This window comes from Lucilia sericata, unplaced genomic scaffold (genome assembly GCF_015586225.1).
Source record: "Lucilia sericata isolate MDLA Ls3-8-SP2 unplaced genomic scaffold, ASM1558622v1 Contig000013F_arrow, whole genome shotgun sequence".
Classification (NCBI taxonomy): domain Eukaryota; kingdom Metazoa; phylum Arthropoda; class Insecta; order Diptera; family Calliphoridae; genus Lucilia; species Lucilia sericata.
The window spans coordinates 434,838-723,195 of NW_023994052.1; the positions used below are offsets into that span (position 1 = coordinate 434,838).

The window sequence follows — 288,358 nt, forward strand, 5'->3', positions numbered from 1 at the left end:
CTATATAAAATTTGGTACAAGTACTGCCCTCACAGACAGAAGTATTACTGTGAAATTTTTTTTCCATCGGTCCATAATTGGTCATAGCTCCCATACAAGGTCCCCTCCCGAAAATCACTTAAACGCGCATAACTCATTACTAGCATAAGACATCCATATAAAATTTGGTACAAGTATTACTCATGTGCACAGAAATATTATTGCGAATTTTTTTTCCGATCGGTCCATTATTGGTCATAGCTCCCATAAAAGGTCCCATCCCGAAAATCACTTAAACGCGCATAACTCATTACAAAATTAAGATATCCATATAAAATTTTGTACATGTATTACTCTCACATACAGAAATATTACTGAGAAATTTTTTTCTGATCGGTCCATTATTGGTCATAGCTCCCATAAAAGGTCCCATCCCGAAAATCACTTAAACGAACATAACTCATTACTAAATTAAGATATCCATATAAAATTTGGTACAAGTATTGCTCATATGCACAGAAATATTACTGTAAAATTTTTTTTCCTATCGGTCCATCCTTGTTCATAGCTCCCATGCAAGGTTCCCTCCCGAATATCACATAAACGCACATAACTCATTACAAAATATTGATATCCATACATTTAGCACAAATATTGCTCTTATATACATAAATTACACTATAAAATTGTTTTACGATCGGTCCATACTTGGTCATACCCTCCAGAAAATTATTTAAATGTACAATATTCATTACCAAATAATGATATAGATACAGAATTTTGAAATTTTGTTTTTATATACACAATTGGTCATAGCTTCCATACAAGGTCCTCTTTCGAAAATCTCTTAAATGCACGTTACTCGTTACGAAATAAAGCTATTGATACAAAAATTATATTTCAAGATTTTTGCACGATCGGTTCATAACACACATTACTTACTACTAAATTACGATATATATACAAAATTTTACTGAAATATAGCTTTCGTGTCCAGAAGTTTTGCTTAAAGAATTTTTTACGATTTAACTAGTTGCATTATCAATTTGTGTAGAACAAAATTATATATATGTATTTTGAAAATCCTTAAATCTTTCACACACATGCATACATACAAATTAATAAAAATCGCCAAGCGTTGGTAATGTTCAATAAATCTTGGAATTGTAATAGATTTGAGCTGTTTAAATCTAGAGATTTTTCTATTTAAGATATGAGAAAACTAATTTTTACAAATATTAGATCAATTAGGAAAGTATTAATATAAAAGTAGCTGGTGGAGGGTATTTAAGATTCGGCTCAGCCTAATATAGCACTCCACAGTGGGGCAGAATGGAAATTTTTTGGAAATAAATCTGGCATTTCTAAACGGCTGATCCGATCGGGATAAAATTTGGCGTGAGCGTAGCCAAGGAGTATTCGAGTTTAAGTTTTGAAGATGAACCCTGCAGATGCCCCAGGGACGGCGCTGTGGCGGCTCAAAGTGGGGTACCTACGACATGTAAAATTTTTAAACTCGTGCCATTTTTTTGTTTTTCACCCAAATACAAAGATTTATACTTTGTGAAAGCGCTCGACGAGATCTTGAAAAAACATGCTTGGACATACTACTTATCTCTTATAATATCCGAGTTATAGGCATTTAAAAATTTAGTGATACAAAATTTACCATACCTTGGTCCGCCTTTTTTTGAATACCGGGCGTAATTTTGGACCAAATGGACTCAATTTTTTCTTGTTAGTTAGACAAAAAAATTTCCAATAATATACAAAAAATTTCCAAAAATATACGTTTTTTAATTTAAAAATTCAAAAAATTTTAGATTTTTGGCGTTTTTTTGCCAAAAATGTGTCTTAACTCTTTTATTAATAAAATAAAATTTTTATTAAGAACATATAACAATTTTATAGTTTTCTAAAAGGTATCTTTACGCAGAACGCTTTGGCGTAAAAAACTTGTCCTATTTTTTGAAAATGTTGCCACTGCGTCCTTCCGAATATGACCTATTTTTTATCAAAACTTCAACTTTGGGCGACATGTTCTAAAATCCCAAAGCTGGGATCAGAAAACTGAAAGCAGTTTTGGAAACCTCAATATGTTTTCTATTTACTCCAAAAGTATTTTCCCAGCCCTGAAAGAAATGTGGACCCTATGGGCAAAAAAGTAAAAAATCCCATTTTTGGGATTTTCATTCCTATTTTTGGGAATTGCGGGATGCCCTTTGACCTTTTCAACTTTTTTTTGCATATTCTTATTTGAAATGACAAATTTAACAAGCGTTGAAAATTTCATTGAGTTTTGTTCATAAATAAAGATTTTGTCATATATTACATATTTGTTTAATTTCTAAAACTATGATTTATATCAAAATTTTAATAGGATCGCAGATAGCTACAACAATTTAGTCCATATTTATCCCTTAATATCATTTTTTAGTTAGATATGGAAATTCTCGACCCTTTACAAAAAATTTCAAGCCAATATCTCAATTACATTCAAAAATATGTTCATTTAAACCTGTGTCCTTTAATTTCATCTTTTTCATATTTTAGTATTAAGTATGACAGAACATATTTAAATCTTATATTTACCTATTTTCTATTTGTTTGCTTATCCTTATAATTGAAAGGGTCTATTATGCTTAAATTTTCAAAAATTTATAACTATTTTTTACCTAAATTTTTTCGACAGATCATTTCGTTCTGTTTCGTTTATGATCATGTAGGTAAAAATATACAGGTAATGATAATTTCGATTCATTCACTAATAAGAAATATCAATGACTGAATTACAGGTTATAGTAATATAGTCCTAAATGTTAATAGGTAGACAATTCGTAATTTTTTACTTTGGAATACCTGTATCGGAAATGACAAGAATTGGTATATAAGTAAACTTCTCAGATTTTAAGTACCATATTTAATAAATCTACAATGAAGATTACATTAAAGTACGAAGAGTTGTGTTCCGTTTTATGGAGTATATCTTCAAAAGGGCCAGAAAGAATTGAAGACATTTCAAATTATATAAAAACTACATATAGTAGAAAAGTAGACAAAACAGGCATATCAAAAATTGAAAACTTTTTGATGTAAAAAGTAAGTCTGTGGATGGAAATCAAGAGAAATTTCGATTAAAATTTTGTAGTTGGATGGAAACTACTACGGAAATCTCAACTTACAACACATCAACAGGAGCGCCTTGCAAGTCATACGAAGACTTATGTTCAAGGTCAAAAAAAAAGAGGGTCACACAAAAACTTTTTTGAATCTCAAGTGAGGATATTGCTGATACATAAACAGTGGTGATAGAGGGTATATACAGCTTTGTCATTCCGTGTGTAACACCAAGAAATATTCATCTGAGACCAACAGTATATATATTCTTGGACCTTATGAAATTCTGAGTCGATTTAGCTATGTCCGTCCGTTCGTCCGTCCGTCCGTCCGTCTGCCTGTCTGTCTATATAAAACATTCTCACGTTAACACAAAGCAACAAAAATTAACGAAATTCACCCAAAATATTTACTATTGTCCCAGGCAGTTTGGTATTGAAAATGAGCAAAATCGGTTCACACCGGGAAAAGTTATAAATCAAAATTTGAAACAACCTCGAAAAAAATAAGCATTTTTTACACATTCTGATGTAATTTTCTCGAAAACTATGAAAGATAATTCCATGAAAATCAGCATACATTCGTTTCTACACAAGAGCTTGACTCCTGCTGAAAATTGCCACAATCGGTCCACATTTTTATATACCTCCCATACAAAAGTACATATTCCCGGAAAATGGGTTTTTTGTTAATAACTTCCGTCACAATGTCGAAATCTTTACAAAATTTTACAAATTAAAATCTTATGTCAATAGAATTCATTTAGATAAAAATTTTCTGGATCGGTCCATAATTGGACATAGCTCCCATACAAGGTCCCCTCCCGAAAATAACTTAAACGCAAATAATTCATTTCTAAATCAAGTTATCTATATAAAATTTGGTACAAGTACTGCCCTCACAGACAGAAGTATTACTGTGAAATTTTTTTTCCATCGGTCCATAATTGGTCATAGCTCCCATACAAGGTCCCCTCCCGAAAATCACTTAAACGCGCATAACTCATTACTAGCATAAGACATCCATATAAAATTTGGTACAAGTATTACTCATGTGCACAGAAATATTATTGCGAATTTTTTTTCCGATCGGTCCATTATTGGTCATAGCTCCCATAAAAGGTCCCATCCCGAAAATCACTTAAACGCGCATAACTCATTACAAAATTAAGATATCCATATAAAATTTTGTACATGTATTACTCTCACATACAGAAATATTACTGAGAAATTTTTTTCTGATCGGTCCATTATTGGTCATAGCTCCCATAAAAGGTCCCATCCCGAAAATCACTTAAACGAACATAACTCATTACTAAATTAAGATATCCATATAAAATTTGGTACAAGTATTGCTCATATGCACAGAAATATTACTGTAAAATTTTTTTTCCTATCGGTCCATCCTTGTTCATAGCTCCCATGCAAGGTTCCCTCCCGAATATCACATAAACGCACATAACTCATTACAAAATATTGATATCCATACATTTAGCACAAATATTGCTCTTATATACATAAATTACACTATAAAATTGTTTTACGATCGGTCCATACTTGGTCATACCCTCCAGAAAATTATTTAAATGTACAATATTCATTACCAAATAATGATATAGATACAGAATTTTGAAATTTTGTTTTTATATACACAATTGGTCATAGCTTCCATACAAGGTCCACTTTCGAAAATCTCTTAAATGCACGTTACTCGTTACGAAATAAAGCTATTGATACAAAAATTATATTTCAAGATTTTTGCACGATCGGTTCATAACACACATTACTTACTACTAAATTACGATATATATACAAAATTTTACTGAAATATAGCTTTCGTGTCCAGAAGTTTTGCTTAAAGAATTTTTTACGATTTAACTAGTTGCATTATCAATTTGTGTAGAACAAAATTATATATATGTATTTTGAAAATCCTTAAATCTTTCACACACATGCATACATACAAATTAATAAAAATCGCCAAGCGTTGGTAATGTTCAATAAATCTTGGAATTGTAATAGATTTGAGCTGTTTAAATCTAGAGATTTTTCTATTTAAGATATGAGAAAACTAATTTTTACAAATATTAGATCAATTAGGAAAGTATTAATATAAAAGTAGCTGGTGGAGGGTATTTAAGATTCGGCTCAGCCTAATATAGCACTCCACAGTGGGGCAGAATGGAAATTTTTTGGAAATAAATCTGGCATTTCTAAACGGCTGATCCGATCGGGATAAAATTTGGCGTGAGCGTAGCCAAGGAGTATTCGAGTTTAAGTTTTGAAGATGAACCCTGCAGATGCCCCAGGGACGGCGCTGTGGCGGCTCAAAGTGGGGTACCTACGACATGTAAAATTTTTAAACTCGTGCCATTTTTTTGTTTTTCACCCAAATACAAAGATTTATACTTTGTGAAAGCGCTCGACGAGATCTTGAAAAAACATGCTTGGACATACTACTTATCTCTTATAATATCCGAGTTATAGGCATTTAAAAATTTAGTGATACAAAATTTACCATACCTTGGTCCGCCTTTTTTTGAATACCGGGCGTAATTTTGGACCAAATGGACTTTGGGCGACATGTTCTAAAATCCCAAAGCTGGGATCAGAAAACTGAAAGCAGTTTTGGAAACCTCAATATGTTTTCTATTTACTCCAAAAGTATTTTCCCAGCCCTGAAAGAAATGTGGACCCTATGGGCAAAAAAGTAAAAAATCCCATTTTTGGGATTTTCATTCCTATTTTTGGGAATTGCGGGATGCCCTTTGACCTTTTCAACTTTTTTTTGCATATTCTTATTTGAAATGACAAATTTAACAAGCGTTGAAAATTTCATTGAGTTTTGTTCATAAATAAAGATTTTGTCATATATTACATATTTGTTTAATTTCTAAAACTATGATTTATATCAAAATTTTAATAGGATCGCAGATAGCTACAACAATTTAGTCCATATTTATCCCTTAATATCATTTTTTAGTTAGATATGGAAATTCTCGACCCTTTACAAAAAATTTCAATATCTCAATTACATTCAAAAATATGTTCATTTAAACCTGTGTCCTTTAATTTCATCTTTTTCATATTTTAGTATTAAGTATGACAGCACATATTTAAATCTTATATTTACCTATTTTCTATTTGTTTGCTTATCCTTATAATTGAAAGGTCCTATTATGCTTAAATTTTCAAAAATTTATAACTATTTTTTACCTAAATTTTTTCGACAGATCATTTCGTTCTGTTTCGTTTATGATCATGTAGGTAAAAATATACAGGTAATGATAATTTCGATTCATTCACTAATAAGAAATATCAATGACTGAATTACAGGTTATAGTAATATAGTCCTAAATGTTAATAGGTAGACAATTCGTAATTTTTTACTTTGGAATACCTGTATCGGAAATGACAAGAATTGGTATATAAGTAAACTTCTCAGATTTTAAGTACCATATTTAATAAATCTACAATGAAGATTACATTAAAGTACGAAGAGTTGTGTTCCGTTTTATGGAGCATATCTTCAAAAGGGCCAGAAAGAATTGAAGACATTTCAAATTATATAAAAACTACATATAGTAGAAAAGTAGACAAAACAGGCATATAAAAAATTGAAAACTTTTTAAAACTTTTTGATGTAAAAAGTAAGTCTGTGGATGGAAATCAAAAGAAATTTCGATTAAAATTTTGTAGTTGGATGGAAACTACTACGGAAATCTCAACTTACAACACATCAACAGGAGCGCCTTGCAAGTCATACGAAGACTTATGTTCAAGGTAAAAAAAAGAGGGTCACACAAAAACTTTTTTCAATCTCAAATGAGGAAATTGCTGATACATTTAACGAAATGCTGAAAAAGGAAAACCAACATATGGATGTCGTACATATTGCAACTATTCTTCCTAATGCATCACCAAAACGACTTAAGCGAATTGTGGAAAGTATACCAACTCCAACATCATAATCAAATTTTACTGAAGAGGAAGCAATAGCGCTTATGTTGGAACTGGGTCTCAGTCGAAATAAGTACCAAATATTAAGGAAAGCTCTGCATGAAAAAGGACACAATATATTACCATCATACAAGGCGATCCAAGAAAAAAAAACAAACTATCCTACTAAATCAACAAAAAATAATGAAGAATTGAAAGAACTGAGAGCTGCGGAAAAAAGCAGAATCCAAGAAGAATTTAAAGTTCAGATGGGATTAAACATCGACAAACCACTTTCAAGTTGTGGTAGTACAAATGACGGTAATACGGCGAGAAGATTTTTTCGTGATTTTGAAATTACTTCAAAAATAACTGGAATCGACAAGGAGTTGCTTCGAAGAGTTAACACTATTTTAATGGCACTGAATAGTAAACATAAAATTAATGGAAATCGATTTGGGGAATACACATCTGAAATTTCTAAATTACTTGTATCTCTGTATCCATGGAGGGAACTAACACCAACAGTACACAAAGTATTGTGTCATGGTCAAATAATAATTGAATCGAATATTCTTCCACTTGGAGAGTTAACAGAAGAAGCCCAGGAAGCGAGGAATCGAGATTTTAAGCATGTTCAACTATTCAGCTCAAGAAAATGCTCCAGGCAATCACAGAATGAAGATATTTTTAATAGTTTACTTCTATCTTCTGATCCTGTTCTTTCAACTATGCGAAAAAGATGGATTTGTTATGAAACTCTATCATCTCAAAACAAGGAAGATTTAAAGGACTTATATTACCTTCTGGATATGTATACCGATATGACAGATTATTTTATAGAAAATAAGTAGTGTTAGGAATTAACTATATAAGTAGGTTGTAAGAATTAATTGTATTATGTTTAAGATAAACAGTTCAAATAAAAAAGCTATTATACTAACTGATGATATTGTATTAAATTGTGTTTTATATTTCGGTGGGCGGGAAAGGTAATTTGTGTGGGGTGATTTAGGTGTTGTTGTGCGTGGCTCATAATAAAATTATATTTTTTTTATTTTATATACAATATTATAATAAAATAATTAACTAAATAATTTTTAAAAATTGTCCAAATATTTTATTCAACACCAAATGTATGTTCTGTCATACTTAATACTAAAATATGAAAAAGATGAAATTAAAGGACACAGGTTTAAATGAACATATTTTTGAATGTAATTGAGATATTGGCTTGAAATTTTTTGTAAAGGGTCGAGAATTTCCATATCTAACTAAAAAATGATATTAAGGGATAAATATGGACTAAATTGTTGTAGCTATCTGCGATCCTATTAAAATTTTGATATAAATCATAGTTTTAGAAATTAAACAAATATGTAATATATGACAAAATCTTTATTTATGAACAAAACTCAATGAAATTTTCAACGCTTGTTAAATTTGTCATTTCAAATTTCCAAAATAGGAATAAAAATCCCAAAAATGGGATTTTTTACTTTTTTGCCCATAGGGTCCACATTTCTTTCAGGGCTGGGAAAATACTTTTGGAGTAAATAGAAAACATATTGAGGTTTCCAAAACTGCTTTCAGTTTTCTGATCCCAGCTTTGGGATTTTAGAACATGTCGCCCAAAGTTGAAGTTTTGATAAAAAATAGGTCATATTCGGAAAGACGCAGTGGCAACATTTTCAAAAAATAGGACAAGTTTTTTACGCCAAAGCGTTCTGCGTAAAGATACCTTTTAGAAAACTATAAAATTGTTATATGTTCTTAATAAAAATTTTATTTTATTAATAAAAGAGTTAAGACACATGTTTGGCAAAAAAACGCCAAAAATCTAAAGTTTTTTGAATTTTTAGATTAAAAAACGTATATTTTTGGATCTGTAAACAATATTGATCTGAAATTTTTTGTATATTATTGGAAATTTTGTTGTCTAACTAACAAGAAAAAATTGAGTCCATTTGGTCCAAAATTACGCCCGGTATTCAAAAAAAGGCGGACCAAGGTATGGTAAATTTTGTATCACTAAATTTTTAAATGCCTATAACTCGGATATTATAAGAGATAAGTAGTATGTTCAAGCATGTTTTTTCAAGATCTCGTCGAGCGCTTTCACAAAATATAAAAATCTTTGTATTTGGGTGAAAAAAAAAAATGGCACGAGTTTAAAAATCTTACATGTCGTAGGTACCCTACTTTGAGCCGCCACAGCGCCGTCCCTGGGGCATCTGCAGGGTTCATCTTCAAAACTTAAACTCGAATACTCCTTGGCTACGCTCACGCCAAATTTTATCCCGATCGGATCAGCCGTTTAGAAATGCCAGATTTATTTCCAAAAAATTTCCATTCTGCCCCACTGTGCACCCTAACTTGTTTCAACTATAAATATTTAGTATTTGCTTTCTTTTTGTACTTTATCAATTAATAAAGTTTTATTTTTCTAACACAGAAGAAATTAATGCATAACTGGAAAGAATTTTGTAATAAATTGTATGAATCGGACATGACTTTTTTACTAAACCATTTTCATTCAGAATATTAAAAGTTCATAAAATGTATGAACTTGTTCATAATGTATTGCATAAAAGTCCATTATATACTATTCTGTTTACATAGTAACAGAATAGTAATCCTATATGGGCGAATTTTGTATAATAAACAAGTTAGAGTGCTATATTCGGCTCTGCCGAATCTTAAATACCCTCCACCAGCAAGCTACTTTTCATTGAGACCCATTTAACTATCTAATTTTTAGATAACTTGGCGAAATTTGTGTTTCCTTATTGAGGGTACTAACATTTATGCATATGTCAAACTAATTTTAATTATGTCGAGAAATATGTATGTATATTAATAGGCCAGTTTGAAAACATTTTAATATAATGATATATCTGTACACAGAACATACTCATTTTGAATTTTATCCGGATATAATCATTTAATTACGAATTAAGTGATTTTTAGAAGTATACCTTATATGGGAGCTAAGACAACCTATGGACCGATCCGGAAGAAAAAAATCCGTAGAATGATTTATGTATACAAAATAAACATTTATGTCGAATTTTATCCCGATAACTTTGATTATCAAGTGCATTTGAGTAATTTTCGGAAATGGACCTTATATGGGAGTTGTGACCAATTATCAACCGATAAAGAAAAAATTTAGTATAATGATTTAGTATAATGATTACAACAATAGATTTATTAATTAATAAAATATTTTCGTTTAGGTGATTTTCGGAAGTGGACTTTATATGTATAGGAGCTATGACCTTACACAAAACATATTTGTGTCGAATTTTATCAAGATACCTTTATTTGATAATGAAATATATGCGTTTAAGTGATTTTTTTGAAGTGGACCTTATATAGGAGCTACTACAATATATGGATCAATCCGGAAAAAATTTGGTAGAATGATTTATATGCTCACAAAACATATTCAAGTCGTACTTCATCCCGATAGCCTTATTATTCAAAGAAATATATGCGTTTAAGTGATTTTCGTATGTGGACCCTCTATGGGAGCCTATCCGGAAAAAATTTCGTAGAGTGATTCATATAAAGACAATACATATTTGTGTCGAATTTTATCAAGATAACTTTATTTAACAACGGACCCGGATCGGTCCAATAATGGACCGATCCGGGGAAAAAGTGGTAGAATGATTTATATGTACACATTACATATTCAAGTCGAATTTTATCCTTATAGCTTTAGAATTTAATGAAATATATTCGTTTAATTGATTTTCGGAAGTGGACCTTATATGGGGGCTATGACCTATTATGAGCCTATCCGGAAAAAATTTCGTAGAGTGACTCATATAAAGACAAAACATATTTGTGTCGAATTTTATCAAGATAGCTATATTTGACAATGAAATATGTGCTTTTAAGTGATTTTCGGAAGTGGGCCTTATATGCAGTGTTGCCAACTTAGTGCTTTTAGCACTATTTGCGGTGCCTTTTGGTGTGCCAAACGCGGAAAATTTTGCTCATGGTGCCTTTTTTCAAAAAGGCACTACAGTGGTGCTTTCTAATTTTATGACAGTGCATTTAGTGCTTTTTATACCCACCATCAAAAAAGATGAGTGGGGTATATTGATTTTGTCACTCCGTTTGTAACACATCGAAATATTGGTCGTAGACCCACAAAAGTATATATATTTTGGGTCCTTATTAAATTCTAAGCCGATCTAACCATGTCCATCCGTCTGTTCATCTGTCCGTCCGTCTGTCTGTTGAAAGCACGATAGGGTTAGATCGGAAAGAGCAAGCGAGTTAAATTTTTCCACAAATATTTCTTATAGGTAAGGTTTGTTTGGTATGGCAAATGGGCAATATGGGTCCGCAATTTCGCATATCCCCCATACAAGTGACCCCCCGAAAAACAGCTTTAACAGTCACAACTGTTTTAAACATACGAGTATAGCGATAAAATTTGGCATAAATAAGTTTTATATGCGTCAAAATCTCTGTACCAAATTTTATGGGAATCGGTCCAAAATTGACCCTACCCCCCATACGAGTATAGCGATGAAATTCAACATAAGTAAGTTTTATATAAGCCAAAATCTCTACTAAATTTTATAGAAATAGGTCTATAATTGAGCCTACCCCCCATATAAGGTCTCCTTCAGAAAATGATTTAAACGGTCATTACTGACTTAAAAATACGAGTATAGCGATGAAATTCGGCATAAATAAGTTTTATATAAGGCAAAATGTCTCTACCAAATTTTATGGGAATTGGTCCATAACTGACCTTACCCCCAAATAAGGTCTCCCTATGAGTGCAGCGTTGAAATTCAACATAAGTAACTTTTATATGCATCAAAATTTCTCTACCAAATGACATTAATACTCATTACCGACTTAAAAATATTCGACATAAATATGTTTTATATAAGCCAAAATCTCTCTAGCAAATTTTACGGCAATCGGTCCATAATTGACCCTACCCCCACATATGGTCACCTTCAAAAATTGATTTTAACGCTCTTTACTGACTTAAAAATACGAGTATAGCGGAGAAATTCGAAATAAACAACTTTTATACAAACGTAATCTTCCTACCGAATTTAATTCGGATTTTTCGGTAACCTACCCTACCCCCTATTAAGGTCCCCTTAAAAATATGAGTACAGCGATGAAAATTGACAAAAAATAAGTTTTATACAATTTTTTTACACAATTGAACCTATCCCTAATATATAAAGCCTCCATGATTACTTCATCGTTGTACTCGCAATAAAAAGATTTTTATTATAATTCTTTATTCCGAATTTTATGACGATATAACTGACCAACAAAATCTATGTACAAAATTTTATGGGTATCGATATATAATTGTCCCAACCCCATATAAGTTCCCCTTTAGATAATAACTTTTACGCTTATGTCTGAATTAAAAATTCGAGATCAGCAATGAAATTCGAAACGAATAAGTGTTATACGAAGTCTTTCTACCAAATTTTACGACAAACAGTTCATAATTGACACTACCTCTGATATATATATATATATATTGTTTTTAAAAATGAATATTTTGTTAATTCGAAGATCACGTACATAATTGAATTAAGCATTATCTCCCTGATGTTTACAGAGAAGCATTCCTTTTACGTCATAAGATTTGATGGTGGGTATATAAGATTCGGCACAGCCGAATATAACACTCTTACTTGTTAAAATATTTCAAAATAATTGTGAATTTCAGGAGGTAATTTATTTAATTAATATTAAACATTTTCTCTATAATGTTAAGAAAACTGAGGGATCATTCTTTGATCTTTCTATTTGTACCACTTTTTGTTGTTTATTAGAATACGATCAGTTTAATAGTTTACACTAAGGACTAAATTTTTCTTAAAAACTGTTTTATATTTTTTTACACGGGTGCTCTAAAGTTTTTTTTATTTGTGTTAAGTTTTAAAAGCAAATATTCTTCATAAACAAAAAACAAAATATTCAAAATACGTTAAAATAAGTTATGTTATTCACTATCAGTGAAATTAAAAATTTTTCCAGAACTCAAAAAACTTAAAAATAATATATATAGATTTTGCAAAAAAAATATATTTCATAAGTTTTGTACAATTTTACAATTTGGGTGTGGTTACATCGGTTCGCCAGTTGGTAGTGTGCCTGTCAGTTTGAATGTTTAATGACATTTTACTATTTTTAAAATAACTTTTAAACAAATTAAGGAATTTGAAAATTTCTCATCTTATTTATCTAATATTCGTCAAACATTAGTTTTAGTTCTTACGTTACTAAAAATCTAACTCACACAGATGAAAGACTTTAGTATGACGCATGTTTTGTTTTGTAGTCAATGTTCTAAAAAACGAATTTTGGAGTCTTGTAGGAAATGAGCGAAATAATGTGCAATTTTTATTAAAATAAACAATATTTGACTAAAAAACGTTAGTGCTTTTTTACCCATTTTCAGTTAGAAAATTACGCTTTTTTACCCCTTTTTAATTTTTTTGCGCGCGTTTTGCTTGACCAATGTTGGCAACACTGCTTATATGGGAGCTATGACCAATAATGAACCGATCCGTAAAAAATTTGGTGGAATGATTTTAATGTACACAAAACATATTTTTGTCGAATTTCATCCCGATAACTTTAGAATTCAATGAAATATATTCGTTTAAGTAATTTTCGGAAGTGGACCTTATATGAGAGCTATGACCAATTATGGGCCTATTCGGAAAAAATTTAGTAGAGCAATTCATATTTAGACAAAATCTATTTATGTCGAATTTTATCACGATAGCTTTAGAATGCAATGAAATATATGCGTTTAAGTGATTTTCGGAAGTGGGCCTTATATGGGAGCTATGACCAATAATGGACCGATCCGTAAAAAAAATTGTAAAATGATTTGTATGTATACAAAACATATTTGTGTCGAATTTTACCCCAATAGCTTTATAATTCATTGAAGTATATGCGTTTAAGTGATTTTCGGAAGTGGACCTTATATGGGAGCTATGACCAATTATTGGCCTATCCAGAAAAAATTTCTTAGAGTGATTCATATTTAGACTAAACATATTTGTGTCGAATTTTATCAAGATAGCTTTGTTTGACAATGATATATGAGCTTTTAAATGATTTTCGGAAGTGGGCCTTATATGGGAGCTATGACCAATAATGGACCGATCCGTAAAAAATTTGATAGAATGATTTATATGTATACAAAACATATTTAACTCGACTTTTATCACAATAGCTTTACTCATCAAAGAAATATGTGCGTTTAGGTGATTTTCGGAAGTGGACCTTATATGAGAGCTATGACCAATTGTGGACCGACTGAGATCTGCGTTGATAGTATGATTTCTGTTCATATTATATTAGCATGTACAAAATTTTGTGTATATATTTGAGGGAGTTATTAACGATAAACTAATTTCCGGGAATATATACCTTTGTATGGGGGCTATGGGAAATATTGGATCGATTGTAAAGATTTTGAACACAATTGATTACTGCCCTGAAAAAATAATGTGTGACAAAATTCATCGAAATATCTTTGGTAGTTTCCGAGAAAACTTCAAAAGAATTATGAAAAAACCGTAATTTTTTTCGAGGTAGTCTGAAATTTTTACTTATAACTTTTTACTTTGTGAACCGATTTTGCTGATTTTCAATACCAAACTGCATAGGACAATAATGAATATTCTTAGTGAATTTGGCTGATTTCTTTTGCATAGTTTTAACGTGAGCGTGTTTTAACCAGACAGACAGACAGACGGACAGACGGACATAGCTAAATCGACTCAGAATTTCATAAGGATCAAGAATATATATACTTTGTTAGGTCTCAGGTGAATATTTCTAGGTGTTACACACGGAATGACAAACTTATATATACCCTCTATCACCACTGATGGTGGTGGAGGGTATAAAAATATAAATTTAAATGTTGAAAGACTAAATTCAAAAAGGCCCGCAAATTACTCGCAAATTTCATTGATTTTAATCATAAGTTTAAAGTGCTTTTTGTTCCAATAATTTAGTTTGTCAGTGTAAATTTAAATAGAATATTACCTTTTATTATACCTCCACCACCATCAGTAGTGATAGAGGGTATTTATAACTTTGTCATTCAGTGTGTGACACCCAGAAATATTCATCTGAGAGCCAACAAAGTGTATATATACTTGTACTTTATGAAATTCTAAGTCGATCTACCTATGTCCGTCTGTCTGTTTGTATAAAAAAGCACTTTTTTTACAAATTCTACTGTAATTTTCACAAAAACTGTGCAATATAACTCCATGAAAATCATCACACATTTGTTTCTATACAAGAGCTTTATTTCTGTTGACGGAATCTGTCCACAATTTCATATACCGCCCATACAAATGAAAATGAGTTTTTTGTTAATAACTGTCGAAATCATCCAAATATTACTTTTATACAATGTTTCATGCTTTTTTCTTCAGAAATGTTACTGTGAACTTCTTTTTCCCATTGGTCCATATTAAGTCATAGCTCCCATACAAATTACTCTTAAGAAAATCACTAAAATGTACATTACTAATTACCAAATAACGATATAGATACAGAAATTTTGCCTTTATTACTGTGAAATTTTTTTACGATCGGTCCATAATTGGTCATAGCTTCCTTCCGAGAATCTCTTAAACACACATTTAATTTAGATTAACTTTTAATTTATATTTTTCAACCCTCCACCATCATCAGTGGTGATAGAGGGTATATATAAGTTTGTCATTCCGTGTGTAACACCAAGAAATATTCATCTGACACCCTACAAAGTATATATATTCCGAAAAAAATTACTTTTTTTTCCCAATTTTTAAGTAGTTTTCTCAGAAACTACCAAAGATATTTCGATGAATTTTGCCACATGTTATTTTTTTTTCTGCCAGGGATCAAGTATGTTAAAAATCATATCAATTGATCTAATATTTCCCATAGCCCCCATATCGGTAATTATGCACATATAAATACAATATGAACAGAAATCATATTACCAACGTAGATCTCTGTCGGTCCATAATTGGTCATAACTCCCATATAAGGTCCACTTCCGAAAATCACTTAAACACATATACTTCATTGAATTCTAAAGCTATAGGGTTAAAATTCAATATGAACATGTGTACATATAAATCACTCTACGAAATTTTTCCGAATATATATTATGTCCATAAAGTCCACTTCCGAAAATTACTTAAACATATATATATATATATATATATATATATATACGGAATTTTTTCGGATCGGTCCATAAGTTGTCTTAGCTTCCATATAAGGTGTACTTCCGAAAATCACTTAATACCACTTTATTCGTTATTAAATGATTATATACGGATAAATTTCGACATGGGTATGTTCTGTGTATAGATAAATCATTATATTAAAGTGTTTTCAAACTGGCCTATTAATATACATTTTTCTGGACCTAATCAAAATTAGTAGCATAGATGTACCCCCTTACTACGAAAACAAAAATTTTGTCAAGTTATCTAAAAATTAGATAGATAAATAGGTTTTAATAAAAAGTAGCTTACTGGTGGAGGCTATTTAAGATTCGGTATAGCCGAATATAGCAGTCTAACTTGTTCTTTCTTCAAATGATACTCTTTGTATGTTCTATAATATGAATTCAAAACACATGATTATTAAACATACACGGTCCTCATTGAATAAGATTCTTTAAGAGAGAACTTTTTAGTACTTTTTATCTCATAAATGTTAGTTTTTGAATTTTCTAAAATATTTAACCTAGGAACATAAATTTTAACATACATGGTCTTGACTGAATAATATTCTGTAAGTGGGAACTCTCGTACTTTTCCATTATTCAAATGGTACCTTTTGTATTCTCTATAATGGTTAACCGGAACACATGACACACGGTCCTTATTATATCAGAATTTACTAAGAGAGATTTTTGTACTTTTTCATTTTTTCGATGATACTTTTTGATATTTTACGATATTGAACATAGAAATATAAAAATTAAAACGTAGGGACTTTAGTGAATGAGAATCTACTGAAAGGGACTTTTAATACTCTTTCATTCATCAAATTATATTTTTTGAATTGTATATAATATTGAACACAGAAACATAAAATTTTTGATTAAATGGGAATCTATAAGAGGTACTATATGGTATTTTTTTTTCAAATACTTTCCAAATTGTGTATAATGTGGAAGCTAAACGAATGAAACTAAAAATACAAGCTGAATTGGAATTTATTCATGTGACATTGAACTTAAAAAACTGAAACATTAATAAAATGTTTAATCAATTTTAATTTTCTAAAAAAGTAACTAAATTTTGTATGTATTTAATTTTGGTTAGGGTGGCGAAGTACCCAGGGTATGCTAATATCCTAATATTTATAAACACGGTTTAATATACATACATAAGTGCGCCAGATATTGTCTATTATATTGCTTTCTGGGACTTTCTTGCCTATGGAAATGAGTTATTACGCCCTTTTGAATTTCTTATTAAACTAGCTATACCAAGTGCGCTTTGCTACCCTTAAAGCAATGTAAATAAACAAACACTTTACGATTTTGAAAATTCTAACTATAATAGTTTTCAGATATAAATTTTTTTACATATTGGGGATGCCACGCAAATTATTGCAAGTTCGCCAACTTATCCAAATGTTAATTTAGATTTTAATGTAACCTATGAAGAATATGAATAATATAATAATTTCCCAGATATACGAAATTTTGTATTTAATTAATATGGGAGATGCCAAAGTCCCATTGAAAGTCCGCACATTTTTCTTTAAATGTTCGCATGAATGTCACAGTTTTTCATGTAAAATTTTAATTTTCTAATAGTTTCTCTAATAGTTTCTCAGATATACGAATTTTTATATTTAATTCATATGGGAGGTTACAATTTGCTAGTCCGTCAATTTATTACACAAATGTTGACATTAATGTCAAAGGATTTTGGCTCTAATAGTTTCCGAGACATACGATTTGTTCTATTTAATTCATATGGGAGGTTCCAACCACCCCTAATAAAAGTCCCCCCATTTTCCCCAAAATGTTGAAATAAATGTTAAATTTCTTCGTGCAAAATTTGAAGATTTTAGGTCTATTAGTTTCCCAGACAAGCGACAACTCCAATTTATTACACAAATGTTCGCATGTCAAAGTTGTTATTGCAAAATTTGAGGATTTCAGCTCTAATAGTTTCTCAGATATACGAAATTTTCTATTTAATTCATATGGGGAGTTCCAAACCACCCTAATGAAAGTCAGCCATTTTTCCCCAAAATGTTCAGATAAATATTAAAGTTCTTAGTGCAAAATTTTAAGAAGCTAGCTCTATTAGTTTCCCAAAAAAATGAATTTTTGTATATATTATTCATATGGGACGAGCAACGCTCCCCATTGGTAGTCCGCCAATTTATTACCCAAAATGTTTACATGGATGTTAAAGTTCTTCGGGCAAAATTTTAAGATTTTAACGCTAATAGTTTCCCAGATAAGCGAGTTTTTGTATTTAATTTATATGGGAGGTGCCACGACCCTTACTTCTAGTACACCCTCTTTTTCCTAAAATAATCATATTGACACTAAAGTGGTTCCGACAAAATTTGAGGACTCTATCTGTTATCTTTTCTCAGATATACTTATTTAATATTTTCTTCACATGGAAGGTGCCACGCCCACTATAGCCATTTCCCCCCTTTTTTCCGAAAATAATCTTATGGATATCTTCGACATCCATACAAAATTTGAAGACTCAAACTGTTGTACTTTCTGAGATATTTTCTTCACATGGAAGGTGCCACGCCCACTATAGCCATTTCCCCCCTTTTTTCCGAAAATAATCTTATGGATATCTTCGACATCCATACAAAATTTGAAGACTCAAACTGTTGTACTTTCTGAGATATGCGACTTTTAATACTAAGTTTGTCACTTGAAATTTTGAAATAAAAAGTAGGCTATAGTTTCTTCCAGACATACAGGAAGACACTGTGAAAATTTCAAGAAAATCGGTTCAGCCGTTTAGCCGTCTATAAAGTCCATACAAACATACATACAAACACACATACATTTTTATACCCTCCACCACCATCAGTGGTGATAGAGGGTATATATAACTTTGTCATTCCGTGTGTAACACCAAGAAATATTCATCTGAGACCCAACAAAGTATATATATTCTTGGACCTTATGAAATTCTGAGTCGATTTAGCTATGTCCGTCTGTTCGTCCGTCCGTCCGTCTGTCTGTCTGTATAAAACATTCTCACGTTAACACGAAGCACCAAAAATTAGCGAAATTCACCCAAAATATTTATTATTGTCCTAGGCAGTTTGGTATTGAAAATGAGTAAAATCGGTTCACACCGGGAAAAGTTATGAATCAAAATTTGAAACAACCTCAAAAAAAATAAGCATTTTTTACACATTCTGATGTAATTTTCTCGAAAACCATGAAAGATAATTCCATGAAAATCAGCGTTCGTTTCTACACAAGACCTTGACTCCTGCTGAAAATTGCCACAATCGGTCCACATTTGTATATACCTCCCATACAAAAGTACATCTTCCCGGAAAATGGGTTTTTTGTTAATAACTTCCGTCACAATGTCGAAATCATTACAAAATTTTATAAATTAAAATCTTATGTCAATAGAATTCATTCCGAGAAAAAATTTTCTGGATCGGTCCATAATTGGACATAGCTCCCATACAAGGTCCCCTCCCGAAAATAACTTAAACGCAAATAATTCATTTCTAAATCAAGTTATCTATATAAAATTTGGTACAAGTATTTCCCACACAGACGGAAGTATTACTGAGAAATTTTTTTTCCATCGGTCCATAATTGGTCATAGTTCCCATACAAGGTCCCCTCCAGAAAATCACTTAAACGCGCATAACTCATTACTAACATAAGACATCCATATAAAATTTGGTACAAGTATTACTCATGTGCACAGAAATATTATTGTGAAATTTTTTTCCGATCGGTCCATTATTGGTCATAGCTCCCATAAAAGGTCCCTTCCCTAAAATCACTTAAACGCTCATAACTCATTACAAAATTAAGATATCCATATAAAATTTCGTACATGTATTGCTCAAATGCACAGAAATATTACTGATAAATTTTTTTCTGATCGGTCCATAATTGGTCATAGCTCCCATACACGGTCCCCTCCCGAAAATCACTTAAACGCCCATAACTCATTAACAAATTAAGATATCTATATAAAATTTGGTACAAGTCTTGCTCTTATACACAAAAATATTACTGTGAAATTTTTTTCCGATCGGTTCATAATTGGTCATAGCTCACACTCAAGGTCCCCTCCCGAAAATCACTTAAACGCACATAACTCATTACAAAATATTGATTTCCATACATTTAGCACAAATATTGCTCTTATATACATAAATTACACTATAAAATTGTTTTACGATCGGTCCATACTTGGTCATACCCTCCAGAAAATTACTTAAATGTACAATATTCATTACCAAATAATGATATAGATACAGAATTTTGAGATTTTGTTTTTATATACACAATTGGTCATAGCTCCCATACAAAGTTCTCTTTCGCACGTTACTCATTACCAAATAAAGCTATTGATACAAAAATTATATTTCAAGATTTTTGCACGATCGGTTCATAACACACATTACTTATTACTAAATTACGATATAGATACAAAATTTTACTGAAATATAGCTTTCATATCCAGAAGTTTAGCTTAAAGAATTTTTTACGATCGGTCTATAATTGGTCATATCTCCCATACTAGGTCCTGCCCCTAAAACCGCATTTAACTAGTTGCATTATCAATTTGTGTAGAACAAAATTATATATATATGTATTTTGAAAATCCTTAAATTTTGTATCACTAAATTTTTAAATGCCTATAACTCGGATATTATAAGAGATAAGTAGTATGTCCAAGCAAGTTTTTTCAAGATCTCGTCGAGCGCTTTCACAAAATATAAAAATCTTTGTATTTGGGTGAAAAACAAAAAAATGGCACGAGTTTAAAAATTTTACATGTCGTAGGTACCCCACTTTGAGCCGCCACAGCGCCGTCCCTGGGGCATCTGCAGGGTTCATCTTCAAAACTTAAACTCGAATACTCCTTGGCTACGCTCACGCCAAATTTTATCCCGATCGGATCAGCCGTTTAGAAATGCCAGATTTATTTCCAAAAAATTTCCATTCTGCCCCACTGTGCACCCTAACTTGTTTCAACTATAAATATTTAGTATTTGCTTTCTTTTTGTACTTTATCAATTAATAAAGTTTTATTTTTCTAACACAGAAGAAATTAATGCATAACTGGAAAGAATTTTGTAATAAATTGTATGAATCGGACATGACTTTTTTACTAAACCATTTTCATTCAGAATATTAAAAGTTCATAAAATGTATGAACTTGTTCATAATGTATTGCATAAAAGTCCATTATATACTATTCTGTTTACATAGTAACAGAATAGTAATCCTATATGGGCGAATTTTGTATAATAAACAAGTTAGAGTGCTATATTCGGCTCTGCCGAATCTTAAATACCCTCCACCAGCAAGCTACTTTTCATTGAGACCCATTTAACTATCTAATTTTTAGATAACTTGGCGAAATTTGTGTTTCCTTATTGAGGGTACTAACATTTATGCATATGTCAAACTAATTTTAATTATGTCGAGAAATATGTATGTATATTAATAGGCCAGTTTGAAAACATTTTAATATAATGATATATCTGTACACAGAACATACTCATTTTGAATTTTATCCGGATATAATCATTTAATTACGAATTAAGTGATTTTTAGAAGTATACCTTATATGGGAGCTAAGACAACCTATGGACCGATCCGGAAGAAAAAAATCCGTAGAATGATTTATGTATACAAAATAAACATTTATGTCGAATTTTATCCCGATAACTTTGATTATCAAGTGCATTTGAGTAATTTTCGGAAATGGACCTTATATGGGAGTTGTGACCAATTATCAACCGATAAAGAAAAAATTTAGTATAATGATTACAACAATAGATTTATTAATTAATAAAATATTTTCGTTTAGGTGATTTTCGGAAGTGGACTTTATATGTATAGGAGCTATGACCTTACACAAAACATATTTGTGTCGAATTTTATCAAGATACCTTTATTTGATAATGAAATATATGCGTTTAAGTGATTTTTTTGAAGTGGACCTTATATAGGAGCTACTACAATATATGGATCAATCCGGAAAAAATTTGGTAGAATGATTTATATGCTCACAAAACATATTCAAGTCGTACTTCATCCCGATAGCCTTATTATTCAAAGAAATATATGCGTTTAAGTGATTTTCGTATGTGGACCCTCTATGGGAGCCTATCCGGAAAAAATTTCGTAGAGTGATTCATATAAAGACAATACATATTTGTGTCGAATTTTATCAAGATAACTTTATTTAACAACGGACCCGGATCGGTCCAATAATGGACCGATCCGGGGAAAAAGTGGTAGAATGATTTATATGTACACATTACATATTCAAGTCGAATTTTATCCTTATAGCTTTAGAATTTAATGAAATATATTCGTTTAATTGATTTTCGGAAGTGGACCTTATATGGGGGCTATGACCTATTATGAGCCTATCCGGAAAAAATTTCGTAGAGTGACTCATATAAAGACAAAACATATTTGTGTCGAATTTTATCAAGATAGCTATATTTGACAATGAAATATGTGCTTTTAAGTGATTTTCGGAAGTGGGCCTTATATGGGAGCTATGACCAATAATGAACCGATCCGTAAAAAATTTGGTGGAATGATTTTAATGTACACAAAGCATATTTTTGTCGAATTTCATCCCGATAACTTTAGAATTCAATGAAATATATTCGTTTAAGTAATTTTCGGAAGTGGACCTTATATGAGAGCTATGACCAATTATGGGCCTATTCGGAAAAAATTTAGTAGAGCAATTCATATTTAGACAAAATCTATTTATGTCGAATTTTATCACGATAGCTTTAGAATGCAATGAAATATATGCGTTTAAGTGATTTTCGGAAGTGGGCCTTATATGGGAGCTATGACCAATAATGGACCGATCCGTAAAAAAAATTGTAAAATGATTTGTATGTATACAAAACATATTTGTGTCGAATTTTACCCCAATAGCTTTATAATTCATTGAAGTATATGCGTTTAAGTGATTTTCGGAAGTGGACCTTATATGGGAGCTATGACCAATTATTGGCCTATCCAGAAAAAATTTCTTAGAGTGATTCATATTTAGACTAAACATATTTGTGTCGAATTTTATCAAGATAGCTTTGTTTGACAATGATATATGAGCTTTTAAATGATTTTCGGAAGTGGGCCTTATATGGGAGCTATGACCAATAATGGACCGATCCGTAAAAAATTTGATAGAATGATTTATATGTATACAAAACATATTTAACTCGACTTTTATCACTATAGCTTTACTCATCAAAGAAATATGTGCGTTTAGGTGATTTTCGGAAGTGGACCTTATATGAGAGCTATGACCAATTGTGGACCGACTGAGATCTGCGTTGATAGTATGATTTCTGTTCATATTATATTAGCATGTACAAAATTTTGTGTATATATTTGAGGGAGTTATTAACGATAAACTAATTTCCGGGAATATATACCTTTGTATGGGGGCTATGGGAAATATTGGATCGATTGTAAAGATTTTGAACACAATTGATTACTGCCCTGAAAAAATAATGTGTGACAAAATTCATCGAAATATCTTTGGTAGTTTCCGAGAAAACTTCAAAAGAATTATGAAAAAACCGTAATTTTTTTCGAGGTAGTCTGAAATTTTTACTTATAACTTTTTACTTTGTGAACCGATTTTGCTGATTTTCAATACCAAACTGCATAGGACAATAATGAATATTCTTAGTGAATTTGGCTGATTTCTTTTGCATAGTTTTAACGTGAGCGTGTTTTAACCAGACAGACAGACAGACAGACGGACAGACGGACATAGCTAAATCGACTCAGAATTTCATAAGGATCAAGAATATATATACTTTGTTAGGTCTCAGGTGAATATTTCTAGGTGTTACACACGGAATGACAAACTTATATATACCCTCTATCACCACTGATGGTGGTGGAGGGTATAAAAATATAAATTTAAATGTTGAAAGACTAAATTCAAAAAGGCCCGCAAATTACTCGCAAATTTCATTGATTTTAATCATAAGTTTAAAGTGCTTTTTGTTCCAATAATTTAGTTTGTCAGTGTAAATTTAAATAGAATATTACCTTTTATTATACCTCCACCACCATCAGTAGTGATAGAGGGTATTTATAACTTTGTCATTCAGTGTGTGACACCCAGAAATATTCATCTGAGAGCCAACAAAGTGTATATATACTTGTACTTTATGAAATTCTAAGTCGATCTACCTATGTCCGTCTGTCTGTTTGTATAAAAAAGCACTTTTTTTACAAATTCTACTGTAATTTTCACAAAAACTGTGCAATATAACTCCATGAAAATCATCACACATTTGTTTCTATACAAGAGCTTTATTTCTGTTGACGGAATCTGTCCACAATTTCATATACCGCCCATACAAATGAAAATGAGTTTTTTGTTAATAACTGTCGAAATCATCCAAATATTACTTTTATACAATGTTTCATGCTTTTTTCTTCAGAAATGTTACTGTGAACTTCTTTTTCCCATTGGTCCATATTAAGTCATAGCTCCCATACAAATTACTCTTAAGAAAATCACTAAAATGTACATTACTAATTACCAAATAACGATATAGATACAGAAATTTTGCCTTTATTACTGTGAAATTTTTTTACGATCGGTCCATAATTGGTCATAGCTTCCTTCCGAGAATCTCTTAAACACACATTTAATTTAGATTAACTTTTAATTTATATTTTTCAACCCTCCACCATCATCAGTGGTGATAGAGGGTATATATAAGTTTGTCATTCCGTGTGTAACACCAAGAAATATTCATCTGACACCCTACAAAGTATATATATTCCGAAAAAAATTACTTTTTTTTCCCAATTTTTAAGTAGTTTTCTCAGAAACTACCAAAGATATTTCGATGAATTTTGCCACATGTTATTTTTTTTTCTGCCAGGGATCAAGTATGTTAAAAATCATATCAATTGATCTAATATTTCCCATAGCCCCCATATCGGTAATTATGCACATATAAATACAATATGAACAGAAATCATATTACCAACGTAGATCTCTGTCGGTCCATAATTGGTCATAACTCCCATATAAGGTCCACTTCCGAAAATCACTTAAACACATATACTTCATTGAATTCTAAAGCTATAGGGTTAAAATTCAATATGAACATGTGTACATATAAATCACTCTACGAAATTTTTCCGAATATATATTATGTCCATAAAGTCCACTTCCGAAAATTACTTAAACATATATATATATATATATATATATATATACGGAATTTTTTCGGATCGGTCCATAAGTTGTCTTAGCTTCCATATAAGGTGTACTTCCGAAAATCACTTAATACCACTTTATTCGTTATTAAATGATTATATACGGATAAATTTCGACATGGGTATGTTCTGTGTATAGATAAATCATTATATTAAAGTGTTTTCAAACTGGCCTATTAATATACATTTTTCTGGACCTAATCAAAATTAGTAGCATAGATGTACCCCCTTACTACGAAAACAAAAATTTTGTCAAGTTATCTAAAAATTAGATAGATAAATAGGTTTTAATAAAAAGTAGCTTACTGGTGGAGGCTATTTAAGATTCGGTATAGCCGAATATAGCAGTCTAACTTGTTCTTTCTTCAAATGATACTCTTTGTATGTTCTATAATATGAATTCAAAACACATGATTATTAAACATACACGGTCCTCATTGAATAAGATTCTTTAAGAGAGAACTTTTTAGTACTTTTTATCTCATAAATGTTAGTTTTTGAATTTTCTAAAATATTTAACCTAGGAACATAAATTTTAACATACATGGTCTTGACTGAATAATATTCTGTAAGTGGGAACTCTCGTACTTTTCCATTATTCAAATGGTACCTTTTGTATTCTCTATAATGGTTAACCGGAACACATGACACACGGTCCTTATTATATCAGAATTTACTAAGAGAGATTTTTGTACTTTTTCATTTTTTCGATGATACTTTTTGATATTTTACGATATTGAACATAGAAATATAAAAATTAAAACGTAGGGACTTTAGTGAATGAGAATCTACTGAAAGGGACTTTTAATACTCTTTCATTCATCAAATTATATTTTTTGAATTGTATATAATGTTGAACACAGAAACATAAAATTTTTGATTAAATGGGAATCTATAAGAGGTACTATATGGTATTTTTTTTTCAAATACTTTCCAAATTGTGTATAATGTGGAAGCTAAACGAATGAAACTAAAAATACAAGCTGAATTGGAATTTATTCATGTGACATTGAACTTAAAAAACTGAAACATTAATAAAATGTTTAATCAATTTTAATTTTCTAAAAAAGTAACTAAATTTTGTATGTATTTAATTTTGGTTAGGGTGGCGAAGTACCCAGGGTATGCTAATATCCTAATATTTATAAACACGGTTTAATATACATACATAAGTGCGCCAGATATTGTCTATTATATTGCTTTCTGGGACTTTCTTGCCTATGGAAATGAGTTATTACGCCCTTTTGAATTTCTTATTAAACTAGCTATACCAAGTGCGCTTTGCTACCCTTAAAGCAATGTAAATAAACAAACACTTTACGATTTTGAAAATTCTAACTATAATAGTTTTCAGATATAAATTTTTTTACATATTGGGGATGCCACGCAAATTATTGCAAGTTCGCCAACTTATCCAAATGTTAATTTAGATTTTAATGTAACCTATGAAGAATATGAATAATATAATAATTTCCCAGATATACGAAATTTTGTATTTAATTAATATGGGAGATGCCAAAGTCCCATTGAAAGTCCGCACATGTTTCTTTAAATGTTCGCATGAATGTCACAGTTTTTCATGTAAAATTTTAATTTTCTAATAGTTTCTCTAATAGTTTCTCAGATATACGAATTTTTATATTTAATTCATATGGGAGGTTACAATTTGCTAGTCCGTCAATTTATTACACAAATGTTGACATTAATGTCAAAGGATTTTGGCTCTAATAGTTTCCGAGACATACGATTTGTTCTATTTAATTCATATGGGAGGTTCCAACCACCCCTAATAAAAGTCCCCCCATTTTCCCCAAAATGTTGAAATAAATGTTAAATTTCTTCGTGCAAAATTTGAAGATTTTAGGTCTATTAGTTTCCCAGACAAGCGACAACTCCAATTTATTACACAAATGTTCGCATGTCAAAGTTGTTATTGCAAAATTTGAGGATTTCAGCTCTAATAGTTTCTCAGATATACGAAATTTTCTATTTAATTCATATGGGGAGTTCCAAACCACCCTAATGAAAGTCAGCCATTTTTCCCCAAAATGTTCAGATAAATATTAAAGTTCTTAGTGCAAAATTTTAAGAAGCTAGCTCTATTAGTTTCCCAAAAAAATGAATTTTTGTATATATTATTCATATGGGACGAGCAACGCTCCCCATTGGTAGTCCGCCAATTTATTACCCAAAATGTTTACATGGATGTTAAAGTTCTTCGGGCAAAATTTTAAGATTTTAACGCTAATAGTTTCCCAGATAAGCGAGTTTTTGTATTTAATTTATATGGGAGGTGCCACGACCCTTACTTCTAGTACACCCTCTTTTTCCTAAAATAATCATATTGACACTAAAGTGGTTCCGACAAAATTTGAGGACTCTATCTGTTATCTTTTCTCAGATATACTTATTTAATATTTTCTTCACATGGAAGGTGCCACGCCCACTATAGCCATTTCCCCCCTTTTTTCCGAAAATAATCTTATGGATATCTTCGACATCCATACAAAATTTGAAGACTCAAACTGTTGTACTTTCTGAGATATTTTCTTCACATGGAAGGTGCCACGCCCACTATAGCCATTTCCCCCCTTTTTTCCGAAAATAATCTTATGGATATCTTCGACATCCATACAAAATTTGAAGACTCAAACTGTTGTACTTTCTGAGATATGCGACTTTTAATACTAAGTTTGTCACTTGAAATTTTGAAATAAAAAGTAGGCTATAGTTTCTTCCAGACATACAGGAAGACACTGTGAAAATTTCAAGAAAATCGGTTCAGCCGTTTAGCCGTCTATAAAGTCCATACAAACATACATACAAACACACATACATTTTTATACCCTCCACCACCATCAGTGGTGATAGAGGGTATATATAACTTTGTCATTCCGTGTGTAACACCAAGAAATATTCATCTGAGACCCAACAAAGTATATATATTCTTGGACCTTATGAAATTCTGAGTCGATTTAGCTATGTCCGTCTGTTCGTCCGTCCGTCTGTCTGTCTGTATAAAACATTCTCACGTTAACACGAAGCACCAAAAATTAGCGAAATTCACCCAAAATATTTATTATTGTCCTAGGCAGTTTGGTATTGAAAATGAGTAAAATCGGTTCACACCGGGAAAAGTTATGAATCAAAATTTGAAACAACCTCAAAAAAAATAAGCATTTTTTACACATTCTGATGTAATTTTCTCGAAAACCATGAAAGATAATTCCATGAAAATCAGCGTTCGTTTCTACACAAGACCTTGACTCCTGCTGAAAATTGCCACAATCGGTCCACATTTTTATATACCTCCCATACAAAAGTACATCTTCCCGGAAAATGGGTTTTTTGTTAATAACTTCCGTCACAATGTCGAAATCATTACAAAATTTTATAAATTAAAATCTTATGTCAATAGAATTCATTCCGAGAAAAAATTTTCTGGATCGGTCCATAATTGGACATAGCTCCCATACAAGGTCCCCTCCCGAAAATAACTTAAACGCAAATAATTCATTTCTAAATCAAGTTATCTATATAAAATTTGGTACAAGTATTTCCCACACAGACGGAAGTATTACTGAGAAATTTTTTTTCCATCGGTCCATAATTGGTCATAGTTCCCATACAAGGTCCCCTCCAGAAAATCACTTAAACGCGCATAACTCATTACTAACATAAGACATCCATATAAAATTTGGTACAAGTATTACTCATGTGCACAGAAATATTATTGTGAAATTTTTTCCGATCGGTCCATTATTGGTCATAGCTCCCATAAAAGGTCCCTTCCCTAAAATCACTTAAACGCTCATAACTCATTACAAAATTAAGATATCCATATAAAATTTCGTACATGTATTGCTCAAATGCACAGAAATATTACTGATAAATTTTTTTCTGATCGGTCCATAATTGGTCATAGCTCCCATACACGGTCCCCTCCCGAAAATCACTTAAACGCCCATAACTCATTAACAAATTAAGATATCTATATAAAATTTGGTACAAGTCTTGCTCTTATACACAAAAATATTACTGTGAAATTTTTTTCCGATCGGTTCATAATTGGTCATAGCTCCCACTCAAGGTCCCCTCCCGAAAATCACTTAAACGCACATAACTCATTACAAAATATTGATTTCCATACATTTAGCACAAATATTGCTCTTATATACATAAATTACACAATAAAATTGTTTTACGATCGGTCCATACTTGGTCATACCCTCCAGAAAATTACTTAAATGTACAATATTCATTACCAAATAATGATATAGATACAGAATTTTGAGATTTTGTTTTTATATACACAATTGGTCATAGCTCCCATACAAAGTTCTCTTTCGCACGTTAATCATTACCAAATAAAGCTATTGATACAAAAATTATATTTCAAGATTTTTGCACGATCGGTTCATAACACACATTACTTATTACTAAATTACGATATAGATACAAAATTTTACTGAAATATAGCTTTCATATCCAGAAGTTTAGCTTAAAGAATTTTTTACGATCGGTCTATAATTGGTCATATCTCCCATACTAGGTCCTGCCCCTAAAACCGCATTTAACTAGTTGCATTATCAATTTGTGTAGAACAAAATTATATATATATGTATTTTGAAAATCCTTAAATCTTTCACACACATGCATACATGCAAATTAATAAAAATCGCCAAGCGTTGGTAATGTTCAATAAATCTTGGAATAGTAATATATTTGAGCTGTTTGAATCTAGGGATTTTTCTATTTAAGATATGAGAAAACTTATTTCTACAAATATTTGATCAAACTTTTCTAATTGATTTTCTAATTTTTTTTCCATCGGTCCATAATTGGTCATAGTTCCCATACAAGGTCCCCTCCAGAAAATCACTTAAACGCGCATAACTCATTACTAACATAAGAGATCCATATAAAATTTGGTACAAGTATTACTCATGTGCACAGAAATATTATTGTGAATTTTTTTTCCGATCGGTCCATTATTGGTCATAGCTCCCATAAAAGGTCCCTTCCCTAAAATCACTTAAACGCTCATAACTCATTACAAAATTAAGATATCCATATAAAATTTGGTACATGTATTGCTCAAATGCACAGAAATATTACTGATAAACATAACTCATTACAAAATATTGATTTCCATACATTTAGCACAAATATTGCTCTTATATACATAAATTACACTATAAAATTGTTTTACGATCGGTCCATACTTGGTCATACCCTCCAGAAAATTACTTAAATGTACAATATTCATTACCAAATAATGATATAGATACAGAATTTTGAGATTTTGTTTTTATATACAAAATTGGTCATAGCTCCCATACAAAGTTCTCTTTCGCACGTTACTCATTACCAAATAAAGCTATTGATACAAAAATTATATTTCAAGATTTTTGCACGATCGGTTCATAACACACATTACTTATTACTAAATTACGATATAGATACAAAATTTTACTGAAATATAGCTTTCATATCCAGAAGTTTAGCTTAAAGAATTTTTTACGATCGGTCTATAATTGGTCATATCTCCCATACTAGGTCCTGCCCCTAAAACCGCATTTAACTAGTTGCATTATCAATTTGTGTAGAACAAAATTATATATATATGTATTTTGAAAATCCTTAAAACTTTCACACACATGCATACATGCAAATTAATAAAAATCGCCAAGCGTTGGTAATGTTCAATAAATCTTGGAATTGTAATATATTTGAGCTGTTTGAATCTAGGGATTTTTCTATTTAAGATATGAGAAAACTTATTTCTACAAATATTTGATCAAACTTTTCTAATTGATTTTCTAATTTTTTTTCCATCGGTCCATAATTGGTCATAGTTCCCATACAAGGTCCCCTCCAGAAAATCACTTAAACGCGCATAACTCATTACTAACATAAGAGATCCATATAAAATTTGGTACAAGTATTACTCATGTGCACAGAAATATTATTGTGAATTTTTTTTCCGATCGGTCCATTATTGGTCATAGCTCCCATAAAAGGTCCCTTCCCTAAAATCACTTAAACGCTCATAACTCATTACAAAATTAAGATATCCATATAAAATTTGGTACATGTATTGCTCAAATGCACAGAAATATTACTGATAAACATAACTCATTACAAAATATTGATTTCCATACATTTAGCACAAATATTGCTCTTATATACATAAATTACACTATAAAATTGTTTTACGATCGGTCCATACTTGGTCATACCCTCCAGAAAATTACTTAAATGTACAATATTCATTACCAAATAATGATATAGATACAGAATTTTGAGATTTTGTTTTTATATACAAAATTGGTCATAGCTCCCATACAAAGTTCTCTTTCGCACGTTACTCATTACCAAATAAAGCTATTGATACAAAAATTATATTTCAAGATTTTTGCACGATCGGTTCATAACACACATTACTTATTACTAAATTACGATATAGATACAAAATTTTACTGAAATATAGCTTTCATATCCAGAAGTTTAGCTTAAAGAATTTTTTACGATCGGTCTATAATTGGTCATATCTCCCATACTAGGTCCTGCCCCTAAAACCGCATTTAACTAGTTGCATTATCAATTTGTGTAGAACAAAATTATATATATATGTATTTTGAAAATCCTTAAAACTTTCACACACATGCATACATGCAAATTAATAAAAATCGCCAAGCGTTGGTAATGTTCAATAAATCTTGGAATTGTAATATATTTGAGCTGTTTGAATCTAGGGATTTTTCTATTTAAGATATGAGAAAACTTATTTCTACAAATATTTGATCAAACTTTTCTAATTGATTTTCTAATTTTTTTTCCATCGGTCCATAATTGGTCATAGTTCCCATACAAGGTCCCCTCCAGAAAATCACTTAAACGCGCATAACTCATTACTAACATAAGAGATCCATATAAAATTTGGTACAAGTATTACTCATGTGCACAGAAATATTATTGTGAATTTTTTTTCCGATCGGTCCATTATTGGTCATAGCTCCCATAAAAGGTCCCTTCCCTAAAATCACTTAAACGCTCATAACTCATTACAAAATTAAGATATCCATATAAAATTTGGTACATGTATTGCTCAAATGCACAGAAATATTACTGATAAACATAACTCATTACAAAATATTGATTTCCATACATTTAGCACAAATATTGCTCTTATATACATAAATTACACTATAAAATTGTTTTACGATCGGTCCATACTTGGTCATACCCTCCAGAAAATTACTTAAATGTACAATATTCATTACCAAATAATGATATAGATACAGAATTTTGAGATTTTGTTTTTATATACAAAATTGGTCATAGCTCCCATACAAAGTTCTCTTTCGCACGTTACTCATTACCAAATAAAGCTATTGATACAAAAATTATATTTCAAGATTTTTGCACGATCGGTTCATAACACACATTACTTATTACTAAATTACGATATAGATACAAAATTTTACTGAAATATAGCTTTCATATCCAGAAGTTTAGCTTAAAGAATTTTTTACGATCGGTCTATAATTGGTCATATCTCCCATACTAGGTCCTGCCCCTAAAACCGCATTTAACTAGTTGCATTATCAATTTGTGTAGAACAAAATTATATATATATGTATTTTGAAAATCCTTAAAACTTTCACACACATGCATACATGCAAATTAATAAAAATCGCCAAGCGTTGGTAATGTTCAATAAATCTTGGAATTGTAATATATTTGAGCTGTTTGAATCTAGGGATTTTTCTATTTAAGATATGAGAAAACTTATTTCTACAAATATTTGATCAATTAGAAAAGTATTAATATAAAAGTAGCTTGTGGAGGGTATTTAAGATTCGGCTCAGCCGAATACAGCAATCTTACTTGTTATATATATAGATAGATCGGTGTTTTTGACAATAGAGCAGACGCCGGCGCTAGTATTGTTCTGACAACGAAAATTTTCGGCAAATTACATGTACACAACACGATCGCAGACGAACTTCTAAACAAGAGCATCAAAAATACAAATATTTTATTTAGTTGCTTGACAGCATTCAACAAAGCAGGGTGATGTCGCTTTGTTAAAGAAATTGCAAACACAACTTAAAAAAACAAAAACAACTTGCAAAAACAAGAGCATAATTTTCAAAAACAACATACACCCTAAATAATTTTCTAGAATGCATAACAATGAAAGTTAATAAGATCATTCTTATTTAATACTTTTTTGTATATTTTAATTTGAAATGTTGTTTCTAGCTGATGAAATTATTATTCTTATGTACATTGACTACATTTTGTTAATAAATATTAGCATTTTACAGTAATGCAATTTAATCTTCAAAATTAAAAATGACCAAATATTTTTTTCAGTGCAATTTCATTGAAAAAATGCCAACAGTGTGAGTGTAGTGGTGATTTTTTTATCTGCCTCTCTATACGCCGGTATATGCAATAGAGTTTAATATAGGGCATTTTTAATTCTTCTGCTACTAACATCCACAAATGGTACCTAAATAAACATTCATACATAAATATTATACATATATTTATTTATTCATTTTGATATCAATCCTAATCGATTGAATGAGAATATACATTAAATTGTCTAACAAGTCATCAGAGCAACAAACATTAGCCGTCGTGTGGTGGTCGAAAAACTCGTTGCATATTTTTGTTATATCCTTTGAACGAAGTTGACGTGTTTTTTGTTTATTCGAAAAGAACATTGTAAAAAAAATTATAGAATTTAAACACCAGTTAATTAAATTAGCACGGATATATGTATGTATACATATAAACGAGGAAACAATGATTTAACATTTAATGTGTTCGGTTAAATACATAGTTGAAAACTAATAAAAATTAATTATAATTTGAAATACTCATAATCAAAAGTCACAAAAAAAGTGTTATTTTTTACTTCTATTTTTTCGAGCACAGAAAAAAATATGACAATTTTTTTCCAAACAATCGCTTGTTTAAATTTAATTTCGATTTTTATAAATGTTTTTATTTGATTAAATAAATATTTTTGTTTGAGTTATGTTTTTATGTCTGCACACAGAAAAAAATTAAATTCAAAATCAAACAAAATTTTTTTTACTAAAATAGGACCTATCACGAAAATCGTAAAATCAAGTACTCAAATTCAGTGTTGTCAACTATTTTATACTTTATTTTATACTAAACGCGCCGTCCTTCACTCAAAACGCACTAAAAAGCGCTAAAATTATATTTTTACACAGTCTTGAAAAATATAGTATTCAGCTAAAATTAGTTTATTAAAAAAATTACTCCTTAATTGGAATTTTGAATCGGAAACGAAATTTAGAAAATTAAGGTTAATACAAATAAGTTCGATTTTCTTATTCAATGACTAATTGCTATCATCGATCAAGATCTCAATAACTAGTCACAGAGATTTTTTGAAATTCCCCATAATAAATTTTAATTAAACTCTTCTTTTCCAAAAATACCAAGAGCAAAAAATTTGTGAAAAAAAAAACTGAAGTAATCGTCAAGTAATTGTTTCCTTCACAATGAAGTTATAAAAAAACAAGTTAGAGAGCTATATTCGGCTGAGCCGAATCTTAAATACCCTCCACCAGCTACTTTTATATTAATACTTTTCTAATTGATCAAATATTTGTAGAAATAAGTTTTCTCATATCTTAAAAAGAAAAATCCCTAGATTCAAACAGCTCAAATCTATTACAATTCCAAGATTTATTGAACATTACCAACGCTTGGCGATTTTTATTAATTTGCATGTATGCATGTGTGTGAAAGATTTAAGGATTTTCAAAATACATATATATAATTTTGTTCTACACAAATTGATAATGCAACTAGTTAAATACGGTTTTAGGGGCAGGACCTAGTATGGGAGATATGACCAATTATAGACCGATCGTAAAAAAATATTTAAGCAAAACTTCTGGACATGAAAGCTATATTTCAGTAAAATTTTGAGAGCTATGACCAAGTATGGACCGATCGTAAAACAATTTTTTAGTGTAATTTATGTATATAAGAGCAATATTTGTGCTAAATGTATGGATATCAATATTTTGTAATGAGTTATGTGCGTTTAAGTGATTTTCGGGAGGGAACCTACATGGGAGCTATAACCAAGGATGGACCGATAGGAAAACAATTTTACAGTAATATTTCTGTGTATATGAGCAATACTTGTACCAAATTTTATATGGATATCTTAATTTAGTAATGAATTATGTGCGTTTAAGTGATTTTCGGGAGGGGACCGTGTATGGGAGCTATGACCAATTATGGACCGATCGGAAAAAAATTTCACAGTAATATTTCTGTATATGTGAGCAATACCTGTACCAAATTTTATGTGGATATCTTAATGTAGTAATGAGTTATGTGCGTTTAAGTGATTTTCGGGAGGGGACCTTTAGTGGGAGCTATGACCAATTATGAACCAATCGGAAAAAAATTTCACAGTAATATTTTTGTGCATATGAGCAATACTTGTACCAAATTTTATATGGATATCTTAATTTGTTAATGAGTTATGTGCGTTTAAGTGATTTTCGGGAGGGGACCGTGTATGGGAGCTATGACCAATTATGGACCGATCAGAAAAAAAATTCTCAGTAATATTTCTGTATGTGAGAGTAATATATGTACCAAATTTTATATGGATATCTTAATTTTGTAATGAGTTATGCGCGTTTAAGTGATTTTCGGGATGGGACCTTGTATGGGAGCTATGACCAATAATGGACCGATCGGAAAAAAAATTCACAATAATATTTCCATGGACATGAGTAATACTTGTACCAAATTTTATATGGATATCTTATGTTAGTAATGAGTTATGCGCGTTTAAGTGATTTTCGGGAGGGGACCTTGTATGGGAGCTATGACCAATTATGGACCGATGGAAAAAAAATTTCACAGTAATACTTCTGTATGTGAGGGCAATACTTGTACCAAATTTTATATAGATAACTTGATTTAGAAATGAATTATTTGCGTTTAAGTTATTTTCGGGAGGGAACCTTGTATGGGAGCTATGTCCAATAATGGACCGATCCAGAAATTTTTTCTCTGAATGAATTCTATTGACATAAGATTTGAATTTGTCAAATTTTGTAAAGATTTCGACATTGTGACGGAAGTTATTAACAAAAAACCCATTTTTCGGGAATATGTACTTTTGTATGGGAGGTATATGAAATTGTGGACCGATTCTGACAATTTTCAGTAGAAGTCACGCTCTTGTGTAGAAACGAATGTATGCTGATTTTCATGGAATTATCATTCATAGTTTTCGAGAAAATTACATCAGAATGTCTAAAAAATGCTTATTTTTTTCGAGGTTGTTTCAAATTTTGATTCATAACTTTTCCCGGTGTGAACCGATTTTGCTCATTTTCAATACCAAACTGCCTGGGACAATAATAAATATTTTGGGTGAATTTCGTTAATTTTTGTTGCTTCGTGTTAACGTGAGAATGTTTTATACAGACAGACGGACGGACGGACATAGCTAAATCGGCTCAGAATTTCACAAGGTCCAAGAATATATATACTTTGTTGGGTCTCAGATGAATATTTCTTGGTGTTACACACGGAATGACAAAGTTATATATACCCTCTATCACCACTGATGGTGGTGGAGGGTATAATAATGCCAAATTTTTGTGAATCAAACTTTGTGCGATCAAAATTATTTTTGTATTATTCACATTAAAATATCTATAGTTTTCGCGAAATGCAATTTTAATTTTAAGTTCAAGTTAACCTAACTAAAATTAAGTTAATTTACATCTTTTCCTTTTTTTGACGTGAAAAACTTCCCTTGTTGAGAATTTTTTATAGAATTTTCTAATCAATAAAAAGCTGTTATGAACAAAATCAACTGTTGTGGAATTTCACGAAATCAATTTTCCCTTAGAAGGGAATGAAAATTTAAGAAGAAACTAATTTCAATTCTTTTGGCGAAAGAGGTGAATATTTTTTATTTTAGTTTTAAAGTTTTAAAATAACTCATCACACTAAAAGATCTTTGAATTACTCATAATTTGGAAAGTTTAGAAAAAGGAACTTTAATAAATTTGTACAGCAGAGTACTGTCTAAAATTATTCTGTTTTATCTTTATTGTTAAACTAGAATAATTTTATGTTATTAAAAAGATTTTTCATTTCTTGAAAAAAGCGCTAATTTAACGCCTTTTCCCAAAAAAGCGCTAAGAGGAAAAAAAATGCGACTTTTGGGTTGTTAAAAGACGCTAAATCTAGCGCCAAAAGCGCTAAATTGGCAACGCTGCTCAAATTCGTAAATTCTTTATTGAAAAAATTTCAGGATTTTTCTTATTAAAATAATATACTATTTACGAAAAACATTAATAAATATTCGCAACATTTCCAAACAACTATTTTACTAAAATAATAAAACAAGTTATTTGTACTGAAATTAAAGCAAATGTATTATCTGAAACAAATAAATTATTTATTGTATTTTGGCAATAATAATAAACAAAATTTCTCATTGAATCTATAAAAATTTTGTTAACAAATATATACAAAATTTTAACAAAAATTTTACTGATTCCATAAAAAAATTTGTAAAAATATATGTATCTATATATATAAAAATGAATGTGTGTTTATTTGTTTGTGGGTTTGTTTGTGGATTTGTTTGTGGGTTTGTTTGAAGTCTATAGACGGCTAAACTGCTGGACCGATTTTCTTGAAATTTTCACAGTGCCTTCCTGTATGTCTGGAAGGAACTATATGCTACTTTTTATTTAGAAATTTTAAGTGGGCGAGGTGCCACGCCTACATCCAAAATAATAATTAAAAGTTGCATATCTCAGAAACTGCAGCAGCTAGAGTCCTCAGATTTTGTATGCACATCCATATGAACATATGTGGAAAAATGGACGGCCTATCTATAGTGGGCGTGACACCTCCCATATAATAAAATCTTAAATTAGTATATCTGAGAAAATATAACAGCTAGAGTTCTCAAATTTTTCGGAGCTACTTTATTAACAACATGAATATTTAGGACAAAAAATAGGCGGACCAGCAGGGGGCGAGGCACCTCCCATATGAATTAAATAAAAAAATTAGTTTATCTGAGAAACAATTAGAGCTAGAATTTTCAAATTTTGCAGGAAGAACTTTAAAATCCATGTGAACATGTGGGGGAAAAACGGCCGAACATTCTTTAGGGGGGTTTGGTACCTCCCATATGAATTAAATGCAAAAATTTGTATATCTCAGAAACTATTAGAGCTGAAATACTCAAATTTTGCACGAATAACTTTGGAATAAATGTGAATATTTGGGTAATAAATTGGCGGACTAGCAATACAAACTATTAGACGGACCTGGGATAAGTGCATTAAATATGTTAATGCATTAACAATTTTTTCAACATGAAAAAAAATTAATGTTAATGAAAGTTTATTGCATTAACATTAACATGGGTAGATTTAATGCATTAAATTTGCATTAACAATTAATATTTTTGAATTTAATTCATTAATTTTACATTAACATTAAATCTATATATATATGTATAAATGAAAGTGTGTTTGTATGTATGTATGTATGTATGTATGTATGTATGTATGTATGTATGTATGTATGTATGTATGTATGTATGTATGTATGTATGTATGTATGTATGTATGTATGTATGTATGTATGTATGTATGTATGTATGTATGTATGTATGTATGTATGTATGTATGTATGTATGTATGTATGTATGTATGTATGTATGTATGTATGTATGTATGTATGTATGTATGGACCGATGGACCGATTTTACTGAAATTTTCACAGTTTCTTCCTGTATGTCTGGAAGGAACTATAGGCTACTTTTTACGTTGAAATTTCATGTGGGCGACGTGCCACGCCCATATTAAGAAAATATTAAATTAGTATATCTGAGATAATATAATAGTTAGAGTCTTCAAATTTTGTCGGAGCAACTTTAGTATCAATATAATTATTTAAGACAAACAGTGGGCGGATTAGCATTAAGGGGCGTGGCACCTCAATTATAAATTAAATACAAAAATTCGTTTCCTAGGAATCTATTATAGTTAGAATATTATAGCTACTTACTTATATACTTACAACAATTCAGTTCTCATTCTGGAAAGTATTATTTTGTACAGTTAAAACTGAAATACTTATACACTAAATTTTATAAACCAAACTAGCTATACCCAGTGTGCTTTGCTACCCTAAAAGCAATATAAATAAAAAATCTTCTTAATAATTTTGAAGATTCTAACTGTAATGTTGTCCAGAGATACATTTTTTCCGAACGTTAATTAAGATTTTAATGTAATCGATGACAAATTAAAAAAAAAAATCTAATATTTTTCCGGATATACGAAATTTTGTATTTAATTCATATAGGCCAAGACCCCATTGAAAGTCCGCCCGTTATTCTCTGAATGTTCACATTAATGTCAAAGATCTTCATGTAGAATTTGAAGATTCTAGCTCTAATAGTTTCTCAGATATACGAATTTTTCTATTTAATTCATATGGGAACTCACAGCCCCCAGATGAAAGTCCGCCCTTTTTTTCTCCAAAATGTTCATATGTATAATAAAGTTCTTCTTGCAATATTTGAAGAATCTTGTTCTATTAGTTTCCCAGATAAGCGAAATTTTGTATTTAATTCATATGTGAGGTGCCAAACGCCCCATTGAAAGTCCGCCCGTTATTCTCTGAATGTTCACATGAATGCCAAAGTTCTTCAATTAAAATTTGAAGATTCTAGCTCTTATAGTTTCTCAGATATAATAGTTTTCCTATTTAATTTATATGGGGTCTCCAAGCCCCCCATGACGAAAGTTCGCTCTTTTTTCTCCAAAATGTTCAGATGAATATTTAAGTTCTTAGTGCAAAATTTGAAGAATTTAGTTCTATTAGTTTCCCAGATAAACCAATTTTTGTATTTTATTAATATGGGAGGTGCTGCTCCCCTCATGGGTAGTCCGCCAATTTATTTCCCAAAATGTTTATATGGATATTAAAGTTACTCGTGCAAATTTTTAATATTCTAACTGTAATAGTTTCCAAGATAAACTAATTTTTGTATATAATTTATATGGGAGGTGCCACGCCCCCTAATGCTAATCCGCCTACTTTTTGTCTTAAATAATTATATTGATACGAAAGTTGCTCCGACAAAATTTGAAGACTCTAACTATTATATTATCTCAGATATACTAATTTAATATTTTCTTAATATGGGCGTGGCAAGTCGCCCACATGAAATTTCAACATAAAATGTAGCCAATAGTTCCTTCCAGACATACAGGAAGAAACTGTGAAAATTTCAGGAAAATCGGTCCAGCCGTTTAGCAGTCTATAAAGCACAAGCAAACAAATATATATAGATTCATATGGGAGGTGCTACGACCCCTATTGCTAGTCCGCCTATTTTTTGTCCTAAATATTCATGTTGTTAATAAAGTAGCTCCGAAAAATTTGAGATCTCTAACTGTTATATTTTCTCAGATATACTAATTTAAGATTTTATTATATGGGAGGTGTCAAGCCCACTATAGATACGCCGTCCATTTTTCCACATATGTTCATATGGATGTCAAAGTTGTCCATACAAAATCTGAGGACTCTAGCTGTTGCAGTTTCTGAGATATGGAACTTTTAATTATTATTTTGGATGTAGGCGTGGCACCTCGCCCACTTAAAATTTCTAAATAAAAAGTAGCCTATAGTTCCTTCCAGACATACAGGAAGGCACTGTGAAAATTTCAAGAAAATCGGTCCAGCAGTTTAGCCGTCTATAGACTTCAAACAAACAAACCCACAAACAAATCCACAAACAAACCCACAAACAAATAAACACACATTAATTTTCATATATATATATAGATAAGATATAAGTATCTTGGAAGTGATGTTATTCCGGAAATAACATTCCTGACTAACACTGATTGGAAGATTCTTAGGAATGACGTTCAGGAAACTGAGTTTATGAACAAATTATGAAAAATAATTCATTCAGTTCCCTTTTTTTCATGATAAGGAGCACACAACAGGCCCGATAGTGGCGTAGGTGTATTTTATCGTATTAGATGTAGTACATCCTCATATCAACCTATCTACCTACCTACCTAGTACATTTAAAATTGTAAATTCTTATGAATCATGAATTGTTGTTAAATTTTCTATAAAAGTTATCGTACATAACATACATACATAAGTATACATACATATATTTATGTAAATTTTTAATAATCGCCTTAATTTTAAATTCCTTGTATAAACTAAATATTTCATCCCTGAAATTCTAAAGCAATTTTCTGTTATCAACATAAAAAACTTCGTTCACAAATATTCAGCTATTTAAATTAACGAAAAAAGCTCCAAATGGTTTACGAATTCGCTTTGAAGCATAAAAATAGGAAATTGGTTCGCAACTGAAGTAAATAACGGTATTAGTAGGCATTTGAAAAGGAAAACGAAAGTTCAACAAATTTGGTACTGAAATGATGGGGTTTCAAAGAAAAAAGCTTTTCAATTTTGTTGTTATTTAAAATGTTTTCAACAAAGAATATGTAAATGTTTTCAAATTAAAATAAGTATTTATGTATTTAAAATATCTTAAACAAGTATTAATTATATTTACATTTATATGTATGTATAAGTACATACATACAGATGTACATATGTAATCATTTTTATACTGAATGGAAAGAATGCAAACCTAAATGAAAAAATTTGCGAAATTTGTAAGAAACATCTGCTTTTCATTTCTATCTATCACGTCGAGTTTCTGAAATATTCAAATTTCTTTGTTTCACCGATCTCACTCCAAAATATTATTTGCAAAATACATTTCGTTAATGTCATTATATTTATAACATTTAAGGTTATATACCTGCAACAATTGAAGATCAAGTGTTGCTCCATTTGGAAGTTATAAGCACTCAAAGGTGAACATTTTGCAAAAAAATTAAGATGATACGCTACATACTGGTGTTCACTTAAAGATAAAACAATTTAAAAAATGATTACCAGCACCAGCATTACAGCTCAGATAATTTAAAATGGATATCGAGTAAAAATTCGACGTACTACAAGTTTTTTAAAACCACATCTCGATTCAAGAGCACTTAAGCTATCATAATCATGAACTAAAATTCAAAGGAGCGAAAAACAAAATATATATTTTTTTGCAAACCAGTGTTGTTGTCGGTAGTTAAGCGAAAATATTTCCGATTGACATTTTTCAAGTGTCAGAAATATGTTGACCAGATGGGGTCAAAAATAGGGTAAATGGCGAAAAACGGGTAAAACCAGAATAATTCTTTAAGATAGATTTTTTTCTGTTCTAAAGCCAAAATATTTTAGATTATGCTTTTCGAAAGTCCACCCCTAGGGGTGGAAAACGGTAAAAACGGAATTCTGTGTTTCAATTTTAATGTTTAAATTTAAAATATAAATATTTTATAAATAAAGCAAAAAACTAACATATAGAAAATTTTGTTTAATTCAATATAATTTTGTATTATTTAGGTACTTTTACAAAATTTCTGAAATATGCAATTAACTGATATATATTTTTCAGTAATCGGGAGAATCCATGTGAAAGCGACAGTCGGATTTACCATCTCCGATTTTAATAAAACTACACATATAATATGTTCCACATATTACTAACTTTTTGAATGGAAACTCATTCCAATGTAAAAATATTGCGATTTGAAAATTGAAAAATATGTTCAAATTTCCTAAAAGTACATACACATAATTGCCCATAACTCTGAAACTACTAAAATTGCAATATAATTTTTGGTTTCATATTAAAGCTAAAGATATTCGCTTGTATTTATAAAAAAATCTTATTTTGCTTTTAATGCACTCAATAGTTAAAGCACACTTTAGCCTTAAAAACCATTAATAAAATTGTGATATTCATAAACAAATAATAAACGTATATTAACTATTGTGCTGATTTATGTTTAAGTTGGCAGCACTGTACAATATGGCTGTCATTTTATGTGTTAGTGTTGCGTACAATTAGGATAAAATATTCGTTGATTCGGTTTTCTTAATTTCATATTTTTGTTTATAATAGATTTTTGACAATAAAAACAAACTTTTAAGAAAAATAAATATATATATGGCTTTAATAAATGTCTATTTAGTTCAGATGTATAAATATAACATATAATTTATAATTATTATTAAAAGTATCCGAATAACGGATATTTTGCGACAAAATATACATCACTATGACACATTTTCTTATTTTTACTTATTTTCCTTGTAATTTTTGATAAATTTTTGCAAATATTGATAAATTTCTTTGATATTTGACTAATTTTAATGCCGGCGAATATATTTTGCATTAGTATAACACTAATCAATATAATTTACATGGTTAATTACTTTATGGCATTATATTTAACCAACAAACTTTGAAAAAGCCAAATCAAATGATTTTGTCCATCATTTGGTTGACAGACGGGCATTTCCAAATTGCCTAAAAATAGTGCTGGACAATTGGAATATTGTCAAATATTCATGCATTAATCCAATAATGCCTAGATTTGAGTTTTTTCCTCAAAATATAATCGTTTAAAAATTTTCTGGGATTTTATTTACAAATTTGTAAACGTTAAAATTAGAATTTTTAGATTTTATTTTAAAAGAAACCATAATTACTTTTCGCAATCAACCTAAAATTACCGGAAAAATCTTTATCTGAGATAAAATTGTTAAAAATCAAGTTATTGTTGGCTTAAAGAAGGGTCGAGCCTACAATAAAATTCTTCTAATTGTCAATGGTTTATTGAAGGTGTTGTAAGCGGCGCCGTGTTATAAAGCCATAGGTAATAAAGCCATATGGCTATATTTCTCATTTCATTGAGAAATAAGGCCATATGACTTTATTTCCATGTAAGGAATGAAATAAAACCATTATGGTGTTATTGCTCATTTAATTATTTTCATTTCAACAACGGCTTCGCTTAATAAATATTTCCTAAATAGCCGGCCTACGGCCGGACGCAAGGACTTTCTTCTCTATGGTATGTCCAACACCGGCTTCGCTTAGTAAAGATTTCCTAAATAGCCGGCCTACGGCCGGACGCAAGGATTTACAACTCTATAATATGTCCAACACCGGCTTCGCTTAGTAAAGATTTCCTAAATAGCAGGCCTACGGCCGGGCGCAAGGACTTTCTTCTCTATGGTATGTCCAACACCGGCTTCGCTTAGTAAAGATTTCGTAAATAGACGGCCTACGGCCGGACGCAAGGATTTACAACTCTATAATATGTCCAACACCGGCTTCGCTTAGTAAAGATTTCCTAAATAGCCGGCCTAAGGTCGAACGCTCTTGTTACACGGAAAGTGTATTTTTAGCGAAGCCGGTGTCCAATATATCTCAGAGGAGAAAACCCTGGAGCCCGGGCAAAGGCCGGCTATCAAACATATATTTTTTTTTATTTCGTGATATAAAAGTAATATAATGAAATAACTTCCCAAAAATATTTTTAGGGATTTATTTAATTTTTGAATTTTGAGGAATTATTGGCAACTGATTCTTTTGGCAATTTGTAACCGTAACTATTTCACTGTTATGGCGTTATTTCCACTTTGGTTACTTTTAGTTTATGGTGATATTGCACTTGGGTGTAGGCAATAAAGCCATATGGTTATATTTCTCATTTCATTGAGAAATAAGGTCATATGGCTTTATTACCTATGGCTTTATAACACTGCGCCGTTGTAAGCTATTTCACGTTTATAAATACGATTTTCCTGAATTTTGCCTAAAATTGTTTAATAAACCTAAAATAAGTTTTTATAAATACAGCCGATTGACTTTAAAATCGTGTAAACAGAATTTTTACTTCCAAAAGGTTAAAGGTCAATTTTCATAAACGACTAATCCGAACATAATGAAATTTTAACCACATATTAATTTCTTTTGGAACATTTTAAATTTATATGAACCATAAAGGGAAACAATCGAAAATTAATATTAGCTAACTAAAGGATAGATAAAATTTACAAAATTTTAATTCTGAAACTTTTTGTTTCTCTTTTTCTCAAGCAAATAAATTTGAGTTGTAGCTTTAAAAAGTGTCAAAAAATTATTCGTGATGTATTTTCCAGAAATTTCTTAGTGAGGGGTAAAAATAATTGTTTCTTTACTTTTATGGTAAATATTATACCACAGGAAAATTAGTCAAAACAAGTTAGAGTGCTATATTCGGCTGAGCCGAATCATAAATACCCTCCACCAGCTACTTTTATATTAATATTTTTTAATTGATCAAATATTTGTAGAAATATGTCTTCTCGTGTTTTTTTAATAGATAAGTCCAAGACCGATGGACCGATCTAAATAAATTTTAAAATACAAATTTTAAATTACAAAAGTAATATTTCTGCCAAATTTTGTATGGATATCATTTTTTGGTAATGAGTTAGATATATTTAAATGTTTTTCTGAAGGGGACCTTGTATGGGAGTTATGACCAATGGTTGACCAATTCGAAATAACACCTACGGTAACATTTCTGTATATAAAATAAATATTTGTGCGAAATCTTGTATTAGAAATGAGTTATGTTCGTTTAAGTGATTTTCGGGAGGGACCTTGTATGGGACCTATGACCAAATATGGACCGATCGTGAATAAATTTTAGAATTAAATTTTTGAGTACAAAAGTAACATTTGTGCCAAATTTTGTATAAATATCATTATTTGGTAATGAGTTATGTGCGTTTAAATGTTTTTCTGAAGGGGACCTTGTATAGGAGCTAGGACCAATTATGGACCGATCCAGAAAATTTTTCTTCTGTATGAATTCTTTTGACATAAAACTTAAACGTGCAAAATTTTGTAAAGATATCGACTTTCTAACGAATGTTATTAACAATAAACTCATTTTCCGGGAATATGTATGAGAGGTATATGAAGTTGTGGACCGATTCTGCCAATTTTCAACAGGGATCAAGCTCTCACGTGGAAACGAACGTGTGATGATTTTCATGGAAAATTACATCAGAATGTGCAAAAAAGCGTTTTTTTCGGAGTTGTTTTAAATTTTGATTCATAACTTTTGGCGATATGAACCGATTTTCCTCATTTTCAATACCAAACTGCTTAGAATAATAATGAATATTTGTGGTGAATTTGGTTTACTTCCTGTGCTTAGCTTTAACGTAAGCGCGTTTTAGGCAGACAGACGGACATAGCTAAATCGACTCAGAATTTGATAAGACCCGGAATATATATACATTGTTGGGTCTCAGATGAATATTTCTTGGTGTTACACACGGAATGACAAACTTATAGATACCCTCTATAACCACTGAAGGTGGTGGAGGGTATAAAAATGAGAAAACTGGGCAACAGCTAAATAAAAGGTCTTCATCTTGGGGTCTTAATTAAAGGACTAAAAGTCACCTTTAAATCAGTATTTTTAAAATATGTCGTTTATTCTTATTCCTACGACTTCAGCTACTACACTTCTGTAGACAATTAAATTATCTACGTTTTAGTTGCAGACTATTTTTGCATATCATTAGATTTTATTAATTTTATCTTAATATTTTTATTGTTTTTGTCATTCCGTCTATTCATATATATATTGTATATATATTCTGGATCCTTATTAAATTCTAAGACGATTTAGCCATGTCCGTCCGTCCGTCTGTCTGTCTGTTGAAAACACGATAGAGTCCAAATGGAAATAGCTAGCGGGCTGAAATTTTGCATAGACATTTTATATTGATGCAGTTTGTTTGGTATTGCAATATCGGTCCACGATTTCGCCTAGCCCCCATATAAGGTCCCCTTCAGAAAATGACTTTAACGATCATTACTGACTGAAAGAAGTAGCTATAGCGATGAAATTCGACATAAACTTATTTAATAGGAACCTTAATATCTTTGTAGAATTTTATAGGGATCGGTCCATAATTGACCCTATCCCCCATATAAGGTCCCCTTCGGAAAATTACTTTAACGCTCATAACTGACTAAAAGAAGCAGCTATAGCGATGAAATTCGACATAAACATATTTTATAGGAACTTTAATCGCTTTGTAAAATTTTATAAGGATCGGTCCATAATTGACCCTACCCCTTCAGAAAATGACTTTATCGCACATAACTGCCTTAAAGAAGCATCTATAGCGATGAAATTCGACATGAACATATTTTATAGGAACTTTAATCGCTTTGTAAAATTTTATAAGGATCGGTTCATAATTGAACCCCCATATAAGGTCCCCTTCAGAAAATGGCTTTAACGCTCATTACTAGCCTAAACTAAAATCGTTCTAGAAAATTTGACGAGGATCGGTCCATAATTGACCAAACCCCCAAATATGGTCCTTCTCGGAGAATGACTTTAACGATTTTTACTAGCTTAAAAATACAAGTACAGCGACAAAATTAGACAAAAATTTCTCTACCAAATTTTAGGATCCTATAATTGATCCTATCGATATACATATGTAAAATTATACTTAGATGTAATAAATGAGAAATTTGTTTTGATAATAACAAAAGTATCGATTCTTAAATATCAAAGTTTATTTATAAGGAAGCATTCCTTTTCGGCAATGATTTGATGGTGGGTATACAAGATTCGGCACAGCCGAATATAACACTCTTACTTGTTTAATTTTATAATACATTATTTTTCCATTGCACCGATATTTTTAAATCTTAATATATTTTAAACCGATAAAATTATTGTCATTATTTTTGCTTTATTCATAAGCTTTTTATATATTAAGGGTTTTCATTTAAATGCTTAAGTTTCCCATTTGTGCAAGTGTGCAAGTTTATTCGACTTGTTTCATGAAACTATGTCAAACGAAATTAAAAAATAAAAAATTAATTATTTAAACAAAAAAGTATAAAAAATACATTTTAAATGTGAATATTCAAGTGCTTAAGTTAAAAAGTGGTCAATACAGAGCGGTTTTATTAAATGCACAATGAGACTGTTCAAGTTTGCCAGTCTAAATAGTCGCTCAAATTTATAAGGGTTGTGCGAATCAATTCCCATACAATTCAATTGCGATAATGGAAACATGCACAGGTTGCACAGTTTACGAGGGTTTTGAACGTTTAAATGAGAACCCTTATTATTTTACCTTAATATTTCTTGTTGTTCCTGATTATCCATAATTTCAGATAATGTCACAAGTAATAATTATGAAAAAAATTGTATGTGTTCACAATACACATCTTCAGAGCAATATTCCCACCAAATTTTATTAAAATTAAACTTCAAGATTCAAACATTTTGTACCGATTTTTGAATTTTCAAAAAAGTAAACACACAATGGTATGTACATATGTACATATATCTTAATTTTGGAAACAAATCAAAGCCGGTTGTTTATATTAGAGCTAGGTGAAGCTCTAGAAATAGTCGCCCGAATTTGTAGCTTTTGTCCAATAATTCTTTTCAAGTTATATTCATAATTATGACCTGTTACCTTTGCGAAAATTTTGGATAGACGGACATTACACTATGGGCCAGAGAGTGACGGGTATAATTGAATTTAATTATTTATCTTTAACTAATATAAGAAGTAAAATTTGTGACATAATCCTAATCGGCGTTAAAATATTAATACATAATGTATTTGCAAATATCATTGCAATGAAAAACAAGTAAGAAAGTATAGTCGGGCGTGGCCGACCATATGATACCCTACACCAGTTATGAATATTAAATGTGATTTATTTTTCATAATAAAGCATTTATCTTCAATATTCCCTTGTTCCGATACATTTAAGCAATTTATGGATGAAAACCTAATTTTCTGAAAGAGGCTTTATATGGGGGCTAGGGGCAAATATGGACCAAGCCCGATAAAATTTTGTGAATATATTTATATTTACATAATATTTTATTGTACTGAATTTCATCGCGATATTTGTGTTTATAAGTTAATTTGGGACATTCAAGTAATTTTCTGAAGGGGACTTTGTATGGGAGCTAGGGTCAAATGGGGCCCGACCTTTATGAAATTTGGCAGGGTCATCAAGACTTCTATAAAACTTAGTTGTGCCGTATTTTATCGATATATCTGTATATTTAACATAATCATGAGCTCAGAAGCCCTCTTCGGGGGGTTCTGTTCTATGGGGGCTAGGTGAAATAATGGACCGATTTTAACCATTTTCAATAGGCTTCGTCCAAAGGCCAAATTTCATCCAATTATCTTGGAAATTGCGACCTGTACCTTGCGCACAAAGTTTACATGGACAGCCAGCCAGCCAACCAGCCAGACGGACATAGCTTAATCGACTCAGATTCTAAGCCGATTGGTATACTTTAAGGTGGGTCTAGGACGAATATTTTTGTATGTTACAAACATCAGCACAAATCCAATATACCCTCCACACTAAAGTGGTGTAGGGTATAATAATGCACTACATATAACTTTAAATCTACTGATTTACTAATGATGTACAAAAATAGTATTTAACTAAAATTAAGGAAATAAGTATGATATTCGTAAGCAACAGATTTTTGTGACCTTTGACATCCAATATCTCACATATGCATATTTTATAGTTTACCTTAAGAGATATATTAATTATAACCTTAGGAAGAATTGTAAGACCCGTCTTTAATATTATGAATGCACTTAAGACCAATGGCAATATTTACTTTACAATATTTACTTTAACTAAACGTTCATTAATTAAAAAATAATTAATGTACTTCTTTAATTACTTTTTAATTTAGAATCGTTAAAGGAATTTGTTTGTGGTTTAACGATTTATGTCAAAACGTTTGTTCCGACGAAACAACATTTACGTTGAATAATTAATAATAAATTTCAGTTATTTTCGTAAGATTAAAGAAAATACTTAATTGACGAACTCAAATTGTATGTACATACATTATTCAAAATAATGTATGAACATTTTTTATATGTATGTATTAGAACGCTTTTATGCATTTGGAAATCTTAATTTATTCATAATTGATTTTAATTTAATACGCGTAACGCACTCACATTCCACCGAACTACAGATAAAATGTAAAAATGCGTACTGATTTCTTTAGATAGTACATCGATACAATCATTATTTACTTCGTTCGTTCTCTTTTTTTATTCATTTTCAATCTATAACAAGTAAGAAAGTATAGTCGGGCGTGGCCGACCATATGATACCCTACACCAGTTATGAATATTAAATGTGATTTATTTTTCATAATAAAGCATTTATCTTCAATATTCCCTTGTTCCGATACATTTAAGCAATTTACGGATGACAAACTAATTTTATGAAAGAGGCTTTATATGGGGGCTAGGGGCAAATATGGACCAAGCCCGATAAAATTTTGTGAATATATTTATATTTACATAATATTTTATTGTCCTGAATTTCATCGCGATATTTGTGTTTATAAGTTAATTTGGGACATTCAAGTAATTTTCTGAAGGGGACTTTGTATGGGAGCTAGGGTCAAATGTGGCCCGATCTTTATGAAATTTGGCAGGGTCATCAAGACTTCTATAAAACTTAGTTGTGCCGTATTTTATCGGTATATATGTATATTTAACATAATTATGAGCTCAGAAGCCCTTTTCGGGGGTCCTGTTCTATGTGGGCTAGGTGAAATAATGGACCGATTTTAACCATTTTCAATAGGCTTCGTCCTTAGGTCAAATAAAACGTGCGTGCCAAATTTCATCCAATTATCTTTAAAATTGCGACCTGTACCTTGCGCACAAGGTTTACATGGACAGCCAGCCAGCCGGCCAGACGGACGGACGGACATAGCTTAATCGACTCAGAAAACGATTCTAAGCCGATTGGTATACTTTAAGGTGGGTCTAGGACGAATATTTTTGTATGTTACAAACATCAGCACAAATCCAATATACCCTCCCCACTAAAGTGGTGTAGGGTATAAATATATGTAGTATGTACGTACAAATACAAATTCATATATGAACCTAAATCCTAAAAACGCACACTTAAAAAGCATACACAGGCGGTAGCTTGTCGTCACACGTACAATTTGCGGTTACATGCTGTCAAACCGTAGAAAGGTGAGCGTTTAATTTTTACTTACAAACACACAGCCACACACACCCAAGCACATTCCCCTAAATATTTGATCAAGGGTCGTCTATGTGTTTTGAATAAACACTCTAAACAATTCATATTTCACCGTCAATGTTTGAATGTATGCAGTGGTACAGTAGAGACCAAATGTGGATTTATTTTTATGCAGTAGGAGCAAACGAATATTCTCATCATTATAGTATGATGATGATAATAAATATATGTAGGTTATTTATTGAAACTGGAAACCAAAAAGTAAAACAGATATACGCATATTTGAAGATTTCGAGCATGTGTAATACTTGGGCTGACTTCCAAAACATCAGTTGCTTTATGTACGAACAAGGGAGTGTGTTTCATACTGTTTCAAAACGTCATCGACAAGTATTACAAACGCAGCGAAAAGGTAATTAGCGCATTAATTTTAAAGTTGATGCTTGTTGAAATTATTTGCTAAAACTACACAAACAGCTGACTTACTAAAAACAAAACTTTGCATCTTCTATATTTTAAAACGCGAAAATAAAAAAAGCATCGTTGCAGTGAAATTGTGTTTAAACTTTGCATTGGTACGTTTTGGAAGTCAGCCTTTCTTTATTAAATAAATTTAACTTCAAAATGATTTCATAAAAATTTATGAAATTTTTAATTTACGATTCAAATTTTAAATTTTTTACCATCCAAAAAACTATTTTTTTGCGCTAGATTCGTTATTGGGACCACTTTGTGCTGTCCCTTCAACACCATTTGAGATAATTTTTGTACTCATAAAACATAACCAAACTACATGTTACTACGTTAGGAAAAATATACATTCCTTCGCACGAAAACATTTGCTCCTAACTGTTAATTGAAAATTATTTAAAAATATATAAGAGAAATATGCTATAATAGAATCAACACAGTAATATTGTTGTTTTTTTTTTTTTCAAATTGTATTTCTTTTTACTAAAAAATAAATAAACATGAAACCGCACTTCCACTTAAAAATAAATGTCATAAAAAAGAAGTCCTCCTATTGAAAAAAACCACTCATATACAATAAATTCAATATATGTGTATATTCCATTCCGAGAATAAAAGAACACCGCACCGCACATAATGATTTGTTGGTATTTAAAGTATGAACATTTAAATACCGCTTCTGTCTTTTGTGTGGATTGTTTAAATTTTAATTTTTTTGGAAAAATTTATATTTTTTGTAGCAAAGACAAATTGAATCAATCAAATTTTACGAAGAGGTCACATGTTAGCGGCACTCGTATGCATCAGAAAAAAATGTGAAAGAATAGGTAAAAATGAAGTGGTACCCGCACGCACTTAAAACATAAAATGAATTGGAAAGGACGCATATGCGTCAATCTGTTAAAGTAGAACAAATTGAAAAAAAAAACACAGAAATGAAGACAATAATGATGACGAAACGTCGAAGACGCCAATGGAATTCAAAAAAATGCCTGCTGCAATTAGTGTTGGCTGATAAGAAACACAAACATAAAAATTATAGCATAAAAATCAATTTTCAAATATTATTTTTAGAATCAAAAGTTGTTCTTTTGGAACTCTATATGTAGACATTATTAGTCTCTTTTAAATCTAATGTGATTTTTTGTAAGTGTGTTTGCGGTTTTGTGTGTAACCCACTTTGTCAGTGCTTAAAGTAATTGTGGATGGATGGATGGATGGTTGGCACAGATGTGATTTACTTCATCAATTCTATTCCATTGAACTTAATGGATACAAATTTTAAAAATTCTCGGTATACAAACTCATACATTACATACATACGTATGTACCATAAATATTTTTAGTATCACATTTCATGTTGATTCTCAAGTTGCATTGATGTTATTCTGAGCATTTTTAAATTTTGATTTTTCCTCTCATGTTTCTACCATTCATTTATTTCTACACATGTTTTCGAATGATTTAAGATTCTTAATAAAATTAAAAAAATAACATTTTTTTTACCAATAAGAAGGATTATTACATTGTGATGTTATTAAATATTGAACAAAAAGTTTAATATTTAATTAATTGAAAATAATCCATAGGCAAAAATAAACATTTGTTTCAGAAGAAACAGAAAAGTATGTAAGGATAATTTTTAGAGATGTCAATCGAGATTTCATCTTTAGTAGTCACCAGTGTGACCAGGTCTCAAAAAATGTTACGGCTAAATCCCATCCAAAATAATGCTAGAAAATTTGCTAAATTGATTTTAAAATGCCAAAAAAAATGCTAAAATTTTTTAAGTGTTTTTATGAACAATTCATATTAATTTGTAACTGAAATTCATTGTAATTTATAACAAGTAAGAAAGTATATTCTGCCGTGGTGGACCATATGAGTATAAAATTTGATTTATTTTTCGTAATAAAGCATTTATGTTGAATTGAACGTTGGTTCCGATATATTTAAACTAATTTTCTGAGAAAGGCTTTATACATTTGTATATGTATGGGGGCTAGGTAAAATAAAGGACGGACTTTAACCATTTTTAAAAGGTTTTGTCATTGGATCAAAAAGCATACATGCTTATTGTTTTGAAAATTTCAACCTCTACCAGACGGTCAGACTTACATGGCTTAATCGATTCAGAAAATAATTCTTAACCGATTAGTATATTCAAACGTAGTATAGTGGAGTAGGGTAAAAAATTAAGTTCCGTGGTATTAAGATAAACAGAAATGCTAAAAATTATTTCAAAATTTTTGTAAATTTAGCAATATGTAATGTCTCTAACTTTAAAATTTTTCTGAATGCAAAAATTACATTAAAACTCTATTAATTACACTAGTTGCTCATGGTATAAAACCTATATGTGTTTTCGGAAGGAAAAGTATAATATTTCTAGTTTTACTTTTTTTATATAAACAATTTTATTTATCTTCCTCAAAACACTTTAAAAATAGTTTTCATGTCACAAAAAATATTGAAAATTCCGTTGAAATAATTTTAAATCTCGGTGAATAGATGTCAGGTTTATAACTCATACTTCCAAGATTTTTTCGAAAAAATATATATGAGAATGTATGAAATGAATTGAGAGATATATTCAAATCCCTAAGTTTGTAATTCTGGAATAAATTGTCAATAATATTTTCGAAATTTATGTATTTTTTTTAATTAAAAAAAAAACGTGACAACAAAATTACTAAAAATTTGGTAAAAATAAAAAGAACAGAAAGTAGGATGAGAAAGTCTTAATTATATATTATTGATTTTTTTCAATACTTATTTTCAATAAATTAACAAGAACTCCTGAAGGATGATAAAAATTAAAACCTCTTTATTTCGTATAGGAAAACATAAAATTTGTTAATTAACCGTCATACATAGCCTTTTTCAAAATTATATGTTTCATTCCATGAGCAAACAAAAAGTATTAGTTTGTAAAATAGCGTACTGAACGTATTTGTAAAAATATATGAAATCTCTTGAATTATTTCTATCACCTCGAATTTAAAAAAGCATTGGGTTCCAGTAAAATATTTTAGAATACAACATTTTAAAGTATTCACTTGTATTGGCGTAATTTTAAGTTATTTATCTTCATGAATCTTTTTGCATTATTTTGAATTACAGTGTAAATTATTACATTTCTCATATTTCTTGTTGCTTGTGTTTGCGTAGACATTTAATTCTGATTTTTTCCGGTTAAACCTATTTCCAATATAATCTTTTTTGCAAAAAATTTGTCTTTTTTTGTTTATATACTAAAATTGCAAAAAGCTAAAAATACTAAAAATATTTTATAAAAATGCTAAAAATATTTTATAAAAATGCTAAATAAAATGCCAAATGCTAAATTAAAATTTTACAGCTAAATCAAAATAAAAAATGCTAAATTTAGCTGCAAAAATGCTAAAATGGTCACACTGGTAGTCACATAATTTACTAAAAGAATTTGAGAGAAGTCTGTTGAAAATACAGTGGAGAAAATAATAAAGGATCATTATAGGCTTCAAGAATATTACTTTCGAATACCAACTGCACGTGGGAATTACTGTTCGTCAGATTATAAAATTTAATGATTACTTTGCAAATTATTGTTCTTTGGGTTGTAAAACTTTGTCATGCTAAAATTTAGGCTGATTAGGATAACGTTAACAGGTGTCGCAACAGCTCTTAAGTTTGGAGGTGAAGTTACAGGAGAAAATTTTTTTTCCAGTTTTTGCTAAAAAGTTGCCATTAAACAATCAAATTTCGTTTTATTGTAAAGGAATTATAATGTATACAGAAGAAGCATTTCAGAAAGATATAAAATTTTTAAAAATAAAAAATTTTTGTCCAAATTTTTTAATCATAAACTGATTTTCTGTAAGAGAGTATGGGTGGTTTCAGTTCCTATGAAATTTGTTCATTTCTAATTTCATCGCTGTAATCGCATTTTTAAGCCAGTAATGAGCGTTAAAGTCATTTCTGAAGGGAAACCTATAAGGGAATAGGGTCAATTTTGAACTGATCCTTATAAAATTGTATACAAAGATTTTTTTTTGTAAATAACGTGTTTGTATCAAGTTTCATCGCTATACTCGAATTTTTAGATCTCCCTTAAATTCGGTAGCAAGATTTATGTCCCTGTAAAACTTTTAAATTTGGGCCGGATTTTGAAGTATGCAAAATTATTCTCTTTTTAGCACCATTTTTTTTATTCAGCGTGTCCAAATTCCAAAGTAAATTTATTTTGCTATACTAAAATTCTTAATAATAATCAAATTTTAAAAATTCGTATAAAGCAGCTATTTCTACATATTTTGTGTGTTTTTCGAATTTAGTAAAAATTTTTCTTTTTTTATAAAACGAATATATCTTGTAAACTAAATATTGGAGGATAAAAATAAAAACAAGTTAGAGTACTATACTCGGCTATGCCGAATCTTAAATACCCTTCTCCTCTAAGCTACTTTTTTTTATCAAAATCTTCTAAATATTTTTAGAAACGTATTTGATAAATTGTGAAAGTTTTTGCTTCCCTGATGAGGGTGCTATCATTTACATCTGTGGAGCTAATTTTGATCAAGTCCATAGCGAATTTTTGGACCTTTTATGGAGATGTGACCAATTATAGGCCAATCCGAACAAATGATGAAACATATGGAATAAAGTGATTTTATGAAGTGATAACGAAGAGCCATGGCCAATTATGGACGCAAACATAATTGATTCCTGGGTGTGACAGAACTCATCAAATTATCTTCGGTAGTTTCTGAGAAAACGTAATTTTTTTCGAGGTAGTCTGAAATTTCTATTCGTAACTTTTTACGTTGTAAACCGAATTTGCTGATTTTCAATTCCAAACTGATTAAGGCAATAATGAATGTATTTAGAGAATTTGGTTGATTGAGAGCTAAATAGACTAAGAATTTCATAAGGACCCCTATGAATACAAAGGAATGGCAAAATTATATATACCCACTATCACCACAGATGGTGGAGGAGGGTATAAAAGGGCTGAATTTAGACCATATTCCGGTGTATAGGTTAGGTTAGCTTGATAGGAGGATGTAAACTACATCTAATCCGATGAAATAAACCTAGGCCACTATCGGGCCTGTTGTGCGCTCCTTTTCATGAAAAAAATAGTGAATTTATTTTATTTTAATTTATTTTTCTTAGTTTTAACGTGAGCGTGTTTAAGGCAGACAGAATTTCATAAGGATCCTGAATATACATATATACTTTATTGGGTCTCAGATGAATATTTTTTGGTGTTACACACGGAATGCACCACCAATAATGGCCTAGTTTAAAAATGCTAAACTGACAACACTGAGCGTGTGCCCAGCCAAATAAAACTGCAAAAATTCAAGATTGAAGAAGAACCCTGGTGACAAATTTCAACAATTAAGTTCTAATGCGTAAAATGATGCCACACGGATAAGCTTATGAAGAAATTATCTCTTAAGTTTCTTTAGTGTTTTTTCTTTCATTAACTTCCACCTTTAAACATTAGATTTATAAGAAAATATTAAAATTAAAACTTAAATAATTCAATAGGATACAATTAATGCGTTAGTTAATGAAGTTATTCATTATCTAACGGCTTATAAGTCGTTATTCGCAATACATTTTTATGTGTAATTTTAGATTTTACTGCTACAAAAATGTTTACATAATTTAAACTTTTTTGAGAAATAAATTAAACACAATATACAGAAAGTTAATAAAAAAAACACTTGTGGAATTTTTTTGATGACATCATTAGGGAAATTGTTTATTTTTATTTCATTAAATCATTTTAAAAGTCAAATTTTCAAAATGAAAAATAAACGAACGAACAGTTTTCTTGTATATTCTAATGTACATACATACATAGGTACCAAATAAAGGTATCGAATTTAAATCCATTAAAATACCATATAAGACATTAAGCTAATGAAGAAAATTTTATGTTTTTGTATTAAAAATAATAATGAAGAAGAAAGAACATCTTAATCTATGCATGTATTATAAAAAAAGCATTTATACCCTTCATAGTAATACTCCACAACAAATAGACAGGGAGGGAGACAAACAGACTCATAAGCCCCGGTCTGTGTTATGCCCACAATTTTCTGCCACAAAATGATAGAATTATGACGAGCTAATGTTTCTAATGACCTATTTTCTGTGTCAATTTTATATCCATGTTTTACAATCTGAGGAACAACAACATTTAACTAAAAATAACAATTTAATTACACACAGAAAAGGGACAATTTTATATTGGGTGTGTTGTCGCTATTAAGGGGGAAAAGATTATTATATCAATGACAAAGATTTCATTCATCCGTCCGTACATTCATATACATACATACATACATACATATGTATGTATGTGTACAAACTTACTCATAAATATGTATATACATATACACATTAAAGTTTATCTGAATGGAATATTAAATGCTGGAGTATCGAACGAAGACTAGTACTAAATACCAATTAACGCATCCAGCGTAAAATGCTATTAATATCCCAAATGTAGTTAGAGGTTGCCGGTCTTTATGCCAGTATCTCTTTTATTTTCTAGTATGTTTCTGATTTTAAACAAACAATAATGTGTTTAGAACATAAAATGTTTCCAAATAGAGTTTATAGCCCACATATGTACTTATGTATGTAGTCTCATAAATATTCCTCCACTACTCTTTTGAGGCTCCTTTTTTGGTTTTTGTTTTTCATTCCTACATATTGTGTACTTATGTCAGTATTGGTATGAACTTTAATATGAACATTTCCGATTACTATGTGTTTCAGATATGAAAGTATGTAGTAGGTCTCTAAAAAATACGCACACAAATAAGTATTTGTTTCCTCGTACATGTATAGTATAACCATACGTTCGTATGGACCAAAAGAAGTAATCATCTGCTTCATCAGCTTTGCGCATCAAAGCTCCCATAGTCTGTGACAAAATAATGTGTGTTGTCTTTTGTTGTCCTGATATTATTAGTTTGGCTGAGTTGAAAAAGTATTTTCATACTAACATATATATAGTAGGGTGGATTGAAAAAACATTTTTTTTTCTTGAATCAATTTCTAAAAGTGAAATTATGTTAATTAAAAAAATTAAATAGCAAAGCGCAGGATCTTGCTCTAATATTTTACACTTCTTTAATTGAGATAATAAGACAATATAATTCAATTATTAGAAACTGATTCGAATATAAAGAGTTTTTTTGAGCCATCCTAAAGTACACGTAGTATCGTTATTAGGAAGACTCTTAAAAATTCTAGGAATTTATTGATTTTTTGGTTTTTAAAATCGCATGTCTACATTTGCCAACAATTGCATTTGGATTAGAAAAAATTAATGAAAGAGAACTAAATATGTCCTGATTCTTGAAAGTAAAGGCTTTAAAGATGTCATCACATTTAGAATTTTAGGTTCAATAACTAGAAGTACGATTTCCTTAACATATGATTTTTCTAAAATAAGATTGTCGCACAAATGTAATGAAAATTTTTAAAGTTTAGAAGTCAAGAATCATCTTAGCTTAACTGTTATAACAGGGGCAAGGATTCCTATACAAATGCTAGTTTTTTTTTAGAATTCACCAAATTTTATTAAGATTGGGCACTCTTTCAAAGAATCAATTTTTCATCAAACAATTGTTTAAATATGTTAAAAAATTCAACATAAATGCATTATTATTTAAATTCAATAATATTTTATAATATACTCGTAATTGGTATATGGTATGGTCGGTCATGTCCGACTATAATTTATTGTTTTAATTCGCTCATGCTCGTTGTTTGAATGAAGCTAGTAAGCTTTCCCACTTTCAGAAATTAAATGTATACTATTAAAAGGTGTTCCTTAAGTTTATAACTATTGTCATTGTCGAGATCGTGGTTCCGTTAAATTGGTATTAGAGTACATAAATCGGTAGCTCTATCATCAAAACCTATGTATATATATTTTGTCAAATATCTAAATATCTATAAATATGTACTCAAAAATTTTTAATAACAAGTAAATTGCACAAGGAAATATTTTTTGGTGCATTTCTTTCTCATTATTCGTGCATATTTTCTCATTTTATAGTGCATATTATAAGCGCACATTTTTAATTTTTTAGTGAATGAAAATCCTTGCTTTCTTTATAACCAGAATGGTTTTTGAATAAAAGCGGTATCTATTTCCAAGTGGGCGAGGAGCCACTTGGAATTTATTAAATCCGTATATTTGAGATCATATAACAGTTAGAGTCTTCAAATTTTGTGGACTTTCATCTGGGGGGGCTTAAAGCTCCCATATGAGTTAAATAGACAAATTCGTATATCTGAGAAACTATTAGAACTAGAATCTTCAAATTTTAGAAGACATTCATCTAAACATTTAGAGTATAACGGGCGGACTTTTAATGGCACCTCCCATATGAATTAAATATAAAATTTCGTTTACCTCGGAAACTAATAGAACTTGATTCTTAAAATTTTGCACAAATTACTTTAATATTCATCTGAACATTTTGGAGGAAAAAGTACGGACTTTCATCTGGGGAGCTTGAAGCCTCCACATGAATCAAATAGGAAAATTCGTATATGGTATATCTTCAAAGTGTATGAATTAAATACAAAATTTCGTGTATCTTGGAAACTCTTATATTATTAAAATTTTTCATACATAGATAGAAATTGGCGATAGATAGAAACTGGTGAACTTGCAATAATTTGCTTGACATCTCTCATATGTAACATATTATAAATGTGGAAAACTATTGTAGTTAGAATCTTCAAAATCCTTAAGTGGGTTCTTTATTTATACATATTGCTTTTAGGGTAGCAAAGCACAATGGGTATAGCAAGATTTTTATATAAAACAAGTTAGAGTGCTATATTCGGCTGAGCCGAATCTTCAATACCCTCCACCAGCTGCTTTTATATTAATACTTTTCTAATTGATCAAATATTTGTAGAAAAAAGTTTTCTCATATCTTAAAAAGAAAAATCCCTAGATTCAAACAGCTCAAATCTATTACAATTCCAAGATTTAATGAACATTACCAACGCTTGGCGATTTTTATTAATTTGCCTGTATGCATGTGTGTGAAAGATTTAAGGATTTTCAAAATACATATATATAATTTTGTTCTACACAAATTGATAATGCAACTAGTTAAATACGGTTTTAGGGGCAGGACCTAGTATGGGAGATATGACCAATTATAGACCGATCGTAAAAAATTCTTTAAGCAAAACTTCTGGACATGAAAGCTATATTTCAGTAAAATTCTGTATCTATATCGTAATTTAGTAATAAGTAATGTGTGTTATGAACCGATCGTGCAAAAATCTTGAAATAGAATTTTTGTATCAATAGCTTTATTTGGTAATAAGTAATGTGCATTTAAGAGATTTTCGAAAGAGGACCTTGTGTATATAAAAACAAAATTTCAAAATTCTGTATCTATATCATTATTTGGTAATGAATATTGTATATTTAAGTAATTTTCTGGAGGGGGCCTAGTATGAGAGCTATGACCAAGTATGGACCGATCGTAAAACAATTTTATAGTGTAATTTATGTATATAAGAGCAATATTTGTGCTAAACGTATGGATATCTTAATTTTGTAATGAGTTATGTGCGTTTATGTGATTTTCGGGAAGGAACCTTGCATGGGAGCTATGACCAAGGATGGACCGATAGGAAAAAAATTTCACAGTAATATTTCTGTGCATATGAGCAATACTTGTACCAAATTTTATATGGATATCTGAATTTAGTAATGAGTTATGAGCGTTTAAGTGATTTTCGGGAAGGGACCTTGTATGGGAGCTATGACCAATTATGGAGCGATCGGAAAAAATTCCACAGTAATATTTCTGTGCATTTGAGCAATACTTGTACCAAATTTTATATGGATATCTTAATTTAGTAATAGTTATGCGCGTTTAAGTGATTTTCGGGAGGGGACCTTGTTTGGGAGCTATGACCAATTATGGACGGATGGAAAAAAATGTCACAGTAATACTTCTGTATGTGAGGGCAATACTTGTACCAAATTTTATATAGATAACTTGATTTAGAAATGAGTTATGTGCGTTTAAGTGATTTTCGGTGTGATTTTAATTTGTAAAATTTTGTAAAGATTTCCACATTGTGACGGAAGTTATTAACAAAAAACCCATTTTCCGGGAATATGTACTTTTGTATGGGAGGTATATGAAATTGTGGACCGATTCAGACAATTTTCAGCGGGAATCAAGCTCTTGTATAGAAACGAATGTATGCTGCTTTTCATGGAATTATCGTTCACAGTTTTCGAGAAAATTACATCAGAATGTGTAAAAAATGCTTATTTTTTTCGAGGTTGTTTCAAATTTTGATTCATAACTTTTCCCGGTGTGAACCGATTTTGCTCATTTTCAATACCAAACTGCCTAGGGCAATAATAAATATTTTGGATGAATTTCGTTAATTTTTGTTGCTTCGTGTTAACGTGAGAATGTTTTATACAGACAGACAGATAGACGGACGGACAGACGGACATAGCTAAATCGACTCAGAATTTCATAAGGTCCAAGAATATATATACTTTGTTGGGTCTCAGATGAATATTTCTTGGAGTTACACACGGAATGACAAAGTTATATATACCCTCTATCACCACTGATGGTGGAGGGTATAAAAATTACACTCTGATTTTTATATGTTGTTGTTGATATTATAAACAAATTTTAATAAAGGAATAATGAAAATGGGAGATACCGTTTTTAAAATATCCTTGACTCATGGACGCTTTTTTTTATATAATTATCCTTATTTTAAAACTATAAGTCTAAAGTGATTATAATAGGATAAATATGTTAGAGTATAAACAATATCAAATTTAATATTTTTTAGAAAAACTGTTAGAAATATCAACTTTGAAACTGGATAAAATCATAATCGTAACGAATTTGGAAATTTTGGAGAACTTAACATTTTTGTATGTAAGGAAAGAATGTGTGTACCGAATTTCATGAAAATCAGAGAGATTACATATGGGAAAATTTTACTGAAAAAAGCTATGTTCAAAATGCCTATAAATTAACAATACGAGCTAACTTTTTAAAACCCTTTGGGGAATTGGGTCTATTAATTGTCTACTTCCATTTTCCGTTGGTCTTGTTCGGGAAAGATTCGAAGACCCAAAATTTGTTGCATAGTGTTATTGGTGTTACAACACTCAAAGAAAATATTGAACAACCGGACATAGCCCTTTTTAAAAATATGTATATGTATGTTACAATCCATGAGCAAACCAAAAATTTTAATCTGCAAACTACATAGTTTTATTAATATGGTAAAACGCAATAAATTTTGAATAATAATAAATGAACTGGTTGTTTTGAACAAAATTTCAGTTCGAAATTTGGAAGACTATTCCAATTTTGGGTAGCAATCCTTCCTTTCGACTTTTTAAATTTTTTGTTGGCCTGTGTTATTAAAAAATCTGTATAAATACAACTTATATAAATTAAAAAAAGTAATAGGTGAAAAGTTACACTCATTTGAATAAAACCCTGCATGACCAAAATGACCAACTTTGACCACCTCTAAGTCCAGCAGATAGATCTGTTTCGACTTGCTATACAATAATACTAACCTTGGTGCAAATTTCATCGAAATCGGAAGACATCAATTTTAAAAGTTGGGTCACTTGACACGAAATTGACCTTTACTGTTTACAATTTTTTTAAATTATTTTAATTTTTTTTTAATTTTAAAAATATGCAATACAAAAATAAAAAAACAAAATTTGTGTTCGAAAAAATAAAAAAATATGCTAAAAATGTTAGAAATATGCAAAATATATGCATTACTTTGATTCGAAAAGAAAATTAGTTAAAAGTTATTTTGAGTTACTGACTACAAAGATGCATTTGCATACAAATCCTTGCCCTGGTAATATCCAACCACTGATTTTCAATAATATTTTTATTAGTTAAACTATACTTAATTTTTTGTTGGTTGTTTTTATCAACAATATTATGTTAAAAAGCAAATGCTGCAAAATGCTAAATCTAGCACTGAAAGTGCTAAAATGGCAACACTGAAGGGAACTCACATGGGGGTAGGGTCAATTATGAGCTGGTCCTCACAAAATGCCGTAGAAAGATTTTGGGTCTTATAAATCTTTTTTTTTTGTTGAATGTCATTGCAGTATTGGTTCAGTAATGAGCTTTAAAGTCATATTCTGAAGGCGACCATATACATATGGGGGAAGCGTCAATTATGACCCGATTTAATAAAATTTGGTAGAGAGATTTTTGTTCTTATGAACTTTTTTATGTCGGATTTTATAGCTGTTTTCGTATTTTTAAGCCAGTAATGAGCGTTAAACTCATATTCTGAAGGAGGCCTTAGCATAGTTGCCAGATGATTTGGGTGTAAAATAGTCAAATTTTGAGGCAAAAATCGTCAACTGATTTTTCGAAATCGTCAAAGCTATTTTTATCAATTTCGATAGATTTTAGTTTTGTTTGTTTTTTTGTTTTGTACTTCAAGTTTGCTTAGTTGCATCTGCAGCAAAGACTTCTTGGCCGAATCGAAAGAATATAAAGCCAACACCAATTATTTCAGTACGACTGGACAGAACATCAAATTGAGTTTTTTTTTGGTTCTCCACCATAATCAAAATTAAAACTTAGGTTAAGTTAACACGAATACATATGGTCAACATGCTTTTCAAAAAACCGTAACACGGTACAGTTATTCGATGTCACACATTTGACTAATGCGATTTGAAATGAAAACTCTCGAAGGCAGAGCAAAAACGAAGGCCTGATTCCCCTTAAGCAACGACGCACTACGATCTTCCTCCACCAAGAGCTGATTTACGAATGCATTTATTTATTATCTATTTAATTTAGCAAATATGATTTAAAATACTTTACATTGAGTTCTTGCAAACTAAATTGGTATGTATGATCTCTAGTAAATGTATGTATATTAATTTCAATTTTTCGTATGCAAAACAATCTTCCTCCCACTACCAATTATTCTAGATCCAATAACCCCTAAGTGCTGGCCCAAAAAAAGAGAAATTCTCAAAAATTTTTGAGTTCGTTATTACGTAAATCATTTGATCAATGGATATACTGTAAAACATAAATCGTCAAATCTGGCAACAGTGACAGGGGGCACTTGAATGGGGGCTAAGTGAAATCATGAACTGAGTTTGCCCATTATTAACACAAAACAACATTTGTCATCAATAAGCATTTTTGGAGAATTTCATCACTCTAGCTCATAACGTTCGGAACCTATCCGGTTTTTAACAAAAATACTGACATACAGACATCGCTAGATGATCTTAAAATCTTATGAAAAAATATTTATTACAATCTTAAATTTCAGATTTATACAAATCGTATAAAGATATACACAAAAAATTATTTTTTAGACATAGAATTTAGACGTAACCGCCTCAACATTGTTTATATCATAAAAATTTGTCTCGGCAAAAAAGACGTAAGCGACAAAAAGATCGGATATAGCGTCAATATAAAATCGAAACAAACTGCATCCTATATTTTAGATGTAATAATATTTATTAACGGAGTTTTTGGAATAATGCTATGTCCTACTTTGAAGATAATTAAAAAAAATACTCTCCTGTAAAATTTAGTTTTTGTCGGTTACGTCTTTTATGCGAAAAGGGCTCGATATTCTCTTTTTTATACCATTCACCTTCGTGAGAAGGGTATATATAAGTTTGTCATTCCGTTTGTAATTTCCAAAATAAAATTTTCCGACCCCATAAATCCTTATAGATAGCGAAGTCGATTAAGACATGTCCGTCTGTCCGTCTGTCTGTCTTTCTGTTGAAATCAGTTTTCTGAAGACCCCAGATATCTTCGGGATCCAAATCTTCAATAATTCTATCAGACATGCTTTCGAAAAGTTTCCTATTTAAAATCAGCAAAATCCGTTCATAAACAACGGAGATGTAAGCAAAAATCCGAGACAACCTCTGAAAATTTCATAAAAAATAAACAACAACAACACTGCTTATTCATTGCCTTTGTATTTTGTTTTTGTTTTTTTTGAGTATTTCGTTTCGTATGTTTGGATGGCTGTGTGTTTCATTGCCTTGTGTATATTCTTTTTGTTTTCTTGGTGTATTGAATTTGCTATTGCTATAATAAAGATATAGTCGGGAAAATGAATTTTTAAATACATATAGCACTATTACTTGTTTATTATTAAAAAATAAAATAATATACTAAACAACTTCTTTGTAAGAGAAATTACTTTTTTAGCTCCCTATTTGTAAGCGATCGTAGAAGTACTTGCCTCCAATGACATCACCGTGTTGAAATAATGACTTAAAATGCCAATGAAGAAGTAGTGAAAAGTGATTTTATTAGCTTATCAACTTATTACTTTTCAATGTAAGTTTTTCCTGGGCAGTTTAAAAAATATAAGACATTTGTTTGGTTAACCGGTTGATATACACTACTCCGATATTTTCGTAACACATTCACTTTGTTATTCACTTCAACAAATACTATAAGTAAAGGACACCGACATTCCGGTGTAGGGTATGGGTTATGTATGTTGTTGTATCACTTGTTGTTCTTAATTATTTTGAACTACTCTACTATCGGCAATGTATCGGTTTGTTTACTGTAAATTGTTATTCGTTTAAATAGGTTTTAAGTTGGATATTAAAATTTAATATCCAACATCTTAACTCTTTATAAGAGCTTTTTTTGGTATGATACCCACGGTATAATAATGGTACACGGAGGAAAAATACTGGCAGAAAACTACCGAAATTGATACAATCCGTTATCAAAAGTATGCTTACCACGTTTGTTAACATTTAGACAACGCATGTGTATAAAATTTAAATAACTTCCAGTTATCATTTTGACAACCAACGTTGTAATTTTGGCAACGCCTCGTTGTCATTGCAACAACGGATTGTTGTCAGTTTGATTATGCTTTGTGTCATTTTAGCTATACATCGTTGTGATTTCGACAACGCATCGTTGTTTTTAGTTTTATTAGTTTTAAATGTACTCCAAATTGTGAATAATCGAATAACAATTAATATATAATATATGTTTATTACATATATATGTACATATTATGTACATTCTACATACATACAAATAAAAAACACCAATAACCCAAGTACTACGTATCTTAAACTAAATTTATGATTCCATCAGTTTTATTATTCCGTTCATTTCATGTTGTTGTCTTTAGCAGAAAATGCGCACGAGTTAAATCATTTTACCAAAATTACTAGTTACAAAAGACAAATTAGTGTCGCCCTTATATTTATAGCTAAAATTAGATTGTATCATTGTGTGTTACATACAAATAACTCGTAAAAAATAATCGAGACAACTGAATACTTTTTGTCTGGTTGTGGTGTATCTAAAGACTTTCTGCGTTTGAGATGGAGTGACAGAATGTCTGAAAAAATTATACAAAATTTTTATAATTGGAGACACAAACTGTTTCATATTAAATCGATATGGCCAGGGATGTTGTTAATGGATTGAGAAAATTGATTGTAAATCGAAGTGGAAATAAAATTGTTTACTCTTATTTATTTCCAATAAAACTTGGCAAATTTCGGTAAAAACATAAATACGTACAATATATGTACATTAGGGTGGCCCCAAAATGGATGTTGCTGATGTTCCCACCGAAAATGAAAATTTAGTTTATTCTAAGATAACATTTCACAAAATGTTTGTCCTGACGTCAATATTTGGTGAGCTGGATCAAAGGATATGATTTGTTATGATTTGTATGATATATGTGGCAAATAAACCATATGCAAGGTCTTTGGAAGACGATTTCAATGACATAACACAAATTTGTATATAACTCTAAAACTATTACAAATGTCGTAATTTTTCTAAAAATTTTTAAGATTTTTAAATTTTTACACAGAATTATTTATGTAATAATTATTACATTATAAACCTCATACAAATTCACCCAAATGATTTTTTCTGTTTCGAAATTCGTTATGTTTTGTATTTTATTTTAATATTTTAAACTCTATTTTGTACCAAGTATTCTGCTAGCTATATTTATCTAACGTACTTAATATGTAAATCATCATATACCTAATTTCATTAGCTTTACAATGGTATACATATAGTATAACACGTTATGGTTTCATTCTATTATGAATAAAATTTTTCAGTTTAACTAAAATATCAACACAATTCATTCCAAACATTGTTTATATTATTTCGCAATATTTTGGTATCGTATGTACGCTTCGATAAATTTAAATAAAATTTGATCTAGATTGAATTTTGAAAAACGGAAAAGACCGTTTCGAAAAATTTTATTGAGGATTGTTTTGTCTTAATTTCAACGAATTATATTATAATTCACCTATGTTAAAATCTTAAAAATCTGAAAATTTTACGGAAAATTAGAAAATTTCGATTAGAGACGTTGAAAGCGTCTTTCAAGGACCTTTCTTATGATACCAATATGTTATATCTTTCCTTTGGAAGAAATATGATAAAAATCATAAAAACCTCAAAAAAGAACCTTTTTATCCTTTGCTCACCAAATATTGACCTCAGGACAGAAATTTTAAGAAACGTTATCTTATAATCAATTAAACTTTAATTTTAGTAGGGAACATCGACACCTTATTTTTTCTCCATACAAACGGGGCCACCCTAATGTACATATGTATAAGGTAAACGAAATATTAATTCTGATGTCAGGCGTATGATGTAACGGATAGTAAAAAGCTATTAAGATAAAGCAAAGCTAAATACTATGGATCAATAAGTAAGTAATTGTAATTATTGAAGAATTTACAAATAAATGCTATAGGGGCCAAATTTCATTGAATTATCTTAAAAATTTTGACCTGCAGTTTGATCACAAGGTTTACATGGAAGGAAGGACAGACGGACGGTTACCGTCTGTTGCAGAACGTTTGTAGACACCTTCAACAAGTAGGAGTGTTATATTCGGCTATGCCTAATCTTTTATACCCAGCATCAAATCACTGCCATATAAATGAACTTTGATATTTTGAATATTTTATACATATAACAATATTAATGAGAACATCAGGGTAATATTTGAAAGAGGTCCACTAATAGGGGGTTTAACTATTGACAGTGCTAATTTATATAGGGAGTAGGGTTATTTATACATACGTATATGGACCAATTCTCATAAAAGTTGGTAGGAAGATTTCAGTTCCTTATTTATTTCAAATTTCATAGATCTACTTGTATTTTTAAGCCAGTAATGAGCATTAAAGTATGGTAGAGAGATTTTAGCTCAAAATTAGTTGATATCGAATTGCATTGCGGTATTCGTATTCGTATAGTCCTTTTCTGAGGGGAAATTTATATGGGGTGGAGTTATTATATTGGACTGATCCTCATAAAAATTGGTAGAGAGATTTCGGTTCCTACAGAACTGTTTAATTTCATCGCTATACTCGCATTTTTAAGCCATTTATGAGCGATAAAGTAGTTTTCTGATGGGGATCTTAAATAGGGGGTAGAAACAATTATGGACCGATCCCACAGAATTTTGTAGAGAGATGTTAGCTCATAGAAAACTAGTTTATGTCGAATTTCATAGATCTACTAGCATTTTTAAGACAATACTAAGTTTTAAAGTAATTTTCTGAAGGGGACTTATATGAGTTTATGGTCAATTATAGACCGATCCTAGTAAAATTTTGTAGAACGATCTTGGTTCCTATAAGTCATGTTTATATCGAATTTCATCGCTTTACTCGTTTTTTTAGCCCAGTAACGAGCGTTAAAGTAATTTTCAGATGGGGACCTTATATGGGGATAGGGTCATGAAGTTTTGTATAAATTTTACTTTTTTCATATGAGAAAAATAAACATTGTTCTTTAAACTAATGTTATGGAATTTTTAAGAAATCGCGATAATACTGCATGTTATAAAAAATAGTATACTTTTATATGAAAATTATTAAAATAATTTTTGTAAAAATAACGAACAAAAGCATTTTAGAAATTGCTTTCGGTACGGGAAGTTTTTCGCCGAATTGACTTAAAAAATAGCCTTATATTATCAGGACAGTATTGGCTATAGGACAGTGATATGGTATTTTTCCGCCTAAAAAAAGTCATCACCCTAATGTACATATGTATAATGTGCATATCGTACATAAAATACTAGGGATGCCAAACGGGACTGGCTTTTACAAATCCCGGGATTCGGGATTTTGAAAATTGCAATCCCGGGATCCCGGGATATTTCGGGATCCCGGGATTTTTCGGGATCCCGGGATTTTTCGGGATTTCGGGATTTTACGGGATTTCGGGATTACATGAATTTATTTATTTTATATATGAAAATCTTTAAATCATCATATTTGTAAAGAAAATTGTTTAATTTTGTGGAAATTTAGCAGACAGAAGATATATTTAAATTAAAACAATCCAATTAATTCCAATTTTTAAATAAAAACTTTCAGAATTGCATAATTTCTGAAACTTTTTAAATACATACTTCCTTCCTAAATAAATATCAAGTTCCGAAATTAGACATAAGCACTTTTTAAAACCTCATACTGTTCCATGTGAACTAATAATTATAACAGATACCAATTCAATTATCCGTACATCAATTTAGAACCTATTCTTTGAAAAATATTTGGAACTTTACACAAAATACATGTTAGTTTTGGAACATGTTATTATATTCGTAGTATTAATTTAAAATTTTATGTGCATTCAGAACAAGGTAATTTACCTTTACCGGTATCACTCAGATTTGTAGAAAGTTAGAAATGTAAAATCCTCTAGTATTGAAAAATAAAGTTTGTATTCGACTGTGCCGAAATTAAATACCCACCATCAAAATATTGTAATGTATTGATATTAATATCAGCATCAATGTGATTTTCAGAGGAGCTCCAATTAGGTTTTCTTATGTCAATTTTGGTCCAAATTTGCATCACAAATGGAATGAGTCTTCTAACTCGTGTTTTTAGCTTACAGATACAGAATGTGTATACTTTTTGGGTCGGTCTACGACCAACATTTCGATGTGTTAACAAGTAAGAAGTTATAGTTGGGCGAAGCCTACCATATAATACCCTACACCAGTTATAAAATAAAATGTGATTTATTGTTCATAATAAAGCATCTAAGTTGAATTGTACCTTGCCTCAGATATACTTTAGCTATTTTTTGTTGAATAAAATTGTGTACATTTAAGTCATATTTCGAAGGGGGCTTTGTATAGGAGCTAGGGTCAAATGAGGCCGTATCATCAAAAAATACATCAGGGTCATGAACGCTAGTATAGAACTTGGCTTTGCAGCTTTTTGTCGAGATACGAGTATATTAAACATAATTATGAACTTAAAAGCCCTATTCGGAGGGTTCAGTTGTATGGGGGCTAGGTCAAGTATTGGACCGATGTTACCCATTTTCAATAGGATCCGTCTCTAGTACAATAGAAGATCATGCAAAATTTTATAGAATTATCTTCAAAATTGCTGTAGTTTGATTACAAGGTTTACACGGACGGACGGACAGACGGACGGACATAGCTTAATCGACTCAGAAAATGATTCTGAGCCGATTGGTATACTTTAAGGTGGGTATAGGACTAATATTATTGTGCTTAACAAAAATCAGCACAAACCCAATATACCCTCCCCACTAAAGTGGTGTAGGGTATAAAAACGAAGTGAATAAATAAATTTATATGTGCTATGTGTATGGAATCATACCACTTTAAAAAATAAAAGGTTTAAATATGTATAAAATTAGCTCTGCGGAATTTAGTTTTGCATGAGTCGAAAATAAAATAAGATCGTAATTTTCAAGTTAATGAAAATTATGGCTCAAAAAAAGAAAATAAAAACAGTTTTTGAAACAAATCCCGGGATTTATTTTGAAAAATCCCGGGTTTCGGGATATTCTAATCCCGAAAAAATCCCGGGATTTATTTTCCAAATCCCGGGATTCGGGATTTGCCAATCCCGAAAAATCCCGGGATTTTCGGGATCGGGATTTCGGGATTGGCATCCCTATAAAATACATAAATCAAAATCTATAAATATGTACTATATTTATATAGTATGTATTTAAAATAGCAACATCGTTTAATTTCCTTACACTTTCATATTCAAACACTATACATATTTTCTTCCTTATTGACGATTAAAAGTTTCTTGAAGATATTACCAATCTTTTTCTATACCCTTCCAAAATATAATTTTCCGGCCCTATAAAGTATATATGTATATTCCGAATCCTTATAGATAGCGGTGTCGATTAAGCCATGTCCGTCTGTCTGTTGAAATCAGTTTTCTGTTTAAAATCAGCAAAATCCGTCCATAAATAACGAAGATATAAGCAAAAATCCGAGACAACCTCTGAAAATTTCATCAAATAGACAATTTTTTTGCATACTTTGTTAAACAAGCAACAACAACACTGGTTATTGGAAAAATATTTTATGTTTGGATGTATGTATGTTGGTTTTTTGTGTGTTTATTTCGTTTAGCGTTGCTTTTGTTTGACTATTGCTAAAGTAATGATAGAGCCAGGAAAATGAAATAAATTGAAATTTTATAAATTTAAAATTTTTTAATACACTATGGTGAAGGGTATATAAGATTCGCCAAATGCGATTATAAACTTCTTACTTGTTGTACTTTTAAAATTGTTCACTGTTGCCAAAATATTTGTCTCTAATATCATATATTTATCTATATACTTATATTGCTGTTCAGTAGGTATTAATTTCTCCCTCAAACTCTCATATCTCTGTTATACAGTAGATTATACTCCATTTAAGCGTTTAAGAACCGAGCTCTTTTGAATTAACAATATATAAATTTTTAAAAATTAAATTTTAATTAAATAAAAAACTAAATTTTGGTTTAATTTTTTAACCTTATATGCGGGTAGGATCAATTATGAACCGAACACATAAAAATTTGAACATAGATTTTGTTTTGTACAGAACTTGCTTAAGTCGAATATCATCGATATACTCGTATTTTAAGAAGCAAAATCCTTTCATGAAGAGAGCCTTATATAGTGGCTATGGTCAGTTATAAATTAATCCTCATTAAAATCGGAATGAAGAATTATGTTTCTAAGTATAAACTTTTTCATGTTGATTTTCATCGCTGTATTCATAATTGTCTGAATCCTAATCATCAAATTAACTGAAATGGTCCCTATATGAGGGGTAGGGTGAATTATTGACAGTTTTTTAAAAAATTGTTTAGATTTTGGATAATATAAAACATGTTTACATCGAACATCATCGCTGTACTCGCATGAAATTTCCTCGTAAATTCGGTAGGTAGATTTACGTTCCTATTAAAGTTTCTTATATCAAATTTCATAACTGTACACGTATTTTTCAGCCAGCAACGATCGCTAAAGTAATTTTCTGAAGGTGACCCTATATGCGGGTAGGGTCAATTATAGACCGATCTTTAATAAATTTGGTAGAGAGATTTTGACTCGTATAAAACTTATGTGTGTCGAATTTTATCGCTTTACTCGTGTTTTTAAGCCAGTAATAAGCTTTAAAGTCATTTTCTGAAGGGGAGCTTATATGGGGGTCAATCATATGCCGATTCTCATAAAGGTCAGTAGAGAGGTTTTGGCTCAGAAAATGTTATTAACGCTCATTACTGCCTTGAAAAAAAAATTTATATTGATGAAATTCGACATAAGCGATTTTCACACGAGTTAAAATCTCTCTATCAAATTTTATCATAGATTTTCTGCTCCTATATAAGGTCCACTTCAAAAAATCCCTTAAACGCACATATTTCATTATCAAATAAAGATATCTTGATAAAATATGTTTTGTGTACATAGAATCACTCTACGAAATTATTTCGGATAGGCCCTTAATTGCTTATAGCTCCTATATTTTAATATTTCTTTAATTAATAAAGCTATTGGAGTAAAATAAGACTTGATTTTTTTTATACCCTCCACCACCATCAGTGGTGATAGAGGGTATATATAACTTTGTCATTCCGTGTGTAACACCATAAAATATTCATCTGAGACCCAACAAAGTAAATATATTCTGGGTCCTTATGAATCAAAATTTAAACAACCTCGAAAAAAATAAGCATTTTTTACACATTCTGATGTAATTTTCTCGAAAAACTATTCAAGATAATTCCATGAAAATCAGCACACATTCGTTTCTACACAAGATCTTGATCCCTGCTGAAAATTTCCAGAATAGGTCCACAATTTCATATACCTCCCATACAAAAGTATATATTCCCGGAAAATGGGTTTTTTGTTAATAACTTCCGTCACAATGTCGATAACTTTACAACATTTTACAAATTAAAATTCTATGTCAATAGAATTCATTCACAGAAAAAAATTTCTGGATCGGTCCATAATTGGACATAGCTCCCATACAAGGTCCCCTCCCGAAAATCACTTAAACGCGCATAACTCATTACTAAATTAAGATATCCATATAAAATTTGGTATAAGTATTGCCCATATGCATAGAAATATAGAAATTTTTTCTGATCGGTCCAAAATTGGCCATAGCTCCCATACAAGGTCCTCTCCCGAAAATCACTTAAACGCGCATAACTCATTACTAACTTAAGATATCCATATAAAATTTGGTATAAGTATTGCCAATATGCATAGAAATATTACTGTGAGAGCTTTTTCCGATCGGTCCATAATTGGTCATAGCTCCCATACAAGGTCCCCTCCCGAAACTCACTAAACGCGCATAACTCATTACTTAATTAAGATATCCATATAAAATTTGGTACAAGTATTACACATATGCACAGAAACATTACTGTGAAATTTTTTTCCGATCGGTCCATAATTGGTCATAGCTCCCATACAAGATATCCATATAAAGTTTGGTACAAGTATTGCATATATGCACAGAAATATTACTGATAAATTTTTTCCGATCGGTTCATAACTGGTCATAGCTCCCATATAAGGTCCCCTCCCCAAAATCACTTAAACGCACATAACTCATTACTAAATTAAAATATCCATATAAAGTTTGGTATAAAAATTACCCATATGCATAGAAATTTTACTGTGAAAGTTTTTTCCGATCGGTCCATAATTGATCATAGCTGCTATACAAGGTGCCTTTCAGAAAACACTTAAAGGCACATAACTCTTTACCAAATAGTGATACCCATAAAATATTTGGCATAAATACTATTTTTGTACACATAAATGTTATTTCAAAATTTTTTCACGATTAGTCCATCCTTGGTCATAGCTCCCATACAAGGTTCCCTCCCGAAAATCACTTAAACGCACATAATTCATTACCAAATAATGATATCCCTACATTTAGCAAATATATTGCTCTTATAAACCTAATTAAACTATAAAGTTGTTTTACGATCGGTCATACTAGGTCCCCTCCAGAAAATCACTTAAATGCACAATATTCATTACCAAATAATGATATAGATACAGAATTTTGAAATTTTCGTCATAGCTCCCATACAAAATCCTTTTACGAAAATCTCTTAAACGCACATTACTCATTACCAAATGAAGCTATTGATACAAAATTTGCCACAAATATTAGTTTTGTATACAAAAATTCTATTTCAAGATTTTTCACGATCGGTTCATAACATGGGTGCGGTCGGTCCCATACAAGGTTCCCTTCCGAAAATCACTTAAACACACATTGCTTATTACTAGATTACGATATAGATACAAAATTTTACTGAAATATAGCTTTTATGTACAGAAATTTAGCTTAACGATTTTTTTATTATTGGTCATATCAAGGTCCTACCCCTGAAAGCACTTTAACCGTATTTATCTAGTTGCATTATCAATTTGTGTAGATTATATATATATATTTTGAAAATCCTTTAATTTTTCATACACATGCATACATTCAAATTACTAAATATCGCTAAGCGCTATAAAAATATAAAGAAATTTGCGTTTGTAATGTTCAATAAATCTTGGAATTGTAATAGATTTAAGCTGTTTAAATATTGCGATTTTTCTATTTAAGACATGAGATAACTTATTTCTACAAATATTTGACCAATTAGAAAAGTATTAATATAAAAGTAGCTGGTGGAGGGTATTTAAGATTCGGCTCAGCCGAATATAGCACTCTAACTTGTTTATATATAAATTGGTCACAACTCCCTTATAAGTTGTCTTAGCTCATATATGGGAGCTAAGACAACTTATGGACCGGTCCGGAAAAAATTCCGTATAATTATTTATGCACACAGAAAACAGATCGATTGGAAATCGGTTACCATGATAAATATTTAGTTAAATTAATTAAAATTGTATCGCTGTTATTGAAAAACTGTATAATTAACTGATTTTCTATATTCAGTATTAAAAAAACAGTAATACTAATCGAATTGTGGTTTTAACAATTTCTAACCGATTAATTGGTAATTATAGTTGACGTATACAAAAATAAATAAAATAAAACGAATTTATAATTAAAAAAATCTAATTGCATTTGAGGATAATGCAGAAATTTGGATAAAAAAAAGGTAGTGTTTGGTATATTTTATATCTTATAATCTATTTTGTGTTATTTTTCTATAATCTTTAATAATTTTACAGCAGCGGAAAGGCGTGGGAAGATAGTGTTCCTTTGAAAATATTGAGCAGAATCAAGAGCAAAATCCCTGGTACATAAATGCTATGTTTATTACCACGAAAATCTCAAAACTAAAGGGGAGAAGTTATTTTATATTTATACGTTTTGTAAGTTTATAGTATAAACTTTATAAACTTTATACATATTTATATTTTATTGTAAATATTTTACACAAAATAAATATATTTTCAAATACACATAATCCTCAAATTGTTTTTCAATAAATAATATTTCAGTTGCAAATACCAATAATTTCAATTCAGATTACCGAATAATAAATAAAACTAGTTGTGTACACCATATATTCAGTAATACTAACCGAATTATACAATAATAACAATCGAATTTTGGGATAGTTGTTAGAACCGACTGAATTCGATTGGAAACAAATTCGGTTATCACCAGGGAAACCAAAATATGCAAATGCATGTTTTTTGTGGTACGTCGTATGGACTCATGGATAAGGTATTTTACACGTTTCAGACCAATTTAAGAAATTTGGCATCGATTTGTTAGAGCATATTTTTGCATATTTTACCCATAAGAGCATAATTTTGCATAATTTGACTTTTTTAGCATATTTAAGGCATATTTTCGAGTTTTTAGAGCATATTTTACTCTTTTAGTGCATATTTTGATGTTTTCACTTTTTTTCGTTTTTGTACATTTTTAATTTTCTTCTTAAAACTTTATTTAAAAAAAATTAAATTTTATTTTTTTATTTTTTTTTTTAATTTTTTATCCCATTTTACAATTTTTAAAAAAAAATTTCGCTTTTAGAACTTGAAAACTGCAAAAAATACATTACTCTCATGAAAACCAATGTTATAGTTTTTTATTCAATAAAGCATTACATTTTAAATCGGACATAAAACCGATTACTTTTGATTTCATGAGACCAATCCATTTTTATAGTTCAAAAAACTAATTATTGGAATTTATGACAAAACCGATTAAAATGTCAGTTTAAAAGCTATGAATACAATTGGAAGAAAAGTGTAAAACTTTGTCGTTTGAAATATGTTTTTTGGGGACCAAATGGTTTCATGTTATTTATTGGTTATCTGAAAGTAAAACGGAATTCTATTAAACTAGTTCTTCAAACTATGAGATGAAACATTTATAAAAAATCTTCTAGGATATAGAATATGACATTAAACATTTATTATTTGATTACAATTTCAGTCTTTTTGAGCTTTTCAATGTTAAAAAATAATTAAAAATTTTATTTTTGGAGCATATATTTTAAATTTTAAGAGCATATTTTGAGTTTTTTACGGCATATTTAAAGCGCTTAAAACACTTTTTTTAGAGCATGTTTCCGGTTTCCCTGGTTATCACAATGAATCTGTTTTCTCTGTGTGTATATACATATATACAAAATACACATTTATATAAAATTTTATACCTATAATTTGATTGTCCCTTTACTACAATAGCTTTATTAATTAATGAAATATGTGCATTTAGGTGATTTTGGGAAGTGGACTTTATATAGGAGCTATAAGCAATTAAGGGCCTATCCGAAAAAATTTCGTAGAGTGATTCTATGTACACAAACATATTTTTTTGAAGTGGACCTTATATAGGAGCAGAAAATCGATGATAAAATTTGATAGATTGATAATACCACTTAATTCGTTATTAAATGATTACATATATCCGGATAAAATTCGACATGAGTATGTTCTGTGTATAGATAGTAAATCATTCTGTTAAAATATTTTCTATATGGCCTATTAATATACATTTTTCCGGACCTAATCAAAATTAGTTCGACAAAAATTTTGGTAAGTTATCTAAAAATTATATAGTTAAGTGGGTTTTAATAAAAGTAGCTTGCTGGTGGAGAATATTTAAGATTCGGCATAGCCGAATATAGCACTCTAACTTCTTATATGTATGTATATAAACCACGGACAAAAAATAATGATCATTCTTAAAATTTAAAACAAAAAAAACCAAATACAAGGATTAAGAGTAAAAGTTAATTTGTTTTCTCTAAAGATGCATTATCGGTTAAAACAATGATTTTTATTTTTTAAGTTTTATTTAAAAAAACTTAATTTTAATTATTATTTTTTGAGTTTTATATATTACTCAGAAAATAATAATTTTTCTTAAGTTTTATTTTTTTTTTCTTCAAATCATAACGATTATTTTTGATTTTTATATTTTTCATTGAAAAATAAAAATCAATTTTAAGTTTATTTTTTTTACTTGAAAAATAAAAATTATTTTTTTTCAAAAATAAAACTCAATATGAAAACATTTTCTTTTACAAAATTGTTAAAGGAATGACTTTTTATAATATGTCTGTTCAATAACTAAATGTTGTTACTAATTTTCACAAAAATATTTGAAATTTATATTGAAATGCAAAAACAATTTGTTATACATAATTTGTAACAATTTTTTGTTAATGAACAAATGAGCTTTTCTTAAGAAATTTAAAAAAAAAAAACAAAAGAAGTAAGAGTGTTATATTCGGCTATGCCGAATCTTATATACCCACCATCAAACCTCGTTTGACTCGAATGAAACTTAGTAATGTCGAATTTCATCTATATACTCGCATATTTAGGCAAATTATAAGCGTTAAAGTAATTTTCTGAAGGGGACCTTATATAGGGGGGTAGGGTCAATTATGGGTCGATCCTCATAAAATTTGGTAGACAGAATTTGGTTCGTATTAAATTTATTTGTGTCGAATTTCATAGCTACACTCGTATTTTTAAACCATTAATGAGCGTTGCAGTCATTTTCTGAAGGGGGCCTTATATGGGGGGGTAGAGTCAATCATGGACCGATCAACATAAAATTTTTTAGATAGATTTTGACTCGTATGAAAGTTACTTATGTCGAATTTCATCTATATACTAGTATTTTTAAGCCAGTAATGAGCGTTAAAGTCATTTTCTGAAGCGGACCTTATATGGGGGTAGGGTCAATTATAGACCGATCCTCATAAAATTTTGCATAGTGATTTGGGATCATAAGAAACTTACTTATGTCGAATTTCATCGCTATATTCGTATTTTTAAACAAGTTATGGCTGTTAAAGCTGCATTTAGAGGGACCACTTGTATGGAGGCTATCCGAAAACGTGGACCGATATTGCCCATTTTCAATACCAAACAAACCTTACTTATAAGAATATTTATGTGAAATTTCAACCCGACTACCCGAAATTTCAGACAGACACACGGACGGACAGACATGGCTAGATCGTCTTAGAATTTAATGAGGACCAAGAATATATATACTTTTGTGGGTCTATGACCAATATTTCGATGTGTTACCAACGGAATGACAAAATCAATATACCCCCCATCTTTTTTGATGGTGGGTATCTAAAACACATAGATATGATAATATTGATATTTATAAAATTTTCAATATGGAATATGTGCATCCAATATAAGGTTTAGTTTGAAAATTCGGATTTTTATGTCTATGTCAAGGTTTTTTCGGATTGCATAAACAGTCATTTATGGATACATTATCTCTTTTTATACCCACCAATATTGGGGTAATCTGATTTTGTCATTTCGTTTGTAACTCATCGTAGTCGTAGATTCACATAAGTACATACATACATATATTCTGGGTCCTTATAATATTCTAAGACGATGTAGTCAAATATGAACGTCTGTATGTTGGATGCACTGTATAGTGCAAACGGGAAAAGCAAGGATGCTGAAATATATTCTGAAAAGTCCTTCCAAAATAAAGTTTAAACTCTTATAAATATGTTTATAATATAGCAATTGTGATCAAATAATACCTAAGAGTATAAGTAGTCCGAAATCACATGTAAAATGTGGCGAAAATTAGGTCTCATTTGAAAAGTTGAAAAAGTTAGTTTTACGCAGATTTCGGTACATAAATAACCTAAGTCCCATAAAAGGCACTCTTTCGAAAATCGCCGTAATGCTTACATTGTTTCAATACATCATAATATATTAGTTACTGTGTTAATCCAATAAGTGAGTTAATCCTAATAAAGAATTCCGAATAGATCGATACACAACCATCTTCTTGAGACCTCCTTCCAAACTCACTTTAAGTTTATTAGATACGTTTAGATGGTGACATACATATAAGATTATGTTTGCCTGAATATAACACAACCACTTCTTTCTAATGTTATAATAACATTTTAATCAAAATTTCATTTATTTGTAAGAATATATTTTCATATTAAGTTTTATTTTTGAAGAATATAATATAAAACTCAAGAATAACTTTTATTTTTCAAGCAAAAATATAAAACTTAAAAATGATTTTTATTTTTCAATGAAAAAAATAAAACTCAAAAATAATAAGTATTTCTTGAACAAAAAATAAAAATCAAGAAATAAGTTTAATTTTTGAACAAAAAAATAAAACTTAACATTAAGTTTTATTATTGAGGAAAAAAATTTAGCTTGAAAAATAATTATTAAATTTTAAGTTTTATAATAAAACTTATAACAGTTACTGTCTCTGATATAAACATTAAATTGTGTAAATACGCGCAAAGAATAAACATGGTTGTACATTTTCATTGCGATCAAAATATTTTCCTAAATGTCTCGTATGACTATTACAATAAAACCTTAATTTATATAACCATTTAACATATCATATTATAAAATTACATGATCCTCAATTATGAAATTTATTTTATTTTTCTACCAAACATTTGAAATTATTCCTATAAAAATTAATTTATTTTTCAAATTTGTAAACATATTTTAATTAAAATTTACTCTTTTAAAGAGTAAACAGTGAGTGTGTTCTCGAATTAATTTAATATTAAAAATAAAAATTAAATAAAAACAAAATATATGTTATTAAAGGTAAGTATAAATGTGAATTTAGAATAGCAATTGCGTTTCCTATTCCTTTCATTTGTTTAGTTAAATATACACTGAAAATAATCCATGCTTAACTTTACGAAAAAAATTTTATAACTACTTTTTTCGTAATATATACGAAAATTTCGTGTATAATACGAAATATTGTTTAATCAACCCCTTTTCTAATTTTACGAAAGTACGAAAACCTGTCGTAATATCTTTTTTCGTATATATTAAGAAACTGTGTTTTCTTTTACAAAAATAATTTCGTTAAGGCATGTAATATTTAACGAAAGTAACGAATTTTTTTCGTAACAAGATTATTTAGTAATATACAAGAATTATTTTTGATTTCACAAAAAAATTATTTTGTTACAATTTTTTTTTGTTATTTTCGTAATTTTAAGGGAGTTAAATTAAACGTAATTTTTAATTTACAGGAAATTAGCTGCCTAAACATAAAAAATTTGTTTTTTTTTTTAATTTGCAATCTTTTTCTAAATTTACAATAATTATTTTAAAAGAACTAAAATATTTATGTCTTTAAAAAAATCGTAAAATGAACAAATTTTTTTTTTCTAAAATTATATAAAATTATTTTGCATTTTACTAAAATATTTCGTACAATTTCGTATATATTACGAAAGAATTTCGTGGTGCGAAACCACGAAGCATTTCGTACAATGTACAACATTTTTCGTGTATATTAGGCATGGATTATTTTCAGTGTACTTAAAAGGGCACCTTTTCTTATTTGAAGAAAAAAAATTAGATGTATATTTGAGTTTAATTGACATTTTTACTGTGACGTCATTGTTAAAACAAAAAAAGTTGAAGTTCAAACATGTATTGCTTACTGTTTCTATGTATTTTCAATATTAAACTTTCAATATTTATACGAATCATTTAATTTTTGAAGGTACATCATTGTTGAATATGCCATTTTTTTTCTAAAACGCCACAGAGCGTCATTTGATAATAAGAACTTGAAGATTTAAGAAGTGTAAGAAACAAGTAATTGAAATTAAAATAAAAAACTAATTGAATAAAAAAAAATACATTTTCTTATAAAACTATGTGAGTGTAAAATATAAAAAGTGATTATTTAATTCATAAAGTATAAGAAATTTTCTATTTTTACATATTTTATAATTTTTCGTTTTAATTGTTGTAAACATATCTTTTTTGTGAAATGTCACAAAATTATTTTTTTAATATCCATAGTCAACGAGTAATTCTAATTTAGATGTATTATTCGTGTCCGCAGAACAAAAGAATCGTATACCAGACTCTACACCGTTTGATCACCTTTTATCAGTTTTTAGCAGAAGTACCACTTAACTAGGAATAGGTATATCGACATTACAAATGTTAGCAGATCTTCCATCAATATATGTAAGTAATAATATACGTATAAATTACGTAATTAAAATCATATTGATTTTTCTAGGATATTCTTCAATTTATACTGGCTGATGGAAAATTGTAATTTTGATTTATTGTTATTTCAATTAAAATTATTTTTTGTTGGTAATAAAATGATTCCCTTAAATATTTGATGTTATTAATGGAGATAATATAATGGTAAATTAAAGAACAAATTATGGTATTGTAGAAATCATATTATAATTGTTATAGGAACAATAATATGTTAACTTATGACAACCTACAAGAATCATATTATGATCTCCAAAGGGAAGTATTTTATATGGTTGTCCTAATTATAATTCCAAACATTAATGATAGTTTCAGTTTATGGTAGCCCTAACCATATTTCTTCTTTGCGTGTACCTAACTCCATATAGAAGTTATACACATTAGTACATTTCTCCATGAGCGAACACTTTATTGGATTTTTTCCAATGTTTCCATGCTACTGGAAGTCTTAGGTCATTTATATATAAAAATCGCGAAAAATTAAAAAAAATTTTATTTTGGATTTTGTCGTTCTAGATTGGGAAGATGTGGCACTGTGCTGTGGTTTGTTTGCGAATACCACAAATACGCCCACACATATTTTAAAATATTTTAAATAATCGTATTAACCCAGTTGGAAAAATGATCGTAGACGACATTGTCTTCGACGATTCATGCAAGACATTTTCGAATTTGTCCCCCATCGCTGAAGTTGGCTAAACGACAATGTGTAAGAAATCTTCGTTAACGACAAGATTAGCGACAAAGACCTGTTCGTTGTCGTCTTTTAAATCCTATTAAAGACGAGATGAGCGACTGTGTCTTTAATATATTCTTCTATAAACGATGCACAGTGGTATAGGAAAAAAAAAGAGGGAAATAATTCGGTAACTTCTAAACGGTTAATCCGATTTTAATGAAATTTGGTATGCACAAAGAGGAGGTGTTGTCGAGTTTAGGTTTTGAATTTGGACCTTATAGGCCAACCAGGGGCCCGGCGGGGGGTCCTCAAATTAGGACACCTCGGCTATGTTAAATTTTTAAAACGATCCTATTTCTTCATTTGAGTTCCGATTTAAAAAAAATTTCGTATATAGAATCTCCTCATCGAGCACTATAAAAAATGTCGTAGCAGTAAATTATCTCTTATAGTTTAGGAGATATTCGCATTTGAATATTAAAATTTTAAAATTTTTACCGTCCTTACTTTAGTTTTTTTGATAATAGCAGGTCCAAATATTTCCGATTTTCGCCATTTTTTTTTATTTGCTTAACAACAAGTTTATATACCAAGCAGTGAAAGAATTATGTAAAAATCATGACTGAGTCCAAAGTTATAGGCATTTTAATTTAAAAAATTAAAAAAAGGCGATTTTTTGTCATTTTTTTGGGAAAAAAGTATCTTTTTCTTTTTAAGTTATCTAAAAAGTTTCTAAGAAGATGTATATAGAATTTATACTTTTTGGAAAGCTGACTTTACATAAAATACGATAAATGAAACAAAACCTAAAAATTTTTGATACCGAGGGGACCAGGTCCATCCAAAAAAACCCTATTTTTTATGGAAAATTAAATTTTGAGCAAAAATTCTCAAATCGCATAGTCGATATCAAATTATAGTGACCTGTTTTATATGACCCAATAAGTTCTTAATCATTTTGTAACGGGTTTCGATAACCCCGCCCCTGGTATGGATATAATAGGCAAAAAACCAAAAAATCCCATTTTTGGGATTTTTTAAAACTTTTTTGGGAATTCCGGGATTTCTAATAAGAAAATTCGAAATTTTTATTTAATTTTGGATTTTGAGTAAAAAAATCTACCTAACTGTAAAATTTCATCAAAAAATATTCATAAATAAAATTTTTATTGCAATTTGAAAAATTTGTATCTTCGCAAAAACTGAATAAAAAACATTTTTTAATTTTTTTTAAAAAAAGTATTCCGCGAATTTTTTAATTTTCAAAAATTATATACAGTTTTGAAAAATAGACAAAATTACCTTTCCATTGATATATAACATGCCTACCTAATGTTTTTTAAGTGACAAATTAATTAGGGAAAACTCAACATCTTTTAGAAAATTTGCCTAGCACTATTATTTTCATCCATAAGGTTAACTCTTAAATTTGTTACATATATGGATGAAAATAATAGTGCTAGGTAAATTTTCTAAAAGATGTTGAGTTTTCCCTAATTAATTTGTCACTTAAAAAACATTAGGTAGGCATGTTATATATCAATGGAAAGGTAATTTTGTCTATTTTTCAAAACTGTATATAATTTTTGAAAATTAAAAAATTCGCGGAATACTTTTTTTAAAAAAAATTAAAAAATGTTTTTTATTCAGTTTTTGCGAAGATACAAATTTTTCAAATTGCAATAAAAATTTTATTTATGAATATTTTTTGATGAAATTTTACAGTTAGGTAGATTTTTTTACTCAAAATCCAAAATTAAATAAAAATTTCGAATTTTCTTATTAGAAATCCCGGAATTCCCAAAAAAGTTTTAAAAAATCCCAAAAATGGGATTTTTTGGTTTTTTGCCTATTATATCCATACCAGGGGCGGGGTTATCGAAACCCGTTACAAAATGATTAAGAACTTATTGGGTCATATAAAACAGGTCACTATAACTTGATATCGACTATGCGATTTGAGAATTTTTGCTCAAAATTTAATTTTCCATAAAAAATAGGGTTTTTTTGGATGGACCTGGTCCCCTCGGTATCAAAAATTTTTAGGTTTTGTTTCATTTATCGTATTTTATGTAAAGTCAGCTTTCCAAAAAGTATAAATTCTATATACATCTTCTTAGAAACTTTTTAGATAACTTAAAAGGAAAAAGATACTTTTTTCCCAAAAAAATGACAAAAAATCGCCTTTTTTTAATTTTTTAAATTTAAATGCCTATAACTTTGGACTCAGTCATGATTTTTACATAATTCTTTCACTGCTTGGTATATAAACTTGTTGTTAAGCAAATAAAAGAAAATGGCGAAAATCGGAAATATTTGGACCTGCTATTATCAAAAAAACTAAAGTAAGGACGGTAAAAATTTTAAAATTTTAATATTCAAATGCGAATATCTCCTAAACTATAAGAGATAATTTACTGCTACGACGACATTTTTTATAGTGCTCGATGAGGAGATTCTATATACGAAATTTTTTTTAAATCGGAACTCAAATGAAGAAATAGGATCGTTTTAAAAATTTAACATAGCCGAGGTGTCCTAATTTGAGGACCCCCCGCCGGGCCCCTGGTTGGCCTATAAGGTCCAAATTCAAAACCTAAACTCGACAACACCTCCTCTTTGTGCATACCAAATTTCATTAAAATCGGATTAACCGTTTAGAAGTTACCGAATTATTTCCCTCTTTTTTTTTTCCTATACCACTGTGCGATGTCAAAGACATGAAGTAAGAAAACGCCTTCAAAATAGTCCTGTATCAAACAGAAATAATGAAAAGATGGGCGACAAGGTCTAGAATATTGTCATGTAACTTACTCTGTTGACGACTATATGATCGATAAATTCTTAAGCGTTGTCTTCTGGGTTTTTTTTATGAAGACACCATAGAAGACAATGTCTTTAAAATCGTCATCTATATAAGCTATTGAGAGAATAAACTCGTATATACTTCTCTCTATTAATTATATTACTGACAGTTTAAGATAATATGTCTTCAACGATGTCTTTTAAATAACTCTATTGACGACAGTATGAGCGACTAATCTTAAATATTTTCTTCTAACAAATACACACGATGATGATATGAGCGACAATGTCTTGGATGTTGTCTTATATTGGACTATACTGACGGCAAGATGAGCGACATTGTCTTGCAAGTTGTCCCCTATTTAATTCTATTTGATGAGAGTCAATGTTTCTATGCAGTGTGATTGCAAAAAAAAAAAAAATGTAAAATAACGGTAAAATAACTGCCATTTGAAAAAAGGGCAAAATAGAAAAGTAAAAACTCATTTGAGTGCGAACAGTTGCATAAGTAAGAGTGTTTTAAAGTGTTTAAAAGTGAAATTAAAAGTGTTATCAAAATATATTTAATTTAATAATAAATACGGAAATGTACTCAAAGCTTTATATGGTGAGTATTTTTAAGACATATTACTTGGCAATAAAAAAACATATCTATAACTTTTTAAAATTCATATTTTTTAAACAGAATCCGCAAAAAAAGAAGGATATACCTACGAGGAATTTATAAAAGATTTAAGAGGTATCTTTCGTAGAATCAAGAATACTTACAATAAGGAAAAAGCTAGACAATACAATTCAAATAATTCTCAATAACCCTTTTTATAACAATTAATATGTTTTTAAAAATGTATTCAAATGAAATAAATATTGTTTTTGAATTAAATGTGATATTTTAAAATATTTTTATTCAACTTAAAACATTTTCTTTTAAAAAATAAAGTGAACGATAAAGCTTAGGACATTGTCACTCATGTAATCGTTGACGCCAAAGTGAATGATACTATCATCAATATAGTCGTTAATTACAAAGCTGAGGACATTTTCGCCCATATAATCCACGATTTTCGCGACACTTGTTCGAAAATGTCGTTGACGATTTGTTCCGGCTGTCCTACATTTGTCTTCCAGGACTTTACATTGTCGTGTACCCATCGTTGAGGATGTCTTAAAGACAAGCCCAACTGGGAATTTAATAAAAAACAACACCAACATACTATTAAAAATAAATAGACATCACTATATGGAACATCTGAAATTTGGATTATAACCATGTGATGACAATTTCATTACAATATGAAAAACCACAAATATTACACAGCTGGTAGCAGTATAGTAATTACAAAAGCATAAACACTCGCAAACATACTACATAGTTAGCTTCTATGAATTGATGTGCGTCTGTTGAACGTTGTCAACAGACAAACATATTCATAATTATGGTGCATAATCGAAAGCAAATCCTTGTTACTACTTGTATTCGTAGTCAGTGATTACAGAACGAGTTCAAAACCCAAAAACAGAACAGAAGTGGATGACTGTGTGGATGAATAGCTAGATGAAGACCGTAATGTGTGTTTGTTATACGATCATATGAAGTTATATGTAACTACTATTGTCACCGTAACCATACTCAACCATACACTCAGTCAGTCATCAGGATTCAACAAACGAAACTACAAAAACAAACAAATAACTAAAGAACAACAGGAACAAACTGAAGAACACAAGAAAAGAACAACCAAACAACAATAGCAAAAAAAATAATAACAATAACAACAACAACCGAATAGCCTATAACAACATCATTTTACACTACAAAGGCGTCAATAAAACATCCTCAAACCACATTTGATGAAGCAAAGAAGCCGCACCATACACAAACAAAAACAATGACAAGCACACAAGAATAAATTCCAATATCTACTTATGTTGGTACATTATTAGCATTGCCTTAAAAAAGTTGATTGAGATAGAAATGAACAGCAAGAGGAAAATTATGTTCTCAAGCGGCAAATTAGATATAGATTTATGCACTTTGCCATATATGTGATAGGATTTTTGGGAGGACGTTATGGAATGTATGACATCAGTGAGTGAATTGACATAATGGTTTACTACAGTGCTGGATACTGGGTTCATACGGGGTCTTTGGGTAAATTTCAGAAATTGCTATCGCTTGAAAAGGAGGTATTATTTAAGCAATATTTGTTAATCCACGGGACACCCTAATGTACATACATATATACTTTCTATGTTACAAACCATAGATAGTTTGAAAGAGTACATACATAAATGTATAAATACATACATATGATCCAATACCGGTCGTAGTGGTTTAATCTTATTTTAGAATACATAATCACTGTTTTAAAATTTTGTTAGCAATTTTGTCTCCGCGCGAAGTGAGCCTTCCTAATATCTGTGCATATGCGTGTAGCACGTGTGTCAAAATATATGTTGTTGGAAGCATAAAGTGATATACAAAATCACCCTCTCATACATACGGCGCTTTATTGTTGGTAAGAGTATGTCTGTAGCTACTACATGTGTCTTGTTTTTGTGTCTTCCGTTTTGTATTTTGTCGGTTGTCTTTTTTATTTCTTTTTTTTTCTTTAAAAGAATGAAAACCTTATTGTCGTACAACAGGAGTTCTTGTTGGGTTTAGCTTGTTCTTTTATATTTTTGCAGTTATTTTTTAAATACAAGTAAGATAGAGTATATATAAACATATGTATGTATTCTGTTTTTTCGATGATTCTCTTTTACGGAAGCAACACAAATCAGAAAATTTACATACATACACGTTTACATTTAGGAATAAGTATGCATGTGTGTAGATAGAAGACATAGAGGTGAAGAAGTAGTCATTTTCTACCGTCATATTTTGTTTAATTTTTTAACGTTCCATATGACGTTTCTCACTAGTGTCAGTCTCGATGGTGACATAAAGTTACACGTTGTAATTTAACAGTGCCAAATAACGAGACACACAGACATACCAAAATGACAACCACATATATTAAGGTGTTTCTTTTGAAATATTTGAAATCGAAATTAAGGAGTATTAATAGATAAAATTACTTTTACAGCAGTATTTAAAAAATTTACAATAGGTTTAACTAAATATAAGCAAGTTAAAAAAAATCACTGAAATCTCCTTTAATAAACTAGCTTTTAGTACCTGGAGCACAGCATCTTAACTTAATGTAACGAGTGGCCATATGACACATACATATGGGCAATTCCATACGATTGTATGTGACATTCACACGCCTTCAGAGTGGTATAGATTTTGTAAAATTTGGAGTACTTTGAAAACAATTTTGTCATTCTGTTCCATTCGGAACCTTGTTTTCGGAATCTTGTTTTCCAAAATATGGATTAAAATATGCCGATATCATACGTGACAAAAAACGGAAGTTTTTTAAAAGTACATGTAAATATTTATGAAAATCTGCGAATTCTGTATCTGTATCTTTTTTGTTTTAATTTCTTACAATATTTATATTTTATTTTTCATTAGAAATCCATAATTTTTAAATAAAAAAAATAATATAATTTTATAATGAACATTTTTAAATATTGTACGTGACACATCGTATGTTACAGATTTTTTTTAGGTTATAAAATATATATTTTGGAAATATATGCATACACACACTTCAACAAATCAAACGGAGTAGGAAAGTGCAGTCGGACATGGCCGACCTATATACATGTTTAAGCAATTTATAGATATAAATAACAAGTTAGAGTGCTATATTCGGCTATGCCGAATCTTAAATACCCTCCACCAGCAAGCTACTTTTTATTAAAACCCATTTAACTATCTATTGGCAAAATTTGTGTTTCCGTATTGAGGGTACTAACATTTATGCATATGTCAAACTAATTTTAATTAGGTCGAGAAAAATGTATATTAATAGGCCAGTTTGAAAACATTTTAATATAATGATATATCTGTATACAGAACATACTCATTTTGAACTTTATCCGGATATAATCATTTAATTACGAATTAAGTGATTTTCAGAAGTATACCTTATATGGGAGCTAAGACAACCTATGGACCGATCCGGAAAAAAATCCATAGAATGATTTATATATACAAAATACACATTTATGTTCAATTTTATCCCGATAACATTTATGGTCAATGTGCATTTAAGTAATTTTCGGAATTGGTCCTTATATGGGAGTTGTGACCAATTATCGACCGATAAGGAAAAAAATTCGTATAATATGCCAAAAAATCAAGTTGAATTTTACTACAATAGATTTATTAATTAATGGAATATGTGCGTGAAATATGTATAGGAGCTATGACCGCACACAAAACATATTTGTGTCGAATTTCATCAAGATATCTTTATTTGATAATGAAATATGTGCATTTAAGTAATTTTTTTGTAGTGGACCTTATATAGGAGCTATTAGCATATCCGGAAAAAATTTGGTAGAATGATTTATATGCTTACAAAACATATTCAAGTCGTACTTTATCCCGATAGCTTTATTATTCAAAGAAATATATGCGTTTAACTGATTTTCGTAAGTGGACCCTCTATGGGAGCCTATCCGGAAAAAATTTAGTTGAGTGACTCATATAAAGACAAAACATATTTGTGTCGAATTTTATCAATATAACTCTATTTGACAATTAAATATGCGCGCTTAAGTGATTTTCGGAAGAGGGACTTATGGGTGCTATGGTCAATAATGGACCGATCCGGGGAAAAAAGTGGTAGAATGATTTATCAAGTCGAATTTTATGCTTATAGTTTTTGAATTTAATGAAATATATGCGTTTAAGTGATTTTCGGAAGTGGACTACGACCAATTATGAGACTATCCGGAAAATATTTCGTTGAGTGACTCATATAAAGACAAAACATATTTGTGTCCAATTTTATCAAGATTGCTTTATTTGACAATGAAATATGTGCTTTTAAGTGATTTTCGGAATTGGGCCTTATATGGGAGCTATGACCAATAATGGACCGATCCGTAAAAAAATTGGTAGAATGATTTGAATATACACAGAACATATTCTTGTCTAATTTTATCCCAATAGCTTTAGAATTCAATGAAATATATGCGTTTAAGTGATTTTCGGAAGTGGACCTTATATGGGAGCTATGACCAATTATGGGTCTATACAAAAAAAATTTAGTAGAGAAATTCATATTTAGACAAAATATATTTATGTCGAATTTTATCACGATAGCTTTATTTGACAATGAAATATGTGTTTTTAAGTGATTTTCGGAAGTGGGCCTTATATGGGAGCTATGACCTATAAGGGACCGATCAGTAAAAAAATTTCTAGAATGATTTGTATGTATACAAAACATATTTGTGTCGAATTTTATCCCGATAGCTTTATAATTCAATGAAATATATGCGCTTAAGTGATTTTCGGAATTGGACTTTATATGGGAGCCATGACCAATTATGGACCGATTCGGAAAAAAATTCGTAAATTGATTTATACATATACAAAATATATTCAAGTTAAATTTTATCTTGATAGCTTTATTTATCAGTAAAATATGCGCGTTTGAGTGATTTTCGGAAGAGGACCTTATATGGGAGCTATGACCAATTGTAAACCGATACTAATCTACGTTGATAGTATGATTTTTGTTGATATTTTATGTATATGTGCGAAATTTTGAATTGATACCGATATATTTGAGGAAGTTATTAACGATAAATCCATTTCCGGAAATATGTACCTTTGTATAGGGGCTACGGGAAATTTTGGATCGATTGTGTTGATTTTCAACATAATTGGTCCCTGGGTAAAAAAAATAACGTGTAACAAAATTCATCGAATTATCTTTTGTAGTTTCTGAGAAAACGACTTAAGAATTACGAAATAAACGTAATTTTTTTTGAGGTAGTCTGAAATTTTTACTCATAACTCTTAACGTTGTAAACCGATTTTGCTGATTTTCAATACCAAACTGCTTAGGACAACAGTAAATATTTTTTGGTGAATTTGGTTTATTTATTTTACTTAGTTTTAACGGGAGCGTGTTTTAGGCAGACAGACAGACAGACGGACAGACAGACGGACATAGCTAAATCGACTCAGAATTTCACAAGGATCAAGAATATATATACTTTGTTGGGTCTCAGGTGAATATTTCTAGGTGTTACACACGGAATGACAAACTTATATATACCCTCAATCACCACTGATGGTGGTGGAGGGTATAAAAAATTGGAGTTATATGGCGACTAGGGTCAAATATGGACCGATCCTCATAAAATTCCAGGATTCCTACTGGTATTTGCTCTAATGTACCGCTTGACCAAGACATTCTATCTGGGATCAGCGTTTCAAAGTTTCCGTAATATACTGTGTCTGGCTTGCGGTCAGGCACGTCCGATGATTGTGTATAACCTTCCACCGCCAAAAGCGGTTATGGGACAGACGATCGGCTGTAATTGCAAAGCCTTGGTTGAAGTGGTACACATGACACCAGTTATACCCAAGCAGCATGTACGCTAAACTCCCTGTAGTAGGTTGATATAACACCACCAGATTATTGAAGCATAAGCTAGAATTAGTCTAATTACACTTTTGTAAAGCCAATTTGTCGAAGTAGGACTAAGACCCCATTTCATGCCTATAGTTCCGGGAAAATTCCATCCGGCCCTGAAGAAAAGCTCTTAATTGCCCCTTTAACCATGTCTATTTTCGTGTTAGTCTCCCCTTCCTCCAATATCGGTTCATTTATGTTATTCGATAACCGGGTGGGAAATGAGAGTCCATTAGGCGTTTCATTATCTCCTGCATATCCTCCTCCTGCCCGTGTCATCGATCATATATTCCGGTTGGACATGAGTTTTGGATAGGAATTTTTTATCTTCAATACGTCACTTACGCTATCAACCTGTTCACAGAAAAGTTTCCAGGAGTCTCGTTTGGATTTTCGAACGATTTTCTTATATTCACCAATTTTATTACGATTCACCAATTTTATTACGATACTCATTCAAGCATACTGCGGTCTTTTTCCGCCATCAAACAGTTTTCGAAGAGTCTTCCCAAGGTTCCGGTTATCCCAGTTACCCACGGTTTTTCCTCCGATTCAACCAGAGCACAGTGAACTTTTCTACTTTGGCCCAAACATTGTTCAATTAGTTTTGGACTTATTCCGAAACTTTATCGGCTTTGGTGGTGGTCTTAGTATTTTGAATCTTATGTACCGATGGTCAGAAAAGGAGTGCTCGTCCGAAACTCATCAATCATGAATTTCGTTTATAAGCTCTTCTGAACATATACATAGTTATATCTAATATTTCTTCTACGATTCTATTGACGAAGGTTGCTTTATTACCTAAGTTCAATTTGATCAAGTCTTTAGTATTACGGAAATCCATGAGGCTTTGTCGCCTGCGATTGGTGTTTGTACTATCCCAAGCTAAATGGTGGGAGTTGGCATCACAATCTCCGATCAGACGTTGGCAGGTAAACAGATGCAGGGTATATGTTTGCACGACCTTGATTCAGTACCGTTGCATACGATGTAGATAATCCTGTTGAGAGGAGAAAACATAAGTTCTTGTGACATAAGAACTATTTTATTGAACAAAAATACCATATTGAGGAGTACATTTTATGATTTCAAGACTATTTTTTGCATATCATTATTTGTTTTCGAGCTATAGTGCATAACTTTTCCATTGCGTTGATATTTCAAATCTTACTATAGTTTTTACCGATAACGATTTTGTCATAATTTCTATATCATTCTACTACTATAAGAAATAATGTTCACTGGATGTATTATCTTTCTATGTCCAGAAACTGGACGTAGTTCCTAAGAATTTTCCCATCACTGTTCGTGAGGAATGTTATAACCTGAATAATATCACTCCCCAAATATTTGGATCTAACTTCGACGAATGCCTGACAGTGTCAAAGGAAGTGCTCCAGAGTTTCACTGTCCTCTCCGCATTCGTCTGAATCCGCACGTCCAATTTTTTAAGCTGTAAATATATATTCTTGGATATGTGTACTTTTCCAGATTCACACTGTGCTTTCTCAGAACCACACTCTAGCCCATAGTGGAATGTCTGTTTATCCATAATTTCACAGGTCATAATTATGAATAACACTATGCAACACTATATATTTGGGTGGCGAAAAATTCCTTCACAAATTGAGAGTATAATTTAGAAGAATGAGTGTTTGAACATTTCAGTAAATAGGTACCCAGCAAAAACTCGGTAATGGGTTGTACTTCCATAACCACTTACTTTTCAATGACAACTACTTACCGTCTGCATTACTTAGAAGTACTCTAGTAATGACATTCTTCTAATCTGATATAGAAGTACTTTATTTTCGGCTTTGTTATTTTGTTTGCACGTTTTATTTAATTGCGTGTTATGAATTGTGTTTTACAAAAAAGAAAACAAAATTAGTTTTGTATGTGAAAACCATTATTTGACGCGCAATAAAATAGCTAAGCAGTGGTGCAGTGAGTAGAACATTTGACTAACAAACCGAAGTCCCAGGTTCGTATTCTAGCTGGCTCTTTTTATTATTAAAAAATAAAACAACTTACTCAACAACTGTTTTGTAAGAGAAATTGCAAGTACTTCTTTAACTCCCTATTTGTAAGCGAGCGTAGAAGTACTTGCCTCCAATGACATCACCGTGTTAAAATAATGACTTAAAATGCTAACGAAGAAGTAGTGAAAAGAGGTTTTATTAGCTTTTTAACTCATTACTTTTCAATGTAAGTTTTTCCTGGGTATATTAAGTTTATAGTGATCAGTTGTGTGAATAGTGAAAGTTTGTAATAAATTATGTTTATTTAAAATTTAATATATAAACAAGTTAGAGTGCTATATTCGGCTATGTCGAATCTTAAATACCCTCCACCAGCAAGCTACTTTTTATTGAAACCCATTTACCCAGGAAAAATTTACGTTGAAAAGTAATGAGTTAAAAAGCTAATAAAACCTCTTTTCACTACTTCTTCATTAGCATTTTAAGTCATTATTTTAACACTGTGATGTCATTGGAGACAAGTACTTCTACGCACGCTTACAAATAGGGAGTTAAAGAAGTACTTGCAATTTCTCTTACAAAACAGTTGTTAAGTAAGTTGTTTTGTTTTTTAATAATAAAAAGAGCCAGCTAGAATACGAACCAGGGACTTCGGTTTGTTAGTCAAATGTTCTACAGACTGCACCACTGCTTAGATATTTTATTGCGCGTCAAATAATGGTTTTCACTACAAAACTAATTTTGTTTTATTTTTTGTAAAACACAATTCTTAAAACGCAATTAAATAAAATGTGCAAACAAAATGACAAAGCCGAAAATAAAGTACTTCTATATCAGATTATAAGAAAGTCATTACTAGAGTACTTCTAAGTAATGCAGACGGTAAGTAGTAGTCATTGAAAAGTAAGTGGTTATGGAAGTACAACCCATTACCGAGTTTTTGCTGGGTAACTATCTAATTTTTAGATAACTTGGCAAAATTTTTGTTTCCTTATTGAGGGTACTAACATTTATGCATATGTCAAACTAATTTTAATTATATTTTAATATAATGATTAACTGTACACAGACATATTCAAGTCGTACTTTATCCAAATAGCTTTATTATTCAAAGAAATATGTGCGTTTAAGTGATTTTCGTAAGTGGACCCTCTATGGGAGCCTATACGGAAAAAATTTCGTAGAGTGATTCATATAAAGACAAAACATATTTGTGTCGAATTTTATCAAGATAACTTTATTTGACAATAAAATATGTATTTTTAAGTGATTTTCGGAAATGGGGTTATATGGGAGCTATGACCAATAATGGACCGATCCATAAAAAATTAGGTGAAATGATTTGAATGTACACAAAACGTATTTTTGTCGAATTTTATCCCAATAGCTTTAGAATTCAATGAGATATATGTGTTTAAGTGATTTTCGGAAGTGGACCTTATATGGGAGCTATGACCAATTATGGGCCTATCCGGAAAAAAAATTAGTGGAATAATTCATATTTATACGAAATATATTTATGTCGAATTTTATCACGATAGCTTTATTTGACAATGAAATATGTATTTTTAAATGATTTTCGGAAGTGGGCCTTATATGGGAGCTATGACCAATAATGGACCGATCCGTAAAAAATTTCGTAGAATGGTTTGTATGTACACAAAACATGTTTAACTCGAATTTTATCACAATAGCGTTATTCATCAATGAAATATGTGCGTTTAGGTGATTTTCCGAAGTGGACCTTGTATGGGAGCTATGTCCAATTGTGGACCGACTGAGATCTGCGTTGACAGTATGATTTCTGTTCATATTATATTTGCATGTGCAAAATTTTGTGTTGATATCGATATATTTGAGGGAGTTATTAGCGATAAACTAATTTCCGGGTATATACCTTTGTATGGGGGCTATGGGAAATATTGGAAATATTTAACATAATTGATCACTGCCATGAAAAAATAATGTGTGACAAAATTCATCGAAATATCTTTGGTAGTTTATGAGAAAACTTCAAAAGAATGATGAAAAAAACGTAATTTTTTTCGAGGTAGTCTGAAATTTTTACTCATAGCTTTTTACGTTGTGAACCGATTTTGCTGATTTTCAATACCAAACTGCTTAGGATAACAATAAATATTTTGGGTGAATTTAGTTGATTTCCTTTGCTTAGTTTTGACGTGAGCGTGTTTTACACAGACAGACAGACGGACAAACGGACAGACGGACATAGCTAAATCGACTCAAAATTTCATAAGGACCCAGAATATATATACTTTGTTGGGTCTTAGATGAATATTTCTTGGTGTTACACACGGAACGACAAACTTATATATACCCTCTATCACCACTGATGGTGGTGGAGGGTATAAAAACATAGGTTTAATATATAATAAACATAAGTGAGAGATTAGTGAGTATAAAGCAATTTTTAAATTAATTATTCATAAAGTAAGAGAAACAAGTTAGAGTGCTATATTCGGCTGAGCCGAATCTTAAATACCCTCCACCAGCAACTTTTATATTAATACTTTTCTAATTGATCAAATATTTGTAGAAATAAGTTTTCTCATATCTTAAATAGAAAAATCCCTAGATTCAAACAGCTCAAATCTATTACAATACCAAAATTTATTGAACATTACCAACGCTTGGCGATTTTTATTAATTTGCATGTATACATGTGTGTGAAAGATTTAAGGATTTTCAAAATACATATATATAATTTTGTTCTACACAAATTGATAATGCAACTAGTTAAATACGGTTTTAGGGGCAGGACGTAGTATGGGAGATATGACCAATTATAGGCCGATCGTAAAAAGTTTTTTAAGCAAAATTTCTGGACATGAAAGCTATATTTCAGTAAAATTTTGTATCTATATCGTAATTTAGTAATAAGTAATGTGTGTTATGAACCGATCGTGCAAAAATCTTGAAATAGAATTTTTGTATCAATAGCTTTATTTGGTAATGAGTAATGTGCATTTAATAGACTTTCGAAAGAGGACCTTGTATGGGAGCTATGACCAAATGTGTACATAAAAACAAAATTTAAAAATTATGTATCTATATCATTATTTGGTAATGGATATTGTACATTTAAGTAATTTTCTGGAGGGGGCCTAGTATGAGAGCTATGACCACGTATGGACCGATCGTAAAACAATTTTATAGTGTAATTTATGTATATAAGAGCAATATTTGTGCTAAATGTATGGATATCAATATTTTGTAATGAGTTATGCGCGTTTATGTGATTTTCGGGAGGGAACCTTGCATGGGAGCTATGACCAAGGATGGACCGATAGGAAAAAATTTCCCAGTAATATTTCTGTTCATTTGAGCAATACTTGTACAAAATTTTATATGGATATCTTAATTTAGTAATGAGTTATGCGCGTTTAAGTGATTTTCGGGAGGGGACCTTGTATGGGAGCTATGTCCAATTATGGACCGATCCAGAAAATTTTTGCTCTGAATGAATTCTATTGACATAAGATTTTAATTTGTAAAATTTTGTAAAGATTTCGACATTGTGACGGAAGTTATTAACAAAAGACCCATTTTCCGGGAATGTGTACTTTTGTATGGGAGGTATATGAAATTTTGGACCGATTCTGGCAATTTTCAGCAGGAGTCAAGCTCTTGTGTAGAAACGAATGTGTGTCATGGAATTATCTTTCATAGTTTTCGAGAAAATTACATCAGAATATGTAAAAAATGCTTATTTTTTTCGAGATTGTTTCAAATTTCGATTCATAACTTTTCCCGGTGTGCGCCGATTTTGCTCATTTTCAATACCAAACTGCCTAGGACAATAATAATTATTTTGGGTGAATTTCGTTAATTTTTGCTGCTTCGTGTTAACGTGAGAATGTTTTATACAGACAGACAGACAGACAGACAGACGGACATAGCTAAATCGACTCAGAATTTCATAAGGTCCTAGAATATATATACTTTGTTGGGTCTCAGATGAATATTTCTTGGTGTTACACACGGAATGACAAAGTTATATATACTCTCTATCACCACTGATGGTGGTGGAGGGTATAATAAAGAAAATATATTATGAATAAAGAAAATATATTATAAAAATTGTTGGCAGGGTTAATCGAAAAAAAGGTAAACCAAACATGTATTGGTTCCTCCTGATTGCATATGTGAACTCGTGTACTTTTCAAAATGACAGGTTAAATTCTTAAGCAACACAAATTTATCTGTTGAACTATAGTGTACGGTTATTGATTATTATATTATATCCATTATAGTTTTTAATATTGTAATATATAATAGAATGGATATTAATATTTAATTGAATTAAAACATAACATAAATCATTAAAATTAAACACACCTTTTTATTATTTGTTAATTAAATTTGACAATTATTTAAAACGTATAGAAAAAAACTCATACTACCCAGCAAAATACGTTTTTAACAAGTAAGAGTGCTATATTTGGCTGAGCCGAATATACCCTCCACCAGCTACTTTTATATTAATACTTTTTTAATTGATCAAATATTTGTAGAAATAAGATTTCTCATGTCTTAAATAGAAAAAATCCAAGATTTAAGCAGCTTAAATCTGTTACAATTGCAAGATTTATTATGGATTATAGATTTATGGATATCTTAATTAGGTAATGAGTTATGTGCGTTTAAATGATTTTCGGGAGGGAACCTTGTATGGGAGCTATGACCAATTATGGACCGATCGGAAAAAAATTTCACGGTAATACTTGTACCAAATTTTATATGGATATCTTAATTAAGTAATGAGCATTGGGATCCAGAAAAATATTTTAGAATACAAAATTTTAAATGCCGAATCTTTTATACCCACCATCAACTCGCATTTTTAAAGTAATTTTCTGATGGGGACCTTAAATAGTGGGTAGGAACAATTATGGACTGATCCGCACAGAATTTTGTAGAGCTTACAAAATACTAGTTTATGTCGAATTTTATAAATCTACTAATATTTTTAAGCCAGTACTGAGTTTTAAAGTCATTTTCTGAAGGGGCCTTATATGGGGGTAGGGTCAATTATATACCGATCCTCGCAAAATTTTGTAGAACGATCTTGGTTTCTACAAGTCATGTTTATATCAAATTTCATCGCTTTAATCGTTTTTTTTTAGCCCAGTAATTAATTTTCTGATGGGGACCTTATATGGGGGTAGGGTCAATTAAGGCCTGATCCACATAAAATTTGGTTAAGAGATTTTGGTTAGCAAGGAACTTAATTGAGTCGAATTTCATTACTATACTTGCAATTTTAAGCCAGTAATGGGCCTTAAAGTATTTTTCTGATGGGGACCTTATGTGGGGGGTAGGGTCCACATAAAATTTGGTAAAAAGATTTTGGATTGTGAAAAACTTACTTCTGTGAAATTTCATCGCTATACTCGTATTTTTAAGGCAGTAATGAGCGTTAAAGTAATTTTATGGAGGGGACCTTATATGGGGGGTAGGGTCAATTATGGACCGATCCACATTATGGGTGTCAAATTTAATCGCAATATTCATATTTTTAAGTCACTAATCAGCATTATAGTCATTTTCTAAAGGGGACCTTATATGGGGGAGTAGGTCCAATTATGGTCCTATGTCCGCCATAATTTAGAATTTAATTTCAGAAGTCAAAAACTGGCTTATGCAAAATTTTGTGGCATTTGCTTCATAAACAACGAATTTGTGAATGTTTTAAGCTATTTACACAATATTCCGGGGGGTACATTTGTATGAGGGCTATGTGAAATCGTTGACCGGTTTTGCCCATTTTCAATACCAAACATTTCTGATCAATAAAGAATATTTTGAGAAAATTTTATCTCCTTATCTCTATTTTTGTGGACGCTATCGTGCCAACAACAGACAGACGGACGGACATACCTAGATCGTCTTAGAATCTTACGAGGTCCCAGAATATATATACTTTATGGGGTCTTTGAGCAATATTTCGATGTGTTACACACGAAATAACAAAATCAATATACCCCCATCTTTTTTTGATGGTGGTTATAAAAATGTTAAATCTAGCTGCAAAAATGGTAAAATGGTGCTCATCCTATATTCTTTCAGCGAAAAATCTGTTAAATGATTATTGAATATGGAATTTTTCTTAAAATTCATTTAGTTTAAATGCAATGCTACAAAAATAACAATTAAACAAAATTATTCCACCTAAAATTTGTCTGTTAAATATTTGAAGTCTTTTAAAAAGGACAAACGATCAGAAAATTATAAACTGAAAACTCAGTTTCTCTTTAAATGACCTCTAGTGTCATACGTATATGGACTCGTACAATTCCAATTAAAAAATGGAAAATTTTAGCACGGTGTAACTATAAAATTTTATAATAAAATCGGATAAGTAGTTTATAAAATATGCGATATTAAACTTCATTCTTCAATAATATAAATTTTGGACTTCGATAAAACGTAACGAATTTGAGAATTTCGGATTACTTTCTTTGCATATGTTCGAAATTGCATTTTTTATTCGACATTTTTAAAAATTACCCATATTGATGTAAACATCAGGAAGATTTTCGTAATAGGTTTGGTTAATGGGGATTTGGATTAATTAAAGCCGGATATTTAAAAGAGTTATTAATTTCTTAGAACAAATAATTTTTGTTAAATGTTATCTTTGCCAAGTCCGTCTGTGTTTCTGTTTAAATTTTCTGAAGACCCCAGATATCTTCGGGATCCAAATAATTCAATAATTCTGTCAGATGTTTCCTGTCGGAAAATTTCCGAAACAGCCTCTGAATATTTCATCAAAAAAATTTTTTTTTGAATGCTTTGACAAAGAAGCTAAAACAACATTGTTTTTTGGAAAAAACATATGTTTGGAGTGTTGGTTTTATTCCTTTGTGTATTTTGTTTTTTGACCGATCCTTATTAAACTTGGTAGAGAATTTTATAAGACTTGTTTATGTAGAATTTCGTTGTTATACATACCTTTTAAAGGTAATCATTGACGTTAATGTAATTTTCTAAAGGGGACCTAAATGGGGCAAGGGAAAATTGTAGCGCTATTATTGACATTCTTCATAGTATACTTTCTAGGTACCAACTTGTTCTAAATGAATTCACGATTGCTGATTAATTAATATATGCTTGGTTGTTTTAACTGTATTCCGGGCCATATTAGAATTCAAATTCCGGTATTGCGACTTTTAAATACCAAACAGTGCCTATGAATGGAAAATATTTGTGTCGGACGAACATGAGAGTTTTTCATGGACAATTTTTGGGGAAAACTATGGGGAATTCAATTTAAAAATGGGGATTTTTTGGTGACATCAAGCTTAAGATTGGGGACTTGAGTCAAAATTTTTCTTGCAACACTGGTAGTGAATTTGGAATCAAATAATATAAACAACTCTACTATGACAAGCCTATGTTAAAATCATCACTTCTTCAGGTCTTTTTCAGTACTTCCATACACTGAAAATAACCCGTGCCTAATATACACGAAAAATGTTGTACATTGTACGAAATGCTTCGTGGTTTCGCACCACGAAATTCTTTCGTAATATATACGAAATTGTACGAAATATTTTAATAAAATGCAAAATAATTTTATATAATTTTATAAAAAAAAAATTTGTTCATTTTACGATTTTTTTTAAGAAATAAATATTTTAGTTCTTTTAAAATAATTATTGTAAATTTAGAAAAAGATTGCGAATTAAAAAAAAACAAATTTTTTATGTTTTTTAAAAAACATAAAAAATTTTACAGGAAATTAGGCAGCTAATTTCCTGTAAATTAAAAATTACGTTTAATTTAACTCCCTTAAAATTACGAAAATAAAAAAAAAAATCGTAACAATATAATTTTTTTGTGAAATCAAAAATAATTCTTGTATATTACTAAATAATCTTGCTACGAAAAAAATCGTTACTTTCGTTAAATATTACATGCCTTAACGAAATTATTTTTGTAAAAGAAAACAAAGTTTCTTAATATATACGAAAAAAGATATTACGACAGGTTTTCGTACTTTCGTAAAATTAGAAAAGGGGTTGATTAAACAATATTTCGTATTATACACGAAATTTTCGTATATATTACGAAAAAAGTAGTTACGAAATTTTTTTTCGTAAAGTTAAGCATGGATTATTTTCAGTGTAGAGTAAATTCTACTTCATTTTTCGCTTCTTGGGAAGTTCTTTTTTTGCTGGGTATGTACATATTTAAATGGATTTTAATAAAAAGTAGCTTACTGGTGGAAGGTATTTATGATTTGGCGTATTCTAATATAATACTCTAATTTGTTTAATTTACAAATTTTATCTCGTAATACTGGGTTAGATTTTTTGCTGGGACATACATACGTAGATATGTTAAATTAATTTATGAATATTTAATAAACACATAACTGTCAAATATTTTATGAAAATATAAACGACAAACTTTTTTAATTAATAATATTAACACATCGTTTATAAAAATATTTATATGACATTATAAGTAGTGTATTTGTTATTATGATGATGACTGTTCAAATGAAATTTTTCTAGTGTTTATGACTGAAAGAGTTTACCAAATGAAAAATTTTAAGAAATCAAATGTGGAAAAAAATTTAAATCTACAGCTTCAGTGGTGAAGTTATTTTATCACTACTGTCATGTTTTATAATAGGCGCTCATCCATTTTATGCGTTTTTTATTTATTCCTTACGCTCATACACCCTCAAAACATGAATTATAGCTGCTAATCGGAAGTGGCTTAAATTAAACTTAAAGGTAAAATTCATACGAATGTGTTTGACTTTGTACTATTGTATCTACATATATATGCTGGTATTTGCAACAATTTTACAGAACACATGTGTATACTTTAGACTGACTCTCTCCGTGTGGGAAGCAAAAATTTATTTTTTTAACCCTTTCAATCATGGTATAATAATTATATGGTAGTGTCGTCGGCGAATTCAGCAAAATAGAGCGAATTAATTTTATTATACCATCCACCAACATCAGTGGTGATAGAGGGTATATATAAGTTTGTAATTCCGTGCGTAACACCAATAAATATTGATCTGAGACCCAACAAAGTATACATATATACCGGCTCCTTATCAAATTCTGTGTCGATTTAGCCATGTCCGTCTGTCTGTCTGTGTAAAACACGCTCACATTAAAACTAAGCAAAGGAAATCAAAGAGAATCACTTTCTAAGTCGATTTAGCAAAGTCCGTCCGTCTGTGTGTCCATGTAAAACTTATGCGTTCGCAATTGATCAAATTTCGCTCATACTCTTCTTTTGATACAAGGACGAAGTCTATTGAAAACGGTTAAAGACAGTCCATTATTTCGCCTAGACCTCATACAACCGTACTCCTCCAATAGGGTGTTTAAGCTCATAATTATCTTAAATGTTCTAGTATCTCAACATCGGACATTGCTAAATCGACTCAGAAAGTTATTCTGAGTCCTGTTAAGGTTGATGTAGGACCAATACTTTTGGGTGTTACAAACATCAGCACCAACGCATAGTACCTTCGCCAATATAGTATGGTGTATGATGTTTTTGAAAATAACACAGGCCGATAAATGTTTAACTCCAGGACCATAGTATACTTTTCTAAAAGACTGAGCCGCGCTGAATCGGAATCTTATCAGATTTTCTCCATCACATCTGGGATTTGAGATATCACATCTGAAGTCTGAAAAACGCCATTTTGGACCTTTTTGAGACGTTATAACAGCGATAAGACAACTTTATTTTTAAGATGGAGAAAAGTCAGATTCGGATTCAGCTGTCTCAGGGTTTCGACTATCAACTTTTGTCGTCCTGTGTAATTTCAGCCTACCGATGGCCCTTCGTTTGCTGAAGAGTTTACAAAAAAGGTAATTTTAAGTTATTAGAGAAGAGAAACTCAAGCACTACTTTTTTCTGAGTCGGTCTAGTATAATTCATCTTTAACGTTTCTGTTCTTTTTATTCGTATAGATACTCGAGTTTGTTTATTTTTGCGTTCTATTTTACAATACAAAAGATTCTCTTCGTTAGTACTCTTAATACATTCAATGTATAAGTTTGCCAAGGAATATTGGGGTACATTGATCAGTATTAAAATCAAGGAAGTAAAATAACATGTAAGAGAGTTTCGTAAATTCAAATTAAATTTAGATTTTTTTATAAAACTCTTCTTCCTTAAAAATGAAATATTTAGTTCTAAATATTATAAAATAAGTTAATCATTGTAGAATTTAAGCATTACTTACTTATAATGTAAGCATTACTTACTTATTTGACAGTTAAAAATAACTTAAAATTTATTTGAATTATATATGTAATTGTATGGACAAACTTTTGTTTTGAAGTTCAAAAAGATTTGAATTCTTAAATTTGGAAAGAGAAGATAAATGAGAACAGGAAATGTATATTTCCAAACATACATATTTAGTATGTTACCTCAGATTATTTTACAATTGACCTACTCATGTACATCAATAAACTCCAATTCAAAACAAATGTTGTATATCTATGTATGTATATGTTTACAATATTTGAACACATCCGTTGTATGTTTGATTTTAATTTACATACAAAGACACAAATATTCTCACATCAATTTTTATATCCGATTAAAGACATTTTTGATTGTTTTCTTTTTTTCCTTTTTGCCATAAAAAAACGATTGTGCTCCTTTTCTCATCTACATAATTACTCTTCCAATTTTCGTGTGTTTCTTATTTGGAAATTTAAATACTCCTTTCGTGTACAAACATACTTTACACACATTTGGATTTAAATAAGAAATAGATAAATCTTTTCCTTTATTTCATTTAGACCACATGTTTATAAAACTGAATTTATACATATAAATGGGAGAACAATTATGAATAGATATTCACACATTAAAAAAAAGTTGAATATTTATTGAATTTATTTTGTCCATTTTTAGAAAATAAAGTAGAATCAAATCGTTTTTATTGATATTTATTTAAATTATTTCCGGTGTGTAATGTAATAAAAAAATGTAAAGCAAAATTAGTTTTAAATTTTTATATAAAACTTATGTTTTATTTTTTAGTTTAGGTTAGGATTCGAATAATTGCTGTAAATTTCCTAAAAGAAACCCCAATAATAAATGAAACAAGTTAGAGTGCTATATCCGGCTGTGCCGAATCTTAAATACCCTCTACTTTTATATTAATTGATCAAATATTTGCAGAAATAAGTTTTCTCATGTCTTAAATAGAAAAACCCCAAGATTTAAACAGCTTAAATCTATTACAATTCCAAGATTTATTGAACATTAGAAACCCCATTTTCTTTTATATTTTTATAGCGCCCAAAGATATGCTTTAACGATATTTAATAATGTGCATGTATGCAGTGTGCGAAAGATTTAAGGATTTTCAAAATACATATACATATATAATTTTGTTCTACACAAATTAATAATGCAACTAGTTAAATTCGGTTAAATTGCTTTTAATAGAAAAATTGCTAATTATAGACCGATCGTAAAAAATTCTTTAAGCAAAATTTCTGTACATAAAAGCTATATTTCAGTCAAATTTTGTATCTATATCGTAATTTAGTAATAAGTAATGTGTGTTCAAGTGATTTTCAGAAGGGAAACTTGCATGGGACCGACCGCACCCATGTTATGGACCGATCGTGAAAAAATCTTGCAATAGAATTTTTGTATACCAAACTAATATTTGTGCCAAATTTTGTATCAATAGCTTTATTTGGTAATGAGTAATGTGCGTTTAAGAGATTTTCGTAAGAGGACCTTGTATGGGAGCTATGACCAGTTATGGACCGATCGCAAAACAATTTTATAGTGTAATTTATGTATATAAGAGCAATATTTGTGCTAAATGTATGGATATTAATATTTTGTAATGAGTTATGTGCGTTTAAGTGATTTTCGGGAGCTATGACCAAAGATGAACCATATCTAATGTCTCTAAAAAGATTTTTAGCATATTATGGTAAATTGGCGATATATTGGTCACGCCTCTTTTTCAATTTTAACTATTTCTAAGAATCTTTATTTCATAAACTCGATATGCCACATTAATTTCTTTCACTTTATAAGAAAGTCCTTTATAATGATGACGATAAAAGCGGAATTGATCATTTTTGATGTTGTTAGGATAAAACAAGGTAAGACAAGTACCACTATACTGAGAAAAAATTTTATTGGTCAAAATCTCGAGAGATATAATTTTTTTAAATTAAAGTGGCTTACCATGTTACTGAACAAAAATAGTTTAATTTATAATTATGTTGCTTACCAAGTTTTTGCTGTTTAAAAAATGTTTGATTACACAACATCAATAAATTTTGTTTATAAATTGACTTCCATTTCGGGATAAAGATCTTATATAAAGTTCAAACTATGTGCATAATATAAAATTATAATATTATAACTCCTGTTATATAAAGTGCATATCGAAACCCTTTTTGAACAATGGACTTGAAATTTCTAAAATCCATTCAAGACTTCTGACGCAACATGCATCGAAATTGGTTCAGATGTTTAAAATGATGACCAAGAAGCAGAAAATCAACTATGCTGAATAAACGCAAGATTATATCAAATTTTAATCTGAATATTCAGTGCAAAACCCAAACCAATGTGTTTTGTCATTCTATTTAAAATATGTTTTGCCTATACCGAATCTTACTACAGGATCTGCTTTTACTGCAGAATAATTTAGATAAGTATATTTAGCCATATTTATTCTCTTAGAAAAATAAACTAAAAATTATATTATAAACTTCATAAATTTCATATTGAAAATAAAATTTATATATTCTTTTGTTGCAAGAACATGATAAGCCACTTTGAAAATGTACTAAAACTTGTTTTTTGAAAATAAAAAATTTTCAATTATTGTTAGGCAATAACTTGATAAGCCAAAATTTTTTGCAAAAACAGTGGTTTCCACTTTATTTATAATATATATCTATTGGCATAAGATAATTATCGACCTTGTATGATTATTATGTTTAAAGTACTAATTTTTTTAAACTTTAATGTCGATTTACTCAAAATTTTATTTTTGTGGCATATCGAGTTACTGCAATAAGCCCTTCAATTGATCACTGCCTTAAAAAAATAATGTGTGACAAAACACATCGAAATATCTTTGGTAGATTCTGAAAAAAACTTCAAAAGAATTAGGAAAAACGGAATTTTTTTCGAGGTAGTCTGAAATTTTTACTCATAACTTTTTACAATGTGAACTGATTTTGCTGATTTTTTAATACCAAATTGATTAGGATAATAATAAATATTTTGGGTGAATTTGGTTGATTTCCCTTGCTTAGTTTTAACGTGAGCGTGTTTTACACAGACAGACGGACATAGCTAAATCGACTCAGAATTTCATTGGACCCAGAATATATATACTTTGTTGGGTCTTAGATGAATATTTACCCTCCACCACCATCAGTGTACACAAAACATATTCAAGTCGAATTTAATCCCTATAGCTTTAGAATTCAATGAAATATATGCGTTTAAGTGATTTTAGGAAGTGGACCTTATATGTGAGCTATGACCAATTATGGGCCCATCCGGAAAAAGTTTTGTAGAGTGATTCATATTTCGACAAAACATATTTGTGTCGAATTTTATCAAGATAACTCTATTTTACAATGAAATATGTGCTTTTAAGCGATTTTCGGAAGTGGGCCTTATATGGGAGCTATGACCAATAGTTGACCGATCCGAAAAAAAATTGGTAGAATGATTTGTATGTATACAAAACATATTCAAGTTGAATTTTATCCCTATAGCTTGAGAATTCAATGAAATATATGCGTTTAAGTGATTTTCGGAAGAGGACCTTATATGAGAGCTATGACCAATTGTGGGCCTATACGGAAAAAATTTCATAGAGTGATTCATATTTAGACAAAACATATTTGTGTCGAATTTTATTAATTGGACCGTCTGAGATCTATTCATATTATATTTGTATGTACAAAATTTTGTGTTGATACCGATTTATTTGAGGGAGTTATTAATGATAAACTAATTTCTGGGAATATATTTCTCAATATATTGGTATGGGGGCTATGGGAAATTTTGGATCAATTATTTTAATTTTCAACATAATTAATCCCTGGATAAATAATGTGTGACAAAATTCATCGAATTATCCTTTGTAGTTTCTGAGAAAACGACTTAGGAATTACGAAAAAACCCGTAATTTTTTCGAGGTAGTCTGAAATTTTTACTCATAGCTTTTAACGTTGTGAACCGATGCAATGAATATTTTTGGTGAATTTGGTTGATTTCTTTTGCTTAGTTTTAACGTGAGTGTGTTTTAGGCAGGCAGACAGACTCGGCCGAGCCGAATCTTAAATACCCTCCACCAGCTACTTTTATATCAATAACCTTTTAGTTAATCAAATATTTGAAGAAATAGGGTTTTTCATCTTTTCTAATAGAACAAGCAAAGATTTAAATATTTTAAATCTGCTACATTTTTTTCGCAGAGCGCCTTAAAATATGCTTTAAAGATATTTAATAACTTCCAGGTATGCATGTGTGTAAAATATTTAAGGAAATTTTGAAAGATACATTTTTTATATTAAATTCATTTTACTAAAAAAAACGACAATTAACTATAAACGGTTAAAGTATTTTTACAGTAACATTTCTGTAAATAAAAGCTATATTCCTGTCTATATAGCTATTTGGTAATAAGTGATGTGCATCAAAGTGATTTTCTGAAGAGGCTTTGTATAGGACCGATCGGACCCATATTATGGACCGAACGTGAAAAACTGATATCTGGGAGGAGACCTTATATGGGAGCTATGACCAAATATGGGCCGATCGTGAATTCTTTTTAATAAAACTTTTGTAAACCAAATTAATATTTGTGCCAAATTTCGTAAGGATTACTTTGTAAAGAGTTATGTGCGTTTAAGTGATTTTTTGAAGAGATCTTCTACGGGAGCTATGACCAAATATGGACCGATCGTCAAACAATTTTAAAATTAAATTTTTAAATACAAAATTAATATTTGTGGCAAATTTTGTAAAGAAGTTTTACAGCATCATTTCTATATATAAAAGCAATATTTGTGGCAAAACTTGTATGGACAGGTTATTTAATAATGAGTTATGTGCGTTTAAGTGATTTTCGGGAGGGGACGTTGTATGGGAGCTATGACCAAATATGGACCGATAATGGAAAAATTTACAGTATCATTTCTCTATATAAATGCAATATTTATGCCGAAATTTGTAAGGATTCCATTATTTGGTAATCAGTAATGTGCGTTTAAGTGATTTTCGGGAGGGGACCTTGTATGGGAGCTATGACCAACTATGGACCGATCGTGAAAAAATTTGGTAAAAAGTAAACCAAATATGGACCGATCTTGCAAACAAATTTACAGTATCATTTCTGTATGTTTTCCGGCAATATGTACATTTGTATGGGAGGCGGACCGATTCCGCCCATTTTTAACAGGAATCAAGCTTTTATATAGAAACAATTGCGTGCTGATTTTTATGAAATTATATCGCATTATTTTTCTGAAAATTATATTTGAATGTTTTAAAAAAGCCTAATTTTTTCGGAGTTTTTTTAAATTTTGATTCATAACTCCTTCCGATGTAAACCGATTTTTCTTATTTTTAATATCAAACTGCCTAGCGCAATAGTGAATCTTCTGGCCGAATTGCATTAATTTATTTAGCATCGTTTTTACGTGAGCGTGTTTTACACAGACAGGCAAACAGACAGACGGACGGGCGGACAGACATAGCTTAATCGACTACTTTGTTGGGTCTCAGATGAATATTTCTTGGTGTTACACACGGAATGGCAAACTTATATATACCCTCTATCACCACTGATGGTGGTGGAATAACAAGTAAGAGTTCTATATTCGGCTGTGCTGATCTTATATACCCCTTACCATGATGTGTTAAAAACCAGTCAGTACCAAATACAAAACCGTAACATACCAAGGGTCGTTAGTACCTATTAAAGAACGAAAAAGTACCAAAAAGCCCCCTTTTATAGTATCTCACATAATCCAGGCTCTACATACTTAATTTCATGTTTCTAGGTTCAATATTATAGAAATTTCAAAAAGTACCTTTTGAAGAACGAAAGAGTATCAAAAAGTCCCCTTTTAAAGGTTCTCACATAATCCGGGCTCTACATACTTAATTTCATGTTTCTAGGTTCAATATTATAGAAATTTCAAAAAGTACCTTTTGAAGAACGAAAAAGTACTAAAAAGTCCCCTTTCATAGGTTCTTACCTAGTCAAGGCCATACATGCTAAATTTCGTGTTTCTAGATTCAATATTATAGAAAATTCAAAAAGTACCTTTTGTAGAACGAAAAAGTACCAAAAAGTCCCCTTCTATGTGTTCTCGCGTAATCCGGGCTCTACATACTTCATTTCATGTTTCAAGGTTCAATATTATAGAAAATTCAAAATGTACCTTTTGTAGAATGAAAAAGTACCAATTAGTCCCTATTAATGTGTTTTCGCCTAGGTTCTCACTTAATCCGGACTCTACATACTTAATTTCACGTTTCAATATTATAGAAATTTCAAAAAGTACTTTTTGTAGAACAAAAAAGTACCAAAAAGTCCCCTTTTATGTGGTCTCACCTAATCCAGGATCTACATACTTAATTTCATGTTTCTAGCCAATAACAACGTAACGTGCTGCTCATTCTTTTCTTTGTGATTATAAACAAGAAATTGCAATAACAAAAAAATTTACCGTTTGATACTGTGTTTTGTTTTTTTTTTTTTGTTTTTTTATTGTTTCTGCATAAGCATGTACGAAAAATGTAAGTTTTTGATGACATTTTCATATCTTCGTTATTTATTGGGCTGATTTTAAATAGCATTCTATTCGATCGTATTTCCGATAGAATTATTGAAAATTCGGATCTCGCAGATATCTGGAGTCTTCTGAAAACTGATTTCAACATACATACAGACAGACAGACAGACGGACATGGCTAAATCGACTCCCCTATCTATAAGGATCCAGAATATATATACTTTATAGGATCGGAAAATTATATTATAGAAATTACAAACGGAATGAAAAACTTATATATACCTTCTCACGAAGGTGAAGGGTATAACAAGTAAGAAAGTATAGTCGGGTGTGGCCGACTACCCTACACCAGTTATGAATACTAAATGTGATTTATTTTTCATAATAAAGAATTTCGCTTGTATTTATAAAAAAATCTTTTTTTGTTTTTAATGCACTCAATAGTTAAAGCACACTTTAGCCTTAAAAACCAATTATAAAATTGTGATATTCATAAACAAATAATAAACGTATATTAACTATTGTGCTGATTTATGTTTAAGTTGGCAGCACTGTACAATATGGCTGTCATTTTATGTGTTAGTGTTGCGTACAATTAGGATAAAATATTCGTTGATTCGGTTTTCTTAATTTCATATTTTTGTTTATAATAGATTTTTGACAATAAAAACAAACTTTTAAGAAAAATAAATATATATATATATGGCTTTAATAAATGTCTATTTAGTTCAGATGTATAAATATAACATATAATTTCTAATTATTATTAAAAGTATCCGAATAACGGATATTTTGCGACAAAATATACATCACTATGACATTTTCTTATTTTTACTTATTTTCCTTGTAATTTTTGATAAATTTTTGCAAATATTGATAAATTTCTTTGATATTTGACTAATTTTAATGTCGGCGAATATATTTTGCATTAGTATAACACTAATCAATATAATTTACATGGTTAATTACTTTATGGCACTATATTTAACCAACAAACTTTGAAAAAGCCAAATCAAATGATTTTGTCCATCATTTGGTTGACAGACGGGCACTTCCAAATTGCCTAAAAATAGTGCTGGACAATTGGAATGTTGTCAAATATTCATGCATTAATCCAATAATGCCTAGATTTGAGTTTTTTCCTCAAAATATAATCGTTTAAAAATTTTCTGGGATTTTATTTACAAATTTGTAAACGTTAAAATTAGAATTTTTAGATTTTATTTTAAAAGAAACCATAATTAGTTTTCGCAATCAACCTAAAATTACCGGAAAAATCTTTATCTGAGAAAAAAATTGTTAAAAATCAACTTATTGTTGGCTTAAAGAAGGGTCGAGCCTACAATAAAATTCTTCTAATTGTCAATGGTTTATTGAAGGTGTTTTAAGCTATTTCACGTTTATAAATACGATTTTCCTGAATTTTGCCTAAAATTGTTTAATAAACCTAAAATAAGTTTTTATAAATACAGCCGTTTATCTTTAATATAACCTTGTTCCCGATACATTTAATCAATTTATGGATGAAAAACTAATTTTCTGAAAAAGAGGCTTGGGGCAAATATGGACCGATCTCGATAAAATTTTGTGAATGTCGTTATCGTTAGATCTTTTTGTGGGTCTTAGAGCAATATTTTTTTTTAATGGTGGGTTTAAAACTGAAATAATATATATAAATTGTAATCAGTATACTATAAGTATATTAGATATACGGTTTATCTTTTTTGTTTTAATTTTTTACACTAATCCCCGTTAACTCCACTTCCGGTTATCGATTAACCTGTAGATATTCTGGCGTATAAAATATTTTTTGTATGAAAACTGTCAATTTATCCATACGTTAAAATATAACAAGACATTGAGATAATGGGGGTTGGGGACATATTTTTCAATAATTTTTAAATAAAAAATTGTATATAATTTTATAATGACGATATTTGAATATCATAAGTAGCATATCGTATGTGACAGATTTTTCACCTGGTTTTTTTTGGGTTATAAAATATAAATTTTGTCAATATATATATATATATATATATATATATATATAGATCAAGTTTTTGCAGAATTTCTTAACAAATTTTATTTTTTTCAAACAAAGCTAAATATTTTCTTATGATTTCAACATATAATATTTGAGGTTCGTTTTGAAAAAAAGGAAAATTGTATGACGTTGTATTAGAGTACAAAAAAAGTTGACCTTATCAAGAAGGAAATATTCTTTATGTCTATTATCGAATAATCTGACCACCTTGTTATTGTGGGAAATGTTTAATGAAAATAACATTTAATTTTGTTATAAGAGTGGAGTAGAAGAGAAATTTCCTTTTATACTTTCACTGAGTAATTTTTCACCACACATACTTACTACAAAACTACAAAGAGAAAGTATGTTTCTTGTAACTGACAGGCGCAAAGAGTATCAGTAAGAGAGATATATAGGAAGTGAATCTCTCTCCCATTACCTGGCAATGGGTCTGCTACATGCCGTTACAACATGCACAATCTGCATGAGCTCAACATACAACAATTATGTGGCACTTCGATGTCGTGCTACTGGTGGCGCCTTTAGTCAAACGGGCTCATTGGATACGTTGACATCGTGACGTCGGACAAAAACGTAGCTATGACGTAGATTGTCTGTGTGGATATATTCAATATAAATTGTCTTCGGTTTTTGTGTATGAATATTTATTGTTTTAAAGCAAAACAACAATAATAACAACTATCAATAAAACTCAATTAAGGATACGAGAAAAGAAAAACAACAAAGTGAATATTTAGTAAATGTACGTAAGAAATATAAAAAGCGAAGAAATTAAATTTCACAAAGTATTGGAATCTGTGAAAGAAGTGATTCTTGTGTTTTGGTTTGGTGTTTTTATTAAATCGGTTGTGTGAGTGTATTTAATTTTTTTTGGACCGTGTGGGTGGATGCGTCTGAGCAAGTGTGTGTTCCGTACGTTTATAAGTAAATCTGTGCCTTTGATTTAGTTAAACACTGTAACCACAGATGCTGTTGACACGTATCAAGGCCGACGTGAGTGGTACTCTGGCAAATGTGGTGCGCGCGGGTTCGTGACGACTTGACACTATTTTTAAATTGCACACACGATAAAAGGAAGACTCCACATACTCTTATTACATGCATCAACGACCAGCAGTTGTCTTTGCAAATATATTTTTTTTGTAATGAAATTGTAACATTTCGCTTGTGTATTTGTTGTTGCTTATTTTTCATATTTTCTGCGATCACTAATGTTGAAATTTTATAAACGACATCATTCATGCAACCTTCCCCCTCCGTAAACCATTAACGTGAATGAGTGGTTGTGTAAAAGTGTTGCTTGCATATGCGAAACATACTAAATATTTGCGAGATAAAAGCATTATAACATTTTCGAGTACTTAGTGAAAGAAATATTATGAAGATGTAACACATTTTAGCGCTTCTCCCACATTAGTCCCCACAAAAAAACTCGTATGGAATTCTGAGTATGCGAAGTTTGTGCTAAAAACTTGTAACCCTACACATTTATAAGCGTAAAATTGCAACACATATGGATTATATAGTACTTTAACTTGTACAAACCTACTCCAAAAAGTAAAATAATATTTGTATATTTATGTAAATTTTATTCAAAATATATGAAAAAGAAAAAATAAACGAAAGAAAAGAAAACAAAATATTTATAAAAGGAAAAGGAAGTTTCAAGTGCAAATATTGTGTGCATAAAAAATGTAAATATTTCAATTGATATTTAAATATTTCGAGTATTCTTAACGAATCATAAAGTGTTTTAAATACAAAGAAAACAAAAGAAACGTAAAAAAGGAAAAAGTAAATGAATGTAAAAGAAAAACATAAGTTTGTAAATGTGCGAAAAAAGTTGTTCTCAAAGATAAATAAGTGAAAAATCCTTTTTTAATAGGTTTGTCATCGACTTCCACTTTTTGAATAGTGTACACAGTACCTAAACACACACAGACAAACGCACCAAAACTGGGCACGTGACACCGGAGAGTGTGCTAAAATATTATGATTTACATGTAATCTCCACAAATGTTTGTCTACTTGGGGTGCGTAATCATGACTATCGCTAGCGTTTGATTTAATTGGATGCATAAAAATAAATTTGCTGATAGAGCTTAAATCAAATATGTATCTAAAAATATTTGCCGGAAAAGTAAAAATATATTGAGACGAAACGGTTTCGGCAAAAAGGATACGTACAAAATATAAAACCGTAATAAAATCACATTCTTTAATTAACAGAGCATTTTAAAAATGTTTGGTCTCCCAATTATGTAGTTTGTTTTAACAAAAATATTTAATTTTTTTATTTAAAATTTAATAAGATCTTACGAATAATGAATAGATGTGCTAAAAATAATATAAACACTGATTTTTTGGAATTTTTTATAAAAAAAATATCTTTTTCAACAATTTTGTTCAATTCAATTAGTAGAAAATATTAGAGTTATCGAAAATAAAATAAGTACACAGAAAAAAATAATTCATATCTGGAATGAATTTGGTAATAAATATTATGAATCGAACATGATTTTTTTCTCCAAACCATTTTCATTTAGAATACTAAAAGTTCATAAAATGTATGAATTTGAACATGATGGAAATTTTTTGAATTTTTACTTTTTTTCTACGATATTCATGAAAAATGTAGAAAAAAGTCCATTATCTACTAATCTCTAGTAATCGTTTATTAGCGAATTTTGTATAATTAAAAAACAGAAAATGAAATATTGAAAAACAAAATCTAAAACCAGAAAACATCAGCAGACATAGTTAACGATATATTCTTTATAAAATCCCTCCAATTACGCAAACATTTCATCGGTTTTAATCTCAAAATCATAAAGAAATAAAAAAATTTCAAACATTTTTAACAAAAAAAAAAAAAATCCATATGGGAGGTACCATAGCTCCTTTTAATAGTCCACAATAGGGGTATGGTACCTCCTATGTTCACATAAATGTGAAAATTCTTTGTGCAAAATTGTAGGATTATAGATTCAAATATTCACATGTCAGGGTTGTTAGCGCAAAATTTAAGGATTTTAGCTCTAAGAGTTTCTCAGATATACTCATTTTTGTATTTAATTCATATGAAAGGTTCCAAGAACCCCAAATGAATGTCCTCATATTTTACCTCCAAATGTTCACTTTTATATTAAAATTAAGATTCTACCTCTAATAGTTTCTATATAAACGAATTTGTGTATTTAATTCATATGGGAAGTGCTACTTCCCATATTGCTATTCCGCCAATTTCTTACCCAAATGTTAAAATTAATGTCAAAGTTCTTCGTGCAAAATTTGAGGATTCTAGATCTAATAGTTTCCCAGATAAACGATCCACGGCCCCTAATTGGCTAGTCCGCCAATTTTTCTTCCAAAATGTTCACATAAATGTTAAAATGCTTCGTGCAAAAGTTAAAGTTTCCAGCTCCAATAGTATAAACGATTTTTTGTATTTAATTCATATGGGAGTACCAAGCCCCCTATTGCTATTCCGCTAATTTTTTGTCCTAAATATTCATGTTGATACTAAAGCTGTAATATTTTCTCAGATATACTAATTTAATATTTTCTTTATATGGGAGGGCCACGCTAACTAAGCTAGTCCGCCCATTTTGCTCCCATATGTCATGTGGATGTCAAAGTTGTCCATACAAAAATTTAGTTCCCATAGTTCCTTCTAGACACACAGGAAGACACTGTGAAAATTTCAGGAAAATCGGTCCAGCCGTTTAGCAGTCTATAAAGTCCAAACAAACAAACATACATATGTACATACATACAAACTCACATTCATTTTTATATATATAGATAAAACAAAATTGGATTAATTTTGTTTGAGGGACATTCTTGTTGTAAACTTTAAAAATTTAAAATTTTGTTAAACGAATTAATAAAACGAGAATTTTCCATAATGTATTTTATCTATCTATATATAAAGGAGTCGGGTTACTAACTGACTGATTCATCACGGCACAGCCCAAACGGCTGAACCTAGAATCATGAAATTTTAACAGTAGATGTGTTTTGGTTATATAGATCCACTAAGGAGGGATTTATGGAAATTTGTACATTTAGGGGTAAGAAAGGAAAAAACGGGTGAAACAGGTTTTCTTAATTATCTTACACAATATTAGTGATACTGGATTTTAAATGCACACGTATCTATTCTTGAATTTCGTACTTTTAAGGGGCGAAAATATGTAACAAAGATGATTTTGGTGTCTTTTTTTGGCCCTTTATAACATTTTAACTACTAAACATTAGAAAATTTTTTAAATATTTTTGAAATATCTTTCAAAATTATGAGATACCTGTTTCGTACTATTTTATAATGCAGTTATTATTTTTGCAAAAGGGAGAAAACGGTATTTTTGGTACTTTTTTATCACATTAAGAAAAGTTTTTCGACTTATTGACGTATGACTATTAAATTACATACAAACTCTGTTATATTTATTGAAACAAAATATTTGCTATTTCACTGGGGAAAAAGGAAAAACGGAAATTTAATTTTTTCAAACTAATTGAGCCAATTTTTATAAAATTTTGGAATTCGGGTGGTATATATACCTTATAGGGTAAAATTTGGGTAAATTGTTTGGTACATTTTGGAAGCACAATTTTTCAGGATCAAATGAATGTAGATTTGAATCGTTGGAGTTTTACTTGTGATATATAGGTTTAAACACGAAATATTTTGTAATTTTAATTTTTGAAAAGTGGGAAAATGGTACTCTTTTTATACCCTCCACCACCATCAATGGTGATAGAGGGTATATATAACAGTTTGCCATTCCGTGTGTAACACGAAGAAATATTCATCTGAAACCCAACAAAGTATATATATTCCGGGTCTTTATTAAATTGTGGATCGATTTAGCTATGTCCGTCTGTCTGTCTGTGTAAAACACTCTCACGTTGCAATGCAAATTAACGATATTCACCCAAAATATTCATTATTGTCCTAGGCAGAGTTATAAATCAAAATTAAAAAATTTCATATACCTGCCATACAAAGGACATATTCCCGGAAAATGGGTTTATTGTTAATAACTTCCGTTAGAATTGCGATATCTTTACAAAATTTTCCAAATAAAAGCTTTATGTCAATATAATACACAGGAATAATGTTATGAATCGGTTCATAATTGGTTTGACCTGCCATACAAAATCCCCTTCAGAAAAGCAGTTAAACACACATAACTCATTACCAGATTATGATGTCCACACAAAATTTGGCACAAATATTGATTTTATATACTGAAATGGTACTGTAAATTTTTTTACGATCGGTCCATAGTTGGTCGTAGCTCAGATATAAGGTACCCTTCCAAAAATCACTTTAACGCATATTTCTCATTAACAAATAATGATATACAGTAGTTTTCGCTTATAGTCCACAACCACAATTTTTGTGGACTATAAGCGAATTAGGACTATAACCGAATTTCTTTTTAAGCCACTTTATGGACAATAACTGAATCCTGATATAATACACATTTGGGACTATGTATAAAGTATGTACTTCCTTCAAACTTTTTTAAACAAAATAAAAGCTTATTGTAATAAAAAACAAAAAAACTTAAATTATGAGATCCATTTTAAGGCCCGTATTCAGAAAGAAGTATGTAAAACAACATATAAAATTTTATATGAAAAACCATAACAAAAACTGAGTAGTTTTCATACAAAATTTTAAAAATTGTTTTCTGATTTTTATACCCTCCACCACCATCAGTAGAGGGTATATATAAGTTTGTCATTCCGTGTGTAACACCAAGAAATATTCATCTGAGACCCAACAAAGTATATATATTCCGAGTCCTTATAAAATTCTGAGTCGATTTAGATATGTCCGTCTGTCTGTCTGCCTAAAACACGCTTACGTTAAAACTAAGCAAAATAAATCAACCAAATTCACCAAAAATATTCATTGTTATCCTAAGCAGTTTGGTATTGAAAATCAGCAAAATCGGTTCACAACGTTAAAAGTTATGAGTAACAAGTAAGAGTGTTATATTCGGCTATGCCGAATCTTATATACCCACCATCAAATCACTGCCATATAAATAAACTTTGATATTTTGAATATTTTATTTTTATATATCGACACTAATGTGAACATCAGGGTAATATTTGAAATAGTTCTCTTAATGGGGATTCAACTATTGACAGTGAAGATTTCGGATTTGATGATAGGAAGATTTCAGTTCCTTACTTATTTCAAATTTTATAGTTCTACTTATATTTTTAGGCCAGTAATGAACATTAAAGTAATTTTCTTAAAGGGACCTTGTACAGGGTTAGGGTTAATTATGGACCGATCCTCATAAAATATGGTAAAAAGATTTTAGCTTAAAATTAGTTTATGTCGAATTGCATTGCGGTATTCATATTTTCAGCCAATTAAAGTAATTTTCTTAAGGGGACCTTATATGGGGCGTAAGACTAATTATGAACCGATCATCCTTAAATCTCGTAGAACGATTTTTATTTATACAAATCATATTTGTGTATAATTTCCAGCCAGTAATGAGCGTTGTTAAAATTTTCGGTGGGGTAATTATGAACTGATCCTCATAAAAATTGGTAGAGAGATTTCGGTTCCTATAGAACTTATCAGTGTCGAATTTCATCGCTGTACTCGCATTTTTAAGCCAGTAATGAGCGTTAGAGTATTTTTGTCTAAATGGGGGGTAGGGTCAATTATGGGCCGACCCCCACAACATTTTGTAGAGAGATGTTAGCTCATACAAAACTAGTTTATGTCGAATTTCATTGATCTACTAGTATTTTTAAGCCAGTATTTAGTTTTAAAGTCATTTTCTGAAGGGGCCTGATATGGGGGATGGTCTATTACAGACCGATCCTCGTAAAATTTTGTAGAACCATCTTGGTTCATACAGGTCATGTTTATAACGAATTTCATCGCTTTACTCATTTTTAGGCCAGTAATGAGCGTTAAATTATTTTTCTGATGGGGACCTTATATGTGGGGGGGGTCAATTAAGGACCGATCCACAAAAAATTTGATTAAGAGAATTTGGATCTGAAAGAACTTACTTGAGTCAAATTTCATTGCTATACTCGTATTTTTACGCCAGTAATGAGCGTTAAAGTAATTTTATGGAGGGGACCTTATATGGGGGGTAGGGTCAATTATGGACCGATCCATATAAAATTTGGTAGAAAGATTTTGGCTCCTAAGGGGGTTGTGCGTTGTTGTACGGTCAATTATGGACCGATCCACATAAAATTTGGTAGAGAGATTTTGGCTCGTGTAAAACTTACTTCTGTGAAATTTCATCGCTATACTTGTATTTTTAAGCCAGTAATGAGCGTTAAAGTAATTTTTTGGAGGGGACCTTATATGGGGGATAGGGTCAATTATGGACCGATCCGCATAAAATTTTCTGAAGGGGACTTTATATGGGGCGTAGTGTCAATTATGGACCGATCCACATAAAATTTGGTGGAGAGATATTGGCTTGCTTGAAACCTATGTATGTCGAATTTCATCGCTATATTTGTATGTTTAAGCCAGTAATCAGCATTATAGTCATTTTAAAAAGGGGACCTTATATGGGGGGTAGGGCCAATTGTGGTGCTATTTCCGCCGTAATTCAGAATTTTATTTCGGTAGTCAAAAAATCGACTTATGCGAAATTTTGTGGCATTTGCTTCATAAACAACGAATTTGTGAATGTTTGAAGCTCTTTATACAATATTCCGGGGGGTACATTTGTATGGGGGCTATGTGAAATCGTTGACCGATTTTGCCCATTTTCAATACCAAACATTTCTGATCAATAAGAAATATTTTGGGAAAATTTCACCTCAATATCTCTTTTTTTGTGGACGCTATCGTGCCAACAACAGACAGACGGACAGACGGACGGACATAGCTAGATCGTCTTAGAATCTTACGAGGTTCCAGAATATATATACTTTATGGGGTCTGTGAACAATATTTCGATGTGTTACACACGGAATGACAAAATCAATATACCCCCCATCTTTTTTGATGGTGGGTATAAAAATTTCAGACTACCACGAAAAAATTACGGGTTTTTCGCAATTCTTAAGTCGTTTTCTCTGAAACTACAAAAGATAAATCGATGAATTTTGTCACACATTATTTTTCTACCCAGGGATTAATTATGTTGAAAATCAAAATAATTGATCCAAAATTTCCCATTGCCCCCATACAAAGGTATATATATATTCCCAGAAATTAGTTTATCATTAATAACTCCCTCAAATATATCGGTATCAACACAAAATTTTGTACATACAAATATAATATGAACAGAAATCATACTACCAACGTAGATCTCAGTCGGTCCATTATTGGTCATAGCTCCCATATAAGGCCCACTTCCGAGAATCACTTAAAAGCACATATTTCATTGTCAAATAAAGCTATCTAGATAAAATTCGACACAAATATGTTTTGTCTAAATATGAATCACTCTACGAAACTTTTTCCGGATGGCCCATAATTGGTCATAGCTCACATATAAGGACCACTTCCGAAAATCACTTAAACGCATATATTTCGTTGAATTCTAAAGCTATAGGGATAAAATTCGACTTGAATATGTTTTGTGTACATATAAATCATTCTACCACTTTTTTCTCTGATCGGTTCAGTATTGGTCATATCTCCCATATAAGGCCCACTTCCGAAAACCACTAAAAAGTACATATTTCATTGTCAAATGGTCCACTTTGAATAATAAAGCTATCGGGATAAAGTACGACTTGAATATGTTTTGTGAGCATATAAATATTTCTACCAAATTCTTTTCGGATCGGTCCATATTTTGAAATAGCTCCTAATAAGGTCCACTTCAAAAAAACCCTTAAACGCACATATTTCATTATCAAATAAAGACATTTTGATAAAATTCGACACAAATATGTTTCGTGTACATATATATTACCGGATAGGCCCGTAACTGGTCATTCCTCCTATATAAAGTCCACTTCTGAAAATCACCTAAATGCACATATTTCAATAATTAATAAATATATGGGAGTAAAATTCGACTTGATTTTTATACCCTACACCACTTTAGTGGGGAGGGTATATTGGGTTTGTGCTGAAGTTTGTAACGCACAATAATATTGGTCCTACACCCACCTTTAAGTATACCGATTGACTCAGAATCACATTTTGAGTCGATTAAGACATGTCCGTCCGTCCGTCTGGCTGGCTGGCTGTCCATGTAAACCTTGTGCGCAAGGTACAGGCCGCAATTTTCAAGATAATTTGATGAAATTTGGACCAAGCATGTTTTTTGGTACAGGACGAAGCCTATTGAAAATGGTTGAAATCGATCCATTATTTCACCTAGCCCCCATACAACCGTACCTCCCGATTTGGGCTTTTTATGCCATAATTACGTCAAATATGCTATTATCTCTCTAAAAATTGGCACAAATAAGTTTTATATAAGTATAAATGACACTGCAGATTTTCGTAATGATCGCCCCTTATTTGACCCTAGCCCCCATACAAACCCCCCTTCAAAAAATGTCTTAAACGTCTAAAATTGACTTGTAACCATTTGTATCGCAATGAAACTCAACATAATTAACTATTATTTAAAAATATATCCTTTTCCTAAATTTAATGAGGATCGGCCCATGTTTGACCTATACTCCTATATAAAGCCTCATTTAGAAAATTTGGTTTTATCAATAAATTGCTTAAATACTTTGGAATTAAGGTAAAATTCAACATAAAAGTTTCTTTGTGAAAAATAAAAATTTTTAAAATATACTCATGCACAGAAAAAATTATCAGTAGTTTATTTTCAATTAACATGTTTTTCTCTTTCTTTAGTTTTAATTTAAGCAATTTTTTATTTGTCTTAATTATCTCGTTGTTTAAAACCTAACTTTACAAATTTGATTAAATTTTTAATTGATTCAATTAGTTTTTTTAATTGATTGAAAAAAATTTTCTGGCCAACTTTTCTATTTTAGTTTTCTTTTAAATATTTTATTTTGATTTCTTATGCCAACAATGTTTATAATTCTTAAATAGTCAATACGATTTTAGGCATATAATATTCAAGTTTCCTGACAATTTATAAAACACTTTTTATGTTCAAATTTGATAATAAAGTGATATTTTTTGTAAATGCTCAACGCATTGTTAAAGGTTAAGCATTCCTTTAACATTGTGAGTAATCAGTTAATAATTTGATTGTTTTAATCATCAACTTAATTGGTTTTTAATACATTTTCTTCCAAACAAACTAATTCATTTGATTAATAAATTAATAAAAATTAGATTTTATTTTTATTAAATATTTAATTTATACAATTAATGAATTAATCAATTTTAAATTTTGTCTCAATTATTGATATTAATTGTTCTGATTAATTCGTTATTTGGAAAAAAAAGTATTTTTTTAATTTTTTTACAAATTTGATAATTGATATCATAATTTTTGTGATAGGTGCAAAACTTGCTTGATACAATTATTTTGATAATTGAAACATATTTTTAGTTTTTTCTGTGTGGTGTAGGGTTTTATATGGTCGGCCATGCCCGACTATACTTTCCTACTTGTTTTATATAAATCATTATACGAAATTTTTTCCTTATCGGTCTTTACTTTGTATATATAAATCATTCTACGGAAATTTTTCCAGATCGGTCCATAAGTTGTCTTAACTCCCATAAAAGGTTAACTTCTGAAAATCACTTAATATCACTTAATTCGTTATTATATTATATCGTTAAATGATTATGCCCGGATAAAATTCGACATGATTATGTTCTGTGTATAGATAAATCATTCTACTAAAATGGACCTAATCAAAATTAGTTCGACATATGCATAAATGTTAGTATCCTCAATACGGAAACAAAAATTTTGTCATGTTATCTAAAAATTATATAATTAAATGGGTTTTAATAAAAAGTCAATTACTGGTGGAGGGTATTTAAGATTCGGCATATTAGAATTCGGGCATAAGTCTTTGGATGACTAAATCAAACAAAGATAGATATCAATTTCTATATGAAATATAAATTGCGAATTGTTGAACATTTTTAAAAGAATTCTGTAATCTTAGATTGTTTCCTTTTTAAAGAATTTGCAATAAATGATTCTAACAAGAACCTGGTTTTGAAATTTGCCAAACACCTCTAAAATCTTAAGGTACGGGTAAAAACCCAGAATTTCGTACCTTTAAGCACAGTAACATAGTTGAATCTCAACGGATTTAGGCCTTTATAATGTTATATATCATGTTTAAACTGTTTCAATTTTTCAATTTTTGTTTATATTGCCTCACTGTGTTATGTTCTAAAAAAGTCTGTTAAATGGTGTAATCAAACAATAACTGTTGTTATGTTTCACTGCAACATATAAACATCATATTTCTGTTCAGTAATTTGAAATATAAATAAAAACAAGTGAAAAGTTATGTATGAACAAGAAACGCATATAAGCTGTAGTTTGTATACAGGAAACTACTCTTGGTTAATTAGTTAACTCGATGAGGGTGTAGGACCAATATTTGTGCTCGTTAAAAATATCAGCAATATATTCTCCCTTATTGCACGCTAGTGTGGGGTATAGAAATCTAAGAAAAAAATTTTGTTTTAGAACGTAGGTTATATCGGCTTAAAGCGGCATATTGACTTAATATAAGCATGACATTATTACGCAAGTTAATTAATTGCTTTTATATCATCTTATATTCTCACTTAGTTTATAGAAACAAGGTTTACAATTATTAAGCGATTTATTACTTAAATTGGCACTAAGAATAAATCTACCTATTTTGACACAACTTAAGCGGATTTTACTAAAAAATTACCAAGCCTGTAGTAAACCTACATACAAATATAAAGTAATTGTTATCATCATGTAGAACATATACTATGTATACGATATAATGATTTTTTCGATTATGACGCCGTGTCTGTTAAAACTGAACACTGTTGTTACCGATGTTGTTCCTGTGATTCTTGTGTAGTACATAATTTCATATTCATAAATGTACAATGTGAGTTGGTTGGTATTTTAATAGCTGTGTGTAGAATTTTTTATGTACATGTAATTGTAAATATGCATACATATCTATGTATGAATATGAAAGGAAGAATATATGTATAAAAAAAGGAAGAATGTATAGAGAATGAAACTCGACTATATGACAGCCTACATTGATACATATATAATAATGCTCAGATACAAATCTATTCTGTAATGATTTTTAAAACTTATGTATAATATCACATCGATATTATGATTTATTACCAATATATGAGAGTTATAATATTTTTTCGGAAATAAGTCTTACATAAAAGCAATGACCAATTACGGATCGACTGTGATAAAATATTGATTTTAGTATGCAGACTTACATTACATCTGAATATAAACAACTATGAGAGGATCATCACAATATATGATTTCTGTACCAGCGGTAGTTATTAAATTAAATGAAGGCAAACACGCATAACATCCTACTTATTGTAGGGGTGTAGGGTAAAAAAACTACATAAAAACGAAACTGATCTACTCTCGACAACAGCATTTATGTTTATTACAGAATACTGCTTCTAGCAATTCACAATACACTTGTACATTGTACAATCTTAAACTACATTTTCTAAACATACCCTACAAACATTTTCTATTGCGGAAGTTACCCGTGTGAAACTTCCAAACGTGCTAAAAGCTCGCTAGCGATGTTGCGGAAGTATAAGAATTCTTGTCACCAGTCGGGAAGAACTGATGCCGAGCTGGGGAACGTCTAAGAGTAACGTGGAAGATACTTCTGGAAGACCCGCAGAAGAAACTTCTAGATGACTCTTGGAAGTAAGATATTGCCAAAGACTCTTCTAGATGTGACTAGGAAGTCACTTCTTGAAGTGACTACCTAGTATCATCTAGAAGTGTTCCTATCTTATCTTCAAGAAGATGAATTTTCTCTTCTTCTGGAAGATGAGTTTTCTCTTCTTCTAGAAGATGAGTATCCTCGTCTTCTAGAAGATGAGTTTTCTCTTCTTCTATTTGTATACTCACCAAAATATAATCTATAAAAATAAATCTAAATAAAATGAAATTTTATAGTTTTTATTGAAATAATTGATATTAAAATAGTAGAAAAAATAATTGATTTAACAACTAATCTAAAAAAAGTAATATATGTACATTAGACCGACTCACAAAAAATGGTGCTTGAGTTACCCCCTCAAAATATTCGCTGTTATGTAATATGATGTTACCCAAAATATTTTCGGTTAAGTGCTGTCCATTAGTGAGCTGGATAGTTTTAAAGAAAATATCGTATGGGAACACTATTCTTCATGTTAAATTCAATATTTTACCCAGCTTCAAAAAATCTTTGTTATGTTTTATAATGGTTCCCAAAATATTTCTAGTCTATCGATGGCCGTTCGTGAGCTGAACCGGTTACAAAAAAGTCCCTTTTCAGTTATTTTGTTTTAAATTATACAGCAGTTCTTAAGCAATATATACAGTATGTGGTATCATTTGAAAAGTTTTTTGAAGCCAAGTCTAGTGGTGCGCAAAATTTGCAAAATTGTGCATACATTTTATTTTTCTTAGTGAAAAACCTAACAATTTTAAATATTTTGGAATATGACAATTATAAGCAGACGGTTATTTATGATTAATACATCATTGGACGCGGCTTTAAAATACTTTTTAAACGATACACCGTATTGGATATTTTGTTTCAAAACAAAAATTTAAAAAAAAATAATTCCAAAATACCTTTTTTTAATTTAGTCCAGCTCACGAACGGTCATCCCTAGACTTAAAATATTTTGGGAATCATCATAAAACAAAGCAAGGTAAATTTTGAGAGGGGTAACAAAAACACGTTTTTGCTTTCCATACAGAGTGGGAGTGTACATACATATGTATCAAAAATTTAGAATTATTACCTTATAATAGATAATTTTCAGGAAATCTGTATTAATATTCCAACTGTTGACTGGTATACTTCCAAAAATTGTAAAACGTTGGACTCTAAAATATTTTTGTAGTTCTTCATAAATTTTATGATCAATCCATCAAATTGTAAGATTTATATTTTGGAACGCATTAATCCTTCAACAAAATAAACTAAAATAATGCTATAATTAATATTGAATATACATACTTTTGTATTTATTGAAATTACCTGTTATACTTTAGGAAGCAATAAAAATAGGATTCTCTTATGTCCAATACATTTACCACCAAAGTTTAAACGGTCAGATCCATTTTTTACTTTTTCTGCAAATAATCGAACCGCGTGATGAAATAAGACATATATAACTTACCAGATCCCTTTGTTATATTTTAATTCGGTTAGAAGTTTTTTAATAGGGGATACAATATTAGCTACTGCTTTCTAAAAAAATAAAATAATTAAAAATTAATTAATTTATTTATTATTTTGAATCAATAAAAACATTACCTTTCATGAACATTTTTTAAATAACTTGGAATTAAACCATCTATAAAGATCTGAAATTACTAAGCCATGGATTATTTTTAAAATTATAACTAACGATAGAAACACCTTAACGACCCTAAACGGGATATTGTTTTTGACACTAATACTGCAATACTATTTTTTGTTTGCTCTCTTCTAATTAAGGAGTTATACACGTTCAAAAACTATCTACTTAGGTTTAATATCTTGGGAACGGCATGCTCAATATTAAGAATATTAGTATCATATGATAGGTCATAGAAAGACCTGATGTTAATAACTAAAAAAGTACCTATAATTAGAATAATTAAATCCAAAGCTATATGAAAATTAATAAAATTGTATTTATTTAAAAAAGGTGGGTTTAAAGATATCTGATTTCAATATTAATTATCTTATATGGGCAATTTCGTGTCGAGTGACCCAAGTCAAAAAATAATGTATGTATAAATTAGTAGTATTAATTTCAATATAATGATTCCAGATAGGGTTTGAATACTTTAAGTAAAAATCTTAATGTATTTTGTTTTTGTTACGATAATGAAATACAAATAAAATTTTAGCTCAAAGTGATCATACGTAATCTAGAAACAGAACCTAAACGCGCAAATAGTTTATAAAATATTGAAAGTTAAGATTTAACTCAAATAAATCTAAATAGGTTAAAAATGCAATGTCCATCAAATGAAAGCCGAAACGTACAACTTGAAAAAGTCTCTAAATGCTTATAACTCTTAAACCAATTAAGAGAAAGACGAAATTTAATATAAAAACATTTTTAATTAAACATATTAGACTTCGTTTAAAAATAATGGAAATGGAAGCCGTTTAGAGTTGTTGACTTATTCCTAAAATAGTATTTTAATGCAAAATATGACAACTTACTTTTTAATTTTATTTATATAATCCTTGAAGATAATTACTTTTTGGTATATATTTAATAAACTTCGCCAATTAACAAAACCTTCTTAAATGTTTATTAACAGTTGACTTTTAACACAACACTGTCATATTGTTTTTTATTACTTAAGATTCACAATATATTAATTACACTATTTTTCTATGAACATTAAATTCAATAACTCATTTAAGTTTTACAATGAATAATTAAAACTGAACATGACTGGACAAAACACAAAACATCACTGAACTTAGCAAAATTTCTGCATTATTTATTTTTATTTTTTTCGCGTTCACGCTAAAAAATGGAGTATTTATATTTTTTTGTTTTTGTACTCTTTTTACTATCATCCGGAAGTAACCTAAAAGAATACTACCAGACGGCGAAAACTAGAAATCAATGTATTTTGTTTTTGTAAAATGTGTGCTCTCGTCTGACAATAGTCCAGAAGTGACTACAATCCACACTTCCAGATGAATAAAATACAACATTAATGTGAACACTCTTCAAACTGTCTTCCAGAAGTGACAAAAACATACAAATCAAGAAGATACAAATTAGGAAACAATGTATTTTGTTATTGTAAAATGTATGTTCTCACCCAACTCTCATACAGAAGTCACAAAATCGTATACTTCCAGATGAAAAAAATTCAACAGTCATGGTTTTTTGTTTAAGCAAAATGGATGCACTCTTCTAACGATCATCCGGAAGTAACTTAAAAGTATATTTCTAGAAGACGAAAATTCGAAATCAATGTATTTTGTTTTTGTAAAATGTGCGTTCTCGTCTGACAATCGTCCAGAAGTGTTTCTGACGTGGCGTCTGGGGTGATGCGCAATAGTTTTGTCTTCTAAATGTTTGAAGGGTACGTAGTCATATATTCACTCACTCCGTACAAAATTCACAAATAAACGTATATATGTATGCAAAAAAAAATATATATATATAAAAAATATAGTATAAAGTACATACATATAAATATAAATATTTATGTTTTCCCAGATGAATACTGATGTTTACCAATGTACCAATGTACGAGTGAGTACCACAGTATTTTGTATGTTGTTTTCAAAATTTTTGAATTGGATTATTTGCAAATAATATTTAGCTCGAAGGAATTAAACTTTTACTCTGCATAAATAGAATTACTCTTAGCAATAAATACATAAATAAAAATATTAATACAAACACATTCAATAGTATTCATCTATAGAATTGATTTAATGAAATTAATATAAAATGCAAGGAGAGTTTTTAATTAAATCAATTTGTTTATAAATTACTAAAACAATGCCTACAATACCTTATTATTTTATTAGGAAAATAAGTTATATAATGTTTATACCTATGTAGAAACAACAAATATTCCCAATCCCTAATGATTGAATAAAATTAAAAGTGTGCCGTGGAGTTTTAATACATAATTTAAGAGATTAGATAATTTTGATAAACAAATTGAACTTTGTATTTGTAAGAGAAGTCATATTTTAATGGCAAATTTTTACATAAGTTGAAGGATTCAATGTTTTAAAAAAGTTAAAGTATTCTGGTGGTTTTTAATTAAGCAATAGAAAAATAAAACAAGTTAGAATGCTATATTCAGCTGAGCCGAATCTAAAATACCCTACACCAGCTACTTTTATGTAAAATATATTGAGCGTTTCTCATCTTTTTTAATAGAGATTGAAATATTTTATATTTGTTACAATTGTTAGTTTTTTTTCGCAGCATTAAAAACACCATTTTCTATAATATTTTATAGCGCCTTAAAAGTGGCTTTAGAGATATTTAATAATTTCCAGGTATGCATGTGTGTGAAATATTTAATGAAATTTAGATACATATGTATGTGTACTGTTGTTCAGAATTCTTTTATACTAAATTAATTAATTTTACTAAAAAATACAATTAATTATATACGATTAAAGTGTTTATACCCTCCACCACCATCAGTGGTGATAGAGGGTATATATAACTTTGTCATTCCGTGTGTAACACCAAGAAATATTCATCTGAGACCCAACAAAGTATATATATTCTTGGACCTTATGAAATTCTGAGTCGACTTAGCTATGTCCGTCCGTCCGTCTGTCTGTCTGTATAAAACATTCTCACGTTAACACGAAGCAACAAAAATTAACGAAATTCACCCAAAATATTTATTGTTGTCCTAGGCAGTTTGGTATTGAAAATAAGCAAAATCGGTTCACACCGGAAAAAGTAATGAATCAAAATTTGAAACAACCTCGAAAAAAATAAGAATTTTTTACACATTCTGATGTAATTTTCTCGAAAACTATGCAAGATAATTCCATTAAAATCACCATACATTCGTTTCTACACAAGACCTTGACTCCTGCAGAAAATTGCCAGAATCGGTCAACAATTTCATATACCTCCCATACAAAAGTACATATTCCCGGAAAATGGGTCTTTTGTTAATAACTTCCGTCGCAAGGTCGAAATCTTTACAAAATTTTACAAATTAAAATCTTATGTGAATAGAAATCATTCAGAGAAACAATTTTCTGGATCGGTCCATAATTGGACATAGCTCCCATACAAGGTCCCCTCCCGAAAATAACTTAAACGCAAATAATTCATTACTAAATTAAGATATCCATATAAAATTTGGTACAAGTATTGCTCTCACATACAGAAATATTACTGTGAAATTTTAGTTCCATCGGTCCCTAATTGGTCATAGCTCCCATACAAGGTCCCCTCCCGAAAATCACTTAAACGCGCATAACTCATTAGTAAATTAAGATATCCATATAAAATTTGGTATAAGTATTGCTCATACGCAAAGAAATTTTACTGTGAAAGTTTTTTCTGATCGGTCCATAATTGGTCATAGCTCCCATACAAGGTCCCTTCCAGAAAATCACTTAAACGCGCATAACTCATTAGTAAATTAAGATATCCATATAAAATTTGGTATAAGTATTGCTCATACGCAAAGAAATTTTACTGTGAAAGTTTTTTCTGATCGGTCCATAATTGGTCATAACTCCCATACAAGGTCCCCTCCCGAAAATCACTTAAACGTACATAACTCATTACAAAGTTAAGATATCCACATAAAATTTGGTACAAGTATTGCTCATATGTACGAAAATATTACTGTGAAATTTTTCTCCGAGTGGTCCATAATTGGTCATAACTCCCTTACAAGGTCCCCTCCTGAAAATCACTTAAACGCGCATAACTCATTACAAAATTAAGATATCCACATATGCACGAAAATATTACTGTGAAATTTTTTTCCGATCGGTCCATAATTGGTCATAGCTTCCATACAAGGTCCCCTCCCGAAAATCACTTAAACGCACATAACTCATTACTAAATTAAGATATTCATATAAAGTTTGGCACAAGCATTGCTCATATACAGAGAAATATTACTGTGAATATGTTTTCCTATCGGTCCATAATTGATCATAGCTCCCATACAAGGTACCTTTCAGAAAAACACTTAAAGGCACATAACTCATTATCAAATATTGATACCCATAAAAAATTTGGCATAAATACTATTTTTGTCCAACTTTGGTCACAGGTCCCATACGAGGTTCCCTCCCGAAAATCACTTAAACACACATTACTTATTACTAAATTACGATATAGATACAAAATTTTACTGAAATATAGCTTTTATGAACGGAAATTTAGCTTAAAGAATTTTTTACGATCGGTCTATAATTGGTCATATCTCCCATACTATCTCCTGCCCCTAAAAGCGCTTTAACCGTATTTAACTAGTTGCATTATCAATTTGTGTAGAACAAAATTATATATATTTATTTTGAAAATCCTTAAATCTTTTACACACATGCATACATGCAAATTACTAAATATCGCTAAGCGCTATAAAAATATAAAGAAAATGGAGTTTGTAATGTTCAGTAAATCATGGAATTGTAATATTTAAGCTGTTTAAATCTTTGTATTTTTTCTATTCAAGAGATGAGAAAACTTATTTCTACAAATATTTGATCAATTAGAAAAGTATTAATATATAGGTAGCTGGTGGAGGGTATTTAAGATTCGGCTCAGCCGAATATAGCACTCTAACTTGTTTTACAATAACATTTCTGTAGATAAAAGGTATATTTCTGTCAAAATGTGTATCTATATAGCTATTTGGTAATAATAGTAATGTGTATTAAAGTGATTTTCGGAAGAGGCTTTTTTTGGCTCGATCGTGAAAAAATTTAAAATAACATTTTGTATACAAAAGTAAAGTCTGTGTCAAATGCATGGATATCATTGTTTGTTAATGAGTTATGTGAATTTAAGTGATATTTGAGAGGGGACCTTATATGGGAGCTATGACCTAATATGGGCCGACAAAATTTTTTTAAACTAAATTAATATTTGTGTAGAATTTTGTAATGATTTCATTATTTGGTAATGAGTAATGTAAGCGCACAGTGATTTTCGGGAGAGGACCTTGTATGGGAGCTACGGCCAATTATGGACCGATCCAGAAAATTTTTCCTCTATATGAATTCAATTGCCATAAAACTTTTACTTGTTAAAGTTTGTAAAGATATTGTCATTGTAAGGGATGTTATTAGCAATTAATATATTTTCCGGGAATAGGTATATTTGTATGGTAGGTATATGAAATTGTGGACCGATTACGCCAATTTTTAACAGGAATCAAGCTTTCATATATAAACAATTGTGTGCTGATTTTTATGAAATTATATCGCATAGTTTTAGTGAAAAATTGTATTAGAATGTGTTAAAAAAGATTAATTTTTCGGTGTTTTTTTTTAATTTTGATTCATAACTCTTTCCGATGTAAACTGATTGTACTCATTTTCAATATCAAACTGCCTAGCGCAATAGTGAATCTTTAGGCAGAGTTTCATTAATATATTTATCATCGTTTTTACGTGAGCTTGTTTTGCACAGACAGACAGACAGACAGACGGACGGACATAGCTAAATCGACTCAGAATTTGATAAGTACCCGGAATATATATACTTTTTTGGGTCTCAGATGAATATTTCTTGGTGTTACACACGGAATGACAAAGTTATATATACCATCTATCACCATTAATGGTGGTGGAGGGTATAAAAAATAAAATTTTTCCGGAAAATAACAAAATTTTTTTTCTCCATACAAACGGAAGCACCATATACAGCTGTGGTCAGCTAATTGGAAACGCTCTCTTTATATTACTGCTTGATGTGATTTCTATAAAATTATTGAAATATTACTTTAGATTTTCAGTTCCAAACAATTGTATTTTATGAATTGATGTTGTTAAAATAAAATCGAATGCATTTTGTTGTGGAACATTTCATATTTCCTTTTCCATTTAGAATTTAGGGAAAATCTCTCAAAGATAAATCTAAATGCGACACCTAATTGGAAACGGCCATTTTTTATTAAAATTTTTTTATGTCAAATCTAATTTTGATAAAAACTGTAATTGTATTTTGGTAAATATTATTTTTAATTTAATGTATAAGAAATTTACGTCATTATTTTTAGGACTAATAATGGGAATAGGCCAAAGATATACTCCTGCTCAGGGTAGATCCATTTTTGAACTTCATAAAGCCTGTAAATCGTAAAAGGATATGGGAGAACAGCTCAATTGTTCAAAAAAATATTTTTGATCGTTTATAGCATACTAAGAAATATGACACTGATACTAACGCTCCACGTCGAAAAAATTTCCAGAAAAACATCAGCCCAACTCAAACCGGATGATAAGACGAATCTTTAAACCTGACCCAAAGAAATCATACACGGGCATCCAGCGGTAAATTTAAGAAAAAAAATGTTTGGTGGAATCGAGGCATCTTGGGAAAGAATCGCGCAATTGAATTCATTGAAATTATGCATAATAATACTCAATAAAATTTACCGAAACGGCTTTTTCCGTTTGTCAAAATCCAATATAGATCGAATTTTATTTGAATTACTCGAAGCCTATGTACGCTACCAAAACATTGCAAAATAATGTAAACAACAACATACAAACCGTTATCAGCAAAACAAGCGTAACAAACAAGTAGATTTTTAGGATAAATTGTTAAACTAAAAAATTTTATTTATAATAGAAAAAAATTATAAAGTGTTTTTTCTCTTGAAAATTATGTTTGAAGTACCATAATTTTGCTTTATTTTGAAGCATACAATGTTTAAAATATTTGTAAAAAATTAACTAATACTTAGTATTCCAAAGCTTTTAACTGAAACAAAATTGTTTGTATTATTTAAAACTTTCACAAAACAATTTCGTTACGTTTAGAAGTATTGTGGGTGAGTGCTGTTAAAATCAATTAATAGCAGACAATTTATTCTAGTTTGCTAAAAAAAAAACAACTAAATACTATTGGGGTATTAAATAATTAATTAGCGAAAAGTGTTTAACAAAGTTTTTCCTCAAACTAAGGTCAAAGTGTTATGAGTTTGAAGAGTTTATTAGAAATTAGTTTGTTGTCAATCTTCTATTAATATTTAACAATTTAACAAGGACTTCGAATGGTGACATATAAAGCGGCTTATATTCTTAGAACCTAATAAAATATTATAGTTACTGCTTACATACATTTATTGATTTTTTTGCTCATATATTTTTATATGTTCTTATTATTCTACATATTCTACTTATTATGAAGAAAGAATGTACTTACATAGTAAAGAAAGACAATATATATATATATATATATATATATATATATATATATATATATATATATATATATATTAGAAAAATTGAATGTCATAGATGAAGAAACATTTAAAATATTGTTACAAATAATAAATTGATATTTATGTTTACAAGAGATTACAGAAATTACCAAAAATTATCCAAATAGCTTTTTATAGACAATACTTACTTATGACTACATATACACGTTCTATATATGTATACTAAAAGTAAATTTATTATTTTATTTTCTTCTTTTATTTTTTATCTTGTTTTTCTTAAATACGGTTTTGTTATTATTGTTCTTATAATCGATCTGCTTTATTTCTATGTTAATATTGTTGTCATTATATGAGAAAATACATACGAACATATATATACAAACATAAATTCTAAAGATTTTTTTAACACTGATACTTTGATTCACGGAGTTATTGTTTTAAGCCATGTAATTAGGACAAATGACTCCATCACGAGTCACAATTTTTTCGACATTCACTTATTGATGTCATTTGATTTATTGGAGGCCCTAAGAAAATCAGGTTGTGATACTTGAAAATCAGTTTTCGAGAACCTCAACCAATTTTTTTAGGCATTGCGGATATTGACTGACGCTTATCCTAAATATTCCAATACATTTTGGTAATAATTATGAATACTTTAATTGGTTGCACAGTGGCCCTGAAATATATGCAAATATTTAAAAACTAAATAACAAAAATCGGTTGAAGATTGTAAAAGTTATAATAAAAAGGAGCATAAGTCCAAAAATTTTATCTCATAATATCTGTAGGATACCTTTGTTTTTGTACAATAATAAATATTACAAAAATTACTTATTTTATTATCTATAAACTTTTATGTTTAACTTCTTAAGCGCCATAGTTTAGTTGTTTTTTTATTTCATTATAAATAATATGGTACACACATAAAACAGATCGATTGGAAATCGGTTACCATGATAAATATTTAGTTAAATTAATTAAAATTGCATAGATGTTATTGAAAAACTGTAAAATTAACTGATTTTCTATATTCAGAATTAAAAAACCATAATATTAATCGAATTGTGGTTGTAACAATTTCCAAATCAATAATTTGAACTGAATTCTATTGGTTATTAAATTCATTTGTGAATTCAGTAAATGCAGCCGACTTTTATTTAGGATTAAAATGTAAGAACATCAAATATTAGTCTCTGTAACCGAAAAACAGTAGAAAGTAAAAAATATTGACCACTGCAACCAATTATCAACTGATAAAATTATTTAAAATTTAATTACGGTTAAAGGAACCAAATTCGATGTTCACAACCGATAAATTGGTAATTATATTTGACGTATACAAAAATAAATAAAATAAAACGATTTTATAATTGAATAATAAAACTAATAACAATTAAATGTAAATTAATACGGGAAAATGGGATAGAAAAGGTAAGTTTAGTCTATTTTATATCTTAACATCTATTTTGTGTTATTTTCCTATAATCTTTAATAATTTTACAGCAGCGGAAAAGCGTGATATGTTAGTGTTCCTTTGGAAATGTTGGACAGAATTAAGAGTAAAATCTCTGGTACATAAACATAGCTTTTACCATCAATATGTCAAAACTAGAGAAGAAAAGTGACTATTTTATAGTAATAAGTTTTGTAGGTTTGTAAATGTACATTTATATTTTATTGTAATTATTTTAAACAAAATAAAATATATTTTCAAATAAACATAGTCCACAAATTAGTTTTAATAAATAATATTTCAGTTCCAAATACCGATCATTTCGATCCAGATTATCGAAAAATAATTTAAAATAGTTGCGTACACCATATATTCAGTAACAGGAACCGAATTTTACAGTAGTTACAATCGAATTATGGGGTAGTTGTGAGAACCGACTGAATTCGATTGAAAACAAATTCGGTTATCACAACGAATCTGTTTTCTCTGTGTAATTAATTTTAATTTTATAGTAGTGATATATACACGATCTGGAAATTGTATTAATCTTGAAAAAAAAAAATCAAATAAACTTTGGGTTGGTAAAATATATCTCAAAGGCCGACAGATAAGCAAGCCTGAAATAAGTTTTATAGTCAATATTAGAAAATTAAGGCCGTAGAATGTGGATATTTAAATATATGTATATATATGTAAGAATATAGTTATATTGTGTAATACAATGTACACTACCACTACACTTCAGCTTTACTACCACATACTTATGTCTTTCTGTCTTACACTCGTACTATATTAAATATTGTACATTGAAGTGTTAAGTATTTACAAGTTTATATATTGGTTGGTTTTCGGTTTACTTAAACTCGTACACACATATTTATATGTATATAAACCTAAACAAAATGACATTCTAACAAGCATACACCCAGAGAAAATCTCTTAACATAATTACATTTATAATAAACAAGTTAAAATAAATGCATATATATAAAAAATACATATTATACTAAATACATGATTCAAATGACTATCGCAATCTTATATGGTTGCATCAAAAATGTATATATATTTTTGTCTCTATAGCTTTTATGATTATTATCTCGTATATTATGGGTTTTCCTGCAATCATGTTAGAATGATTGCCGTGACCATGTGTAGATAAATTTTTTCTACGTGTATGTAATCTGTAAAAGAAGTATCTATGTATAAATTTGTTGTGGTTTTATATTTGTATGTATTTTTATAATATTAAGGGGGTGTTAAATGAGCCTTTGAATGTCTTGTGACCACAATAAATGTTTCAAATAATTCGGATTTTGTTTTAAGAGGATTAGAGTGTGTTGTATGTTAAATTGACAAAGAATATGAATGTTTTATTGCTAGCTGTGTCAGTGTCAATGGTTCAAATATCGTTTTTTGATTGTATATTTTGTAAGAGATTATCGTTTGTGGGTTTTTAGAACGAAAAATACCAGCAACAATAAAAAATAAAAAAAAACTAATACATTCATACACACATATGTATATGTACATACATATATGTATATACACTAACATACATGGCTTAAATATTCGGTTATTTTTTATTACAAATCCTCTAGAGATTCTTTCTTAACAGACACATTGTTTCCATTAACTTTTTTATTTAAAGAAGATTGAAATTTTATTGAAAATAACAAAAAAAAGTAAGCGAAACAAATTATTCTTATTTGTTGTTAAAAATTCCTCGTAATATTATTTCATCAACAACTCTTTACACATTTCAGCAGCTACTTCCATGTTTTGGTTTTTATTTTGTTGTTGTTGTTTTTGTTGCTTCCTGCCACTTTTCTTTTCATAAGTATCAGGAGCAAGAAAACCAATTTCCTTAATTTCCCCAGTGTTTTAAATAAATGTTCTGACTGTTGACTTTGAAAATATTACTTGCATTTTAAACTAATGGATGCATTCAACCCTGTTTCCATACTCGCAAATACTACTTCTTTCAAACAACGAGTGTTTTTCATACAAACTCAAATTGTTCTACATTATTTTTCTTCATTTTCGAGTTCTTCTTTTATTTCTTGCCACCCAATCATGAGAATGAACTTTTTCCTTGGGTCAGTTGCAATCCTAGTCTAAGAATAAGAAACACAATGTGTGCCAGAGATGAAAAAAAATAAACAGTTGAAGAGAATTAAGGAAAAAGTAGGATTCATCAAGGAAACCAATTTGTAATACTAAGACAATGATAAACTTTTGAATGATGCAATTCAATACACAGTAGAGAAAGCGTGAATCTAAGAAATGAAAATAAAGAAAGACGAGAAAGTAAAAGATTTGGTTCAAGACGAATTTGTATGAATACTAAAAAAAATGATATAGCCAAAATGTATTTCAACCGATCTGTTTGAAAATCCTTCTTTTTGTATTATAGAATCATGATAATATTTCTTTATAAATCTAAAATTCTTTAATTTTATTAAAAATTTCTCAGAGAATATCTGTTGTATTAATGACTCTGAAAATCACAGCATTAAAGCTGTCTGTATTGAAACTGGTAGTTCTATATTGAGCAATCATTCGTTTGATTATTCGGAATGTTATACAAAAGTTTTCTGAATGTGATACAAATATTGTAATAAAATTGTTAATATTCTTTGTTCATCGGTAAAATGATGTCATCCATTCGAAAGGACTTCTGAAAAGTCTCAAACGGAATGTCAAACTTATATATACCCTTATTTCAGTGGTATATATGAACATGTACATTTTTGTTCAAAAGATTTGTTTTCCAATTCATTGTCTAATCAGTTGGATTTGTGATTTCCAAATTCATTTGTTTTTTATTTTCCTTTTTCTTAAATTTTTTTCTTTGTCTTGTATTGATGTGCGTAATTTTCTTACTCTTTTATAGAGATTTGATTAAAGAATAATTGAAACAAATTGAAATGACTGTTAGTTTATTCAGCCTTATACTACACTGAAAATAAAAGAAAGTAAAATTCAAATTACTCCATCACAGATTTTTCTATACGTTTTATTATTTGTTTTATTATATAATAATTGTTATTATTAAATTTAATAAATTGTACAAATTTAATCTAATTTTATACAGGTTAAATTTTAAATAAAAAACATCTGATGTATGGTAATTAATTACGAGTAATGAGATTTACAGAATTATAAATGGAAGATTAGCTTATGTTCACATGTTTGTAAATTTGCTTAAGAAACTATGTAGAAGTAAGCTAAAATGATAAATATGTATATTGTAAATCCCATTACACCATTATATATCATACATTTAACATAATAAATCATAAAAAAGTGCGATAATAAATGAATGTGTCGTTTTTTAAAGGGCACAAATCTTTTTATTTCAAAATAAATTAATATTTTAAATAAATATGTTTTTTAAGAACTTAAAAAATTTGAAATAAGGATTTAATATTTTTTGTAATCGATTCGACGTTTTTAGTTTTATATAAGTACAAAGTCTCTCTAATATGAACCTTATCCTTTTATTGAGGCATCCTTAGAAAATTTACTTTAAATCGCCTTAATATTTTGCTATTGGTGTAAAATTTAGTGTAAATGAAAAAATTCTGCACCTATTTCAGTTATTTTAAATACAATTAAATTTATATACCTAAATCGCCTCAATAAAGGTTTGTAAAAAAATTGGATATGTGGACTCTACAAGTAAAGATATATGTATATATCCCTCAAATTTTAAAATAACCAGTTTAAGTGTAAAGTATTGCTCAAAAATATAGCGCACTCTCTGTTTAATATTTTCTCTTTTTATACCATTAAAAAACTTAATATAATTTTTTTGCAGTATATTAAAGCTTTTTTAAAGCAGTTTATTTAAACAATATGGAAATTTATTTTAAAATAGCAAAATACAAAACAAGTCCTTAATTATTGATTCAAAATTATAGCGCATTTATTGGCAATAAAATATTCTTATATGAAATGTTTATCAATATTGGATCTCGGGATGATGAAATACTTCAACCAACGCTCTGGAAACGTTGGTAAATATTGCACCCATTGAAACCTATTTAAGATATGAGGTGGCGCTCACAGCCGAACGGCTTTTTATTTTAGACGAACTGGCCAAAAGCGGTTATAGGACACGTCATCAATGTATACTGGACACATTGGAAAGTTATACACAATCATCGGACGTTCCTGATCGCATACCAGACACAGAATATGCCGGAACGCTAATCCCAGATAGAATGTATTCTTCAAGCGGAAAGCTAGAGCAAATACTAATATGAATCTGTTGTTACACTAATGGATGGGGATAAAGTAGGCCTGAGGTTCTATTTTGAAGACCCAGAAGCAGAAATATACCACCGTTTACCTAATCATAACACAAGCTTCCAGTCAGAAGTCCGAGCAATAATGGTATGTGTAAATTGGATTAAAATAAATATGGGGCCCACAGCCATTAATATATTTACCGACAGCCAGAAGGTAATTAGGGCGATATCAGGTGATATAATTAAAACTAAGACTGTATTGGATTGTAAGAATGCTTTTACTGAATTCTCTCCCAGAGGTAAGGATATGGATACCAGGAAGGGCGAATGTAATAGCTTTAAAGGGAAGGGAGCTCGAGGTAGTTAACCTGACAAACGCAAAACCATTCGTCGCAACAACAGCTGAATTAAAAATGTGGGTGTGAGAATCCCATAAGACCTCTCGGAATAATGAAACGGTTTGTGGTTCTACCCAACAAAGATCCTATGGGGTGACCCTGATGAGAACAAGACGAGAAATCTCCACAAAATGAGTAAGTCTGCAGATAGTAGGATGGTACGTAGTCTGAGTGGACACACAGATTCAGACGAATGTAGAGCATGCGGAGAGTACAGTGAAACTCTGGAGCACTTTCCACTCATTTGCAGTTTATCTCTAATATCATTAGATATTATCCTCATTAAAAAAATTGGACAATTGATCAATTAAGGGCATAATTTTGACAAAAAGTAATTTACTAGTACTATAAGACACATTTCAGCAGAATTAACCAAAGACAACTACTTAAAATTTGTCACTTCAAATTAAATTTCATTTAGAAGCATATACAAGTGTCCTTTCATAATAATTAGTTGCAATTTTACAAAGTTGATTAACATTTCTCAATATTGTTTGAACTTATTTCAAAAAGTGCGCTATAATTATGAAAAAGTTTTAATTGGTGGTTTTGAATAAAAAGCTCTAATAACTCTATTTCACCTTCATCAAATGTAGATACTTAGTACATAAACTGGACTTCGTTCTTGATTCGAAGTTCGATTAAGCTATGTCCGTCTGTCCGTCCGTCCGTCTGGCTGGCTGGCTGTCCATGTAAACCTTGTGCGCAAGGTACAGGTCGCAATTTTCAAAATTATTGAAATTTGGCACACACTCTTTTTTTCGCCCAAGGACGAAGCCTACTGAAAATGGTTAAAATCGGTCCATTATTTCACCTAGCCCCCATACAACAGAACGCCCCGAAAAATGCTTCTGTATATTGTATTGATAAAAAGCGGCACAACTAAGTTTTATACAAGCCTTGATGACCTTGCCAAATTTCATAGAGATCAGGACTCATTTGACCCAAGCTCCCATACAAAGTCCCCTTCAGAAAATTACTTGAATGTCCAAAAGTAACTTATAAACACAAATATAGCGATGAAATTCAGCACAATAAAATATTATGTAAAAATAAATATATTCACAAAATTTTATTGGGCTTGGTCCATATTTGCCCCTAGCTCCTATATAAAGCCTGTTTCAGAAAATTAGTTTTTCATCCATAAATTGCTTAAATGTATCGGAACAATTACTCGAATATCCAAAATTCACTTATAAACACAAATATCGCGATGAAATTCAGCACAATAAAATATTATGTACAAATAAATATATTCACAAAATTTTATCAGGCTTGGTACATATTAAATGGGGGTAGGGTCAATTATAGACCGATCCTCGTAAAATTTTGTAGAACGATTTTGGTTCCTACAAGTCAGGTTTGTATCGAATTTCATCGCTTTACTCGTTTTTTTAGCCCAGTAATGTGCGCTAAAGTAATTTTCTGATGGGGACCTTATATGGAGATGGGGTCAATTAAGGCCCGATCCACATAAAATTTGGTTAAGAGATTTTGGCTCATATAAAATTTACTTTTGTGAAATTTCATCGCTATACTTGTATTTTTAAGCCAGTTATGAGTAATTTTATGGAGGGGACCTTATATGGGGGGTAGGGTCATTTATAGACCGATCCACATAAAATTGTTTGGAAAAGTTTTGGCTCCTAAGATACTTACTTATGTCAAAGTTCTTCTCAATATTCGTATTTTTATGCCAATAATTAACGTTAAAGTCATTTTCTGAATGGGGCCTTATATGGGGGGTAGGGTCAATTTTGGACTGATCCGCATAAAATTTGGTAGACAGATATTGGCTTGCTTAAAACTTATGTGTGTCAAATTTTATCACTTTATTCGTATTTTTAAGTCACTAATCAGCATTATAGTCATTTCATAATTGAGAATTTAATTTCGGAAGTCAAAAAACTGACTTATGCGAAATTTTGTGGCATTTGCTTCATAAACAATGAATTTGTTGTGGATCATATATTATAAATTCCTGTAATTTTAGAAAATATAAAGAACAAATAAATAATATTTCGACATGTTTAAATGAGAATTTCTAAATGTTGCTAAATTTGACCTTTGACCTCCAAAATTTACGCCTTATGATTTCCCGATTTATATATAACTTCAGGGACATAATTTATATTATCTAAGAAACTATATTCTGTAAATATTTTGTTCAAAATGTATAACAGTAACAAATTAGGACATATTTCATAAAATATTACAAAAAAATAAGATTTTCACGAAATTCGCAGAGTTCAAATCGTAGATACAGCTTAACTGAAAGAGGTAGGGTAGAAGGGGGATCATTCGCCATAGGGGCACATCTGCCAAAGCGAATAACTTGAAAACTGACTAATCGATTTTATCGCATTATCAAATTTTATTTTCGTTTATCGATTATCTATCATCCCTGAAAGTTTGAAAGATTAACTTTACATAAGATGGGAGGCAGACGTGATTAATTGTTTTTCAAAGGGCTGTGAAAATATTTCACTGTGTGAATTTTTTGTGCTAACTTTTTTAGTTTTTTTGATAGAAAAAATATATTGGTCAGTGATAGAACGTCAATAATAGTGAATAATAAGACATAATAATATTTTCGATAAAATAATTTGAAACCCGAAAAAAATTTAAACTAAACCCCAGAACTGCCCGTGGGGCACATTCGTCAAATATATGTAATGCTTGTGATGTAGAACAAAATTTTGTTAAAATATATAAAAAATCACTAATAATTTGTTTTAATTCTTTTTAGTTATGTGAAATAAACAATAAATATCTAGTTTATTATACTTTGTTTAGTGAATTAAAATATAAAACCGCAAAATAAGTTTTTAGTTAGTTAGTTAGTTAGTTTGAAAGGAGGATGTATATACATCAAATCCGAAGAAATACACCTAGGCCTCTATCGGGCCTGTTGTGCGCTCCTTAACCAGTGCCTCAGGTGGGAATCGAACCCACCACCTCCGGTCTTCCAGACTAGAACACTAACCACTAACCTACCGGAGGCCACCTAACCTACCGGAGGCCACAAATAAGTTTTTACTTTTTAATTTTTTGGCTTATTTTACTAATGACAAATCTGCCCCATCCCCTTGGCGTATTTACCCCATGGATGGGGCGGTATCGCCGTTTTTGGTCAGTGCGGAAAAGTTCAAAAATATGTGTATGAGGATGACTTAGGAAAGATTGAAAGGGATAAAACTAAAGCCGACATATCTAAGTATCCGAACCAAGAAAAAAATTAAGAATATGTATTGTGGTTTTAATTTGAGGCCGCCTCAAAAAAAAAGTGGCGTATGGTCCCCCTTTTACCCTATTGACCTAATTTTTTCACTGTTTTTTTCCCTAATCTATTGACCATAAATCCCCCGGTGATATTTCAAAAATTTTAAAATTTGTTTAACAAAGATTTAAAAAAACTGAAAATGGAGTTTTGAAACAGGCGTGTAAAAAAAATTTTTTTGATATAGCTAAGAACAGGTCCACAATATCTTTTAAGGATAAAAACTTATATTCGAGTAAATATAGATTTTATGTAATAAAATATTTTTATTAGAATATTTTCCAAAATAAGTTAAATTTTTTTCCACATTTCCTAATCAAGTGCTCTGAGGCCTGGGGAATTTTTAATAACTTTTATATTTTTGAACCAAGTTTTGTGTTTTACATCTTTTTGAAATACAAAATCCATGTACATTATGATTCTTTAACAATAATATGTAAAATATTTACCTAATAGCTAAATTTATCACATAATATCATAATATACGAAGTATGCTCCTACCGCGACAAGGTCACGATTTTGGAGACAAAATCTGTTGTAACTCTGTTTGACTTAAAGTAACAAGAATTATGTATATAATATAAATTGAATTGAAGTACAATATTAGCTTTGTTTTGAGGTATTAAGTGTGCTTCTAATATTTACCGTTCTGGAGTTATAGCTTCATATGTTAACTTTTTGGCCAAAAATTTGGATTTATTCAAACTTTGAGCGACGAGTGACACGTGTTAACGTTTATTAATCGAGCTCAAATTTCAGCTATCTAAATATCTGGTAAGGGGGGTTAAGACGAACAAGATTCCAACATCGACTTTTTGCGGTCACTCTAAAGTATGTACATATATAATAACACTTTAAGTATTTAAATCAGAGAATAGCTAGTAATTTTTGTTCAAAATACCAGCTTAAATCTTTTATATTATTTAATACAACTTGAAAATATTACATACTTGTATTTATTAATTTCATACACTACTACACATTGAGACAAATACATACACATATATGTATTTTAGTATATGTATGATTATCATTAATTTGTTAGAGTGCACGTTTTGCTGACTAAAGAAAATCTCATAAATTTAACACAAATAGTTTTCTAACATCCATCCATAGGCAGACATGTCAAATAATAATGATAAATGTGTATTAGAGTGTGAGTGGAAGAGTGTGTTTGGTAAAAGTGGTTCCATAGATAAACCTACTACGCTACTCATATACATACGTATACACACATACATACTTGTAGTAAATACATAATACATATTATGTACTAGTTAGTAGAAATGTGTGTGTTTAGAAAATATTAGACCATAAAGACAAAAAACAATGCAAACTCTATTATTGCGTACATATTTAAACAAATAAATTAACTTATAGTTAGTTTGTTGACTGTATATTAGGCATACATACACATCTATTTACACATATACATACGTAGAAATAAGCATACAAGTACATGAGTATTAAGAAAAGGAATATTTAACTGAAAAAATCCTACTCTGACACGATTTATTCATTTGACAAAGTGTTGTTTGTAGTGGGAACAAATTTTGTTTAACATAGTTTGTTTTTTTTTTTCTCTTTGTCTTTTTTAAGTAATTTTTGTTTTGCTTTGTTTGCACAATCCAACATTAATGGTTAATGGTTGGATACTCATTCCCACACTCATACATTCATTCATACATGAATATTTTATGTTCACAGGACAACATGCCACCCTCTGGTCTCTGTTTAAGTTTCGCATTCCAGTTCCTCTGTTTAGTTCGTTTATTTAGGGCCTGTCATTACTTTAAATAGTTTAGATTTTGTTGTTGGTTTTGGTTCATTCTAATATAAATTTCATTTGTTATTTATATACACACTGACGGACAGACTAACTAACGGTCTTGTTTTAAGTTCAACTGTAAAAAAGGAGAAGAATAAATTTAGTTCCTTTATGTACTGACTCGGCGTTTTTATTTTCATGAAAATTATATGTCTCCAATGTTTAAATTGACAATCCTCAAAAACTCAAAAAAAGATACAAAAATAAATAAAAGCAAGTCGGATATACCTGACACTTTCACACTCTATATCAGCAATGAAGAAGATTTCTTTAAAGTTTTTAAACTAAAGATTTATGCCTAAATATATTAAAATTCGGCATATAAAAATCGGCTAACATTTTATTAATGTCAGCAACCACTCCAAGATATTTCCTAGAGAATATTTGTATGTGAACTATGTGAAACCATAAACCGATTTCTTCCAGACAGTGATAAAATGAGAACTTCGATGGACATTGGTATATCATAAGGTTGATGTGCGTACATTTGTGTTGGATGTTACGTTAGGTTAGGTTGATAGGAGGATGTATACTACATCAAATCCGAAGAAATACACCTAGGCCACTATCGGGCCTGTTATGCGCTCCAATTCAAGAAAAAAAAAATTGTTCACTGAATGTATTATTTTTCCATGTTCAGAAACTCAGTTTCCTGGACGTAATTCCTAAGAATCTTCCAATCGGTGTTGGTTAAGAATGTTATTTCCTGAATAACATCACTTCCAAGAAACTTGGATCTAACTTCGACGAATGCCTGACAATGGCAAAGAAAGTGCTCCAGAGTTTCACTGTCCTCTCCACATGCTCTACATTCGTCTGAATCCGCACGTCCAATTTTGTATAGATGTGCTCGTAATCCTGTGTGTTACAAACATCAACGTAAACGCATAATACTCATCTTACTATTGTAGGTGTAGGGTATAATAAAATAAAAATAAGAAGAGTGTGAGAATTTTTAATATCCTTCATCTTGTTTGTATTTTTTGCGTGTCTCCTTAATAAAAATAACTCACTATTAAATTTTATGATAATATAAATAATAATAAATAAAACAAAACTGAAAGAAACAAACACAACTGAAATGAAAAGAAAACAAGAATGATGAAAGAAGGTCTGAGAAGAGAGGAAGGAAAAGGAAGAAAAAGGAAATAACTCTCATCATAGTTAAATAAATTTGATGATTTCAACAGTATATAAATTACATTCGTTCGTTCGTTCATTCATTTGAAATCGTTTATGTATTTATAATGAATGATCTCATCTTAAATAATACAAATGTTTGTAATATTGTTTGTCCATCAATGTCAGAGAATTCTTATATTCAAATCATTTATTTTTAATTAAAATCCTACCAAAAAAATTCATAACGTTCTATTATTTAAGTAACAAATCACATTGTTGCTTTTAGCAAGAAAATTGTATTAAACAAATAAACGTGTTGGGTGTTGGTGTACGTATGTATGCCTTTCTTTACAGGTAGTGACAATAAGATAGCATAGTTCAGATAAAAAAGTGTAACTTGTTTTATTCTATTAACTTCTCAAATTTGTTTATTGGAATTTATTTAGTAACTGCATCCATTTACTTATTCATTGAAATATTTGATAATATCTATCATACGTTGATAGTTTTTGTTGTTATTATGAACCATAAAAAACAATAACTCTAAAATCTAAGACCTAAAATGCTAAAAAGCACTATTATATAGAAAAATTAATGCTGGTTAGTAAAACAAATAGTTTTTTACAAATAATTCTTATACTATAGGTATTAAAGTTTTGTACAATAAACGATAAACTTTTATATATAAGAAAATGTTTTGAAAAAAATTTAAATGTTTAATACTAGTTTTAAAGGCTTTTATTAAAAATTTAAATCTATAAAATTTGGTATTGTGCTATTTTTGCGCACACAATAAAAATTATATCCTTGCAACTTTTAATGTCTTAAATATGTATGTATTTGTTTGCTTTCTTTTTCGTTTGTGTCGGTTGGTGAACGTTCCAAAGAGGATTGTCTTGTCCTTTTTTAGTTGAGTTGAATAATATCGGCAATTAAGTTTCATAGCTCTATGGCTGTTAGTTCTTTCATGAACATAAATACTTTCATTAATTTATATGTATTTGCTAGATTGTAAGATTGTATAGTATATGTATGCCGATGTGTTATGGTAGAATGGAAAGACAGCATAAGTATAAAGTCATGCTGTGGTCTCTGTGTGATTTAACATTCTTTTGTCTTTACTTTTTTACTTTCTTCATTTTTTTGTTTTATTATTCCAGTTGTTTTTTCCTCTGTTTCGTTCATTCTATCGTTTACTATATTTTATTTTTTTGCTGCTGCTATTTTTGTGTACTTATTAATATGTGAAATGCTTTTGGGGCTATATATAAAAAGCCCCATAAGATTTTCTTTAAATTCGTAAAATACATTCATGTTCATACAAGCGTATACGTAGCGGTTAATTGAAATTGCCTTTTTGTGGGCCTAATAGTATTTTCTTAACATAATTTAGAAATATTTTATTAATTTTGTCTTTATCGTACTTCTAAGAACTATGGGATCTGGTGGTATCGTCTTAGAATTTCACATCCTAAACGGAATGACAAAATCAATATACCCCCAATAATGGTTATAAAATGTTCCAGGCATGTAAGTCACATTCCTCATTCTGTGTTCTATGAATGCAAAGAGGCCATATGGAAGGCTTACTAAACACTTCCATTTCGAAATGGACTTTTTTCACTTTAAAAGCTTACCAAAAATATACATAAATACATATATAAACACACACTCATGTGAGTACGTATGTATATTTATTACATTTTGCAGTATGTTTTTATATTACTTTTTGTATTTTCCATTACAAGGACAAAAGCTTAAACTAACAAACAAACAAAAAATAAAAAGAAATAACAAAAGTTTCTCCAGTTTCATAAATTATTGAGTTATTTTTCTTTTTTTTATATATTTTACTTAAAATTTTACTTTGTATCTTACTTGGTTATTTTTTGACGCCGTTGTTGCTATTTTGGTTTTGGGGGGTTTCCTGGTTAAAATATAAAATGAAAAATATTACTCACAGTTTTAATGATAAATGCATGTTGATAAATCTTGACCGAATACTTCATTCCCTAGGATCTTATTTTATTCCCCAGATCCATCAGTGCTGTAATGTATTAACAGGAATTTGGCACATGGTTGTCAACTTTACAAGGACGTTAAAAGAAATGAAAGATGCGACTTTTCTTCTAATATTAAAAAGAAAATTTAAATTTTTAAAAGAAAAATAACATAAATAATAAATACTTAATATATGTATAAAAAGTTTCAAAAGTTTGTGGTTACATAAATTTGTGTGTTTATTATCGTTTGAGTATTTAAGCTTAAACTTATTTATTCGTTTTTAAATACTTTTAGCCACATGTTATAATTTAGAAATTCATTTCAATAAATGTATATATGTATATTTTGTTAAATGATGATTTATATCAAATTTATAGCAACTAAAACTTAAGGAATTTTTAATAATTTGCTAGGAATTTCAAATTTTAAAAGTTTGTTTCAATAAGATTTATTTAAAACTTTTTTCTATAATATATCAAATACGAATAATATATCAAATACGAAAACATTAACATTGTGAGTTAATGTATATATATAAAAGAGTAGCGTTACTGACTGACTGATTCATCATCGCACAGCCCAAACGGCTCAACCTAGACAGTAGATGTGTTTTTGATTATGTAGATTCACTAAGGAGGGATTTTTGGAAATTTGTACATTTAGGGGTAAAAAAGGGAAAATCCCGGTAAAATAGGTTTTCTTCATTATCTTACCTAATATTAGGTAAGGTTCATTTAAAAATTTTCTTAATAATACAAGAACATTTTTAAATGAACCTGTATCTACTCTTAAAATAAGCAGATGGGTGTGTGGTACTTTTTTGAAATTCGTACTTTTAATGAGTGAAAATGTGTAACAAAGGTGATTTTGGTACCTTTTTTGGCCCTTTATAACTTTTTAACTAATAAAGAAAATAAAATTTTTGTAAATATTTTAAATATATCTCCCAAAATTAGGAGACACCTGTTTCGTACTTTTTTAAAATTCAGTCCTTTTTGGTTGCAAAAGGGAGAAAACTGCATTTTTGGTACATTTTTAGCACATTAAGAAAACTTTTTCGATGTTACCGAAAAGGTTCTTTATATTCTATGTGTATCAAGTTTAATTTAGGGAATGGCGACCATTGGAAGGATGACATTTTGGCCAGTTTCTCGATTTTTCAACTTATACAAATTTCTTAATTTTAAAGTAACATTTTTTTTTTGGTACATTTTTAGCACATTAAGAAAACTTTTTCGATGTTACCGAAAAGGTTCTTTATATTCTATGTGTATCAAGTTTAATTTAGGGAATGGCGACCATTGGAAGGATGACATTTTGGCCAGTTTCTCGATTTTTCAACTTATACAAATTTCTTAATTTTAAAGTAACATCTAACGAATTTTAATCCTGTTTTTGTCTTTTTCATGTTTGTGTTATTTTTAAGGACACATACATTTAATCAAATAATAGTAAAACGAAATACAGAATGAGTAAAGAATATAAAAAGCAACAACAAAAAAAGTTAAATGTTTTTTTTCCTTTTTGTTAAATGCAACATTTTCAGGATAAGTTTTACAATATTTGACTTACAATAGCTACTACAACAATAACATTAAATAGTGGACCACAAAATAACGTAGGAACTAACTAACCAACGAACGAACGAACGAACGAATGTATTTCCAAAAGAGGATTAAGCTGGGGCATTAGTTTGTCAAAAGTGTTAAACCAAAATGAACTAAAGTAAAAAGGAAAACAAGTTATTAAACTAAATATAACGACATAAAAATAAAAGTTACAAAAAAAACCCAGAACATTCTCTGGTTAGTTCAGTAGTATTATTAATTTTGGTATTTTCTCACAGTTTTCCTTGTCTTAAACATATATTCCATGTTCTCTCTTTTGATGACCCACACCACTATAGTTAGGAGAATATACTACGTTTGTGTTGATTTTTGTATTTCATAAATATGTTGGTCCTTCATCCATCTTATATTATGCCAACAATTAATTTTTAAGTTGATTAATATGGATTCCATTTCAAAAACAATGTTCCAAGGAGGAAATCAGAACTGTACTTCAATATTTATAAATATTTGTGTTTATTTAAGGTTTTCAAATAAGTTTTAGGAGTCAAAAATTTGTTAAAAAATTTTATATATATACATATGTAATTGTATGTCTGCGTATGTATTTTAATCGGTAGATTCAACAGCTTCTAAAAAAATCTCTTTAAAGGTAATCGTATCTGGTTTATGTTATGATGTGGTCGGTCATGACCGTCTATTATTTCTTGCTAGTTTTTTTGTTACTTTTGTGCTAAAATCATATTAGGAAGATTGTCACAAATTCAATATACATATAAAAAAGATATATTTTATTTTTTCTCTCCCCAAAGTATTATATTTCAATTCCGCCTCCTTTCAAAAAATTCTTGATCAGGTGTAGCATAAATACTCCCAAGAATTTTACGAGTATCCCTAAGTTATTGTGCATCTGTGTGTTTGTCTGTTGTCAACTTGTGTTAAATATTTAAGGCAGGCTGACTTGACTGGCTCATCACTTCCTCACAAACTTGTGAATAGAATTTCAAATACTCGTATAAATTCATTATTTAACTTAAATACACACGTAATACAGGCATCTAAGATTTCACTGGAATTTCTGATAGAATAGAAAAGCCAAAGAAAAAACAAAGAACTTTGTTACTTAAATTCTTCAAATATTTACAAAAAGTTTTATCTTTTTTAATTTCAACGCGTTGGCCAATAAAACTGTTTGGATTAAATTTCAAAAAGCAAAAATAAAATAATAAAAATTATCCACAATTTTTAGGGAAGTCACATGACAACGATTATGAATTTTTTATGACACAGAAACAAATGAACTTTTTTCTGTTGTGGTTAGAGATAAATTTCATGGCTTTTATGTAGCTTTTTTTATTCGATATTCAATGAAAAATTATATATTTTCAAAAATAAATAAAACCAAAAATTCCTTAAAGGAAGTATGTTATTTTTAGCAGACAAACATACTGTGACTGCCAATTTAATGGAAGCTTAATTTAAGTAATTTTACGATATTTAATATTACAAATAGCTACATATTATGTTTAACCATCATTTTTATAAAATAACAACACGGAAACTGAAGAAGAATATTCTGTTAAAGTAAAATAATTTTAAAAATTTTAGGTGTGAACGTAGCTTATATGTTTATTCTGTTTGACCGTACCTTAAATTTTTGGGATTGCATTTTATTAGTTTTTATTTTTTTAAGTATACATACATATACTTACGTACATATTTATTTGATTATTTTAAGCAAACAGTAATTAACATTTATTATTAAGTTAATACCGGGCTTCCGATTTTAATACATAAAATTTAACGAAAATAGGACAAAGAAACAATTTTGTTAAGAAAAGAACTCAAAAACACAAATTTATATTAAATTATTTCCTAATAAAGTTAAAAATTATGGAGGAAATATGTGAGATATTTTCTGTAGACCAATAGAAATCCTGGTTTTGAAAGGGTTAATGATTAGAATGATATAAAAGTAATACTCCGGGCTCTTAACCTAAAAATAATTTAATGATGTTTTACATACAATGACGAGCAAAAGTGTAACATGAGGCAAATTAAGGAATTAAGCTTAATATTTCTGATTTAGAAAGGAATTTAGAAAACTGGAACGCCATTTCACAGGGTATTTTATCCTTAAAAAAAAATTTTATCCTTAAAATATAATTATGTTTTATATCCCCCACCACCATCAGTGTTGATAGAGGCAATATATAACTTTGTCATTCCGTATGTAACACCAAGAAATATTCATCTGAGACCCAACAAAGTATATATATTCTTGATCCTTATGAAATTCTGAGTCGGCGAAGCTTTGTCCGTCTGTTCGTCCGTCCGAAAAAAATAAAGTTTTTTCCCAATTCTTAAGTAGTTTTCTAAGAATCTACCAAAGATATTTCGATGAATTTTTTCTGTTATGGATCAAGTATGTTCAAACTCATAACAATTGATTCAATACATCACATAGCCCCTATACAAAGGTATATGCATATAGTAGCATATAGGCGAAAGGGATTGTCAAAGACCTAAGTCCCCTGTCAAAAACCTAACTGGTGAGAATGTATTAGTAGAAGCACAGAAATAAGCACAGTTGTTCAAAAGGTACTAAATAATAAATGTATTTTTGATACGTTATTTTTCGTATGTTATTACTAGGATTTCATATACTAGTGAATGAAAATATTAGTTAATTTTGTTATTTTTTTCTGCATTAATGGAAAAAGAAAAAAAGTATGTGAAATACTTTTTTCATTTTCAATACGAAACTTTTCTTTTTTCAGTTTGAATTAAAATAAAATGTCAATGAATAAAAAATATTTTTTTTTCATTTGTAAAATATAAATTATTTTCGGGGTTTTGAATACATTAAAAGTGTAGCAAAAAATAATAAATATTAAGTTTAAGTGATAAGAAAAACTATTAAGTGCTAATATCCTCGCAATTTCGCGAAGAAAATTTGAAGTTTTGTGAGTGCGTTTAGTTCTCTCAAGTGTGTTTTATTCTCTCAGAACACGTCTGTGTGAAGAGAATAAAAATTTTTTTGACAACCCCTTCAGTTTCGCCTATATCCCTACTATATGGGTATATGTATATACCGAAAATCATTTAATCTCACATATTTCATTATCAAATAAAGCTATCTTGATAAAATTCGACTTGAATATGTTTTATGTACATATATATGAATCACACTGCGAAATTTGTCCGTAGAGGCCCTAGCTCTTATATAGCTCCTATAAGTCCACTTCCGAAAATCATCGACTTGAATATATTCTTTTTTTTTTTTGCATTATAAGAAATTTGTTCCTGATCGGTCAATATTTGTTCACAACTCCCATATAAGGACCATTTCCGAAAATTACTTAAACGCACATTGACAATCAAAGTTATCGGGATAAAATTCGACATAAATGTGTATTTTGTTATATAAATCGTTATACGGAATTTTATTTCTGGAAGTCACTTAGTACCTCTTAATTCATTATTAAATGATTATATCCAGATAAAATTCGACATAAGTATGCTCTGTGTATAGATAAATCATTCTATTAAAATGTTTTAGAACTGTCCTATTAAAATGCATTTTTCTGGACCTAATCAAAATTAGTTTGACATATGCAAAAATGTTAGTACCGTCACTACGGAAACAAAAATTTTGTCAATTTATCTAAAAATTAGATAGTTAAATGGGTTTTAATAAAAAGTAGCTTGCTGGTGGAGGGTATTTTAGATTCGGCATAGCCGAATGTAGCACTCTAACTTATTTGTACCAGTCCTCTTTAGGAAAATATTTACGAATAAACATACATAGTTGGAAAGTGTTCCACTTTTGCACTCTATAATATTTTGAAAACCAATAATTAAAAGTCATTTCAAAATGAAGAAAGAATTCAAAATTTTCCTCATTTTATACAAATATATTTTATTTAAGACATTTTTGATATATGTTTATACATATGTACGTGTATGTCTGCATATGTATTTAATCGGTAGATTCAACAGCTTCCGAACAAATCTCTTTAAAGGTAATCGTAGCTGGTTTATGTTATGATGTGGTTGGCTATGACCGTCTCACAGTGGTATAGGAAAAAAAAAAGAGGGAAATAATTCGGTAACTTCTAAACGGTTTTCCGATTTTAATGAAATTTGGTATGCACAAAGAGGAGGTGTTGTCGAGTTTAGGTTTTGAATTTGGACCTTATAGGCCAACCAGGGGCCCGGCGGGGGTCCTCAAATTAGGACACTTCGGCTATGTTAAATTTTTAAAACGATCCTATTTCTTCATTTGAGTACTAGGTAAATTCTCTAAAAAATGTTGAGTTTTCCCTAATTAATTTGTCACTTAAAAAACATTAGATAGGCATGTTATATATCAATGGAAAGGTAATTTTGTCTATTTTTCAAAACTGTATATAATTTTTAAAAAAAATTAAAAAATTCGCGGAAGACTTTTTAAAAAAAAAAATTAAAAAAATTTTTTTATTCAGTTTTTGCGAAGATACAAATTTTTTAAATTGCAATAAAAATTTTATTTATGAATATTTTTTGATGAAATTTTTTTTATTAGAAATCCCGCAATTCCCAAAAAAGTTTTAAAAAATCCCAAAAATGGGATTTTTTGATTTTTTGCTTATTATATCCATACCAGGGGCGGGGTTATCGAAACCCGTTACAAAATGATTAAGAACCTATTGGGTCATATAAAACAGGTCACTATAATTTGATATCGACTACGCGATTTGAGAATTTTTGCTCAAAATTGAATTTTCCATAAAAAATAGGGTTTTTTTGGATGGACCTAGTCCCCTCGGTATCAAAAATGTTTAGGTTTTGTTTCATTTATCGTATTTTATTTAAGTCAGCTTTCCAAAAAGTATAAATTCTATATACATCTTCTTAAAAACTTTTTAGATAACTTAAAAGAAAAAGATACTTTTTTCCCAAAAAATGGCAAAAAATCGCCTTTTTTAATTTTTTAAATTAAAATGCCTATAACTTTGGACTCAGTCATGATTTTTACATAATTCTTTCACTGCTTGATATATAAACTTGTTGTTAAGCGAATAAAAAAAATCGGGAATATTTGGACCCGCTATTATCAAAAAACTAAAGTAAGGACGGTAAAAATTTTAAAATTTTAATTTTCAAATGCGAATATCTCCTAAAATATAAGAGATAATTTACTGCTTTTTATAGTGCTCGATGAGGAGATTCTATATACGAAATTGTTTTTAAATCGGAACTCAAATGAAGAAATAGGATCGTTTTAAAAATTTAGCATAGCCGAGGTGTCCTAATTTGAGGACCCCCCGCCGGGCCCGTGGTTGGCCTATAAAGTCCAAATTCAAAACCTAAACTCGACAACACCTCCTCTTTGTGCATACCAAATTTCATTAAAATCGAATTAACCGTTTAAAAGTTACCGAATTATTTCCCTCTTTTTTTTCCTATACCACTGTGCGTCTATTATTTCTTACTAGTATTTTGTTACTTTTGTGCTAAAATCTTATTAGGATAAATAAATTTAGTTAGACCGTCAATATCATATTTTTTGGAAAATTTTGAAACTAAAAATGTAAAAATCATTAAAATTTGAAAATCGACTTCAAAGGAAAATGAAAATGAGTGAAATGGGTTCCCTTGGGTACAGCCTTGAAAATATATATAAAATAAATTGCCTAAATCAACCCACTATGTAATATTGGTATTATCTCTCACTGAAGTTTTACTAATAGAGGCGGAAAACTGCATCAAAACATTTCAAACGTAGACTTAGCAAACAAAAGTTCAAGATATTTAGATATCTAGGCCCCGAAAATCTCAACAGCTTCAAGAAGAAAACGTTAAAGCCAAAAATGTTTCATTTTATATCGCCTATCATCGATTTTGTCAACAAGTATCGAATTTTGCTTGTTTTTCAGAAATTTTAACGTCTGTAACACATTGAAATATAAAGGTATATATTAGGGTGGGTCGAAAATAGGCTTTTCTCTCGGATCAACTTCTAATAGTGAAATTATGTTGTATTTTATCGTCAAATGGTAGACTGTAAAATATTATTCAGTTATTTTGAGGGTAAGAGCCCGCGCATCGCCGCCAAAGTTTGTAAATGCGTTTATAAGGGAAAAATGGCACCTTTTGGAGTTTTTTCACAAAATGAGGCTTTAAGTATTAATTATTGCACCATTTTATAGCAAAATCGTAATGTATACAACATTGTCTTTCCAAAAAGATGGAAAAACTCAAAATTCGTTAAAAAGTTTTGAGTTATTAAAATTTCCCCGAGAATTTTGTGATTCTAAAGACATATAAAAGTAAATATAATAAAATTTTTGTTAGTTTTGAAAAAAAAAGTGCCATTTTTCCCATATAAACGCATTTACAAACTTTGGCGGCGATGCGCGGGCTCTTACCCTCAAAATAATTGAATAATATTTTACAGTCTTCTATTTGACGTTAAAATACAACATAATTTCACTATTAGAAGTTGATCCGAGCGAAAAGCCTATTTTCGACCCACCCTAGTATATATATTATGAGTTCTTATTAGATTCTAAGACGATCTAGCTATGTCCATCTGTCTGTTAAAAATACGATAGAGACCAAATGGAGCGAACTGAAATTTTGCATAGATACTTTTAGTTGATGCAGTTTGTTTGGTATTGAAAATGGGCAATATCGGTCCACGATTTCGCCTAGCCCCCATATAAGGACCCTTCAGAAAATTACTTTATCACTCATAGCTGGCTAAAAGAAGCATCTATAGCGGTGAAATTCGTCACAAATATATTTTATGAGAATATGTTTTATTCAGAAAATGACTTTAACGCACATTATGGGGATCGGTCTATAATTGAGCCACCCATATAAGGTTCCTTTCAGAATATTACTGTAACGCTCATAACTGTCTGTAACGCTCAAATACGACTACAGTAATGTATGAGCAAAAATGTCCTCTTCAGATATTTATAAGGATATATCATTTTATAAGGTCCCCTTTAGAAAATGACTTTAACGCTCATTACTGGCTCAAAAATGCTACATAAACAATATTTGTACGAACGAATCGCTCTAAATTTTAGGAGGACCGATCCTTCCATAAGTGACCCCACCCTCTGTATATGGGCGCCTTTAACGCTCATTACTGGCATTGAAATACGAGCAGATATATGAAATTCAACACGAACAAGTTTTGTGGGAACTGAAATCTTCCTACCGACTTTGATGAAGATGGTTTGATAAATAACCACTTCAGAAAATTACTTTAAAACTCATTAGTTACTTAAAATTACGAATTAGGCGATGAAATTCGAAAATGATGATGAAAATGACTTTAACGCTCATTTATGGCACAAAATTTCTTCCAAATTACGGTAGTTTTATACTATAAAATTTATAGGAACTGAAATTACTTTAAATTACTTCGTCAATGTTTTGCTTATTTAGGTATTAAAATAACATAATTTTACTCTTAAAAATTTATTCGAACAAAAAACATTTTCGATAAAATAAGGACCATATTTCGGGATATGTAAATGCAAGGAGCTTATTTGTTTAAGTATAAAAATATCTTTGAAAAACTTTAATTTTAATTTCAATCATGTATGTATATATATTTTGCATAATTGTAAAATATAAAATGTAATCTTTTTACCTTTAATTAGGCCAAATTGTACTTGAAATATTTACATAGGAAGGTGTGGCACATGAATGATTCGATGTATGTATAATTAAAAACTATATGATTTTTATTATATTTTAGCCCATTAATTATATACCATGACATGAAATTGAAAACCCCAACCAAAAACTAACTACTAATTAATTAATGTATTAATTAGAAATACACATATTATTAGTATACAATAAGCCTACGTCTCTCACACAAACACACTCACACACGCAAATTCAAATAATACGTACATATGTATATATTAATGTGTAATTAAATACACTAACACCGACCTAAAACTTAAATACTGGTATTAAACATTTTTTTCTTAGCATTTTATTTATAAACACATTTTAAATGAGAATACAAAAATATTTATGCAAATTATCTAAAATCATAAATTTTATTAAAAATTAATAATATTTGCATACTCAACCACAGATATACACAACAACGACTAAAAAATAGAAAAAAGGAAATTTAAATATATGTATAAACATACACATAAGTAGATAGATACACATTCACAAAAACAAGGAATTGATTACTATGGTCAATTAATTATGAACAAATATTTTAATTAGTAGCGTTTAAAACTTTTTAATTGAAAAGTAATAACAATAATAATATGTACAAGTATGTACTGTGTTATTGTTGTTATTGCTGTTGCTGTTACAATACAATTTTTAAACGAATTTAATATTTAGCTTTAATTAAAATTCAAACATTCACACAACCCAACTTTTGCATTCATTTACTCACTTCTCCTTTCTCCCTCAGACTTTAATGCGAAACGTATGCAATGTAGAATTGTTTTATAAATATTATTACAATTAAAAAAAAAATAAATGCAAAAACAGAAACATTTACACAACAACAACAGAAACTGTATAATGTGAATGAGAAATGAAATAACAATGTATACAGGAGAAAATAGAATAAAAAACAACAACAATTCCCACTACAACAACAACAATAATATTAACGGTTGCAAAAAGTTTCAACTAAAATAAAAGCTACAAAAATTAAAAAGCATAAAAAATAAACAAAAGCTACTTCAACAACAATAACTACAACAAAAACGGCAACAAACTCAAAAATACAATAACAACTGCAACTACCACTACCAAAAGAAATCAAAACAATATACAACAACAAAGTATCAGCAACAACAAAAACATCACTACGTCAACATCAGCAGCATCATTGTGAAAGAGAAAAGTAGAACCAACGACAACGATTGTACGAGCAGCTTACAGTATATATTGGTGTTGCTGTTAATGTTGTTGGTTTCGTCTACGACAACAACACCAACAATAACAGCAAGAATTGCGAGTGCAATATGGCGACAAAGTATCATCCCGGAAAGACAGTCCAACACTTGCTGCATCACAACTGGCATCATATGCTCTCCGTTTGGCTAACATTTTGGATATTTTTTATTTGCACACTGAATCCTGTCTTACCAGAAGTTATTTACCGTGTGGATCCTTTGGGTAAATATTTTACTTGAATTTATTTGATGTATTTTTTATTTTTTCACCCTCCTATTTTCCCCTTTTCATGCTTGCTCATTGTCATTCCTTTTACTTTAGTTTTAAGCATGTTTTTATGTAAAACTGTTTATAAAATAGTCAGGGATGGGATTGGCTATTAGTATATTTTAATTGTTTTTGGAAGGGATAAATTATGTACTAATGTCCAACATACATAATATAAAATCAACTCAATCATATGATGTAGGCCGATATTTGTAAATCCATATTTTTATAACATATGAAAAGCTTATTGCAATAACTTGGTAAGACATGGGCTCGGATTTTTAAAAGAGATTTTAAAATCAGTATAAGTATACAAAATTTATTTATGTAAAAGATACTAAGATGCAAGGTAAATTATGAACATTGAATTCTTATTCTAAAATAAACACATGGTCTCGGATTTTTTCTTATTAAATATATAAATTTTGTTTGCGTATCCAAGACAGTGAGGTAGTGGTTTACTAATTACTATTACCAAGCAAAAAAATTGTTGAAAAACATGTAGTATTTTCATTATAACTATGTAGTGACCCGAAGTGCTTCAAATTCGGGTGCGAAACCTATGAATTTAACATTAGCGTGTCATTGGAGGAATGTTATTAATGTTTGACACATTTGAACTACATTTAATCTTATTTTTAGAAGAAGTAAAAATTCGATATTTAGATGCCAAAAACAAACCACATGAACACAATAAAACTTGTATGGAAATGATGTGAGTAATTTTACTAAAAGCTGATTTTCTTGAGATTTATTGTCCCGCTTTGATTTTTTTATATTTTGCTAATGACACTATAAGCTACTTTTGGTGAAGGATTACAAAAAATGGATGGTAACTTTTTTAAGATATCCTTCACTCAAGGACAATTTTGAATACATTTATCCTTGTATTAAAACTATAGTATTTTTTGAAATTACCCTTTGAAATTTTATTTCAAACAGCTTTAATTTCCTGCTATTTCCTTAACATACTTTTATTTGTTAGATCCAAATTCAATCAGAAAGATAGAATTAAACTTTTTTTAAGGAAATACAGAACTTAAGAATAATTTTTTAACCCTGTAATGTTTGTGCCATGTTTGGATATCTTCGTCCTCCTCGAAATAATTTGTTTTGCTGTAAAATTGTCTTAATTCTTAACCTATTAATGCACACATGTAAAATATATGTAACGCAAATTAATTCGAATTTGGACTCGAAATGCACAGAAATGGAAAATGCAAAGTTACTTTTTTCTGATAGATAGGTTAACTTAACATGTTCTTAACGTTTAGAAATCGAATTTGGGTAATGTTTGCTTATAGGATTGTATTTTTGGGTTATTTTGTAAAGTGTCTATTTTTCGAGGAATGAATTCTTATAATGTTAATAACTTCTATGTAGTTATTTTTAAAAAAAAGTTTTTGACGTAAACTTATAAAGAAGTAATTAAAGTTTATTACCTAATTGTTATAGGACATGGTATAGTCCTTGCGGAGACTTATAAGAAGGATAATAAAGGTGTTACGTATATTTATGTAACAGTGGGCAGTTCTCAGTACTTTTTGTACCCCTCTACATACGATATAAATAATGAACACTTGCTTACTTTTTTATGAAATCTGACCCAAAAATAATTTTTTATCAGAGGAAATATATTTTCTTGAAATATTGATATTTGATGAAAAGCAATATATTTTTAATGTAAATGTAATAGAAACATTTACATTAAAGATATAATAAATCTCCCTTTCGTGGATATTTTAAAATTTTTTTAAGGATTTCTGTAAAGGATATGCTATTTGAACGCATTAAAACTTGCTCAAGGCACAGTTGGTGAATCTTAAATACATAGTTTTATCCTTCATAAAGCATTATGACCATTTTCTTGGGTTATGAAGGAAATTACAAGGATTCTAGCGTCAAGGACCTTTTGTAAATTTATGCAAAATGTTTAATGTTAATCAATATAACTGCTTTTGTAAGAAATATACAAATTTCTTTAAATTCATGAATTTACATTACATAAATTACAAAATTTCACGAATTAAAATTTTTTGCTTTTAAATTATTTTTTATTTTTTATAAAATAATGTTGTATGATACACCAAATTAGCTAATCCAAGCTTAAAACTTAATAATTTTTCAGTTTTTTACGATTTTTTGTAAAAAGATGTAACTTTTACTTAAAATACTTAATTCGTGGGTAATGCCCACTGTTACGATGATGTAACGTCTTCTTAAATCCCTTAAATCCAAAAAGGGAAGATAGAAAAATGTTTTTATTTAAAATCGGTTTATATACACAAGTAAATTGTCATGCCCAAATTTCACATTTCTAACTTACGTAGACCGCCGTGGGCATTAATGGGTTAAATAATGCACTGTTTTATACTTCCTGTGGCATTTTAATGCTTGTGTAGATCTACATAATACTCTCTCTTGCATTATGTGTTTCAAATAGAATGTACACAAGGATTATAGTTTTATTTGCAAATATCAAATGTAGTTTTTCTATATTGCATGAGACATTGAAATATACGATAATGCAACGTAAACGTTTACTGTCTTTAATAAATCTTTCAGAGAGCAAAAATCAATGCTTAATATTTCTGGTTACAAACTTTTATCAAATTAATATGTTTTATCAAATGAATATGTTGTGTTTTTGTCACAGCATCGAACTACAAATTACACTGCAGCTCATAAATATTTTTAAGTCTGAAACTTATTTTATTTTAAAGTTTTCAATGTTATTCTTTAATTTGCCAAGGGGATAAAACATTTTAAAAAATGTTACAACCATTTGTAAAAAAACATCATTATTTTTATTTCATTTATTTTCTTTTCATAGTGTTGAACTATTTACTTTTCTTGTAGTAAAAACCAACATTAATCTTAAAACCTAAGATTATTCTATTGATATTGAAGAAAAAGGCATTTTTGCCTACAACTCAATTCACTACCACTTAAGTATATACATACATACATATGTATGTATATTGTATTTTTTGGACATTTTTTGTTTGAAAAATAACAACATTTAAGTAAAATAGATTTGAAATAAGAAATAAATTGTTAAATTATATCCAACTATACTAAGGATTTAAGTCTGAGCTTTATATAGAGCCTTTATTGTTTATTTTTGTAGCCCTTTTCAACAAAAACATGACCAGACAACATCAATTATATTCGTCCTCGACGAACAAATATCAACAATTATAATGACCTCAAAACATATAACCCTTTTTATTATGGTAAAGTATTAGAATGGCATTTTATATACACATACTACAAAGAGGAAAACCTAAATAAGTGTGTGACATGGGTTGGACTTAAATAAAAATTTTGACATTTTTTTTCTAAAAAGAAAAAATCACGCAATTTAATGTATAAAACTTTTGTCGGTTTCGAATGAAAACTTTAAATACGTATGTATGCCGAAAGGCGATCTTGCTTTAATTATATGTATACTACATACATATGTATGCATAACATTAAATGAGTTTAAAATTGTGTCATAAATCATAATCTCATATGTGGATTTACATACATATGTATGTAAGCATATCAACAAGTTGTCTCTTACTTAATAAGTGATTACTACAAATTTTCTTGACTGCACAGAAGTAATCTAATTTGACTTTTCACTAGAGAGAAATTAATTCGAGCTTAGTAAATAACAATATGATTACAATTGGAACTGTTGACATCAAATTTGACATTGTTTGATCAATACAAGTATTTTAAAATATTTTTTGAAAAATGTACTTTTTAAAACTTTGAAGTCCTTTAAATAGGACACAGGATCACGAAATGAAAAAAGCAGTTTTTCTGCATTATATTTATAGTTGCAGATGTATATCGTCCTGTTCGTGTCTAACGATTTTTTTTCTCTTTTTGTCGGACGGTGATATATAGACCACATCATTGCCATGCAAATGTTAAAATGTCAAAATTAATACGGTGATGAAAACAAAATCATTTTAGAAGAAATTAAATATTCCACTAAATATTACAATAACGTATCATAAGTTTCGTATTAATAAAATTTAATATCTAATAATTTATTTTAGTTGACACAATAATTATATGTATGTAGTGATATAAATAAATCCAAAATTTTTTTATTAGTATTATTATAACATAATTATAAACTTTTCCTATTAAAAAAGCTGATTATGAGAAAGTGCATCATTACTTTAGTATTCATTTCGAATTTAGTTTCTTGTTATACAAAAGTAAAAAATTAGGGTGGCATTTGTTTATTTAAATTATTGTTTAAAACGCATTTTAGAATCACATATCGATTCAAGAACATTTAATTAAATATAATCATGCACTAAAAATCAAGGGAGCGAAAGGACCAATGTAATTTAGAATCAGGAACGTAATTTTAAGTTTCAGAACTAGTATTCAAGTCAATGAAATTGTACGTATTCTTTAGTTCATTTATCTGAAGAAAATATTTTGAAAAGAATTTTCGTAAAAAAATATTTTTTTATCTCATAATTGTGTCTTAAAATCACGTTCTAAATGGATACAAATTTTACTTACTAAAACCCTAAAAATTAAAATAGCAATTACCTCAACATAAATATAAACGAACATTATTTTTCCTTTGTATAATTAGAACCACACTATAATATTTAGATATTTCAAAGTAAGCTTCCTGTACGTATAAACAATATTAAATATTAATCATACGTCCATAACATCAAAAAGTTTGGAAGTAAAAAGTAATACATTTTTACTATAATTACAGTTTGTTTTATGAGGGAACAAATTATTTAATACAGAAAACATCCATTCATCATTATCTAGAAAGATTATACGTCCATCATCAGTAGTATGAAATAAATGAAAAGCATAACAAAATATACATATATGTATGTATTTGTTTATGATTATACTTTTCATTTTGAAAAAGTATTTATTTTGAAATAGATACACTAGATAAAACATGTATAATAAATATCCTTTAGCTAAATAATAATAATTTAAAACTTAAACTTCATTATTATAATTTTTTGTTGCTAGTATAAATCACATAATATTCATTAGTATGCTCTCCTTTGTAGGGAAGTAATGAGCGAATTCGATTTTGCTATTTATATAAATATCTTTCATATTTGCTTTGCATTTTATGAGTTTGTGCATTAACAGACTAAAATTTCATATTATTATATTGTAAACATTGACAACTTTTTGGATCCATCTTAATATAAACTTATCCTTTTGTATATTATTTACATATTTTCAAAGGTGTACTCCCAACTGCAAAAAATAGTAGTTATCTTGATTTAAATTGCAATAATATTTGATTTCATTTAATTGTAAATATACTAAATATTCTCTTTTGTTATTAAACTAATTAAAAGTAAATATGATATGTCTGTTTCAAAATGTTTATGAGTCAAATGTTAAGTGCAAAGTTAATGTAGGTAAAAGTATATTGTAGTAAATTGGAAAAATATATATTTTGCTGGTATGTTTGTATTACAGTTGCACACATTTTAATATACAGAATTGCTTTGCCGAGGTGTCGAAGTATCAAAGTCAAAGATGATTTTTTCAAGTTGTGACATTTTATGGCAGATATTACTTTGACTTATTAGCACTTCGTCTGGTGCTGACATAAGTAGAAATACATACATACAATATAAGAATGTATGTATTGTATTTCCTTTCTTATCTTCTTTCTTGGTAAAGGCGTTGACATAAAAATGGCACTAAAAAGTTTTCTTCATATTTGCTTACCTGCATTAAACTTTTTCCCAGATTTTTTATTATGAATGTTTTAACAGATTAAATTGAAAGTATTAAAGATTTTTTCAAATCTCAGAAAAATGCATAATATCTCAGAAACATCTTCAAATAATGTCTAATATAATTTTTTTTATTGCTTAAGTTTACTTTCGTAAGTATATCGGAGGTAAGGTACTTCAATTCAACATAAATGCTTTATTATGAAAACAAAATCACACTATATTCTCATAACTGGTGTATGGTACTATGTGGTCGGCCTCGCTCGACTATAATTTCTTTCTTGTTTTTATGTACTTCATTTCCACTAACGTCAAACTACCTACTTGGCTCTACTTCGTCTTTCTTCACGAATATTCTCTTTGTAAACGATAGTGATGATACTCTACACTTTAGTGGCCCCTTTGAGAGAGAAGACACAGTCGTTACTTTACAGACCCCAAATAATCTAAAGAGTGGACACCGAAAAACAAACTTAAATTGTTATTGCCGTGCATTTAATCCTTTGGACCAGCTTTTATTAGCTTGTAGAACAAGCACATGTTAAAATAGCTAGTCAGTGCTTAGGGTTAACGCTAAGTAGTAGGCTAAATATATAATTCGGGCCTGTTCGGCCAAACTGCTGGGTTTATTACTATTTTTGTAGCTTTAAATACAAGTATACATTTTACGCACACGAAATGAAAAAAAAATATATTTTTTGTCATTTTTTTTTTTTGGTTTCATTAAAGACACTAAATTACGTTCATTTTTACTTGAAGCACATGATGCTGCTATATTTCTGACCACATTTATAGTCATTTTGTATAGTGTTTTTTCTTGGTATTGTTTGTTACTACATATGTTATTTCATTTATAGTGGCTTATGTTCCTACAAAGGAGAGTATTTAGCATTTTATTTTCATGCTGCAGTTGTAGTTTCTGTTTACTTTCAACAGCTCTACTGTAAACAATACTGTGCGGCCCTGTAAACTAACTACAGTAAAACAACATGAAGAACACATCGTACGTAAATACTACATAAAGTCAGCCAGGATCAGGGTATGAGTAAAATATTGGCTCTAGGCTGGCGAAAGTATGAACTATGTAGTACGTACGTACGACTATAATTGCACAAGTAATTTTTAAGAAAAATACTAAAAATCTCTTGTGTATACTGAACAGTACAAACAAACAACCAAATTTATACATACAAGCATACATACAGATACAGATAAATATAACTTTTTATTTTTATATACATATGCCAACACATACATACAACATCCATACAAATTCGTAAATATTTATAAATTTTTATATGTAAGTATGTGGTAGTGCCCTGCAGTTTGTATTGTCTGTCTCAAACTAGTGATATTACATATGCTAATGGTTTCACAACTTAATGTGATGAAATTTGGTATGTAAATCCAGCAAAAATAAAACGAAGTACTTCCAAAAGAATAACATTTATCACCACTTCAAAAGTAGCACTAAGTGAACTTTTTTACCTTCTGAGGATGTGATGTTTAAAGAGTTTCTGAAGAAGCCAAAATAATTCTATTTTTTCAATGTTGAAGATATATTTTTTGTTCTTTCATTTTTATGAGATAAAAAATGTTATATTTGGGTTTTTGTATTAAATGTTTCTATTAGTCTAATTAATGTTAATATTATTTAAGTCAAATTAGTTGTATTCTATAATATGTACTACAATTTCACTTCCGAACAACTTCCAAAAAAGAGCATTAAAATTACTTCTTGGCAATGACTTCAGAAGTAGTGAATTTGGAATCAAATAAAAAGGACATCCCTTCTATTACAAACCTGTGTTAAAATCATCACTTCAACAGGTATTTTCAGTACTTCCATGGAGTAAATTTTACTTCTTTTTCGCTTCTTTGGAAGTTCTTTTTTTGCTGGGAACTTTATGGACCCAATGACGAAGCAACGGCTAAAATCGCCCAATATTTCACAGACTACATTTTACTTCGATTGCAATTGGATATTTTTCTAAGGTGTAGTAAAGAAAAATGTTTTTATGTTCTTTCTCTGTAAATTACTTCCTCCTCTGTGCAATACAAAACTCTCAGTATCCACACTTCTGGGGGAAATACTGTTTAAAGGACTCCTTGTTTTTGCATTCAAAATAAGATATACATACTTGTATACGTAAGTACATATACGTATAAAATATATGTATAAGTTGTTAAAAAAATTTATATAAAAAAACAATAAAAAAAACTTGTCATGTACAGATGAAACTTGGCTCGTTTTCTTCCACATCATTCCGTAAAACCCGAAAAAAGACAAAATATATATTAAACGTGCCAACACTTGTTGGTAAATAGACCTTTTCTATTTTATTCAAAAGTTAAATGTTCAGCTGACCAAATTTATCTTTTTGGGTTTTGGGTTTCCTTGAATTTTAAACAAAATGTATTTTATGAAAAGAATATGTAAAAAAAAACATGTAACATAAAAATAGCGAAAATGATAGAATAAGCTCCATAAAATATGGAATATACGTTTTTCTCATTTCATTATTTATTGTGATGAGACCTCATTTTAACATCGTTTAATTTTTATATCATTTTGGATTTAATTTAATGGTCATAATAAAATAGCAAACAAACTTTGGGCAAAAGTGCCAATATGCACGCAAGTAAAATAAAAAATTAAGTATTAACGCCGGAATTTATTATACGAGCATCTTCTTGTACTCGAATGTGTATCCTTTTTAACGAGGATACTAATAACGGTGGTAATAATAATGCTACCAATTATGTAGAGTGATTTAATTTTATATTAATGAACATGCAACCCACAACAGCGACATAATGTACGAGTAACATACTATGTTTATACTTATGTATATTTATACATAAATATATAATGGGTATTTTCTTTAGGTGTGTACAACATTTGATATTTATCTTATTGCTTGAGTCCCTATTTGTATATAACATAAATCACATTAGTTAAAATTAAATGGTTTATATAATCGATAACTTACGAAAACTACATGTTACTATATTCTAAAACATATTAAATTTCTAAATAATCTTATCAATATTTAGTGGAATATTGCCTAAAAGTGGTTTTAGATGAAAGTTTTAAACTTATAATTAGAGTAATTTTCAGGAACTATTATTAGTTCAGTGTGTGTTTCGTCTCTAATGACTATAAAAATGTTAAAATAATCTACCTAACCTAAAATTTTCCAAATTGGAGAAATTTTCATAAATGGCTATTTCTTATAATGCTGTGGATAGTCAGGATCTGCGTTCCACCATTTGGATATATGTATAACAAGTTGCGCCGAATCTTAAATACCCTCCATCCAATGATCAAATATTTGTAAAAATCGGGTTTCTCACATTTTATAAAAAACAAAATTTAAATATTTTACAATCACCATTTTCTTTAATATTTTTTATGCTTTATATATATTTAATAATTTTTATGTATGCAGGTAAGTGAGAGATTAAAGTAAATTCAGAAACATGTATTGTTGTACACAATTTGTTTATATATAACTAGTTTATCACAATGTCAAGTTGTTTTCTTAGCTTTAAGATATATTGACAGTTTTCATTCAAAAATTATTTTAATTGGAAGAATAACTACCGGTTAAATGATAACTGGAGGTGGAGAAAATGAAATATCAAAAAATTACAAAGAGATTTTTATATCTAATTTTCGTATACATATTATATACGGTTAGAGTGATTTTCGGGAACGGACCTACTAGTGAAGCTATGAAGGGACCTTGAATGGGATCTAAAACCAATTATTGCCCGATCCAGATTTTTTTTCTTTGTATGAATTCTATTGATATACGACTTTTTTGTAAAGTTGTCAACATTTTGACGAAAGTCATTAACAATAAATTCATTTTCCGGGAATATGTAAATTTGGGAGGTTCATATACATATATGAAATTGTAGACCGATTTCGCCAATTTTCAACAGTGATCAAGTTTTTGTAAAGAAACTTATATGCATATTTTTTTGTGAAGATTGCTTAGGAATTTGTAAAAAAGCTTATTTCTTCGGAGTTTATTTTTTTTTTTAATTTTGACTTAAAACTTTTCACAATGTGAACTGATTTTGCTAATTAATCAATATCAAACTGCCTAGACAACAATGAATATTTTTCGTGTATACTATTAATTTCTATAGCTTCGTTTTAACTTGAACGTGTTTTGCAAATACATACGGATATAGCTAAATCGACTCATAATGACATATTTCATATAATGGAAATTTTGTGTCAAGTGACCTAACTTTTAAAAACGATGTCTGCCGGATTCAGAGGGGGTCAAAGTTGGACATTTTGGTCATACAGGGTTTTATTCAAATGAGTGTAACTTTTCTCCTCTAAAAATTGTCCAAGGAGTTCAGATAGATATTTCTTCATTCATTCCAAAAAAAAAATATTTTTTTTAAACCAAAATGACCAACTTTGATCCCCTCTAAGTCCGGCAGTCCTTGACCGGTAGAGCTGAAAATTTGTGTCTGACCTACCATCCAATAGTACTAACCTTAGTATAAATTTCGTCAAAATCTTTTTTTGAGTTGGGTCACTTGACATGAAATTGCCCAAATACTAGATGAATATTTCTCAGTGTTACACACGGAATTACAAACTTATATATACCCTCTATTAACACTGATAGTGGTGGACGGTATAAACATACAAAATTTAAGTAGTGCACACTAAAAATAAAGACTCAAACAAAATTACACTAAATCTTCAGTTTAGGGCACCAAACATACATACATAGATTTAGTTAAATATCCAGAAATAAAGTTACTTAATTATGAATTTTATTGCACATTAGTCTAAAGCCACCTTTCGTCAATCATCATAACATAAAAGAATAAGAAATATAGAAAAACTTTTATGTTTTAACTAAATTAACTAATAAATATCATTATCTCTTAAAATGAAATTTAATTAAAAATTGTTTTTTTTAAGATTTTTTCTTCCCTTTCTAACTAAGTAAATCTATAATTCGTCATTTGCTAAATTATTTATGTCGACAGTACTTTTCTATTAAATTGTGTTTTTTCCTAAGCTCTTCAATTCGTTTTTCCCTTATTATGTTGAATTCGTAGAAATTAAAAAATCTAATTAATAATCTCGAGTGTTTTGTGTTGAATACCAAATTAGATGATATTTCGCTGTTGTCATTTCTGTGGTGTAATTTTGTATGCAAAACAGAAGATGACAACCAGTTTCTGTAACTCGAATGTTTGAGTTTTGAGTGACAGTTTTGCGCTTGTTTTTACTGTAGTTACATATTTAACATTTTTATAAAGAGTAGTATTTGAAAGGATAATGTTATGTCACCATAATACTAGTTTTTGAAATGTTCTTACTTTTTTTAAAGTAATAGTTAAAAGTATGTTTATTTATTTACTTTTTTAAAATATCAATAACAAATGTCGCAAATGCAAAGATAATCAAATAATACCCACAAAATTAAAAATATGTATATGTACTTATTTGCATGCATTAAATATTCGTAGCATAAGATTATAAATGCTTAATGTTGACACAATTTTTTTGCTCTCGTTGTTGTTTATTTTTTCATCTTGTATTTGCATATAAAAATTAAAAAAAAAATATTCTAAATATAATTCTACACATATTTAGCTGTCTATGTAAATAATAAAAAAAATCATACTTACGTATGCGACACGTTATTTTGCACAAACATACATTTGTAATGTATGTCGTAGTATATGAGTATAAATAGAAAATGCTCAAGATAAACTCCCCAGATGTTCAAATTTAAATTCATTTTATTATTCACACCTAATAAAAACATTGTGTTTTTCTTTTTTTTTTCGATGAAATAAATAAAAATAATATGAAAATTATGCTATATAGGCTTTTAAAGTAGATTTATGAGTTTATCATGTGGATAATTATTTGCCATGGAGGATTTTTGGTTTTGGCTTTTCAAGAATTTCAAGTCGAATAAATATTACACTTTTATCGTTCAAATTTAAAATAGATCAAGTAAATTATATTAAATATAGGTGATAATACCAAAACTGAAGTACATTACATCATTAGTAAATACAAAAATGTATTTACTAATGAATATATAGTTTAAAATTAAATTCATACTGCATAGAATTTTAATATAAAAATAAAATTGTTTGTTCACAAAGAGGACGCCCTTCACGCTCCCTGACTGGATTATATATTTATTTTTTTATTATTTTAATAAATAATTTATTTGTACGTTTGGATGTACGTAGTCCGTATTTAATAGAGTCCGACCTGGAACCAAAAATACAAGTGATCCCAATTTGTAAAACTTTGACCTATATTTTGATTGCAGGGAATTAAAACTGAAGCAATTGATATGCTTTAAGATGAGTGAAGGTCGAATATTTTTGTCAAATAATAACTATTTAATAAGCATTTTAAACTGCCTTAAAATTTGTCTTTCATCTCAACCAAAGGTTTTTAAAAATACTACTTTCAATTTACGATAAACGATTCAAATGTTAAATATGTCTTTTTTATATTATAGTGACGATATGTACATAAACACTAATGCATAATATCCTTCCCATTATAATGGTGTAAGATACAAATAAACAAGATGACCTGCATACCTTCAATCTGCTGTCTGTTTTCAGTATTGTAATTTATTGCGTGTGCTTTCAAACATATAAATATACATTTAATTTTAGTCCTCATGTGTACAACATAAAATTTCATTATTATGCTCAAATGTATGCCCAATGGTCGCTATAAATAGGTGATTAAATATATTTGATTCAATTAGTTGTTTAGATTCTAGTAATTAATTTTTACAAGCAGATTTCATCAATTCCAGGTGCTAATTTCCAATGTATTTCATTATACAACTATCGAAGAAATCCGGCAGATATTCATTTAGTTCAGTTTGTGTGTATGTAAAACCTCATTTAGAACCAGAGGGTACAATTAACTTCAATACGATTGTAATATAAATCTTATTTGAAAATAATTTATTGGACTTCTAAAACGCATACCGACAAAAATACACATATACAGCATTTACACATAAAGAGGGTAGAAAAACAAAAAGATTCCTTAAATGTAGGTACGACTTAAATTTCAATTACAACAATAGAAAAATAAATGAATAGAATGGCAAAATAGTCTATAAAATGTTCTTTTTGTTGAAAACTTTGTACAACATCCCAACAATTTGTAAAAGCCTCCAGACATTTTTATTAAAGTTTCTCCAAAGAGTTGCAAAGAAATAAAACATCCACATAACATACAAGACAAGATAAAAATAATAACAATAGAAAAAAATAAACATGCATGACATCATATCAGTGTACTTTACATACATACATGTATGTATCCCATATGAACTTGTATGTGTACTTTTCAGCTAGACAACATTTTAACAATTCCACATACGGATATGTATGTATGTACGTATTAGTACAAGTATCTATATATGTATATGTACTGGTTATAAATTACCATGTTATAAGAATAATAAAACAGAAAATGAAAAAAATGAATTGAAACGGTTTGTACCAGTATAAGTAGAAATGATTCTACCAAACAACGGACATAGAATACATGTATGTAGATTTTCAGACATAGCGACCTATTTGAACGGTTGCTATTTGTTTTAGAACTTGATTAAAAGTGACTAGATCTGAGACCAAATCTAGTTCACCATACTTTATAGTATGATTACTAGGACTTCTTTTGTAGTTAACTTCACTACGATTATTGCAAACTCAATGTATTACCTTCAACGTTAAACTATAATTTATGACTGATCTCAATTACTATGATCGAATTACTTTTATTAATTATATTATTGTAATTATTGTTTTTAAGAAGTTTTCATAAAATTAAGTTTCTTAAGAGGCACTTATCGATGTACCAAATTAATGTTTCAGTTTTTCCCGTAATAAAGTAAAATACTTTTAGATTACCCTATAATTAATACTAAAATGTGGAAAAAAAGGATGAGATGTAAATGAATTTGTGTTTGTATTTATAGTGCGAATAATGTATTGTCTTTCTTTTAACGTAATTTTTATTACGTAGTGAATATGAGGTTTTGGAAATCTTGTTTTTTTTTTTCTATATTTTTAAGATTGTATTCGGTTCAGTGTAGTACTGTTTGGTATTTCTATTTTGTTGTTGTTTTTTTTTGTTTTGGTAGCATCATTAAGTTTTATTGTTGTCATATATTATGCCGACATGGTAAAGTAACTGCTATTAATGCATTTTATGCGTTTTCTTCTTTACGCATACATGATTTTAATGTTTTCACAACATTAATTCATGTCGGCCTTCCACAGTATTTGATATCATTTCTTTTCCTTCACACAATTTTCCACAAACTACTCCTTCCACCCATATTTTTACAAGCATATTCATACATATAACTAAATGTGTTGTGTTTATATAAATGCTCCCCCGCAGTTCGGGGTAACTGTACCGATATTATAAATGTATCTAATATTTCGGGTCATCCTTAGGCGGTAGTCAAAAGAATAGCTATTAGATTATTGCTGGTGATAAAAATATGTTAATAGGCAATATATAAAGGCTTAAGTTTCTTTCACACTAGTTTCAATTCGGTGATTGACCTGTCGATTAACGATTGATTAAAGATAACACTAAAGTGGCAATTATTAAGATTTTTGAAAAAAATTATAAAGAACGCATTGACTCCTTTTAAAACTACTCGGTACTCATATGAGTACAACATGTATGCCTGTAAGTATGTTTGTATTAATAACAACAACATTGTCACAATGATTTTTAGTTGTGTAATACGAAAGGGAAAGTATGTGTGTGTTTGTATGTACATACATATGTGAATGAGAAATTAGCAGGATGGGCATTTGGAATATTTTCTAACAATTTAGATAAGACAGCGAACAACTTGTCGACTGTAATGTGGTTGTCGTGTCTACGGCAAATGACTTAAGACAATAAGACAAAAACGTGCCTAATAAATATTCAATTCAATTATACGCAATTTGTTACATGGCTGAGATTAATAAAACACCACCACATAAGGAAATATTATGTTTTAGGGATTAGAATACATATTTCATTTTTAAGTATCTGCCATTTTTTTAATTGACGATTTTAAATCTTTGCATTAATTGTTATATAGCAGTAGTAATATTAAGTTCCCACAACCTCTAAGAAAAGTTGCTAGACCAAATTTTACACAACTAGTTTTTCAAGTACAAAATCATTGTATCCATGTATCTCTACTAGCATACATAACTACACACATATGTATGTATGTACATAGATCTCATAAGCATAAAATATATTTTTTCGAAAAATACTTTAGTTAACATAAATCATCATAAGCATCAGTATCAAAGTAAAACTCAACATAAATAACTTTCACATGTATCGAAATCAACTTGTACTAGTTTTTTGTTTTTTTTTTTTTTGTGATCATGACCATGGTTTATATTTAGTCACTCTTTCAAAATAAGAGTAATTTCCGGAAATGTCTTTTTAAATAACTAAGTAACTATGGTTTGTAATTAAATTTTTCACTGGGTATAAAATGGATAAGTAAAAACAAGTAGATATAAACGAAATGTGAAGTGTTAAGAATTTAAAAAAAAAATTTACGATAGCAAGTAAATTATAAATTCACACGATTACACACCTTCACTCATACATACTTATAAAGAATTTATTTAGTTATATCTACCGTATCTATATGGTTATTAATATTTAACTTATGCATATGATATACATTAACGAGCTGTACATTAGGGAAAAACAAACATTTTACCCAATTGTCAGTAGTGTACTAATACAAAAACACTGTAATTTTGTAATAAAATCCTTTTGCAGTCAATGCGTTTTTCATGGCAAAATAAGTAGTTTATTTTACATAATTATTACATTAACAAACATCCACCTTTAACTTATTTTTTCTGTAAGTGATTGAGTAGAATAATGACACTTGGTTATATAGAAATTTATGACATTTTCATAGGTCCCCATAGAAATGGCCCCTACAAAAAAGACTCATACTTTTTGTTCTTTAATATTTTGGGATGATCACTATGAGGATTAATTTAAGAAAAATTTAAATTCTTCTATTGAGATTAAATTTATAAAATAATTATCGAATTTACTAAATTAGGGCAAAGCAATGTTCTCTGTTTAGTATACTTGTTTTGTAATTGGTAGATATTACGTATACGCTCACTTAGTACAAAACATGAACAAATTTTAGTGCTTTGTACCGCACGAAAAGAAAAAGGAGGGAAACAATTCTGTAACTTCTCAACGGTTAGTCCGATTTTAATGAAATTTCACAGACATAACGCGGAGATACTGTTAAGTTTATGCTTTTAAATTGAACCTCATATGTTCATTCAGGGCGCGGGCAATGGTCGGCTAAGTAAGACACTATATAAGGTGTATAACGTATGTTAACGGAAAAAATATTTATTTCCTAATAAATGGAAAAAATCGCATGTTTTCAGTTTTTTTAAATGAATTGTATGGCCCGGTTTTTGGGATATACATAAATATTTGGACACACTATTAACAGAAAATTTAGTATGATTAAAAAATTTAAAATTCTTTTGCGAATATCTGCAAAGCTGATTTTCAAAATTTTAAATCCCATCTTACTTTGGAGAACTCAAAGCCAATAAAACTAATTAGTGCTTTTCAGACTGAAAATCGTAAAATAAATAAACCATTATTTGTGAGTGTCGTAAATATTATTCAGTATAAAAAAATTAGTTTCCATGAATTAATTATTTAACTGCACTGTATTTGCTGACATTTTCTCTCAAGAGGAAAATAAACTAAAAACTGAAAAGTGAAGAGAAGGAAAAGGGATTTTTGAAATGTTATGTTTGTGTTTACATTAACATGGAAATCACTTGTACCAACAGATTGGTATCGAGACATGTTAATTTACTCTTAAATCAGTATTTTTAACAACATTTTACAAAACGCTCATATGTTTGTAAACACTTATACATATGTACATTGTACATTCATAAATGTTTATATGTATGTGGGTGAATATGTAATACATATGTAGATATACTATAAAATATATATACAAATACAAATGTACGTATGTAAAATCAGACATACTTATAACATAACTTTTAATATATCTGTTTGATATTGTTTTACAAAAAAACATATTTTTATGTATAAAACATGAACATAAATGTCTGTTAGTTTGTATTTAAAATGTGTATAAGATATTTTGCATGTGTATTTCAGGATTACTACATGTATGTAAACGTGTTGATGTGTTCATATATTCAAGTGTTGTATTCGCATAAAAGCGATAGGACATGTGTTAGTTTGTATACATTACGTGTAGACGTGTATATCACTTGTATAAATCTCAAAATTTGAAATATTCGACACAATGTCAAAGTGTGAATCTATGCACATACATACACACATACACATGTAAATATGCGTATGTATGTCTGTATATTAACAACTTCATACCACCATACACGTACAATATCTGTGTTATTGTAAATTTAATGTCAACTCATATCAGATGAAATTTATATGTACATATGTATGTATATATTAAAATACATATACTTTTGTATGTATATAAATATGTGTATATATGTATGTTTATAAGATGCATAAATAAGTACCTCTACATTATATTATGGCTTAACAAACCATACCGACCATATCAAACTACTAACCAACCAAAAACCAAGTAAAAGCAACAATTCCTTCAACCACGTACTTACAGTGATGGATAAAAATGGAATAAACTCAAACTGATTTAATGGATTATATTGATTTTGGGCATTCTGTGTGTAATAGTAGACTGAGTAATTGTCCAAATTTAAAACCATTCACTAATGACCCCTCTCTATAATTCAATGAAATAAATTTATTAGAAGCATGTGCCCTAGCATTGTTATGATGAAATATTACGGCTTCTTGCCAGGTCGAAGGTTGCTTGCATATTCCAGACCAATGTCCACTTCAAATTAATTAATTGTGTTCCGCTCAGGGCCACTGTGATAGGTAGGCGACATTGATATCTGGCTTTATCGTTGATATGGTTAATTTTATCTTTTATGGACTCAAAGAAGTAGTTCTGTGTCGAAATATCAGGATAAACGTATAATATTTTTTGAACATGACTGTATATACCACACATTAACTTCAAGTATAAAGTAAAAAAAGTACACGATGTAAATATATTGTTGCTTTTTGTTGTTGTTTCAGGATCTAAGTATATATGTATGTATCCTGTATTTTGTGGGACATTTACAGTTTTATGTTGATCATCTCATCTGTGATTGAAGTTGTCGTAAAGTGGTTCATTAAAGATTGAACACTTAAAATGTTAAAGTCACTTCGATGTCAAGTAAATGTTTAAATAAAATAAGAAACATTACCTTTGGCATAAAAACATACACACGTATAGTTATATATTTACATGTACACAACATAAATACGTATGTACATCTCCTTGCTGTCATTCTGATTCTGATTTAATGTACACATACCTATGTAATATAAAGTCAAAGTATGTAACTATTTCATACTTGCGTTTATAAAACATGAGTAAGTACATAACTGTGACATACCTGCAGTTCAAATTGGCTGTCCCAAATTAAAAATTGTACCCATCATTTATGGTTAGAGCTGATTACAGTAATTTATCGTGTGTGTTTTCTAGTAGTAGAATGACATTTTTTTGATGCAAAATAACGATATCATTGGACATTAATGTCGATTTTTATCTCAATTCTCATATGGTTATACAATTTGTAACGCCAAATATATTTTATGAATGAGTATTTTGGTGAATGGATTTTCACAGCGATAAAATTATGGCGGTTGAAGTCCTGAATAGGATAATTATGAGCTAATAGTCCTAATCGGAGGGTTCGGGTGAGAAGGATTATGTGTAATAATAGACCGATTTAAACCAAAATGAATAGGGTTTGTCTTTGAAAAGAAAGTCGTTCAAAAGAAAAACTTAATCGGCTCAGAAAACTATACCGTATACAAATAAAAACATTGACTCTGTAAAACTGCTGGGATATGTGTGCTTTCATATCTGTGTTAGTAGATACATCTTCCTATGTATGTCAATAAAGATTTACATCTTTTTAAACCCTCATGAACATTTCTGAAGTCTATATATTACATTAGAATGGCACAAAATTTGAAGTAGATAATTTCACAAAAGGCAGAAAAAAGAAAAATTTTGTGTGTGACTACAATAAATTGAAACAAATCCGAAGTTATTTTGGTAGATTTTATATTTTTAAACAATTTCTCCTTAGGAATTGCGTACTTTTTTTTACCAAGTAATATCTGCTGTGGAAGTATTTATAGCCTTAGAAGAAAGTTGGAAAATTAAAAGCATAAAAACATCAATACACTCTTAACTTATTTATATGACTTTTAAAGATTTAGATTTATATTGTTGTTTCTTTTGAACGAGGGCTTTTTCAAAACATTAGCTGTAAAGTTTGTGTTTTATTAATACTTTAAATATTTTTCCACAATCTACTTATTTTTCTTCAAGTACAAAAAATAAAGATTTCTAAAAAAAATCTTTTATATTCAAGTTTGAAAAATGCATTAAGTCATTAAATCATCAATGACTATGAATCCGCCCTAATGGATTCAATAAATACTTTCATGTGTGTGTTTAAATTTGTTGATATAAAGAAATAAATTGGAATTGATTGCTCTACCATTTTATAGTTCAAGGTGGTAAATTACAGATTCCCTTTAAATTATCATGTGGTTTTTTTAATATATCTTTTTTTAATTTATTTAGATTGTCAGTTGCATTACAATTTGTCTGTGTACTCATTAATATTTAATGGGACTGAAATATTAAATACAGCGCAGTAAATTAAAAATACATATATTTATTTTACATTAACGAGATTGGACGATAAACGATAATGAATTTTGGAGAAAGGCAAAGTACAAGTGGCGTATACAAATTCTATATTCTGCAAGAGTTTTATAGACAAAACTGATTAGGAATTTTTATTAAAACTTATTGATCGAAAATAAAAAAATATATATATATGTATGTGTATATTTTTTATTTTCAGTCAAGATACAAAATATTTGACCATAAATGGCTTAACTAACTAACCACGTTTTCCAAAAGTAACAAGATTGTTCTGTCGTAAAGGATCGCATACCCTATATAAAAATAACAAGTAAAAAGTACAGTCGGACGTGGCGGACCATATGATACCCTACACCAGTTATGAATATATCTAAAACTAGCATACACTGGGTGCTTCGCTACCCTAACAAAAATTAAATACATATAAAATTTTGTTTACTTTTATAGAAAATTTAAATTGATTAAACATTTTTTAATGTTTCGATTTTTTACGTTCACGTGAATAAATTCGCATTCAGGAAGAAGCTTGTATTTTAAGTTTCATTCGTTTAGCTTCCACATTATAGAAAATTTCGAAATTACTATTTGAAAAAGAGTACTATAAAATATCTATATATTCTCATTTAATGAAAAATTGTATGTTTCTGTGTTCAATATTATAGACAATTCAAAAAATATAATTTGATGAATGAAAAAGTACCAAAAGTCCATTTCAGTAGATTCTCATTCACTAAGGTCCCTACATTTTAAATTTTATATTTCTATGTTAAAATATCGTAAAAATATCGAAAAGTACCTTCGGAAAAACGAAAAAGTACAAAAATCTCTTTCAAAAAAAAAGGAAAAAAAAAACTAAAAAATTCTCTCTTAACAAATCTTATTCAATGAGGACTGTATATGTTTAATAATCATAAGAATTCATATTATAAAACATACAGAGTATCATTTGAGAAAAGAAAAAGTACTAAAAGTGGAATAAATTCTACCTTAGTGGAAAGTACTAATAAAAATAGTAAAATTTTTCCCCTTTTCGCTTAAAAATATACTTTTTTGAGGATTAAATTTACAAAATGTTCCGTATTTAAATCTATATATCACAGATAAAACTCAAACGATTCAAATCTGCATTCATTTGTTCCAGAAAAATTATACTTTCAACGAGGTACCAAACAATTTACTCGAATTGGGTCCTATATAGGCCTTAGTACTCGAGTTCCAAAATAATATACCGAATGCTTATTTTGTGTGAGTAAATAAAATACTTTTTAAAATTTTATAAAAATTAGCTCAATGAGTTTGAATAAAATTAAATTTCCCGTTTTTCCCCCCTTTTTGGTACTTTTTTCCCCAGTGAAATAGCAACAATTTTATTACAATAATAATTATTACAGAGTTAGTCCGTAATTTAACAGGAATACTTTAATAAAGCAAAAAAGGTTTCTTAATGTGCTAAAAAAAGTACCAAAAATACAGTTTTTCCCTTTTACAACCAAAAAGGACTGAATTTTAAAAAAGTACGAAACAGGTGTCTCCTAATTTTGGGATATATATTCAAAATATTTACAAAAATGTTATTTTGTTTCTTAGTTAAAAAGTTATAAAGGGCCAAAAAAGGTACCAAAATCACCTTTGTTACACATTTTCACCCCTTAAAAGTACGAATTTCAAAAAAGTACCAGACACTCATCTGCTTATTTTAAGAGTAGATACATGTGCATTTAAAATTTTTCTTGTATCACTAATATTAGGTAAGATAATTAAGAAAACCTGTTTTACACGTTTTTTCCCTTTTTACCCCTAAATGTACAAATTTCCAAAAATCCCTCCTTAATGGATCTACATAACCAAAAACACATCTACTGTCAGAATTTCATGATTCTAGGTTCAGCCGTTTAGGCTGTGCGATGATCAATCAGTCAGTAACGCAACTCTTTTATATATAGATGTGTATTATTTTTAACAATCAAGCATTTATGTTGAATTTTTCCTTAATTACCTAAATGCGTTTACCAAATTTCATCCAATTATCTTCAAAATTGGACATGGCTTAATCACTCAGAAAATGATTCTGAGCCGATTGGTATACTAAAAGGTGGGAATAGCACCATTAATTCTATGCGTTACAAACATCAGCATAAATCCAATATACCCTCCCTACTAAAGTGGTGTAGGGTATAAAAACAGCGATTGATGAAATGACTATACATAATTCATTTATTTCTAATTTGTTTAATTAACAAAAATAATACTATTATTTTAGTAGAAAAAAAATAGTCCGATCAGAGCTGGAAAATCTAACAAAATGTTGATATTTTTATACTAACGTTCTTGACTTTGAAATATTATTTTAGTATCATCGATAAAGTCACGTACTAATAAAATAAAGAAATGACAGTCAACAAGTGTGACGACTTTTATTAAATTAAAATATTAAGAAAGTGTTCATTCATATCAATCCTCTAAGATGCTTGGAAATTGCAGAAAAAATAACTGCACGTACAAAAGCACGTATACATAATTGTGTTGGAAAATTTAATTTTAAGCTTAAATATTTTTCCAATATTAAATTTAGGTTCAAAGTATTGAACGAACACATAACAGTTTTAGTTAAAATATTTTTAAAAAATTATTTTTACATATCTGATTAAAATTGTTGCAATTTTAAAAATTACATTTTTAAACATAGTAAACACTAAACCTTTAAATTAATATGTATGTATATTTGCAATTGTGAATGTGTCATTGAGATTAAAATGCTTTAAAATATTTGTGGGAAAAAATTATAATCAAGATATTTTTTTACTATACATATTTATTATGTATCTGTAACTTTTTTACCACAGGTTGGCAAAAATACTGAAAATGATTTTTTTAGTGAACAAATTTGCACAGTTTGCACATAAATGCAAAGTACAAACAGCCATAGATTCATTCATTTATAAATAAAAATGCGGATTCAAACATTCAAATCTGTATGAACAATGTGGGAAAGTTAATAGACTTGATTTCAACGGGTTGTTCCTGAAGGTGGTATCAAATTAAAAAAATTCTATAGGACTAAAAAAAGTTTTTTTTACCTGTTCACAGTCTATATTTAATATTCGTACACCTTTTTCATTTGACTTTTTCGGATTACGATTTAATAATGAAATAGCAGTGACACAAATGAAAAGCAAAAAAAAAAACTACTGTGAAAACCTACATATAGATATCTTTTTTATGTGTATGTACTATATATATATTCATGCATATTAATGCCACCATCAACAAAATTCTATAGTGTACGAGTACAAAAGGTAATACATTTTTATTTTTTTGCAATAATAAAATATGTACATAGTTTGAAAAAAAAAAAAACAAGAAAAACTGAAGAAAGCAGTAGCAATATGACAAATAGTAGCAAAACGTGCTTCAGGTATACAGCAAAATTAACACAAATACGGTATATTTAGTACCATCTGCCATCCATACATATAACATGGAAACTTTTTTATCTATACAACTTAAAAATTCTTAAAATGATTGGACTCAAACGTAAACAACATCCAAAGACGTGTTTAATAAACAACAGGTATTCTTTTTCATTTTTTTAATATTGCCTGATTTTTATCAAAGAGCAAACTTTTGTTGATCTTAATAAACTTTTGTAATCGTTAAAGAAGCTTTAGTTAAAAAGGCAGTAAGTCAAAAATGTATTTAAAATTTTTGCAACTTTGAAAATGCTATAAAATTATTTAATCATTATATTATATATGCTATAGATAATTATTTTTAATGCTGTTTTTATACCCTACACCACTTCAGTGGGGAGGGTATATTGGGTTTGTGCTGATGTTTGTAACGCACAATAATATTGGTCCTATACCTACCTTAAAGTATACCAATCGGCTCAGAATCATTTTCTGAGTCGATTTAGCTATGTCCGTCCGTCTGTCCGTCCATGTAAACCTTGTAATCAAACTACAGGTCTCAATTTTGGAGATAATTCAATGAAATTCGGCACATGATCTTTTATGGTACCGTAAACGAAGCCTGTTGAAAATGGTTTACATCGGTCCATTATTTCACCTCGCCCCCATACAACTGAACCCGCCGAATAGGGCTTTTAAGTTCATAATTATGTTTAATATACTCATATCTCGACAAAAAGCTGCAAAAACCAAGTTCTATACAAGATTTGATGACCCTCACGAATTCCATAATAATAGGTCCTCATATGACCCTAGCCCCTATAAAAAGCCCCCATCAAAATTTCACTTAAATGTCCACAATTTTATTCATCAATAAACGGCTTATGTATGTATATCTGAGGCAAGGTACAATTCAATTTAAATGCTTTATTATGGCAACTAAATCACATTTTATTTTTGTCAAAGGTGTAGGGTCGGCCTCGCCCGACTATAATTTCTTACTTGTTTATAATTATAATTATAGGGCAATTTAAAAACATTCAAACAAAAACGTGCAATCTCGATGAAATTTGCTGCACACATTCTTCGTATAAATACGAAATTTGAAGTTGTTCAAAATTTTTAAATTCGTTACGTTTTAGACTTCATCGGGGTTCCTAGCTTATATTTTTTAAGATATTTTTCAGCAAGCATTAAATTTGACATCCTCTATTTTCTAAACTATTATCAATCATTTTATATCTCCAGTTAATACTTACGTGTTGGTATATATAACTTTGTCATTCCGTGTGTAAAACCAAGAAATATTCATCTGAGACCCAACAAAGTATATATATTCTTGGTCCTTATGAAATTCTGAGCTATTTAGCTATGTCCGTCTGTCTGTGTAAAAACGCTCACGTAAAAACGAAGTAAAATTAATTATTGAAATTTAGCCAGAATATTCCCTATTGTCCTGGGCAGTTTGGGAAAAGTTATGAATCAAAATTTAAAACAACTCCGAAAAAATAAACGTTTTTTACACATTCTGATGAACACTATGCAATATAATTCGATGAAAATCATCCTACATTTGTTTTTACACAAGAGCTTTATTCCTATTGAAAATTGCCGGAATCGGTACACAATTTCTTATACTCCCCATACAAAAGTACATATTCCCGGAAAATGAGTTTATTGTTAATAACTTCCGTCAGAATGTTGATATCTTCACAAAATTTTACAAATTAAAATTCTATGTCAGTAGAATTCATTTAAAAAATTTTCTGGATCGGTCCATAATTGGACATAGCTCCCATACAAGGTCAGTTCTTAATTGGTCATAGCATCCATACAAGGTTCCCTCCCGAAAATCACTTAAACGCACATAACTCATTACTAAATTAAGATATCCAAATAAAATTGGGTATAAGTACTGCTCTTATATACAGAAATGTTATTGTGAAATTTTTTCCCGATCGGTCCATAATTGGTCATAGCTCCCATGCAAGGTCCCCTTCAGAAAAACACTTAAAGGCACACAACTCATTACCAAATAGTGATATCCATAAAAAATTTTGTCATAAATACTATTTATACCCTACACCACTGTAGTGGGGAGGGTATTATACGTTTGTGCTGATGTTGGTAATACACAAAAATTTTGGTCCTACACCCACCTTAAAGTATACCGATCGATTCAGAATCACTTTTTGAGTCGATTAAGACATGTCCGTCTGTCCGGCTGGCTGTCTATATAAACCTTGTGCGCAAGGTACAGGCCGCAATTTTCAAGATAATTTGATGAAATTTGGACCAAGCCTATTGAAAATGGTTGAAATCGGTATATTATTTCACCTAGCCCCCATACAACCGTACCTTCCGATTTGGGCTTTTTATGCCATTATTACGTCAAATATACTATTATCTCTCTAAAAATTGGTACAAATATGTTTTATATAAGTATAAATGACACTGCAGATTTTCGTACTGATCGGCCCTTATCTGACCCTAGCCCCCATACAAACCCCCCTTCAAAAAATGTCTTAAACGTCTAAAATTGACTTGTAACCATTTGTATCGCAATGAAACTCAACATAACCAACTGTTATTTAAAACAAGTAAGAAAGTATAGTCGGGCGTGGCCGACCATATGATACCCTACACCAGTTATGAATATTAAATGTGATTTATTTTTCATAATAAAGCATTTATCTTCAATATTCCCTTGTTCCGATACATTTAAGCAATTTATGGATGAAAAACTAATTTTCTGAAAGAGGCTTTATATGGGGGCTAGGGGCAAATATGGACCAAGCCCGATAAAAAAAAAAAATTTGTGAATATATTTATATTTACATAATATTTTATTGTGCTAAATTTCATCGCGATATTTGTGTTTGTAAGTTATTATAAGTTAATTTGGGACATTCAAGTAATTTTCTGAAGGGGACTTTGTATGGGAGCTAGGGTCAATTGGGGCCCGATCTTTATGAAATTTGGCAGGGTCATCAAGACTTTTATAAAACTTAGTTGTGCCGTATTTTATCGATATATCTGTATATTTAACATAATTATGAGCTCAGAAGCCCTTTTCGGGGGGTTCTGTTCTATGGGGGCTAGGTGAAATAATGGACCGATTTTAACCATTTTCAATAGGCTTCGTCCTTGGGTCAAATAAAACGTGCGTGCCAAATTTCATCCAATTATCTTAATCGACTCAGAAAACGATTCTAAGCCGATTGGTATACTTTAAGGTGGGTCTAGGACGAATATTTTTGTATGTTACAAACATCAGCACAAATCCAATATACCCTCCCCACTAAAGTGGTGTAGGGTATAAATATATCCTTTTCCCAAATTGTATGAGTATCGGCCCATGTTTGACCTATACTCATTTATAATTGTATATTTATATTAAGAAAATTAGTTTTTTTTATCAATAAATTGCTTAAATACCTTGGAATTAAGGTAAAATTCAATATAAAATTTCTTTATGAAAAATAATTTTTTTTAAAATATACTCATAGTGTAGGGTATATGTGGTCGGCCATGCCCGACTGTACTTTTCTACTTGTTTTGTACACAGAAATGTTGTTTCAAACATTTTTTCACGATCGGTTCATATTTGGTCATAGCTCCCATGCATGGTTCCCTTCCGAAAATCACTTAAACGCACATAACTCATTACTAAATATTGATATCGATTAGGGTGATCGATTATTCGACATTTTCCAAGAACCGGTTTTCAAATAGTTCGAATAGTTGACATTTGAAAAAAACCGGTTGACATTTTTCAAATTCAGGATAAACCGGTTAACCGATTTTTCATTATAAATAACAAAATCTATTTTTATTAGAAAAAAATAAGGTTTACCTATGTTTAAATTTTAGATTACAACTTTAGATGTAGTCGTCTGATTTACATTATTTATTTAATGTAAAACAAAATTGGAAAAAAATTGGGATACTTCGGTTAAACATAAGGAATTATGTAATCCTAGCTTATTCTAGAATCCCTGTTTAGACAAATTTCATAGGCATTGCATAATATTTTAGCCGCAAATTAATTATTGTAATTGGAATATAATCCCAAGATGAAATTTTATCAATCAATTATTCAAATAATTTTACAAATGCAATTTGTTAATTAATTAGGACAATCAAAAAAGTTTAACTAAAGGTGCGTTAGAAAAATATATCTTGTTCCTGGACTCCAGTATGAATTTTTAAAATTTAGACGAGATGTATTATTATTTACTTCAAAATTTAATTTAAGTAATCTTAGAATACAAAGCAAATAAAAAGTAAAAAACCGGGTTATTTGATATTCGAAACATCAACATTTAAAAGAACCGACATTGAATAAGCAGAAAAAACGGTTGAAAAACCGAGTCGATCACCCTAATTTCGATACATTGTTCTTATATTCATAAATCACACTATAAAATGTTTCGCGACCGGTCCATATTTAGTCATAGCTTCCATACAAGGAACCCTCCAGAAAATCACTTGAATGTGCAATATTCATTAACAATGAATGATATAGATACAGAATTTAGCCAAAATTTTGGGTTTATATATATTAATGTTACTGTGGAATTTTTTACGATCGGACTATAATTGGTCATAGCTCCCATACAAGGTTCTCTTACGAAAATCTCTTAAACGCACATTACTCATTACCAAATAAAGCTATTGATACAAAATTTTGCAGAAATATTAGTTTTGTATACAAAAATTATATTTTAAGACTTTTTCACGATCGGTTCATAATATGGGTGCCATCGGTCCACTTATTACTAAATTACGATATAGATACAAAATTTGACTGAAATATAGCTTTTATATACAGAAATGTTACTTAAATATTTTTTTACGTTCGGTCCATAATTGGTCATATCTAGGTCCTGCCCCGAAAATTTAAATTACGGAGCAGGAAATTTAAGGCACTTTATAAATATAAAAGAAAATGGCGTTTGTAATGTTCGATAAATTTTGCAATTGTAACAGATTTAAGCTGTTTAAATCTTGGGGTTTTTCTATTTAAGACATGAGAATATTTTAATATGTTTCCATGAGAATTTCCAAATATTGCAAAATTCGAGATTTGACTTCCAAAGTTTAAGACTTAGGATTTCCCGATTTATATATAACTTCAGGAATATACTTCATATTATCTGATAAATAATATTGTATAAATATTTTGTTTAAAGTGTAGAACTGTAAAGAATTAGGACATATTTTCTAAAATAATACAAAATATTACTTTTTGGCGAAATTCCCAGAATTCTTATCGCGAAACTATAAGATCTAATTTTTCAATGTTTTATTCTCTAATTTAATAACTATAAATCCGCCGGTAATATTTAAAAAATTTTAAAATTTGTTTAACAAAGTTTTAAAAAACTGAAAATAGAGTTTTGAAATTGCCGAGTAAAAAATTAATTTTTTTTTGGATTATATCTGAGAACAGGTTCACGTTATCTTTTAAGGGCAAAACTTATATAATATTGATATATTTTATGTAATATATAAAAATATATATAAAAATGTGAAACATCCCAGCAAAAACTAGGTAATGGCTTTCAATTCTAATTACTTACCTAAAAACATACTTTTCAATGACTACTATATATTGTCTGGATTACTTAGAAGTAGTCTAATAAAGTCTTAATAATAATGTGTTATATAAATACATACTTTCTAATTCATTAGTCATCTTGTCAATGAAGATATAGAAGCTGTGTACGTTTTTTCATGCTATTTACAATGACTACTTTTTCTAATTACTTGAAATCGTTTTTGGTAAGTACTTACATCCAATGACATCACCGTGTTAAAATAATGACTTAAAATTCTATTGTGTAAATAAATTTTAGCATTTTAGCTCCTTACATGGTAATGAAAGTTTTTCTGGGTTTATTTAAAAAACTTAGAATTTTTATAGAAAATACAGGTAATATTTTATTTATGTATATACAATGTATATTATACATACATATATTTTATTTTACATTTTTTGTCTTATTGCCTTAATCTCTCCTTCACAAATTTTGGCATCATTATGTACTCAAATCAAATTTCTCCAAGTAGCAGATCAAAGATTTATCTGATAAAACAACAGCAATTAAATACAATTGCGTCTTCTTAAGTTAAGAACATAAATAAGATAACATCAAAGAAATACCAAGATTACTAAATATAGTATTAGAAGATCCTCCTTAAAACAATTGGAAAATATTCTTTTGTTTTATATTTGATTCATGTGAAGACTTACATATGTACATTAGAGGGGCACAAAAAATAAAGATATACGTTGGATGGGTGTTGTTGTCGTTATTAGAGTCTAAAACTGGTACACAATTTTTAATCGGATAACGGGAACACGCATCGGAAATCCTAAGGGGTAAAACTATAGAGAAGGACGAAAAACTGCATAAGAATGAGCATATCAGGAGTAGACAAATAAGGTTTTTACGCATAAACATTTTCCAAAAAAAGGAACACATGGCAATCCCGATGGTGGCGTATAACCTCCTATCAACCTAAACTAAATATGTACGAGAAAATTTTGCATGAATATATCTTGTATTTTTGGGCTCCTCTAATGTACATATATATACATATTTACATATGTATATATGCACAAAAATATTTGTTATCAGATGTATATTTTATTTTGTTTTGTTCTCATTGTTTTCATTTATAAATTTTTTGTTATGCGTTTCTGTTTTAATAGAATTATTTATTACTATTGTTCTATAAACAAAATGAAACAGAAACAAAAATATATGAACATATAAAAATGTTATTAAAATACATAACGAAAAGCAAATTCAACCGCAAAAATATATGTAATTATATTTACATTTACCTATACGTATACATTCACATGAATGACACACGTATTTGGAAAGAAAAATACACCGAAATGCACACACATGAATTGACCCTACAAACATTTTCTATTGCGGAAGTTACCCGTATGAAACTTCCAAACGTGCTAAAAGCTCGCCAGCGATGTTGCGGAAGTATAAGAATTCTTGTCACCAGTCGGGAAGAACTGATGCCGAGCTGGGGAACGTCTAAGAGTAACGTGGAAGATACTTCTGGAAGACCCGCAGAAGAAACTTCTAGATGACTCTTGGAAGTAAGGTATTGCCAAAGACTCTTCTAGATGTGACTAGGAAGTCACTTCTTGAAGTGACTACCTAGTATCATCTAGAAGTGTTCCTATCTTATCTTCTAGTAGATGAGTTTTCTCTTCTTCTAGAAGATGAGTATTCTCGTCTTCTAGAGGATGAGTATTCTCGTCTTCTAGAAGATGAGTTTTCTCTTCTTCTATTTGTATACTCACCAAAATAAAATCTATAAAAATAAATCTAAATAAAATGAAATTTTATAGTTTTTATTGAAATAATTGAAATTAAAATAGTAGAAAAAATAATTGATTTAACAACTAATCTAAAAAAAGTAATATATGTACATTAGACGGGCTCTCAAAAAATGGTGCTTGAGTTACCCCCCTCAAAATATTCGCTGTTATGTAATATGATGATTCTTCATGTTAAATTCAATATTTTACCCAGCTTCAAAAAATCTTTGTTATGTTTTATAATGGTTCCCAAAATATTTCTAGTCTATCGATGGCCGTTCGTGAGCTGAACCGGTTACAAAAAAGTCCCTTTTTAGTTATTTTGTTTTAAATTATACAGCAGTTCTTAGTCAATATATACAGTATGTGGTATCATTTGAAAGGTTTTTTGAAGTCTAGTGGTGCGCAAAATTGTACATACATTTTATTTTCTTAGTGAAAAACCTAACAATTTTAAATATTTTGGAATATGACAATTATAAGCAGACGGTTATTTATGATTAATACATCATAGGACGCGGCTTTAAAATACCTTTAAAACGATACCCCGTATTGGATATTTTGTTGCAAAACAAACAAAAAATTAAAAAAAGAAAATAATTCCAAAATACCTTTTATTGATTTGGTCTTAAAATATATATAAAATAATTTTGGGAATTTTGAGAGGGGTAACAAAAACACGTTTTTGCTTTCCATACGGAGTGAGTCGGTCTAATGTACATATGTATCAAAAATTTAGAATTATTACCTTATAATAAGATAATTTTCAGGAAATCTGTATTAATATTCCAACTGTTGACTGGTATACTTCCAAAAATTGTAAAACGTTGGACTCTAAAATATTTTTGTAGTTCTTCATAAATTTTATGATCAATCCATCAAATTGTAAGAGTTATATTTTGGAACACATTAATCCTTCAATGAAATAAACAAAAATAATGTTATAATTAATATTGAATATACATACAGTGAATCAATTAAGTAATTTGCCTATGTAAAATTTTTTTAAGAAAAAACTTTATCTGAACAATTATTTTGAGCAAAATAAAGTAATTTGTTTGTTGTATTTTTTAAAGAATATCTTATATTTTAATTTTCTACCATAAAAAGTAAAATCGTGATATTAATTAACGAGATTTTTGATAAAATGTGAACGTATTGTTAATTTTTAAGGTTAATAAAGTATTTTGCTTTTTTAGGTTTTTTGTTCATTTTTTAATATTGCTGCATTATTTTATAAAATTTAATATTTTTATTACTCCTATGTATTAGAATAATATTTTTTAGATATTTTAGTAGTGGAACGACTAAGTTTGGACATTTCTTAACCGATTTATTATCCTATATACCTATAAGAATTTTTCAATATTTGACTTAACATGAAATCTATCGTTTCTTTGATTTAATTTCGAAAATAATAAGTAATTTTGAATTGGATACATGATATATTAGGAAATCAATGGATTTGGACCTAGAAAAAAATTTTAGTGGGGTATAAATCTATAGATTATAACAAAAATAATCTGGGTTTTTAGTCATTTTGTATTGATAAACAAAAACTACATTACGGAAACCCCATCTATTTGGGGAGTACTGTGTGAATTTCATTTAGAATTGTATAATATTGATTCTTATTCAATAAAGCTAACACTAAGTACCATCCTAGCCACTCTAAGTATAGGGACATCACCGTATACCACTATAGAATTATTACATGCTAGAATCTTGATATTCTACCTCATATTTTGAATGCATTATTTTATGAATAAAGTACAGTAGGCGTAGTTGGATTTGGATAGTTATTCTTGATTTGGGTTCTAACTATATATAAGTGTATGTATTAACTGAAAAATATTGCTTTTGTGGATCTTAGGTGATGAGAACCCCCTCTATTTGTAAATATCTAAATTAAGTATTTTTCCCGTACCACACGATAGTTCACTTTATATTGTTTCCAAGCAACCTAAGGTCTGTTTAGAGGTCTAAATTTAAACATAGTGTTCTTTTAAGTTCGTATATGGACTTTGGAAAAGATAAATGGTGGCTTCAATGGTTTTTGCTTGGATACAAGTCGCTCTCCTTTGGCAGTTAAAGATTTTGAAAGACAACTCAGTGCGTTTTTTTAATAATTCTTTGTGTTATTTCATCAATTTCTATATTTTATATTTTTTTAATGATTGATTAAACATCTCATAATTGAATTTCATTTATTTATACTTGTTCTAAAAATCTAAACTAATTTTTTATATTGGAATTGTCTCATTATTTCCCTTTAAACATTTTTAACGCAAATAACTACACAGTTTCACACAATAAGGATATGATTTTTGAAAATTACAATTGAAAAATACTTAACACGTGTCCTTTTAACAATAAAACAAAAAGCAATTAAAAAATAATTTGAAAAACCCAACGAAATTAACTGGAAATTTCAATATGCAAATTACTTTATTGACGTGCAAATTCTGATGAAAAATAATAAAATGCAACAACAAATGCACCAAAATTTTTATTTTAATATTTTTTTCTTGGTTTTCCCATTCCACACAATCTCTATTTTCAATTGGAAAACAACTTAGTTGATTCACTGTAAGTACTTTTGTATTTGTTGAAATTACCTGTTACACTTTAGGAAGCAATAAAAATAGGATTCTCTTATGATCAATACATTTCCCACCAAAGTTTAAACGGTCAGATCCATTTTTTACATTTTCTGCAAATAATCGACATTTTTAATGGAACCGCGTGATGAAATAAGACATATATAACTTACCAGATCCCTTTTTATATTTTAATTCAGTTAGAAGTATTTTAATAGGGGGTACAATATTAGCTACTGCTTTCTAAAAAAAATAAAATAATTAAAAATTAATTAATTTATTTATTTATTGTTTTGAATCAATAAAAACATTACCTTTCGTGAACATTTTTTAAATAACTTGGAACTAAACCGTCTATAAAGATCTGAAATTACTAAGTCATGGATTATTTTTAAAATTATTTACAATCACTAACGATAGAAACACCTTAACGACCCTAAACAGGATATTGCTTTTGACACTAATACTGCAATACTATTTTTTGTTTGCTTTCTTCTAATTAAGGAGTTATACACGTTCAAAAACTGTCTACTTAGGTTCAATATATTGGGAATGGCATGTTCAATATTAATAATATTAGTATCATATAAAGGTCATAGAAAGACCTGGTGTTAATAACTAAAAAAGTACCTATAATTAAAATAATTAAATCCAAAGCTATATGAAAATTAATAGAATTGTATTTATTTAAAAAAAAATATCTGATTTTAATATTAAATATCTTATATAGGCAATTTCGTGTCGAGTGACCCAAGTCAAAAAATAATTTATGTATGTATAAAACAGTAGTATTAATTTGAATATAATGATTCCAGCTAGCCTTTAAATACTTAAGTAAAATTTTAATGTATTTTTTTTGTTACGATAATGAAATACAAATAAAATTTTAGCTCAAAGTGATCATACGTAATCTAGAAAGAGGACCTAAACGCGCAAATAGTTTAAAAAATATTGAAAGTTAAGATTTAACTCAAATAAATCTAAATAGGTTAAACATATTAGAACTTCGTTTAAAAATTATGGAAATGGAAGCCGTTTAGAGTTGTTAATTCATTTAATAAACTTCACCAATTAACAAAACCTTAAATGTTTATTAACAGTTGACTTTTAACACAACACTATCATATTGTTTTTTATTACTTAAGATTCACAATATATTAATTACACTATTTTTCTATGAATATTATGAATATTATTCAATAACTCATTTAAGTTTTACAATGAATAATTAAAACTGAACATGACTGGACAAAACACAAAACATCACTGAACTTAGCAAAATTTCTGCATTATTTATTTTTATTTTTTCGCGTTCTGGCTAAAAATGGAGTATTTATATTTTTTTGTTTTTGTACTCTTCTTACTATCATCCGGAAGTAACCTAAAAGTATACTTCCAGACGGCGAAAATTAGAAATCAATGTATTTTGTTTTTGTAAAATGTGCGCTCTCGTCTGACAATCGTCTAGAAGTGACTACAATCCACACTTCCAGATGAATAAAATACAACATTAATGTGAACACTCTTCAAACTGTCTTCCAGAAGTGACATAATCATACAAATCAAGAAGATACAAATTAGGAAACAATGTATTTTGTTATTGTAAAATGTGTGTTCTCACCCAACTCTCATACAGAAGTCACTAAAACATATACTTCCAGATGAAAAAAATTCAACAGTCATGGTTTTTTGTTTAAGCAAAATGGATGCACTCTTCTAACTATCATCCGGAAGTAACTTAAAGGTATATTTCTAGAAGATGAAAATTCGAAATCAATGTATTTTGTTTTTGTAAAATGTGCGTTCTCGTCTGACAATCGTCCAGAAGTGTTTCTGACGTGGCGTCTGGGATGATGCGCAATGGTTTTGTCTTCTAAATGTTTGAAGGGGATGTTCATTTACATGCATGCATGACTGCATGCATGAATAAATGTATTTATCTTTTGACTAATAAATATATCATTGAAAACTGACATACATATGAATAAACATGTAAACATGTGAACAGAAAAAAAGTTGTACATTATTATTTATTCAAATTAATAGAAAATGTAACAATTAAACCCAGGTAAGTAACCCAAGTTAGTAAATGTGAAATCTGATTCTTCTAAATGTCAGCAGTTTGTTACAAATATAATGATATCGTTCATTTGCTCTATTTTTTTTAAGTTTATTTTATAAATTGTAATTAACTATAAAGTGTGTGGTCATTACCAAGTTTTTGCTGGGTTGTTTGCCATCAAAATTTAAATTAAACTTAATTAAGTTTTAGTTTCGTCGTACACATATATTAAAATCTGTTCATTTAAACAGTTCACCTAGTGAATCTTTAGACTCAAAATACTTTGAAACCCTTATAAAACAAATTAGTGTACATAAATAAAAAATCGCGCATCATTTTCAGTCCACATGTGTACATAAATGTGATCATTTTATATAAAAAGAATCAATTGTAACATTTAAACAAATCTACACTATAATACATATACATATATAAATATATACTATTCGATGTGTATATAACTCAACATACACAAAATCAAAAAAAAAATATGAATAAATTCCAATAACACAAAACTCTGTAGTTCGAGGTGGCTGTCCTAACAAAACTCAATTTACGCCAAACAGATGACAATCATATTTTTCTTCAATTGCAAATGCACAAATGAGTCTATGATATCTTTTATGGTTAAAATAACGATATGTACTTTATAAAGCGCAATTCGAAAAAGTCTCTAACTCTAGATTTCTTAACGATACTTTGATATTTGACATCCCACCTGATTACCTGTGACTTATATACATATACGTTCATACATATATATACATTAGGGATATAACTATTGACATATTTTGCAAATATGCAAGTTGGCTTAGCTAAGTCGAATAGAGCATTAAAAGATATGAAAAACCACGATATTATTTTTTCGCGATTGTTAAAAAAGTTCACGCACCAAATGTCTGTCCGTCCGTTTATTATTAATTTTTTTAAGGCCTCATATGTCCTTGGAATCCAAATCTTAGATTATTTCGTTAGATATACTCTTAGAAATTTCTCTGTATAAAACCAGTAAAATCGATCTATAAGTATCAAAGATATGATCAAAATAAATACGATCAACAAATTTCAACTCGTTTGGTGCGGGAGTGTTGTGTTGATGTAAAATTTTATAATTGCAAAAACATCAAAAAGTCAACCCAAATATATGTGTATACACATTTCCAACGAAAAGTCTGCTTTTATCACATCAAATCGGTGTAAATACCAGTATTTAAAATTTAAAAAAAAAAATGAAAACTTGAACAAAAAATTTGGTCTATATTATAAATTGGTGTTTGTGCGTGATGTTTTTGCTTCCAAATGACATAAAAAAATTATTTTCACTACTTACTACTTACATTATTTTCACTACATTGGCTATCACGTGGTGGTATGCCAAAAATTTCGCCAAATTAGTTATATCCCTAATATACATATGTATATTAAATCCTTGCCATGTAACTCAAACATATAGTATTAAAAGAAATGTATATTAAGATAGTGATTTTTCATAAAACTGCTGGGAAATGCACACACATATACATACATTAAATATAACAATATACTTTTTGATTGTTAAAAAAGCATAAAGAGAAAAGTATATAAAAAAAACAAAAAATCTACAAAAAATAACAGTTCTATTGTAATTGTGTTCCATTGTATTGATATTGTAGCAATATTTATTATTTTATCGCATAAATATCAACCAACATCAATATCATCATCAGCATCAACATTTATTGCATTCAAATTTATTGACATTTACAACATATTTCAGTTTCGAATATGTATTCATTCGGCTGGCATGTCATCCTACGATTTATGGGTTCACTAACAAAATTGCACTTTTGGAAGCATATCGTTAGATGAAAAACAAAACCACATTAAATGCATTTATGAGAAGAAGAAAAATTGTAAAAGTAGCCATTAATCAGAACAGTGTCACTCCAAATAAGTTTTTTGCAGTCACCATTACAGAGGATTTATCATTTGATTGAAATTGGCTTTTCACAACACAACTGCTTTTGGTTATGTGATTTTTCATTTAAGCTAACGACATATGTATAAACCAAAAACAAAAAAATCACCATTTAAATGTAAATCAAATAAGGATGACAAAACACTTTTTACATACCTAAAAATACACAATTGTATTATTTGTTGTTTATAAAATAATTTACTTATTTTATTGTATTTCTATTTTTACACTTTTGCAAAAATTGAAATTAAGTACAGGAATGATGAATTGTTTAGAATGACAAAAATATGTATGTACATGTGTATATGTAACAGATTATGTGAATAAAAGTGCTTTTGTTATAGGCTCCTATCTGGGCACTATTGGCCAATTATGGACCTATTATGGAAATTAAAAATATTTGTAATGAATTTGATGCCATTACATATGATATTTATTAATTTTAGGAACGTCCTGTTTTGAACGGACATTTCCATTTAATCTCATATGATATATTTTACAATAAAATAATCTAATCGTTGGACTTCCTTTGTTGCGGAATATATTTTGTAATTCTGAAAAAAAAAATTAAATTAAAAATTCTTTAATATTTACATACATATATTCAAACTTAATTTTCATATCCTTTTAAATTTAAAAAAGCTTTGAAGGCCATCAAATATTTTATCCACCGACATGCATACATTGAAAAAATAAAAATATTTGCTTATGTTTGTCTGCTTCTAAAGCTGATTCTTTGTAAAACATGGTTTCTATTTATTATATTCATAAAATGCAACTCAACTTTTCTTTACATCTCATTACTTTGATACAAAGCAATACCAAGCCATGGAAAAATATTTTACAAAGTCAGCGTCTTTTTCTGACAATACAAAAAAGATAAATATGAACGAATGAAAAGACTAAAATGGCAAATACTGCTTAAGCATGCGATTCCTAACAATCTTTTTCAACTTCAATTTTTTAATTAGAATAAAAATTTTATAAAAAAAACTTAATTTATTTTCTAAATAGAAAGATATATAAAACGAATTTAAAATTCCGAGAAACTTGGATATCCTTCGATTACTTTTTGAAATCCAAAAAACGTATTATACCGAAAATATTTTTTTTAATATTTAACTCAAAAATTAAAAGAAAATATTGTTTGTTCTTCAACCCTACGTCATTTTTATAAGATAATTTTTCACTTTTAAATATACGCATTATTTTCTTTCGTTAAGGATTCCGTTCTTTTTTGTCATACAAAGCTGTATGCTACGGAAGGATGCATAATGCGTACCACTGATTGAAACCAACAGGATGTTCAAGATAAAAGAACATAAAAGAAATACAGTCTTTTCATGTCATGAGTTTTAAATTTAGAAGGTTTACCAACAATAAGGCATTTCAATTTTAATCATGATTAAGAAATTATTTGCTTGAAGTTTGAAGAAAAAATTATTTACTCAAAAAAAGAAAATATGTATATATTTCACTTGAAAATACTTATCGCTCAATTTCTATAAGATTAGCATAAACCAAGAACTTTGTTTCGAGTAAAACTGCTTTACCCCAATTTTCTGACAGTTTTCTTACAAAACTTAAATGTATTATTCGGATTGATTTTTTGAAAAACCGAATTATTTTTATAATATTTTTAATTTGAAGTGTGTTAATACTCAGTATTGTAGTCTGAAAATACCTTTAAGGCATTTTTTCATTTTCATGCATATATTTTCTTTATAAAAAGTATGCGTGTCCTTATTATAACTACGCCTACTTATTTAAAACATTCTGATCTTATATTGCCTTTTATTGTACTCAAGAATACCAAAATTAGCACTAACATAAGAAGTGGGCGTGGACATGATATAACCGCCCTTTTTTTGTGAGGTTGTTCTAATTCTTATTGTGAACCTAAATACTTAATATAAAGTTCATACTTCTAAAATTAGACATTTGTCGTACCAGAATATACGAACTGTGACACTATGCATAGCCAGTGTTTTTAAAAAGATATCAATAGAGGAATACATGAAACTTGCTATCTCTAGCGCGCGCACAAGGTTTTCATGGACACACAGACAGATGGATGGACGGACATAATTTAATCGGCTCAGTCAATAATTCTGAGCCTAAAATTTTTGGGTGTTATACTAAAGTTAATACCTATTTACTTTTAAACAATATGTAAATAACTTCGAATTTACGATTTGAATTTTGAATTTTCGAACATAACTTATTCAGGTCTACACACAGAAAAAAATATGCACATTTTTTTTCTTAACAATCGTTTGCTTAAATTTAATTTCGATTTTTATAAAAATTTTTATTTGGTTTTATACCGAATTTGTTTGATTTTCACGCAGAAGGAAAATATTTTCTAACAAACACTTTATTGAAATAAATTTAATTTTCAGTAAATATTTTTACTGGTTCAATAAATGTTTTTGTTTGAGTTTTATTTATATGTCAGCATATGGAATACAACAATAAAACTAGTTTTGGAATGTACTAAAATGAATTGATATAATTCTTACTTGGTTTATAACATTTAATGTATAAGTGTTTCAGTTTTCACAGTACAAATAATAGTTTCTAGAATGTGAAATAAATTTGTTGTAAGTATATAAGTACTTTTTTCTACAAATTTTAATTTTATAGAATTAGTAAAATTTTTGTTAAAATTCAATATATATTTTTTAACAAAATTTTTATAGATTCAATAAGGAATTTTGCCAAAATACAATAAATAATTTATCTGTTTCAGAAAAAATAATTGCTTGAATTTCAGTACAAATACAAATAATTTGCGTTATTGTTTAAGTAAAATAATTGTTTGGAAATGTTGCGAATATTTATTAATGTTTTTCGTAAATAGTATATTATTTTAATAAGAAAAATCCTGAAATTTTTTCAATAAAGAATTTACGAATTTGAGTACTTGATTTTACGAATTTCGTGATAGGTCCAATTTTAGTTAAAAAAATACTTGGCTTTATGAATTTTTTGTTTGATTTTGAATTTCATTTTTTTCTGTGCAGGAACTGGTTCAAAATTCAATTACAAATTTTGTTAACCACAATAACATAATTCCGAATTTTCGAATTTAATTCAGAATTTTCGAACATAACATTATATAGACATTATGTGTGCTAAATTTCAGTCTATTCGTTCTACAGGAACTGTTAAAGAATTACTAACAAAGTAAGTTAAATAAATACTTGAAAAAATACTAATACCGGCTTAAAAACATCCAGTTTTAACAAAAACTTAAGAAATAAATTAAATTTTCCTATATGACAACACTGGTTTCAGCATAAATAAGTATTTAATTTTTGGGGTTTATATCATTTTATTTAAACTGCCCCTTAACAACAAACGGAATAAATAAAGCGAAAATATTTGTTCAAATGTTGATTGAAGTGCTACAAACAGAATTTGTTACATAGAAAAACATTGAACATACAGTGAATTTTTTTCAATTTATGATGTTTAAAATTTAAAAATGAACTTAGATTTTCTGTTCAAGTCGCCGTTGGCTTGCTAGTACATATTTATATTGTTTACTGTTCTTATAAATTACGAACTGTAAATATGTTTTTTATAAAAAAAGGAACAGGAATATACACATGTATGTATCTATAAATTTTCTCTCAGAAAATAAATATCTACATTAAATGTTGAAAATTAATTCGGAAGTATCAGCTTTATGAAAAAGAAAACTGAAACAAAATCAATGATACATAAAAATATATACTACCAATGTGCATTTAGCAATGTTTATACATTGTAAAATTCTCATTTTAAACAGTTGGCTATTTCTACATCAATACACAGAATACCATTAAGTATGTTACTATATGAGGGTTACGAAGAACCCTTAAACAGATGGGACATTCACAGTTTGTATTCGTTTTTTATTTGAAATATGTGAAGGAAATAGATTTCCATGATCGCATGTAACCATCAAGATCAATATGATATTTTTAAATTCCATTAAAAACTAATTAATTTATTCTATAATAAAAAATAAATTTTACTTAATTTCTTATAAATTTATTTGGACTCATACGCAAGGACTAATATATTTTTACACCCATCATTACAAAGTAGAGGAGTCGAATTCGAAATATTTGTCATATAAAAGTGCATATATTCAAAGTCATTATTAGATTTTTAGCCATGTCCGTCCGTATGTCTGCTTATCTTTTGAATATAAAAAAGAGTAATTTTATTGAAAAAATCGATAAACCTCAAGGAATTAAGAGAGCTCTACAAGAAAATATATATGCTATTTGAAATTATTTACTCTAAAGTTGTAAAGAATATGGGCCCTTAATATTGGTACATATATGACAAGGTTTTGAAAATGGGTATATAAGATTCAGCTTAGTCTAATATAACGCTCTTGCATGTTTTTTTTACTTAAATTCTACATTTATATTATATTGAAAAATGTCTAAGTATGATTTTGGCTGGTTGTGTAAATGTGTTACAGAGTATTATCATCCGTACAATTTTATGTTCAAAACTAAACAATTGTAAAACATAAAAACTATTGATTGTAAAATGCGTTTACTTATATTTAATGGGTGTTTTTGAGAAAAATTATGTATGTTTGTATGTAGTATGGGTGTAAGTCAATGTGTTTTAGTATGACTTTGTTTCATTTTACATCTGATATTTGTACAACAACGATGTAGGATGTCATTTCCGCTTAAAACACAAATTCCATTAACTCTATTCAAGTAGAAATAATACAAATTTCATTCGTTTCATTTCAGCTTTATTGGCAGCTACACTTAGAACGTATCAACGGGCTGGCTGTGATTCAGAACAACTGTCGCTTAGTTGTCCACGCGGTACTAGTATCTCAATTGAATTGGCACAGTATGGCCGAGCAGGAGGTAAGAAATTTGAAAATAATATTATAAACAAATGGTAAACTTCACAAAAATAGAAAAAACAATTAAGACCGTTTATTGGACTATGAAGAATTTTATATACCCATCATAAAAAACTTTTTATATATGCATCTTTTTAACATGAGCATCTTGATTTTTAAACGGTTTACTGACAATTATGTGATTTTCTGTAAGAGGGACCAATTTTTGGATAATTTTTTTTTAAAAAACATTTGCTCTAAAAAAACAACACCTGTGTGGTACTGTTCACTTCTATCGTTTTTCAATGAGATTTTAATTCGAATGTCTACTTTATTTTTGAATATAAAATCAAAAGAAATACAAAAATATGAACAAATATGAATGTTTTTTAAAAATTAATATTAGGGGCTTTTTTTAATCACTGGATTTATTTTGGATTTATTTTATTTCAAGAAAAAAACTATCTTTGGAGGCTGAAATTTAGTTTTGGTCATCATAATCTGAAAATACACTGTATATGCTAATAGAAGGTCAAAGAAAAATTAATTTTAGTGCAACAATGGCGGTTCTGCAGCTAAAAGAAGTAAATCCAAATTGGATTTATTAAATCCAAAAAAATAGTTGGATTTAGCTAATTTCAATATGGCAATGCTTTGTATTCATAGAATAAAACCAAAATAATTTAAAAATGATTTAATTTGTTTTATTTTGCTATTCACCAATAGATGGCAAATATTTTTTAAAATGTGTAAAAATAGGAAAATAAACAAAATTCATGTAACTTAAATATTTCAAACATGATATTTCAGTGCAAATACCAATTTTTGCAACAAATTGTTACAAATTTTATGGAAAATTTACAAATTTAATATTAAATTTTGAAATAACTCCATCTGTCGGCCGCTGCTGACATTGTGATTTGAAATTTGTTTAGCCTCGATTAAAACCTTTTGCTTTATCCACCTGGCGTACAGAGGGAGAACTAAATTTTGGATTTAATAAATCCAATTGTTTAAAAAATGCTGCTATTATATGTCAAAATAAAAGGATAAGAATTATAAAATTGGGAATATTCTATTGTTTGTAAAACTTTTATCTATAACTGTAAATGTGTTTCATCCACTTTAATGCTATGGTATATTCTATTTATTAGAAAAATATAATAATAGCAGCATTTTTTAAACAATTGGATTTATTAAATCCAAAATTTAGTTCTCCCTCTGTACGCCAGGTGGATAAAGCAAAAGGTTTTAATCGAGGCTAAACAAATTTCAAATCACAATGTCAGCAGCGGCCGACAGATGGAGTTATTTCAAAATTGAATATTAAATTTGTAAATTTTCCATAAAATTTGTAACAATTTGTTGCAAAAATTGGTATTTGCACTGAAATATCATGTTTGAAATATTTAAGTTACATGAATTTTGTTTATTTTCCTATTTTTACACATTTTAAAAAATATTTGCCATCTATTGGTGAATAGCAAAATAAAACAAATTAAATCATTTTTAAATTATTTTGGTTTTATTCTATGAATACAAAGCATTGCCATATTGAAATTAGCTAAATCCAACTATTTTTTTGGATTTAATAAATCCAATTTGGATTTACTTCTTTTAGCTGCAGAACCGCCATTGTTGCACTAAAATTAATTTTTCTTTGACCTTCTATTAGCATATACAGTGTATTTTCAGATTATGATGACCAAAACTAAATTTCAGCCTCCAAAGATAGTTTTTTTCTTGAAATAAAATAAATCCAAAATAAATCCAGTGATTAAAAAAAGCCCCTAATGTTGAAAGTTTTAATCAACAATCCAATGATTGATTTATAGCTTAAACTTTTGCTTAAATAATGCACAATGTTTTCTAGTCACGAAAAACTATTTTTTTTATTAATAAATAAAAGGAAAATTTTCTAAATGCACTAAACTTATCTTTATATTATGATTGGTGATTGCGTATAAAAAGCTGCATGTATGCGTGTGTGTATTTATGTATGTATGTATCTTTAACCATATTATATCATCAGACATATTTAGTGAAAGAAAATATTTTACCTATTATGGTCGGCAGTGTAAAGAATTATATAGCGCAACTGTTACAGTAAGTTCAATTCAATACATATCATTATTAGGTCGTATTTAACATGTTTAAAACACGAATATCATTGTTTATAGCATATTTTGTGGCTTTAATTTTAGATTTTGAACTTTTAAACTACTATTTTAGAAGGAATTCTCTTTAACGCCATAGAAAAATACCACTGTATGTAATTTTTTTATCAAGTACTTGAACAAACATATACACACCAATAGTATACACAGATAGTTATACGGTAAACGTACTTCAATTGAATATACTGACCCGCTTTACAGATTTCGTTCATATGATCGCATACTTGTGAGGAAAATTGATGTGAAGTAGAAAGCACATACACCTAAAAATACAATCATTTTGGTACTTCAGTACCTAAATGCGTACACATGTACATGCATTAGCATCATCCAAAATTTTGCGAATAAAAAAAATCAAGACAATTGTTGGTCTTACCATATTACCATATAGCAAAGCTAAAAAGATTGAAACCAAGGAGAGACAAAAAACTAATTTAAATCAAAACTATTATTGTAATAAAACCGACATTTTCTTACAAGTATTATATCCCAACAGCAATAAACACGCTTGAATATAACTGTGCCGCCAGACATTGACTATTAGGTTGCTTTTTAAGACTTTCCGACTTGTGGAAATTACTAATTTGTTGTTACGCCCTTTTGAATTTCATATCAATAGAGTCGGCATTTTTTACAATAGAGTTCTAAAAATTTGCGACAACATGTATTTTCTTATTAACAATGCCAAGAATTTAGTATATATACCTACTAATAAAAATAGGAGTATAAAGGAATATGAAATACAGTATTGTTAAGTTATTTAAATAATTATAAAATTTGCAAATTTGCAAAAAATAATAGTAGTCTGTAATTGTCGGTAACACTTATGGTTCTTGAATCATGAATAATATTAACTAAAAAATAGATAAACTTTTTTGTTTTTTACCTATATACTTAAATTTGTTTTAAGTAATTAGAATTTATTCTGCAAATTTAGCTCCGGTAGGTTAGTGGTTAGTGTTCTAGTCTCGTAGACCGGAGGTGGTGGGTTCGATTCCCATCTGAGGCACTGGTTAAGGAGCGCACAACAGGCCCGATAGAGGCCTAGGTGTATTTCTTCGGATTTGATGTATATACATCCTCCTTTCAAACTAACTAACTAGCCTCCTATATCCCCTCTAAATGAATCATAATATTTCTATCAAATTGTATGATGACTGCTCCATAATTAACCCTACAATTCTGCTAGCAAAAAAATTAATATATAATATAGTCAGTAAATCGAGTAAATATAGGGGTATAAAGGTAAAATCTGAAATACATACCAACATGATTTATTCTGAAATAATTAAACTCTATCAAATTCTGTAGTTTTTCTGTTTATAATTGAAGCTTATTAAATTACTTATTAGATTTATAAGATTTATTATATTTTGTCAGTAACTAAAGTTAGGATTTTACAGAACAGCTCAATCGTTTCTCGTTATTATAAATATACGGGATGGTTAACAAGCTTTATTATATCCTTTATCTTTAACATTTAACTACACTATAAAATATTAACTTTAGTTAAAATAATAGGCCAACACTTAATTTTTAATTTGTTAATTGATTTATTTTAATGATATAATAAAACAAACAAAAAATACAAATTTTACAACTTATTTCTTTGAATCAATCTAATATGTATACATACATTGGAACGTATGTGCTTGTATTTTAGTATATATTTATGTACATTAGTGTGGCCCCAAAGTGGAAGTTGCTGATGTTCCCACCGAAAAAGAAAATGTAGTTTATTCTAAGATACCATTTCTCAAAATGTTTGTCCTGACGTCAATATTTGGTGAGCTGGATCAAAGGATAAAAAGGTCATTTTTTAAGGTTTTTATGATTTTTATCATATTTCTTGCAAATGAACCATATGAATGATCTTTGGGAGACCATTTCAATGACGTAACACAATTTTTTATACAACTCCAAATTATTTCAAATGTCATAATTTTTCGGAAAATTTTTAAATTTTTCAAATTTTTACATAGAATTATTTAATGTAATTAATTTTAAATTATTAAACATTATAAACCTGATTTAAATATTTTAAATCATATTTTCTCTCCGGTATTGTGCTAGCTATATATGTATGTATATCTAACGTACATAATATGTACGTACATCCGTTTAGCGCATTTTCATAACCTTTACATTGTTATATAACACTTTATAGTTTCATTCTATTATAGATCATATTTTTCAGTTAATAACGGTTTGTATGTTGTTGTTTACATTATTATTACATTATTACATGGCGTACATGGGGTCTAAAAATTCAAATAAATTTCGATGTAGATTAAATTTTGGAAAACCGGAAAAACCGTTTTCGTACATTTTATTGAGGATTATATTAATTCATCTATGTTAAAATGTAAAAAAATCTGAAAATTTCCTGAAAAATTTGAAAATTTCGATTACTTTTGCTGTTACACAAAAATTTCAGATATGCAATTTCAAGCGTCTCTCAAGGACCTTACTAATGCTATCAATATTTCATATCTTTCTATTGGAATATATATTAAAAAATTACAAAAACCTCAAAAAAGGACCTTTTTATCCTTTGATCCAGCTCACCAAATATTGACGACAGAAGAAAATGTTTGAGAAACGGTATCTTAGAATCAATTAAACTTTAATTTTAGTTGGGAACATTAACACCGTATTTTTCCCCCATACAAACGGGGTCACCCTAATGTACATACGTACTGAATTTGAACTTTCATAAATGTAATACCAATAAAGTTTGTCTTGCATTCGTGCCAATAGTATTTCATACATTTTGTTTTGTATTACCAACGCATGTTTGTCAGTCTTCTATATACCAATTTTGTTTGTTTGTCTATTCTTGTGCTTTTTACAGATCTCACCGACCACAGTCTTTGTCCGCCAATATCCCCAGAAGATTTAACTACTACAGGCAGTAGTAGCAGCGGTGGAATCAGCAGTTCTAATACTGATGGCAGTAGTGTTGGTATTATTGGTAGCAGCGGCAGTACCGATGTCATACATAGTGGAACACAAATCGAAGTTAAGCCTCCGGAACTGTGTACTGTAAGCGGATTACAGGTAAGCAACATAATTGAAAATACCTTCATGTGAAATTTGTTTCACAAAAAATCGAAAAAATAAGAAATCGTAAAATAAAATGAAAGATATCCCACTCGTTTCATTAAATGGATGATATTCTTTCTATACAAGTGAACACACAAGCATTCAATAGATAGAATTCGTTTTCTAAATATTGACTTTATGTATGAGGAAATGTACAAACATATACACTTACAAACCTATAAAACACACACACACACATCTAAAGTGTTTGGTATATAAGTACATTTTGTACATAGTTACACATACAAACAATGTTTGAATGAGTGTTGGCCTTATCCTTTTTAATACAATGATAGCAATGGCGATGACGACGTCGACATCGTTTGTATTTGTTGATTTGTATTATCAATGTAGAGCAAAACTGTAGATAACACTAGGTACAAAATAAATTGAACACTCACAGTTAAACACTTGTATGTACTCATACTATACAAATGCTAAACAAAACAAGTAAGAAATTATAGCCGGTTACGTCCGACTATGGGAACTATAAGTGTATTTCAACAAAATAAAATAGGATATTAGATCAACAAAAAACCGATTTATGCCAAATTATTAACAAATTCTATATTGTAATTTTTATGATTTCTAAAATCGCAGTCGTGTCTCGATTTACTTCCCTATGTCTTAATCGACTCATGTACCGATTGATATTTTTAAGTTTTAGTACCATTTTTTTTTAAGTGACAAACATCAGCACTAGCATACTGTATTTGTATATTAAATAGACAGACACAGCTATACAATTTTCTTTGCGGAAGTGTAGGTGTATGTGTGTAAGATTGTGCAACAGTATGTGTTAGTTGTTCTGGTATGCTGCAAGTATGTAAGTAGAATGGAATATTAGAAACGTGTATATATCCCCATCATATTGTATCCATACAAATCCGTGTGTATACAATGTGTGTTTCTAATGATACGATTGAAACTAATACATTTGATTTTCTATTAAAGAGTACTTTCTACCCGTTCGTGTTCCCATTTAGAATACTCGTGCACATATATTTGCATATTCGGTTTATGCTTTTGCAGAAAATTTGAATCTTAAGTGATTTAGATTATTACATTTCAATGATTTCGATAAATGTTTCGTACATTGTACTGCTACGCTTAGACATTCAAATACTATGTTTGAGAGATTTTCACATTAAGTAAAATCCAAGATTTTTATTTAGTTCCTTTTTGCATTGCTTTTTATCTTTTAGGATTTTGTGTCTCATCTTTAATCAAATATGCACATACAATTTTGCACATCATTGTACAGAAAATCTTTAAAGAATTTCTATTTATTTCTAATATTGTGTGCGTAGATTTGTTTCAAGTTTTTTAAATCTTTTTCTATTTTACTTAAGTGTCTAAACACTTACTTCTTTTATAACTAATGCTCCAGTTAAGAGGAAAAAATGGGTAAAAAATCTTTTTTGCATTTCCAGATTAAGATTTCTATCAAAAAATTACTTCATTATTTTTCAAAACTATGCCATAATTATTTTACGTAAAGAAATACATATTTACTAATTTGTGTAGAATTTCATCTGTATTTATTCGAATAATATAATATAATTTTATTTTTTTATTTGTTTATTTATTGATATCATTTTACAATAACTCATGCTGGTTTTCTATCGAATACTGTATTTATTGTCTATTGACATAGAAACGATTAATTTTAACTTTTGCTTAATTCATTTTTTCCAAAGTTATTTCGATACAGTTAGTAAATCAAATGACGTATAAGCAATATTATGATATTTTTTAATTTTATATAAATCATACGTCATGTTGCGTTTTCATTTGTAGGAATTTTATTACTGTGCATTTTATTTTATTGAAAATGAAAATTTTACTATGTAAAAATTTATGAATACATCGTTACCATTAGAAAATTTTTATTTCAATTGAGATTTGAGGATTTTGTTTTAATAAAGTTTTTGAAGCCCATAAATTTTATTTCACAAGCAAGTATATTTTGAAAAAATATGCAACATATGTATGTACATACATATTCAAAAATAAAAATATTTAATAACTACAAAGTAAAGTATAAAGTAAGAAATAAAAAGATACGTCGGTTAGTATTTGTACTTATATACATATGTTTATGCATATTTACTTAATTGCAAAAGAAATCTTAGTTCAAATTATTTTAGCATAAAAGACACCCAGAGAAAAAAAATCTAATTACTTTCAAAAGAATTACATTTATCACCCCTTCAAAAGTAGCACTAAGTGTTTTTTTAGCATCTGTGGAAATGATGTTTATTGACTTCCAAAAAAGCGAAAACAGTTAAATTTTTTTAAAACTGAGGTTATTTTTTTTTTTTGTACTGTTTTTTTAATTACCAAAAATGTTATTTTGGAATTTATTTATGTTAATGTTATTCAAATCAAATAAGTTGTATTCTATAATATTGCAATGTTGCTTTCAAATAACTTTCAAAAAGAATATAAAAATACTTCTTGAGAATGAAGTAGTGAATTTGGAATCAATTAGAAAGAACATTCCTCCTAGGCCTTTTTCAGCACTTCTGTTAAATAAATTCTACTTCTTTTTCGCTTCTTTAGAAATTCATTTTTTTGCTGGGCATCAAAATTAAAAAATTAATTTTTAAGAAAAATGTATTTAATAACATTTTACAGTTTCTTTGTAAACATTTACCGTCTTATTCATAAACAACATTTTGTTTTATAAAAGATTTATAAAACAAAAATCATGTTCTATTCATACTATTTATTACAAAATTCATTGCATTTCATTTCTATGTACATATTTTGTAGTAAAATAACGTAATCTGAGTTATGACATTCTCGCAATAAGTAAACGATTAGTATCTATATACTATGTAGAAAATTATATAACTATGGAAATTGTCAAATACGTTTGAAGGAAATCTAAAAACGCTGAAAACGCGGTGTTATCATTATGTATCTATTTTTTCAAGTGTTAAAATCACTGTTTTACGGTGAAAATAAAATAATAAATTCTTTTGTGTAAAATATTATTACATTTTGTTTCATTCATATAAATGTCCGTTAAACTTTTTTTAGAATAATTGTCATTGGCTAAAAAACAATTAAACACACCAGTGAACACTTTCACAATAAAATAAAACACTTAAATTGTCATAAAAATCATTTCATAAAATAATAAAATGTTGCAACATGTTCAGGTTCTAAAACCTGGTAGGTGGTTGGTGGCAACATACTTTATGTCTAAATACATACTTATTCTACATGTTGGTTCTGTAACAATTACATAAATATTTAGATGGTATATTTAAGATTAAGAAACTCATAAAATTAACTTCTCTGAAATGTTTACCATGCCTGGTTACAGATATGAAATCTAAATTTGTTTTCATAAGAAAACTTTTTTTTAATTTAAATAAATATTAATTTTTCTTTTTATTTTAAATATACTTAACAAACATGAACATATATGTATGTGTGTGCATATTATGTATACATATGTACACACAAATAATACATGTGTATATGTATAAATATTATTATGTATATCTATACAGAACAATTGGTTAATTTTTCTCAAAATATTTAAATGCGAAAATCTTTTAGCCTTGACTTTATACATGCATATGTATGTATATGCACGAGTACTGTTGTATTGCTTAGGGCTTTGTATGTGTATTATTTACAGATTTTAACTGAACAGTTTTTATGAAAAAGTAAACAATGTTCTACTTTCTGGATTTCTCTACACAGAATTTTTCGTTCCCCAACAAAACGTGTGTACATATACTTATGTTAACAATCACTATCGGGTGATAGCCATACACACCATTGTTAACCAATTTTTCGAGCTTAGGAGCTATGTCCAATTAGAAACATATCATAAATTCATTTTTAGAATATTTTCCATAAGTTGGTCATATTGGAACAACTGACGTTGTTAAATCGGAAGTGATTTTGAGTAAAACAGTTTACATAAATGTTTTTTACTTATTAGGATTTAAAAATATATAACCATTAGAAACGAACAATTTTGTGAAATTTCCTGTTATTTAATCACTTATTCCTTATCCAAAAAACCTCATCAATAATTTCTCAAATTGATTAAGGCAGTTTTTAAAATTCCATTAACACCTTTTACGCATTTTTTATAGATATTGCGCTAACCTAAATAGACATTTAAAGGATGTCCGGTAAATTTCCTCAAAATTTTAGAGAGCAGGAAATATGAATCATTTTCATTTAATACATTGTCTACCCGTATAAAATCAGGATATTTCTTTGCATTTGATCAAGTGGGTAAAGTAAAAACTAAACCAGTACAATTTCCTGCTGGGTTCTAGCACGTGTAAAATTTGTAATACACATGTTTGAATCTTTATCAATGTGTTCATTGTGCATGGAAGCATAGAGGATTGTGGTTTTGATATCACTGACAATAATATAATGATATTGGATTTAGAAATACAAAATGAAAGGAAAATATTTTTTAATAAATATTTAAGAATCCATATCTTTAATACAATAGTGTTAGAATTAGTTTTTTTATACTCTACTTTATATTTTCTTTTTCATTTTTTAGTACACATTGTTGCAAACTGTTGTCGATGCCTGCCAAAAGAAACGACACTGTAAATTCTCTGCCAACTCAAAGCCTTTAGCGAGTGGAGATCCCTGTGCTGGAATAAGGAAATTTGTTGAGATTGCATATAAATGTCGTCCATGTAAGTATTTATGAATTTTTACTTTATTGCAAACAATGAAAATATGAATAGCTTTGGTTAAATTTTGGTTATTTATTATTCGTATTATTTGAAATTTAATAAAAAAGAAATAAAAGAAGCGAAAAAAAACAAATAAGAAAATACATATAGTATGTATGTTACTTCCGAATGTATAATAGCCTACACTTTATGGGACTTGACGAAATTAAAAAAGTTGTATTATTCACCCAATTTTAAACTAAAAGTCGTTTTTTACGAATAGTTGATAAGTAAAAATTTAGTTTAATTAAATATAAGTAGTTTTGTTAATATCTATATTTGAAGGGCTTATTGCAGTAACGTGGTATGCCATAAAATAAAAATATTGAGAAAAACGATTTTAAAGTTTTGAAAAATACTTTAAAATTATATGAAACCTGTACAAGTAGGCCTTATATTTTTCGCCATATTAAATAAATATGTTCAAATTTAATGAAAATGGGTAGGTGTAGCCAAGATATATGGTAATGCAATTAGCACATAAAATCAGTTTTCGATATCGAATGACTTATCATGTTACTTTTTGATAATAAAATTAAAATCCGTTATAATAATTTTACAACCCAGGAAAAAATGTAGAACTTGTTCTAAAAACAACTAGTTCTAGAACGAGTACAAACAGAAACACTTCAGATTCTTAAACAACAACCTTGGAACTAGTGGTGTCGCCATTACATTTGGAACCCATTCCTTGGAACGTTGTTGTGGTTCTTAAATACTTCTAAATAGTTTTCAAAGAACTAGTTCTTTGAAACTAGTTATACATTGCTTCTACACTAGTTCAATGGAACGCATACTAGTTCCGAAACAACTTCTTGGAATCAGTTGAAAAAAATGTCAAAAAATTAAAAATTCATAAAATTTATTTTATTGAAATAGAAAACGCTTTCATATGTAGAACTGGACTATAAGGAATTAAAGAGATTCCTAATTGCTAATTGCATTTTACTGGAAGAATGGAAAGTGAGCTGAAGATTGTAGGTGCGGCAGAATGATCACAAATTGTTTTAAACATGTATGTAGTAGTACGTTTTCTTAATAAAATTGGTATAAGAATAATAATTCCTCAACAGTTTCTCAGTTCTGCTCTTACTCTTAACAGTATCGAAAAAAAAAACGCAGGGAAAAAGAACTATTTTAAGTTAAAGCGTATACGTTCTCCAAACTTCCTTAGAACTAGTTCCGAGGGTGACAAATTCGAACAAAAATCTTTGATGAAAGAACTGGTTCCAGAAGCGTTCCGTAGAACGAGTGTCGACACCATAACACTTCCACAGAACCAGTTCCGAAGGTGACAATTTCGAACAAAAATCATTGGTCTCAACGCCAAAGTAGAACGAGTACAGGCTATAATCGTTCTAGAACTAGTTGTGGAACTAATACAATTTTTCCTGGGAAACCAAAAATATTTTTAAACAAAAAAAAAACTAATTAAATTAAATCCACTGCAATGTTCACTTATATATCATATTAGTGAAAAGTAAATTTCCACATAAATGAAGATAGTTAAAATAAAACTAATTTGTAGTTCAATTATTGGAATTTCATTTTAAATATAAATATATATACCTACATAAAACTCACTTTTTCATTTATTTTACTTTATCATCTTAATCCATAGACATTTGGCCAAACACTTTATTCTACACGCAGAGAAAAAACATGGTTCGACATTTTTACTATAACTACGCCATGTTTACTGTAACAATATATTGTTTTCAAAAACATGTAATTGTTATTTTAATTAGATTTTATCAATATTGTAGTTACTGTAAACATTTGCATGTTCAAGGCAATTATAAATTTGAGTATGATTCACTGGAAAATAATTATTTTTAGAACAACTAAATAATGATAACAATGAAAACATATTATGTTATTAACAACCATTTATAACCATTATATGTTATGTTATATAACCATTGTATGTTATGTTGTTATAAATAACCATTATATGTTATGTTGTTATATGTCTGCTGATACAACAACAAAACAACTTTTCCCACACACATTTACTCATACAGATTACTTTTTCGTGTGTGTTTTTTTACGCGACAATAAAATGAATTGAAATAATTCTCATTTGGTTTATAACATTAATCGTATAAGTATTTCAGTTTGTATAAAATAATGTAGTTATGTTTTTGTGAAGCAAATTGAATTTTGCGAATTGTGTTAAGTATTGTAAGTATAATATATTTATATATATTTTTTTACTTTTTTTAGAAACTGTAATTTTACGAATTCAGTAAAATTTATTTTGATTTCGATACATTGGATCGTAATATGATCCATCATGTATAACAATATTATGATAAATAGAAAAAATATTATGATAAAATATTTCCACGGTATATAATCATAATATGATATTTTAAAATTGTTACAATAACGATAATATGTTTAGACTACAACCATAATTTTAACCATAATATGTTGCTCTTAGAACATGGTTACCACAACCATGTTTTTTCTCTGCGTGTATGAATTTATTTTTATATTAAAATAAGCTTTGGCCCTTTTATATTCATCTAGATAGATAGATACATATTTATTTATGTAATATGTATTCTACACCCCCACCAATTTACATCGAAAAAGAAAAACAAAAAGTTGAAACAGTGTACATAATGCTAATCCTTTGTGAATATTATTTTATAGTTGTTGGCATCTGGGGGTTGTTCAAATCATTTCATTAGAGAAATTGCTTTCTATATATTTTTTTTGTTTCATCTTTAAACTAAATTAGAAATGTATAAATTCATGTACACATTTACAAATACACATCGGCAAATTTACCATAAAACAGACATGCACAAGAACTAAAGGATGTCTGCATTATCCAGTCTAGATGGAGGAGCATTAACCTCTAATTAGTTACAACTCATTGATTCTACTCAGTCTTGTGTATAATAAAAATAACAACAAAAACTAAAACAAAAATAAGAGTATAGAAAAATTAAGTCATCAAATTATTTTGAATATTTTTTCATGTTTGTATCATTATTAGTTTTAATCTTAGTTAAAAGAGTAATAATCTTTGAAAATCGATTTTAAGTTAACTATTATCATTTCTAGGGGTATTGCTTTATGAGATAAGTTAACTACTACACTTATTAGTAAATAGTACGTATAACATTTAAAACACATCAGTGTTATCGAAACCATAAAGTGAGAGAAGTAGAGTTAAAATATTGCGATATGTTTGTTATTTGTAATTATGTATGGGAAATATAGTTAATTTGAATAAATTGCGAAATATAAAATCTATTTCTGTCACGAATACAAATCATCCTAAATTGGCGAAAACTTTTTCCAAAAACCGAATTTTTTATTGACGTACCCTCTGCCATTTATGTGTAATATTTGAGGGAAAATAATACGAAAATACACAAGACACGTTGATACTAGAGGGTTGTGAATTGGATAATTGTATAAGTAGTGAAAAGTGTTTTTTAGTTTTTCAACATTATTATTATTAGATTTTTGTCAATTCTAAAACAAGTAAGAAAGTATAGTCGGGCATGACCCTACACCAGTTATATATATTAAATGTAATTTATTTTTCATAATAAAGCATTTATCTTCTATTACCTTGTTCCAATACATTTAAGCAATTTATGGATGAAAAACTAATTTTCTGAAAGAGTCTTTATATGGGGGCTAGGGGCAAATATGGACCAAACCCGATAAAATTTTGTGAATATATTTATATTTACATCTGTTGGCTTCGTCCTTGGGTCGAAAAAAGAGTGTGCCAAATTTCATCCAAATATCTTGAAAATTGCGACCTGTACCTTGCGCACAAGGTTTATATGGACAGCCAGCCAGACGGACATAGCTTAATCGACTCAGAAAGCGATTCTAAGCCGATTAGTATACTTTAAGTTGGGTATAGGATGAATATTTTTGTATGTTACAAACATCAGCACAAACCCAATATACCCTCTCCACTAAAGTGGTGTAGGGTATAATTAAACCGAGACCCAAACCACCAGTCTTAAAGCATATGTAAGAAAGAAATTATCTGAAATATACATAATTGCTTAATCCTTGTGTAGCACTTCATTGCTCTATTTTATTTCAGAAATTTTTAGATCGATCTTTACGACAACTTCACCCTAAATATTTGAAAATTTATTTTGTAATGTGGGAAACTTGAGAACTTTCAACTTTCGTTTCCTAATTTTCATCTTAATTCAATGTCTTAAAACAACAAACTAATTACAAATTGATTGACAAAATCAAAAAATCTTGTAGAAAAAAATTGTAATTCGATGATATTCCATAAGCATTTTGAATTAATAGAGATAGATTAAAGATGTCTAAAACTGAAGGAAGGCATTTTTGTTTTGTAACACTAAAATTATTCTTTTAGTTTCTATGGAACTGATGATTAATAACTTCCAAAGAAGTGATTATAATTCTATTATCCATAACGAAAGCTGCATTGTTTGTGTTTTGTTAATATAAAAAACATTTCATTTATTAAAAATATTAAAAGTTTTTCAAATATATACTTCTATTCTCAACAAGAACCGCGTTTTGAGCCATTTAAATAGCAGAAACTAGAAAAAAATTACATTTCTATGGTTACACAGGGAAACAAAGCATGGGCAGCAGTTGTGGCTGTAAAAATATTTCTTTGCTTTTTTGTTCATAAGTTTTTTCTTGTTCTTGTACATATTTCAAGTAAAGTCCTTAAGTGTTCTTATCTAAACAGTGTAAAAGTAGATAATTCCTGAGTAATTAACTGCATTTTGCTTCTTTTTTTTATTGCTTACCTTTTTTGGCCAGTGAGCTGACCTTTTTTCGTACTTTTTTTGTTGCTCACTATTGGAGTTTTGGCCAAGGAGGTAAGACCTAAAGAACTAATAAACACAAAAAAAAACAAATTTTGTATAAAAAATAATATTCAAAAACGTAGGAAAAAATTAAGTAGTGGCAACTAAATAGAAGACACAAAGTACAAGTATCTCGCACAAAAAAGGTGGTAATCATTGATAACACGAAGTGGAGCACAAAATGTTCAAGTATATTTGTGGGGATTTTTCTTTCGTTTATAATCTTAATTACATGTTCATTATAAAACACTGCGGTTTTACTTTATGAGACATGAACCGTAAAAAAAGGTGAACAACTGGGTGAAAAATAGAAGAAAAGTTCATGAAAAAGGTAGAAATAGCGAATAATTATGCAAAAAAGAATTAAATATAAATAAAAAATAATGAAACAGATTGTTACTTTGTTACTTATATTTATCTTTGAACAAACTAATAAAATTAAACTAATAATCTTACTAAGAAATTGTCTACATACAAGTACTTGCTTGCTTTTATGGGACGAAGTCTTTTGTTTAAGTAAAATGAAAGAATAACGCTACAGGCCAGAATGAATGAATACAAATTCTATTTGTATTCATTTCATCTCACGCTGTAATTATGAGAATAAATATGTTACTTTTCTTTTAAAAGGGGTTTTTATTATTTTGGGAAAAGATATTATTTTAAGTAAATAAAATATTTAATTATATTTTTTGTGTCACACTTTACATTTTTGTATACATATTTATATTAATTCAAATACTCTTAAATAAAAACCTTAACAAATGCATTAAATATGCAGAACATAAAGATTGTGTTTGATCTAAATAGTTTATTTATATAAGTTAACTTTCTCTCTTATAAAAATTTAGGTTCCAAAATATACCACCTTAAATCTCCTTCCATTAAGAAATTTTGCAAACGCAATCATCAAGATCTAGCCGAGCAAAAACAAAAAGGGCATGCGTTTAACATGTCGAAGATATCCTACTTTGAGCCCCATTAACTTCAACTCGCATACTCCTTCGCTAAGCCTATTTCAAATTTTATTCCGATAGGTCCAGCCATTAAAAAATGTCAGATTTATTTCCAAAACATTTCGAGTATACCCCACTGTGGTATGGTTTTTGTCTTCATCTTTTCTTATTTCTTAAATGTATGTCATTTTAAAGGACCAACATCTGTCATTTATTTTAACTTTGTCATTGAAAACAATAAATTTTTGAAATTTATGCTAAGCATAATTTATAAGTAGTTGCTTAAGCGACCAATCGGAGGAATTAAGAACATAATCGAATATCGAAGGTAATCAGTTAAAAACTATTTAGGTTAGATTAAGTTTAAAGAGGACCACATGTATTAGAGTGATTTAACTACCAAATGGTTGATTGGTGCCAGTATGATTAGATACTTTCTCTATTCCTTTTAATTTTAAAAGCACTTTTTTATTCAATTATGTATATGTAATTATTTTTTGATTTTATTACAAAAGTTAATTTTTTTATTTTATATTGTAAGAAGTACTTAAGTTTATCAAACGAAAAAACTTTAAATACAAATCTTGGATAAAACACTATTATCCTTTTATTATTAAAATATTGTATTCCAAGCTGAATAAATTAATTTTTTAAATAAAATAACTACAAATATAAAATGCTCGTAAATGTTTTAAAATAAATGAAAACAACAAAACCCATATCGCACAGTGGTATAGGAAAAAAAAAAGAGGGAAATAATTCGGTAACTTCTAAACGGTTAATCCGATTTTAATGAAATTTGGTATGCACAAAGAGGAGGTGTTGTCGAGTTTAGGTTTTGAATTTGGACCTTATAGGCCAACCAGGGGCCCGGCGGGGGGTCCTCAAATTAGGACACCTCGGCTATGTTAAATTTTTAAAACGATCCTATTTCTTCATTTGAGTTCCGATTTAAAAAAAATATAGAATCTCCTCATCGAGCACTATAAAAAATGTCGTCGTAGCAGTAAATTATCTCTTATAGTTTAGGAGATATTCGCATTTGAATATTAAAATTTTAAAATTTTTACCGTCCTTACTTTAGTTTTTTTGATAATAGCAGGTCCAAATATTTCCGATTTTCGCCATTTTTTTTTATTTGCTTAACAACAAGTTTATATACCAAGCAGTGAAAGAATTATGTAAAAATCATGACTGAGTCCAAAGTTATAGGCATTTAAATTTAAAAAATTAAAAAAAGGCGATTTTTTGTCATTTTTTTGGGAAAAAAGTATCTTTTTCTTTTTAAGTTATCTAAAAAGTTTCTAAGAAAATGTATATAGAATTTATACTTTTTGGAAAGCTGACTTTACATAAAATACGATAAATGAAACAAAACCTAAAAATTTTTGATACCGAGGGGACCAGGTCCATCCAAAAAAACCCTATTTTTTATGGAAAATTAAATTTTGAGCAAAAATTCTCAAATCGCATAGTCGATATCAAATTATAGTGACCTGTTTTATATGACCCAATAAGTTCTTAATCATTTTGTAACGGGTTTCGATAACCCCGCCCCTGGTATGGATATAATAGGCAAAAAACCAAAAAATCCCATTTTTGGGATTTTTTAAAACTTTTTTGGGAATTCCGGGATTTCTAATAAGAAAATTCGAAATTTTTATTTAATTTTGGATTTTGAGTAAAAAAATCTACCTAACTGTAAAATTTCATCAAAAAATATTCATAAATAAAATTTTTATTGCAATTTGAAAAATTTGTATCTTCGCAAAAACTGAATAAAAAACATTTTTTAATTTTTTTTAAAAAAAGTATTCCGCGAATTTTTTAATTTTCAAAAATTATATACAGTTTTGAAAAATAGACAAAATTACCTTTCCATTGATATATAACATGCCTACCTAATGTTTTTTAAGTGACAAATTAATTAGGGAAAACTCAACATCTTTTAGAAAATTTACCTAGCACTATTATTTTCATCCATATATGTAACAAATTTAAGAGTTAACCTTATGGATGAAAATAATAGTGCTAGGCAAATTTTCTAAAAGATGTTGAGTTTTCCCTAATTAATTTGTCACTTAAAAAACATTAGGTAGGCATGTTATATATCAATGGAAAGGTAATTTTGTCTATTTTTCAAAACTGTATATAATTTTTGAAAATTAAAAAATTCGCGGAATACTTTTTTTAAAAAAAATTAAAAAATGTTTTTTATTCAGTTTTTGCGAAGATACAAATTTTTCTAATTGCAATAAAAATTTTATTTATGAATATTTTTTGATGAAATTTTACAGTTAGGTAGATTTTTTTACTTAAAATCCAAAATTAAATCAAAATTTCGAATTTTCTTATTAGAAATCCCGGAATTCCCAAAAAAGTTTTAAAAAATCCCAAAAATGGGATTTTTTAGTTTTTTGCCTATTATATCCATACCAGGGGCGGGGTTATCGAAACCCGTTACAAAATGATTAAGAACATATTGGGTCATATAAAACAGGTCACTATAATTTGATATCGACTATGCGATTTGAGAATTTTTGCTCAAAATTTAATTTTCCATAAAAAATAGGGTTTTCTTGGATGGACCTGGTCCCCTCGGTATCAAAAATTTTTAGGTTTTGTTTCATTTATCGTACTTTATGTAAAGTCAGCTTTCCAAAAAGTATAAATTCTATATACATCTTCTTAGAAACTTTTTAGATAACTTAAAAAGAAAAAGATACTTTTTTCCCAAAAAAATGACAAAAAATCGCCTTTTTTTAATTTTTTAAATTAAAATGCCTATAACTTTGGACTCAGTCATGATTTTTACATAATTCTTTCACTGCTTGATATATAAACTTGTTGTTAAGCGAATAAAAAAAAATGGCGAAAATCGGGAATATTTGGACATGCTATTATCAAAAAAAACTAAAGTAAGGACGGTAAAAATTTTAAAATTTTAATTTTCAAATGCGAATATCTCCTAAACTATAAGAGATAATTTACTGCTATGACAACATTTTTTATAGTGCTCGATGAGGAGATTCTATATACGAAATTTTTTTTTTAAATCGGAACTCAAATGAAGAAATAGGATCGTTTTAAAAATTTAACATAGCCGAGGTGTCCTAATTTGATGACCCCCCGCCGGGCCCCTGGTTGGCCTATAAGGTCCAAATTCAAAACCTAAACTCGACAACACCTCCTCTTTGTGCACACCAAATTTCATTAAAATCGGATTAACCGTTTAGAAGTTACCGAATTATTTCCCTCTTTTTTTTTTCCTATACCACTGTGTATCGCTTATTTATTAGAAGACTTGCATAACTCAAAAAAATAACGTTTCCAGAAATACAGCTTTGAATGATTTATAATATTTTACAATTTATTAAATAATTTTTAAACAAATCGTGGGATTTGAAAAATTATTAAGATAGTAGAAGTTAAAATGTTTTTCTTATTCAGATTCAGCCCTGCAGAAAATGAAGCGATAATTGTATAAAAACCACTAGTACTATTAATAGTACAAAAGGGGTTAGAGTTTTTATGTAAAAATACCAGTACTAGAAGTAGTTGAAGGGGCACCACTTGCAGACTGATTTTTATTTGACATGTGTTGGAAAAAATATTTTTTTTAATTATTAAAATATAATTTTCACACTTTTTGCATAAAATAAAGGAAATGGTGAATGACTGTTTAGGTCAACTTGCATGCAGAGCCCTATGTACATAAGCACGTCTGTTAAATTTAAAAATTGTAATGAGTTTTATAAATATTTTATCATACGCAAATGTCCTTAAGGCGATATCTGAATATAATTTTGCGGACATTATATGTATAACCCACGATATCAATGTTGGTGGTGCGGATAGAAACTAGAATTTCTTCAAACTATCAACTTGCACTGTAAGGTAAATGTATTTACAAATTTTTTTATTTGAATTGAATTTTTATATGTAAATAAAACCATATAAAATAAATTTTATAGTGATTTTTACTTGAAACCAAGTAAGAGTATTACAAAGGAGAAAAATCACCAATTATGGGGACTTTTTGTGAACATTAGATAATTACTAGTTCTACTGGTTCTAAAGCACCCAATTGGGTCCAAGTGTAGTAGTTTAAGTCTAGAAAAATTACAGTAATTTTTCAAACACACTCAATGTTAATTTCAGCATTAAGATAGTATAGGAAATTTACAGTTGAGAACTAGTACTAGTGAATACTAATATTAATAATAATAGTAAAATACTAGTTTGGTACTAGTTTACTTATGTTAACTTATCAAATATTTGTGAAAAGTTCTTAATTTCCACTTTTATAACAAAAAATCGCTATCGCGTTTTGACATTTTGAAAAATATGTATATGGAAAAAATTATATGAAAGTCTTTAGAAGGAAGTATTTTTTTAGAATTCTGTAAAAATACAAAACTTGTGTTATGTCAGTCTTATAGTAAATGTGCGATATGTATTTATATTTTGAAGAATAACACAAAAACTATAAAAGAAATCTTAAATTTTATATGTATTTTTATTATGATTTTTGTAATTTAAATACAATCTGTTTTTTTCTTAGAAACAATAGAAAGTAAATATATGAACCTTATAGTACCCAACAAACATTGAATAAAACTTGTGAACATTTTTGCATAACTACATAATTGTAGAATCTACAATGTAGATCAACTAAAATAATCGATTTGGAAGGTTAGTACTATTGGATAGTAGGCCAGACGAAAATTTTTTGCTCTTTCGGTCAAGAACTTCCGTTCGTAGAGGGGGTCAAAGTTAGACATTTTGTTCATACAGGGTTTTATTCCAATTTAGTTTAGATGGCTATTTCTTCACTGTTTTTAATTTTTTTCAAAATGTTCCCTTTTTTGCTCGAAAGAAATCTCATACATTTTCTTTTAAGGGCTTTATAGTCGCTTAATTGGACGCGAGTGGGATATCTATCAACAAAATTATTTTTAAACTTAAGAATAAGATTTTTTGTTGCTTTTTTTGTTCAGAGGAAAGCTTACACCATTTCACAGAGATCGCACTATACGAGTTGTTATAGATGGGATCTCATCAAACGAGTTCAAGATTAATTCAGGGGTACCGCAAGACTCCGTTCTTTACCCTACCCTATTTCTTATCTTTATAAATGACCTTCTATGTCAAACTTCCAACTCTATCTATTCTTTTGCGGATGACAGCAGTATCTGCCATTCTTATTCATTCAATCATTGGCCAAGCCCTCTAGAGATTGGGGCAACGAGGCGCAATATGAATGAATCGCTTAATCACGACTTGATAAAAATCTTTGAATGGGGTCGTGTTAACAGAGTAGATTTTAACGTCCGCAAGACTCAATGTTGTTTTTTAACACATAAACGCTTGGCAGATATTGTTGTTCCATCTATATATATATATATATATATATATATATATATATATATATATATATATATATATATATATATATATATATATATATATATATATATATATATATATATATAAGGAATCGATGTTCTGGGCATGCAAATTCAGTGCGATGTCCGCTGGACATAACACATTTTTTAAGTGTCGAAAGAAGCATTCAATTGTCTCGGTTTTTGGAAAAGGTGTAAGACATACTTCACTCTATCTGATCTTCTTACTATTTACACCACTTATATCCGACCGAAAATGGAATACAACTCTCATATATGGGCCGGAGCTTCGAAGTCTATTTTAGAGCTACTCGACCGCATACTATTGATTCACTGGAGCACTGTCGCAACGTGGGGTGTATTTCACTGTTCTATCGATACTACAATGGAATGTGTTCCTTTGAAACTAGGGAACTTGTTCCCGATACCCGTATATTCTTGCGTAACATACGCCTTTCTTCAAAAACACACCCATTTGTGGTAGATTGGCCAGTGGACCGCACAACACACTACAGGGAAATTTCAATCTTTAGCCGCACTGTTCGTATGTGGAATAAACTTCCTGCAGAGGTATTCCCTGCCACTTTCGATATAAGAAGATTTAAATCAAATATCCACAAACACTACTCCCTCTATCCTCCTTCCCACAACCTATTTTCCTAGTTCCAACACAATGCTTCGCATAAGTAGGGGACATCCCCTGAGTGCTGGTCCAATTAAAAAAACCTCTTAACCTCTTAAATTAAAAAAAAAACTCTCATTTAAGCAAAAAACATACATTCTTTTTAAATATGAAATACATATGTTATTCACTAAGTGATTATTTAATTTTAAAACAATTTGCTTATTGTGTAAGGTTTTTATTAATATATTTTAATGCATATTTTCTTGTCAATCCTTTTCAAGATATTACAAACTGAATATTACTTTAAAATATTTTAACTTCTTGTTTTTAAGTTTATTGTTCAGCAAGAATAAACAATTTCTATGTTTTTCGACTGAAAAGAATGTATTGTTAAGATAAAGGAAAATATACATACATCCATATTTATGATATATATTACAAAAACCTTGTTGGTTATTCAAAGAAATATAGTTTAATTAAAGGAAAATTAAAAGTTTTTCTTGAGCTAGCTATTTAAGATATTCTTTACAAATAATTTTATAGAGAAAATTTTATTACATTATGAATTAACGACTAGAAAGTTTATATACTAAGCGCTTTTTCGCAATATAAGATCGGGTTTAAGGCATTGTTAAGTTTTATAATCAATGTTTATCCTTAACAGTGTTTTCAATTAATATTTTTCCGGAGGACAGTCGAAGTAGCTATTTAACCTACACTTACATAAGATGAAGTCCATCGTCACTCCACAGAGTACAATGAGACAGTCAGAAAGCTAGTCCAAAGGAATCAATACATGGCAATGTACCTTTTGCTTAAGTTTTCTTTAAATGCGTACTCTTTAAATTACTTGGGGCAGTAAAGTGACGACTGTCTATGCTCTCGCTTACAGAAGGGACACTAAAGTGACGGCTGCACAAAATTTTAAAAAATTCCATTTTTTACGTTTTAAAAAAATATTTCAAATGTCTCTCTAAGTTAGGCGTATACTTAATATTTGTAATATTAATAAATCATTAACACGTATACGTACTGGTGTCGTTAATAAAAGCAATACAATTTAACAATGTTACTTTTCATTTGAAATTAAAAATTGAAGATGAAGTTTTTTGGATTTTATACCTTCACAATTGTTGTTCTTTATGACAAGAGCTGCCTACAATTTTGCCTCAGAGAGTAAATAAAAACTCCAAACGGTTTGCAAGATATGAGCTAAAGATAATTATCACTTTTTTGCAAAAATGATACCGAGGTCCCAAATCTTTGGCCATAAAAAAAGTGCTTGACTTTGGGCAAAACTGGGAGACACGGGTCTTTTTTTTTTGGTCTTTTATCACGTAGTGGTGTCCGTAAATAGTAATATTTTCATTACTTAAAAAAATACACACAGTTTTCAATTAAAGTTTTGTGGGAATTTTTAAAATCACTTTCCATGAATTTTAGTTTATAAAATAAGAACTAATTCATAATACATATGGGCAATTCCATACGGTTTTATGTGACACTTTAGAATGGTATAGATTTTGTAAAAATAGGAGTACTTTGAAAATAATTTTGTCATTCTGTTCCATTAAGAGAATACTATATTCGGTAACAAATTCATCACATTCGGAACCTTGTTTTCAAAATGTGGATTAAAATAAGGTGATATCATACGTGACAAAAAAGGAAGTGTTTTTAAATGTAAATAATACATGTAATAATAATATACACGAATGCTACTATTACTTATAGGTGAGTTATAGACGTTTAAGTGTTTTTCTGAAATTAAACTACGTATGAAACCAGGGTCAAATGAGGTGCAATCGTTATGAAAATCGGTAGTACGGTAGTATTATAATTAATAGAATTAAGAACTAAAAAGCGATATTTGGGGTCCGTTTGTATAGGTTCTAGGTGTATGGACCAATTTAAAAAATTTTTTAATAGTTTTAGTATTTTTTGCAACAAAAAATCTGTTCTATATTAGGTTCAATAAAGCTTCACTAGAACTATTTTCTAGGGTTAAAAAATCGAATAAAATTCATTCATTTAAGAACCAGTCCCAGAACTACAGAACTAGTTTCATACGAAAATGTTTTTCTTTAAACGAGAAATTTGTCTGTGTATATAATTGGAATTATCATTGGCTTTATGATTTAACGCGTTTAAGAAAATATTTTTTTGTTTTTTATTGCCTAAGGCAAAATAATATTTTCCAGTATTCAATTTTTATACAATTATTTCGTATTTAACGAACCACACCAATGGAATGAGGAAACTTTATTGTGGCAAATTAAATAAAAATCGCACCACATCACTTTAAATACAATTGACATTTTTTATTTAATTGTATTTTGTGGACAGTTTAATATGAAAAAGAGGAAATTGAAAAATCTCCTTTAGAGATAAACATGTTAACTTTTTTGTTTCTATTTGCTTTCTTTAATTTCTGGATTTGCCCAAGGAGAAACAATACAAATAAATAAAATCGCACTTAAGAAAATGTGAAATGGAATTTAAGTTGAAAATTGGCGAATAAAAAGTATCTAAATGCTGATAACTGCGGTTCCTCTAGCGCCATTTCACTTTAAAGTCTTGGAAAATTATAAGTTTTTTATTGTTTGCTACTTGTTATGGAAATTTAATGAGAATAAATACATTTTCTTTTTATTTTAGTCTTATTTTATTTTGTCTCATCTTCAACGCCAACTTACATACATATCTTCTGCTTTTGCTTCTATCCATATGTATACCAACTAAACTTGTAGTTGCAAATGTTGTTTAGTTGGAAATAGAAAATTAAGTGTATGAAACTAATGGCTTCTCTAGCATTTTTCTATTTAATTCCTTTTTTATATAACTTTTCTTTTTTTTCAATCTTTACAGATGAGTTTCGTTCGAAAGTAGCTTGTGAAAATGACAAAATGCCACTTGAATGCAATCCTTATTCAAGGATTGCAATATACAGTGCTTCCTTTGGCTACATAGAACGCGAAAGTGTACAATGCCCGCATAACAATTCACAAAACGCTCCAGACACAAATGCTAAACAGAGTAAGTACTTGTTTATACTACAATATATTTGATAATTAGGGTGTTTTTTACTATTCAAAGATTGTGTTTCGGGTTGATGTAAAGCAGCAATTAACAGGTTCTGAAATTTATATGATATCTAGTTAAACTTGTTAGTAATTTCGAATATAAAGTATATATTGTACACTGGAAGTACACCGCGGTCTTATTATGGGGCTCTTGTTTGGTGGAGAGCTGTGGACATCAAGACTCACCTTTCTATTCTAAACAGGGTACAAAGACTAGCATGTCTTTCAATTACTGATTCTATGAATTCCTCCCCTTAGTCCAGTCTAGAGATGATGCTAAATATAACTCCCCTTGATATATATAACAGTTGCATTTCTGCTAAGTATGCTTTACGACTTAAACAGTCGAGCGGACTGAAGTATGATCGTATTGGTCGCGGCACCATCCTACAAAGATATACAGGTCAATCATGGGGCAAGAACAGACTTCATAGTATATACACTGAATTTCAAGCTCAGAATACTGACAAGAGATAATTGGGCGCGAACACTGACCTAAGGGACGTCACGACGTGATCTCAATCTCAACTGATGGTTCTAAGATAGAAAGAAGCACGGGCTCGGGAATTTTCTCTGATGAACTTTTGCTTTCTGTGATACGGGATTAGGGTAGTCAAATGTCATCACTTGTATAATATTCAGATTGCTCTGGCCCACTCTGACAGAATATAGGATTCTTTTGTCTTTTAAGAAGAATTATAGAAGGCTTTTCACGAGTATAATAACTGGGCACTATATGATTGGACACATGTCGGAACGAATGGGCGTTATAGCTATTATAGAAGTTGTTTGGATGAGGAAGTGGAAGAGGAATCAGTACAACACCTTCTAAAGACCGTCCAGCCTTACAAAAGCATAGACTATTATATCTTGGTAGAGCTCTTTTCCATGAAAATATATAAATATGATCAGATTAATTAGAAGTACCGGTTGGTTCTCACAGGACCTCAGGAACCACATAGTCAACGAAACTAAGTAGTTAAGCAACTTATCCCTTTATGTTTAAATTCTCAACAGTTATTTTAAGGGCCTCATGGTCTTTGAGTGAACTCGCTAACTTGCGAGCAACCAAACCAACCTATCATTAATATAGTAGGTATAATCAAGTGCAAAATTTAATATGTAATAATAATGATACTTGAAACTCTTAGAGCAAATATGTAGCTTCATCAAACCAAGAATTTCCGAAATTCAAAAAAAAAGGTTAAAAACACCCTAATCTACGTACAATCTGTACAATGTAATATGCAATTAAGGTTCCCACCTTAATTTCGTCAAACATATCAACGCACACACACATACATATATGTAGTAAAATATTACCCCATAATTGTACGAGTCAAAGAATAAGAACAAGAAATGAATACAAGATGGAAAATTCTTATCAAGTCATTGTTAAAATTACATTTAAGTCTGTGTGTGAGTGTTTGTGTTGCATGGAATAGTGTTTTCTTTTTTGTTATTTCTCTTTATTTTTATTTGCTCTTCTTTGTGTTTTTTGATTCAACAACTATTTAGCCTGCCTGGTTTCTTATGCCACGGAGACTGTTATGCAAATTTGTCACGGGCGACGACGTTGCTCTATAACTGCGGATGCTGGTACTTTCGGAAGACCCTGCAAAAACGATATACCCATGCATTTAAAGGTCGTTTATACTTGCAGTAAGTACTATGTAATATATACGTAAATTATTTAAATCTACATTCATACAAGTGTAAATAGAGTAAATTATACGTACACACACAAATGAACAAAAATTAAACAGAATGAAAGAAAAGATATTCATTTTGAATTACATGCATAAATACACACATACCTACTTTACTATTTATGAAAAATACACTTATATATACTTGTATATAAACGACATTTAATCGTCAGTTTTTTCATGTTCTTCGTCATCTTTTATTTAATTTGCATTTTTTAGTACCACGTAAAGTACTTAAGGATCGCTATGAAACTGCACCGGAACCAGATGAGCCACAGCAAACTGAATTGGATTTAGATCAAGATGAACTTTACGATGAGGATCAATTTTACAAGGAAGGCGAAGCTATACCACCGGCACCTAAATTACAAGGGGCCATACCAAATTCTGGCTTTCCCTATGATTTCAATATGCGTTCTAGCGAGCCCACAACAACACTAATGCCATCGATACTCTCACGCAACGACAACTCATTGGAGGGTAAATATCACAAAAATTCATTTATACGTTTTAATTATTTTTTGTGTTCGATAACTAATAATGAATTCATACTCCTTAAATTGTTCAAAAGTGTCTGCTTGCAATTAAAAATAATAATGGAAAAAAGTATTGCAGTCCTTTATTTTTCAATTGAAAACACAAATATTTCCATTGCTTAATCTATGTTCATGCATACATACATACATATATGGAGCATTAAACATGTTCTCATTTAGTTATTTAATAATTGAAATAATATTTATTGATTGCCAGTAATAAATGATTGAATGACTGACTCACTGACTGCAAGTGGGTGTATGTTCGTTCATACTATTTCCCAGTAAAACTCTTTGAATACGAGTATTGAGGTTAATGAGTCATTGAAATTAATATAAAGAAGGAAAAAATTCAACTGAAATACAAAAACTTTTTACAATTTCAATAACAATAAACGCCATTAAGGGAGGAAATGCAAAAGTTTTAATTGATTGTTTTAAGGGCATTGAAAATACAATACAAATATAAGAGGATAAACAAAAGTACATGGGTGTAAATGTTTTTTAATAAAACGATTTCATTCATTGCGGTTTACCAAAATATAAATAAACTGCAATTATTCCATAATTAAAATAAAATCAGTTAATCATTTTTAGTGGGAAAATATATAAGTATGCTTATATAAAATTATTTGTCTATTCTAAGTTAGAATTGATCGATTTCACTTTTATGATCTAGTGAAGATAATTATTGAAAGAAATGATTTAAAATTCAATACAGATGTAGTTTATAAATTCTATAAATTTATGTTTTTAGTTTTTAATGCTATCAGTGAACCAAGAGATATTAACAAAATAAAAACAATATGTAATATTCATATTCAGAACGTGATTCTGAGATGCCAAGTGTTTTTTTATGTAATGCATTTTTTTGTGTGAATAAAAAATTATTCATCTAAAAATAATTATTTTACATATATAACATATATGTAGCTCATTTACCATAAGACTGGCATAATAAAAAATTCGGTATTTTTGAACTGCGGGCAACAAACATGCGGCATATTTAAAAAATTTTAAAGATGAAAGGAATACTCCTCTGTAAACATCAGGGATATCAGGCTTAAGTTCAAAATTAAGAATTAACGAAATATTAATTTTTAAAAACAAACTACAGTGGGACCTCGATTTTCCGTGATGGTCGGGACCGGAAGCATTCTGTATAATCGATTTTGCCGGTTAATTGAGTACCAATTTTGGCAAGTTTTTTTATATTTTTATTTATTTATTAAGGTACATATTTATATAAAAACTAAATAATTGAAGGATTTTATTTACATAAATGTTTAAAAAATATAATAATTTTATCAGAAAACATTGACAACAAATAACAGCATTGTGCTTATATTTACGGATAATAGAGGTAATCACGGTTAACCGATGCAGAAAAATTTGGATTGACTTCCAAAATAAAATTAAGTCGATGCAAAAAAAATTATTTTTTCATCCCGGATAATCGAATCACGGATAATAAAGGTCCTACTTTATTTTTGTTAAATTTTTTTCAACCATGAACATACATATATGGGAGGTAGGGTCAATTATGGACTGTTTGTTGTTAAATTTGGTAGAAAGATTTCGAGTCGTATCGCTGTACACGAATTAGAATTTAGTAAGGACCCTGAACGGTGTGAGAAAATTTTATGGATATGACTTCACTACACACTTTATTTTGACGTATATTGATAATTTTTGACGAAAAATGGAAAAAGTGTTTTAGTTTTCTTTGGAAATAGCCATTTACTGTAGCTGTGAACTCAAAATTACGCTTTAAATAGAGAAAGATGTAAAAAAAGCTTGAAAGAGTTAACCTCTATTTGAATGTGGATTTATTTTTCAAATCTGACTTCAGTAGACAATTTTACAGGAAATTATAAGATATACTTATGAATGTGTGAAATTAATGCATAAGAGCAAGAGAAAAATGCATTTTTTAAAAAACAAAAAATTCAAAAATTGATTTAATCAATGGTAAATATAATAATTCTCAGATGGCTTTACACCATCACCTCCGAATTTAATAAAAATCCAACTCCATTTAATGTCCCACATATAACTTCGTACCTTACGTAATATATCGTTCTAAAGTTTAAAATCAGATAATTAAAAGTATCATCACATCTAAGGGGTTAATTAAGGGAATTGTTATTTTTATATGATGTATAATTTTATATAATCGTTTATAACGAGGTTTTGAACACTAAGCTATGATATATACTATAAAAAATACGGTACATAAGATATATTCTTAATAATTTTTAAATTTCAAAACAAACACTCGTAATTTCTATGAACAATAACATTTTAAATTATTTTTTAACTAATTGTAAATTGAAAGATTCCAACGAACACCTATGTGTAAAAACCCAGCCCTTAAGAAGTAATTTACTTTTAAATGGATTACATATTCGATTTGAATAGATGCAAAGCAAGATTTTTTCCACAAAATTTTACAGATTTGATATACAACATAAGTGAAAACACTCCTTTTTCTCAACAGCAAGTCTAGTGCATACATATTTTTCCACAAATTTTCTACTAAACGAATGTTTTTTTTGTAGAATTGTGAAAAATTAAAAAAAGAACAACTCAAATTAAAAAGAATGTCTGTGAATGAATGAGTAGATAGATGTTAATTGTCAAATATTCATTAGTAACAAAGTTTTCAGATGTTAAAAGGTTTCTCTTTCTAATTTTACAAACAACGAAGTAAAATGAACATTGTTAGAATGTGTTACACATTCCACTTGTAGCAAAGGAAACGAGAAACTTCCTAAATACATACTTACATTACATTTTCCTCCCGTATATTTAAAAACAAATAAACAATTTGTCGTAACCACCACACTTGTAACTAGAATTCGCATGTGTTTGTGCTCTAACAAATACATTCATACATACATATATCCTGCATACTACAACATGTGCCTTTAGCCTTGCTTTTTCACCTATTAAGTGTCCTTAAAATACCTTAAAATGAATTGCAACTAAATTAAAGCTCAATGGCTTCCTATGTTGTATGTGCTCTTTCGTAGATGATCATAATGATGGTGATAATGATGACGAATACAAGTATAATAATGACAAGGTTGATGTTAACCATGATTACGATGATAATGAAGACAGAATTGACAATGATGAGGTTGAATCATCATTATTCAATAAAATTAACTCAACTCACAAACTGTCAAAAATATTCTTCAATAATGAATTAGATTCTCCTGAAACTACAATAATTTTCTCATCAACGACAAGCTCAAGTTCTGAGAATTCTCAAACTGATGGTGGAAATGGCAGTGATGATGATGATGATGAATTAGCAATATCCCCTCATTACATTTATCGCAAAAGGTGTCAAATGGTGGATGACTGGGGTACAATTGGTTTAAATTGCACTGATGATGACATTATCAAAGAGCGTGTTGTCGTCATTGGTTTCCTTGTCAACTGGATGAAAGCTTTTATTCATATTAAAAGTGAGTTCTTTCAAGAAATCTTGTTCAATGACTGTAAAAAAATACTAAAGTTAAAATAAATCATTGCACAGTAAACTAATACTCCATTGCACATTTATAATTACTACTAAAACTATTTAATGATGTTAATTGGATGATTTTGATTTGAATTATATGTATGAGTAAAAAGTTTGTTTGTGTGCAAATATTGCAGGAATTTCTATAAACTGAATGAATAATTTATGTTTGTCAGTATAATATATAACAGGGACATTGTTTTGATTCCATATGCCGCGCATTAAGTGACATTGTTCTTTTGGATTCAATCGATTTCCGACACGGGTAAGTTTTAGACACTAAAAAATAAAATTAGACCAATCCCAACAAAATCGATATTTTTTGGGCACCTCTAATGTACATATTGTTATCTGAGCAATAAGCAAATATTGAGATCAAAATTTGGGATTCATCAATCATTGAAACTGTCCGAATAGTAGCAGGACTAAGTGAAACAAATTATTTGCAACTCTGTTGAAAAAAAAAAATAATTATTGAAAAAAGTTTATGCATGATATATATAAACAAATACAAGTTCGCAAATATAATCGATAAAGTACGATTAAAGTAATTAACAGCATCTGCTTTCTAAATCCGTTGAGAAACCTAAAATCGTTTGAGATTCGTATCTCTATATTTTTGAGGTGTTTGGCTAGTTTCATAAACAGATTCTTGTTCTACTCGGATCCATCTATCAGAAAAATAGTATCACTTCCCAGGTATTTATTATTGTTGCATAGTGTTATCTATTACATATGTATATTCAATAAAATTGAATAAAAATTTTATAAATAAGAAATAACTTACAACTTTAATGACTTTTATTTGCAAAATATTTGTCATTTGCTCGATATTTAATGTTTTCAAATATTCAGTTTTGTCATGAACATCATCAAATTTCACTTTGGGCCACCCTTATGTACATTATAGGTTATCAGAAGTAGTTCAATTGAGGCAATATCAGTGATATACATACTTTTAAAACCGACGGACAATAGATTTCTAAGTGGAAATGTCTACGTCTTACGATGGTATTACAACCCTCCGCTCTATAGTAGTGTAGGCAAAAAATAACCCAAAATAATTATTATCAAATTTATAAGAATTTTTCTTGTTAAATTTGCTCCCACTTTAAGACAAATTGATAGATTTTGTATTCGATTTCTTTTGCTAAATTTACAAGGCTGTGGTTTATGTCGAAGCAATCCACAAGATGAATATTTATTTTATATTTACAAGCAAAACAAAAAATAATATTCACAAAAATATGAAATCAAAATATTAGGAAATATGTATGTATGTAAGTATGTTTTTCTATATTTTCCCCAGAGTATAGAAAATGTCTAAGGAGTATGAATATGATAAAATGAAATACAATTGGCTTACAATACTTGACTGAGATATTGTCTTGTTTGATAAAAAAATATATAAAAAGTTATCTAAATATAGTATGATAAAATGTAAAACCACATTATTTGTATTTTATTTACCAACAAGAACTATTTTTCAAATAAACATTTATTATTTTTATTGTTTTCATTTATCATGTTTGGTTTTTTTGTATTGTTTAATTCTTTTCTTTGTATTTATGTATATATGTGTTTATTCTTTATTTTTATAGAAAATCAAGAGCAATTCTATCTGTATTTAATCATATCTGTCGCTATTGGCATGTTGCTGTGTCTGACTCTGGTAATTGGTCGACTGACCCTCCAGCGAAGGCGTTCTTGCCGCAAAAATAGTCTATCGAGCTGTAGTAACAACGAGAAAAATAGCAGTGATAAAATGGGCAGTACCGGCGGTATTGGTGGTGGTGGTGGTGCTGGTGATAATAATAAATTTCAACATGAGCCAACAGCACGTGAAACACAATTAAGCGGCTCCTTTGCAGATGATATATCTGACATTGATGCAGACATTGACTTGACTAGTCCAATGCCAGTGCCAAGTCTTTCAACGAGAAATGAGGTAAATAAACTTATTTCTCTTGTACATATTCCCTTTTGTTTTATGTCCAGTAGTTGAAACTTTTATTTTGGGTAAACTTGTGAAATGAAATGTGACATTTCTTATATTTCTGCATTGCTCTTCTCTACTGACACAATTCTGACAAAAGCTGCAATTCGAATATCCTTTTTAATGTTTTAAATTATTTGCATAATTGTTTTAACTGACGGATTCAAGAAATGTGTGCAATCTCTATTTAAATATTTCCGCAGTTGAATTGTATATTGTGCTGAAGTGTACAAAACAATTTAATCAATTTGTTAACGTTGCTAGTTGATATGAGTACCGTAAACACTTGAGAAAACTCGTTTAATATCACGAACTTTTGATTTTTAGTTGACAAAAAATGTAGCCTATTTTTGAAAACTAATGTGTATTACACATCGCCATGTAAAAAATATTTGAGAAAAATCCGATTTCAGGCAGCTTCTGAAATTACAATAATTTTGTAATTTTAACCCATATGTAGGTACTTTTTTATTTTTGGGAAGAATTCGGTAACTCAGTAACTGTTGGAGATATCGTAACGAAATTTCCAAAAACCTCCTTATGTTTTTCTTTTATAGAACAAATTTTCTTCGGAACTATATACAATTTGTATATGACCAGGAAAGAAGTCTTAATGCATTAGCGTGTGAAACAAAAACGGAATGTGCCAATCCTCACAAAGAATATTGTTTATGGTGAGACTAATTTTATTCAGTCGGATCTAAAATTAACTGGTTATAAATTTAACCCAATCGGATAGAAGAACCTTGTGGAAAATTTGATTACTTGTCACAGAATTGGATATAACATACCAATTATTCGTGTTAACAAACATTTTGATACATATTTATAAAATACATACATATGTTAATAAAAGCACATTTGTTAAAAGTATAATATATTTAAATTACAGATCCGCTGACTTATTTGCCACTTTAGGTGCCATCCGTACAATCTATATTAAGATTTAAAAATATCGTTGAATTGGCAAAATAATGAACTATAATAACTCAAAAACAATTAATGATATGCAAAAAAATTCTTATAATAAAATGTAGGTAGTTTTGATGCTATTATAATTTCTATAGAAATTATAATAGCATCAAAACGCTTTCAGAACCCGGCAGTAAGTCTATTTTTAGCAATATAAAAAAAAAATTGATTTTTATTGGTCAATTAGTTTTGAAGACAACAACGATTAAGAATGTTCGATTTTTGTGTGTTCAACCTTTAGACCAGAGCTGAAAATGAATCATTCATTTTTTAATTAATTCCCGAATTACAATTCAATTTAATTTGTCAAATGAATAGCAATTCGTTTGTAATTCAAATGAATTTGTCAAAATGAATTGCAATTCATTTGAATCGAATTGACTTTGAATTAACTAAAATAAATTAGCAATTTTTTTTAACTCATTGGAATTGAAATGATTTTGAAAGTAAATATACAATAAACATCATTGTCGTTTTGTTATTCAACTATTTGAATTGAAAGCGAATTGCAACTAATTTTTACAAATTCATTTGAATTGGAAATGAATTGCAATAAATTTCTGTATAATTCGTTTGAATTGATTTAAATTTCATTCAATTAATTTTTCTTATGAAAAGAATTAAATCAAATTTTTTCTATTTCGTAATGAATTAAAATCAAAAATTAATGATTAATTTACATCTTTGCTTTAGACAAACATATCGATGTCGTTGTAGATATAAATACGGAACCACTTACAAAAATTAACCTATCAAATTTACAGCACTTAGCCCCATTAACTCCACCTGCCGGTTAAAATATATTTTGTATGAAAACTGTCAATTTAACCTTACGATAAAATATAACCAGACATTGAGATAATGAGGGTTATTTGTATTGTTTCTGACATAAAAGTAACAATTTAATTGCCTTTACTAATTCATTTTAAAGTTTAATGCAGTAAAACATTTATAAGAAAATAAATCTAATGTTTCAAAATTGTAAATTTATCCACGTAAACATACTGCAGAAATGAAATAGTAGTTAACAATTTGTGATTATCTGTATTTACATTGTTATTAATTTGTTGTTCTTATCATAATTTGTACTTTATCTCTTTCTCTCCTAGACCTACATGACATATGCCCCAATACCAAATTGTACATACGGCTCATTGGGCGACCATTCATCTACAAATTATGGCACAGCAACAACGATGCTCATGCCTTCAACATCTCAACACAATAGTTTAATGATGCCCGCAGGACACAATAGCAATAACAGCAGTGGCAAGCCAATAGGCTGTCCAACAGTGGTCGGAAGTAGACAAACAACGCCACCTCCACCTGGCTCACTTTACACCAGCATGGGAGTCTGTTCGCCATCCGTTAGTGGGACAATGACAATGGGTAAGTAATAGAGTTCAGCGACTAATAACGATATCATCCAAGCTACTCTATGTAAATAAATTATTTTTATTTCAGTGAGTATGTATATATGTATATTAGGGAAATAACTTTTTAATATATTGCAAATTTTGAATGGAAAATGTTTAATTTTTTATTTTCAATTATATTTTAACGATGACCCGTCCATCTTCGAATTGTGGACTAGCACACTTCCGCCAAGCTTAGAGGCATTCCAAATGTTTGAGATAATTCTCGTTTAATAAAACATTATTACTTTAGTTATACCCCTAATGTTGATATCTATTTATTGGATACTACACACAATTTTACAAGTACTTGTATATGGATTTATGTATGTACCCAGGCCAACAACAAAAATAAATTGCTGTAAAACAATAAAATAAAAATCTATATAAAACTCTAGGTACGAGTAAAAAGCACTGAAACACATGTACGCAAAATTTATGATTTTTTACATAAATTTGTACATCCTTAGTATCACTTGAGAAAGGAAACAAGTTCTTTATTATTTATGTATGTACCTCTGAACATTTATTTTTTGTTGCTGTTTTATGTATGTATACACTAAGGTGGCCCGTTTGCATGGAGAAGAAATAAGTTACTGACATTCCCACCAAAAATTAAAGTTTATTTCATTCAAAAATACAGTTTCTCAAAATTTTTATCCTTAAGTAAATATTTAGTGAGCTGGGTAAAAGGATAAAAATATCCTTTTTAAGGGGTTTTTTCCATTTTTTATATTTCAATAAAAAGAAAAGTATGAATGATATCATGTGAAAGCTCTTTGACATGGCGTATTACACATTTTTGTTCAAAAATGTCGAAAATTTTACAAGAATTCAATGCATTTCTGTTTGACAATGTTTATTTCAATTTTGTGTCAGTGGTAACTCTAAATTACAGCTATGCTCCTAAGTTCAGGACAACCATCCAGAACTACAGGAAACTACAGATACAAAATAAAATTCTGCCTTTTAAAAGTTACAATTTATAGCGAAAATTTGTTAAAGGGTCCATAAAACGGATAATAAAATATATGTCAGATATATTGACTAAACTTTTTTATTTTCGAACATAAGAAAAGTAAAAGGTACACACCAGAGCTGTAAATGAATCATTCATTTTTGAATTAATTCGTTAATTATTTATGAATTCGTGAATTATTTATGAATTGAATTAGCAAATTTTGAATTAATTCTTTTTACATAAAAAGGATTTGAATGAAATTTGAGTCAATTTAAATTGATTTGGTAAAAATTAATTGAAATTCATTTCCAATTCAAATGAATTTGTCAAATGAATTGCAATTCGTTTCCAATTCAAATGAATTTGTCAAATGAATTGTAATTCGTGTCTAATTCAAATGAATTTGTCAAACAAATTACAATTCATTTCCAATTCATTTCAATTGAATTGATTTTGAATTAATTCACATATGCACACACATACATATGTAAGTATATATGGAAAATAGTTTTGACGATTTCGATTTGACGACCCAACTATGGCAATTATGAACAGTAGGTATTACAACTATTTATAAATTATTAACTACAGTTGTTGTAATCTCGCATATTTAATTACGATTTCACAACAATTAATTGTTGATCGTTTATTATTGTCAGTTATAAAGTCATTTTATTACATATAGATGTATGTCACAAATATACATACATATGTATGTATATCATGCATACATTAAATAATAGTACATTTGTCAACATATTTTTTATATAATACATACAACATATGTATGTCAATATTGACAACCCAATAAACAATTATAGACACATTTGGTAATTTTTTTTAAATCATTCTCCATTGTGTTCTTAAACGTATATTTTAAAACATATGTTTGTTGGGTAAATATAAATATGTAAATAAATTTATATTTAATTGAAAGTACAGTGTACATTTGCTATATGTAGTAACATATTTAATTATTTGTATAAGTATTACTACTAATAATTGAATACTCATTTATTAAAGAATTTTTAATTGTATATTTATAAAATTTGTAAAAAAGTAAATAACAGAATTACTTAATTATTGTTGCTAATAGCTTAGTCAATCATTATAAGAATTAATTTCAAACACTCCAGATTTATAATTCAAACCTAACACTTAAAATTTTTTACAAGTTTTCAATTGAAACTTAAATGTACAATTTCCAAACAAAGTCGTATCGTCTAAGTTGTATCAATATACTTACATAGAATTTGTTTCTTTTTAATGATATTAGGTTAAAAATAACTGTGACATAGAAATTACCGACATCATTTACAAATATTTACAAATTAACTTACATTTACATTTTTGGGATCAGCTCATATTTGGACATAGCTTCCATACAAATCCATCTATCGTAAATGACATACATATTTATGTATGTATATCCAAATCAAATACAAATATGCTATGCAGAAAATATATTGACTAAAGCCTTAAAAGACAAATTTTCATAAAAATTTTGTTCTCTAAGGCTTTTATTTTTTATTCTTAAAAACAATTATTACGGTTAATATACATATGTATATTAATTACAAAAGTTAAAAATTACATTTTAAAAATTCCATTTATTACATATTCTTTTAGGTCCTCACATCCTTACACCTTCAATTTTAAGTACAGGATCTAATCAAAATATGGGCGGCCCTTCATATTTAAGTGGAACGATAATGGTCCCAGGCCATCATCATTCGCATACAGGAACATTACGAAGACAATTAATTCCGACTAGTATGGGAATGATGAACACTCCTCAGTCATCATTAGTGGGCGGAAATACAGGTCCACATTCAATGGTGGGAGTACCGACATCATCCAGTGTATACTACGACAGCACAATACCCCGACATCTTAACCGAGGAGTGTCGGCAGATAATACACAATACTTTTACGGATGACATTCATTAAATCGTAAAGCTTCGTTACCAATTGCAATTGCCGTGAGACCAACACAAATGAATTTAAACATGATGCCCTTAACAGCTACTATGGGTTCGATGGCGGGTTCACCAGCTCAAGCAACTTGTAATAGTCGCACAGGTACACCAACTGGTACTGCATCATTAAAAGGTACCATGATACCAGAAATACCATCAATAACCGTGACTTCTTCACCAAATCCGAATTCAGCCCAAGGTTTTATGGGTCCACGACATGCATTAAAATCGACAAACAATGATGACACACAACATAGCCAACTACATAATTCGCCACAGCGGCAACCTACATCGCAAACTCACAATGTGACAAATGTAAGTGGTGATGAAAAGTCACAAACAAATCAAGATAGAAGTAATTGTTTCTAGAAATTTTGATACCAAAAATAGGTTATTTGATTATTATATAGTATAAATATCAGTTTTTTCTAAATTTGTACATAAATATTTTTTTATTAAGAAATTTAGCAAGTTTTGATCCTTTGTGGATTTAGTATAGAGTACTTAAAAATACCATAAAGTTTATACATATGTAGGCATTTATGTATGTATGTATCTTAAAGCGATTGTATCTATGTATTGTTAAGTTAAGTACTCTTATGTTGTAAGTACTAGTAGTACTGTAAGACTTGTTTGAAACAAAGTTAGTGACTTTATAGTAATTAACGGTTTTACAAAAACAAATACAAAAATACGAGTAGATTTTTTATTAATTACAATTAATATGTATTAAACGAGAAGTACTTATTTTATAAGTCTATTAAGGAAATGTAATCAATTTTTCCATCTATCTCCTAAAATCTAATAATGAAACGACAACAAAGCAAAAATTGTATCATAATATAGTCCGTATTTCCTAATTATTAATTCAAAAGTTAAATAAGTTCAACTTAGATAAAATATAAATATTAAATAGATACATATTTATAAATAAATAAAAACAAAAACAAATAACATGCATAGTCGACCATGGCCGATCTTATGACACCCTACACCAGTGAGTATATTAAAATGTGGTTAATTTTTTAATAAAGTTTATTTTACATGAATTTCGAAATATTTTGACAATTTGTTGACAAATGTGAATTCCTGCAAAGAGGTTATATGGAGGCAAGGTTATATGGACTTATCCTTATTGATTTTGGATGAGGGTTTCGTTCTTGGGCCAAGAGAAAAGAATGTGCCAAATTTCATCATATTATCTTGAAAATGTCAACATGTAGCGTGCTCACACTGTTTTCAAGGATATAGCTTATTCGACTCATAAAGTGTTTCTGAGTCACACTATAATGGTGTAGGGTATAACAAATAACATTAATGATGTTGTAAATAACATACTGGTACAATTGTACAATATTATCGTACAGTACATGAATTAAATAGTTTACAATAAATAATTGTTATTTTTAATAAGTTTAATTAATAAGTATGTATAGATTTTAAATTTTATTATTAGTTTCGATTTAATACTGAAGGATGGAATACGTTACAGAAGAAATTTCATGAAATCTTTTATTAAACATATAGCATGTACATATGTTTGTAGTATGTACAATAGACCGACTCGCAAAAAATGGGGTTTGAGTTACCATTCTCAACATACGTACCTTGTTTTGTCATTTGATGTTACCCATAACATTTTGGATTTAGTGTAAAATTGCGCTTATATGTCCCACTAATTATGGAACTTCATTATATAAAAATATTATTTAAAATTTAGAAATAATAAAAGTAAATAACGTTAACATAGTTAATCCTGATAGTTTTATCGTACATCTGGCTTCTTATCCATCTATTCATTGGCATGTGGTTGATCCAGTTACGGAGCTCCCGGTCAACATAAGACTGGTCTAGGGATTGGATAAGAGTATCAGTGTGCAAGTTATAGAAGGCGCCTTCGATGTCAATGCATATCGCCAGTATATACAGTTTGCTATCAAAGGATGCACCTATGTAGTGGACAACTTGGTTTAAAGCGGTTTCCACCGATCGTCCCTTTACATAAGCATATTGCTTATATTTAAGATCTTTCTCTGGTATACCGCTTTTAACCATACTATCGACTATGCGTTCCAAGGTTTTAAGGAAGGCTTGTCGGTCGATAGGACTTAGGTGTCGCATAGCTAGGTTTTCCTGGTTTGGGTATAAATATTACCCTTGCATCCTGCCATTTAACTGGGTTATATGTTAATTTTAAGCATGTAGTGAATATTTGTGACACATGTACGGAAACCAGTCCCGCCTCCACCTGCAAAAGTGCCGGGAAAATGCCATCTTGCCCTGCAGCTTTATAGGGAGCAAGTCACTTGAATGCCCCTTAACCATGTCAGATGTAATAACTCTTTCCGTATTAGCATCCCCTTCCTCCAATATTGGTTCATCTATGGTATTTGATATACCGGGTGGGAAATGAGAGTTTATTAGGAGTTTCATTGTCTCCTCCATATCCTCCAGCCTCCTGCCCGTGTCATCGATCATAGATTCCGGCTGAACATGAGTTTTGGATAGGAACTTTTTTATCTTCTTATCAGGAGTCTCGTTTGGCTTTTCGAACGATTTTCTTATATTCACCAAGTTTATTACGATACTCATCCCAGTATACTGCGGTCTTTTTACGCCGTGCGCGGTTAACTAGTTTGCGAACCAAGGTTCCGGTTCTCCCCGGTTACCCCGGGGTTTCTCCTGGGCAGATCTCCGCTCTCGCAGAGGGCAGCTGTCCCCGAACGATTCAACCAAGGCGTTTCTACTTTGGCGTCTATATCCTTATTTCGACATTGAAAAGTGTCCTGACCTAAACGGTTCTTTAGTAAGGTCCCGAACATTGTCCAATTAGTTTTATACTTATTTCGAAACTTCGGCTTTAGTGGTGGTCTTAGTATTTTGAATGTACCGATGGTCAGAAAAGGAGTGCTCGTCCGAAACTCTCCAATCCTTAATTTCGTTTATAAGCGTATTTCGTAGTGTCGGAGAATCGAAGGGCAGTTAAACGGAAGCGAGATATATGTTGTCACTACCTTGCTTCAGTACGGTTGCATCTGATGAGGATGAAACATAAGTTCTTGTGACATAAGATACATGTTCTCGGGCGAGACCCTGAATCAGCTTAAAAAAGTTTTAAATTTACGTGATTTAATCCAGAAACTTTGTTGCGACTCATCCAAGATTCCTGGATTAAAGCTATATGTAATTTACCTGTGTTCATTTTAGCCATCAGAGCGTTGGTAGCCGTCTCGCCCCGATGGAGGTTTATTTGGATAACTTCAATCATGGTCATCCATTAAACTCTCTTCCAGCGAGTTGGTTTTCACCTCCTCGCTCTTTGGACTTGACTCCTCTGGGTAGACAGAAGTGGTTATTGATGCAGTGGCAATGGCACTGCGGTGTCCTTATCTGGCATTGGAATATGAGACTGTTTAATCGACACCTTCCCAATTTCCTCCATTTTAGGATTTGGCTCCTCAACATTAACAGTACTTGCTAATGATGCTTTGGGTACCGTCGTAAGTGTTTTAGAGTCCTTGTCGGGGCCGGTTTTGGCAGCCCTTTCAATCGGCGCCTTCCCAATTCTGGAAAGGGCAGCTGCACTTTCTTTTGGCGAGTTAGTGGTAACTTCCTTGATTTTAGGATCTGACTTACCTTAACCTTATCAGTAGTGGCTAATGATGCTGTGTTCTTAGTTTTTTCGGGGCTTGTTGTAACAGCCTTTCCTATCGGCACCTTCCCAATTTTGAATATGACAGCTTAAGATGCGAAGTAAACCCTACCATTATTCTTGGCAAGACTAGCCAAATTCTTGTCGATACCTATTACAAATAGAGTTCCCTCAGGTTCTTCTTTTCTGTAAAAGGCATCCCATTTTTTCACGGATATATGCCATTTGAAATGTTGAAATTTTACTTAAGGTACGTTCACACATATCAAATATTTGACGTAACGTAACCACTATTTTTTGTAAAAAAATATAAAAAAATTCTAAAGAGATAACTTTAATGATAAATTGTCGATTTTTTGGGGGTAACGTCATTTTCGTCAAAAGGTGTTAACAAACGCTACTCTAGAGGTGTTTTTACATATAAAAGAATTTTTATGAACATGCAGAGGAATACGGCAGAAAATTAATTCTAGATTCGAAGATGTCTTCTTGTCTTAAAGTGCCTTTTCCAGAGTTGTTCGACATAAAATCATTGGATCCGCAAATCTGTGGAAAATATTGACATCTTAAATGTTTATTTTCAATGAAACAAGAACGGATGTTTGCAGACCCGCACCCGTCAAAAATACCAAAAAGAACAAGTAAGAAATTATAGTCGGGCGTGGCCGACCATATGATACCCTACACCAGTTATGAATATTAAATGTGATTTATTTTTCATAATAAAGCATTTATCTTCAATATTCCCTTGTTCCGATACATTTAAGCAATTTATGGATGAAAAACTAATTTTCTGAAAGAGGCTTTATATGGGGGCTAGGGGCAAATATGGACCAAGCCCGATAAAATTTTGTGAATATATTTATATTGACATAATATTTTATTGTGCTGAATTTCATCGGGATATTTGTGTTTATAAGCTAATTTGGTACATTCAAGTAATTTTCTGAAGGGGACATTGTATGGGAGCTAGGGTCAAATGTGGCCCGATCTTTATGAAATTTGGCAGGGTCATCAAGACTTCTATAAAACTTAGTTGTGCCGTATTTTATCGATATATCTGTATATTTAACATAATTATGAGCTCAGAAGCCCTTTTCGGGGGGTTCTGTTGTATGGGGGCTAGGTGAAATAATGGACCGATTTTAACCATTTTCAATAGGCTTCGTCCTTAGGTCAAATAAAACGTGCGTGCCAAATTTCATCCAATTATCTTGAAAATTGCGACCTGTACCTTGCGCACAAGGTTTACATGGACAGCCAGCCAGCCAGCCAGCCAGACGGACGGACGGACGGACGGACATAGCTTAATCGACTCAGAAAACGATTCTAAGCCGATTGGTATACTTTAAGGTGGGTCTAGGACGAATATTTTTGTATGTTACAAACATCAGCACAAATCCAATATACCCTCCCCACTAAAGTGGTGTAGGGTATAAAAATTTCCTTTAAAAAACTACATAATATTTGGCATATATACATACAAAATAATAATGTAAATATTCAAAATTTTAATTTCATTTATGACCGATATTTCGTTTGTTTAGCTGTATGATTTACATTTTTCCGTTTAATACTATTGTAAGTATTATTTAATGTGTAGCATGATAAATTATGAATAAATTAATTTATTTTTAAGTTTTATTTTTGCCTTGGCGTATTAAATGCGATAGACAAAATTGTATCTAGTAAATGACATGAAACCCATAGAGGCTTTAGAATAATTAACTGATATGAAAATGAGAATTATTATATTAATATAAGAGAAATTGAGATTACTATGTATAAGAGATTATAATAAAGGAAATTGAATTAATTAAATCCTAAATATATTTACAAAATGCCAAATTGTTTTTGTATTACAACTCACCTACAGAATAATTTCTTTAATTTATTTGTTAATAAACAAAATATTTGCTAAATATAATCAAAAATTCGCTTTATTTGAACTGAGTGGTACAAAATATGTGTCATACTAAAGTCATTCCAAAGTTATATCAAATTTCATATACATACGTCCATTATTTCCGGTGCGGGATCGATATATTTGTTGTAAACATAAAAAATAAAACTCACGTTTTCACGAATATTAGATAAATAAGCAATAAATCTGAATCTGCTTTAACGTTTTAAATCAACTTTTTTTATGAAAGTTATTTAAAAAATAACTTCAATAAATAAAACTTTCTAAGATATTTTTCTCAATTTTTTTCTAAATTTTTCATTCTAAATAACGAATTGTAAAAAATGCCAACAGGTCAAAGGCAGTCCAATAATTCCAGAAAACTTAAACCAGAATCTGTAATCGAAGCTGAGAAATAAATAAACTATTTAATACTTTTTTAATTAAAACGATATTTTTTATTTATGTCGGTCTTTTGGTAAATGAGCAATATGTTCTAAAAGAATGTTGAAACAGTGACAGGTCGAAGATGCCCTTCTTTAAGCAATTGTGGGATCCATTTTCAAAATTTAAACTCGAAGACTTCTTTGGTACGCTATACATATATGTATATTCAAACAAAATTCGATTCTGCCCTACAGTGTATTTTTTTGAAACCCGTTTTCCGGATACTTACAAATACCACAGCCTATTAAATTATGATCATATGTCTGTCTTTTAAAATCATTTTTCTGAAGATGGCAAATATATGTATCCGGTATCAAAAGATTCGGAAAAAACGAGTCACATTTGATATAGATTTCACGACCTACAATTTTCCATATTTTATATGAAATTACATTTGATAGTATATATACTATAGATTTCACGACCTACAATTTTCCATATTTTATATGAAATTATATACCGCATTAGAAAATATTATATGTCTTATTTTAGTTTTAAAATAACTCACCACACTTCTTTCCGCTTTTGAATTAAATATAATATGAAATTTTTTGTAAAATAAATTGTATATATTTATACTTTCCTTATATCTCCAATAGCATGATTTGAAGTTATTACTAAGATTTTCCATTTTTTCGTAAACAAAATAGGTAAAATGCGCTGATTTAGCGCCCTTTCGATTGTTAAAAAACGCTAAATTACACAGGCCAACGAAATTGAGGTTTGGAAAACCTTTTTAAATATATGTATTTACGTTTAAGGATTTTTTCGATGTCATCATAAAAACGGGTCGTAATAATATAATTATTATATATCAATATCAATAACACCGACTTTATTGAAATTAAATTCAAAAGGGCGTAACAACAAATTTGTAATTTGGTCCACATCACGCGTTCTACGCGGCCGTCAAAAAAGTAGAATCAATGATGTTGTGTGCGTAGGATGCCTTGACGCGTAGAATGTTTAAAGTAGATCTACTTTTTACTTTTGTAAGCTTAAAAAACTTAAAAAACGCGAGTTTCTTTGTAAATAAAGCAAAAAAAAATTACGCTTAAGAAGAGTAGCATGTAACACGAAATGCATTATCACGAAGACGCGTCGTGTGGCCTTTAGCTTTAAGCTCGCTTTACACAGTCACATAACTAATATGATATGTCAAAATTTAGTATATTATTACGTAATATGAAATGAAACCATCACACATTGAGGGATGTTTTATTATGTAAACAAATAGAAAAAAGAAAATTCTACTTTGTTATTCTTTTTTTGAAAATTAAATTTTACTTTTCGATTAGACTTTACGTAAATATGTATTATGTATTTACCTGGTTGGCTCTAATTTGTCTTTCGTCACGGACGTACTCTTTGTAAACGAGGGTGAAGATAATCGTCACTTTAGTGTCCCCTTTGTAAGCGAAAGAATGGACACTTAAAAAACAAACTTAAGCTTTTTGTCTGTCTCTTCGTAATCTCTGGGATGACGATTGAATTCCTCGTAGGACAATCACATGTTAAAATAGCTAATCACCTGGGTAGTCGGTGGCTAGGGGTAACCCTAAGTGGCAAGTTAAATAGGTTGTTCGGGACTATCCGACCGAAATACTGGGCGAGTGAAATGGGCTTTACACAGATCCATACACATTAGGGATATAACTATTGACATTTTTTTGTCTTATGCCGTAAAAGGAATGCTCCCCTATAAACATCAGGGTAATATTTGGAATATGGCTTAAGTCAATTTTGGACCGAACTCTTTTGAACAAACAAAATATTAATTTTTAAAAACCAAATATTTTAGTTCAATTTGTAAACCGTGAGCGTATGAGTAATTTTCTGAAGAGGACCTTTATATGCGTCAATTATGAACCGATACTCATAAAATTTTGTACATAGACTTGGTTTGTATAGAACTTGTTTGTGCCAAATTTCAGCGCAATACTCGTATTTTAAATAAGGGAAACTCGTATTTTAATAACCAAAACCCTTTCCTGAAGGGAACATTTTATAGAGGTTAGGCTCAGTTATAGATCAGTCCTCATTAAATTCGGAATGAAGAATTATGTTCCTAAGTATAAACTTTTTTATGTCGATTTTCATCGCTGTACTAGTAATTTTCTGAATTTTCTACATCAAATTTTCTAAAGAAGATCTTATATGAGGGGTATGGTCAACTCTTGACCTATCCTCATAACTTTTTGTAGACCGATTTTGGTTCATATACAACTTGTTTACATTGAATATCATCGTTGTACTCGTATTTATATGTCAGTAATTAGCGTTAATGTAATTTTATAAGGGGGCTTATATGGGGGGTAGGGCGAATTACCGACACATTCCGCATGAAATTCATAACTCATATTTTTAAGCCAGTAATGATCGGTTAAGTAATTTTCTAAAGGGGACCTTATATGGTCAATTATGGACCGATCCACATACAATTTGGTAGAGAGATTTTGGCTCGCGAGGAACTTACATACTTGTATCACATTTTATTGCTACACGCGTATTTTTTAACCAGTAATGAGCGTTAAAGTAATTTTCTGAAAGGGACCTTGTATGGGCGGTAGGGTAAATTATGGACCGATCATCCCTAAATTTGGTGGAGAGATTTTGGCTCGCATTAAACGTATATGGGAGAAGGGTAGGGTTGCCAGCCTGGCTGAACTTTCCCAGCAAAAATTTTCATTACCTAGTAATCTAGAAAGTAATATTGGAATCACGTGGAAACTAATTACTTTTGGGGTGAATATCTAATTATTTTTGTTCGACGAGGTTCAAATAATATGTACCTACCTTAAACAAATTAATAAATGGTTACTAATTTGATTACAAAAACTTTGCGAAATAACTAGTTACAAACAAACCTACAAATATGTTATGTGATAGCTAGTTATTTTGGGCCAACTTTGTATGTAGAAAACAAAAAATAAAAAAATTCTCGGCCGGGATTTGAACCCAGGCATTCAGTTGTTTTCTATGTTTCTCACTCCAGCCGCTTACTCGATACTCCATTAACATGTTGCTTTTTGCTATGGACTATAACAAAACGGAATTGGTATTTTTTTGTCTATCACTGTGAAATTATTTACACAAAACCAAAATTAACATTTTCTTAGTATTTTTTTATATCCAGCTTTTTTTGTTTTGTCCAGATTTTTAAAACCCAATGTCCAGCTTTTTGGTAGAGAGGTTTTGGTTCTTAAGAAACTTACTTATAGTGAATTTTTATAGATATACTCGGGCCAGTAATGAGTGTTAAAGTCATTTTCTAAAGGGGATCTTATATGGGGGGGTAGGGTCAATTATGGACCGATCCTCAAAAAATTTGGTAGAAAGGTTTTGGATCATATGAAACTTATTTATGTCGAATTTCATCGCTATACTCGTATTTCCAAAGGAGTTATGCCCGTTAAAGCTGTTTTTTGGAGGTCCACTTCTATGGGGGCTATCCGAAAAAGTGGACCGATATTGTCCATTTTCAATACCAAACAAACCTTAGCAATAGAGACGGACTTACGGACGGACAGACAGACAGACATGGCTAGATCATCTTAGAATTTAACAAGGACCCGGAATATATATACTTTTATGGGTCTAAGACCAATATTTCGATGTGTTACAAACGGAATGACAAAATCTTCACGCTCATAAAGTCTTTTATTACATAATGTCAATTATTTTGTAAAAATACATTTTATTCCTTCGTTAAGTTGCTTTTATAATTAAAATAACTGTGGACATAATTTAAAAGATAATTTTAAATAAGGGACGTATCCTTACACTTACAAAAAAGTTGCAATTATTTATATAATGACCGATTCAGCATCGCTCATCCCAAACCGTTAAAGCTAGAATCATGAATTTTTGGTATTATAGGACCATTAGGAAGGGATTTTTTGAAACTGGAACGTTTAGGGGGTGAAATGGGTAAGAAGGTTTATTATATATATTTTGTGTGTGGTGTTTTAGATTTCAAATTACCTAAAAAAATTATATTCATTACTTATAAAACATTGGCTATCACGTGTATGGTATGCCAAAAATTTCGCCAAAATTAGTTATATCCCTAATATACATATTTGTATCATCAAATATATTGAATTTATTTTACTAAGAACTAACAAAGAACTATAAATTAAATTCCTTATTTCATGTTATTATTAAATAGAATAAATAACTTAAGCAAGCATGTGTCAAACTATTTAACCAAAAATCCAATTAGCCAAATTTTGAATACTTGTGATACTGATTATAAAAGCAATATATATATACATATACAAAAAGCTTCATCAAAAAATGAAGTGATGATATAATTCGTATATTTATACCTATGTAATTGAAAAATATCCTTATGTCTACATACATACATATGTAGGTATTTGATTAAATATCTGAAAATTTCTTTAGCGTAAATTAATTATTTTTGGGAATTTCTGTCATGTCATTCAAATCTTGTTTGGTAATAATAATTACATTTTTTGTATTCTTTATGTAGGTATCCCCTAATTTTGTATATAGATTGTAATTAAATAGTTAAAAGATTGTATAAACAAATTATTTGGAATCATTTCTCATCATTGAAATAATAATAGTTATGGCTTATTTCGTCGTACCAAAATATTCGAAATATTTAAAATGTTATTTATTTAAAATAATGTTAAGAACAAACGAACGTGGAAAAATGTCTCACAAAATATTTATAAATCAATGTTAAATTTGTACACGTGTTTGGCACTTAAGAAGTATAATATTGTTTGAATTTCCATTAATGTCAATAAAGTAACATGTTTGCCACAATAATGCTAATAATAAAACAATGTTTAATTAAAATTTTGCACATGAAGGTGATTGAAATAATATAATTTGTAGTTTAGTTAATAAAAGAATTTCGATCCACGATTTGGGCTGAGCGATGATAAATCAGTCATTATATAAATAATTTTTGCAGGTGTGAGGGATATTTCCCTTATTTCAAATTAACTTTTGAAGTATGTCCGCAGTTATTATTTTATAAATACCACTTAACGAATGAATAAAATTAATTTTTTTCAAAATAATTGAAAATGTGTAATGAAAAACTTCATTACGGACATTTGACATTACTAAGACGTCAAAAAAAAACGACTAAATCGACTGTTTTTAATGAAGTCACATATTATCTAAGTTCATGTCTTCATGTCAATTCACAAAAAGAACGTAAAAGTTGCCCCCAAGTGGACCTTGAGTGTCCACTACCAAAAAAGTCTCATGGCCATTGGTTGGCGGATCTTTTCGGAAATATACAATCGATCCATGTATCGATTGTAACATGTAGTAAATATTTTGACTAGAAAACATTTATCAGTGTTAAAAAAACTTATAATTTAAAAATACACATGCAATTACATTGTTATATAAATTAAAATTTACATAACTACTTAATATTATGAATACAAACAACATTTACCTAACAAAAAAAACTTTAATTTAAATATTTTATTTATAATTTATGAATTTTAATAGAATGTTTCCTCCTATAATTATTAAGACCAATTAAATATACATACAAATATATTGATTCTTTCTTTATTTCTGTAAAAATTTGTGAGTTCTATTACAAAACAAATAACAATTATTAAGTAAAAACATAAATAAATAAATAAATAAGAATAAATAGTTAAGATTTGAATTTGATTGAACAGGGTAAATTAAGTATTTATGTATGTACTAGTATGTACATTTGTACTTATGTATGTATGTATTACATAATATGCATAAATAAAATGTTTGCATTTTTAACAATTACAAATTCCATTTCAAGCATTTTTATTCGGAATTTTCATTTGTTATTTTGCGGTAAGTTTTAAAATATAAAAAATTGTATATTCAGTAATTGTGTGTAAATATTTCATCTATTAAATAACAAAATAAATATTAATTTATAAACACGTTATATAAATTCATATTAAGTGTTAATAATTCAAAAGGGCGTAACAACAAATTATTCAATTCTCCAATACCAAATGTCTTTAAAATTACATAAATATGAAATGTTGTAAAATGTTGCTACATCCTTTTGTATTTTAGGCAACGACATGAGGTTCTTCCAATTAAATAAATATTTTATTTTGGAAAATCGACCCTGGGATTTATAAACAGTTCGAACAAATCAATTTTACAACAAACAAAGTATTGAAAGTGGACCTCAATTCCTCCAGGGGCGGCGCTATAAGGACTCAAAGTGAAGTACCTTCGACATGTAAAATTTTTAATCGTGTACCATTGTTTGTTTCGAATCTGATTTCAAAGATCTTAATAAAACATGCATGCGTGTGTTATTGTCTCTTATAATTTCTGAGCTATAGGCATTTGAAAATTTTCCCATATCTTGATCCGCTTTTTGTAATAAACGATGTAATTTTTAATCGAATGGACTGGAATTTTCTTTGTTAGTTAGATGACATAATTATCTATAATTTACAAAATTTCAGTGCAATATCGTTTTTGGATCCAAGTAAGTACCCACCATCAAATCACATAACATGAAGCCTACCATATTTGGTTATTGTCATTTATTAGATTTATGTTGAATTTTTGAACCGATTTTATAAAATTTAGAATACCGTAAAAAACTTATTTTTATAGCCTATTTATTCACTACACAACTTTAAAGTATACCAATCGGCTTAGAATCATTTTCTGAGTCGATTTGGCTATGTCCTTGTAACTAGGGATGCCAATCCCGAAATCCCGATCCCGAAAATCCCGGGATTTTTCGGGATTGGCAAATCCCGAATCCCGGGATTTGGAAAATAAATCCCGGGATTTTTTCGGGATTAGAATATCCCGAAACCCGGGATTTTTCAAAATAAATCCCGGGATTTGTTTCAAAAACTGTTTTTATTTTCTTTTTTTGAGCCATAATTTTCATTAACTTGAAAATTACGATCTTATTTTATTTTCGACTCATGCAAAACTAAATTCCGCAGAGCTAATTTTATACATATTTAAACCTTTTATTTTTTAAAGTGGTATGATTCCATACACATAGCACATATAAATTTATTTATTCACTTCGTTTTTATACCCTACACCATTTTAGTGGGGAGGGTATATTGGGTTTGTGCTGATTTTTGTTATGCACAATAATATTGGTCCTATACCCACCTTAAAGTATACCAATCGGCTCAGAATCATTTTCTGAGTCGATTAAGCTATGTCCGTCCGTCTGTCCGTCCGTCCGTGTAAACCTTGTAATCAAACTACAGCAATTTTGAAGATAATTCTATAAAATTTTGCATGATCTTCTATTGTACTAGAGACGGATCCTATTGAAAATGTGTAACATCGGTCCAATACTTGACCTAGCCCCCATACAACTGAACCCGCCGAATAGGCCTTTTAAGTTCATAATTATGTTTAATATACTCGTATCTCGACAAAAAGCTGCAAAGCCAAGTTCTATACTAGCCTTCATGACCCTGATGTATTTTTTGATGATACGGCCTCATTTGACCCTAGTTCCTATACCCCTTCGAAATATGACTTAAATGTACACAATTTTATTCAACAAAAAATAGCTAAAGTATATCTGAGGCAAGGTACAATTCAACTTAGATGCTTTATTATGAACAATAAATCACATTTTATTTTATAACTGGTGTAGGGTATTATATGGTAGGCTTCGCCCAACTATAACTTCTTACTTGTTAACACATCGAAATGTTGGTCGTAGACCGACCCAAAAAGTATACACATTCTGTGTCTGTAAGCTAAAAACACGAGTTAGAAGACTCATTCCATTTGTGATGCAAATTTGGACCAAAATTGACACAAGAAAACCTAATTGGACCTCCTCTGAAAATCACATTGATGCTGATATTAATATCAATACATTACAATATTTTGATGGTGGGTATTTAATTTCGGCACAGTCGAATACAAACTTTATTTTTCAATACTAGAGGATTTTACATTTCTAACTTTCTACAAATCTGAGTGATACCGGTAAAGGTAAATTACCTTGTTCTGAATGCACATAAAATTTTAAATTAATACTACGAATATAATAACATGTTCCAAAACTAACATGTATTTTGTGTAAAGTTCCAAATATTTTTCAAAGAATAGGTTCTAAATTGATGTACGGATAATTGAATTGGTATCTGTTATAATTATTAGTTCACATGGAACAGTATGAGGTTTTAAAAAGTGCTTATGTCTAATTTCGGAACTTGATATTTATTTAGGAAGTAAGTATGTATTTAAAAAGTTTCAGAAATTATGCAATTCTGAAAGTTTTTATTTAAAAATTGGAATTAATTGGATTGTTTTAATTTAAATATATCTTCTGTCTTCTAAATTTCCACAAAATTAAACAATTTTCTTTACAAATATGATGATTTAAAGATTTTCATATATAAAATAAATAAATTCATGTAATCCCGAAATCCCGTAAAATCCCGAAATCCCGAAAAATCCCGGGATCTCGAAAAATCCCGGGATCCCGAAATATCCCGGGATCCCGGGATTGCAATTTTCAAAATCCCGAATCCCGGGATTTGTAAAAGCCAGTCCCGTTTGGCATCCCTACTTGTAACCAAACTATAGGTCGCAATTTTAAAGATAATTCAATGAAATTTGGTACATGATCTTCTATTGTTGGACGAAGCCGATTGAAAATGGTTAAAATCGGCCCATTATTTCACCTAGGTCCCATGCAACTGAACCCCTGAATAGGTCTTGTAAAGCTTGTAATCAAACTTCAGGTCTCAATTTTGAAGATAATTCAATGAAATTTGACACATCATCTTCTATGGTACCGGAGACGAAGCCTATTGAAAATGATTAACATTGGTTCCTTATTTCACCTATCCCCCCTACGACTCAACCCGACGAATAGGGCTTTTAAGTTCACAATTATGTTTAATATCGTATCTCGACAAAAAGCTGCAAAACCAAGTTCTATACTAGCCTCGATGACTCTCATGAATTTTATAATTGTAGGGTCTTATTTGACCATAGCCCCTATACAAAACCCCCTTCAAAATTTGACTTAAATGTCCACAATTTTATTCAACAATAAACGGCTTAAGTATATCTGAGGCAACTAAACTAAACTAAATCACATTTTATTTTTGTAACAGGTGTAGGGTAGAGCCTCGCCCGACTATAATTTCTTACTTGTTTTAAGATATCTTTGTTTCTTAATTGGATATTTGCATTTAAGCGATTTTCGGAAGTGGTCCTTATTTGGGAGCTGTGACTAATTATGGGAGCTGTGACTAATTATAGAGTTTACTTTCAATCGATAAAATGCAAATAATTTAATGGCTATAAAATATTTTTTTAAATTTTTTCACTCATATGCATTCCATAATTTGTAATAAATTGTAATTTCTGAAACAAAGCGACATCAACATGATTTGTTGAATGCTTTGAAGCACCTAAAAAAATTTTTTGTATTGTACGATCGTGTTGTGTACATGTAAATTGCCGAAAATCTTCGCATTCAAAAGAATACTAGCGCCGTAATATGGTTACAAAGCATAAAGGCTGTTTGTACGTAAAAGTTCGAACTGATAACTCATTTGTTCGAACCTACACATCCTGCACATGCTTGTTTAATATTTTCACAATAGTGTACGTGTATTTTGATGCTACGCAGTACTGTGAATTTAAGAACAAGTATACCCATGCAGATGTTTAGTATCAACTTAAAATTTTGCACATATACATAAATATATGAACAGAAATCATACCACTAACGTAAATTGTTATCGGTCCACAATTGGTCATGGCTCCCATATAAGAACCACTTCCGAAAATAACTTTAAGGCGCATATATCATTAATAAACAAAACTATCGGAGTAAAATTCAACGTGAATATGTTTTGTATATATAGAAATGATTATGCGAAAATTTTCCAGAATCGGTCGACAATTAATCGCAACTCCCATATAAGGATCATTTCCGAAAATAATTTAAATGCTCCCATATAAGGTTCACTTCTGAAAATCACTTAATACCACATAATTCATTAATAAATGATTATATCCGGATAAAATTAAACATGAGCATGTTCTGTGTATAGATAAATCATTTTGTTAAAAAGTTTTCTAATTGGCCCATTATAAGTCGTAGCTCCCATATAAGGAAAAAACATCGTTTCAAAAAATACTAAAACGAATATCGTCACCTGAAATGCAAAAAGGCGTAACAACCAAAAATGTAAAATCGACTTTTTGATTGAAAATGGTCCACCGCATCAAAATACATGTTGTTGCAAATTTGTATAACCCTATTGTCAAAAATACCGACTTTATTGAAATAAAATTCAAGAGGGCGTAACAACAAATTAGTCATTCCCACAAGTAAGAAAGTCCTAAAAAGCAACATAATAGACAATTTCTGGCAGAACAGTTATATTCAAACGTGTTTATCGATATTGGGATACAATACTTTTAAGAAAATGTCGTTTTTATAACAAAAATGCCTTCCATTTTATTTATTTTTTGTCTCTCCTCTAGGTAGGTAGGTTGATAGGAGGATGTATACTACATCAAATCCGAAGAAATACACCTAGGCCCTATTGGATCCTTTCCCTTTAAAAGTATTACGACATCGTCTGCATAGCAGACAGGTCTAAGTCCTTTTTCAGTTAGGGTCCTTAGGAGGCTATTAATCGTGGTAACCCAGAGTAAAGGTAACAAAATGACACCCTGTGGGATACCGCGAAATACATTTTTCTTGATAGTTATATCGTACATCTCGCAGCTTATCCATCTGTTCCTTAGCATGTGGTTGATCCAGTTACAGAGCACCCGGTCAACATAAAACTGGTCTAGGGATTGGATAAGAGTATCAGTGTGCACGTTATTGAAGGCGCCTTCGATGTCAATGCATACCGCCAGTGTATATAGTTTGCTATCAAAGGATGCACCTATGTAGTAGACTTGTCTCTCCTGTAAAATTTTTAAAAGTGTTGTTACGCCCTTTTGCATTTCAGGTGACGATATATTTCATTAAAGATATCGACATCGGATCAAAACTCGACGGAAATATGGTTTGTAAATATACAAATCATTCTCCTTAATTTTTTGGCATCGCAAAATCAGCTCATAATAGGTCATAGCACCCGTAAAAAGTCCATATTCAAAAATCATTTAATATAAATTTTTTTCGACCTAATCAAAATAAGTTCCATAAAGAAATTACTAAATTCCATCACTACGAAAACAAAACCTATGAACATTTATCTAAAAACTAGATACATTGTTAAATGGGTTTTAATAAAAGTATCTTGCTGGTAGAGGGTATTTAAGATTCGGCATATCCGAATATAGCACTCTGACTTGTTTACATTAAGAACAACGAAATTAAAATTTTACAAAAAGCACGCTTTAAAATGAAAACAAAAATGGCATAATAAACAATTTTGATAACTAAGGGCAAATAACGAGTTTTAAAAAAATAGTCATCTGTTCAAATGAGCTTACAAATTTACTTTGGGTGAAAAGTTACACTCATTTTACACCCATTTCAAAAAACCCTGTATGACCAAAATTTCCAACTCACAGTGGGGCAGAATGGAAATTTTTTGGAAATAAATCTGGCATTTCTTTTTTTATATTTTGTGAAAGCGCTCGACGAGATCTTGAAAAAACATGCTTGGACATACTACTTATCTCTTATAATATCCGAGTTATAGGCATTTAAAAATTTAGTGATACAAAATTTACCATACCTTGGTCCGCCTTTTTTTGAATACCGGGCGTAATTTTGGACCAAATGGACTCAATTTTTTCTTGTTAGTTAGACAACAAAATTTCCAATAATATACAAAAAATTTCAGATCAATATCGTTTACAGATCCAAAAATATACTTTTTTAATTTAAAAATTCAAAAAATTTTAGATTTTTGGCGTTTTTTTGCCAAAAATGTGTCTTAACTCTTTTATTAATAAAATAAAATTTTTATTAAGAACATATAACAATTTTATAGTTTTCTAAAAGGTGTCTTTACGCAGAACGCTTTGGCGTAAAAAACTTGTCCTATTTTTTGAAAATGTTGCCACTGCGTCCTTCCGAATATGACCTATTTTTTATCAAAACTTCAACTTTGGGCGACATGTTCTAAAATCCCAAAGCTGGGATCAGAAAACTGAAAGCAGTTTTGGAAACCTCAATATGTTTTCTATTTACTCCAAAAGTATTTTCCCAGCCCTGAAAGAAATGTGGACCCTATGGGCAAAAAAGTAAAAAATCCCATTTTTGGGATTTTCATTCCTATTTTTGGGAATTGCGGGATGCCCTTTGACCTTTTCAATTTTTTTTTTGCATATTTTTATTTGAAATGACAAATTTAACAAGCGTTGAAAATTTCATTGAGTTTTGTTCATAAATAAAGATTTTGTCATATATTACATATTTGTTTAATTTCTAAAACTATGATTTATATCAAAATTTTAATAGGATCGCAGATAGCTACAACAATTTAGTCCATATTTATCCCTTAATATCATTTTTTAGTTAGATATGGAAATTCTCGACCCTTTACAAAAAATTTCAAGCCAATATCTCAATTACATTCAAAAATATGTTCATTTAAACCTGTGTCCTTTAATTTCATCTTTTTCATATTTTAGTATTAAGTATGACAGCACATATTTAAATCTTATATTTACCTATTTTCTATTTGTTTGCTTATCCTTATAATTGAAAGGTCCTATTATGCTTAAATTTTCAAAAATTTATAACTATTTTTTACCTAAATTTTTTCGACAGATCATTTCGTTCTGTTTCGTTTATGATCATGTAGGTAAAAATATACAGGTAATGATAATTTCGATTCATTCACTAATAAGAAATATCAATGACTGAATTACAGGTTATAGTAATATAGTCCTAAATGTTAATAGGTAGACAATTCGTAATTTTTTACTTTGGAATACCTGTATCGGAAATGACAAGAATTGGTATATAAGTAAACTTCTCAGATTTTAAGTACCATATTTAATAAATCTACAATGAAGATTACATTAAAGTACGAAGAGTTGTGCCAGAAAGAATTGAAGACATTTCAAATTATATAAAAACTACATATAGTAGAAAAGTAGACAAAACAGGCATATCAAAAATTGAAAACTTTTTAAAACTTTTTGATGTAAAAAGTAAGTCTGTGGATGGAAATCAAAAGAAATTTCGATTAAAATTTTGTAGTTGGATGGAAACTACTACGGAAATCTCAACTTACAACACATCAATAGGAGCGCCTTTCAAGTCATACGAAGACTTATGTTCAAGGTAAAAAAAAAGAGGGTCACACAAAAACTTTTTTCAATCTCAAATGAGGAAATTGCTGATACATTTAACGAAATGCTGAAAAAGGAAAACCAACATATGGATGTCGTACATATTGCAACTATTCTTCCTAATGCATCACCAAAACGACTTAAGCGAATTGTGGAAAGTATACCAACTCCAACATCATAATCAAATTTTACTGAAGAGGAAGCAATAGCGCTTATGTTGGAACTGGGTCTCAGTCGAAATAAGTACCAAATATTAAGGAAAGCTCTGCATGAAAAAGGACACAATATATTACCATCATACAAGGCGATCCAGGAAAAAAAAACAAACTATCCTACTAAATCAACAAAAAATAATGAAGAATTGAAAGAACTGAGAGCTGCGGAAAAAAGCAGAATCCAAGAAGAATTTAAAGTTCAGATGGGATTAAACATCGACAAACCACTTTCAAGTTGCGGTAGTACAAATGACGGTAATACGTCGAGAAGGTTTTTTCGTGATTTTGAAATTACTTCAAAAATAACTGGAATCGACAAGGAGTTGCTTCGAAGAGGTAAAACTATTTTAATGGCACTGAATAGTAAACATAAAACTAATGAAAATCGATTTGGGGAATACACATCTGAAATTTCTAAATTACTTGTATCTCTGTATCCATGGAGGGAACTAACACCAACAGTACACAAAGTATTGTGTCATGGTCAAATAATAATTGAATCGAATATTCTTCCACTTGAAGAGTTAACAGAAGAAGCCCAGGAAGCGAGGAATCGAGATTTTAAGCATGTTCAACTATTCAGCTCAAGAAAATGCTCCAGGCAATCACAGATTGAAGATATTTTTAATAGTTTACTTCTATCTTCTGATCCTGTTCTTTCAACTATGCGAAAAAGATGGATTTGTTATGAAACTCTATCATCTCAAAACAAGGAAGATTTAAAGGACTTATATTACCTTCTGGATATGTATACCGATATGACAGATTATTTTATAGAAAATAAGTAGTGTTAGGAATTAACTATATAAGTAGGTTGTAAGAATTAATTGTATTATGTTTAAGATAAACAGTTCAAATAAAAAAAGCTATTATACTAACTGATGATATTGTATTAAATTGTGTTTTATATTTCGGTGGGCGGGAAAGGTAATTTGTGTGGGGTGATTTAGGTGTTGTTGTGCGTGGCTCATAATAAAATTATAATATTTTTTTTTTATATACAATATTATAATGAAATAATTAACTAAATAATTTTTAAAAATTGTCCAAATATTTTATTCAACACCAAATGTATGTTCTGTCATACTTAATACTAAAATATGAAAAAGATGAAATTAAAGGACACAGGTTTAAATGAACATATTTTTGAATGTAATTGAGATATTGGCTTGAAATTTTTTGTAAAGGGTCGAGAATTTCCATATCTAACTAAAAAATGATATTAAGGGATAAATATGGACTAAATTGTTGTAGCTATATGCGATCCTATTAAAATATTGATATAAATCATAGTTTTAGAAATTAAACAAATATGTAATATATGACAAAATCTTTATTTATGAACAAAACTCAATTTCATTTTCAACGCTTGTTAAATTTGTCATTTCAAATAAGAATATGCAAAAAAAAAATTGAAAAGGTCAAAGGGCATCCCGCAATTCCCAAAAATAGGAATGAAAATCCCAAAAATGGGATTTTTTACTTTTTTGCCCATAGGGTCCACATTTCTTTCAGGGCTGGGAAAATACTTTTGGAGTAAATAGAAAACATATTGAGGTTTCCAAAACTGCTTTCAGTTTTCTGATCCCAGCTTTGGGATTTTAGAACATGTCGCCCAAAGTTGAAGTTTTGATAAAAAATAGGTCATATTCGGAAGGACGCAGTGGCAACATTTTCAAAAAATAGGACAAGTTTTTTACGCCAAAGCGTTCTGCGTAAAGATACCTTTTAGAAAACTATAAAATTGTTATGTGTTCTTAATAAAAATTTTATTTTATTAATAAAAGAGTTAAGACACATTTTTGGCAAAAAAACGCCAAAAATCTAAAATTTTTTGAATTTTTAAATTAAAAAACGTATATTTTTGGATCTGTAAACGATATTGATCTGAAATTTTTTGTATATTATTGGAAATTTTGTTGTCTAACTAACAAGAAAAAATTGAGTCCATTTGGTCCAAAATTACGCCCGGTATTCAAAAAAAGGCGGACCAAGGTATGGTAAATTTTGTATCACTAAATTTTTAAATGCCTATAACTCGGATATTATAAGAGATAAGTAGTATGTCCAAGCATGTTTTTTCAAGATCTCGTCGAGCGCTTTCACAAAATATAAAAATCTTTGTATTTGGGTGAAAAACAAAAAAATGGCACGAGTTTAAAAATTTTACATGTCGTAGGTACCCTACTTTGAGCCGCCACAGCGCCGTTCCTGGGGCATCTGCAGGGTTCATCTTCAAAACTTAAACTCGAATACTCCTTGGCTACGCTCACGCCAAATTTTATCCCGATCGGATCAGCCGTTTAGAAATGCCAGATTTATTTCCAAAAAATTTCCATTCTGCCCCACTGTGCAACTTATTGATCTTTTAGCACAGTGTGCTTAAACTTTTTTAAATTAGTAATTAACGTAGCAATTAAACTAAATTTAATTATGTGACAACAATAACAACAATTTGTAAAAATATTATAGTTGATTGCTTATAATATTGTGGCTGAACACATTTTTAAATATATAATATATTATATTGTACATATATTAGGGTAATTATTAAATAAATATAGTAATTTGGTTATGTTGTAAATAATTAAAATTGCCAATTAATTAACACAATTAAAAAGCAGACAATATAAACTAATTAAGTTGAAAAACGAAACCTGCAGCGGTGTTAATATTGCTGCTATATTTCAAATTATAGCGGTACCCAAACTAACCTTAATGGTTTACTTTGAGTTTTTGGAACAAAATAGAGTTGTTCAATTCACAATCGAGTTGTATATTGTACCTACTAAAGTGTAGTAACAGTGATTGTAAACAGATCTTTGCAGCAAGTCATAAGTTTATGTTCTCAATGAAAAAAAAAAACAATCAAAACAAATATACATAACAATGTCAAAAGATAAAACAAGTTAGAGTGCTATATTCGGCTGAGCCGAATCTTAAATACCCTCCACCAGCTACTTTTATATTAATACTTTTCTAATTGATCAAATATTTGTAGAAATAAGTTTTCTCATATCTTAAATAGAAAAACCCCTAGATTCAAACAGCTCAAATCTATTACAATACCAAAATTTATTGAACATTACCAACGCTTGGTGATTTTTATTAATTTGCATGTATGCATGTGTGTGAAAGATTTAAGGATTTTCAAAATACATATATGTATATAATTTTGTTCTACACAAATTGATAATGCAACTAGTTAAATACGGTTTTAGGGGCAGGACCTAGTATGGGAGATATGACCAATTATAGGCCGATCGTAAAAAATTTTTTAAGCAAAACTTCTGGACATGAAAGCTATATTTCAGTAAAATTTTGTATCTATATCGTAATTTAGTAATAAGTAATGTGTGTTATGAACCGATCGTGCAAAAATCTTGAAATAGAATTTTTGTATCAATAGCTTTATTAGGTAATGAGTAATGTGCATTTAATAGACTTTCGATATAAGAGCAATATTTGTGCTAAATGTTTGGATATCAATATTTTGTAATGAGTTATGCGCGTTTAAGTGATTTTCGGGAAGGGACCTTGTATGGGAGCTATGACAAATTATGGACCGATCGGAAAAAAATTTCACAGTAATATTTCTGTATGTGAGAGCAATACTTGTACCGAACTATATATGTATATTTTAATTTAGTAATGAGTGACGTGCGTTTAAGTGATTTTCGGGAGGGGACCTTGTATGGAAGTTATGACCAATTATGGACCGATCGGAAAAAAAATTCCACAGTAATATTTCTGTATATTTGAGCAATACCTGTACCAAATTTTATGTGGAACCTTGCATGGGAGCTATGAATAAGGATGGACCGATAGGAAAAAATTTCCCAGTAATATTTCTGTTCATTTGAGCAATACTTGTACAAAATTTTATATGGATATCTAAATTTAGTAATGAGTTAAGTGATTTTCGGGAAGGGACCTTGTATGGGAGCTATGACCAATTATGGACCGATCGGAAAAAAATTTCACAGTAATATTTCTGTATGTGAGAGCAATACTTGTACCGAACTATATATGTATATTTTAATTTAGTAATGAGTGACGTGCGTTTAAGTGATTTTCGGGAAGGGACCTTGTATGGGAGCTATGACCAATTATGGACCGATCGTAAAAAAATTTCACAGTAATATTTCTGTATGTGAGAGCAATACTCGTACCGAACTATATATGTATATTTTAATTTAGTAATGAGTGACGTGCGTTTAAGTGATTTTCGGGAAGGGACCTTGTATGGGAGCTATGACCAATTATGGACCGATCGGAAAAAAAATTCCACAGTAATATTTCTGTATATTTGAGCAATACCTGTACCAAATTTTATGTGGAACCTTGTATGGAAGCTATGACCAATTATGGACCGATCGGAAAAAAAATTCCACAGTAATATTTCTGTATATTTGAGCAATACCTGTACCAAATTTTATGTGGATATCTTAATTTAGTAATGAGTTATGTGCGTTTAAGTGATTTTCGGGAGGGGGCCTTGAGTGGGAGCTATGACCAATTATGGACCGGTCGGAAAAAAATTTCACAATATTTCTGTATGTGAGGGCAATACTTTTACCAAATTTTATATAGATAACTTGATTTAGAAATGAATTATTTGCTTTTAAGTTATTTTCGGGAGGGGACCTTGTATGGGAGCTATGTCCAATTATGGACCGATCCAGAAAATTTTTGCTCTGAATGAATTCTATTGACATAATTTGTAAAATTTTGTAAAGATTTCGACATTGTGACGGAAGTTATTAACAAAAAACCCATTTTCCGGGAATATGTACTTTTGTATGGGAGGTATATGAAATTGTGAACCGATTCTGGCAATTTTCAGCAGGAGTCAAGCTCTTGTGTAGAAACGAATGTGTGCTGATTTTCATGGAATTATCTTTCATAGTTTTCGAGAAAATTACATCAGAATGTGTAAAAAATGCTTATTTTTTCGAGGTTGTTTCAAATTTTGATTCATAACTTTTCCCGGTGTGCGCCGATTTTGCTCATTTTCAATGCCAAACTGCCTAGGACAATAATAATTATTTTGGGTGAATTTCGTTAATTTTTGCTGCTTCGTGTTAACGTGAGAATGTTTTATACAGACAGACAGACGGACGGACGGACAGACGGACATAGCTAAATCGACTCAGAATTTCATAAGGTCCTAGAATATATATACTTTGTTGGGTCTCAGATGAATATTTCTTGGTGTTACACACGGAATGGCAAAGTTATATATACCCTCTATTACCACTGATGGTGGTGGAGGGTATAAAAATCAAAAAATATTAAATTAATTAAACATGCGAAATAAACCATAATTTCTTGGAATTTTCAATTCTTTTATTTCCACATTTTAAACTAATAAATAAACAGTTTTGAACAAAATTTTAGTTTTTTTGTTTTGGTAAACAGCTGTTTGTTTTTGATTTCAGTGCTACCACTATATCGTTTTTTATGCTAAAATCGTTTGAATTATTTGTTTATATCTTGAAATAAACAATTGGCAACACTAAACTTTCTTACAACATTTGAAAAACATATGAAAAATTGTCGTAGGAGTTGTATAGAGCTTTTGCATAGAAAATACCAACAACATTGTTATGACTATTGTAGAAACTGCTGACATACAACTCATACAACGTTACAACATCGGTTGTGAATTGAACAAGTGTATTTCAGCAGCAACATATAAATTTAATCACATTTTATTTAAATGTCAATTGCCATATAGAGTGTGCGCCAGTGAACATTTAGAAACAAATGGGCGGACTTCCATATGAATTAAATAAAATATTTCATATATCTGGGAAACTATTAGATTATTCATGTTTTTCATACGTTACATTAGGTAAAAAAAATTATATCTGGAAAACTATTATAAATATGTAGTTAGAATTTTCAAAACCGTAAAGTGGGTTTTTATTTATATTGTTTTTAGTGTCGAAATTTTGGTCGTAGATAAGTTGAAAACAAAAGCTAGAAGACTCATTCTACTTAGGCTGCAAATTTGGACCAAAATTGACACAAGAAAACCTAATAGGACCTCCTCTGAAAATCAATCAAATGCTCATACTAATATCTATACATTAAAATATTTTGATAGTGGGTATTTAATTTCGGCTCAGTCGAATGCAATCTTTATTTTTCAATACTAGAAGATTTCGCATTTCAAACTTTCTACAAATTTGCCTTGTTCTGAATGTACATCAAATTATGTTTGACTTGTTCTGAATGTACATCAAATTATAAATAAATATTACGAATATGTTATATTCCAAAACTAATATGTATTTTGTATAAAATTCCAAATATTTTTCAAAAAAGGTTCTAAATTGATGTTCGAATAATTGAATTGGGCTCTGCTATAATCCCAGCAAAAAAAGAACTTCCAAAGATGCGAATAAGAAGTAGAATTTACACAATGAAAGTACAAAAAACACAGGCTTGTCATAGAAGGGATGTCCTTTTTATTTGATTCCAAATTCACTACTTCTTAAGTCATGCTCAAGAAGTAAATCTTATGTTCTTTTTGGTGGTGAACATGGAACAGTATGCGGTTTTAAAAAATGCTTAGGTCTAATTTCGGAACATGATATTTATTTTTATTTAGGAAGTACGTAAATAGTTAAAAAGTTTCATAAATTATGAAATTCTAAATGTTTTTATTTAAAAATTGGAATTAATTGGATTGTTTTAACCCAATAAACCAAAGATGTGATAGCGAAAACGGCATTGCCTTATAAGAGCGATTATGATATCAATTTTATTACTGAATTATTGTTACAATATCATTTTTAAATCTTTTGTTTCTAAATTTAATAACAATGTGATTTATCGTGCTTTTCATTTATAATTTTAAATTTGAATTGTGAAGCAGTTGTCCAAATTTACAACAAGATTCAAAAATTTTTCCACCATATGCATTTTTCTCTACCATAGGATTTCGCTACTGTTTGTCTCACAGCCTTTGTGATTAAAATTTATTTTTTAAGTTAATCACAAAAAAAAATAAAATTATTAACAAGTTAGAGTGCTATATTCGGCTGAGCCGAATCTTAAATACCCTCCACCAGCTACTTTTATATTAATACTTTTCTAATTGATCAAATATTTGTAGAAATAAGTTTTCTCATGTCTTAAATAGAAAAAATCCCAAGATTTAAACAGCATAAATCTATTACAATTCCAAGATTTATTGAACATTACAAACGCCATTTGCTTTATATTTTAATAGCGCTTAGTGATATTTAGTAATTTGCATGTATGCATGTGTGTGGAAGATTTAAGGATTTTTAAAATACATATCTATATATAATCTTGCTCTAAACAAATTGATAATGCAACTAGTTAAATACGGTTAAAGCGCTTTTAAGGGCAGGACCTAGTATTGGAGATCACATAAACCAATTATAGACCGATTGTAAAAAAATCTTTAAGCAAAATTTCTGTACATAAAAGCTATATTTCAGTAAAATTTTGTATCTATATCGTAATTTTGTAATAAGTTATGAGTGTTTTTTTTTTTTGATTTTCTGAAGGGAAACTTGTATGGGACCGACCGCACCCTTGTTATGAACCGATCGTGAAAAAATCTTGAAATAGAATTTTTGTATACAAAACTAATATTTGTGCCAAATTTTGTATCAATAGCTTTATTTGGTAATGAGTAATGTGCGTTTAAGAGATTTTCGTAAAAGGACCTTGTATAGGAGCTATGACCAATTATGTATATAAAGACAAAATTTCAAAATTCTGTATCTATATCATTATTTGGTAATGAATATTGTGCATTTAAGTGATTTTCTGGAGGGGACCTAGTATGAGAGCTATGACCAAATATGGACCGATCGTACAACAATTTTATAGGTTAATTTATGTATATTTTTGCTAAATGTATGGATATCAATATTTGGTAATGAGTTATGTGCGTTAAAGTGATTTTCGGGAGGGAACCTTGTATGAGAGCTACGACCAAGAATGGACCAATCATGAAATACTTGTGTCAAATTTTATATGGATATCTTCATTAACTAATGAGTTATGTGGTTTTAAGTGATTTTCGGGAGGGGACCTAGTATGGGAGCTATGACCAATTATGGACCGATCCAAGAAAACCTTCATAGTAATATTACTGTATATAAGAGCAATACTTGTACCAAATTTTATATGGATATCTTCATTTACTAATGAGTTATGTGGTTTTAAGTGATTTTCGGGAGGGGACCTTGTATAGGAGCTATGACCAATTATGGACCTATCGGAAAAAAATTTCACAGTGATATTTTTGTGCATACGGGCAATACTTCTACCAAATTTTATATGGATATCTTTATTTTGTAATGAGTTATGTGCGTTTAAGTGAGTTTCGGGAGGGGACCTTTTATGGGTGCTATGACCAATTATGGACCGATCGGAAAAAAATTTCTCAGTAATATTTCTGAATAGATAAGTAATACTTGTACCAAATCTTATATGGATATCTTAATTTAGTAATGAGTTATGCGCGTTTAAGTGATTTTCGGGAGGGGACCTTGTATGGGAGCTATGACCAATTATGGACCGATCGGAAAAGAAATTTTTCAGTAATATTTCTGTATATATAAGCAATACTCGTACCAAATTTTATATGGATATCTTAATTAAGTAATGAGTTATGCGCGTTTAAGTGATTTTCGGGAGGGGACCTTGTATGGGAGCTATGACCAATTATGGACCGATCGGAAAAAAATTTCTCAGTAATATTTCTGAATAGATAAGCAATACTTGTACCAAATCTTATATGGATATCTTAATTTAGTAATGAGTTATGCGCGTTTAAGTGATTTTCGGGAGGGGACCTTGTATGGGAGCTATGACCAATTATGGACTGATCGGAAAAGAAATTTCTCAGTAATATTTCTGTATATATAAGCAATACTTGTACCAAATTTTATATGGATATCTTAATTAAGTAATGAGTTATGCGCGTTTAAGTGATTTTCGGGAGGGGACCTTGTATGGGAGCTTTGACCAATTATGGACCGATCCAGAAAATTTTTTCTCTGAATGAATTCTATTGATATAGGATTTTAATTTGTAAAATTTTGTGAAGATATCGGCATTGTGACGGAAGTTATTAACAAAAAACCCATTTTCCGGGAATATGTATTTTTGTATGGGAGGTATATGAAATTGTGGACCGATTCTAGCAATTTTCAGCAAAGATCAAGTTCTCGTGTAGAAACTTATGCATGGTGATTTTCATGAATTTATCTTGCATAGTTTTTGAGAAATTGCATCCGAATGTGTAAAAAATGCTTATTTTTTTCGAGGTTGTTCTAAATTTTGATTCATAACTTTTCCCGGTATGAAGCGATTTTGCTCATTTTCAATACCAAACTGCTTAGGACAACAATGAATATTTTCGGTGAATTTGGTGTACTTCCCTTGCTTAGTTTTAACGTGAGCGTGTTTTAGGCAGACAGACGGACATAGCTAAATCGACTCAGAATTTGATAAGGACCCAGAATATATATACTTTGTTGGGTCTCAGATGAATATTTCTTGGTGTTACACACGGAATGACAAAGTTATATATACCCTCTATCACCACTGATGGTGGTGGAGGGTATAATAAAAATTCAATGCTTCAATAGTATATCCATGATATACAGGTATACGCAATCGAACAGTTCATTATTTTTTCTATACGTAAGCATAGCTTCTCTGTCAAAGTTTGTTTTTGTCTATTTGAAGTGACAGTTATAATAAATAATTTGAATTTTAAAAAATTTAAACCTTAAAAATTGTAAATTGTGCAAACAAATTTATAAAAAAACATATATATAATAAATATATTTGCGGCTAAAGTGATAAATTTGAAATGGTTGTTGCCTTTGTGTGTTTTTTAACGTTCCCAAAGACGAGAAAAGGCGATTGAAGTGGGCAGAAATATGCCAAAAAACATTGTCGTTAGCCAAACTTTGGTAGCCGGAACACAACTTATTTGGCACAAATCAGGCCAATTCAGATATCAACAATCTTTAGTATTGCGCCTTTGGTAGCTAAAGATACAAATTTAGTAGCACAAATGAGGTTATTCCAGATATCAAAAATCTTGCTTTTTTGGGTCCATTGCGGTTCTCTGTAACATTTACCAATAGGATCCATATACACAGCTTAATATAAGTATATAAACATGCATATCCCTTAAAATTCCATTTAAAAACACTGGATATTTTTTTAAATAAAATTAAGAATTTTGTTTAAAAGACAAACATCAAAAAATATTTTATTTATTTTGACATTGAGCTCATACAAGTACAAAAACAAAATACATGTTGTTTTTGTATTGTTGTAGTGATGCATATACATACCTGTTTACTGAAAATATGGGCGACCATATAATAAACTACACCAGTTAACAGAATAAAATGTGATTTATTTTTCATAATAAAGCATTTAAGATTGTATCCTACACCCACTTAAAAGTATACCAATCGGCTTAGAATCATTTTCTGAGTCGATTTAGTTATGATAATCAAACTGCAGGTCGTAATTTGAAGATAATTCATTGAAATTTCGTACATGATATTCTATCGTCCCATGAACGAAGCTGATTAAAAATGGTTAAGAACGGTCTATTATTTCATACAAATGAACCTTCCGAATAGGTCGTTTGAACCCATAATTATGTTTAATATACTCCTACCACGAAAAAGCTGCACAACTAAGTTTTATACTTGCTTGATGAGGCGTAATGAAATAACTCCCCAAAACAAAAATGAAATAACTCCCTAAAAATTTGTTCAGAAAGCAAAAACAACGAAATTTGGGGATTTAATTCGTTTTTTGGGGCATTATTTCACATTTAAAATGGGAGTTATTTCATCATAAAATAATTCGTCAAAATTCAAAAATGAAATAAATCCCTAAAAATATTTTTGGGGAGTTATTTCATTATATTACATTTGTCACACGAAATAAATAATATATGTCTGATAGGGCAAGGGTTTTATCCTCTGAGGTACATTGGACACCGGCTTCGCTACGAATACACTCGCCTTGTATCAAAAGCGTTCGGCCTTAGGCCGGCTATTTATGAAATCTTTATTAAGCGAAGCCGGTGTTGGTAATATCATAGAGTGGTAAACCCTTGCGTCCGGCCGTAGTTATTTCATTTTTGTTTTGGGGAGTTATTTCCCTCCCGAATCCGGTCTCACGTGACCCTTGGGCTCAAGAAAGTACCCTTCACAAAATGAGTTAAATGTCCACAATTTGCTTAGAAGTATAATGTCGCCATGAAATTCACGATAAATACATTTTATGTAAATGTAGATACATCCACCTTATTCAACATTTTCCTCCAGTCCAGATATAAAGCCTATTTCAGTTTTTATACCCTCCACCACCATCAGTGGTGATAGAGGGTATATATAAGTTTGTCGTTCCGTGTGTAACACCAAGAAATATTCTTCTAAGACCCAACAAAGTATATATATTCTGGATCCTTATTCTGAGTCGATTTAGCTATGTCCGTCTGTCTGTCTGTGTAAAACACGCTCACGTTTAAACTAAGCAAAGCAAATCAACCAAATTCACCCAAAACATTTACTGTTATTCTGAGCAGTTTGGTATTGAAAATCAGCAAAATCGGTTCACAACGTAAAAAGTTATAAGTAAAAATTTCAGACTACCTCGAAAAAAATTACGTTTTTTTCTAATTGTTTTGAAGTTTTCTCAGAAACTAGCAAAGATATTTCGATGAATTTTGTCACACATTATTTTTTCAGGGCAGTGATCAATTGTGTTTAAAATCTTTACAATCGATCCAATATTTCCCATAGCCCCCATACAAAGGTATATATTCCCGGAAATTAGTTTATCGTTAATAACTCCCTCAAATATATCGGTATCAACACAAAATTTTGAACATGCAAATATAATATGAACAGAAATCATACCATTAACGTAGATCTCAGTTGGTCATAGCTCCCATATAAGGTCCACTTCCGTAAATCACCTAAACGCACATATTTCATTGATGAATAAAGCTATTGTGATAAAATTCGAGTTAAATATTTTTCATATACATACCAATCATTCTACCAAATTTTTTACGGATCGGTCCATTATTGGTCATAGCTCCCATATAAGGCCCACCCAATCATTTAAAAGCTCATATTTCATTGTCAAATAAAGCTATCTTGATAAAATTCGACACAAATATGTTTAGTCGAAATATGAATCACCCTACGAATTTTTTTCCGGATAGGCCCATAACTGGTCATAGCTCCCATATAAGGTCCACTTCCGAAAATCACTTAAACGCATATATTTCATTGAATTATAAAGCTATCGGGATAAAATTCGACACAAATATGTTCTGTATACATACAAATCATTCTAACATTTTTTTTACGGATCGGTCCATTTTTGGTCATAGCTCCCATATAAGGCCCACTTCCGAAAATCACTTAAAAACACATATTTCATTGTCAAATAAAGTTATCGTAATAAAATTCGACATAAATATATTTTGTCTAAATATGAATAACTCTACTAAATTTTTTCCGCATGGGCCCATTATTGGTCATAGCTCCCATATAAGGTCCACTTCCGAAAATCACTTAAACACATATATTTCATTGAATTCTAAAGCTATCGGGATAAAATTTGTCTTGAATATGTTTTGTGTACATTCAAATCATTCCACTAAATTTTTTACGGATCGGTCCACTATTGGTCATAGCTCCCATATAAGGCCCACTTCTGAATATCGCTTAAAAGCACATATCTCATTGTCAAATAAAGCTATCTTGATAAAATTTGACACAAATATATTTTGTCTTTATATGAGTCATAGCTCCAATATAAGGTCCACTTCCGAAAATCACTTAAACGCATATATTTCATTAAATTCTAAAGCTATAAGGATAAAATTCGACACAAATCTGTTTTGTGTACATATAAATCATTCTACTACTTTTTTCCTGGATCGGTCCATTATTGGTCATAGCTCCGATATAAGTCCCACTTCTAAAAATCACTTAAATGCACATATTTCATTGTCAAATAAAGTTATCTTGGTAAAATTCGACACAAATATGTTTTGTCTTTATATGAATCACTCTACGAAATTTTTTCAGGATAGGCTCCCATAGAGGGTCCACTTACGAAAATCACTTAAACGCATATATTTCTTTGAATAATAAAGCTATCGGGATAAACTTGAATATGTTTTGTGAGCATGTAAATCATTCTACCAAATTTTTTCCGGATTGGACCATATATAGTAATATCTTCTATATAAATTCCACTTCAAGAAAATAACTTAAACGCACATATTTCATTATCAAATAAAGATATCTTGATTTCTGTAAGGTCATAGCTCCTATACATATTAGAGTTCTGCATCGAATAACTTATCTTGTCGGTCGATAATTGGTCACAACTCCCATGTAAAGACCATTTCCGAAAATTACTCAAATGCACATTGAAAATCAAAATTATCGGGATAAAATTCGACACAAATGTGTATTTTGTATTTATATATATATATTCTACAGAATTTTTTTCCGGATCGGTCCATAAGTTGTCTTAGTTCTCATAAAAAATAAAAATCAAAATGAGTATGTTCTGAGTACAGATAAATCATTCTGTTAAAATGTTTTTGAACTGGCCTATTAATATAAATATTTCTGGACCTAATTAAGTTGGTTGATGTTCTTTCGGGATCTACGTGGTGCCAGTAGTTTAAATCCAAATTCGCGGAAAGAACACTTGGTTAAAAGATTGGTGCACGGTGAAATTTAAATTTTCGGGATATTTTTCTGTTCTAGGAGCGGTACCAACCATTAATAAAATGTTAAATTTGAGCTGATAATGCAAAGATTAAGTATGCGTTGGAGAGTGATTCTGAGTTGTATTTGCGTGGGTATCGTGGTTGAGTGTGTTGGAGTTTACTCTACAACATGCTCAATTTATCACAGTAGGTCCTTGTGGCCACTAAAATCTTGCAAATTAAAAATGGATGCGTGTTTCGGAGTACCAAATTGTTATCCCTAGGTGCTGTTGCCGAAACAACAGAGCCATCTCAGTAGTGTGGTTGGTCGGTTTTATTGAGCATTACTCATAGCAATAGGGTGTTTTCACTTGATGTTGGGTCTCCTTCAACGGCATCTAACCAGTGATTGCCTTTTCCTATGGCGGGGTTTGATTGGACTTGACTCATGATACCCGCCATTCCTCAATGGGGCTACTATGGCAAGAGATTGGATAGCTCGAGTACCTGAGCAAAGTTCTTGTGCAAGGACCGGCAGAACCACGTACAAAAATTGTCAAATTGTGTAAGATACATAAAGTGCGGTGGTGAGTCGTTAATATGCTTACCTTGTGGGTGAAAAACACCAACAATATTACGGTGTGGATGACATTTAAGGGCGCTGCGAATTATGGCCCCAGGTAAAATGGCCCCAAAACGTAAAACGAAATATGGCCCCAACAAAGATACAGGAAACAAAAACACGAAACTTTTGTTTTTTTTTTCATATATTTTTTGGGGTATTTCAACATTTTTACATTTGGGGTAATACTGCATTTTGCAAAAAAATAAAAATGACCCCAATGTTGTGAAATGAAGAAATACCCCAAAACAAAACTTTTTTCCTTTGGTGCTAATTTTCATTCTTAAATTTTGTAAAATACGTGAATATTAAAATATTAAAAAGGGACCTAAAAAACCATATAATTAGGGGTGATCTTTCATTATTACTATTTATTAATATTTTATAAAAAATCAGAACATTATCGCGCGATATTTTTTATTAAAAAATATTTTATGTAATAATATTTGTTGTATTTTCATAAAATGTTTGTTAATTTTGAACATATTTTTACAAAAATATTTCAAGAATGTTCAAAATTAACAAACATTTAATAAAAATACAACAAAAATTATTAAATATGAAATTTTATAAATATGTTAGCTTATATTTGAGGTGGGATGTCATAATGTCCATTGACGTTATGACACACCAAAAAGTTTCATAGTGTCCATGGACGTTATGACAATTTTTAAAAGTGTTATAATGTCCATTGACATTGTATCACTTTTAAAACAGAACTGTATTTGAAAATTTGTAAAGAATTTATGAAAGGGACATTCTTACCCCCAAAGGAATTTATCCTAAATTTGGTGTATGTTGCATTTTGGTTTCCATTTAAAAAGTTTTCAGTATAGCCGGCCTTCGGCCGGGCGCAGGGGTTTTAAACTCTGGGGTATTTCGAATACCGGCTTCGCTAAATTAAGCCTTCTTTTGATAAATGGACTCTTTGAAATCCATAGACTTTATGCATTGTGACACTTTTGAAATTGTTATAACGTCCATGGACACTAGACTCAATTTAGTGAGTCATAACGCCCATGGAAAATATGACACTGGACTTTATGACACGTCACCTATATTTGAATTAAAATTAAATGGGGTGAAATTTCATTTACGTTTTTGGGGTAATTGTTCATTACGAAAAATTAACCCAATATTTGGGGCCACTTTTCATTTCAACCTTGGGGAGATTTTTCATTAATTTTGGGGTGATTTTTCTTAAAAAATGTTAGGGTTATACTTCATAATGAATTTTGACCCCAACATTGGGGCAATTTTTTGTTTTATATTTTGGGGCCATTTTACCTGGGGCCATAATTCGCAGCGCCACATTTAAGATTCGGAATATGTGAATATATCACCCTGACTAGTTTATTTATTTACCTTTAAATGTCGGTACCTACTTCGTTACAATATCAAGGACTTATTTTGAACGAAAGTCTTAGGAGTCTTGTAATAACAACTTTAAGTGTGTGTTTTCTATATTTCGATAGATAGATATATGTATGAATAATAGGGTGTTTCAACCGATACACCTCCAGCATTTTTACGTTTATCACCTTTTTGTCCTAGGAGAAATATTCCCATGAGATAGCACCATTTACACATTTAGCTAGGTGGCCGCTAGCAGTGCCGAGAATGCTAGCAACCACCTTAACCTTATAGTGGATAATTGGTAGGAACAAATAAAGTTGTGGGATGGTTGGGAAGATGAACAAGTTAGAGTGCTATATTCGGCTGAGCCGAATCTTAAATACCCTCCACCAGCTACTTTTATATTAATACGTTTTTAATTGATCAAATATTTGTTGAAATAAGTTTTCCCATGTCTTAAATAGAAAAACCCCAAGATTTAAACAGCTTAAATCTGTTACATTCCAAGATATATTGAACATTACAAACCCCATTTTCTTTTATATTTTTATAGCGCCCTAAGATATGCTTTAACGATATTTAATAATGTACATGTATGCATGTGTGTGAAAGATTTAAGGATTTTCAAAATACACATATATAATTTTGTTCTACACAAATTGATAATGCGACCAGTTAAATACGGTTAAATTGCTTTTAGGGGCAGGACCTAGTATGGGAGATATGACAAATTATAGACCGATCGTAAAAAATTCTTTAAACTAAATTTTTGTACATAAAAGCTATATTTCAGTAAAATTTTGTATCTATATCGTAATTTTGTAATAAGTAATGTGTGTTCAAGTGATTTTCTGAAGGGAACCTTGCATAGGACCGACGACAAAATTTCAAAATTCTGTATCTATATCATTATTTGGCAATGAATATTGTGCATTTAAGTGATTTTCTGGAGGGGACCTAGTATGAGAGCTATGACTACATATGGACCGATCGTAAAACAATTTTATAGTGCAATTTATGTATATATGAGCAATATTTGTGCTAAATGTATGGATATCAATATTTAGCAATGAGTTATGCGCTTTTAAGTGATTTTCGGGAGGGGACCTTGTATGGGAGCTATGACCAATTGTCGGATCGATCGGAAAAAAATTTCATAGTAATAATTCTGTGCATATGAGCAATACTTGTACAAAATTTTATATGGATATCTTAATTTAGAAATGAGTTGTGTGCGTATAAGTGATATTCGGGAGGGTCCTTGTATGGGAGCTATGACCAATTATCGGATCGATCGGAAAAAAATTTCATAGTAATAATTCTGTGCATATGAGCAATACTTGTACCAAATTTTATATGGATTTCTTAATTTAGTAATGAGTTATGTGCGTTTAAATGATTTTCGGGAGGGGACCTTGTATGGGAGCTATGACCAATTATGGACCCACCGGAAAAAACTTTCACAGTAATATTTCTGTGCATATGAGCAATATTTATTCCAAATTTTTTATGGATATCTTAATTTAGTAATGAGTTATGCGCGTTTAAGTGATTTTCGGGAGGGGGACATTGTATGGGAGCTATGTCCAATTATGGACCGATCCAGAAAATTTGTTCTCCAAATGAATTCTATTGACATAAGATTTTAATTTGTAAAGTTTTGTGAAGATATCAACATTCTAACGGAAGTTATTAACAAAAAACTCATTTTCCAGGAATATGTACTTTGGTATGGGAGGTATATGAAATTATGGACTGATTCTGGCAATTTTCAGCAGAAATAAAGATCTTGTGTAGAAACGAATGTATGATGACTTTCATGAAATTATCTTGCATAGATGTGAACCGATTTTGCTCATTTTCAATACCAAACTGTACTGAATATTTTGGCTGAATTTCGTTAATTTATATTGCTTCGTTTTAACATGAGCGTGTTTTACACAGACAGACAGACAGACGGACGGACAGACGGACATAGCTAAATCGACTCAGAATTTCATAAGGACCCAGAATATATATACTTTGTTGGGTCTCAGATGAATATTTCTTGGTGTCACACACAACAACAAACTTATATATACCTTCTATCAGCACTGATGGTGGTGGAAGGTATAAAAATACATAATTCGAAGTGATTTACACGAACACCTGCCGTGTTGCCCTTATATCACGGTGGTACTTTTGCAACCACATGATGAGCTTATTAGACGACTCACCACCGCAAATTTCTGATTCTTACACGCCGGTAGCAATTTTTGTATATGGTTCTGCCGGTCCATGTACAAGCACTTTGCTCAAATATTCGAGCTATCTAATATCAAATAAGCCGAGGATATGTTCTTACTTACCTAAACATACCCTTACAAGGAAGAAAAATTCCAAAACTTGTATAATCACCATTCAACCCTTGTATCCATCACCATTCAACCCAGCACACTTTTCATACATCCGACACACTCATTGAAAAAACCTCCGACACACTCACTCTAGATATACGAAACACTGTGGGTCCCATGGTACCAGTTCATAAGGGTCCGTGGTTCGACCCCAGGTCAAATCATTTAAAGTATAGGCCGAGGATACATTTGACACTACCAGTTTATAGTCTAGTCACCACCACTTCTAGTCCTGATTGAATTAACACCGAGATGGGGAAGATCATCAAGGTAATATGCCCCGTGAGAGGGTGTGTTGGAGGTGGATATAAGAAGACAGTTTTGGTCCGCGGATTTGTACGATGAAGATTAGGAAAGAATTGTGTCACCACTAAGGACCATGATGTGTTTTGTCACCTTTCTCTATATCTAAGTAAGCATTTTGATTAGTAAAAGGTACTTTATCTAGATATCACAGGCTTGTTGGACCATTTGTTAGAAAGTGTATCTAGCAGTTCTGACATATTTCGAGCTTGCTTCACCGTTTGTATCGAAGGATTCCCCTTTCACCGTCTGGGACCCAAGCAACAACTTTATCTATTACACACAAAATCAAATGGAAACACCCTTATGGGTCATCCAGTTCAGTGGAATTTATTAAAATCAATTTTGCTATTGGACAAATGAATAAAGTTCATACAATTGTTGTACGTAAATACATATGTGCGTATGTGTGTATTTTCCATGTATAAATCGAATTGTCAGTTGCTTTAGAACCAACTTAAGAAAAAAACATCAAGTTGTTCAGATTGTCACGAAAAACTCTATTTGGATGAGTTTATTTGCTTAGGACTGTTTATTTTTGTCCGTAATCAATTGTAATAGTCTAATGGACTGCAATTGATTGTATGTGTACGTAAGACGTAAAGTTGTTTTAGTTCATCTTCCATTTACATTCCACTATCCCTTCTTTTCTTATTTTGTTTCCCTTTTTGTTTTTTTTTTTTTTTTGTTAAATTTTTTGTTGGTTCCAAATAAGAATTATTGTCTTGAAGGAATTTATTTAGTAGTGTGTACATTGTAAAATTGGTTTATTCTATGTTACAGTAATGATGATGAGAATGGTGATGTCGATGATGATAAAAACAAAGATGGATACGACGATGGGTAAGTGTTTAAATTTGCTAAACCAACAACAACTCTTAAGAATAGATAAAAAAATAAAAAAGTATGATGAAGTCGTCATCATTGAATTAATATTAATTTTATTGATTAAACTAAACATAATTTATATTCCTGTTTTATGGTTCCTTAGTTTTGGTTTGAAAACATTTCTCTAATATACTATACATTAGGGTTCCACCAAAATGGAAATTGCTGATGAAATTTTGTTAATTCAATACACCATTTTTAAAAATTTTTATATTGAAGTGAATACATATCTGGTGAGCTAGATGAAAGAATTAAATTTGGTATGATAGATTTTTAAAATGTATCATATCAAATCTAAAATTTTTTGGTAAATTGTTCGTTTTTACAACTTTCAACATAGAATTATTTAATGTAAATGAATAAAAGTATGACATAACAAATCATATATAATTTTACGAAAATGAGTTTATTTTTAATAACCTCCGTTAGAATGTCGATATCTTCACAAAATTTTACAAATTAAAGTTTTGTGTCAATAGAATTCATACATAGAAAAAATATTCTGTATCAGTCCATAATTGGTCATAGCTTCCATAGAAGGTCTCCTTCACAAAATCATTTAAAAGCACATAACTCATTATCAAATAACGATAATTTAAAATTTGGCACATATATTACTTTTCTATACAGAAATCTTATTTTAAAATTTTTAATTAGCCGTAGCTTCCAAGATACCCTTCCGAAATGCATATTACACAGAAAAAAATATGCACAATTTTTTTCTTAACAATTGTTTGTTTAAATTTAATTCCGATTTTTATAAATATTATTTTGTTTGGGTTTACAACGAATTTGTTTGATTTTTATACAGAGGGAAAATATTTTCTAACAAACGCTTTATTGAAATAAATTTCGTTTTCAATAAATATTTTTACTGATTCAATAAATGTTTTTGATTGAGTTTTGTTTTTATGTCAGTGTATGGAATACAACAACAAAACAAGTTTTGGAATGTACTAAAATGAATTGATATAATTCTTATTTGGTTTATAACATTTAATGAATAAGTATTTCAGTTTTAGATTTATATTATTTATAAATATACTATAGCATATATTTTAACAAAACTTTCATAGATTAAATAAGAATTTTATGTATTATTGCCAAAATACATTGAGTAATTTATTTGTTTCAGATAACATGTTTGCTTGAATTTCAGTACAAATACCCAGGAAAAACTTACCTTGAAAAGTAATGAGTTAAAATGCTAATAAAACCTCTTTTCACTACTTCTTCATTAGCATATTAAGTCATTATTTTAACACGTTGATGTCATAGGAGGCAAGTACTTCCACGCTCGCTTACAAATAGGGAGTAGTACAAATAGGGAGAAGTACATGCAATTTCTCTTTCAAAGAAGTTGTGTAGTAAGTTGAGCCAGTAAGAGCCAGCTAGAATACGAACCAGAAACTTCGGTTTGTTAGTCAAATATTCTACTCACTGCGCCACCAGAGATACAAGCCGAGACGGCTCAAATCGGCGGAGGATAGCCGCCGGTAATATTTTGCAAGCCGCGCCGCCGCCGACTTCTTTCGGCTCAAAAGCTAAGCCGGCTTAAACGTAGCCGCTGATAAAGATTAGAATCACACATGTATTTCAGAACATAATTTCACCAAATTGAACGGAGTTGCCACTATTTTAAATTCTTATGGCAAATTGAAAAGAGTTGCCACACAATATTGTGCTAATATTAAAATAGTGAAAACTACTATAAATGTCCATTTTCTGCGCAGCGCCACTACTTAGCTATTTTATTGCGCGTCAAATAATGATTTTCACATACAAATCTAATTTTGTTTTCTTTTTTGTAAATCACAATTCTTAACACGCAACTAAATAAAATGTGCAAACAAAACGAGAAGGCTGAAAATAAAGTACTTCTATATCAGATTATGAGAAAGTCATTACTAAGTAATACAGACGGTAAGTAGTAGTCATTGAAAAGTAAGTTGTTATGGAAGTACAGCTGGGAAAATAGTTGTTTGGAAATTTTGCGAATATTTTTAATGTTTTTTGTAAATAGTATATTATTTAAATAAGAAAAATCCTGAAATGTTTTCCTTAAAGAATTTACGAATTCGAGTATTTGATTTTAGGAATTTCGTGATAGGTCCTATTTTAGTAAAACAATACTTGGGTTTATGAATTTTTTGTTTGATTTTGAATTTCATTTTTATCTGAGCATAAATAATTCTACCAAATTCTTTCCGGATCGGTCCATATTTTGAAATAGCTCCTACATAAGGTCCACTTCAAAAAATCACTTAACCGCACATATTTCATTATCAAATAAAGACATTTTGATAAAATTCGACACAAATATGTTTTGTGTACATATATATTAACGGATAGGCCCGTAATTGGTCATACCTCCTATATAAAGTCCACTTCCGAAAATCACCTAAACTGACATATTTCATTAATTAATAAATCTATTGGAGTAAAATTCGACTTCATTTTTCTATATAAATCATTATACGAAATTTTTTCCTTATCGGTCTGAAAATTACTTAAATGCACATTGATAATAAAAGTTATCGGACTAAAATTCGACATAAATGTGTACTTTGTATACGGAAAATTTTTCCAGATCGGTCCATAAGTTGTCTTAACTCCCATAAAAGGTTAACTTCTGAAAATCACTTAATATCACTTAATTCGTTATTAAATGATTATATCCGGATAAAATTCGACATGATTATGTTCTGTGTATAGATAAATCATTCTATTAAAATGGACCTAATCAAAATAAGTTCGACATATGCATAAATGTTAGTATCCTGAATACGGAAACAAAAATTTTGTCAAGTTATCTAAAAATTGTATAATTAAATGGGTTTTAATAAAAAGTAACTTGCTGGTGGAGGGTATTTAAGATTCGGCATAGTCGAATATAGCACTCTTACTTGTTATACCCTCCACCACCATCAGTGGTGATAGAGGGTATATATAAGTTTGTCGTTCCGTGTGTAACACCAAGAAATATTCATCTAAGACCCAACAAAGTATATATATTCTGGGTCCTTATGAAATTCTGAGTCGATTTAGCTATGTCCGTCTGTCTGTGTAAAACACGCTCACGTTTAAACTAAGCAAAAGAAATCAACCAAATTTACCCAAAATATTTATTATTATCCTAAGCAGTTTGGTATTGAAAATCAGCAAAATCGGTTTACAATGTAAAAAGTTATGAGTAAAAATTTCAGACTATGGAGATCGACCCATAATTGATCCTACCCCCCATATAAGGTTCTTCTCAGAAAATTACTTAAAAGTTCATAATTTGCTTCAAAATTCCAGCATATCAACGAAATTGACATAAACATGTTATTTAGAAACTAAAAATTATAGTAAAGCAATGATATTCGACATAAACAAGTTTTATAGGAACACAATTCTAATTGTTTTTTTGAGAATCGGTCCATAATTTACCTTATCCCTTTTAAATGGCCTTTCTCATAGAATGACATTAACACCCATAAGTGACGATAAAATTCATCATGAACTGGAACTAGGATCAAATCCTTCATAAAAGGCGTAGAAAGCATCGACATAACAAATTTTATTGAAACCAAAATCTTAGGAGGATCGGTCCAAAATTTACCTTAAGTAAATTTACAGGACATCAAATCATTAAAAAATATAAAATATGATAAAAAAAAGTACTACCATCACCCTGACTATATGTATTACTTTTTATATATGACAAATCAGTTTGGAAAAATACAATAAATGATTATATTGTGGTAGAAAGACACATGATTTGATGGTGGGTATAAAAGATTCGGCACAGCCGAATATAGCACTCTTACTTGTTTAAAATCGGTTCATAATTGGTCGTAGCTTCCATACAAGGTCCCCTTCCGAAAATTGCATAAACCAAATAATGATATCCTTACAAAACAAATATTAGTTTTGTATACAAAAATACATACTATTTCAAGCTTTTTTCACTATCACTATAAAATGGTTGCGATCGGTTCCATACAAGGTCCCCTTTCGAAAATCACTTTTTACCAAATAACTATATAGCTATAAGCTTTGACTGAAATATAGCTCTTATATACAGAAATGTTACTGTAAGCATTTTTTACAATCGGTTTATAATTAGTCATAGCTCCTATACTAACTCCTTCACTTTGACGTATTTAACTAGTGGCATTATCTTTAGTAAAATTAGTTTAGTATAAACAATTTGTGTACAACAATATATTTGAATTTTCTTAAATCTTTCACAAACATATTTATTTGCAAATTATTAAATATAGCTTAAGCATATTTTAAATACAATATAACAATATAAAAGAAAATGGTGTTTGTAATGTTTAATAAATCTTGCAATTGTAACAGATTTAAGCTATTAAATTATTAATATAAAAGTAGCTTGTGGAGGGTATTTAAGATTCGGCATAACCGAATATAACACTTGTTTTTTTATGATTTACAAAATTGTATTTAGTTTGAATTTTGTTGTAAGTTTCAAACCACATATTATTTAGTGAAGGGAAATAGGGATTATGTTAAAAGTTTTAGTACCAAAATTTATAAGGATAGGCCCATATTTACCCATGCCCAAACATATCATCTTTTAATACCCTTTTTATACAACACTATAGTGGGGAGGGTATTATGCGTTTGTGCTGATGTTTCTAACCCCCAAAAATATTGGTCATACACCCACCTTAAAGTATTCCAATCTGCTCAGAATCACTTCCGAGTCCGTCCGTCTGTGTGTCCATGTAAACATTGTGCGCACTCTACTGGTCGCAATTTTCAAGATAATTTGGCACATACTTTTTTTTTGACGCAGGGACTAATGAAAATGGTTAAAATCTGTTAATTATTTAGTATAACCCCCATACACCCGTACCCACGAATAGTGCTTTTGAGCTCACAAATATGTAAAATGTTCTTGTATTACTGAATATAATATTGAATATTTTGTTCATATATTACGAACATTTTATATAATTATAAGAAATATAATTACGTTTAAGGGATAATTTGAATTTTTTTGATGTCATCGTAAATACGAATCTTCATTATGTAGTAACCTTAAGTTTCATTTAAATCGGTTGAAAACAGAATAATTTTTCACTATGGTTTTTAGAGGATTTCACAATATTACATAGCTTAAGTTTGACCTTCTCAGTTTATGGGTTAACATTATTTGATTTTACTAAAACTTCAGATGTATATTTCCTATTATATTGAATTTTATATTCTTTATATAAAATGCATAAAATAAAAGAATAAAGCCTGTTGTTAAATAGACATAGGCCCATAATTAAAGCTAAAAATTAAGTGCCAAATATTAAAAAAAAATATTTTTCTTAAGTTAAAAAATAATTTTGTTGATAGATATTCCACTCGCATCCAATTATGGTCTAGTATACAATAGTAATAACCTTGGTGCAAATTTTTGTTCCAAATCGAAAGACATCGATTTTAAAAGTTGGGTCACTTGACGAATTTTATCAAGATAGCTTTATTTTATAATGAAATATGTGCGTTTAAGTCATTTTTGAAGTGGACCTTATATCTGAGCTATTACCAATTATGGACTGATCCGGAAAAAAATTGGTAGAATGATTTATATGCAAACAAAACATATTCAAGTCGTACTTTATCCTTATAGCTTTATTATTCAAAGTTATATATGCGTTTAAGTGATTTTCAGAAGTGGACCTTATATGGGAGCTATGACCAGTAACGGGCCTATCCGGAAAAACTTTCGTAGAGTGATTCATATTTAGACAAAACATATTTGAGTCGAATTTTATCAAGATAGCTTTATTTGACAATGAAATATGTGAGTTTAAATGATTTTCGGAAGTGGGCCTTATATGGGAGCTATGACCAATAATGGACCGATCCGAGTAAAAATTAGTAGAATTAATTTATATGTGCACAAAACATATTCAATTGAATTTTATAACGATGGCTTTAGAATTCAATGAAATATATGCGTTTAAGTGATTTTCGGAAGTGGATCTTATATGGGAGCTATGACCAATAATGGACCTATCCGAAAAAAATTTGCTAGAACGATTTGTACACAAAACACATTCAATTCGAAGTTTATCACAATAGATTTATTTAGCAATGTAATATGAGCGTTTGGGTGATTTTCGGAAGTGGACCTTATATGGGAGCTATGACAAATTGTGGACCGACTGAGATCTACGTTGATGTATGATTTCTGTTCATATTATATTTGCATGCATGTATGTATGTATGTATGTATGTATGTATGTATGTATGTATGTATGTATGTATGTATGTATGTATGTATGTATGTATGTATGTATTGTATGTATGTATGTATGTATGTATGTATGTATGTATGTATGTATGTATGTATGTATGTATGTATGTATGTATGTATGTATGTATGTATGTATGTATGTATGTATGTATGTACGTATGTATGTATACAATTTTACATACTCGTTGTTACTCTTTAATTTCTGTCAATTTAGCTACAAATGAATGTGCTGTTTCAACTATTAAGCTAGATACAATCGTTGCATCCAACCCCTATTAGGAAAAAGATTATAAACAATTTCATTAATTTTCTACTAAATATGTTTATTTTTTTAAATTACTTTTCAACAAATTGATTTTACAAAAATAAAACTTGCAAACAGGCATAAAATGCAATTTATTTAAAAGATTGCATGTTATGTATGTACATTCATTTTGTTTTAGTATTCGCTAGCATAATAACTGACATTATTCAGAATAAACACAATTACAAATATATTCAGTACATATACATACCATTCCCAAAAAAAATCATCTTTGGGGTACAAAAAAGGGAGATTTTTTTTGATGGCAAACTATTGTCCCTTTTATACACACGGAAGATAATGTTTTAAAAATGCAGAAAAAATAAGATTATTAATAAGCTAAAATCTAATTTTAAGTAAATTATATATAAACAGCAAATTAATTTTAATACTACCCAGCAAAAACTTTAATTAAAGAAGTAAATGTTAAAATGCTAAAATTTACTTACACAATAGCATTTTAAGTAATTATTTTAACACGGAGGTGACATTGGAGGCAAGTGCTTATCACGCTTGTACTTACTACGATCGCCTGCAAATATGGAGTTATTTTATACATATATTTTATTATATTTTATCTTACGTTATAGAAAACCGTTAGATTAACTTCTTAATAAAGAAATATATAGAACGTGCTCTATAAAATGCTGCGTTTAGAAATTTTACATGAACAAGTTTTTTATGAAACAAAATCTCTTTGCGAAATTTCATAAGGATCAGTGAGTTGTTATTTGAAATTTATTACACTCTCGAAATCTGTCCCAAGGCCGCATTAAAATAACTCTTTCGAATTTCCCTCTGATGATCGTATAAAATATCAATTCGGCATGGCACAGTGGGGCAGAATGGAAATTTTTTGGAAATAAATTTGGCATTTCTAAACGGCTGATCCGATCGGGATAAAATTTGGCGTGAGCGTAGCCAAGGAGTATTCGAGTTTAAGTTTTGAAGATGAACCCTGCAGATGCCCCAGGGACGGCGCTGTGGCGGCTCAAAGTAGGGTACCTACGATATGTAAAATTTTTAAACTCGTGCCATTTTTTTGTTTTTCACCCAAATACAAAGATTTTTATATTTTGTGAAAGCGCTCGACGAGATCTTGAAAAAACATGCTTGGACATACTACTTATCTCTTATAATATCCGAGTTATAGGCATTTAAAAATTTAGTGATACAAAATTTACCATACCTTGGTCCGCCTTTTTTTGAATACCGGGCGTAATTTTGGACCAAATGGACTCAATTTTTTCTTGTTAGTTAGACAACAAAATTTCCAATAATATACAAAAAATTTCAGATCAATATCGTTTACAGATCCAAAAATATACGTTTTTTAATTTAAAAATTCAAAAAATTTTAGATTTTTGGCGTTTTTTTGCCAAAAATGTGTCTTAACTCTATTATTAATAAAATAAAATTTTTATTAAGAACATATAACAATTTTATAGTTTTCTAAAAGGTATCTTTACGCAGAACGCTTTGGCGTAAAAAACTAGTCCTATTTTTTGAAAATGTTGCCACTGCGTCCTTCCGAATATGACCTATTTTTTATCAAAACTTCAACTTTGGGCGACATGTTCTAAAATCCCAAAGCTGGGATCAGAAAACTGAAAGCAGTTTTGGAAACCTCAATATGTTTTCTATTTACTCCAAAAGTATTTTCCCAGCCCTGAAAGAAATGTGGACCCTATGGGCAAAAAAGTAAAAAATCCCATTTTTGGGATTTTCATTCCTATTTTTGGGAATTGCGGGATGCCCTTTGACCTTTTCAATTTTTTTTTGCATATTCTTATTTGAAATGACAAATTTAA

General features: G+C 29.6%; 1 protein-coding gene across 8 annotated transcripts; it reads left to right on the top strand.

Annotated features, from left to right (window-relative positions):
- The first annotated feature begins 114,519 nt into the window (after positions 1 to 114,519).
- On the top strand, positions 114,520 to 241,125 carry LOC119604442 (protein eva-1-like). 8 transcript variants are annotated; one of them, XM_037957056.1, is made up of 12 exons: positions 114,520 to 116,023; positions 160,422 to 161,137; positions 202,995 to 203,117; positions 208,127 to 208,332; positions 212,930 to 213,071; positions 227,812 to 227,979; positions 229,545 to 229,688; positions 229,955 to 230,215; positions 233,307 to 233,747; positions 235,405 to 235,751; positions 237,881 to 238,160; positions 240,777 to 241,125. In XM_037957056.1, the coding sequence occupies exons 2-12, from the start codon at positions 160,984 to 160,986 to the stop codon at positions 241,085 to 241,087; spliced, it is 2,577 nt and encodes an 858-aa protein (XP_037812984.1). In that variant the 5' UTR covers positions 114,520 to 116,023; positions 160,422 to 160,983; the 3' UTR covers positions 241,088 to 241,125. The 8 variants fall into 8 exon arrangements, with proteins under 8 accessions (XP_037812984.1, XP_037812975.1, XP_037813038.1 ...); XM_037957047.1 differs by having other exon boundaries at positions 114,520 to 115,875; XM_037957066.1 differs by having other exon boundaries at positions 114,530 to 115,547.
- The last annotated feature ends 47,233 nt before the right edge of the window (positions 241,126 to 288,358 follow it).

What these genes read in the sequence shown, in the direction of transcription:
- LOC119604442 (XM_037957056.1), top strand. Translation starts at nt 160,984, where the DNA reads ATGGCGACAAAGTATCATCCCGGAAAGACAGTCCAACACTTGCTGCAT. An exon ending in GTCTTTCAACGAGAAATGAG is followed by an intron (nt 235,752 to 237,880) that starts GTAAATAAACTT and finishes TTTCTCTCCTAG; the next exon opens with ACCTACATGACATATGCCCC. An exon ending in TAGTGGGACAATGACAATGG is followed by an intron (nt 238,161 to 240,776) that starts GTAAGTAATAGA and finishes ATATTCTTTTAG; the next exon opens with GTCCTCACATCCTTACACCT.